At 37.7% G+C, this 288,358-nt stretch overlaps 4 protein-coding genes and 2 long non-coding RNA genes across 11 annotated transcripts in view; 1 reads left to right on the top strand and 5 right to left on the bottom strand.

Annotated features, from left to right (window-relative positions):
* Window positions 1-5,770: 5,770 nt before the first annotated feature.
* MCM9 (minichromosome maintenance 9 homologous recombination repair factor) lies at window positions 5,771-56,159 on the bottom strand. Its single transcript, XM_048936084.1, has 13 exons — window positions 56,079-56,159; window positions 55,277-55,593; window positions 51,074-51,390; window positions 49,316-49,397; window positions 48,210-48,410; window positions 45,898-46,023; window positions 42,582-42,701; window positions 22,879-23,053; window positions 18,925-19,127; window positions 17,776-17,979; window positions 16,279-16,361; window positions 11,838-11,983; window positions 5,771-10,214 (listed from the first exon to the last, which is right to left on the bottom strand). The coding sequence occupies exons 2-13, from the start codon at window positions 55,584-55,586 to the stop codon at window positions 8,693-8,695; spliced, it is 3,489 nt and encodes a 1,162-aa protein (XP_048792041.1). The 5' UTR covers window positions 55,587-55,593; window positions 56,079-56,159; the 3' UTR covers window positions 5,771-8,692.
* On the top strand, window positions 24,781-34,334 carry ASF1A (anti-silencing function 1A histone chaperone). The gene is made up of 4 exons (XM_048936085.1): window positions 24,781-25,228; window positions 27,732-27,847; window positions 31,376-31,552; window positions 33,600-34,334. The coding sequence occupies exons 1-4, from the start codon at window positions 25,120-25,122 to the stop codon at window positions 33,810-33,812; spliced, it is 615 nt and encodes a 204-aa protein (XP_048792042.1). The 5' UTR covers window positions 24,781-25,119; the 3' UTR covers window positions 33,813-34,334.
* A 4,258-nt stretch (window positions 56,160-60,417) lies between the features above and the next one.
* FAM184A (family with sequence similarity 184 member A) lies at window positions 60,418-119,925 on the bottom strand. Of its 5 annotated transcripts, XM_048936519.1 has the most exons (19): window positions 119,665-119,925; window positions 103,238-104,092; window positions 101,454-101,589; window positions 99,438-99,619; window positions 98,570-98,767; window positions 95,795-95,917; window positions 93,721-93,882; window positions 91,042-91,163; window positions 90,707-90,857; window positions 82,154-82,195; window positions 77,777-77,989; window positions 76,713-76,866; window positions 73,295-73,422; window positions 70,880-71,064; window positions 70,230-70,376; window positions 67,787-67,904; window positions 66,980-67,084; window positions 63,757-63,956; window positions 60,418-62,083 (listed from the first exon to the last, which is right to left on the bottom strand). In XM_048936519.1, the coding sequence occupies exons 1-19, from the start codon at window positions 119,827-119,829 to the stop codon at window positions 62,002-62,004; spliced, it is 3,468 nt and encodes a 1,155-aa protein (XP_048792476.1). In that variant the 5' UTR covers window positions 119,830-119,925; the 3' UTR covers window positions 60,418-62,001. The 5 variants fall into 5 exon arrangements, with proteins under 5 accessions (XP_048792476.1, XP_048792477.1, XP_048792478.1 ...); XM_048936520.1 differs by lacking the exon at window positions 82,154-82,195; XM_048936521.1 differs by lacking the exon at window positions 70,230-70,376.
* A 14,825-nt stretch (window positions 119,926-134,750) lies between these two features.
* LOC125689690 (uncharacterized) lies at window positions 134,751-136,525 on the bottom strand. Its single transcript, XR_007375395.1, has 3 exons — window positions 136,124-136,525; window positions 135,383-135,463; window positions 134,751-134,863 (listed from the first exon to the last, which is right to left on the bottom strand). It is a non-coding gene; the product is annotated as an uncharacterized LOC125689690 (long non-coding RNA).
* A 7,085-nt stretch (window positions 136,526-143,610) lies between these two features.
* Window positions 143,611-152,199, bottom strand: LOC125689149 (uncharacterized). Of its 2 annotated transcripts, none has more exons than XR_007375079.1 (3): window positions 152,120-152,199; window positions 151,682-151,755; window positions 143,611-144,487 (listed from the first exon to the last, which is right to left on the bottom strand). It is a non-coding gene; the product is annotated as an uncharacterized LOC125689149 (long non-coding RNA). The 2 variants fall into 2 exon arrangements; XR_007375080.1 differs by lacking the exon at window positions 143,611-144,487 and adding an exon at window positions 149,186-149,417.
* Window positions 152,200-187,753: 35,554 nt separating this feature from the next.
* The window catches only part of MAN1A1 (mannosidase alpha class 1A member 1), a 129,886-nt gene continuing 29,281 nt past the window's right edge, over window positions 187,754-288,358 (bottom strand). Inside the window, exons 2-12 of the mRNA XM_048935004.1 lie at window positions 284,139-284,235; window positions 272,617-272,732; window positions 261,750-261,830; window positions 240,140-240,234; window positions 212,650-212,773; window positions 211,182-211,275; window positions 207,521-207,636; window positions 195,247-195,466; window positions 194,291-194,463; window positions 189,612-189,727; window positions 187,754-188,394 (exon numbers count right to left, since the gene is read on the bottom strand). Of these exons, the coding sequence (XP_048790961.1) occupies window positions 188,268-188,394; window positions 189,612-189,727; window positions 194,291-194,463; window positions 195,247-195,466; window positions 207,521-207,636; window positions 211,182-211,275; window positions 212,650-212,773; window positions 240,140-240,234; window positions 261,750-261,830; window positions 272,617-272,732; window positions 284,139-284,235 (1,359 nt within the window). The 3' untranslated portion in view covers window positions 187,754-188,267. The remainder of the gene's footprint in view (window positions 188,395-189,611; window positions 189,728-194,290; window positions 194,464-195,246; window positions 195,467-207,520; window positions 207,637-211,181; window positions 211,276-212,649; window positions 212,774-240,139; window positions 240,235-261,749; window positions 261,831-272,616; window positions 272,733-284,138; window positions 284,236-288,358) is intronic.

The raw sequence follows: 288,358 nt of genomic DNA on the forward strand, positions 1-288,358 counted from the left end.
CCCCTATTATACACTGTGCTAATTTCCCTGCAGCTCCTTTTGCTAAAGGAAAGAATTAAAGGCAGAAACAGTCTACGATTACTTTCACCGAAGTGATCTGGAAGGACACCAACAGGCTCATTCCAACAGGCTCATTCCATGACCATGTTGTGGTTTTTAATCTGGGATTTTGACATTGATTTCCAGGAACATTTCTGCTTGCTAGGATAAATTCTTCCCCTGTGCTGAGGACAGTGCAATGCCAAAAGGGTCTGAGTCTGAGTCTGTGCCAGGGAGGACTCTGAGACCTACTAGATTTTTTCAGTGCTGACCTGCTCATGAGGAAAGCACTCTGTTATTGCCTCCAAGTTTTGTGTCCCTTCACATAATCCAGCACCCATCATAGAATCAGAGGCTCATAGAATCATCTAGGTTAGAAAATAACTTTCAGATCACCAAGTCCAACCATCAACCTGTCCTACAGCATCCAATCACTAAGCCATGTCCCTTAGTGCCATGTCCACGTCTTGAGGCTGTTTCTTGTGACCTACTATTTGTCACCTGGGAAAAGAGACTGACATCCTTCTTGCTGCAACCTCTCAGGCAGTTTTAGAGCACGATAAAGTAGCCTCTTGCCTGGATTAAATGACTCCCATTGCCTCAGTCGCTCCTCAAAACACTTATTTTCGAGTCCTTTCACCAGCTGCATTGCTCATCTCTGCACGTGCTTGAGCAACTCAACATCTCCCTGGTAATGAAGGGCCCAAAGCTGAATACAGTAATTGAGGTGCAGCCTAATCATATTAGAACTAATTCTAAAATTAATAGAGCATATGTTGACACTAGCCAAGGCACCTTATTGAGGTATCGTGTGCCTTGGTTTGAAAAAGGCTATTTAATGTTGCATTTTGGTTCTTCACTGTCTTCTCTTTGTTAAGTGCAATGGATGTAGGCAGTAAGGGCCACAGTGCAGATGTACAATATAATATGAAAATCTTAGCATATTCTAAGTAGAAGATCTTACTATTATACCAGGATTAATTCTTCGATAAGCAGTAGTATTACAAAGACCTTTTAAATTATATGACGAGCATGTCAGAAAACTACTTCTCCCCAAAGAAATGCGACATCGTTTTTCTGTTGTGATTCCTGGGGCCAGGGGAGAAGCAGTGTAGGCAGCCGCGGGGTTCAGCTACCGAGTACCGAGCAATAGCCGCCTCCCAAACACATCGCACTCTGCAGGGAAAGAACTGAGACTTTGGAGCTCCCTCTGCTGGTTCTGCATCAACTTTCACTCCAAAGTGGTTTCCCTTCTCCCCACCTGCTGATTATCACTTAAACAATTGTTTCATGTATCGTATTAAAAATGAGAAATACCAATGATTGCTTATAAAGGCATCTAGCTGGGATAATTGATATTACACTGGAAAAAAAACTGACATTCTCTTTAACAGGGAAGAAAAGGCTTCTGCTAAGTCTAGTTTACTGGGCTTGCATGGTGTCTGCAGAGGAATGTTCACTAGAAACACATCCCCTTATTGCCCCATGCATCCATCCATCGATCACTGATATCCGCTCATATCACTACTCTAACATGCGTTGGTCTGCTGTACTCAGTATAAACAAAACACACATGAAGTATGCACTGTGAGAACACTGCAAAATATCTCAAGCACATAACACTAAGAAACTAGGAATAGGTCTTTATACTCACTCTTCATACATTCTGCATGTTACATGGCCTAGAACTTCCCTCATTTTTACTCAAAGTATTTTCCTTCTACTCCCCTGTATGTAAATTACATTATGGAAGTGAGTTTGCTGCCCAAAGCTGCAGGCAGGTTCAACACACCAGACCATGGAGGCACAGGGATTTCAGGTGTGAAAGCTAAAAAGCAGCTGAACAAATGAGAGAATACAGACACGCACAGGAAAACTGCATGTCCAAGGTATTGTTCAAGTTCAGTTTCATCTACCAACCGTCAAAGAGAGCTCATTCTCCCCTGCAAAAGTTAAAGTTTTCTACTCCAACTGTTTTATAATTAATTTACAAATAGCTTTGGCTTTAAAATGTAAAGTTTCATACTGCTCAAATGTCTTCTGAATAGATTAGGGGCTTCTGAAAACAGATGCTGGAACTTTTCTACCTCATTCCATGTAGCTATCACACCTTCTTCAAGTTAAGCCACAAAAAATCCTATCAACATGAATTCTGGATATGATAAATTGCTCATGAAAAACTCCAACTGAGTGGTGTACACCCCTCAGTGAGGCTAATAAAATGCTGATGGGAGACCCACCGTGAAATTACAGGAATGGCTGATTAAATAAAGCTAGCATTTAATAGAACAATATCACTGCAAGCAAAAGCATGAAAGCTCATAGCACCTCTCAGGGGTGATTAGAGAGAGAACTTTTCAGATGCAAACAATGCAATTCACCTTTTTTAAAACCACTGAAATAGTAAAACAAAACAAGACAAAAACAAGCAAACAAACAAACAAACAAACAACAGAAAAGCCCCAAATCTCTAGTATTTTCTGTGCTCACTGAGAGAATGGTGCATTTCTCATTCCAGTTTGCTGGAATAAAAAGTTTCTTGCAGGAGCCCGGAAGGTACTTAGTTCAGAGTACTGAAAACTGGATAAGGGACTGGGAGCCACACACTGCCAAACTGAACCTAGTGAAGGTCATCATGCTGCATTCACTGGAAATGATCAATTCTTGCAGACACTGCAATGACCCCGGGGTGATTTGAAACTTTTCAGTCTTCCTAATGTTTTGTAGTTTATTTAAAATGATTTGGGGTCATGTCTTCACTATTCATTTAAACAAGGAAAAGACTTGTTAGTCACATTAATGGCTAGCTATAGAATGGAACAGTTAACTATAAACATTCAGAAATCGTAAACCAGATACCACAACTTATTTTTTCTCTTATAAACATTAATTTGTCAAAGCTTATATGTCGTTCCTCCTGCCCCTGGCTAAAATAGTAGAGTAGATGGCTCTCAGCGTTTCCTCTGGTGCAGCTTTTAAAAAACATTTTATTTATCTTCATCTTTTAGCCTTCTTGTTTCACATTTCTGAGTTTTTCCGTTGGCATCGTTATCTGCAGGTATTGCTCAGAATGAAAGCAAAGACTGCTTACATCAGTACAGCACTTGGGATTTGATAAAGGAGTGGCAATAACACTGTACCACTGTGACCAACAGAGGACCCATGCACAACCGTTTTGAGCAGTGCAATGCTGATCCAGATCCACCAGCTCTGCTGAAGCGCATCACTCAGTTCTTACACCAATGTGTAAATGCCTACTACCCTAATTCCTCCCACCACTGAACACTCTCCCCATTGAATTTGGGAGCTCTTAGTGGGGCGTCCTAACGTCCTAACAGCTGAGGTCAATTTGTACTCTGAAAGTCTCTCTTAAAATATCACTCCAGTACATGGACACCATTCACATGTCCACACACAAAGCCAGGCATTCTTACACCTCCACTAGAGATGAATAGAATAAAGCTGCCATCCTTTTAGTATACAATGGATGCGAAGCTGCTTGCTCCCCTGGTCTAGATCCTTACCTTCAGAGCATGAGCCAGGCTAGAATCAGAACCACATGTGCAGCTGCTTCGAGAGCTGACTCATCTCTCTCACGATGAAGAGGCTGCTTCCATCCTGCATGGTTTTGTTTTGACAGATGAGCAACAGTTGGTGGAAGTTGGTGCCTTGAGACTGAAGATAGTGAATGGAGACAGGAAAAGGCAAATGGCACTTCTGGAAATTAGTGGTACACTTACCTGATGTCTGGCAGTGAAAATGAGCAACACATGAATGCCACTGAACGTGGAAGACAATCATATCTGGGAATTTGCAGCTTCCACCACTCCTGACAACCTGCTTTCAACTGCTGTTAAGTGTGGAGTTATTATGCTGACAGCAGCAGGCTGATCTGGGTCCTGGTTGCTGATAGGCAGAATGTGACAAACTCCTTCTGTGCAGTCACAGTTGCTCAGATTTGCTGTAGGAACTTTCCTGTTGGGGACTTGCTCAAACACGGCTTCCCTTTTCACATAATCCTGTTGCAGCTCTCATGACTACTGAGTTGGAATTAAGAAATGCTGCTGGTTGAAATTTGACTACCCCAAAATTTATCTTTTCCTGACCTGCACTGTGGAAATAGATTTTTTTTGTACAATATTTACGTGATTACACAATACATGTATGTTATGCACATATTACTGTATTTATTCTGTGAATAATTGTTTGCAGTGGTAAATATACACTTTTTCAGAAGAATCAAACCTGCTTGATGTATTTGCACAGTCTTTTCTAAAGTAGCCATGCTCTTCACTCGGCAAAGGACAATGTTAGTCCTTGGAACTAGTAACATTCTTCTGCCTAGCAGGAAGGAAAGCATTGATAAGCCAGGGAATATCAGATATCAGAGGGAGATGACATAATTAGCATTCATTATTAATGAAGCTATTGCCTCATTCACGTGAAATACCGAACACTTAATACCCTGTTTACCTCATCTTCCCATCAATGAATACAATCCCTCTGTGGTGTTATATGTCTTCACTTGGGAGATCCGTTCAAGTTGAACCCATTAATTAGAAGTTTCAGTTCTGCTTAGATTGACTTTGCTTTGCCTTTGGTTTTAGTTCACTGTATAATTCTGGTGCACATCACATTATGGTAAGTAACACAGTAATGCACATCTGATAACAACCGTGACACTAAAGTAACTGTCCTGAGATTAACACGAGCAATGAGCAAACTCAGCCATGTAGGGTATTTTTTTTCCTGCTTACTAGCTATTTAGAACTAAAAGCAGCACATAAACCACATAACAGGAAAAAAAACTAGTTGGCAGTGTAAGAATGTGTTAGCAGAGTAGCTGATACCCATGGCACATACAATCTTTTTTTGTTTGTCTTCTGCCACATTTTTTTGTGTCATATCTAATATTTTCATGATGTTGGGAAGGAATTCAAGGCTGTTTTTGAAGATGTTTACATGGCAAGTGATTCCTATTACAAGTTGTTTTGTGAGCTTAAGAACTGAATATCAGCCTCAGAATTGCTTTAAATAACAAGGGTAATAATTCCCATGGGAGTACCAAGAAGGACTGCACTGACGTTGCTGGACCAGGCAGTGACAGCAGTCCTGAACTGCAGAAAAAAGCAGCAGTGAGGGCCTGGAAGGAAGGGGGTGAGGTGAGGAGGAAGCTACGAGTGGCCAGTGTCCAGGGGAGGGGGAATGCAGCAGCAGCAATCAGAGTCTGTGTTTGGTACAACATTAAATTACCAACCATCTCCAGCAAAGCCAGGCTGGTCATGAACCACAGCTTTCTACTTGTAAGTGCTGTAAGATCCTGAATGTTAAATACCACATACCCTGCTGCCTGCATTTCAGGTAATACTGAAGGATTTAAATTGATCACTAAATGTAATTTAATAGTGTAACAGTTTAAGTTAGAGAAGTCAAAATCATTGTAAGAAAAGTGGATTGAAAAACAGATGCTTTCTCTTGTTCTGCCTTCACATAAACATCTGTGGACTGCACTGTTTGCCTCAGACAACACCTTTTCAGTGATGCCTACAATAGCTGGGTGACAAACAGTAGAATGCTGTATGTATAGCATGCTGAGACTCCTCTGCAAGTGAAGTGATCAATACTTGAAAACAGAGTGAAGGCGAATTTAAAAGCATCATTAAAAAGATTTAAAAAAAATAAAGGCACGGAAAAGTCAGGTAAAGACCACAGCAGAGGTCTGGAAATAACTGCTAAGGGAGACAAGGCGGACCTTTCTGAAAGCTGACTGCAACGCCCCTGCACCTCCTCTTTGCTTCTAACTGGAAAGCACAGGTGTCAAAGTGGTATTAAAAAGCAGCGACCTCAGAGCCACTGGAGTTTGCACAACTTGTTCTTGATTCATTTTGGTTTGCTTTTCCAATTTCTCACGTCACACTAATGGAGAAGCATATTTCCCAGATCTCAAAAACTCGGCTCAATAAACAAACAGTTCCATTTTATAAAGTAATGCACTAATTACTTCAAGAGACAATTCTCTCTTTACTGATTTAATATTGTCCCTCCGAAATGACTAACCATTAAAATACTGTAAAGAATGATAGGATTCAGTATGCCTAAATTTTCCAGGATTTTTTGATTTAGATACCTAAAACACACCTAAACGGTAGACAGTGGTTCAGTCATGCTCTTTTCAGGGCTGCCTAACTTTGTCAACAATTAAAATGTCTTAAGTGATCTAGAATTCACAGAATCACAGAATTGTAGGGGTTGGAAGGGATCCACAGAGATCATCGTGTCCAACCCCCCTGCCAAAGCAGGTTCCCTACAGCAGGTCACACAGGTAGGCATCCAGGCAGGTCTTGAACATCTCCAGAGAAGGAGACTCCACCACCTCCCTGGGCAGCCTGTTCCAGTGGATTCTCTCAGACATTATCAGATTTGTTTTGATATGCTCAAAGGTGTTGACTTTTAATCTACCAAAGAGAGGTGCTGAAATGCAAAAATGGTCTTAGGTTCTCACATTGCCTCAGCAAGTATGGGAGTGAACTAGTATTACCTTCTTGCTTTCCCTACTTCTAGAATACAAGTTCCATTAGTAAGCAAGGTAGCTGTCTGCATTACAAAGCATCTCACTTTTTCCAAAAGTACAGTTACCCTAATTTACTATGTAGTTTTCCTGGCCCTCAGGCAGATTTTACAGCACAACAGATTTGATATTAGCAGGATATAAAGACAAGAACCTTCCCAAACACAACATGAGCATGGAGAACATGAAGAAGACGCCAACCCTGACCATAAGTGCAATTTTGTGTCATTCTGATTCTACTGATTTCAACAGGGATCTGATTTCCAGAGCACAGAGAGATGGAAGTCAACCAGCCTCCCACAGAACTCCCACAGTTCTTTGGATCAACAGTTAACAGAATTTTATATATCAAATTATTCTAGATGAGGAAAGCGTCATTATTGTTAACAGCATTAGAATTAGAATTCTGATTTCTGATTCAAGATTTCTGACCCTGGATTCTTGATCAAGTTTCAGTGTAGTCATAGTATCCTGTAGGAAACATTTTGTTTTCAAGGGCAATACAGCCATAATCACAGAGCACCCTCATCCTGTCTCTTTGGGAAGGAGCAGCACTGGGTGGCTCTGTGCTCTAGGAGAGAGGTAGATGAAGTCCATTTCTTTCATTTCCAGCAGAGTACTACTATACAGTCAGTATGGACAACAATATCTCTGTCATTTCTCAAACTCCTAGCAGTAAGTCACCCACTGCAATTACTGTTTTCATGATTTCACTGCATCACACTGAAATACTTGGGTCTTACCACTCCCTCTCATTTCCTGAAATTTTACACTATTTTAATTTACCCAGTTTCAAGGGAGCTAATTTTAAACAAATCAAGAAAAATAAGACCTTCTTTGTGCTACTAGCAAGACTCTCAAAGGATTTACTGTGCCATAAGCAACCATTTCATTCTCTGTTTACCTTGTAGGTAATAACAAGAATATTCTGTGGAGAATTCAAACACAGAAGAAACATACCTGACAAGTCACGGAAGGAAATTCAAGGCTTGCCTCTCTCTGTAAACACATAATACACTAGTAGATTAATTTCCAATCAGACAAATGAATTACATAGGACTGCAGCATGCCACAGAAGATAAACCGTATCAGATGTAAACTGATGTAAACTAGTAGTGAAACACTAATTATAATTTAAATAGTCAATTAACCATTTTCTGAGGCACAATTAAGTTGTGCTAGGTTAACTATTCACCATGAAGCTAGGTCTGAAGTGCAGTTTATATGCCAGGGCTTAACACCTGCATTAAAGTTGCTCTGATTGCGGAGAAGTTCCAGTTACCTGAAATTTGTTCTCTCTGCCATGAAGAACTACCTGTTTATTACAGAATTGGGTTTTGATAAAATGACCCAGAATACAGATACAAACATCTGAATCAATGTATTTAAAACTGAAATAAAATAATAATTTTTAAAAAATCGGAAATGAAAAGCCCTAGATACATATCTTCAACATCAGCAGCGTGATAAGGAACACAGTAGCCAGATATGTAGCAAAGTTGTTATGATATTGATGATATGGGGATATTCAGCACAGCATGATGATAAATCACAATATAGCTAGCTATGCTGAAAACAAACATATATAGGGAAACAAAACATAATGACATAGCTTTCAGCATCATCATTTTTCCAAAGTAGCGCGGTCACTCAAAAGGATGATCTGTATCACACATAGTTCCAACTGCTACGTGAAAAAAAGGACAGTTAAACCTGCTTTTCTGCTAATGCTGCTGTACTCTGGATATATGAAACATTTGAGCCTTTGGGTTAAATCAGATCATTCAGAACAGTCAATCCACATTAGCATTCTCGGGAAGAGTTCAGAAAATGAAAAACCACGTAAGGCCTGTAGTATACACAATCTTCGGCTGATGTAAAGTATGCAGCCCTTAAAGTATGTTCATTGGTATCAACAGGCATTCAAGACTGTTTTCAAATGCTTTAGTAACCTATGGATACTGTTGATACAATTAACAGAAGGATGTAGGTTCAGAAAAGCTATGTGTTAAGTAATTTGGAGAATACACATGTTACAAACTTGGGTTTTTCCTAACCTCTTAATCCCATTCATAAAAAGCACTCTTAATCCCAGTCAAAGTCTAATGCAGCATCATCCAGCTCTGCTATTGAGAAGAGAGATTTTCGGGTGACCGCACTGTCTTTACTTGCGTTTCCCAATGCAAAACTCTTCCTTTTATTAGGATTGCTCACAGGCACCTTCAGCGATGGGCTGTGGCTTTCCTTGTTGTTAGTGTCAGTCTTGACAGTTGGTGGAGTTTCTGATTTTGAGTCAGGACGTGACACAAAGCAGAACCTAGAGAGGTTTTCTAATGTGCTGGAGCACACTCTCGCTGCGCTTGGACCACCAAGCTTCTCCTCTCCATCTCTTCTTTTTTCAGTGGGTGGAGGTGACACATCAAGTGTGACATCAGAACGCAGCAGTGCATTTCCTCCCATCTCTTTCCCTAAGGCCTGACTCAGCTGCTCTTCATTCCCTTTATTACCAGCTGATTGCTTTTCCAAACTCTTTTTTCCTAAGCGAGTCAGTGTCATCTTGTGTTTCTCGGGTGAGCAGCAATTTTTTTGCAGCTGCTCTCCCTGGAGCTGCTCTCCTGGTTTAACAGTATTTTTACTTGGAAAAAGGGAAAATTCTGCATTTTTCTTCTCAGAAGAATGATCATGATTTGTCCTCCGTCTGAAAGAAAATTTAGCTAGTTTAACTGCTGGAGGACTTTCACTGCCAGTAATTTCTGGCTCATGAGAACGTACTGTCTTTGCTTCCTTCCCTGCTTGACCTTTACTTCGTTTTCTCATGGAAACTACTGCATGTTTTGCTGCTGCAGATGCACTATTATTTTCATCTCCTACTACTGAGTCTGTATCACTTGAAAGATCCAGCAGGCCAGACACAGGTAATACTGAGGGAAGGGCCTTTGCTTCAGAGTTCTGTGTGCTAGTAAAGAATCCATGTGATTTCTCTGCGTGCAGCCTCTGCAGGCTTTTAGAAACCCGGTGTGTAATAACTGATTCCTGCATACTGGCACTTGTTGATGTTGGGTCGTGAATGTTTGCTTCTGAAGAAAAACATTTGTGTTCCTCAGTCCTTTTGCTGCTTATCTCAGAACCTTTGTCTTGCTCCAAAGAAGCACACAGAGTAACAGTTGTTAGTGACCCTCTTATTTCATTTTCTCTCCTCGGGATTGAAGAATTTCTTTCCTCTGAAGAGGAGGGCTTAGATGTGGATTTTAAAGCCACATTATCTGGAGATGTCTTCCAAAAAGTTTCTTCAGCATCAGTGTTTCTGTCCTCCAGGCTGTCAAACCATCCCAGGCTGCCATCATCACCTCTCTTGTTAAGGTTAAGCAAGCGTTTTGTACCTATGTTATTACCAGGTGTTGGGTTGCATAAGGTTTCTGGGTGTTCATCTCCTTCAAAATTGCTTTTGGGCAAAGAAGGCTGTGGACAGGAGTCAATCTTTTGTTGATCTGAAGGTTCTGACTGAGACTTTTGCTTTGACTCAAATGTATTTTTGTTCAAGCATCCTGTAGTAGCACTGAAGCTTGTCTCTTCAGGCTGTAACTGGCAAGAATTTCCTTTTTGTAATCTGTAGAATGAAAAAAAAAAAAAAGAAAAGAAGCAGTAGTCAGTTATTTTTCCAGTTTTCTTCCTTTATTGTCCTAACAATGATTAGTATGTATGAATGGTGAAAAGCTACAAATAATGTTCAAGTATCTGAGTAACTCAGTTTCATGTATAGCTCTCCAGAAGCTGGTGTTGCAGTCTGAGCTCATTTTGATATCTCAGCACCTTCTGCATTAAGGTGCAGAATTTAGAGTTCTTCTATTATATGACAGAAAACACTGTATTTGAGAGAAAATACTATATTGACATATATTTTTAGAAATCATTATTTCAATTATTTACTAATAGACCTATTCTGATAGAATACACTTAAGATTTTGATGAATAGTTACAGAAATGACCTGATTCACCAAGATGTGCTGATAGACACTTGTTTTATCAAAATATGGTTTAGGGGAAATACACTGGACAAGTCTTCTAATACAGAATGGACTGGTTTAGAGAATGCTCATTAAGTGTTCTCTAAGTTACTTAAGAGGGTGGAAGAAGAAATCATCTTAATTTGCAGTACAAGGGTTTCAGGGAGATATGGAGAAAACCTTTACGAGTATTAGGATGGAGCAATAATGGAACAAACTACCCAGAAGCAATGGGAAATCCCCTTCATCAGGGAGCCTGAGAAGAAGACAACAGAAGGCCCTGCCAGAAAAGTCAACTGCAGACCTGATCCTACCTTTGCATCTCATCTTCCATCCCACACTGTATTTCAATAATCCTTTATGAACACTTGTTTCTTAAAACAAGATTTCTTCTGCCTATTGGAGATACCTCACTTTTACCTCCTTTTATTGCCACTGTGCTTAAGGTCCTTACTATAAATTACAAAATGAAGTCTGAAAAACATCGGAATGAAAAAATGTGTTTTCCCACCTGTTCTTATTCCCTTAGCTTTAATAATATTAATCATTTGTATTCTTTTAACAGCAAGAAACTACAAGTTTCTTTAAAGCCTGATCTCATCCCATTACACAAATATTTGTGTATTTACTTTGTATTTATTTCCCACCAATCACAGCGTTCTCACAGTTCCAGTGAGTTAAAGGCTCTCTGTTAGAAACAGAAAATAGACTTTCCAGAGGTTACTGCAGTGAATTGAAAACTAGAGTAAAAACTGAAAATTTGTGTATAAAAATAGAAAAATTCTACAAAATAACAGAACTTTGATTCAGAATTCTATTTTTCATTAGAAGAACAGCATGAATCATAAGCTCAACACAAAAGGCGGCAAAAAAATACAAAGCAGATCTTCTGTTTTCCACCAAGCAAATAACAAAATGTTTTACACAACCACATGCTGAGATATAGAATCTTGTACCCTAGTAAATTCAGTTGGAATTCACCTGAGTATAGAATTGAGATATATGATGGGAACCAATATAGGTTGAGATAATAAAATTATTGTTGCATTCCATAACCCAGAGAGAGAAATGATCTTGTGATGATCTCAGTGTTACTTTAATACAATGCTTATTCACGTCCTCTAAACAACAAGCCCTTTCCCAAGGTCAGACTGTGTTTTTAGACTCTCCCTAGAAATTATTGTCAAACGATTCTTTTTCTCTGTTGATTTTGTCACTGCAAATACCTGTCAAGTCTTTGTAGCTCCTTGTGCAGAAGATGTTGCAGCTCCAGTCGCTCCAATATGAGTTCACACTGCATTCGGTACTGTGCCATTGGGTTTTCTGGGAATGAGGTGTGTAAGGCATTGATGGCTCCAAGAAGTGCACCTCCCTATGGCACCAGAAGAGATTTTGAAAAACAAGTTCCCTTTATTATTTAGCATCAGATTTAAGCAGCAGAGACCATTCAATACAGAATTCTCTCTCAGATATTTTAAAGCTTAACGTGGCAAATGTTTACTGAGGAACTCTAGTGACACAAAGAATCCTTTTAGATCTGTTCCAACAGGCAAGGTTGCTCATACACATGGAATAATTTTATGCTCAAGATTGCCATTTACTCCTCCTCAGTGCCTATTTTATTTCTTTATAGAAAAACAGAATGTCCATCTATGGCTTGAGAACATCATTATTAAAAACAGACATTAGTAATTAAAAGTAGGCTTCCAAATACTTGTAAAAATTCTGTTCATGTAAGCAACTTTCATAATGGAAGATGTTCTGACTGCTAATGTTTTTCACTATTTTTTCCTATTTATTTAAGTGGAAAAACCTGGGTATTAAGGCTTGTCAACATGAGAGAAATCAAACTGCAAAAATATTTTTGAATAGATGTAACTATTTAGGAGTAATTCCACACTTCTAATCTTGTGAGAAATGAAGTAGCTTTTATATGGCACAGAACATCTGCACAAAGTGATTTGTTCCACACAAAATGTTCTACTACAGCTCTCTGGAAAAACAAAACAAACTAAACCACAAAAACCACACACCTGTTTTGCCACAGATTAGCCAGCATTTACCATTCCTGACTAATCTATAATGCTCAATCCAACTCATCAACAACATGCTTATCAAGCACCAGGAAAGCAGCAGCAAAAGAGGACAGTCTCTACAAGCAGAAACTGCCATACAGCATTTCATGGCCCTCAAGTTTTCAATAAAGGCAGCCTCCAGACATAGAGATTCTGAGTCGACAGGCTGCCCCTATTGAATATGTGGTTCATGTGATGCTGTTTGTGGCAATTAGGTTTTTTTCCATTTTGTAATTTTAAAAGTTCATTTAAAAAAAACCTCATACTAAAGCAACATCACTCACATGGCTAATTCAAGCCCCCTAAAACCAATATTAAGCAATATTAAAACTAAGGTTGGCTGTGCAAACATTAATGCATCCTACTTAAGTTATTGTTTGTTTTTTTCATAGATCATTTAGGTATATAACGAATTTGTTCTATATAAAAGAAGTTATGAAAAAGATTTTTGTATGACACTTATTTGTTTCATAAATCTATTTTATTGTGAGTTTTTCCTTATTTGTTTCAGGAATTGTAAATTGTACAATGAGGCAGGGGCTGTAGAAATGAAAGCTTGGTCTGTTGGTTAGGACAGCTAAAAGCTACTGATGAAAATGAGATTCAATCTCTGTGCTAATTTCCAGTTCTTATGAGTCTGAGTGAGAAAACTAAGCAAAGGTTTTGAAAGGCAATAAGCTCCTAATTGGGAGCTTGATGTGGTGTGTGCACAGAAGGAAACTGCTGTCAGTAGAGAATGTGCTCAAACACTCAGAGTGCTACTGCTCTGAAACTAAGCCCAAACCATTTTTCATGGGACATGCTTTAGTGGATAATTTCTTCTTGCATACATCAGCTCCAAATTACAAAACAGGAGTAGTACCATCCTGTCACTTTACAATGACTGCATGAATATAAATTACTATGTTTGAAATATACTGGAAATGAATTCCACAGAAAAGCACATGAAAAAAATAGAATTCTATATGTAGAACAGCATTTGAACAGTAAGTAATAAAACACTGAGCAAAATATTGACAAGGAGTAGTTGCTTTTGGCTTGAGTACTGTCAACTTGTGATGTAAGAATCCAGTTGGGAAAAAAAAAGGAACACATGATTATATATTTCAAAGCAGATGCCCAATGGGTACCACTACTCCTGCTCTCCCTGAGAAAAACAAAGGTGAACAGAGGCTAAAACAAACAGACAAACAAAAAGCCTCAATGAAGTGGGATAGTGATGAAAATAGGATAGTACTCCTTCTCAAGTAGGCTCACATGAAATATCCAAATACTTCCCTGAGAACTGTGAACTTTGATTTTACACTGGTAAGAATATATTTTTTTGTAGAAGTTGGAAAGATGACGCATAAGATAAAATTTGCTAAGCTGAAAGTTGAACTGAAAGGTGGCAGCCAGTCTTTTAAGAATGACATTGGTGCTTCTGCATTTATCATAGAATCATAGAATCATAGAATCACCAAGGTTGGAAAAGACCTAAAAGATCACCCAGTCCAACCGTCCACCTACCCCCAATAGCTCCCACTAAACCATGTCCCTCAACACAACATCCAGTAACATTTCCAAACTCATTCTACAATTAGGCAGGAAATGTAGGATGTATCTACACATAAAAACAATTTTTTTTTAATTCAGTGATAAGGAACCACTTTCTGAAAAGAAACCACTGCATGTTGCTTTTATTTAGATTTTAAGAAATCAAAGTAATCACTTCCTTTAAAAATAATTTCAGTGATTTATTTATAATTTTCAAGTGGAAAGTAAAATTTGGCCTAAAGTAGCAGATCTCAAGTTTGCCAATTCTTAGAAAAACACACTTCCTCCTAAAAGTGAATGAATAGAACAAATACGATGAGCACACAAACTGCTCCCAGGTAGTCTCATACAGTCACAATTCAGGGACATTTCTCCCCAGCACTGATTAGACATATGCTTGTTATGCAAACCGCAGCCCTCAAGAGCCAAAGAAACATGACAAAGTGACCCGTCCTTAAAATAGTACCTTTTTTTTTCCTACATTTATCGGTGTTGACTAGATACAGATTTACAGATGGCAATATACATTGATTAGTCTCCACTTTTTGATCTGTCACAAAAAAAAAATCTGAGTATTTCAGGTTTCTTATATCTCAACAACATACTGGTGCGAAATCAGTGTCCCAGCAAATTCCAACATAAGTAATTGCAGTTTTATTTACAGTTAACGCTTATGTGGTATCTTCTGCTCTTTCAGTTGGATACAGTGTTACAGGTTATTTTCACTCAGATGCAGTACTGTCATTGAAAAGCTGTGCTCTTCAACAGAGTGCCAGATGAACAACAGCAGAGAGGAATAATCTTCTGTGGCTTACTAAGATCAGACCTTGCAGTATTTTTTAAAGACAAATTCCATGTGCAAAAGTGCACAGTAGATTATCTGTGGCACAAACTGCAATTAATCTCTCAAGCTTCATTGAAAGAGAAAGGGGGATCACAAGGGCCACCCCTCGCATGTGACTTTGTACATCTACCTCAATGCACTTTATTTCAAATAAGGTCCATTTCCACTTCTGCAAAAGTCTAACATATTTGAGCTAATGGATGCTATAAAAATTGCTTTAATTTTGACCTATTCATATCAATCTATACAGAAATAGAGGATGCCAGTTTGGACCAGACCAGTGATCTGTGCAGTAGAGTATCTCTGGCAGAACCCAAACCAAATAATTCAGAAGTGCAAAACACCCCCATGTGAAAAATACAGGATAATCTACTTATGGTTACTTATTTTCTACTCCAAAGCATTAATTTTTATTTCTCTTTAAAATTTTCTATCTGAAGGAATACTGTCTATTTTAAATATATTTTAGAAGTAAAAATATTTTCCAAATTTCCATTTAAAAAAGCCTCTACCAGATTCATGTCCCTTTTTTTCTGCTCCAAATCTGCCTCTTTTCTTTACATTCATTATCCCAATGATGCTCCAGTAAATTATAATGTAGCCTTCCACATTCTTTCAATGCCTGTTTTCACTTTTTTTGTTTCTTTTAACTTAGAAATATTACACAAATCCATGTGATAACTAGAAAACACAATTTTCAGTGTATGGCAACCAACGTACTGAACTATTAAGGTTTCTCAGAGTAAAATTATTTTCCTAAAAGTTCTGTGAGTTTCACTATCACCAACAGCATGTTTTAAAATACTTTAATTGCAATGCAAAGTGTTGATCTTGGCAACCAACAGAAACTTTCTCAAAACGATTGGTTCTCTCATGCCTCGTTCATGAGCAACAAGGTAATGACACACAAGAAAAATTCATCAGAGACTATTAAAGACAGTGATGTAATAATTTTTCCCTCAAACGGTCTTTAAAATGCAAATTATTATAGCATAACAAAATCCACTTCATCCAGAGTTTCCATTATAACCTGTGTTTAAGGATTTCTGTCATCAAGATGGACCAAAAATTAATTGTCAAGGTCTCTGATGATCTATTTCCAATGATAACATGAAATCTTCTCGAAAGAGATTAAAGGAGTTGGCATATATCTACATGATAAATCCATTGATGTGGCATTACAGCAATTACAATGTCTGCAAGAAATCTTACCTGCATAGAAGACTCCATCACTGATACCACAGTTACAGCATCTTCCAAAGTCACAGTATCCCTGAACATCAAGCGGGCATGAGCTAGCAAAAACAAACGGGCACTGAGAGTATGAGTGAAAGTATATTAGAAGTTAAAAGCAATTTTTGTACTACAAGGGAGATGATATTTCTTCAAACTTCTTTAGCTCTTCAAACACTTGTGTATGGATCTAACTTAAACATCAATACGGTCCTTTTGATTTTGGTGTTAATTCCAATAGGAATTAGAAGACTTAGTTTTACAAATAAAGAATGTAATGTGCTTCTGAATTACAGTAACAGGACAGTTTGAATAACACTACACAAAATGCTGTAGTTGACATAAAATGCTAGATATGGCAACAAGGAATGGGATATAATTTATTATATGTCAGAAAAGACGTAATTTCTTCTAACTGCTCTGAAACATGCTTTTCTCTACATAGCTATATTTTTTCTTGCTTTCTTTTCAGAAGACAGCAAAACAAAACTGATTTTTGCAAGTAGATATAATGCAAATGGAAACAATTTTCTACATGAAGCTATCCTAATTGGCTGTGGAAACATGGTTCCTATTCAGCGTGAGAAAGTTTAATTAATACCATCTATAAAGTACTTTGAAAGAATAAAGTCCTATTAGAAGTCTTAAATATGAGGCACACAAGAATATAAGAAACCTTAAATACATAAGTAACATGTGGAGCTTAAAGAATTTATACTTAAAGAATCTTAAGAATTTATTTCAACTAAATAGTATCCCCTGAAAACTGAGACCAAAGTATAAACATCTGATGCAGAAAGTACTACACAGCTCACTGGTGTATAAAAGCATGAAGACCATTTACGATTCTTTATACAAAAATACAGCACATTCTTTTAAATTCACCTTGAACATAGTCAATATGACATTTTAGAAAATGAAATCATGTTAAGATAGAGATCTATGCTTCCTTTGTTTTTGTTCTTGTACATGAAATATAACTTGAATTTACAGTTGCAAATGTTGTAGTCCCTACTGCAAAATACAGACTTGATTACTGATACTGAAGGAAACAAAAACGTGCTGACGTTCTACTCATTTCAGGACAGTTCTCAATAATTGACACCTTTCATCAGGCAGAGTAGAATGGCAACCCAGGGCTCAAACTAAGAAAAAGGATTCCTGAGATTTGCTTTTCATAACGACACATATCTTTGGAGACTTTTTTCTCTAATATAATTCCTTCCAGTGGCTTTAGTCTTCAGTATGTCTGTGAGAACAGTGAAATTAAAACTGATATTGATCATCCAAATACAACACTTTTTCCTACATTCAAAATCTCCAAATCTCTTTAGATCGTAAAGTAATACAAGGTTCATCTACCTGTATCTCTATAGAAAAGCTGCTACTCCACTCACTGGCTATAATTAAAGTTCCAATCTATTCATTTTATAAAGGTTAATTGGCAGCCTAAAAATAAAATTGTCCCAGCCTTACCTTCTGCAAGGCGTATCAAACTCTCCAACAAGCGAATGGTGGTTCGGGCAGCATTCCGGCAGTCGCTCTGACGCTGCATTTGATAATAGCGTACAAGGATCAGGTTGCTCTCATCAGACAACTTTGGCTGTATCCTTTTTATAAGGCAGAAGTAGGTTTTCATCTTCTCCATGCTCCAGAGCCTTTCTGATTTGCTAGGGCAACCTGCGTAACGACTGCCTCGTCAGTGAACATACGACAGATATGAAGCCCTTTCCTAAGGATTACTGTTAATTAGGTGGGTGAATATAAAGGACATTTTACTGTATTTCTGGGGCCTTTTGGAGTGCCTGCACATTAGTCCTTGAGGACTTCGTTAAATTCCAGTGTGGAATGCTGCATACCACCCAATCCCTCCCCTAACACAATCCACAGCAGAGCCTGCAGTAATTTCAACAGCAGTGCTGTCAGGCTCACTGCCCACCAGATGGTACGGTTGTTATTAAGCGCTCCAGTGCTGTGTAAAATGTAAAGTGCCACATGACTGCTGTACTTCCCCTGGCTATTTTACCTGCTCCAAAGAAACCAAAGACTACCTGCCATATTCTGAACATTTTTTGCAGGGATACATTTTGGGAAGGGAAGAAAACGAAATAAGCTACCTGAAGGAGTTTCTCTAATCACTTGATCTCTAACAGGGATCAAAGTCATGCTCCTAAAGCAGATGAGGGGCTGGTTAAAATCAAATCACACTGCCCTTCCTAATTTCACAGCATGCAGCTTTTGCACACTGCTTAAGCACTCCATGAGTCCTGTAGCACGCGCAGCTCAGACTTGTTCTGTCTGAATTAAGTTTCCCACTCACAGCATGTAAAATAGTATCATGTGTAGGATCTGCACATCAAGTAATAAGGCCAAGATGGAAACCACCCACTTACTGAGCTGGGCTGATGGTCTGATCACAGAGTAAAGGTAACTATGGCGTTCACAGATCACCTCTACTAATTAATCAGTGATCTCTATCTTATTCCTACTAGAAAGACAACCACCATCACAGGCAACTACCACAGCAAACACATGAACACCGATTCATGCAAAACATTGAAAAATAAAATACTAAAATGAAAGGTGGGGGGGGGGGGGGGAATAATTTAAAAAGACTGCTCTTACCTTTATTTTGCAAGATGAAAGACGAAATGATGCGGTCCCACTCCTCGTTCTTTGTATCTAGTAACACTAAGACCAGGTCAAATCTGCTCAGCAGGGGACTGCCAAGAGCTATGTTGACAGAGACAGACTCAGTAGGATCATAATGGCCTTTGGGGTTTGTTGCTGCCAGTATGGTTGTCCTTGTATTAAGCTTACATACCAAACTAGAGAGAAGTAAGATGAACAGCTGAATTAAGCTGGGAAAGGTAAACGATTCCAAAGTGTTAAGAACAAATACCATGTTTTTATGTTATAAAGACCACATCTTACCTTCAAAGAGTGCTAAGAGCTAATCAATACATATAATTATTGTAGTAATGAATATTACACACAAAGCTTTTCTCAGTCAGAGAGAATAGCAACTAAAGACTGTACTCAGTACATCAAAAGTAGCTAGGCAATATTCCCACAAGTCATTTTTCTATACAGCTGGATCCTTAGCTGATTAAAGTTAACATAGCTTTTCAGAAACAAATGTTACTTTGTGCATTCCTACGGTATATTTTTTTCACGATTAAAGGTAAATTTTGTCTTAATTCACATTTTAAGAAAGCAAAATAAAATGAAGCATATGTTTTATTCCTGTCTGTAATCACATTTTGGATATTAACCCAGTCAAACAGCGATGGCAGCCGTATCAACTCTATTTCCAGGGTAACTGAGATTTTTCTCTCTTAACAATACTCACCTAGTCTGTGTTATTAAATGTGGGGCAATGTAACTGTTTCAGTTAAGGAAGCAGTTATTCTACCTTTAATCTGACACCAAGCTAGAATTTTAAAGGTAAAAGCTAAAGTTGTGGTTTGAGGTCTTCAAAACTCAAACAACTGCAACAAGGAACCCGACTAAAATACATCACTATCTCATCACGCAGAAATACTGCATTGTTTCCAACCATTTATCCCCATCTGCACTTCTGGCAAAAAGGCTGACACTTCCCCACATGAGGAGAACATGATCTATCCACTTTCTGCCTAGTATTTTTGCAAGGGCTGCATCAAAATTGGTTTGGGTGAAAAAGTAGGAGTGAATGCATTTTTAAGAATGCATAAACCAAGCAAATTCATGCATACTTTCAATACACAGCACAGTATAACAGTATATAACATAAGGAAAAGGTGATGCATTAGATGTCATACAGGCAACAGGAAATGTTGAGCAAAATCCCAAAAGAGAATGCAACAGACAGGAAGGGAAGAGAAGGTCAGTTGTAAAGTGGAAAAAATGGCAAGAGCACAAGAGGCTGGAGAAAGATTCAGCGCAGATGCCCGGAAAAAGAAAGGACATGATCAACTAGAGGAGACAAGATGTGATGGGAGCAAGACCAGAGTGGATGGGAACAAGGGTGGATGTGGAAAGGATGGTGCCTTCTGAGTAGCAGACTTCACTAATATCAGCCAGGGGATGATCTGGGCCCAGACATGAGCAGCTCATAGCTGAGAGAAAGAGGTTTGAACTCAGAGATCAAACTGGCAGCGTAAGAAGCAGCAGATTTGAATAGATACTGGTTTAAAAAGAGTGGACGTGAACGCAAGTAGGAATTTATATTCATGCCTTGCCCAACATAAAAGTTGGAGCAGTCTGGAAATCCAGTATTATTAGATATTGGAGAAATGAAATCCTGCTTTATGAGTTCCGATACTAACTTCACTAGGTTCCTCATTTCACATACAATTATTATGATAGCTCCCACAAAATGACAAGAACACAGTTTTTAGGAAAGAGTCCTTGTCTAAGCGCAGCAGTAGACTGAAAATCCGGAAGTCTGGGGCCCTGGGCAGCCTGATCTAGTATTAGGTATGGGGACTGGTGGCCCTGCCTATGGCATGGAGGTTGGAGCTTGATGATCCTTGAGGTCCTTCTACAGGTACATTGCCCAGAAGAGACAGGCCAAAACGGGCGTACCTACATTGGTAAATTTAAAAGGAGAACTGGCTTCAACAGATGAAGAGAAAGCCGAGGTGCTGAATGAGTTCTTCACCTCGGTCTTCACTGGTGGCCAGGATTCTAGTCTTTTTCACGTCCCTGAACCCTGCATCCCCAAACCTCTATGTGGGGACCAAGGAGGTAAATCCCTCCCCACTGTAAGGGCAGAGCAAGTCTGAGAGTGCCTCCTTAGACTGAATGAATACAAGTCTATGGGGCCGGATGGCGTGCATCCCAGGGTCCTGAAGGAGCTGGCTGAGGTGGTTGCTGAGCCGCTCTCCATCATATTTGAGAAGTCGTGGCTGTCAGGTGAGGTCCCGGACGACTGGGGGAAGGGTCATGTCACTCCCATATACAAGAAGGGGAGCAGGGAGGACCCGGGGAACTACAGGCCGGTGAGTCTCACCTCCGTGCCTGGGAAGATCATGGAACAGATCCTCCTGGACAACATGCTCGGTCACATAAAGAATGAGCATGTGATCCGAGACAGCCAGCACGGCTTCACCAAAGGAAGGTCATGCCTAACTAATCTTGTGGCCTTCTATGATGGAGTGACGGCATTGGTGGACGAAGGGAAGGTGACCGATGTCATTTACCTGGACCTGAGCAAGGCCTTTGACATGGTCCCCCACCACATCCTCATCTCCAAATTGGAGGGAAGTGGATTTGATGGGTGGACGACCCGATGGATAAGCAATTGGTTGAAAGGCCGCAGACAGAGGGTGGTGGTCAATGGCTCTATGTCCAGGTGGAGGCCGGTAACAAGTGGTGTCCCCCAAGGGTCTGTCTTGGGACCGGTGCTCTTTAACATCTTTATTAATGACATCGATGAGGGAATTGAGTGCACCCTCAGCAAGTTTGCTGACGACACCAAGCTGAGTGGTGCGGTTGATACGGTGGAAGGAAGGGATGCCATTCAGAGGGACCTCGACAGGCTGGAGGGCTGGGCTCGGGTGAACCTGATGAGGTTCAACACGGCAAAGTGCAAGGTTTTGCATTTGGGCCGGAAGAACCCCAGGCACCTGTACAGGCTGGGAGGAGTGGTCCTTGAGAGCAGCTCGGCAGAGAAGGACCTGGGGGTCCTGATGGACGAGAGACTGAATATGAGCCAGCAGTGCGCTCTGGCAGCTCGAAAGGCAAATGGGATCCTGGGCTCCATCAGGAGAGGGGTGGCCAGCAGGGACAGGGAGGTGATTGTCCCTCTCTACTCGGCTCTTGTGAGGCCCCATCTGGAGTACTGTGTCCAGGTGTGGAGCCCTCAGTACAAGAAAGACATTGAGATTTTGGAAAGGGTCCAGAGGAGGGCGACTAAGATGATCAGGGGGCTGGAGCACCTCCACTATGAGGACAGGCTGAGGGAGTTGGGCTTGTTCAGCCTGGAGAAGAGAAGGCTGCGGGGTGACCTCATTGCAGCCTATCAATACCTGAAGGGAACCTACACCCAGGAGGGGAGTAAACTCTTCAAAAGGGCTGACAACAGCAGGACTAGGGGAAATGGTTTTAAGTTGAAGGAGGGAAGATTTAGGTTAGATGTTAGGGGGAAGTTCTTTACTAGGAGAGTGGTTAGGCCCTGGAACGGGCTGCCCAGGGAGGTTGTGGATGCCCCGTCCTTGGACGTGTTTAAGGCCAGGTTGGACGGGGTCCTGGGCAACCTGATCTGAATATGTATGTTTGGTGGCCCTGCTAGGCAGGGGGGTTGGAACTACATGATCCTTGGGGTCCCTTCCAACCCGGGTGATTCTGTGATTCTGTGATTCTGTGATTCTGAGGTCCCTTCCAACCCAGGCCATTCTATGATATGATTCTATGATAAGTGAACGAGGTATGTCTATGAAATGTCAGTTCACCTTGTTGACCAATATCACTGAGAACAAAACTATGTAGTACAATAAAGAAAACAGCTGTAATCTGTTAGCATGAAAAGCATCTCTTCAATTTGTAAGTGTACGAGAAACATTATTTTGTCACATATGTTAACATGCCACTTACCCTGCTTTTGCTACACTGATGGTTTGTTGCTCCATTGCTTCATGGATACTGGTTCTGTCATGTTCTTTGATGCTATTGAACTCATCAATACAACAAAGGCCTCCATCTGCAAGCACCAGCGCTCCAGCTTCCAAGTTCCACTCCCCAAAGTCCTTCACAGCAGTCACTGTCAAACCTGAAGAATCAATTATTCCAGTCAGTCTTTTTCTCAGATTCAGGATCGAACTAGAGTGAAAGAATGGGACATGGCACACTGGCTTGTGCCACAGACAGAAGGAGAAACAGCAGGCTAACTCCACCACATATCACTACCATGCATTTCATTTACACTTGCTGGTAAAAAAATCCCACCAGTGTTATGCAGGTTAGCCCTGATCTGTAGAGCAGATTCTGCTAAGCTTTCCAAACTTAGTAATTCCTTATTAACAAGGGTGAAAAAATCAGATCTGCTAGATTAAATTGAAAACTGGGGTGACTGCAAAGCCCACAAATTTACAGAATGGATGCATTCAGCTCTCCTTACCCACCAACTGCTTAAATAGACAAATATTCCAGAGCTGAAGAATAAAGCTTAGAAAAAATAAATAGATTCAAAATGAAATGAACTAAATGAAATGAACAAAATAAGTTCCCAGCAGGCATCTGAATGTGCACAGTGACACTGGGAGCATGGAAGGTCAGAAACATTTCAAAGCTGTGATAACGGCTGCTCACTATCAAGTATATGCAGCTCTTTTCCATTTTCCTAGTCCCTACTTCCCAGTCTTTTCTCTATCTTTAGCCCTTCTTTTTCACTACAAAGTGCTCTGCTCAAAATATCCTGGTAGCTGACAGGCTGCTGCTAGCCTGAAGCCTTCTGAAACGCTACAGCAAAGCTTGCCCAACGATCTCCCCATCCAGCACTTCCCATGTCCCAGGGAAGATGCTGCTGCCTGCTCATCTCTATGCAGATCAGTCAGAAGTTATTGGCAATATACGTTTCTTGATAGTAATTTTAGCTTGTGAGGAACCTCTTCTACTGTGCCCAATCTGGCCTTGTGTCTGACATGAAGAATGCTAAAAACGTACACTGAGCAACAGATGAGGCAACTATCAGATGGTGACACTTCTTTGTAAATACAGAAACGTAATTCCCTTTCCAAACCCAGCAGTGGTTTGGAGGACCATTAAGAACTGATGGCCTCAGTGCTGCTCTCACTGCAGACATGGCAGACTCTGCTCCTCACCTGCACGACTCAGGCAAGATGTCTGCTCCACACCTTCCTGCTGCACTCTCAAGGGTTCCCTGTAGGCACGATTACTGCCCGACCGCATGTTTATTTCCTCGGGGAATCGCTTCTCGCGTTGAGAAAAAATACCTCACACCCCCAGCCCCTGGCATGGCTCTCCCCAGCGCGGCGGCGGTCGGTGACATGTCACCGCTGCCATCCCCGCACACGGCAGCCTAAAATGGCCTCCTCCCCGGGCCGCCTGTGCTCGGGGCGCGCGGCGCCGCCGGAGGCCCTTCATTACAGCACAGCCACGGGATGACGGTTTTTAGGAGGCCGCTCACACAGCGGCCCCCGTGGGGCTGCACGGCGCGGCTGGCGCGGGCTCGGCCGGGCAGCCCCCAGCCAGCACGTACCGCCTGACACGTCGGGCTCGCAGAAAGAATTAAACAAGCAATAATAATAACAATAATCCCCGGACAAACAAAACCAGCGAGCCCACAGCACATGGCGGAAACCCACGCGCGAGCAGGGGCGCGGCCTACGGCAGCTGGGGCCGCCCCCCGGCTCCGCGCTCGGCCCCGCCCGCTCGGGCCGGCCCCTCCCGTGCCGCGCGGCCGTTGGCCGGCGGCTGGAGGGCGGTTTGGCGGCGGTGGCGGGCGCTGGCCGGGCGGGGGCGCCGAGCCGCGCGGCGGGGCCGGGCGGGCGCAGGAGCCTGTCTTGCCGCCGCTCGGCGGTCGGCTCGGCTCCGCTCGGCTCGGGGAGGAGGGCCCTAGCCCAGCGCGCGGCCAATCCGGGCGGCCGCTGGCGGCGAGCAGGGCAGAATGGGCCGTAGTTGAGTGAAATAGGAAAGCTGCGAACAGTGTGGAGTGCTCCCGGTGTAAATAAAAGGGGGGAAGAAAAGTTTCCCCGAGTCGCGGCTCTGCAGCCTCGCTCCGACGGGGGCGCGGGGCTTCGTGCGCGGCGGAGACCACCGCTCGGGACTTTGCCGTGCGGCGTTCACGCGCTCCTCCTATTGTGTTTTTTTCAAAATATGGCAAAGGTTCAGGTGAACAATGTAGTGGTGTTGGACAACCCTTCTCCTTTCTACAACCCTTTCCAGTTCGAAATCACATTTGAGTGCATAGAGGACCTGTCGGAAGGTGAGTACCGCTCTCCGGACGCGGTTTCCGCGGCCCCGGGCCGTCGGATGCGGGGCCGTGCGGGCTCCCCTCGGCCCGGGCCTGCTCCCGCCGCCGCACGGCTCTCCTCCCCGCAGAGCCGTGCCGCCACGCGGGGATGCGAAGCTCCGGCAGGGCCGACCGGCCCGAGCCCGGCGGGGAAAGTTAGCGGCGGAGCCCTCGCTCCGGGCTCTCGGCTCCGGGGCCGCCGCTCCGCTTCGCTCCCCGCCGCGCCATCGTTGAGGCCGCCTTCAAGTTGCGAGGAACTTGTTAGAGTGGTGGTAGCCATGTTGCCAGCTTTGTGTGTGCGTGGGGGGGCAGAGCGGGAGCGGGCGGACGGGCAGGGCGCCGCGCGGCCCCGCGACGCGGGAGCGGAACTGTTGCGCGGTCGCACCGCTGCGCCCGGGCAGTACCCGCAGCGCGGGCAGCGTTTCGGAGCGAGCGGTGCGGGGCCTCGCGCTCCATTTTAACACTTTAAAAAAAAAAAAAAAAGAAAAAAGAAAAAGAAAAAAAAAAAAAAGGAACGGGAGGCAGGGCGGGCAGGCGGCTCTCCGTGGGCACAATGCTCGGGGCCCGGCGGGTGGCGGTCCGGGGGCGCCGAGCCGTGCCTTGAGAGGGGGAGGCGGCAGCCACTATTTTTGGAAGTCACTCGAAAGTTACCGGCTGCCGCCGGGGGAGGCGGCCCGGCGCCGCCCTGCACGCCGCCCCGCGGGGACCCCGGAGCGGGCGACGCGGCTAAGAGTCCCTTCTCGGCCAGGCTCACGCCTTCCCGTCTGCCCGGCGGGCCGCGAGCGGCTCCCGGCCCGGTCTGGCCCGGCTCGCTCGGCAGCGTTGTTTCCTCGCCGCCGGCAGGCCGCGCCGCGCCTCTCCGCGGGAGGCGCCCCGAGAGTCCGCGCGGGAACCCCCGGGCGGGAGATTCGAACGCGGCGGCGCACGGCGAAGGAAACTGCGGGCTGCGCGGCGGCCCCGAGCGGGGGCGGAGGCCGCTACGCCGGAGCTGCCCGGGAACAGGTGCCGCTACCGGCCCGGCCCGATGGGGCCCAGTGCCGCCTGCTCGCTGGGGAGCCCGAGAAAGCGGCGGGAGGCAGGGAGGGAAACTTACGGCAATGGAGACTGGGGACGTTTCTGTCCCTGTTTGCCTCTCTCGGCACGGGTTTCTGCCACTGTTAGAGGCAGTGGCAGACACGGAGGGTTGGCGGTGCTGTCAGGAACTTTGAGAAAGTCCTGTCTGCGTTTGGGTTTCCTCCAGGCCTCTGCCACCCATCCTGAAACTGATCAGCATCTCAGCTTGAGCAGCCTGCACCAGTGAGCTAAGTATCCACCCTGATGCCTGTGTGGCTGCTCCTCCCTGCCTCGGGCAGTCAGGGCTCACTCGGGACAGCAGCACCTGAATTCTCACACGCAGTGGCACGTGTGGCACGCAGCAGTGCCCCCAGCAGAACAGGACAGGGCATCACCGTGCCTTTCCTTCGTTGTGTGACTGCTCCTCACTGTGTGCATTTAACACTGTGGTTAAATCTGGATGGTCAGATTGCTAATTAGCGGTGGCCCAGTTCAAAATTCTCAGTTCCCCCATCTGATAAAGGTTAGACTACAGGATACAGTTAGGGTAAGCACTGCTATTTTTCACGCTTAAAAATGAGATTAAATAGCTTTTTCCAAAAGAATGAATTGCTGTCATTTCCTTAGCATTTGTGTACTAATGTCTACTCTCCTGTTTACAGCCAGCCATGTGTACCACTTGTCTTAAAACTAAATTCTTTGAGTTCAATTCCCCCCATTTTTAAATTATTCCATGTCATCGTTACTCAGCAGTATCAGATCAACCTTTTAAAGGTATAAGTTATCTTTCAAAGGCATGTTTTTCAGTACTAAGTATTACTGGTTTAGAATGAGCAAGTGATGGTATAATAGCCTTAAATGATCTAGCCTGTAAGTCCTCACTCCTTGTACACAGCAAACTGCATAGACTCCAACAAAAGGTCATCAGCTGACCCAATGAGCGTCTGCAGTACCCAAGTAGCTAACACTTTTGGGGTGCTTTTGGGGTAAACAGAGTCTCTGATGCAGAACCTGGTCAGTTGTGCTGTGCTGTGCTGTTTGAAGGGTTACGATTTCATTAATGAGGAAAAACAGTTGCAATCCAGAATACTGGAGACAATCCTGCAGATGGAGGAAATTCTCATTACGTGTCCTAATGAGTAAATGGACCCTGCCTGGTATAGAACAACCACAGCTTAACCTGCCTATGAAAATAGTGGGACTCCTGCAGTACTGACTGACTAGAGAAAGGTGGTGGGATGATTTAGTTCATGAGGACTGGGGAAAGCATCATCTTCCTCCCCTTGATGAAGGCAAGTTTCGTATCCTTTATACCAGTTGCCAAAGAAACAATTTTAAACTAAGCAAAATCATAGACAGTCAAGAGTGGAAGACCCTAATTATAATGATAAATAATGTTTGTTATTTAATTCTTGTTCTGCAGATTTGGAATGGAAGATAATTTATGTGGGTTCAGCTGAAAGTGAGGAGTATGACCAAGTATTAGACTCTGTTTTAGTAGGACCTGTTCCTGCAGGCAGACACATGTTTGTATTTCAGGTAAGTTTTGAATTAACTGTTTCTAAAGGAGTTACGTTATTTTGATTCTTAAAAATGACTATCGCAATAAGAGGCACTTGAAAAGTAATGGCTTGAAAAACTTTCAGTCAGCTCTTCAGGTATCACACACCTTTCTTTAAGATTTATACTTTGCCCCCAATATTTCCATAGCAATATTTTCATTTGTAGTATCAATATAAGGTACACTGATAAAGGCATGGTTCCTGTAGGTGATGATAATTTTATATAATAAAATAACAGAATGTGTTGGGCTGCAAGGGACTTACGCCCACCAGATTTGAACCACCTGCTGTGAGCAGGGTTGCCACTCACTAGATCAGGCTCATAGTGTAAGTCTCAATTACTTGAAAACTTCAGGTTCTGAAACTTTCAAATGAAGAATTCTTTTCCCCTGCCTTTCAGGACACACTGAAGGAATGAGTTTAGGTTGGAGGCTATGTTTATTAACCAATTATTTGTGCGAGTTGAAATGTTTCTGTTTTGTTTTGGAGCCCTATTTTTTTCCACACAGAAAATGAAGATGCTGTTGATCTTGTTCATCATGTTCATAACAAATGCATTGTATACCAGTAGTCCTTCTATTATCAAGATGTGATGTACTGCACTATTTTCAGTCAAGTTACAGAGAGTCATCACTGACAATAACGGGGAGGAGCAGGGGGCAAGTGCCTAAAAAACTGTTGTGTCATAATAGGAGGTGCTAGAAAATTGAATTTACTGGCCTTGCAGTTCCAGTAGAATGGACTCCTTTCCATTTTAAATGGATGTGAGTGTTTATAAATGACACTAAAGCTAAACTAGGAGTGGGCATGCAAGCATCTTGCTTACATTCGAATAGGTAAGAGACTGAGTTGGTGTGTTATTATAAAGTGTCCCTTTTATTTCTAATTGAATTACCGTTGGTCTGAGTACATTAGACTTCAAAACCACTGGATTTCAGGTGAGGGTAGGATTTAGCTAACATTTATGTAAGAGACTATCAAAAACTGAACTGCTGTAGTAGGCCTTTGCTGGTGACTAAAGCTACTTTATTCACCAAACTAATACTGCCTGGGAAATGGAGAGAACAAGGGAAGGGCAGAATGGGGCGCATTGCAGAGCTGCAGGAGGCACGTACATAAACGAAAGAAGTGGTCTTGTCAGGGTAACACAGCAAAAAGACCTTTGCAGAACTGCATAAAATTTTCAGCTAATAATATGCTGTAGACTTTTCTAAATACAGAAATCACTGAAATAGCAAATAAAATGGAGTGTCACACATATAATACTGAGGGTGATAAAACTGCCTTTGTGAAAAAGGAGCTGTGTATCAGGTTGGTACGTTAGTCTTGCATACAGAAAGGTGGCAAACTGTTGTGCTTCTCAGACTTGGACAATTAAATTCTTAACATTTTAGAATATTTCAATATTAAAGGCACACTGCCTTGCCTGTTTAGATTAAAATACCAAGACAGAGCTAATGAACCCTGATGCCTTCTCTCTCTCTATGCATTTGGGGATTTGCAGTAAATTCTTTTGGAGATTATAAATTATTTATAATCTTATGGGGAGATATGACTGTACACTAATTTAGCTACCCTCTAGTAAAAGCTAAATGCATATCTGTTGTCTTATGTGGAAAAGCAAGATAATTCAATACAACATATGCATTGAGTGATTTCATAAAATCCTTAAATAATTGTTAGCATGAGAATGGCACATGAAGACTGTGATTTTTTTTTTTAATGTGGAAGTTAATCTTGCTACTTCTTTTTGCCTACCACAACATCTGTTTGCAACCACTCGTGTATCCCTGTGTATGGCTACCTGTTCCCTAGGGAACCGGGAGGCTTTATATCCAAGGCAGGGAGTTAAACATTTGAGAAAAGATAACAGATTGTTTTAAGAATCACGTTCAATGTCATTGCCACTCAACAAAATAGTAGTCAGTAGCTAAGTAGGACTAGAACAGTATTTCTGCAAGTTCACAGCTGTATCATATCATAACATATTATGGGACATGAAATGCCAGTGGCAGTGAGGAAGAGCTGAAATACCATGTTAGGTGCTAGCTGAGTAGGGAATTAGGGAATTAAATGGAAGAGCGTACTTCTGCAGTGTATTATTCTATAATTGCCTACTGTGGAACTTCAGGTGATCACATGGCCCTAGGCACTGAGTAGGATGACTGAATGTAGCAGATTCATATATTGGCAGTTCTTGTGTTTTCTTGTAGCCTCTACGCTTCTTTTCCTTGGCCATTCCCCTGGACATGCTATAAAGTCATTTGGTCACTGCATGCTCCCTTCAGGGCTGGGGGAGTCTACCCAGTTCCCTGGTGTATTTATACCCAAGAGGTCCAGTTCATTTAATTGTTCTGTAAAGTGCCTGTAGCTTCTTATAAAAAGCCAGACTGGTTTGAAGGCTCAAAATTGAAGTAGCAAAGAGCAGAAGTCAATGATGCATGATTACCAGCTCCTGAATTTCACAGTGCTAGAGCATATAAATACTAGAGAAAAACAGGGATGAGACGGATAGCAAAAATTAATGCCATTCATCCTCCGTCTTAAGGCAGGATTCAATACACCTGAACTATTCTAACATAATTAATACTAATTTATACTCAGAACAAAAGTGTTCATTATTAGCTTTGGACTTGCCATGCAAAATTGTAAACATGAGTCTTTTTCATTTATTCTTAAATTGCTGTTAGTCTAAATTTAGAGGAGGAGGTACCACATATTTATCACCAAGTGTTTGGTTAGAAAGCATTTTAAGAGACCAAGGTAAACTGCATTTTATGAAGTAACCTTTATTGATTATTAATAGTTACAGTACTACAGAAAGTAAGGATGCTGAGGAAAATTGTGTTAGTTGCCTATGAGGACTGTACACTGGCTCAAAATGTATGATGTCCCACAGTGGTCAGTGCATTTAACTACATGCATTTTAAGAAACGTAGGCATGTGGAAGCAGATGAGAGAAATAGTTTGTTCCTTTCCTAGACTTTTGGGGGATAGTCCAGACCTCACTGTAGCCTGTGGCTGCTTTTGCTGAAATACAAACTGTAGTCTGTATTTGTAAGATGTTAGTCATGTTAAAAAATGCGTACAGATCAAGTCAACCTAAGAGGTATGGAAACACATATTTCTACTGAATTACTAAGGTGGGCTAGAGAATAATGGCAGTGTAGAATTAGAGAGCTATTGGCACGCTTGTTCAAACAACAGCTCAGCTAATTATGTATTGAAAAGCAGTTTTGGATCAAAGCTGTCTAATCACCCTGGAGAAATGTCAGCACACACTATTACTCTGCTGTAAGTAATTCCCTCTCTAGAGGGTACCATCCTAAATTCAGGGTTGATTTTTTTCATAAAAGCAGGTCTGCTTTCAGGTTAACTTGAAAGAAACATTTTAAATTTACATACATTCTCTGCTAAGTTCTGGGAGATACTACTTGAGATTGCCCTGCTAGACAGACGTACGGTGTTGATTTTATTCTAATAAATCTTTCCTTTTCTCATCTAGGCTGATGCTCCTAACCCAGGGCTTATTCCAGATGCAGATGCAGTAGGTGTAACTGTTGTGCTAATTACATGCACGTATCGAGGTCAAGAATTTATTAGAGTAGGCTACTATGTAAACAACGAATATACTGAAACAGAATTGAGAGAGAATCCACCAGTAAAACCAGACTTTTCTAAGGTAAGGCACATTCAGTCTATCTATTGTATGCTTATAAAATATTTTTAAGAATCAAACTCCAAATGATCCTATAAATTACGTTTCAATAACACAAAAAGACTGGGGGACAAAGTGGAAGTACCATGTATTTGCCACAGATTTGGAGAACATTCAGAAATCAGTAACAATTTGTGCTAATTTGAAGCTTTGTTTGGATGTCAGTATGAGTTTATACTCCTGAAAAAAATAGAGACTGGGTTCCTTCTACCTGAACCACTGTTGACAAAATGGCTCTGTTCTTAAAAAAAAAAAAAAAAAAAAAAAAAAAATTTCTATAGGACAGGAAATTGGGATCTGAAATTGAAGTTTTAATTCAACGCGGTCCCTACACAACTATTCTGATTTTCTGCAAAGCAGAAACTGAAAAACAACTTACCTATGAAAAGAGAGAAGATGGGTAACCTGGTAAGAGCAGGTTGGATGACTATTCAGTTAGTGGACAACATGGTCAGAAGTTTATATTTTAACTTGAAAAACATAGTTACTTCCATGTTAAAAACTGAACCAGCAGTAGAATAAAAATGAGATGTGAAACAGAATTGTTTGGAGGAGAAAAGCCAATTAAACATCAAAAACTAGTCAGACCAACTCCTGTGGAACAAACATAGAAAGTTCTGTACTGTATCCTGGCTTGCTTTAGTAAAAGATCTTGTGGAATTGGAGTTTTCTCTTTATGAAAGCTGATGTGTACACGTTCATGTCCACAGTGGTCATGATTAAAAAAAAATGGGTTATTTCTCAAGTTTATATGAATTATACAACTAGGTATATGAAGAACTGAGTGGAATAATGTATGTATTGTAATGACTACAGATATAATTCCCATAGTCTGAAACAGATCCTCAAACTAACTTAATTAAAATGGTATGTAAACTGTTTTTTAAAAGTTGCTGATGATTTTCTTGCTTAACTTTATTTTCAAGGATCAGATGCTTTAAGTGTACTCAAAATTCACAGTTACTGTTGATTTTTGATTCTTAAACTTATAATCTGTTCCTTTTTATTTATTGTGTTATTGAAATCTTCTGTTATTTTTTGTGAGAATGCTAGAATAACTCTTTAAGCAACTGAATTTAGAAATATCTTGTCATAATTCTGTTTTTTTTTTTTTTCTAAATATAAAAACTGCTTGCATGAAAAAGAACAGCAAAAGCTATCACATATTTGTACAAAACAGTCTTAATATGACTTCAGGGCAGAACTTAAATGTGCAAGAGGAACGTAAGGTCATTAAACACATTCAACTATTGATGGGAAGCAGACCTACCAGGTCACCTTAGTTTGCATAAGGGGCTGGGAAATATTTAAAAAGAGCGCTTCCTTGAGGAGTAAAATAAACATTACTAACAAGGAAGATGTTTTCTATGACCAGTTTTAACTTTAATGAGATAAGGGGTCAGTTGTGATAATTTGCCATCCTTCCAAATTAACTGTATTCTTCAAAGACAAAGGCCAGCTATAAGAATAAAATGTGACCAGTCTCAAGGTGTGCCCACTACCAAATCAGAGTAGTGTTTTTTCACTTTAAGATGAATCAAAAGCGCAGCCATTTAATGTAAGGAAAAGCTTTTCTCTTAAATGAGGAGAAACAGTTGATGGAAGCAGTAAAATTATGGTAAACACCATGAAATTGATGCAGAATTTTATCAAATCATGCGGCACGCGGAATGTTTGTAGGAGTAGTTATTTGCTTTAATAAGCACTGCCTAAAGTAAAACCCTTGCACGTTACTTGCAAAGTTGTATAGTCTTGAATTCACAGAATACTTAACTGCTTTCTTAGGAGGATGCTTTTATTTTGCTGGATTGGATATTAAAGCAAATGGACTAGTGGCGTATTTCTGTAAGCATGTTTTTATCCATATGTAGTAGCTACAGATTTACAATTACATTAACAAATTATTTTGCACATATATGGCTGCAGGAGTAAAAGGAAAAAACCTATATGAATGTGAATTCTGATTAGAGACACAAACACTATATAATCCATTTCTTTTCTTCCCACCCAGCTTCAAAGGAATATTTTGGCGTCTAATCCCAGAGTCACAAGATTCCACATTAACTGGGAGGACAACACTGAAAAACTGGAAGATGCAGAGAGCAGTAACCCAAATCTACAGTCACTGCTTTCTACAGATGCATTACCTTCAGCATCAAAAGGATGGTCAACATCAGAAAATTCATTAAATGTTATGTTAGAATCTCATATGGACTGCATGTGACTAACCACCATCGTTTTGGTACTGTACATGTATTAAACTGTAAAAACAACCAGAACTATTTCCCTCAGTTTCCCTAAGTATATAGTTGACAAGCAATGTGAAGAACTTGTTTTAAAGCATCCTGTAGAAAGTTTATAAAAAACAACAAAAAAAAACCCAAAAAACAGTATTTGAGCAAATGGTGGAATATAAATACAACTATTTTTAAGTAATTGCTTTTTTTTCTCTAACTTGTTACTTTGTTGATCTAAATTGAACCTTATTAAAGTATGCCTCTTCTTCTCCCCTCCCCCTTTACTTTGTAAACACTGATGAAAGCAAAAAACCCTGGAAGTTGAAATAGTCAGGCAAAATGAAGCAATAATGCTATGCTGTGTCCTTATCTCTGATACCCAGATTGCCAAATATAAAGTGCCCTTTAATTAAACACCTGAAGAGCAAAGCTGTTATTAGAGAAAGTACAAAGACAAGTGTTTGCTGCTTTAAAAAAAAAAAGCCCCCAACTATCCTCTCTCTTTCTGCGGAAGTGGACAGCACAGTATAATTCTAGGTGCAAGCTTCATTTCAAGACACACACTAGTTACTTAAAGCATGCAATTTGAGATATACCATCTGTTATCTTCAGTTTTAGGACTTTTCTTAATCTCCTGCTGCTATTTAAACTGTTTTTTTGACAACAATGTTTCATATGGATTTAGGTGGGTATTTCATGAGAAAACCCTTTTGCAGCCACTGAATGGTATACATAGGTGGTTGGAAAGACTCAAGCAATTATTAGAAAATTTAATTGTCAAAAGGAATAGCATGAGCACCCCCCAGAAATGGCCCTTCTGCAAGATCGTTATGCACAGTTGCTGGTTCATACATTGATTTTTCAAGTATGCTAAGTAATTTTAACTTACAGTAGCGAGTTCAGATGTTTTCTTTCAGTTTTTTGAAAGATCTGGAATTTAAAATATTTCAGTTTTTTGTTGCCCTTTAAGGGAAAATGATGCACTGGTATAAATTAAGATTCAGACCCTTTTGTGGCAGGCACTTCATACTCAAGAATGCACTGCCTATCCTGAAGGTCTTGCAGTGACACATTCCTTATTACCTGAGGCACCCTTGAAGATAAAAAAGAATGAGGCAGTGAACTGTAAAGACTTAAGACACTGTTATGACACTAACAATTCAGTTATTCTTTCTAAGCCTTGTCAGCATTATAGGTTTACTGTGACTATATATGCATTTAAAATTGTAATCTGTCATGTCAGATTACAGAAATAGTGTTCTGCTGGTTACTAGTAACCACACAAACTGTGAATCCTTGTAGGTTCCAGGCCCTTAAAATGGATGAATTTCATGATGACTTGGCAGAATAGCTCTGAATAAAAATAGAATGCTTTCTCTTCATTTTCTGCATTCTCTAATAAGGATGAAGATGTCCCAATCAGTTAGCATTTCTGTCTTTCTCACACAATTAGTACAATTGTCTTTAATTTAAAATGTATACTTTCAAATTGCAAAGGAAAGACCTGATGTGGATGTTACATGTGCATGTTTCTTTCTTGCATCACAACACAGCAGAGCATACGGTAGCAGAATGACCAAATTGTATTGAGAGCCGTTAGTATTTGGAACACAGATTCTAATGTGATACTGCAGAAGTCAGCATGTCTCAAATGTAAACGTTTAACATAGTCATCTACTGAAAGGCTAATGCTGGTAGCTAATGATGTCTGACTTAAGCTAAAGCTATTGTAATACTACTTCAAACCTCTATTCCTGCTAGTAATTGAAAGTATGATCAGGTACAAGCTATAACCAGGATCCATCCACCAGTAGCACGAAGGCATTTTAGAAGCATGTGCTACAGAGAAAGAAGCAAACTGTTACTGCCATTGCAGAATCAACTACAAAACATGGTGAGCAGAACTACGTCAATCAGCCTGCAAGCCAGTTAACTTAGAGAAATTCAGAAGGTGAAGGTATACTGTTCAGAAGAAAAAAAAAAGGTTAACTGTACTTGTGAACTTCTGTGCAGTGAACTTCAATCTAGACCAGATGTCACAATGCTGCAACAGAATATGGCAGCCCCTCTGTGATACTAACTTATAGCTGATCCATCAACTGCAAGAAAAAAATTGCCATGCTGTGTTTGGTGACAACTGTAAAAAGAACCACCATACCTACTATGTGAGCACCTCACAGTCTTTTTGAGAGGAATTGTCTTTCTATGCTTTCCAAAAGATAGGAAAGCTCTCAGGTTTTCATCAAGCCTGTCCAGATTGTAGCAGTCCACACAAACTGTTTTCTGTATTTGCCACATTTTCTGGCAAAACCATATTCCAGAGATAAGGAATTTGAGTATTCCAGATGCTTTAGGACTAATGATCAGGTGACATCAAAGCACAAAATTAGTGGCATTAAAAGATACAGTGAATATACTGCACCTCTATAAAAACTTATCTCTTATCTCAGAACTTTTCAGGACAGCAGGGCTGCTTACCAAACGTAGACAGGTAGCACAGACAGCAGAACATTATAATTTCAATGCTGAAGACAAGTTCACTTACCAACAAACTTCAGTTAGTGATGCATCTATTGTACTTGTACCTGAGCTACATAGATATACTCAATTCCACTAGAAGATTGTCATAACATTCATCAGAGATTTTTCATATACAAAAAAACAGATGGATCACACAAGGCCTCGTTACTGATGAAAGATGAGGTTATTTTTCTGTTCAGCTTGAAAAAAAAATACACATTGTCCCTTCATCTTACAGTCATTGTGATTAATTAATGCATTATTCTAATTTGAATTACTATGACATTCAGAGTTGGAAGGGAGCAAATTACTCTAGCTCCATCATAAGGGAGACTGGTGAAGTGTAACCTCCCTAACGGCTCTGCAAAACACTACTGATAATAATACTCTATCTTCAGTGCTCAGAATGTAGCTACAATAACCATAGTCACTTAGTTTACAGCCTATCCTGCATTTGTGACTCCTGAATGAGTCAGAATGTCAGAGACAAAGCTGACAATGTGACAATCCATTATTTTTCTTTGGAAGGCCTCAACTGCTGGTTATCCTGAAGTCAGCTGACTGCTGGCTAACCCAGTTGCATAGATAGATAGATAGATAGATTGCTTACTGCCGTCTGAAATTGGTGGTAAGGAAGAAAAAGGAAGAAGAAAAAAAAAAAAAAAAAAAAAAAAAATCAACCTTGTGCATGCATACTCCATGCTAATACTCATTTACAAGAGACAGAAAAGAGGAGAGTAACTAAATCTTGTAAATTCTGTCTGGACAACTCCAGGAGATCTTTCACTTCCTTAATTACCCTGCATCTCATCTGCAACAATTAGTCTGCAAGGCAGTAGCCTGCAAGTTCAGTGGGATAGATTCTTATGTTCTGTTGAGAGCCACAAAAGAAGTTTGGGCTGGAGATGGTGTGTTATATTTGTTGCTTGCTGGAGGGTTCTGCTCACAGTCAGCAGGGAAGACAAAATGAAACCGCCAACTACCTGTAATGGCAGACAGTGTATGAGGAACTGGTCATGTTAGGCCTTCTCATTTGTATTTATGTTTCCGGCTTAAGTTCTGCTTCATAAGAGCTGGTCTTGAAATATGAGATTAGATGTGGGCTGCAGAAGACAGGTGGAGGTATTTTAGCTTGATTTTCAGTCTTGGCAAAGAATTTCTAAGAGGGAGAAACCAGCTGGATCAAAGCTGGAGTCACTATGGAGGCTACTTACAAGTTAAACAGGGTTTGTATCTAGAATATAAAGACCTCTCAGAAGCAAAGGATGGGATGGAGGGAGGACACCCATCAACATTTCTGACTTTTGCTAATACTGGCTTAGAAGCATGATGGGCAGTCACTGTTCATGGTATGGGTGATGGGACCAGCCTCCAGCAGACAACCGAGGAAAGTTTGTGATGCAGAATGGCAGTACCAGATGTAGGAGATAACAGCTAAGCGTTAACAGCAATGATAAGAACTGGCTGAAATGTCAGGAGTTCATGTTTTTCCCTCTGAAAGTCCGCTGGACCTTAAGATGATAATAAGGCTGATCTTTCCATATGAAGGGTCCTCTAGCTTGTTCTATCTCACTAGAAAAGTATGGCAGACAGCAATGATATAGACTGGGAAGAAGCAGAAGGCTTTATGGTACAGCAAAGGGAATCCTAAAGTTTTGTAACAGAAATCAACAGAATGATATGCCTGACATTTCAACAGCAGGAAGAAACCTCTCATGAAAGCCTGCCTGAATGTATTCTGCCAAGATTGTGACTTCTGGTCAACACTGTTGATAAAGATGTTTCTCCTGCAGTGTTTCTTGTCCCTCCTATCTGGAGGTCTTCAGAAACAGGTGTGAACAGACTGATATTTTTGAAGACAGAGTGCTCTAATCTGTTACATGCAAGTAGCAACTGTCTCAGGACAAGGCCACAGCATTAGTGAAAGGAAATTAAGGGAACGTGCAGATCTCCAGGAGACACTGCTCGAGGGATATTGCATTTCTCCCAGGAGCTTTGATCAAAATTCCAAAATTCACTCCTTAAAGAAGTTTAGCAGACTTCCGAGAGAGTTAAGGCCTCCTCGACTTGAGGCCTAACTGCTTAGGGAACAGCCAGTGAAGTCATACTATAAGAAAAATATTTTCAACATACATGCTGACAGAAATTACTACGAGTTCATGTACAGTTTTGAATATTCAGGAAAATAAGAATCGTTGTGTCAAGAGTAAACATGCAAAAAGACTAGCCTAAAGGCTACATCTCAATAACCTGATCAGGGCCATAGTATGGATCCGAGCACTGCCATGCTATTATCCTCAGCAGTAAATTGTTAGCTAGCATGTTCCCTGTCACTGCCTTAGCCTGTATCAACCAGCAAGTGCCCAGAAACAGTTTGGGGATCTACGGATTGGGAAAAATGTCTCCCATTTCAGTACCTTGCGTATCCCAGGATTCTGATAACATATACTCTATTCATAACTGTAATTCTCAGCAAGCACTTGGAAGTGGTTTCTACAGGATGATAAAAGAGAACAGGTTAGCATCTGAAGACCATGTAGCAGGGAAAGGCTTACAACAAGAAGAAAAATGGTTGTTTACCCTTGAGTTTGTTGCCTTCAATGAAGAGCACTAAAGGAGCATATAGTAACAAAATGCTGTTGGCATCAATATGGACAATGACAGACTTTGCAAAATGTCAACAAGAGGCAGTACTCTGAGGGGGCTCTGTAGAGGCTATAAGAGGAGATGCCAGAATGCTGTATTTCATACAGCTCAGGAGGGCGTATTGTACAGAACTGGAAAGTAGGAGAAACAGCCGATAGTCTCCCACATTTTAGACAAGCTGTTCTGAACATAGTTCACAAAATTCTTTATGTAGTCCATCTGTGGACTGAACAAAACTCTCCAGAAATTTCAACAGCCAAGAATGCAGTAGAAAATGTCAGCGTGACTGTGGCCTGAATGCCCACGAGCTTCAGACCCACCAGCAGCAGGCATGTGTGGGCTGCAACCCCTATGAAGTCAAACACACTGAAAAGATTGCTGCAAGGCTCCAGGGAAAAAGGAAATATTTCCTTATTAGTGATTATCTCCTCCAAATACGCACACAGAGTACTATAGCTGTGAGGACTGCCAAGCATTTAAATTCAATAGTAAGGCAGAAACAGGGAGAGATTTTGTTAAACTTCAGTAAGTCTCCTTCTGGAAAAGTACGTACCAATACTGAAAAATTAAGGGCATATGAATGACTATCTGTCATTCTCAGATTGGAAGCAGAAAGAATGAACCAGGTCTTCACAAAATACGAACATTCTGCAGATAAAAAAATGTGAGATAGGTGGTTCCCATCTTTTACTTACAAATCAGAAAGTCCTCTACTCTCAAAGGAACTTTTTCCCACTGAGACGCTGCACGTGGGTTGACCTTGTGGCTGACAAATTTAATGGAAGATATGACAAAGGAATAAAGCTTGGCTCCTTGTAAAAGTCATAAGTTTGGAGAGAATTATCAACAGAAAACCTGTATTACATGTTAGCAAGAAAGGCATCCTAATAAAACAAGTAAACTCAGCATGCTATCTAGTGACTGAAAGTAAGGTTCTGTTTTACCCACAAATAGAATGGATTACTTGTCCTTTGGAAAAGTTATTTGCAGCAAGCTGTCAACTTGAGCCTCTCAGTGAGATAAGAAAGATGAAGCTCTTCAATACTGATTCAATTAAAAAAAAAAAAAAAAAAGGATAAAACAAAACAGGGTGTTAGCCAGGATCATACCTTCTGAATCAGCAAAGTACATCTGATGAAGCACAGATTTTGTTTAAAAAGCCTTGGGTGAAGCAAGGTTTGAACCTGTTTGAAAGAGTGGGGGACTTAACAGTAAATGAAGCTAGAGTTGGATTGCTTTTTCAGCAATTCTGCAAAGTTAATTCTAGTTAGGTCTAGATAGGTCAACAGGTTTGCAGCAAACAGATGACACTGCAGGGCCCCAAAGAATTGTACTGGATCTAAAAGGAAACTTTTCCTAAGTAGAACAGAAAACAAAAGGAGTTTTGGTAAAAGAGGTGCATTGATTATCTAGTACCATGTCCAGGCATCAAGAAATGCTTGTATGGAAAAATAAAAAATTGATACAACAGCTTTGAAAGAAGAATTCCAATGTCCCCCAACAGCTACCACCAGATGCGCAATGAATACAAAGTATGTTAACATAAAAGATCTTATCAGAGTTTGGTGAGTTATTGGCAGATTTGTCTGAAGAAGGAATCCAAGTATAATACAACTTTGAGTTTATCCAGGCTTTTACCAGTTCATGAGTGTGTCTTTTGGCATATGTAGACTGTAATCATAAAGTCAGTAATAAACTGCAGTACAGACTACTTTTATATAATGTAAAGAACTAGGAGGAAATGGAACTTACAGATTTAGTCTTTCTACTATGGAGGAGAAAATATTCATTAGGAGTCTCCTCTAATGAGAAAGTAGAAATTGGTAATTTGAAGAGTGCAATTATGACAAGAAATTTAACACAATTTTATAGTACTCAAAACTCATCATTTGGTGCTTCCGCATGAACAGCAAGTTGACAAAATCAACACTAGGTACAGCTCCAAAAATATTAGTTAATAAGACACTCCTTGAACAAGGAGGGCAAAGAAAATAAGCTCAAGCTACATCCAAACTCTTGGGCTAGAAATTAATGTTTTAGTTCAAATGATGAAAATGTTCTCTACAATTAAACTGTGGTTAGGGTTTCTGGTGAGATATTCAAGTTTCATTCATGATAAGGGTACTTGAGAATTTCAAGGTGGAAATTTAACACACCTGCAGTGAGATTTCAGGAAAATGAAGGAGATAAAGTGGTTTTGTTGTTTTTTTTTTTTAAATATAAAGAAAAGCGAAATGTAGATGATAAAACAATCCTTTCACAAGATGAAACTATTATCTCCAACACATAATTTCAGTTGATTCTATTGCATGTGTATCACTATAAGCTTGTAAACTGCCATATTGGTTTTCAGGGAAATATCTTTGAACATAACTGTCACAGCTGACCTGGAAACCAGACCACACAGAAAATGAAGGTGAAGTGGGAAACGTGGTGAAGAAGGCAACAGAAACATCAGAAGCCAAGAGCAGCTGACACAGGGAGATTACTCCCAATAAAAGCGGGCAAGATTGCAATGAAATTCATGACAAAACTTTACTCTAGGTCACTGCCAGTCCCTGGGCAAAATTTTAATAATCCACAGCCTGTTCTTAGTTCTTAACACAGAACAAAATGTAGACATAACATTATGCTGAGCCAAAATCGTTTCTCTTCAGACACATTTGTCAGTTGTTTGGGTGGAAAATCAGGGGCACATGTATTTCAAACAAGAGTGTATGTGCTCATTCCAGTACCACTGAAATAGTTGTCAAAGCTACAGAAGACACAGCACACACGTACACGTAGCTTCAGAACTGGCAAACATTTATTATCTGGTTTTCCTACGTATAAATAATGCTGTTTCCAAACATAGTGAACAGCAGTATCTGAGAAACAGTTAAGATACACATGCTGGCTGAAACCTTCTCATTTTTGTCCTTAATTATTTCACTATGTACTAGTAATATAGTCATTTGCTCAAATGAAGTCATTTGCAGAGGTGATCTGAGCCAGCATATTGTCCACTGAAAAGTCTGTAAAGATATCTAGCATTCAGAGGCAGCTAGGACATACTTAAAGCTTGTCAGACTGTTTTTGTTTTTTTTTTTTAATAAATTTTGCTCTCTGAAGCATTTTTATATATCAGAAATAGCTCCTCAACACAGGGGAATATTTCCAGAAAACAAGCAGAAATCAAACTGGCAACCAGCCAAAATATATAAAACAACACAAGAACATATATTCCCCCAAACACACACGTTCAGGGGAAACCACATGATTCTAGCACATCACACAATGTGAACTCTGGAGAGAATGTCACATTTGTCACAGCTGGGAGGAACACTAAAAATACAGATCCACATCATCCTCTCCTAGCAAACCAGTGAGAGATACCTCTGGATGGGGCTCATAAGGTTCCCTGTTAGAAGCTCTTCACACTGCTCCATTGATACAGAACAGGACTGCCCTTCTGCAGAGACATGGCATGCCTCCACCCAGTTTTTTGCTTAAACTGTACTCACACAACCCGAAATCGAGAGGTAAAAGGCCTCTCTACATTCTTTGCATTGGAGTACATTACAAAGACTTCCAAGCGAAGAAGCACATACCTGCACTTGTAGATCCAATTCCTGCAGTAAGCACAGACCGTGGTGTAATCTTTACTGCATACTTGAGAAACTGAGATTTCCCTGTTCCTGGGTCTCCAACTAACAGAAGATGCGATTCACCTTGGGGAAAATATTGATATAGAAGTAGATAGTACATATACAGACAAAAATATATGCAGAATGCTCCGAGTTAAATAATAATTCTAATTCTTCATCTCACATTTAGCACTACGTAAGCATTACAACATATTTACAGGGTGTGATCAATATATCATTTAATAAAAGCATAGTTTTATTGTTGTACCCAAACCAAATACTTACAATGCATTATTTAAAAAAATAATAGCAGGTATTTGACAAAATTTCCGTAATGCAAGTTCTTACATTTTAGAATACTCCTTTCTTAGACTCAGCTCACTCTTTAATGTGAAACAAAAGGATACCATGGCTTAGTCGTGTTTTCACTATTCAGTTAGTTAAATCACTGCAAAATGACCTAATGAAATCACAGGTTATTTTTCTTAACTAATATTGTTATATCACCCACAGTTATGCAATTCAGTGATTCCTAAACAGTGTAATTACATAAGTAAATTATTTGGATACTACAATCTCAGTGAAGTGAGACTGTCACCCACAAAACATTATTACCACTTCAATTCAAACTATAATTTTATTTTGTTGCTGGAGCACTAAGAAGATCCTATATTTGAATATGCACTCGTATTACTTTAGAATTATTATGACCTACATAGATTCTGACCTGTGTACCACCTGGCACATGGCATATTTGCCATCTAATAACAACAGAAGGAGAATCAGCAGGTGGACAACTTACAGTAACAGATCTAAGTGAGAAGTGCTGACAATCACAGATGGAAAAGTCTGGCATTAGAAAGTATCCTTTAAATTTTCCTTTCAGTGTACTATAGTGATCCCTATTAAGAAAATATTAACATTCCACCCTTTGATGCCAGATATCACTGGGAATATTCTACTAGAAATAATTTCAAAATGTCACTTATGCAAAAAAAAGTGCAGTTAATGTTTGATCTAAAAAAATTGCCATTAACATTCCACCTAATGGAATCCTGAATATATGTTTTTACCTGATTTTATTTGAGAAAAATTAGAATTAAAAAAAGGAAGTCCAGTCATCCTCTTTCTGTTTCTGTAATAGCAACTGAGTCATAGTTGCCACCACACAAAGGCTTCAAGTTCCTCCTGTTTGTTGCCCATATTGTGTGCATTGGTGAGATGCACTTCAGCTGTGCTTCTTACCTCACCCCTGATCTCATTATCAAGCCCCTAGGCTCATCTCTAGCAGGCCTGGTTTTATTCTCTTCCTCCTTCACATCTAGTTTAGAGCCCTCTCCACAAGCCCTGCCAGCTCCTGAGCAAGGATCCATTTCCCCCTTTGAGGCAGGTGAGATCCATCAGCAGACCTCAGGCCAGCTGCTGAGTAGACCACGCCATGGTCAAAGAACCAAAATTCTTGTGTTTGCACCAGCCTCTCAGCCATGTGTTTATAAGAATGGGTTTTCCTGCTCCTCTCAGTGTCCTTCCCTGCTACCGAAGGAGTAGAGGAAAATACTACCTGTATGCCTGCTCCATTAATTAAGTGCCCCCGTCCCCTAAAGTCATTTTTGATAGTCGTCAGGCTTCTGTCAACAACCTCATCACTCCTGACCTGAACTATTAATGAAGGGTAATAATTGGAGAGGCAAATCAGACTGGGGAGTTTTCCAGAAATATCCCGGGCCCCAAGGAGGCAGCACATCTTCTTACAGGTAGGGTCAGGCTGACATGTAGGGCCCTCTGATCCTCTCAGAAGGAAGTTGCTGACAACAATCACCCTTCTTTCCTTCTTGGTGGAGGCAGTCTTGAGGTGTGGAGTTGATTGCTTCACCCGAGACAACCTTGACCTCCCACCACATCTTCACTCACCTCTCCCTTTGGTTCCAGGGCCTCAAACCTATTATGTAGAGGAACATGGGGAACTGAGGTGGGTTGAGATGGGGGTTGACTTCAGCAAAGCCTTTGACGTTGTCTCCCACAGTATTCTTCTGGAGAAGCTGGCAGCCCATGGCTTGGACTGGTACACTCTTTGCTGAACAAAGAACTGGCTGGAAGGCTGGGCCCAGAGAGTGGTAGCGGTAGTTAAATCCAGCTGGCGACCAGATACAAGCAGTGTTCCCCAGGGGTCAGTGCTGGACCCTGCTCTCTTCAATATCTTTAGTGATGAACTGGATGAGGGCACTGAGTGCACTCTCAGTAAGTTTGCAGATGACACCAAGTTGGTAGGAAGTGTCAATTGGCCTGAGGGTAGCGAGGCCCGACAGAGGGATCTGGACAGCCTGGAGGCAGGGCTGAAGCAAGTGAGATGAAGTTCCAGAAGTGGCAGGTTCTACACTTTGGCCACAACAACCCCAGGTAGCACGACAGGCTTGGGGTAGAGTGGCTGTAAGATTGTGCAGAAGAAATGGACCTGGGGGTACTGATTGATGCTCAGCTGAACATGAGCAAGCAGTATATCCAGTTGGCCAAGAAGGCCAGTGGCATCCTGGCTTGCATCAGAAACAGTGTTGCCAGCAGAAACAGGGAAGTGATTGTACCTCTGTACTCAGCTCTGGTGAGGCCACACTTTGAGTACTGTGCTCAGTTTTGGGCCTCTTACTGCAAGAAGGACATTGAGTGTCTAGAGTGTGTGCAGAGAAAGACAACTAAGCTGGCAAGGGGTCTGGAGCACAGGCCTTATGAGGAGCAGCTGAAGGAGCTGATGGATCTCAGTCTGGAGAAGAGGAGACTCAGGGCAGACCTTATTGCTCTCTGTAACTACCTGAAGGGAGGTTGTAGTGAGTGGGGAGTTGGCCTCTTCTCTCCTGTAAATAGTGATAGGACTAGTGGGAATGGCCTCAAGTTGCACCAAGGGAGATTCAAGCTGGATGTTAGGAAATACTACTTCTCTGAAAGAGTGGTCAGGCACTGGAATGGGCTGCTGAGGGAGGTGGTGGAGTCACCAACCCTGGAGGTGTTCAAGGAATGTTTAGATGCTGTGTTGAGGGACATGCTTTAGTAAGAACCATTGGCGATAGGCGGACAGTTGGATTGGATGATCTTGGAAGTCTTTTCCAACCTTGGTGATTCTGTGATTCTATGGAAGAATATTCAGCATTGAAAATACAGCTCTCAGTCACAGAAATGGGATTATTATGCTTCTGAAACCTTACTAATTTGGAAAGAAGGAGGAATATGGGTGAAAATAGCAATGGGAACAATTGTTAGTACACAAGACACTATCAGAGACAATACTAACCTCTGATTCGAGTTCCTGTAGCATCGATCCTCTGCACACCACCAGCAAGCACCATGGCTACAGCCAGCTTCACCAGGTACAATCCAAACACTTGAGGACATAAGCTAGCCAAAATTTCATTCCTCCCTAGAACGTGAGCAGAAAGTGGCACTCAGCACTGCCCTAAGAATAAAACTTCAGTTGTCATGGATACATATACCCCTGCACTGACAAAAAAAAAAACTGGGCCTTTATTTCCTTCTTTTCCATTTTTTAAATGAAACTCAAATGACTGTTTGATCCTAATGTTCTCAATTTTAAGGAAGTTAAATATTCCACTGTCACAGGCAGTAATGCCAATCCTATCACAGTTTAAGGAATGGATGGATGATTTAGGAAAAGACACTAACACAATGCCATCACACAACTGCTTTTGTTTCAAATAAAAGTGTAGAGCCTATGAAGAATAAACTTTATTTTTTCCACACTTCAAAATATCCCCTTGAAAACTGGTGTGTTGTACATTTAAGAAAAATAAGAAAACAAGTTTCCATGCAGGCATAACACAGTTCATTTTCCTCATTATCTTGACTCTACTTCTTCTGTATGTTCTTCCTCTCCTCCTCCCCTCCAAAAAAGCACTTCCATCTGCTATGGTAATTTCTTTGGCTTGCCCTTTGAGATTCTGATACCAACAGCACACAATGGATCGCAGGATTCATGTCATACATTAATTGCACTGCTACAGCACATAAAACAAAGCAACCGATTTCGAGTTCTTAACATGTTTTAAATTTGGATACAAGTATGTGGTACTGGCAAAATAAGTAGGCACTTCATAATGACTTGAGGCTTATATGCCTCTTCTGGACATCTTTGAGGAAGTTAACATATTTTTGTGCAAAAATGAAAAAATTCTAACTTTGGTCAGCCATGGCATAACTCAAGATTTAACTCCATAGTTGCCTCTATTTGACTTAAGAGTCATCTGCCTTGTCAGTGATAAACAGCCCAGAAGCTCTGCTTCTTCTTGGTACCCAGAAAAAGCAAAGTCACCTGTCTAAGCTGTCTTCTCAGGACATACCTAGTACAAAGCATCAGGAACTGACTGACATGAAATGCAGAACTGGCGACCATTCTTTTTTGGAAAACAGTAAACATACCCATACAACCCATTCTGAAATGGCCTTCACAGTAGACTCATCAGGTAGACTCATCTCTGCCCTCAGCAGAGAGGATACTAATTCACAAAAACAGCCTGAAAGGAACATCTCGGACAGCCAGAGTTCTTCCAATTTCCTTCCCCATTTTCTTGTAGCCACTTCACATCCATTCAATTCTGAATTACTAATATTGCATAAAACCATATTGCAGGCTTCCAAAAATCATCTCAAAAATGAAAGACTACCTGGGACCATCAAAGTGGATCCTGACTTACATTCCAAAGTTTCACAATAGAGTGATAATAATTGTTCTCACGCCAAACAGTTGGAGGCTAGCAATTAAACTACTTTCTATGAAATGTAATTCTGAAGAATGTTTACCATTGATATAATCTCTGATTTCTCACGTGAGCAATCTGATTTGTAAGGGAAATATTGACACCTACTCTTCTTCCATTTGTCTTTCAAGGAGAAAGACCAAGTTCAAAGTTTTAAAAGATGGTGCTATTTTGAGACAGTTCAGTGACATAAATCCCAGTGTCGCTGGGATTTACATCAGGGGAGAGGAACGGAGTCCAGGGCACAACTGGTAATTGCTAGGTGGCAGACTGTAAACCACAGTAAAATTAGGAGCCAGCATGCTGAACATTCTGGCTGTTGGAAGCCAATTTCAAATCAGAGAGTCTCTCCGTATGTGACGTGAGGCTCCCAGCACTTAAATCATGGGGCTATACATTCCAGAGTAAGGCTAAAGATGGCATACACTAAGCTGCTTGGCAATGATTCAGAGCTTAAGTTGGGATGCAGAGACAATGAGACATCTAGCCCCAGAGTTAACAGCTATGTTACTGAACAGCTAAGTTTATCTGGTCCACATTACTTCTAATGGGTATGCTTTTTCTTTCATGTTTATAAAGCACCTATTTTTTTTTCCTTCTTTCATTTCTGGCTAATAAATAGTCCAGAAAACACTTGACTAGAAATCTCAAAAGAAGACAGATCAGAGAAAGATGTTTGGTGCTATTATTTTAAAATAAGTATTTCATATTCCTCTACTGGAAAAAATGTATTTTTGGAGGAACTGGTGATAGGAATATATGGGGATATATATGCTCAGTCATTGTATTGTCACTCCTAATTTCATCTACTGTAAAGCTTTCAAGCACTAACCTGCTAAGGGATTATTCCTATGCTTTTCCCAGAAGTCTTCAAATTCCTTGCGGACTTCTTCGTCAATTATTACACCTGCTAGTTGCTCATTATTTACTTTAATGTAGTTGGCTTTCAAAACAAGCTCCAAGTCACAACGTGCATCCTGATGGAAAGGCTTCCATCTCTGCATTACCACTCCATACACTGTGATGTCATCTCCTGTGGGTAACAATAAAGATTGGTTAAAAAAAGAAAAAGGAAAAAAAAAAGGTAAAATCTATTACGACTGACAAATATGTGGCTGTGTCTGCAATAATGGATAATAGTATAGTTTAGACCCCATGTCACAAAGTTAAAAAGAAAACCAACAAAAAAATATACAGAAAAACAAAACAGCAATAAAAAACAATGCAGTTTTTAAGTCTGAAACAAACATTAGCTAGATTCCTCCTGTCTGTAGTAGGAAGCTACAATGTCCTTCTACTTCTAAATTCCTGAAGTTATACCTACCTGTGTTTCCTCTTTTCTAAAAGAGCAAACATTTACTTAACCTTTGATAACTTCTGTGAAGAATACCAGTATCACACATGAACTTCTGGCCACAGTGTTGTCAGACAGTACAACCAACAATGAGTACTGAGTTTCTTGCAGGGATATAACTGAGAATTTTTAGTCCATTCTTATTCAATCTCTCACCAATTAGCTTCCTTTTGGAAGACAAGCAGCTTTTTCCATCTGCAGCATCCCTTAGATAGGTCAGTTTGCACAGTGTTCCAAACCTACAGACTGCATCACACTGCAGGTATGGCCCAATCCATTTCCTCAAAAGGCTTAGGGTTCTTGTGCTAACAAGCTTAGCATATTTCAGTGCATCACAACACAACACTTATTGAAACTGATCTGTCAAATAATCAAGATATAGCATGTAGATAGATATACAGTGCTTTCTAGATCAGTCTTCAACTGCCATGCTAACTTCTAAGCTGAAACAACAACATGACAGATAGATAAACACATCTCATTAAAGAAACCCTCAGTGCTGACAGACTGGTTGGCAGAGATCTGAAATGGAAGAGTAAAAACACTTATGGTACAATTAAATGTAATGTACACTATATTCTCACCAGATTTGCAACTGTCCACTAAGTCATCTTCCAGAACAACCACCATGCAACGAGGGATGCTTCCGACAGACAGTCTTTGAACCTAGGAGAGAGGAAGGAATAGCACTTATTAAGAACAGCACCTTTCAAAAGTCATTTATTGCCACTTTGGCTTGAAGACCTTTTATCCCTTCTTGGAACTGAGATCAGTCCTTGCTTTTTCTCATACAACTTACATGGTAAACACACTACTGCTATCGGGAGTTTAAACATGGAAATTTGATGGTGATAGTAATGGAGACAGGCTTGGGTATTAAATTAGCTGAAGGTGCTCAATCCTGGGAGGTGCTGAGTAACTTCAATATCTTGCTGAAAAAACCTCCCTGAGAGATGTCATTTAAAATAACTAATTTTTGTTGTTGTTGTTAATATTTCAGATATTTTTCAGACACTTATCCAGTAAGTAAAATTTATTTTGATTTCTGAAGCACGTCCATGGGTTAGATAACCCTTCACTGAACTATATACTGAGAGATTATTCTCTACCTTTTTTGTGGTATATTGTTAAAATTTGGCAGATTGAGATTTAATTTACACCTAGGTGTTGAGAATTAAATTTGCACATGACCAGATGCATGTGTATTGACAAATGTGCCACTAACCATTGAAAAGACTTTCCTTTTCTTTAGGGTAAATATGCAGATTTGTCATGGTCTATTTCCAAAGAGAAATCTTTCCATTTACAATTAAAGCTCGCAACAGTTGTTAAAATATCCACTGCACAAGAACAAGAATCAGAAGTACCTCTACATTTTACATACTAGAACTCCAGATTTACTCACTGTCTTGTGCCTAGAAAGGGTAATTCACCCTTGTTAGTATCTAAATGGCCACAGGCAGTTCACATCACTGTCAGCACTGGTGGAACATGCAGTTACTCGCAGCACTAAATAGGAAATGAGTGAAGCTCATTCTTGGTTTAACACTTGGTTTAACATCAGCTGCCACGTACTCTGCTTATCCTCAGTTTTCATACACTGTAGCTTTTCCTGCGCCTGTTTTGTCTTACGTGCTACTGTAAAAAGAGCCCTGACTGTTTGTCACTTCTCCAGCTTAACTGTCCTTGAGGCTGTTCACTCAGAACTAACTTCAGAAAACAAATGCCAATTCTGTGAGGAGCACATTTTCAGTAACTGTTGATATGATTGTTGATTGGAGGACAACATTTACAGATACCATGTACTGACCATACTGTACCCCTACAGTTGACCTTGGCTACCACTGGGCTAGCTTTATTCCTTAGAAATAGCATAGAATATCATCACCATTCTCAGTCAGCACTTAGAGGAACAGCGCACACAGTGATAGAAGGATTCAGCTCTGAAGTTTGATCTATGTCCTAACCGTCAGTGTTTCATATGATCTTCAATATAATTAATAATGGAAGTCTAGTCAACATATGCCTACTTTCTTTTTAACTCTCTGACTGAAAATCTCTGAGAGGTGGATTCTCTGGCTTCTTGTAAGCTGATCAGCCCTCCCTTTTAAATAACAACCTGTAAAGCTTGCACTTTATCTTCCACTTATCTTAGCATGTAGAAGTTTTACATGAAAATGGGATAAATTTAATTCGGAAGCACAGTTTCACTAAAATTAGTGGAGACATCCTATTCCAGCATGAAATTAAGTCCCCAAATACCTTCCTTAGCAAGTTCATTTTTTTAGTATTTGAGACATCTACACCGCAATACCCTCCCCCTTTCTTGATCTTTTTTTTACCTGCTCCTGAATTTTGATTTCTTGATAGTCTCTGCAGCTGGTAGGAGAGGAGGATGTTCCAGAGAGGCAAGTGAACTTGGTTGAGTTGCAGCCCTCTTCATTCAAGCAGGCTGATGGACGGCAGAAAGCATAGTACTGCTCAAAGTCAGCCTTAGCCACAAAAACGTGTTTGCACTTATTGCAGATGTAGCTCCGCTCAAATTCCAGCACTTTCACCAAACTGGTACGGATGACAGTCCCAGTGACAGACAAGAAGTGACCCACATCCTTGGTCTTAGGAATGTGCTCTCGAGTCAGTTCTGGGCAAACGGGCAAACCTGTTAAATCAAAGTACATGCAGCATGAGACCACATGCATGAAACATACTTGCAGTGCAATTAAATAAAGAGACTGGGAAACATATCTGACCTATTAACACTAGCTATAGCTGTTTTGTAAATACAATTCAACAATTCATCTGTCGCAGCATACATGTGATTAATTGGTCTTCAACAGTGAAAAGCATCAGATGCTGATCACAATCAGAAAATATGGCCATTTTACTCGCCTACTTTTGTCGACAGCTTAGAAGTCACAAGCAGTTTCCATTCATGAAAAAAGATCCTGATGCTCTCAGGTCTATCAATTCAAATGATCTGCCAATGTCCTTGATTCTCAACCGGTTTATCTTAATTACAAACTTTTAGCTATGTTTTAACTGTGCTTCAGAATTGTTCCCATGGTTAAGAAAAGCACAGTTCTGCATCTTCTTGTGGGTATTCTCAAGTCTAAGCAAAATCTAAAGCCACAGTACACGAGCACTTGACCTTAAATCCGCATTTGCGCACCAGTAAACCTGAAGCACACGGAAGATGTCAGAAAAGGAATAGAAAAAGGTTAACAACACAACCAGAGTGAAGTCACTTCTCTGTTCAGAGAAGTGGTGCCAAAATTTTCGTGGCACTTCTCTCCTGTAACTCCACCCCAACAACCAGCTGTGCTGCATGGATCCCACCGCTGTGTTCATTGCTATGGGCACCACAGCAGAACAGCTGCTGAAAGCCTGGGGAAGATGAGTCTAAATCAACTGCCTGCAAAGTCTTTATAAAAATAAATGTCCTCCAGAATGCATTGCCTCCTCAGAAGTTATTTTACAAGAAACCGTAGAACTTAGTAAATATCAATTTAAACAAATTATCTTAATACAATTTCTTACAGTTTTACTTCCGAAACGAAGACAGAAAATGGAGATGTAAATATAAATCTGCTGGAAAATGTTTCTTCTAAGTGGACCAACACTATTTGTGTATTTAGATCAAATCTGCTCAGTAGCTTTGGCTGTTAAGAAAAAAGCAGAATGTCCTTATTTCAGTACGTCCAAAATCAAATCTTTTGTTTCAGACACGTTGAAACATTCAGCTTTGATGCTTTTAAGCAAAGTGTTTGACTTTTTGCTTCTGTTTAAAGAAAATATTATTAAACATTAAGCTCATTATAGATTTATTAAGGAAGTAATTTGGAAAAGAAATGAACTACTATGTAGAACTGGAAACAAAGTAATTTTCTGGTTGACTGTAATAAAGCCATTTATAGCTTCTTCCAAACCTGGCAAAAATTCTTATTCTCCTACAGGTTTGTGTTTTTATTCAGTTTAGTCAAAAGGAAATAAAAATCAAAATCCAGTGTTTCTCAGCTTACATCAGAGAGCTGCAGCCCTGTTGGCAGGATATATGCTATGACTGTCCCAGTGAATAGCAAGACAGGAGGCTGGACAGGGAAAAAGGGAGCTTTCGCTCTGATTATATCAGACTGCTTGACAAACTATTTGAGTGCATGCCTCTTTGAATAAGCTTTCGTGTATTAGTAATAACATATAAAACTGAACTACCAGCAGCAGCATGGCTATCAACAACTGACGTGAGTGCTCAGGTTAATGGTAAGGAAAAATCCTGTAATGGATTTGCATCAAGAAGAGAAGTGGCACAATTAAACTTGTACAGTGCTGAAATTCAGATAGTTGCACCTTCTTCCCTCCTCAGGGAAGGAGGGGTAACCACCCACTGTCAACCACTGCCTATTCACACCGCCCGCATCCTTCTCTGCGCTCCTTAGCTATCCTGTCCACATCAACACGAGTGTGCCAAGATTGCATTCTTATCCCTAACATAAACCAAACCGCTTTCCCTCACTCCAGCTCAAGCCTGCAAATGCATCCTAGAACACTGCAAATACAGTTTTCACTTGCTCATACTTTTATTAGTGTACTGAATGGTTCAGTATTCTGTGCAACGCAGAGGACATCCTTGCACATCAGGCAGACAGCAGTTGTACACCAACTGCATCTTGCAACAACCATCTTAAGCAGGTCACAAGCTGTTGTGCATTTTCTTTCCTAAAATCATGGACAAAATGCATTATGAGAGCCACAAGGTAATCATATTTCTGGTGTTTATATTTTAGTGTCAGCATTTTTAGTGAAACATACTGGACAAAAACACGTTTATTCCCACAGATACGATTCACTGAATCAATCACAGAATGGTTTGGTTGGAAGGGAACTTTAAAGACTGTCTAGTGCCAAACCCTCTGCCATGGGCAGCAACACCTTGCACTGGATGAGGTTGTACAAAGCCTCAGCCAACCTGATTTTTACCACTTCAGATGATGAGACAGCCACCACTCCTCTGGGCAACTTGTTCCAGTGTCTCACCAGCCTCAAGATAAACAATTCCTTTCTTATAGAAAACCTAAATCTGCCCTCCTTCAGTTGAAAAACATTGTCATTGTCCCTTGTCCTGTCACTGCAGGCCCTGCTAAAAAGTCTCTCAATTTTTCTTACAAATTGCCTTTATAGAAGGCCACAACGAGGTGGCCTTATGCAACCTGCTTGCCACACTTCTTATACAGACCAGTATACAATGCAAAGCACAATCTGCTGGCTCCTATCCAATTTTTTTATCAGCCACCATCCCGAAGTGCTTATCTGCAGGGCTGCTCTCAATCAATTCATCACCCAGTCTTCTGATATCGGGAATTACTCTGATCCAGGTGCAGGACCTTGCTGAAGTTTCTTATGAATTCCTTCTCTCTCTAACAATCCATCAATCAAAACGATACATCTCCAATATAGAGGCAAGAAAGGGGGGCTATATCGTGGGGGATCACGTCAAAGGTCTTATGGAGGACAAGGTAAATGACATCAACTGTTCTTCCATTGTCCACTGATGCTGGTCACTCCATCACAGAAGACCACCAGACTGTTCAGGAACAATGTGTGTGCAGTACCTCAGTGTCACTAGCAGGGATTTCACTTCTTTAATTAAAAAACATTATTCCACAAACTCCTGGGTTTACCCAAAACAGAGCTGGGGCTGCCACATGCATGCTCTCTATGTTCAAGCTGCCAATAGACAAATGATCATAAAGCACTCAAATATGGGGCAAAGGAGGGAAACAGTAGTCACCATCTCCTGCCTTTGCAAACTGGACAGCTCCAAATAGTCACTGTCAGCAATGACAAGATGGGACCATGCCACCACCAAACCCAGTTTCCTACAACAGGTGCTTTAACTTCAGAACCTGCACTTCACAACTACCGCACCTCAAAGCCAACAAAGTCTTCCCAACAGTGAACAATAATGGTATATGAATTTGTAGCAAAAAAACAAACCAACAATAAAATCCATTAGTAAACACCATTCTTTCCAACAGTTCGTTCCAACAAGTAATTTTATAACTACTAGTTAAGCATAAATTTTAACTAATTCAGATAAAACTACAAGACTACTTACCCTGCCCATAGCAGGGGAGTTGAAACTAGATGATCACTGTGGTCCTTTTCAACCCAGGCCATTCTATGATTCTATGACAACTCAAAATTTGGACTCCGCGTATTCTGAAATGTGGTTGGAGCCACAAGCTATGAGGAAGTCATAGGGCAAAAATGGCTAGGAACTGTACTCTCCTCTAGAACTTATAGCTAGACCTTCTGGCTGTCAGGACAAACAGCCTGAGAACAAGAGCTGGTCTGAGGAGCTTTTTTCTCATGAGAAGACTGCGGTTTGAGTCCTGACCCTGTAACAAACATCTAACCACTGCACACACACCATAAGGGACATGTGCACGGCCTACGTAACTCCACTTCACATAACCTATTGACAAGTGCCACAGCACAGGGAGAGTCAGAAAGACCAAGGAGAAGCTGCCTCCCTGCCCGCCACTTACCTGAAATCCTGGCGTGGAGGTTGGGCTTCATGCGGAGCTCCGGGGATGGCGTGGCAGCCTGCAGCACCGCCATGGCCGCCCGGCGCAGCGCTCCGTCAAAGATGGGCAGCACCTGGCTGGGGAAGGCGTTGAAGTACTCCCCAATCTCCATGTTGGTCTCGAACAGCGTCAGGGCGTCGACGAGGACCGGATAGTGCGCTTCGTCGTCCCCCTGGCGCAGGATGCTGAGGATGTCGTCCCGGTGGTGCTGCAGCAGGTAGGACTCGAACACCTGCCCGATGAGGCTCACCTGGTCGGCGCGCAGCGCCATGCCGAGCCTGCCCGGACGAGCAAGGTAAAGCAGTTAAAAGTGAGAGGCTTCGGAATCGAGTCATGCGGGAATCTACAAACTTAGGAAAAAGCTCGCAGCGGAGCGAGGCCCAAGCAGGCCGGGCCGGGCTGGGCAGCACGGAGCCGCCACGGGCACCGGCTCCTTCCCACCCCCTCGCGAACGCGAGGCGGGATGGCGGTTCCCGCCAGACGACGGCCGCAGGCGGTGCTGCAGCCCCCGGACATCCCTCCGCGCGGGGCGGCGCCGCGCTCCTCACTCCCGCCCGCCCGCCCGCGGGGCAGCCGCCGCGGCAGGGCCCGGCCGGGGCTCTCCCCGCCCGCAGTGCACAAGTGAAACCTCCCGCGCTCGCTCGGCGGCAGCCGCTGGTCCCGCCCGCCCGGCCCGGTAGCGAGCAGCGCGGCAAGATTTGAACGCGGCGCGGCCCGGCAGCGCGCTGTATAGGCCCCGGCCGCGCTCCCCGTGCATCGGTACCTGCAGCGCGGGCTTCCGCCGCCCCTCTGGCCGGGTCCCACCGCTCCGTCAGGCGGCGGCGGCGGGAGGAGCGGCCCCGTCCCCGCCCCTCGGAGCCGGGCCCGGCAGATCCGCCCGCTCGGGGCCGCCCGCGGGGCTCGGGGCCGCCCGCCGGCGTCGGCGTGAAGAGTGCGGATGTAACTTCTTTGTAAGGAAGTTAGAAATTAGCGATGGGACAAGGGGAAACGGCCACGAACTGAAGCCTAGGAAGTTCTGCACAAATGTGCGTAAGAACTTCACAGTAAGGGTGACAGAGCACTGCAACAGGCTGCCCAAAGTGGCTGTGGAGAATCCTCTGGAAATATTCATGTCCTGCCTGGATGCCCACCTGTGCAGCCTGGTCCAGCCCCTACAATTATGTGAAATTCTCTGTTGAGTTCCTGGCTCTTAGGCTCTCCCACTGTTAGCTTGTGTTAATAGTAAAGTCCCATTGCTTTATCAAATGCCCTTTTGCTAACTAGTTGAATGGACCTTCCTGCAAAAGCACTGCTGAAATTTGCACTAAAATAAATCCATTACTGAAAATATGGAACTGTTTCTGACAAAGCATCTAGGTGTAGTATCAGGCTGACCCTGTCTCCACAGTACACTTTCAGTATCAGTTTTATTCAGCCTAAAGTACTGTCCTGAAAGGTACCAAACCAAGCTGCTTCTTTCACAGATAATGTTGGATATTAGGAAAAGAATATTCTTAGAGTGATGAGGCTTTGGAACAGGCTGCCAAGGGAAGCAGTGGCGTCACCACCCTGGAGGTGTTCAAGAAAAGGGTGGGTGTGGAACTGAAGATTATGTTTAGCAGGCTTGTTGGGGATGAATCAACAGCTGGACTAGATGTCTTAGAGGTCTTTTCCAACCTTAATGATCCTTTGATTCTATGTTTGTGCACAACAGTTGGGTCAGTACGGTTATCTGGTTTCTTGTATGGAAGAGACAGCCAGCAGTTGGAAAAGTTAATTACAGCTACAGAGCAAGTGAAAGTTGCAACTAGGTAGTGGTTCCTAAAACAAACAAACAAACAAACAAAAAATGAACAAACAAAATCCTCAACAACAATAGAAAACCCAACCAAACAAAACAACATAAAAAGAAGACAAAAAAAAAAAAACAAACAACAAACAACCAAACCTGCCTGAAATATTTATAATTGTCAAATGATAACTAGTAATAACTATGTGCTTCACATATTAATGAAGAAATATTTAGTCAATGAAAAATCCTCCCACAGAAAGTACCCCATGATCATTTGGAAATCCAAAGGTGGCTCATGAGTCTAAAACTGCTTTTTAGTTTTACAGAATAGTGTGTGTGCCATGGAGCTGGCAATGTCTCAGGAGTACAAGAACTGTCAGCCAATGCAGTGGTCAGTGGTACACATCCAATAGGCAACTGGGATGCTGTCAGCAGGGCTGCATGTGTGCTGAGATGAGCTCACGGATCTCATGGGTTAGGTGAGGATTCAGACTAAGCATGATGAATGAAATTTGCTGCTCATTTGACAATAATGCTTGAGCTTACATGCTACCTTAGTTTCTTTTCCATTGTCAGGTGCAACTGTATCTGCCTCTCCTATTTACAGGCTGCAGCATGGTTATGTTTCTCTATGCAGCCAGGCACCACAGCTGATGGTTTCCAACTGTATTTACAATTCAAGGACTATTGTTCAAGTTAAAGTACTAGCTGCCCTCTGAACTCTTCAGCTGGACTGTAGGGTTGAACTTGGTAGACTTGATCATTGAATACACTTCATAATAATAAGGCCAGATTTTGGTAGCTATTGTGGAATTATACTTTTATATCATTAAGCCTAGCTCTTCTTGTTTCCTAGCAACATTGGTATCAATACTTCTGGCATCTTCTGCTTCTCACAGTGTTCAGCCTGCTGTTGACAGCAAGCAGGCCATGATACTGCGGCTAAATGAAAATAACTGAGTTACAATGTACAAAAACTCTTAACAGTGTCCAAGCCTTATGGTGCAGTTTGAGCAGTAGATAAAGCCTGAGCTGTCTAATTGCATTAACTCAGTAAAGGAGTGCAGCAAAGGAGCATAATGGCAAGCTGGGCAACAGGTTCAGTTGTTAATAGTCAGGCTGAGCAGACAGGCTGGAGAAGTTCTGTTTCAGCCAGGCTGCCAGATTTTGTTACGTGATCCCAGTGCTGTGTACATGGGTATTTCCAATTATTGCAGAGTATCTAAAAAAATGAATACTTATAAATAATAATTTAAAAATACACTGCAAATTAATTAAGTGTTAAACTGAAAAGTGATTTTGCTATACAATTATACTTGGAAATTTAGCCAGGCACTTCATGGAAAAAAAAAAAAAAATGGAACTGATACAATCAATGCTCAATTCCAGAAAGTAGCTAGGCCACAATTCTAGAAACTGTATATTCACTTTCAGTAAAATAAAAAATGGCTTATTGCTTGTCTAGGAAAAGCAATAAAAGTACTGTTACTAGATTACACTGAGCATACCATGAGAAGAGCAACATAACTCCTGAAAGGCATTCTGCATCTTTCAAAGCTGCTGTTTTTGCAAATTGTATTTAAAAAATAATAGTAATTGGAAAAAAAAAAAAAAAAGAAAAAAAAAAAGGATAGGCTAGGATTCCTTACATCTACATTTAGGCAACTAAGGCACTTAAGTGGGCTGTTGCTCTAGAGTCTTTGTACAATAAAAAGAGGTACGTGTGCTTATTCACTCCTGAAGCTTGGGGGGTTGGACTCGATGATCCCTGGAGGTTCCTTCCAACCCCTGCGATTCTGTGATTCTGTGAAGCTGCCCGTTGACTGCAGAGAAGGTGTTCTTTAGCTGAGTGACTCAGTCACCTTCCTTATAAGCAAGAAAGAATTAGTGAAATTTATCTGACTAGCACTGGAGTCATGCAACCATATTCATATACATCTTAAAATAAAGGAATTGTAGAAAATCCTGAACAAGCCTGATTTCTAATGTTATGAGTGTATTCTGTATGCAATTTATTGCAAATATAGTAAATGTAGTGAAGTAACCAAAAAAATTGTAGTAGGAAGCAGTCAATCAGATAAAGCAATACTAATTGTAGCTTGGTTTTTCAAATGTGTAGTTGTTTGGTTGTTTGTTTGTTTTTGTTCCCCTCAAGTATACTTTCCTTTCAAGTACACCTTGATTTAGCAGAGGGTTGTTGGAATCAGGGTAGTATGGTCAGGTTGTGGTTGGACCTGATAATCTTTGAGGTCTTTTCAAACCTGAACAATTCTATGATTCGATGACTCCAGGCACAATTTCTGCTGCAGAACAAACCCATGCAGTTCTTGTGACATAGTTCTTCATTTGTGGTATGAGAGTATGAAAGTAAAATGGAGCATTTTTCTGCTAACCTGGAAGATTCACTGGATTTCACAATCATCACAGAAGTAAATTAAGCAATCCAGACTGAAGGGCCAAAGTTTTGCCTGAAGGCAGATTATTATGACGTTCTGATTAAATGTAGCATTATTCTGCGTTTTGCCATGGTGTCGAGTATAGTTTGTTACTTCCTTCTTCCAAAGGAAAACACAGTAAGGATTAAACTACATTACTTTGTATTTGCTCTTTGACTTCACATTGTTAATTTCTTTCTGGATAAAACTGTTCAAGGTCAGAGGTGCACTAAATCCTGATAATTAGATTTACGTCTCAGATAGCAAAGAGAACTCAAGAGAGTCAAGACATTTCCCCCACCATTTTAAATAGTACCACACAATTTCACTCTAATTCTGCCCCTCTTTAACTCAGAGGTGTCTGCTGAACTAATAGGAGAGCAAGAAAACACCCAGCAGTTAAGACTGTGGACTGCAGAACTGGACACCAGATACTGCAAACAATGGTATTGTGATAAGTCAAGCTCCTGTATTAATCCAAAGCGTCAACTTCTTTTAGGAAAGAGTACTACAGAGTTCTCAATGCCATTTGATAGAAACTCTTTTTTTTTTTTTCCTAGTTTCTTCAGGATGTTTTATAAGAGACTGATTTGATAGTGAAACAGCTGCCGACTTTGGCAGACGTGGCACCTTCTCAATTTTCTCCTCCTTATAAAAACAAATTCCTGCTAGTGAAAAGAAACCCTGGGCGCACCTTTTACTGAAGTCCAAAAACATGAGCAGTTAAAGTGAATGCATACATTGTCATCTTACAGATATTGTTCACTCTTACATACACAAAAATACAATGAAGTGGAGGATGGGAGAAAAAGGCAGTGCCCTTTATAGGCTTTGCAAAGTGTGCAAGAAAAAATACACAACACTCACTTCAGAACGTTATAACAAAATGAGCTAGTGTATTTTATTTCAGTAACAGCCAAGAAATCTGACATTTTGCCCAATATGGCTTTCTTCTAAAATTAAAAAGTTGCATATTACCTCCATTTGAGTGCACCAGCTACAGAAAATCTCCATCTTCAGTTCACAGCAGCATCACCAGAGTACAGCTTTCAGTGGATTTTTCAAGCAGAATTATAAGATAGAATTTTTAAAATGTTCATTTAGAATATTTTATATTGTTTATATGAAAACATACAAATTTTTCATTTATACATATACTACATATAAAACTCATTGTAATTAGCAAGTATATTCATCTGGGTATTTACCTTTGTGCATACAGGGGAAAAAAAAAGTATGTAGTTAGGGCTTCAGGTGAAATATTAAAGATAGAGACTTTAGTATATGCTAACTAAAACCTTATTTAAACAACTCAAACAATTGTTCCTGCTTTTAAAAGATAAGAGATTCAGCTTAAAAATACATTCATAAAACAAAGAGACAATTTTCTCCCTGAGACTACCAGTGTGAGTTACTTTGTGGTAATCATTGAATGAAAAAATATAAAAGAGACAACAGGCTTTTCTATATGCCACAGCAAATTTCTGGAGCAACACCAGAATCAAAAAGGTGTAGATTGGAGAATCATGCTCACTAGCTGAAAAAAGAAAAAACCAACATGTTCATATATTAGACATTAAAACTCTTAATACAGACAACTGAAGGTAATTAATTTTTAAAGATCTGTATCTCTAGTGCGTATAAATGGCAAAAAGTTTTCTGAGTTTGATTATTTACCATTTCAGACATGAATTTTATCTAAAGCAAGACTTTATGCCCCAAATGTAGACTTTTGATTGATGCAGAGATATGTAGTATGGTATTCTACAGGTTTTACGCATGTCTTTGTTAATATTCATAACATAAATGCACAATTTGTGTGAACAGTTGCTGTTTCAATCCAATGACAAGATGTTAGATAATAACCAGAAGGTAAAGTCTCATGGGCATCGGTTAAAGTGTCAAAAATCTGTCCCAATGAAAAAATTCCAGCTTCTTTTTTATGGCCTTCTTACTCTGAGCATCTACACTGATTTCCACAGAATTTATATTCTTCCTTTTAAATGTTAGAGAGGGGACAGTTTTTAAAATGCTACAAAGTAACAGAATAGAACTGGGATCGATTGGACATACTCTGTCCAAATTGGAGAGAATTTTTCCTTTCACAAATTACATTGTATTTATAACAACCATGCGATTTTTTTGGGAGGAAGCCTTACCTAAAAGAAAACACATTTATAGGAAAAAGGGGGAAAGCATTACGTTTGTTCTACCAAAATTTATTATGTAGTAATTACAAAGTTTAAAGATCCTTCCATCTTAAGTAAAAATAATAATTACACACATTATATAATACCATGTCAAGTGATTTCAACAAATATCACATGAAATACAGTGCATTTTCAAATCAGAAAGACAAATATTTTCTCATTCACAGTGTTTGACAAATTACAGGAAAGCTTGTTCACATGAGGGTTTACTTAAGGTCATGCTCTTATAAACAGTCCACATCACGCTGTGCCACAAAAACAAATCATCTCTCAGAATGTGAAGTATCGGGCGAGCCACTCCTGGCGCTGTGGATCTGGTGAAGCCACTGGTGAAGCATCAGTCTGAGGAGGGCTAAATTCACAAAAAGAAAAAGATATTAACCCACAACTAAATGGAGTACCCAACTTAGGAGGAAAAGATTCTCACAGAGAATATCAAGTGCAGAACAATCTTGTTTTTCCTTGGATTCGTTATCAGCGTGCCTCTGGATACGATTAATGTCTCCCTATAGAACCTGTGATCATCCACTCCATTGGAGAGCATCAGCAGCACAGACAAGTCAATTCAGAAGCCACGTTACAGGGTGGGCAAATAAGATTTTGGGAAATAATTTAAAATCTCCTGAACAGCTGTGTACCATCAGAAGAATAAAAAGGGCTTTCTTGGAAAAGTGTGTCTGTAGAAGGTCCTCTTTTAGCATCCTTTTCCTGTGGTAAAGTTAATTTTCAGAAATATGATGCAAGCATCATATTTGTAGACATGTGCTCACAGAGACTGGTTGGTAACACACTATTTTCATACTTTACACTGATCACAGATATATGCATGAACAATGCAAGTGATATTTTAAATATTCCAATATACTAGGGAAAAATAAATTGCTGCATTGCAAACAATATTTGATTCCCTTTTGAACCATTTAAAAATCTCACTGAATGAGCAAGAAAACAGTTTCATAATACAATCAAGTTTCTTCATCAATAAAAATCCATAATAAAATAATCCCTACTGTATTACTGGGTAATACAACACACAAAACAATTTGGAATGGAAACTCTAGCATCACAGTCCATGAGTTCATGCACATGCATGATAGAGGTATCTGAGCACAGTCATGCACATCACATGCACAGGAAAAATAAGAAGGACAGTATTTTTGAAAAGTAACTGTTTACTTGACATAGACTTTTCTTTACTTATCTATTTTGCATTCTACTTTTTGCTTCCTTGAATGGTAAGTGGTTGCTGGGTATGTGGCCTTCCACATTAAAACAGAAAAAAAAGGGTAAACAACCACGTGTGGATCTGGTAATTACACACTGCTTTAAGTTGCCAACTTGGAGGTAAGAGGTCAGTACCAACTAAATCCAGCACACAGCACTTTTTCTGTGCCTTTAATATGTAGCCACATAAAGCAAAATTTTAAAATCCCACCTCTAAGAAACCATTTTAAGTTAATAATTCAATTCATTGTATCAATTCATTAGAGAATGACTTGAGACTTCAATGCTGACTTAGTTACCGGAAGCTCAGCATTAAGCATTCAATATACTCTTCCTGTTTCTGCAGTAAAGTTTGCCTGTGATTTGTTATAGGTGAGGAAAGGGGAAACACAGAACATTCACGTAGCACAGAAAATCATTTTCTAACATAAAAACCATTATCACACAATACTGAATAAAAGAAATTCTGTGCTAGTAACAATTTCTAAATGACAACCAGCAAGTAACACAAACATTTAAAACAATTGTTCATATATGTAAACAATTGGAAGCACATGAATTCTGTCAAGGTATCTAGAGAGGTTTTCAAACTTCAAGACTTATGAAAAAGTGAGATTATACTTCAATAAGGTCTACAATAAAAAGGAATACTATAAAGAGGTTACAAATATAATGTAAAAATTGAAAATTCTGTAACTTGTACCTCTGAAAGGTTCATGAAGCAAGTGGGATTCAGCTCAATACAAAAGCAAAATTTTCCAGAGTTAAGAAAGAAAAAAAGGTTGGTGAGGCAATGCTCACCTCAAAAACGTCTTGGGCTCTTTGGGTGGTATTGGCTGTGGCAGTGGTTTGCTGCTGTTGAACTCAATATCGTGGATGGGTGAGTTAGGAATGGGGTCCAGGCGGTTAGGATGTCCATTGCCCACTCCGCTAGATTCCAGAGCACTTAGATTGGGGACACTCACAAACCTGTTTGTTGACTTATCGTTCTTCTTCTTTTGCTGCATTAAAAATAACAAATATAAGGAAGGCTTCTTGTACCAGGACAGTTGAGGAAATCTGCAAATTTAGGATTTTTTTCTTTTTCTGGCTTTTTATTGAGGAGAGGGGGAAGCTGGATAGGAAGGAGAGCAGCTGGGACAGAGTGGCCTTTTCTTTTTCTTTTTTTTTTTTTTCTTTTTTTTTTTTTTTTTTTTTTTTTCTAATTGTAGTTCTACTGTTTGTTTTGACCAGAACTGAACAACACGATTTCTTTTTTCCCCAAATTTCTTATTAAGACCTACTATAATCAACAAGCACACTATTTTTAAAGATCTTCCAATATAACATTTTGCTCTATTTTAAAACATCAAAGATAGTAAGCTTTCCTCAAATTTACCAGTTAGCCTGTTAAGCTTTTCACCTTTACGTAAGTCTTGTTTTGGTATTAATGGAATAGCTTTACTGTCATATATAATCACAGCAAATTTCAATGATGAAAAAACCAAATCTCTCCAACAGGTTTCACCTCATTACTGATGTACATTTTGGTCAGTAAAACAGGAGCCTAAAGAAGCAGCTACATTTCTTTTAAAGTACTGATGCCCCCAAAGTTAGCGAGCATTATAACAATACTGTTGAAGAAGGTAATACCGAGCGAGAGCTCTGTTCCTTGCTGAAAGTAAAGGCTGGGCTTCTAGTGCTATTCCAGCTAACGCTTCTGGGCACCAGATGGCGCAACTGAATATTTTTTCTTTCTTTATACTACAGATAATATTCAAGGGACTCGAAATACTGACAGATTTTATTTTGATATAATTGTTCAACTTTCCATAACACATTATACAAAGGAATCGGAATTTATCTGCTTTTATAGATATTTTAATGTATAAAGATGCTTCAAATGATTCTCTAGGTCTTCAAAAATAATTGACAGAATACCATGTGTGTTTCCCGAATTCTATTGAATATTCCATGTCAGTGATAAGGATTATTAAAAAAAAAAAACAAAAAAAAAAAACAAAAAAAACCAACAACCCTATTTAAAAATAAAAAGATTCATTTCTTCTCATGAATCATCTATTTACTGAGTATATAATCAATACTGTCAGCAGAAGAGCTACTCTATTCATTAGTGTCAGGAGTTCAAATGGAGACAGAGTCCTATTGCTTGTTTGTTTGTACTCTTCTGTTTAGTTCTCTGCTAGCTTTGATTTCAGTACCTGCCCTTCCAAAGCTGAGAGGTGAATGTGCTACTAGTATAGTGCAGTGGTGCATACCTTTGTAACGTAAAATTAAATATATATATTGAACAGAAGGCTATACTAGAAAAATAATCTTTTTTAATCACCGCAGTAGAAAACCACTAGCTGCAAAAGCTTAAACTAATTCTTCAGGCTGGAGAAGCAAGAAATAACAGCATCATAGGAAAACTGTTTAGTAAAACTAAAAGTAGTCAAATGTATGGAAAACAATTGCAAGGTATTATACAATGCAATTAAAACTGTGTGTAAACCACACTGTAGTTAAATCTGTGTGCTTCATAAGTGGCCTTATTTCTGCAAAATGTATTTATCTCTATAAGTGCTTTGAGAAACACTACAGATTATATCTTATTTTCTATAGAGCACACTACACTTCCAAAGCAGTCAAATCTGGAGTAAAACTGTGTGTATTGTTTCCATGAAGTTCATGCAAAGTATTACAAAACATCAGATTCAACAACATAATACTAAACAGATCCATTGCATGAATTTGAGAAACTCCAATACATACTGCAATGGTTGTAATTTTGCATTAAAGTGCAAAGCTTGCATTAATTAATAACTTATGGGTTTTTTTTATCATTACAAAGAGAGTGAAGTTTTCAGTTTCTCTTAATCATTCTCTGATAAACATAGTATGTGCCTTGATAAAGTAACATATTCCACAGATCATGAAATGAAAAACTAAAATGTTCTGGCATACAAGACTTTTTTAGAGTCTTAATTTTAAGTGATAGAAGCTTATGTTAAAAATACACGAATTATCACTATGGAAATCTGATGTTGAAGTACTTTTCCCAAGCACGTCAGATTTCACACAAAACACAAGCTTACATACTCAGTGATTAAATTTCACATCTTTATAAAGGAGTGGTTCAGACAAACTTACAAAAATTTCAAACAACTTTTCACACAACAACAAAGAATTCAAATTAGTTTGGACCTCGCAGAGACAATATCAAGACTACTAAATTCTTTTATGCAGGTATGCATAAAAGTTAGGTATCAGCAGATACCTACTTGCCAGAAGTGCTGGACTCCTGAAAAGTGTTGGAGAGCATTGACAGTTTATGGCAAAGCTTGTGCAGATGTGAAAATATGATGATCTGAAGTGAAACCATAAAGCTTAGCTAAATAACACAGCCTGATCTCTTAAATGACAGGGAGAGACCATCCTTTTAGAAAACCATAGAGACCATAAATAGAAATTATTCTATGCCAAATTAGGCATAGAAGTTGATTTCCATCTTCTGCTGCCCTTACAGTCCATACATAGTTTATCCCTCCAACTCTCTTTTTCCACTCAGTCTTATTCCATGTCCTTCTCATACTCTTTTTCTTCCTGTTTTTGCCCCTATTTCTTTTCTTTCATGTCCCCTTTCCCTTTCTAGCAACTTTCAATCCTGTGCCATCTGAAAAAAAAATTGCCTTTTCCAAAATAGCCAAGAAAAATGATGAAAAATAGAACTAATTTGAGATGTCACTGTTCTCTTCTATTACATGCTACATTTCTGCTCTCTGTAGCCTTTCTATCCCTTTTCTATTTTGATTTTACAGTTTTGCGAGGAGGAACTGTGTTTTATGTCATACATACATACATACACAAAAGAAAGAAATACCTGCACAAAAATCAGGAAAGACAAATGGACAATGATGTTCCTTGTTTTGAATTCGTCTTTAAATAAAGACCGATACATGCACACACACATTTCTTCTTTTTAGTATATGCTATCTTTAGATCTCTTATTTTTTACTTTAGCAATGAAGTCCATGGAACATACCTTCACCAATGGATTAATAACACCAACATTAGGGCTTGCATTAAACACTTTGTTGTAGTTAGTCTCCCTGTTAACTAGCTCCAGCTGATAGAACTTTTTGTCCTCCTAAAAAGAAGAACAAACATAAACTTCTTTTTATGCATTCTCAATCACTTAGTGGCCAAATCTGCCTATAAAGTGATTTCAAATAAATTTATGCTTATGTTTTTTTTAAAGAAACTCATACTTCTAAAAACTACATTTCATTATTATGTTAAAAATATTATTATATGTAAATATTAAATAATTTCTATTTATGCAGTTCTGTTGTATATGTTCTAATTGTGCAGTAGTAAAGATTCAGTATAAATTATTTGAACTTCCCAAATTCCTTCTTGCTTCTGAGTTAGAATCTAATGAGATTAATCTGAGCCAGGCTGCCAAGGTGTGACTTCAGGAAACTCAGTGCATCAAGAAATTGAATCTCTTACTAGATATTTCTTAGAACCCTCTCAGATAACTCACAGAAGAGACTATTTCTTGTATGGATTACATGGCTGGCTTCTTAGTCCAGGACTGCAGATAGGATAAGTCTGACCAAGGTCATACTGCAGTATTTTTTTGTAATAATGTATTATGTTTGATTGTGCAAAATTCTGTGTTTAATAAGTTTACTGTTATGAGACGGTGGAACGACAGGGACGATGTGTTAAAGAATACAAAAACAAGCTATCAGAATTGGTTCTTTAGATGCATTTTGAACACTTTGAATTAGATTAACATTTGTACTTATTCAGATATTGAACCAAGAGAGCATAAAAGTCTTACGATCAATTTCTTTATGAGTTGGTCCCGTTCTGCAATTAGGTCTTTCAGTTCTGAGATAAGCTGCAAGTCTTCTGGTCTTGATTCTCTGTTTTTATATTTTTCTTCCATTTCTTCTAAACTTTATAGGAAAAAAGAATACCCCCTTTAGCCTGATCAAGCGCTAAATGATGAGTGAATCATATCTTTCATTTATGCAAAAGAGAGTTCAAGTAAAAAAAAAATAGAAGAAGACATTTTTTACTTGAAGTAAATTAATTTCTGTGTTATCACTTAAGTTTTGGCTAGCTGAAAATAACAAAACCCAAAATCTTTCTACAGTAACTAAAATTTGGGGCAAAATTTTATAAACTTCACAACCTTTTCATGCAAGCAGTACTACTTGTTAGAAAAAAGGCCTCTTGGAAGCCAGACTGAAAAGAAGGCACTCACAGATAAAATGAAAAACGTGTACAGTACAACTACAGAACACATAACTGAGACTGGTTATTACACATGATACAGGAACAACATTGCATTATATTTAGTATTAATGAAAATTTTAAAAGCTGACAAGTGATTTGGTGAGGAAAAACCAAACAGTATGATTTTCTTTTAATAGATGACTACTTCAATAAAGTTGCATGCTTGTGATACTGAAGAAATACATAAATCTGGCACCATCTTCCTCAGTTCATGTGGAACGTACTGGGACAAAGATATCCAAGAGCAGTGAAGACTAACAGGTAACTAATTCCTCTCCCCAAAATCAACTTAATACCATTAGAGCTGAAATAAAGGAATGAGCTGTAAGAGAAAAGCAATAAAACCTGGATATTAGGATATCTGAACTAAAAGAAATGCCATGATTCTTAAAAAAATAAAAAATAAAATAGGAAACCCAAAATGCTTAGTGGTAAAGCATTAAAGGAGAGAAGTGAAATAAGCAGACTGAGAGACGAATTGCACAAGTAACTGCATAAATCTCCCTGTTTCTTCTTAAAGAACAAATTTCGAAGCACCTGATGATTTCAAATAGCTGCATGCATTTCTGAAACAAAGAATGTTCATAATGCTAAACATTGCTCTAAAGGAAACCACTATAATAGTAGTCTCACATACTCTGCATTCATGTAGTTCATGAACGTGTACCAAATTTCAGAAGACACTCAGATGAAAAAAAATGTTCCTGAGAAAAACCAATGAATTTAAGGTGTTCAGTCAGCTCAAACTTAATTCCACAAGACACACTGAAGTGACCATTTTTCAATTTAGATGGCTACTTTCTCCTCAGAAACAGCTTTGTAATTCTTTGATTTGCTTCTGAAAGCACAGTGCACATTAGATTATATTTATAACCTTCAAATAACCTGTACATAATTTGATGGGATTATGTAATCTCTTTATATAATACATTATGAATGTGGAAAAAAAAACCTTTTATTTGCAGAAAATGCATTTGACTCAGCATAACAAAAATATGCTCAGATGACTTAATTTTGGGACATACATTTTATGCTAGGTTAAGCTGTTGTATACAGATGCCCAGATTGTAACACAGTGATGCACAATTCACAGAACTGTGCATATGTGTACAAAGGAACAAGAAGCAGAACTTCATACAGTTTCTGAGTGCTCAGAGTGTTAAGACAGAATTAGATTAATTTATGCTTTACTGGCCATTATTAGTTGATATTTACGTAGAAAAGTTTTCTATCATATACTCGCAACCAATTACTTTCTCTACCATACATGTTGTGCTGCAAATCCACAGTCTCTCACTGACCACTTTTTTTTGGAAAGTTCTCAATGTCTTTTGGAGCCCTAACCAGAAATCTGAGGTTACAGACCAAATAGGTTACATCACAGACAGGGAAAAAGAATGAAGCATGTGGAAGACAAGAAGACTGACTAGACGACATATAACTACACCACTTCTCCTCAGACTTGGTCCAACCAAAGTGGCATTTTGTCTCAGAGGCACTCTTTAGTATTATGTAAAGATTGTATAATCAATTTCAGTAATTAATTTTCCCTATGTTAGCAAACCTGAAAATGTTTGTATCACTCACTTTGTATAATCACACTTAACTAATTACTACCGTGCTACTTTGTAAACTTGCCGAAGAAAAATTTGTACTCTCAAAAAAACATATATTAATGTTTGAAAGAAGCTCAAAACACTTGAAATCACATTTTACCCAACATTCTAAGAACTGCACAGACCTAATATTTTTCCTATTTCAATTTTTTTTTTTTGCTCAAATCATTAAAAATTGTCTTTGCTGAACTATCCTAAAGCTTGCAAGAATTGTGCCAACAAATGCAACATTAGGCCCCATATTTGAGTGAATTTTTTGCACCTCAGTACCTCTGCAACATCTTCAGTAACTCATTGACATCAGAATGAACTAACGTTGACTCAAACGCAGCTACATACAAACTTTTTTAATGCAACAAAACTTACGAAACTTGTAAAGCTGAATTAATTTCCTTGAGCAGCTCTTGGGTCTTATTAAAATCTGCCAGCATGCTTTGTTTCTCTCTGATGTGATCTGCTGTCAAGACATCCAGCTCTTTCTCATGTTTCTTGCTTAAATCTTGCTCATGCATCCTGTTTAATTTATTTTTTGTTAAAAAAAGAATTATTCTAAAATCAGACTGCTTTGTTCATCACAATTTTCTGCCACTCTTAATGGCTTTTACACAATACCAGGCAACACAGAAAGGAATTACTGATTCATCAAAACCCACTACTTACTGTCCTCCAATCTCCTAGCTTATTTCATTGAAAATGCATCTCCTTTAATGCTTTTTAAAATAAACAAACATAATGAATTAAAAAAACAACAGCCGGACAACAACAACAAAAACACTTAAAGTGGACTATTACTAAAATGCACCAAAATGCTTTACTGAAATGCAGCTTAACTGTATGGCAATATTTCCTAACCGTACCAGTACTGGGCATAGCCTTTCTGAATGAAAAATGACAATAAATATCATCACTTGATTAAAATGATAAATTAAAAGCCGCAAATGGTGATGTGTCTTACAGATAACAATACATTAGACAATGACAATACACGTTTCAGTTTGGAATGGAAAAAATCATACCTGATCTGTTGGTTAGATTCACTGCGTATTCTAAGGACTTCTTTTCCTTTAAACTCTAGTTCCTTGGTCAATGCACTTATATTGTCATGAAGATGCAGAATCTCTTTGTCCAGTTCAGCTATATGATGGTCTCGATGTCTCAGTTCATCTTGTAGATCTGATATTCGGCACAAAAATTCTTTCTCCTGTAAGTAGCAGCAGCAAAAAGTATAGAGTTGCCTCTCAGAAGCACAACCCTTGTTTGTGGAAGATAATAGCTGACCAGAATTTTCCATACAACACTTAATTCTTTGCTATTGCATGCAAGCACAACTAATGAAGAAATCAAAATTAGACAACATAAAAAACTGCTCTATGAGAGAATTTTAAAAACTGTAATTGCCACTAAAGTTTGTGTTCATTACATTTTCCTTTTGCCCATGCACACAACAAAAACAAATATAACTAAGAATGACAGGGCTGGCATTTGGCAATTTCTACCTCTACAGCATATGATATGGGTAAAATCATAACTGATTTTCTCTTTACAAAGCCATACAGAAGAAAAAAATAGCATAAGATGTGTGCCCTCTGCCAATGAAAACAATGATTCAGAAATTTAATATCTAATATATAAATACAAGAGTCATAAATATTTCACAGCTCAATACATGCCAAATTACCCATCTAGGTAAAATACTTGCCTAGACATAAAATGTGCATTGGTACGTGTTTGTTTTTTTGGTGCAAAATATCACTTCTACATAATGTAATATTTACATTGTGTCCAATAAATCAATAAAAGTCATTATTTTTACACAACAAAATTCCTATACAGCTAACATCTGAGAAGCTCATCTAGATCCTATCCCAATGGTTTTGACAGTGATTCTTCTCAGTGTAGAAACAATCTGTAGTAACATTAATTTTTTTTAGGGTTTCTCATTTCCATCCATTTCACTTCTTAGTTTCACAGTAATTAAGCACCATATCGTTTGTAAAGATAGAAAAGCTGAGGAGATTTCAAAGCAGTTTCATGCCTAATTTTGTTTTGTGCCTTCACACATCCAGGAAATACAAATATATCCCAATGCACAAATTTTACTCTATATCCTTAAAGATAACTCTCTTTCTTCCTACAAAAAGACTATATGAAAGTTACAAGAAAAGGCAGTGGAAAAGTTATGTCCTTTTTTGACTTCCATGTATCTAGTGCAGCTCTGATCCTGTAAACTGATGGGCAACTCAACACATTAAAACACAACTGGTTGCTTTGTCCTCAGTACAACTAAAGCATGTTCTTAGCAGCTTGCTGTACTGAGGTTGAAAATACTAGGATTTGGTTGGATCAAACACGTGCTCTTGAACTTCACTTTGTTTCTTAGACATTTAGGTGTCTCAAGGTTTAAACACAGTATACTGAAATTACATCCTACTAAACCCTCAATGTTTTCTTTCATGGCTGACAGCACTACATTTTTGTCTGTGGTGCTCATGCATTAAAATGCATGGGGAAGAAGAAAAAAATAAAAGGCTCACCCTTGAGCATCTTTGTTTGTCTATGCAACTAAAACTGCTTCCTATAACAACGTACTTCTCAAAGCACGACACATCTCTGGTACTGGGCTATTGGGAAATAAATTCTGAAATGCCTATTCTGTATTCATATAAAGAAGTGACATTTTTGCTTTGTTATTTTCAGGAATCTGCCTTCTTTTCAATACTGATGAAGCTGAATTTTAATTACGAGTGGAAAAAACTGATTTCTGCACAAAGTAAAAAAAGGAACAGATAGAAGCGAAGGAATTAGTTTGCTGCTGATAGCAATGGTAGCCCATAATGGATTTCAGGTTTTAGTTTTTATATAAGAAACAAGTTGGAAGCAGTTAGGTTTCTTAAGAAGCTAATTTATCTTTTCCAAGTTGGCTCCTGAAAATAAAAAATATTTTAAGTTCGAATTAATTGTTTGGCTTTAAGTCTTAACCATAGGCTTTAACCAATGTCTTAACCACTGGCTTTAAGTCTTAACCATATCGTTCATATCACTTTAACTTCTTAACCACATCACTAGTTAGGAGAGAGAAATAGCTTTTCCTTTTTAAGTCCTGCTGGCTGCTGAGGAAGAGTAGAATTTTGTGAGAATCTGTACTTTCCTCCCAAGGAAATTCAGTGTGCTCTCAGATGGCTGCACAACTCTAAAAGGAAACTGCCCTGATACAGCAACCTTTATGAGGCTTCTATCTAAGTTTGTTGTAAGAAAAAGCTATGCAAGAAAGTTCAGGTGAACAAGTAGGGATGCATTACCTGCTGGTTGGTGCGGACTGACTCTGAAAGATTAAATTCCACCTTACATTTCACAAGTTACGGCCTCCAGCTAATAGATAAACAAATACCAATTATATGGTTTTATCAAAAATTGGCGTTAGTGCCTCCTACCTGTCGTCTGCCAAGTTCTATGCTTCTTTCAAGTTCCATTTTAGCAGCTACCAGTTCCTGCTGATGGTTGTGCCTCAGTTGGTCAATTGCTGCCGCATGTTGGTGATTTAGCTCTGAGCGCAAGGAAGCTAGTTACCATGAAAAAAAAAATGTTTATTTTGCAAACGTTATTTGTTAATTAACAGTAACAGTCAAGCTATTTCAAGTACTGCTGCTAACCTAACATACACTCCTTATGTTAGCCACGTGAAATTTCTGTTGAACAGGTTGAACTCACTTGAGCTCTGCAACCAAAGTTTTAGACAGATTTATTTGGTACTAAAATACAAGTTATTAGAAGATATCTTAGAATTACGAGTTCCCTATCTCTCAAAAGATGGTAGGTTGTCTATTGATCTCCAAGAGCATGGCCTATGATGCAAAATATTTATGGCCAGAACTGAAAACAGGACCTACTTTTCCAAATGCAAATACTTGTGTATTTGCTGTTACTTCGGCATAGGTAACAGAACAATCATTCTTCTTTGCATATGGATTTTATTATGTACATGCTCAAGCACCTAGACCTACAGATATTGAAAGCTCCTGTAAAAGGAAGCTTGTAAGATCTTTTTAAAGAGCAAGTGCCCAAATAAGATCTATAATGAAATCTTATTTGTACACTATTGTCACTATTTGCTTTGTTCTGATACTTTAATACAGGTTTGTCAGGATTAAAACAGAAAAATCTAACTGGAGAAGAGTCTATTTGCCATCACTGACATTGCATACATAAGATTATTAACAATTTCTTCATTAACAATTTTCAGATGTCATTTACTTTCGTGCTCCATATTCCTTGTAATTAATTTATATCTTTTAGATATTTCGTGATGACAGAATATTTTTTTATACCTTAGTAATTACTCTGCACTTCTTTTTGTATCTCCAGTGTTCTTGTTTACCAGACATTGTTATCTGGATTTTTCACTGTCATGGATTAAACCAGATGAAGAGAGAGATTTAGGATTTCTTTTTCTGGATTTTAAGAGAATTATTTTCTCTATCTTAGTGACATCCATGGCTAGATACATGCTAAGCTTTTACTGTCAATCAGAAGCAAGGATGAAATGTTATTTTTCAGCAGTAATGCTTGCCTTTCTAATTATTTATTGTTCTGCTTCAGAAAAAATCTCTTTGCCTCAGCTTCCTCTGCCCTGTGCAGAATTTGGATATAATCCTCAACTCAAATCTTCTCACTCAATTCACATATTTTTGAAATGCCTATATTTATAAAATTCCCACATTTATTAAATTTGCACTTTGCTGGTAAGATACACATCGATTGCCTTTTAAAGCATTTTGTGACTCTCTGCTTACTTAACAGAAAACCCAAGAAACTCAAGCACTTGTTATGGTTCTTAAACAGATCAGTTACTATGATAATATTAACGTGTCTATTACATATGAACTAAATTCAGTTGGGGCCTATAAGATTTAATTGCTGTTTTGTTAGTCATCATCAACTCACTTAAATTAATTCTACCGGTTTCAGTGGGCTCTGAAATAAGCCCCCATATAATAAACAGTTACTAACATAACGCTGAAGTCAGATTCAGGAAGAATTTAGAGCAAAGATTCCTTTATTTAGTTTACACCTCTATTCTCAACAGTAAAGTTCTACCTATACAAACTCAGCCGAATGGGAAGCACAGTTCACAGACATGCTGATGGGGCATCCCTGGAGCTGTTCAAGGCCCCAGGCAACCTGATCTTGTACTTCATCTAGTGCTTGGTAAATGAAGTGGAAAAGATGCTGAACTAGTAAAAGATGACAGATTTCTGGCAACGAAGACAAGCTCACCTGGCAGGAGTGAAATTTTATGCTGATGTGCATTGTACAAGATAAGATTTTCATTTCTCAGAGGAGAATTGTTTGTACCTAGCCACAAACAAACAAAGAAACAAAAAAACAAACAAAAAAACCCCACAGCATTCCCACTGATAACTGATTGACACATTACACTGACAGAGAAAGCTGGCATTAGACAGAAAACAGTGAAATCAGAGGCCTTCAAAAAATGTATCTTTCTACATATATTATTTTACAGCTTATATATCCTGCTTTTGGCTGATGTTGAGAAATAAAAAAAATAAATAAATCTACGCATGCATTTCATGCAGTTATTTTTTCTCTGCAGTGTTTCTAAAATTTTATTTTTCCTTCTTGTGTGAAAAGGAAAATCATTTCTGTACACTTATCTCCTATTTGCAGTGATGCCATTTTTTCTTTTTCACACCTTGTCATTTCTATGTCCAGACTACTAAAATGTCATAGCAGATATGATCTTCGTCTTCTCTTCCATGTTTCCTACCTTGCACAGGAGTCTTTTTGTCTTTCATATTGATGCTCAGTATCATGCCCTCTTTTCTACTTTCATGAAATTTCTTCCCACATTTTTCCACCGTCTCCATTTTATGTTATACCACCATTTGAATCTTCACATCTCATAGACATCTATTTTCCTCCATAAAACCTTTCTTACATGTGAAACTCCTAAAGTCTGTCCAGAACATCTTCCTTGCCACATTCTAATTCCTTTCCAAAACTGATTTGTGCTGCTTTGTTAGCAGAAAAAGTGTGCATGCATGTGTGTGTGGCAGGAGAGACTCCCTAAATCATAAATCTAGCAAAAAAAATCCAAAACTGCACAGAGGTATTCAAGTGCTGTGGAGTAAAAAGTATGGTACTTTTCATTATCTTATTACATTATCATCTATGTACATCTATCTTGCATATGTTGAGACTGTGTTCAAACAACTTGCTTGTGAAATCCCTGTTTCATTTCTGGAACAAAAAATAGCATTTCATCTACATTATTGAGAAAATAAACAAGGAACAAGCACTGTTTTCCTATGGTTTTGTCTTATTTATTGCTTCATATTCCTTAAACTGGCTGAAGCATTGCATCCTTCCAAGCACAGTTCAGTTTCTTCCTGCAGTACAAAATACAATCTAATTTCAAATTCAAGTATCAATGAAATCACTAATCAGTGTATTGCCCAAGTATTTCTTTACTTCAGAGATGGTGTGTTAGGGTTCATACTCCTAAAAATCAGCGCACACAGAAATCCAAGCAACTACCCTGTCATTTCATTCTTTAATTTTCCAAAAAATACATTATGAAATTCACTTGCTTAATCCTTAAAAATAAAAATAAAAATTAACAGCAAGACATTCAAAAGTGAACAAGTTTGACTTACCTGTTAGAGCTTATACTGATTTTAAGAGGAACTACATCAAAACTGAATGGCACTACAGCGATATTACGTACATTTATATACAGGTAGGTCTGTGCACGCATGTGCATGAGTAAATATTTATAAAAGTAGAAGTAATGTTTTCAGATCCAACTTCAAGTTTGAAAAAAAAGTGTACCTAACATAGCTTTTCCTTCATCCTCCAGCTCAAATCGCAGAGTCTGAAGTTCCTGTTCCATCTCCAATTTGAAACCTTCCATGGCTTGTTTGTGTGTTTCTTTCAGTGCCTGAAGTTCTTCTGAATGCTTTTGTTGTAAACGTTCTTCTAATTCCTACAATATCCAAGTGGTCAAAATTAATTCTAGAGTAGCCTTGGGAATTATAAAATATTAGATAATAAATTAACAAATAGTGTCATACTCTAGAAACTATTAAAAAAGAGGCACTGATGTTGCTCATAGTATCTTCTCTCACTAAGTTATCCAGCATTGGGTGCAAACAGCTAGGAAATTCAATGTGAAGGTACACTCCAGATCAGAACTTAAAAAATAAAAAAGATGTACACACTATTAAGCACTATGCTCTGTATTCTATATTTTCATTGTGCTAGAACTTGTGTTAACTGCTTTGCAACTTGAAAGATAATTTTCTTCTCCATTTCTTTTTAAAACCTTCATGTAAACAAAATATCTGAGGTGTGACATTGTTCTGAAGTGAAATTACTTTCCGAGTTGCAAAACTGTTCACCCCATTTGCAACACAATGAAAATATAGAATACATTACAAAATGAGTCAATCATCAGGAAATGCCAGAAAGCACATATAGAATTTAATAAATATGAGATAAAAATAAACCCCTTTTAAATCAAACCTAGAATATAATAGATGACAGTCTCAAATTACTGTTAAGAAATGTGTGTGCAGGTAATAATTATACATTAACACACGCTTATACTATAAATACACATAATAGTGAGTGCATACATAAATATGTGCATTTATATAACTACCAACAAGCTGCTAGAGTATAAAGCAAGATGTGAAATAATGCCAGTATTAAAGATGACTGTCAATATGTTCTAATCAGATCTAGCAGGACAATAATGTTACTGTAAGACTCATCATCTGAAAATAAAATTTAGTAATTATGAAAATACTTTTCCTTACTAATTTTCCATTTGTATCTAAGTTGCTAAATTGGCAACATTTTCTACATAGTAAGGAATATCCATATTAACATGCCTTTTGTTCTTGCTCTTTTGTTTCTTCCATATTTTGAAAAGCAAGGATGTGAGCTTCCTGAAGTGACTTATGCCTTTGCTGATGCTCTTCTTCTAATTCCTGGATCTCCTGAGTCAGCCTCTGACGCTCCTGACTGAACTGGGCTTGCAGCTGTTGTAAAGAGCTTTGTGACTGGGAAAGCTGCATCTCCAGATTCTGCTTGAGCAAGGAGATCTAATCCACAGAACAGCAAATATTGATTAGTTATTAAAATTAAACTAAAATAAATAAACAAAAAATAAGTAAGAAAACACTTAGTTAACCAGAATATTAACTACAAGGGGCAAGCAGTCATCCACTGGATTTCTTGTTTAAGTTATATGTCAGGGATATAACCATTACATTACAGGTAGCTCCGTAAGGGTTACCAGATTGATATACTGATACTACTGTAAAACCTATAGCACAATTGTTCATGGCCAAATTATTGAAATTTAATTCTAAGTTTTGTATAAAGATCAATAAAAACGACACTATCAAGGTCTTCAATGAAGTGTCTGATTGTTAGAATAAGCTACGCTTCATATCAAGACTACATTAATTCTGTATGGAAAATCCTGCAGTTCATAAAGGAGTATAGTTTGTGACATATAGATTGATAGATTTAATTTAATTTTTAAAATGTTTTTATATGGTACGGTCTTATTTTATTGGTCTCTTTTTGATTTTAAGAGACATGGTGGCTTAGGACTCTACATGACAAGTGAAATACTGCAACTTGATGGATGCCTTTTCTATTGTTAGCTCAGCAGTATAATAGTAATGATTTTTTCTGCTGTTTTTTTAACACTGAAGCAGTCTGAGTCAGAAATACTCATTTTCTTACATGAGTAGTACAAATTATTATTGAAAATGATGCTTTTCTCTGAACAAGAATCTTAATACATTATAGCACACAGTGCTCTTTGAAAAAGTCTCATTTTCTTTTATGTAGTATTTTTACACTCTGTTCTTCCCATCAAGAGCATCTTCTCAGACTGAAAATAGTAAAATCTATCTTCTTCAGAAGCAAACAAGAAAGATATATCCTCAAATCCTGAAAACAAAATTTTACTAAAAGTGAATTTTGTTGCAGTGACTCAAAGGAAGGGAAAATAAAATTGTCACATGACAAAGAATTTGAATTGGTAAGGATTTTTTTCAAGCCTCAGAGTTATGTCAAATTTATTACAAATGAAAAGTATGATAGTGTCATTTGAATCAATGTATCTTACTTATCTTTATCTTTTGAAAAATTAATAAAGACATTGCAAATCAATTTATTGATTTACAGAACATTAAAATTCACCAATTAACAAAAATTTAATAGCATATCAGGGACAACTTGCAGCATGAGCATTGTTGAACATGTTTTTTTTAGAAGGCAACAGCTTAAGCATGTTTAGAAGCAAGAAGCTATATTTAAAGTAAAATTAGCAATAAAGTAAAACACGCAAATTAATTTGAATGAAACAACCACAGCTACTTGCACTTCAAATTCCTCAGGTTTTTGTATCTGGTTATATATACACACTGGCTTCCATGTATACTATATCAGTAGTATTTTACTTCAGACAACTTTGAGGGAAATTAAATATAAGTGAAGGAATATAGTGGAGGTTGATACTGCATTCTGGAATCTGAACTATACATGCAAAACCTTTTACTGAGTATATTAAATATAAATCACACACAAATTGTAAGCCAGAGGTTTTTCTAATCTACTATTCTCCATCCAGAAACATCCAGCCCTAGTTAATCAGGGAAAAATATAAGGCCATGAAATACATGTAGGTATCTTGACTACAAAGTCTACCACTATTCCTCATTATTTCTTAAACCCAAATAAGTGCTTTTTAGACAAATTCCTTCCTATCCTAAAAAACTCTGTAGAAGCTGCTAACTTGCCATCTTACTTTACATAAAACTGCAAAAGAAAGTATATTGAACATCAGTAAAATTTGTCTGGTTATCTAACTTTACCGCAGCAACACTGAATTTAATTCCCATCTTTCAGCCTGTTTCTTATTTATGCAGAAACTCTCCTTCTATGTCATGGAGTTCTAATTTGATCAAAAGCCTCATCACTTCTCAGCTGACTCCTTGCAGTGCACTCCTGGTCAGACAAGCCAATAATGCAACTACATATCTTCAACTCTAGAGCTTCACTCTGCTGATGTGGTTCAATCTGCACCACATCCCTGCCTGCATGGCCTACTATGAATTTTTACATATGCATCATAGCTCAGTATTGCAATGGGCTACTGATTTCTCTCCTTCTCCAGAGCAAACAGAATAATATCTCCCTTATCTAAACTCTTCCTTGACTTCTTCACATTCCTATCTATTCCTACTCATAAAATATTAAATATCTCTTTCCCCACCTTTCTGCAACCTCATACCTATCTGGCCTATCTGGCCTTGCCTTGTCTTTATTTCCTCTTTCTCCACAACACTACACCTAGCAGAACTTGCACCCTATCTAGAGGTCTGCTTTTCCCTTTTGCCATGAAGTAACTTCTGTGCTTATTTAGATTACCTCTAACCCTATTTAACCACTACCATAGACTCTCAGGAATTTTTTATTTCTTTGTTCTCATAAGATCACTATTACAACTTGGTCCTAGCTCATCTACTTCTCATTTTCAATTAATTCAATATGCTAGTATCTCTACCCTGCCTCTTTTCTTCCTTTACTCTTCTTTCTAACTCCATTTTCAGAATCATGGGAATGAGCAGTAAGGATAGGACAGTTAAGAGATTATTCAGTCCAATTTAGCACTAGTTGGGAACTTTACATACAAATTACTGTTCAAAAACCCTACACAAAGAAAATCCAACCATTTTCACTCAGATAATCTTCCTCTGAGTGGCTGTGACAGAAACACTGAAATACTAGACAGACATTATGTGCACTCATATTGCTTTCACCACATATCTGTCCCTTTCATGATCGCAAAAACAGAGAATCTTAGGGACTGGAAGGGACCTGTAGAGATCATTGATTCCAACCCCCTGCCAAAGCAGGCTCCCTACAGCAAGCTGCACAGGTAGGCATCCAGACAGGTCTTGAATATCTGCAGGGAAGGAGATTCCACAACCTCTCTGGGCAGCCTGTTCCAGTACTCTGTCACCCCTCACTGTGAAGAATTTCTTTCGCATATTGGTGTGGAACTTCCTATGCTCCTTTTTATGGCCATATGATGGCTACGAGGAGGTATAATTCTATGGGAAGTCCTGCTCAGTCCTGCAGAACCTCAGTAATACAAAAATGGCACTCTAAAAAGCCTTTCATGGTAACATTCAAATGGAATGGACTACAATTTGATATCTTAGTCAAATTTGTATGGGTTTTTAATGAAGATGACAAAAATAAACATGTTTTTGCTTGAAATTAAATCTCTCTCTTACATAGGTCCCTGATCCATAACTCTTACTGCAACATTTATTAACCTTTTAAGCAAGGAAAGTCATTTCTTTATTGGAAATGTATGAAACAGTTTAAATGAGATGTCTGGTAGAAGTATGACATCTGGCTGGGAAGCCATTTTAGAAGAACATCCTTCCCAAGAAGGGTTTGGACTTTCATCAGATTAAAATGACTGCAAAAATAAGTTAATCTCTGGGGAAGTCTATCTGTGCCAGTAGACTATACAATAAATTTAGGACAACAAGGTTTAAGTGACTAACAACCAACTCAGATTAGCCTACAATTCTAGTACAACATGTTTGTTTTTTTTTAAAAAGAGTTATTTTAAGAAGAGTACATCATTTTACTTGTTATTTTGGATATACATATACTAATGTGCTTAATATTTTTAAATATCAGTGTGTCTCTTTGCATGTCTACATATTTTTGTCTAGAAGATTCAAAAGAAAATTGAACATTATTCTCTAAATTTTCCACACTTTCATCTAAGGTTTTCAGCATATTAAAAATATTGTTAAGAATTTAAGAAATAAAAATAGAAAGAAATAATATAAGAATATTCTGGCTATGTTTATAACTTGCACTGCAAAACTGCAAATTATAATACATCAATCTCATGCTTTGCAGAAAGCTCTGCTATACACATTTGCACTGCCCACAAGCTTGCTTGCGTTAATGATGACACAAAAAATGTTGCTTATGTTATGAGCACATATATGATATTTGATGTCCAGTGATACATACGTTTACACAGATGGCATGGATGCAGAACACAAGCTTTTGATGTCTAGCAGCAAACATGTTCTCCTCTCCAAAATTATTAAATAATGTATTTCACAAGCTAAAAGCTTTAAAGCAATAATACAAGATATGCAAATTCATTAGTGCAAACATGCCCTATTTACAAGTTGTAAGTGCAAATCACTTACATTGCTGATAGATTTATGCAAAGCTTCACCGAGACAGTGCCGCTATGAAGAAAAGATCACAGGAATAAAGGGAAACATTCAGAAATCAACTAAGTAAAAGAAAAAGGGATAAGGAAGGGAGAGTAAAATATAGAATATTAATTATAGTGTGACCAGGGAAAAATAAATTGAAAACTATTTGGAAAAAGTTTAAATGAGTAAGTTGCCTTGACTTCACATACGAAGTACTGAATATATAACAAAATGAAGTATTTTCCTCTGTTATTGTATGAACATATAGCACAGCATTAACTCTTCAACATAACAGTACATTATACTTCTGTATTATTCAACATTTTGGAAATTGACCAATGTTTTCTCCTTTATGGAAAATAATTCTGGGAAGAAACCATTAAGTACATCAATTTACATTACTGTTAGAAAATGTAATATATTATAGTTAAGGATTCAACCAACGGTGAACTGTCTCTCTGAAATCATAAGCATATTAAGTGTAATATTAAAGATCAGATTTCACTGCTAAAAGACAGAAAACTACTTTAGTCTGCAATGAAAACATACTACTATTAAAAAAAGTTAGATTGAGATGGGTAAATAGAAGATTTTTTTAAAATCCTAGAGGAAAATGACTTACTGTCCACCACCTATGACCAGCTTACATTGATGCTGATTACTAATGAAAAACAAAAATACAAATAGATCACCAATTAGATGTTCTATATGTAGTATTACTGATAATATGAATCATATGCATCTTTCATAAGTAAGCATACATAATTGCTTGTGTGTTTATACATAAACATGAATTATGTAGATAGGCACATATGCACAGTGGAATCATCTTAGTTGAATTAGTGGAATAATTTTAAATCCAGCATGACCAATTTCCCTTTCGGCCAGTCAAGAAGACTGCTTTCGCAATGGGACAGCAGGTATTTTTACAGTATTTTTACACCAGCTTGGAAGACTAGGCTTGGGAACTTTTAGATAATACTTTGTCCAGATACAAAAAGAAGAAAATAATTTCCCTTTCTTGAATCTACAAATTGGAATAACTGAGAAAAACATAATAGTGGAGAATACACTGTTACTTTATTAAAATTGTAGAAGAGTGACCTGCAACTATTTTCTAATCAAGTCTAGACTACTCTTGTGTCCACCAGGAAGCATCATACTCCAGTACACAAAAGAATGCAATAGCTCAGATTTCAACAAATAATGTTACTAGTGCCAATCTGAATAGATCTAACAATTTTTCTATTCTGTTTTGTTCAGGTTAGAAACTCTTAGGAGCAGGAATTAATCTTTACTAATTAAAACATTCAGTTTCCAAAACATTTAGGACTTAATTTTGACTGACTCATCAAGGCACTACTGTAGAAAGGTTACTAGAGTACTATATTAAAAATAAATTGCAAGTAAAAATATCTTTTTGAAGTCTATTTTGAGTTCTATAAATAAGAACATACAAAAAGAACTGAAGAAAGCAAGAATTGCCCCTGCTGCTCACAGAATATCAGATTTCTTTAATCAAGAAAGAAACTTGTTTTGCTGACAAAATGGCCTTATAACAGAACATCTCAGGTTAACCATTTTAATGCATGTGATGACCAAGTTTCTAAGTCTTAGGTCTGGAAACAGATGGAATAAAAACGAATTTTTGGTGAAAGTTTTGGAGTAAAACTCTCCAGTTAAGTTCAATACTTAAATTTGTCACATACTTGCTTACTGAAATGAACAGTCACTGATCTCCCATGATGACTGTTTCAGAGCAATCATACTGTAGCACTTTCTTCAAGAAGGAAACTTTATTGCACCACTAACATTTCCATTTTAATTCAGTTGTACTATTTCTTGCAAGACATCAGTTTACTGGATGTGTGGAAGTTCTCACATTTCATTGCTTCTATTCGCTAAAAATTACCTTTAACCACATTACAGAGGCTTAACACTCAACATCAGTCTTCACGTTATTCAAAGATGAGTTATATAACTCTTTCTCACTGTACTGACTACAGACATTTTGGTGTCAATTCGTGTCAAGATCTGACTATAGTATGTAATTTACTGAGTTTTCAAAAATGCTGCCAGCAACAGCTGTTGCTGTACTAATGCCTAACTTGATCTGTTTTATCAAAATAGATCAAGATTACCGTATCTATACATTGTTCTAAGAATGACCTCTGATAAATGCTGCTAACCTTTCTGAAGAGGAAAACCTGTGTGCATCCACCTGGTATTAGTAAAAAAAAAAAAACAACCTACTTTGTCTACTGAAGAAGATAAATGGACTTTTGGCATAAGTCCATTTTATCCAACTATAAATGATAATGGTAATAAATATTACTCCTAGTGTCTGCTTTTTTCACTGTTTTCGAGCCTATGCAAAAGCTATTTCAGCACTGGGCTTGAAGGGATCATGAAGATGTTTACCAATACTCTGCAAATACATGATCAGTTATCTTCTAGAGCAAACATTAAGCTATGAGTAATGCTTTAAACTAGACTGTTGCCAGAGTCTTGGCCTTACATTGAGGGAAAGACCTATATTGTTACAAAGTCAAAATTTTATCTGGGAAACGGTATTATTGCTGGATTTGGTTTAGATTTCTGTTACCAGTTTTTGAAGTGTAAATGCCAAGTATCAAATTAAATTCTTTTCTTACTCATGCATTGTTAATTACATTCTGTACTAAGAATTTAATGTTCTTTTCATCCACTGATGGTAGAATTAAAAAGTCTTTTAGTCACCTCCAGATTTACTAACTCAATTCCAAACAAAAACTGATAATGTTTCATTCCAATTAAAAGTTTATGATAAGACAAATTTATTTGGAGATGATGGCATCACTGTTTCAAGCATCAAACTAGATGTGTTTTTTAATTTAATTAAACACAGCATCATGGCAGACGAAATTAAATGGTGCCCAAAAGAGAGATTAAAATGAATTCCACTAACACATTGGTTTTAAAACAGAGGAACAAAGTTAACATCTATTAGTATTCCTACTGCATCCCAGTGAAAATACTTTGAAAATTCTTGATTTGTTCTGGGACTGTTTGGTCTACATCATATCTCTTAATTTTACATTGTCTATAATGAATTTCCTACATTAAATTCAGAATCTTTTAAACAAAGAACAAAATAAACACCATAGCTAAAAGCTTGGAAAAATAGATGGTACATCTGGCTGCATCTCGTGCATTTGTTTTTGTTCAAGCTTCAGAAAAAAACTTGTCAATCTCCAGGATCATATCTCTGCATAGTGTATGGAGCCTGGAACAAAGGAGCTGCCTTATTAAGAAGTTCAGTCATGAAACAGGGAAATACCCTCAACAGATGGTCCTCTGAAGGCTGCAATGACTCTGAATTACAAGATTATTCATATTCTCAATAAATCCCAAAGGAATGAAGCACAGTCCTTTTAAGATCACTGTATTCAGAACTGTAATCACTTGTGACAAGTTTGCAATAGCTGTAGAAAGCTTTGCCCCTTTGGACACAAAATTCCACAGAGAAAAGAAGAGACATAGAACTTTACACTGACTTAAATGCAAGTCCCCTCCTTAGTGTAAATTCTATTTTTATTCTTATGGATTTTCACATTTCATATTTGTAAGTACATTTTAAATCTTGCCCAGAAACCCTATGGGAAGACACTATGCATCCACTAGATGTCATACTAGCCTTACCAGTACTACCAAAAACAAGAATGACGACAGTTAGGATGGACAAGTTGCTTGAAATTTACATCCTACTTGATTCTGACAGACAAGCCTTTACCCAGTTTGCTCATGACAAGATCAAGTGAAAGGAAGAAGGGTACAATGATCCTTAATCTCCCTTCCTTCAGGAAATGGATGTATAAGTATATGCAGGTTTTCTCCAGCAGAAATTTCCAGCATCCATTTGACAGCAAATCTTCTAAACCAAGGATTACCCAGACTGTAGAACAAACCATTAATCCTTTTGCTGAGGAAAGAAATTAGCATTTCCTGATTTTGCTTATGTGGGCACATGGTCTCTGAACACAGGGCAAAAAAAAAAGCGTAATGCCCTCAGGTAGAAGACTGGTCATGTATAGATGCCCATAGGAGCTTTATAACTTTTCTACAGCATTCTATTTTCTGAACAAGAATATTTTCAGTGGCTTGTTTTCAAGACTCTGTGAATGAGCCTGAAATTTTCTGAAAATTCTACTTTGAATAAGATCTCCATCAAAAATAAATGTTTATGTTTTGATATCAATAATTTTATGCTTACTTTGAGATTAAAGTAAGCTTAGAGAGGAAATCTCACCATAATAGAAACAAACTCTGAATGGAAAATTTCCATTATCTTTTCAAAATAGTTTTCAAAACCCTTTTCAACTTTACAGCAGAAAAAATAAATAATAAAAGGCTACCAAACCAAACTGTATGCAATATACTTTTGTCCATTTTCACTTTTATTTCCATTATTGTACTCTTGTATCTATTTAAAAATGATGGCATCTTCATATGCAAAAAGTTGACAAAGTTAGAAATAAGAATTTCACATTAATACTTGACAGATAATAACATGAAAATATCTAAGAACTGGGAAAAAAAGCTGACAAAGTTTCTTTCATCTTACTGAACAAGCGTTTTACTGAAAGTGAAGTAGACAGAAAAACCGATATTTGCTCAAATACAGATAATCCACAATCAACACTCAATTCAATTTACAGAAAGAAACATCACAACAGGAAATATATAAGAATATGCATTTCTTAACTTTTGCATTTAAGTTCTCCTCACAATTGATAGTTGAGGAACATGAAGCAGCAAAACAGAGAACACACTCATGCTTTAAAAAAGAAAATTCCTGCAATTTTGTTCACGGTGAAGTCCTCTCAGCAGTGAAATTTCTTAAGAAATAAAACATTAAAAATGCATTCCACAGCTAAGAAAAATGGAAAAGAACCATTACATCTGAATTTCTTACATATTTAATGAAGGAACTCCTATGTGGATTGATATAGATGTACTTAGTAAAATTTACAGGGGAAAAAATAAAAAGCACTTTCTTTTTATGCTTTTTATCACCATTTCTCATATTGGAGATGAGAGCTACGCACAAGATAGACACTGATCGAGTTAACCTATCAACCACAAATCTAACAGTAGATGGTAAGTGAGGTTATACAGCTGGCAAAAATGCACTTAAGCATTTGATCAACTGAAAAACATTTGCTCTCAAGGGAATTATTTTACTTGTAACAAAACTCTCTGTTATAAAACCAATAAACCTACAAGCATTCTAGGAAAGACTACTTAGACAGTAATGGCATAAAGGCAAAAACATTATCTTACTTGATGTAAAAGCTAGATTTCATCTACCAGATTGGCAACAACTAGTAGAAGGTAGAAATTTGGCAAATAGTATAACATAATAAAAGAAAACCTAGCATATTCTATGGTCATAAATTGTTGTAGTTTATTTATTTATTTATGCAGATACTGTTGCCATTGATAATTGTGTCTTTTCAATTACTATTCTGGTGCAAATCAAGAGTATCCTAAAGAAGGCATATTCTATTCTGTGTTTCACAGTGTACCCACAGGAATGAAAATATATAATAAACTTAGGAAGCAACACAGTATTTTCTAGAGTAAAATCCACATTATTATCAATGATAAAATATAATGTTCAGTGTGAAACAATCTGTGAAAAATAATACTTAGGTCCTTTAAACTTGGGTTAAATCTGTCAAATACACATTATTCATTTTTGTCTAGAAGTAATTTGTTACAGTTCCCTCCTTCCCCCAAATAATTTGTGTTTTATTAGATTCTTCTGAAATGCCTTCTACCTCAATATACTGAAGAGAAATTAATTTATTAATTAAACCTTTCTGAATAGAATTTATACAACAAAAGGTCAGGATCTTTCTCAACATAAAGAGCACAGACCACATTTTCTGCCAAGTTAAGAGTTTACAAATGATTTTGTAGAGAGCATGAGCCTTTGCTCTTGTATTATTTTGATAAACGATTGTACAGTACTGCTGTACTAGACTAGACTAGAGCAATGCTTCAGGTGTAAAAATCCAAACTACAGAAAGATGAGTCAGAACTCTGCTCTATTCCCAGAAATGATATGGATTTTCAGATGAGTTCTAAATGCATCTTCCAACTAATGAAGACTGGGACCACATGTAACAAATTTACAGTATCTTAGGGTGTTCTACTTAGCATGTTTGAGAGGAAACTGAAATGAAAAAAACATTCTTTTGACAAAATTAAACTGAAAATTGGGATTCTTCCTAATATCGCTGACTTCATACACATGTACATGTAAAAGAAGAACCTCATTTCAGTACTGCACCAGTCTGTTTAAAGTAAACTATAAACTCTCTGGGGCTGTCTGAGATGAGCTTATTGCACAAGTTTTTAAAGTGTTGAAGTAAGTCCAAGCAGAACAATAACATGACTTTGACTGATGCAGCCAAAGTCTATAGTCAACTCTATGTTGTGAAACGCAAACTAAAAAAACCCTACTCTTTTCCACACTGAAAACACCATCTTTGATTTTTTTCCATAATGAAATTATTACATATGTAGATAAAGAGGAAGCAGAGGATGTCTGCAACCTTGACCTTACCAAGATTTTTAACATTCTTGTGTCCAGCTGTAGCACAGTTCAGATGGATGGACTGCCAGATAAGAAGTGACTGGCGTACAAAGTTCAAAGGGCAATAGTCAATGGTATTCTACTTGAAACACTTCTACAACTAGAGTTTGCAAGGATTTTTTTTTTTTTTTTTTTAAATTTTTTTTTTAAGGTGCCTCTGTTCTGAAGGAGGACACAAGAATTATCATAACTGCATCTGTGGATGACAGCTGGGGGGTGCTAGAAGAGGGGACAAAATACACTGAAAGGCAAGGGTACTATCTAGAGTGGTTAAAGTTGTGAGCCAATAGGAACCTCATGAAATTCAACAAGGACAAATGCAAAGTCCTTCCCCTGGGATGGACTAAGCCTCTGCACTGGTACATAGTGTTTTACAGCTCCACTGCACATAATCCAGTTAATGGTAGGCTAAACATGACTCAGCAGTAGACTCTGGCAGCAACGAATGCCAGCAGCATACTGGGCTGTAGCAACAAGCAGTAGTTTCAGGGAAGTACTTAGTTCCCTTGACGTGGCATTTGATGCATTTCACTTGGAAGGAACACAGTCTCTCTTCCTCCAGTTCAGTCATCTTTGTTTGCCCCATAATAATGCTGATAAACTTGAAGACATTCAGAAAGAAGCCACTGTGAAGATGGCTGGTACTGGAGCATGCACACTGCAAGAACAGGCCAAGGGAACTAGGTTTGTTCAGTCTAAAGAAGAAAAGGCTTTAGCCTTCCATTACCAAGTTAGCGAGAAGATGTAACCAACCTCTTTATAGCAATGTATAACAGAAAATGAGAGACAACAATCATGAACTGAAACAGAGGATTAAGGAAAAAAAAGAAAATTACTGTGAGGATAATTAAGCACTAGACCAGAATATTCAGAAGGGCTATAGAGCCTTCATGCGTGGTAGTGATCAAGATCTGGCTGGAAAAAGCCCTAACCAACTTGCCAAATTCAACATTGACTCTGATTTGAAAAAGAGATAGGACTACATAACTTTTCGAGGTCTATTCCAACCTCATCAAGTCTATGATTCTATAATTCAACCCAGTACAACTGTCCTTTGTGAATGGCAATCAAGAGGAATCTACTGCAAATCCGTTTCTCTAAGAGTTAAGGTATCCATCATAGACACTATAGTCTGAAATTCTCTCCCTTCCAGAGGTAATGGATAAAATGTAGAAACTAATTAACTGTAAACGCTTACAGATGTAAAGCTTAACTCCATACCACCATCAACAATAATCTTTCAGTCTTTATGAAATAACTACCCAACTCAAACACTGACATGGAAAAGCAACACTTGGATTAAAAATACAACTGAAGTCTTTCTTGCTTTTGTTTCTTGTTAGTCCAAAGACGCACGCTATTCATAAATGATGCAAGTTCTTGGTACAGTGAAAGGAATTTAAAGCACAACAAAAAAAAAAGTTTTACATATGCAGTTCATTTCTTCACTCACAAACTCTCCAATAAAACTCTTGATACAACTGTAATAAACATGTCATAGTAGCTGAGGGATGTTTTGGCTTTCCAGTGACCTGTACATTACTTTATTGTAAAGATATGGAATAACATCAAGTCTAAAGTATTAGCTTTGGTAAATAAAGGTGAGCAGAGAGACAATAAAAAAAAAAAAAATCTTGCAGTGAAAAGGTGAGACTCCCACTACCTCAGGAAAAATCTTCAAAAGTTTTATTCAATTTTAACATGAAGAAGGACATTAGTATCATTTTAAGATACCTTTACTTATCTCTCGTAGAGTTCAATAATTAATAGGCTTAAAAAATCATTATGGTAAGAAAATACTTCTCAAAGAGAGATGTCACAACTAATTTCAAGTAGCTAATTGGTAATAAAGTGACTAAATTGTAATGACCTTCAAATTCTCAGAGAGACCATATTACCTGGTCTAAAAGATCTTCAACTTTTTTTTGCCATCCATCCCTGGCTGCATTTTTTTCACGTTCTTTAAGCTGCAATAGTTGAGTCATAGCTGCCTTCTTATCTTCTTCATGCTGAAGTCTCAGCTCTTCACGAAGCTTATTACATTCCTGTCTAAAAGTAAAGGTCAAATAACTAAAATTCGAGAAGTGAAAAAGAATTAAGAGTTCAGCAACAAATGGAAATGCTTAGATAATAACAAAAAGCTTTGTTTTGCTTTTCATTTGCTATTACATTTGCACATAATACCTACTTTTACTCCTTAAATAAGAAATAAATACTAAAAATCAATACTTGCCGAAGATTTTCTGTCCATTTAATTTCCAAGTCACGAGCCATTCTGTCAACTTTGAACTTTTCTTCTTCTCTCATGGCAGCAATCATTATCTCATGCTGTTGTCTCTCCTGGTCTAGTTCTCCCTGCAAACACAAACTTCACAATAGAGACTGATCAGCAGCAAAAAAAAGTATTTCAAACCTTACATTTATAAACCTAACATTTATATTTCTATATTCACATTTCTAACACAGATTTCAGTTACAACTGGCTTACAAAACTTGGACTATTACTTTTTCACTAAGTACCTTCTGATTAATGCCTTACTTCCATTGCATACTTTTGGAACATATTTCCTCTAACATGTAATAAAAAGGAATTTCCTAATAAGTAATTTTTGAACTAATATTTTCCAAAACAGCCATAATAAATTGCAGAACAATTTGTTAGAAAGAATCTCAAGAGGTCTTCCAATTCTAATCAATGCAAGACCAACATCAAAATTTAAGCAGGTCAATCAGGTTCTTGTCAGATTTTTGGTTGTTTTGTTGTTTTTGTTTTGTTTGTTTCTTTGTTTTTTAAATCAGGAATTAGTACCTGAATTACAAACTTTGAACAATCTGGATTAGATACACAGTTCATGTCTCTTTTTATTTCTTGACCAGCAAGAACACAGTCTGAATACAGAAAAAAGCAAACAAAAAAAACTTCGGAATTTAGAATTTTTATCCATTTCTGTTCAGATTTTACCATTTTAAATAGTATTACATACTACCAAGATTCATACTTAGAAGAATATCTCTCAGCAATGCTTTCTTCATTCACGAGAAGCAATCATGGCCATCTACATGTTAATCATTTTTTTTTCAAAAGATATTTTTTTTGTATTTGTATTTTTTCATTTAGTTTTAAAGATCTCTTAAGAAAAATGTTTTGCCAGTAAACATCTAGAGAAATTTTTAAAAATACTGAGAAAGTAATAAACTTGTATGAAGTTGTACATCCAATGGCCACAGCTGGAGAAACAAAACACGCACACACACCAAAAAAAAAAAAAACCCACAAAAAGTCCACAACAGAACAAAATCCTGCTTCAAGCTGTTTCTTTGCAGAATATAACACCAGTTATGAAATCAGATTCAGGGATCATTTTCTTAAATATTTGCTGCTCTATAGAATTATAGAATAACCTAGGTTGAAAAGGACCTCAGAGATCATGTATTTTCAACCCCCCTGCCATGGGCACGGTCGCCAGCCACTAGATCAGCAGTGTTACATCCAGCCTGACCCTCCACACCTGGGGCATTCACAACCTCTCTGGGCAAATACTTCAAATGCTTGCTATGATCTTGTAAATGTTCTTCGCGTACTGAGAAAAAAATATATACTTAGTATTAAAGTTGATGAGTTACTAACAGATTAGCATTGTTTCTTTGTATGTATGAATGTAATCTTTTTGAATGTAAGAATTTTACATTCATATCTGATATTCTCTTCTTTAGAAGATAATAGTAATAATCCTCACAGTGTAATCTTACATCTCATTTTATTATGATTTTAATGAGGGATAGTGTAGGTGAAGGTAGCCAAATCACTTGGAGTTCAGTTCTTTAGAGTCTCGTGCATTTTAAAAGATTTGTTCAAGCATGCTAACTCATGTTTGTTTTACTATTTTCTGAGACTGTCTTGTATCTGTAGAAGCTCTATATCTTATTTAAACAGTGTCTAGGCATAGAAAAATACCTATGATTTAAATTCTGCTAAAAAAAAAAAAACAAAAAAAAACCAACCAATACATTCTCCTCCTTCCCCATTTTCTCACTGGAAATAAAATGGGAATTAATTTCTAATTATTACACAGCAGAAGAAATATTAATAAAGATTTTAATGTCTCAGGTGTGTAAGAAGTGAGCTGACAAACTGTGGGACTAATAAGACCTTTTCATCTCTGGAGCAAAGGTCAGAGGCCAGACAAGCTACTAAGTTGACAAAGATACTAAGTTGACAAAATATTGTGATCAGACAAATGGGTTGTTTTGTGTAAAGAGGTTACATTTTCTGGATATAAGTCTGTCATCTTCTGAAGTATCATTGCATATATCTCTAAACTATTCTTGAGGACCTTCTGAAATCTGAGCCCAAAATACAGACTGACCATTATTTGGGGTAAACATGGTATGATGCAAGACCTCTAGGGAAAGACAAAACCAACAAACCAACCAACCAAAAAACAATAAGAAATTTTTCAAATAACTCTATAACTGGAGTCTTGTTCTGTGTATTGTTTAGCATCTATTGTCTGGGTTAGGAGTGGCTTAACACAATCCTTTTTACATTCTCATGAAATTCTTACATTCACTCAAATCCCTGAAAAATTCAACTCTGGATATATTTTGCACAGGCATACTTTGGCAGCTAGAGTTTATATTAACTACAAAAAAAGCACTACAGTTACATTAACTATCAGAAATGTGTTTGCAGCAACATGCATCAAACATTAGAAATTTTCTTTAGAAAAAAAAAAAAGATTTTCAGATTTTTCATTTTAGCTTAGAATAAGAAGTGAAAATGGTTTTTTAATGGAACTATATAAACCTCTTTCAATAATGTATAAACTATAATATGCCTTGCCATTTTAATAAAAGACTGAAATCACTGCAATGGTATTTTGCACAGTTTATTCTCCAACATTATGTTTACCTCAACATTATACAGTGAATCTGTGGTCTCTCGCAGTCTTGCCCTAGTTAACTCTAGTTCTTTCTGGAGTATTTCCTGAGCTTCTTGAAGACTGGAGATATGTCCTTCTGCAGTACCAAGGCCTTGTTCACTTTTTCGTACAAGATCTTGCAGACGACACACCTTCAATATATAATCAAAAAAAAAAAAAAATTAAGGATTAAAATTAAGCATTTAAGACAATAAGTAGCTTTTTTTTTTTTAGGAATTGTCCTAATGAGGCTTTCCCCATACTTTGGCTCAGAAAGGTGCTGCTAAAAACGCCCCATTTCTAATGATGGGAAAGGTTGAAAAACAACCTTTTCAGTGGAGATGCCAGAACCAAGTTAACATCCACAGAAAGTGATAAATACATGCCTACTCTTACATATGCTTATTCTTAAAAAAACTTTAAAAAAAAGAAAACAACAACAAAAGTGGAAGAAGCAGCTGAAACATAAGAGAAGAGCTAAAGGCATGCTAGACATTTCACAGAGAAGTTTGTCTGAGGTCTGTGAAGCCACTTTCAATTGTCAGCAGAGAACTAAAACTGTGAAGTACTTGCCAACTGTGAAGCTCACATACTTCAGATAAATATAGTGAGAAAATAAAACAGATTGCCTCTGTACTGCAGAGCAGATTTATAGACCACCCCAAATTTAATTTCTGCACACTTTCTCTCATTCTCCTAATATTCAAAATATACTATATTATATTTATGCTGGCATAAGAATGTATATGCTCAACTATTAAATAGCAGATGGCACTAATTTCCTATTTTGGTTTATGTTATAGTTGCCTATTCCTCAGCCATGCTTATGTATTTGTTTTGTTTTGTTTTTTTAACTCAGTGTACTGACTGATTTTCCAAGATAAAACTTTTGAAATGAATGTATGACTGTTTAGCTCAACACATAACAAATGCACTGTATTTTCATCAATTTAAATGTTGGCAAGCATACTGTCAAAGACAGCCAGTGCACTTTCAGCTTCAATTAGTACATTTTCCAACATCTGAATTATTGGCAAAGGGAATCAGAGCTACAAAGGAGCCACTGTTTAACAAGGTCTCACAACTGACTTAGCATCACTATTGCTGAACTCTAAAGATAATGACTTCTAAAATATAGTACATGTACACTTTCAGAAGTTTTCTTCTAAAGAACGTGTAATGTTTGTACAGGTTGCAAGCCAGAAGAATTAGAAAACCACCTGCTGCATCCAGATCTAGTATGGTACTAGAATATGTACTACTGCAAAAAAGTACTTAAATTTATGCTTAAATTCAAAGTCTGTTTTAAAGCATACATGAAAACCATGTATGGTCTCTTGAACAATTAAAAAAAAAAAAAAACTAACAAACAACCGATTACATAAGAGCAAAAAGAAAGATTTAAATTAGCAGGTTTTAATGTATTTTAAACTCAGAGTAAAAATATTTTGAGAATATGTTTAACCTAGACTGCATATATCAATATATTAGTACACTGTAAATAATTTGTCTCCTTATAAGCAAGAATGGCACACAATCTTTTGCTGGAAATATAGGAGGTACTGCTCCAAAAGTAACTTGCATAGCTAGTGGTGGTAACTATGCTGAAAAATTATTTTGTAGTTAAGACATACAAAAAACATTTTGTAGTTAAGAATGTGCTCTTTACTGCATGCTAATTATGAACCAATATGGCTTAAATATAATTCTCCCTCCTCCCTCCCTTTTTCTTGGCATACTTTGTGTAGAGATCTAAATATCTAATGAGAAGATAAGCAGAGTTAACACAAGCAGGTTTGTTCTCATCAATTTTTTTTTTTTATACTTTTTTTGTTTTGATGTTTTTGAAGAAGACAATTAATCCATTGCTCAGAAGCAGTCAAGTAACTTACCGTGCTTGACAAATATTCTACTTTTGATAGAATTAATACACTACACAGACTGAACACTGTAGTCCTGTAGCACTGGACTCTAAGCACAAATTAAGTACAAGATCATTACTGATTAAATGCACAGATGATCAAACACAGAAATGTTAGCTGATACAATTAAGTTGACTCTTGCCTCCTGATTGGCAGAAGTCAGTTTCGTTGTCAGTTCTTCCCTCAGGTTTTCCAGCTGCTGTCGAAGCTGATTCTTGTCATCCTCCAAATGCAGTTTCTCCTTCTCAAACTGCTGCTCCAACTCCTTCAGAAATAAGAGTGAAAGAAATATCAAGCACACCTGCAGTAAGATTACAAAAAAGTACAAGTATACCACATGACAACTCTTCATCCTGGCAAAAACAATACTCCTTATCTCAAGCAGGAATTGTCATTTCCTCCAAGTGTTAAAACATGAACATTTATGTCCAATTAAGACGGAGGCATTAATTTTTCAATTTGTCATCTAACATCCTTGATTAACCACAAAATAAAGTTATGCAGGACTTCCTTCTCAATTACTAGTTTCGCTTTGCATTTAATTAGAAAAATCATTAGAACCACAGCTACTTACTTTCACAGTTCAGCCTTCTGTTAGTTCTGCAATTAAAATAAATTCTATATAGAATTGAAAGAAATCTTGCTTTCAATTTCAGCTACATGCATATAATCAGCTCTACAAAAATTGAATGAAAATTGTTAACAACAGAGTTCTGAAAACAGCTCTGTTGGATGAGCTATTTTTCTCTTACGTGAGTTTACATTGTTTGTGCCGTTGCTGGAAGTTTTTTTGCTGAAGAAAAATGTAATTTTATTTTTCAGATTTACTTTATTAATATTCAGAATGAATTTTCAGCCACATTTAGACTGAAGTATGTTAAAACTAACAGCTTTATTACATGTTTCAATTGAATAATTCATAATTCATTACACTACCAAGCCACCTTGTAGACAAAGTTGCCAAGTAAGGTGCTCCAGAGCCAGGTAATACAGGACTCTAATGTAACAATCTATGCCACTACTGGCTCCCTTATTAACTTCCTACTAGGAATTCAGCTATAACGCAAGGTTTAGCATCAATTCACAGCATCTGTGAATGCCTTGGCTCAGACTTCTAAGAAATCAGTAATATCTAACAAGCAGTTATGAGAAAATACATTGACCAGAGTCTTGCATGACACAAAAAGCACAACTGAAGCATCAGTAAGATTCTGGAGAAAGGAAGATTCATAGCTCAAAAATTCAAGAGGAAAAAGATTGTCATAAAAAGGTATAAAACTCTAAGGAACAGCAACATATTCTCATCTGGCTCATTCCAAGAAGAAATTGAGGCCAACCCTTCTTTATGTGATTATTCGAGCTGATGGTGAGCATATTAAGCCTAGTAGTTTATTAACTCAAGCACTCTATTTATTACAATATACTATAATAATTTATTTCAAGCTGTTTGCACACAGGTTGAAATAATTCTGTTTGATTGTGGTAAAAGCTGGACAGAGTGACAAAATAGAGGGCTGTACTTTGTATAATACACTGCTATACAACATAAGAAACATCTGCTTTCTTTACCAGGCCCAGATAACTCATCACTTGACAAATAATACTTGTTAAGTTAGACTTGTTCTGTTCATATCATGATCTGCTGTTTGCAAAATTTCACTGGTGCCATTCAGACTCTATTCTGGTAACTCAGTAATTAGATTCTTTATGACACCTCTCAGTTTAGCTGTGCAGTACTGAAAAATTATTAGCATTTCTATTTTCATCTTTTTATCTGCTGATAAGCTACAGAAATGGCAGCAGTCCATTCTATAAATGGAAAAAAAATGATGCAAAGAAATTTAAGTTATTTCTTCAGGGTTCTATTCTCATTCTTTAGAAGTCTCTTCATGCCCCATTCTTTCCAAAGACTACCAGATGACTTTCCTAGTCTTTCAGTACCAAAGAAATCTCCACTTCCACTATCCAAAGGTTTCTCGATCATGCTTCTTCCACAGATTAAACTCAACACCTCTCACCATCTGATACCATCTTTTTCTCTATTGAATTACTCAAAACCCCCAAATTGTGATTCAGGTCATACATTCCACAGAGGAGACAATACAGTGATTAAGATTTATTGAAATCTAGATGCTGACATCCCTATATAAGTTACCTTTCCCTGACTAGAATCAAGTTTCACAATTCTCACATTTATAGTTAAAATAGGTAACATCTCTAATTTCACGACTTTTAAGAACAACTATTTTATGATACCTTCTGTTTTACTCTCTACATTAGTTTTAGTAACTGATTCTTCCAAAAAATGTTTTGGAAGGTAGCCAAGACATAATGAAGTAAACTAATAAAAACATCATTGATGCAAATGTGTTTTACAATAACATAAAAGATGCAAATATTTTCATCAGTCATATGGAAAGACCATTACATACTGAAAGCTAATTTAATTACTTACAAAAGACAAGAGTGTCACAGTGTCCCTCAGTAAGTTACCTTCCCTAAGCATCAGTGACTACAGCAAAAACACTTTTCTCTTATCCCAAAAGGCCAATTCTATAACTGCAGCAAGACTTTCAGTTTCAAGATGCTGAAAAACTGATCTTGAGTGAAATATCGACCATTCATGGGCCACAAGAACTGGAAAAAGATGCCTGTTAAATTAAAAAGCAGTAGTCTTCATTACAATGCTAATTGCTTTGAGTTGAGAATTCTCCTCTATAAAGAGAAGAGCATGAGTTTTCTGTTGTTGTTCTCTTAGATATATGTTACTTTAAAAAAGACTGAGCAATTTCTTCAGAGTGGTTCAGCAAATCTGCAGGTAAAATTTGCCTTTCAACAAAATGATGCACTATGGGGTTCAAATTATACCATCTGCATTTTTTGAATTTGTTTGATTATTCAAAGAAAACAAACCTACCATCTGCAGTTTTTTCTTATCCTTATTAGCGTTGCTGTGTGCAGCCTCAATTGCAGTATGGTGTTTCCACGCCAATTCTTCTAAAGTTTTTGAATGAGCCTCTTTCAACTGTGCAGCCTCTCCTTCTAACCTTGCTTGCAGTTTTACCAACTCCTTCTCATAATATTCTCGCTGCGTCTCCCTTGCTTCATTTACTTTCTATAAAAGATGGAGAAAAAAAAAATCATTTGTATTCAAGGGTAACAAAATCCTATCACAATTCAAATAGGAATGTAGAAGGAAACTAAGAGGAAATACATAAAACTTTACTGATAACATAAATCTAAAAAAATTAACTTTCACATTCAGAAAACTGAGCAGACACTAAACACTTATTAATTCAGTAAGCAAGCAAAGAAGCAGTTTAAGTATATCCAGGCAAAAAATATGTCTGTATTAAAATTTGGGTTTTGAACTATTTAATCTGAAGAAAGAGCAATCAGGTATCAAGTCTGCAGAAAATTTCAGTTCATTGTTTTCAAATATATACCAAAGATCTTCAGAGAATCTTTTTTAAAGTTATTTAACCACTTCACCTTTCTCTCTAACAAGACACTTTTGATATTAGGTATATGTGCTTATCATAATATGTAAAATGATGTCGTTTTTAAATGTCTGAAAGAACATGAACAGTATCTAACCTAACTTTCCTCTGTTCTCACTTTACAGTCTACATTAGTTATTCTATGTTGCAATGTAAGGTACACTTGAAACAAACTAATACTGGTCCAAACCAGGTCAAACTTAAAAATTAAAACATATATTCATTTTTTCCTTATAAATGTAAGTCTTCTGCTCTTATACAGCTGAAGCAAATAAGTTGTCTAACCTTCTCCAAGGCCAGAATCTGCTGCCTTTGTCGCTCATCCAGACTCTGTGTTTTGCTTTGTAGTAAGTTTCTTTCCTCTTCCAGTTGGGATAGTTTTTCTTTTAATCTAGACTTTTCTGATTCCAAATCTCTGATTGTAACTTCTTGTGTCATCTGGGTAGCTTGAAGCGTTCCAATGTGACCTAAAAACAAAACTCTTTAAAACCTCATGTCATTGGTCTTGTAAATGAAGTACACATTCATACCCTAATGACTTCTAGAAAAAACTTTAGTGGAAATATTCATGTGGATCTCCACATTCACTGCAATGCTTACTTCCCCTCCATTTTACTCTTTTTTATTTTTATTGTTAAAAACATCCAACAATTGCAGAGTCTTTGGCGTTGGGGCTCCTTCAGTTTCAACTTTGTTGCTTCAAAGTTGCACATTGATTCCAAGAACTTCCAAGTAGGCAGGACTAAGAAGATGCACAATCAATCCCAAAGAACTAACCTCACCTAAAACCACGCATTTTTACCCCACAATAAGCTACATAAAAGAAAACAAAACACTGAAGTCCAGTGGCAAACACGTGTTATCAAACTCTTAATTTTAATCAGCATGCAAGGAATAGCAACTAAAACTAAAAGCTAAGCAACTGAAAAGCAACTAAATCTTTGCAGGTCAGAGGCTTGCTTTTGATGCCTTTTTGATTTTTGGAGGATCAGCATCCCATTTGAAAGCTATGACTAAGATTATCTTAACAGGAAACATATTCCTTTTAGCTATTTACATCCAGAAGGACCTCATAGTTTTTTGGATCCCATATGGCCTCTATATTGTCAAAATATAAAACCTATCCTTTTCCAAGCCCTTACATGCATAGTATGTATGTCCTAGGCATAAAGCTCTCCAGATGGCAAATACAATTAGTCCAATCTATAGAACTGCCTCATTATTTGAAGGAAAAAAAAAATAAAGCCTTGATACAGGCCACATTTACACATACCATTCAAGGGCTAGGCCATATGTAGCCATCTGTAATAGTAACTTCAGAGTATTTGCAAATTAATGCTGTGAATTATTTTCTGTCTCCAAGACCAATTGATCCAGTCTGGCAACATCCCAGCCCTCAAAAGAAGGTGATCTTATCCCAACGGACACTTGGGAAGGACCTCCCCCCCCCCTATTTTTGCTAACTTCTGGAAAATAATCAGACGTTTCTAAGATTGCTCTAGTCAAATAAGGCCAAAGATAAGCCAGGAGCTTATTTTTAGTCTACCTACAGCACAGTTAATGAAGTTCAAGTCCACGCCCAATCACATGCCCAAACCAAACAGTTTGCTACAGATACAATACTAATGAGGTAAAATCCACACATGTACAATCAAGTGTTAATACAATTTATGTCATTCCATATGGTATTAAGCACAGAGAAGTCAAGAAAACAGCTATAAAGAAAATCCTAACAAATTTATTAACCAATAAACTACATATCTTCTGAAAGCAGAGGTAAAGCAAAGTACCACTGCCTCAGCGAAAGCACAAAGCAAATGAAAAGGATGGAGAAACAGGAATAATGTTTTTTGGTGATTACATGGAGGACACACAGATGCAATATAGAAGCATATTATACAAGTATAGTGTGATGAAATCATGACATGTAGTTAATGCAAGATGATTCAATGCCTATAAGATATATACAGAGCACACAAAGTAAAACATTGTACTTGTATACAATTAATTACACATACAGAAAAAAAATCCTAAGTGCAAACTATGCAATATCAAAACAGTTAACAAAAGAACACTTGTCAGAAACATGATTTAGTGGAGGGTTGTTAGGATAGTATGGTCAGGCTGCAGTTGGACTTGATGATCTTTAAGGTCTTTTCCAACCTGAGCAGTTCTAGGATTCTACAAAGAGCATTAAACAGTCCTTAGGCACACTAAACCTCCACAAGCTCCAAAGAAAAAAGAAATGCTAGAATCCGTAGATGAAGATCATTTTTTAGATCACATTACTAACATACATACTGGCTTTGAGAACAAGATCAGTGGCCTGCTGTTGTAAGCGCTCTCTGGCAGCTGCTAGCTCACTTTCCACTTCTTTATGTTTGCTTAGCAATGACATCTCTTCCTCCTTCACGTCATCTAGCTGTTTTTGAAGAACCTATAGGAAACATGGTATAACATCTAACTATATAGAATAACACTGAAATGAGCATTAGGTGAAAATGTACAGAAAAGACCTGTCAGCAAACAAATTTTATTTCAACACAAACTGAAATCTAGTAACATTAACATCATATCCATGATGTGAGCTTCCAAAAATATCAAAGAAGATATATGGCATGACAAGGAAGTGTAAAGCAAAGTGCAATAGTATTCAGAAATGTATATGAAAAATAAACACAGTGCACAAATTTTCAGGATCCATTTGAGAAACCTGGTTTCTCATATCTCAGAGTTCTTCAAACTGAAGAATACATTAGATGCTTACAGCAGTTTTCAATCTCCTTAATTAAACAGATTGGAAATGGACTTTTGGAATACCCTTGGGAGACTGGAAAAATTCTGTATTCATCTTCTGATATAGGAATAGGGGGGGGGGGGTCTTCTTTTACCTGTAGCCATTACACAAGGTAACAGCAAAATATTCAAAGGATTGGCTGGAATTAGTTTATAAATGGGAAAAGTTGATGGTATATCTCAGCTCAAACCAATGAGGTCCTGGATTCTTTCAGAATTGCCATAATTATCATATTTAAGATACTTGCAAACATGAGAGTTACTAAAACTGCCCAAAGTAAGATATTTAAGCTCTTCCACAGAGATCTTTATTACTAGGCACAGTTACAAAAAGCAAGTAGTATTTCACAGAAACTTTTCCTTTAAGGACAACATACATAGTCCTATCTCTCTGCTGACCAAAAGACCTGTCTTTGTATGTCAGGGATGTCTTGTCCTTCTTTATGGACAAGAAACATTAGCACTGAACAGCAACTTCAGAATCAAAATAACTCTGAACACATATTCACCATTTCAGTTACTGTCTGTAAAAACATCACAGAAGGCTCTTTTTGTTATAAAGCCTGCAAAGCTAACATCCAGAAAGTGTTTGGTTTTTTTCTTCTCAAAAAGCCACTCTTCTTAACACTCTGGATGCTTAGGCCAGATAGTCACCAAAGATCTCTATAACCACAACTGCACTGAATACAGAATATTCATCGTATTTATAGTCTGTGCTATTAAATTTCTGTAAAATATATTAGGCTGCTTCTTAACTTTTTCTCATCTTTTCTAGCAAGTGTTTCCATTTATCAGCATAACAACTCAGTCATTATCAGTCATCAGCATCTTCCTTCCCACTCTGAACCTTTTGTTTTGGGAGGTATGGATGAATTTACATGGAGAACTAAGGAAAACATTCTTGTGCAAGACTTTTTTTTTCCTGTTCCCTAAGTAGCAATGGTTTTGAATACTTTGTTCAGTACACTGTACTTCGAGTAAATATGACTGGAACAACCAACTTCTGTTCATGCATAGTGGAAAGCAAGTCACTTTGCTTGTACAAGGAGAACTTTCCCATGATTGGGATATCTAGAGTCTACTGGAATATAAACAAACATATATTAATTCAGACTGCTAAAACTAAATAATATAAATAAAATATCTAGAGTGGATGAAAGACAATTATGAATAGTGCAAAATTCAGTTTACATGTTTCAATCATCTCGGTGTAACAGTCTGGCAGCCTAAACAGGAAAGCGAAAGAAAGAAATAAACTCATTTTTGGAACAACATATGATTGACCTCACCTGAACATTGTTTTCTGCTGTACTAAGAGCCACCTGAAGTTTTTGGCATTTTTCCCGAAGACTGGCAGCTTCATCCTGGACCATTTGCAATTCAGTTTTAAGTTTTCCCAGATTCTTCCGCAAAATACTTTCTTGATTTTGAAACTCTTTCCTTAGCTCCACCTCTTTTTCTTTGCAAGCATGCAGACTTTCAGCTGTAAAAAGCTGGGATCTTTTCAATGAATCAAGTTCGTGTTCATAGAAGGACTGTGCTTTGCTGAGTTTACCTTCATAGTCCTCAATGAGTTTTTTTCTTTCCAGTCTCAATTCCTCAACTTTATTATTCAAGTCTTCAAGTTCCAGTCTGTGCAATTCCTCTAGCTTTTCTTGTCCTTTACTCAAGGTTGCATTCTGATTCTGTTGAGTCTTCAGAAGTTCTTGAATCTCAAGCCTATGTGCAGCTCTCAAGTCTTCCAGAGCTGAACGCTTGTCCTTTTCATATTGCACTTGCAACTGTATGAAACTTCGTAGCCTTTCCTCAAACTTCTTCCTGATCTCTTCTACTTCTCTTGACATGGTCACTACACGTTGGACATGCTGGGCTTCTGCACAGAGCTGCATGTCTTCAACTCTATCCTTGTACGCTTCAAATTCAGTCAAGGCCTGATGTTTCATTTTTTTATGATCCTCCAGTGACTCCTCCAAAACCTGGATCTTTCTCTTAAGATCCATTTCTTCTGCAACTTTACTTTTATACTGCAAGATCTTCTCCCTTGTCTCTGCAAGAATTTGTTGAATTTCTTCTTCATGGGCATCTTTAAGGGCTTGGATAGCAGCTTCATGTTCATCATTTTTAGTGTTCAAAGCATATATTACCTACAAACATGAAACAATAATATACTCAGAAAAGACATTCTGGCTAACTGCTAAATAAAAAATAAAAATTAAAAGCACCCTAGGCATTCTGCTACTTTGACAACCTGACGTGTTTTCCTGATACAAGAGAGACACCAAATGTTCTTACGAATTTGACTGCATAAATTCTGTTTTAGTCATTACAATCTTACACATTTTATGGAACAGGCTTTCTACAGTTTGCAACCTATAATTTTGCTGATTAAAAGGTTGCCTTTATATCCATGTTGTTGCTGTAAATTCCAGCGGTGAAAAAAGCACATTATACATATGAAAAACAAAACATAATATTTGAACAGAAGTTTTCTGCCAGAAAATACACACACAACAATACAAGACAACAATATATGCTCCAATTTCTTTTCCTGCAGCACTAAAGTCCAAATCTTGAATTCCTGCTTTTCAACTGCTACCTATTCTTAACTATTCTGTTTTAGACTCATCTAAAATGCCAGCACTGATTGCTCTGGTTTACAGACCTGTAAGTTGCCCAGATACAAGTTGCTTTTAGACGGTTCATCTATTATACAACCTGTGTATCCAAATCTCCTAAGATCTGAGGTTTCTAACTACATAAGCTTGATAACCTTCCAGCTAGTCAGTTAGTTGAAAAGGGAGACAGCAGCTTGGGGAGTCAAGGGAGCTAAGTAGCTGAAGTTGGTTGAGAAGCCAGCAAAACTACTCAACATTGGGTGAAAGTTCTAGAGTAACTAGATATATCTCATGGGATGTATCAATTGCACAGCACTGTAATTTAAAATAAAAAAGTCAACCTAACTCTCACAAACATACAGAAGTGTGTGCATGTTTACAAATACCTCAGCGAAGAAATTATCATACTGTAAAAAATACTATGAGATTGTCAGCTAAAGATATTAATACCTTTTATACAAAACAGTAGCATAACTAATAAGAGTCTAACGAAATGCTATGTGATTCAGTCCACAGAACTACAGTAGCATTAGTAACAAAACCAGTAATGACCTTTTTATGCCAAGAATCAAGCACTGAACTATTTAGCTCTACCACGTGGAGTACAACTGAGGAAATCTTTTTCTGCATTAGCAGAAAAAAAGAAAAGCAGAAAAAGTCTTGCACCAACATGGAATACAAACAACACTATTTGAAACTGTGGCTGAAAGACATTTGACTATTTGGCTAAGAAATATTTTCAGCTCCAAACCAGATATTATATTCTTACATGGCCAGCTTCACTTGGGTCATTTGCTCCAGCCAGCAATTTAGTCATGACAGAATGAATATTTTTCCCAATTAAAAATACTTCATCTTAATACTAGTATGAGGTGCCAAATAAATTCTGCAGCACAGAGAATATCAAAACAAATGAGTGATTTATTCTTTTGAAGTTAACATGAAAATAGGAACTGATACCTTTTAGAAAAACAACAAACTAACATGTCTTGCACAAACAAATTTTATATCTCTGGTAAACCTTCATTTCAGACTCAACAAATGGACTCCTGAGAGAGCACTTCATTTAGCCTCATCCAGCTGACATGCCTTATTCTCAGTATACACTTTGGCACAGCTGCCAGTGCACGTTGATGCTTCAGCCACCAGTTTGAAACACCCCAAGACTGCACCTCTGTTTAATAAGCTGCAACAAAACTACAATGACAACAATAAATTGTTCATGAATGTTCTTATTAATGATTTGGAACACACAAACCAACAAGCCTGACCTACTCTATCAGTAGGTAAATGAGAACTGAGCTGTTCAACACAGAAAATACTACGAAACAATAACAAGACTTTTCTAAGGACAAGACATTACCTACAGATAAAAGGGGGATACAAATAGAAAAGTTGAAGTTTACAAAATAGTAACATTAAAATAACACCTTCCAGGAATTACCGTACTGCTACAAAAAATTAATTCATATGATCTACTGCAGTCCAGAATGAACACTTTCTCCATAACAATAAGCAAAGCATTCATTTTCCTCCTTTTCTTCCTCTCTGTTGACTAAATAATGGTAAGTATTTAAGTTTGGCTTTACTAGATAAATATCTGCTCCTTAACACATTAAAAATATAGTAGCTTTGAAGTATTTTCCTGTAGGATTTTAAAAAAATAATTGTTCAGAAAAGTTCTCCACAATTGCAAGTACATTCTAATAAATGCATTACTAACAGATATATGAAGTAGACAGCTGATAGCAACATTTTATTCCTTCCCATGCATTATTACTAGAAATACATTGCACTCCACAAGATAAACTCTGAAGCTTTTTCCATATAACAACTGAAGTTACATTTTTAATGACATATTTTTCTTTAATTGTAATCAAGAGACAATCCTCCACAAAGCATTCAACAGGGAAACCCAAGTTACTGCTAAGTCTAAAACACACACTACTCCCTCCTTTTAAAAAAATCATAATATGTATGTCCCTCCCCACCAAAACCTATGCATATCCATGTCCATATCACCTCTATTTTTACTTTTCTTAAATAAATAAAATTCTTCTAACTACAAAGAGTTTTTGTTCCCTAGGGAAAATACAGTAAATATAGATGCTTTGTCAGTTCAGTCCTTTGTGTCGCTGGCAACGTAACAAGACCCCTTAAGCCCAGAACTTCAGGCTAGGATTGCTTGGACACCACTGAAATAATGGAAGAAAGAGCATTTGTTCTTTAACCATCTGGTCTACTGCAAGCCTTCATAAATGCTGGGCCAGCACATTAAGTACACAATACGACAAACAGGGAAGCGAGTGACATATAGAGTCTGCAGCTGTAGCATCTCCCTCCAAAAGCATCTCTCCAAAAAAGCTAGTCAAACTACACCACTCTGACTGTGCCTAAATCCAAACAGAGCAAGAACATGGCATTCCTCTCCAGCCTTCAAAATATACCCATGTACTGGGCTCTAGCAAGAGGCCACTCCTGCAGCCTTGTAATATAAACCCAATATACATACCAACAGAGCTAAGTGCATTTCATATGTGTTTTCTTTTTCTGACAGAAATTTAAGTATTTGCACTTATTAATTTGCCCACTGGATTTTCAACAAGTTCCTAATACACCTCTTATATTTTAGGCAGTCTTCGATCACAGCGTAAGGATACAAAACACACTAGGACACTATGAAAAGATTCCAACAAACTAAATGCAGTGTAATTAAAATGAAACTTTGGTGACAGTAGCATATAATAACAAAAGAAAACATCCTTGAAGATAAACACTACAAAAAGAAGCAGAAAGGAATAATGTAGTGGTTACCTAAGTATTAAATAATCACAAATTCCCTTGCACTTACTAAGAACTTAACTTACTTTCTACTCCAGTAACAAACAAAACACATCAGAAAACACAAGGACCAACACAAGCTAAAGAAACCCGAGTTTAAGGCAGTGCAAAGAATTACATATTCTTTCAATCCTTTCTCAACATAAAAAAAAGCAATACAAGCTGCTTTAAGATGCACTGGAAAGAAAATTCACATCTGTTAATACTACATTGTATTCCACATAGACATAAAACAAGCCGAACTCTCTAATCAATATCCCACCCCCACAATCTATACAAGACATCGACAAGTGAAATATAAATAATAAATACAACTCCTTCTCTTTTCCAGAATAGAGAAAATTAAGCCAAAAATAAGCTATGCAGTCTACTGTACTACATAGCTTTCGTTTGAAAGAAATATAGTTTTCTTTAGAAAAGAAGCATAAGGAAGATATACATTACATAAAGGTGTAACTACCAGGAAATTCATCTGCTTCAACATCAGCTACATTCTCCTGGGACTCTCAGCAGGTAACCCACCATTTAAGGAAGGCAAACACAGGAATACAAGACCAGTTATGCATGCATCCCCAATTTGTTATGCAAAAAATTAGATACATGAATTAGAGAGTCAAACTAATCAGATGACTTCAAGCATGCTTATTTTTACAGCTAAGAACACATAGGAGTTGATCAAAAAGGACAGACTGTGACAAAAGGACAGATTTGCAAAAGTTATCTTACACAATCCTCTAATGAACAAGATTAATTTAGGTGTTCATTCTACACACAGGTAAGAATCAACTATTTCTTTAGAGTAGTTAAACATATATTTGTCACTACAACCCAATGTCCTTGGGCTGGGCAAGGCACAGAGTAATTGCCAACATCATCCAATTAAAGCCCCTTTTCGGTTCTGGAATATTAACCTCTAACAATCAAGTTATGTCAGGCACAACCAACACAAATCACAATTAGCTCTAGGCAATTTGCTAAGATAGTTAAATCTTGAGAAACATACTGCAGCACCAACAACAGCAAAAAAGATTTAGTGACAGATGTACAAATTCTGCAATCTGCCTCCCAGTGAGAAAGAAACACATTTAACTTCTAATCATCTAACTAGAATATGGTTGACACATCTGCTGTATGATTAGTCCTCACTGCAAGAAAAACAAGCCAAAGGACTACTCCAAGTTATGCTTTAGTCACTGAGCTGCATTTTCTTATATTTTTTTTCTTTAATATTTGCATAATTTACAAAATAAATTTTACAAACTCAAAGGAAAGAAGAAGGCCCATGAAATGTGGAAAAAGGGTCTGACTACTTGGGAAGAATACAGGAATGTAGTCAGGGTCTGCAGGGATGCGACAAGGAAGGCTAAAGCCCGCCTGGAATTAAATCTGGCAAAGGGGATAAAGGATAATAAAAAAGGTTTTTTCAAGTACATTAACAGTAAAAGGAAGACTAGGGAGAATGTGGCTCCCTTGCTAAGTGACGGGGGTGTTCTGGTAACGGGGGATGCTGAGAAGGCGGAGATACTGAATGCCTTCTTTGCTTCTGTCTTCAGTGAAAAAGCTCCCCTTCGGGAATCTGAGACCCTGGAGATTAGTGAGAGGATCTGGGGAATGGAAGACCCCCCTTCTGTCAGGGAAGAGGTGGTCCGGGAGCGCCTAGGCAACATCAATGTTCAGAAATCCATGGGACCTGATGGGATTCATCCACGGGTGCTGAAGGAGCTGGCAGAGGTGATTGCTGAACCGCTTTCGGTCATCTCTGAGAAGTCTTGGAAGACGGGGAAGGTGCCTGAAGACTGGAAGATAGCCAACGTCACCCCGGTCTTCAAAAAAGGCAAGAAGGAAGACCCAGGCAATTATAGGCCAGTCAGCCTCACCTCTGTCCCTGGAAAGGTGATGGAACAGCTTGTACTGGATGTCATCTCCAGACAACTGGAAGAAGAGGAGGTTATCAGGAGTAGTCAGCACGGGTTCACAAGGGGGAGGTCGTGCTTGACCAACCTGGTAGCCTTCTATGATGTTGTCTCTGGCTGGGTGAATAGGGGGAGAGCAGTGGATGTAGTCTACCTTGATTTCAGCAAGGCATTTGATACTGTCCCCCATGACGTCCTTATAACAAAGTTGAGGAAGTGTGGGATAGATGAGTGGACAGTGAGGTGGGTTGAGAACTGGCTGACTGGCAGAGCACAGAGGGTCGTGGTTGGTGGTACAGAGTCCGGTTGGAGGCCTGTAACTAGCGGTGTTCCTCAGGGGTCTGTGCTGGGTCCGGTCTTGTTCGACATCTTCATCAATGACCTTGATGAGGGGATAATGGCCACTCTCAGCAAGTTTGCCGATGATACGAAGTTGGGAGGATTGGCTGACACGCCTGAAGGCTGTGTTGCCATTCAGCGAGACCTGGATAGGCTGGAGAGCTGGGCAGAAAAAAACCGGATGAGGTTTAACAAAAGCAAGTGTAGAGTCTTGCATCTGGGGAGGAATAATTGCATGCACCAGTACAGGTTGGGGGATGACCTGCTGGAGGGGAGCTCTGCGGAAAGGGACCTGGGTGTCCTGGTGGACGACAGGTTGGCCATGAGCCAGCAGTGTGCCCTTGTGGCCAAAAAGGCCAATGGCTTACTGGGGTGCATTAAAAAGAGCGTGGCCAGCAGGTCAAAGGAGGTGATCCTCCCCCTGTACTCTGCCCTGGTAAGACCTCATCTGGAGTACTGCGTCCAGTTCTGGGCTCCCCAGTACAAAAAAGACAGGGATCTCTTGGAAAGAGTCCAGCGGAAGGCCACAAAGATGGTGAAGGGCCTGGAGCATCTCCCCTATGAGGAAAGGCTGAGTGAACTGGGTCTGTTCAGCCTTGAGAAAAGGAGACTGAGAGGGGACCTGATCCAGGTCTATAAATATCTAAGGTGTGGGAGGCAGAATGGCGAGGCCGGACTCTTTTCAGTGGTGAGTGGAGACAGGACAAGGGGAAACGGCTGGAAACTGCAGCATAGGAAGTTCAGCACAAACATGCGCAAGAACTTCTTTACAGTGAGGGTGACGGAGCACTGGAACAGGCTGCCCAGGGAGGTGGTGGAGTCTCCTTCTCTGGAGATGTTCAAGACCTGCCTGGATGCCTACCTGTGCTACCTGCTGTAGGGAACCTGCTTTGGCAGGGGGGTTGGACTCGATGATCTCTGGAGGTCCCTTCCAACCCCTACAATTCTGTGATTCTGTGATAATTTAACAGAATTTTCAGGTACAGAAAGCCTCAGAGAAATTTAAGCTAATATGTCTGTACTACATTTGTTTGTGAGTATTTGGAATCTGAAGCAAGGCATAGACAAGTTCTCTGAGCTGAGCAACTGACTTAACATGATAACGTTAGTTTGCTGTTGGCAAAACAAACAAAAACACATAGCAGAATATTAAGTGCAAAGCTTCCAAAAAACAAAAAAGGTAAACACCTTTTTTGATTAATCATAAAAATAACTGTTTTTAAAGCACTATATAATATCTCAAGATGCAATTTTCTCATTTCTTTTGATAGCTATGAAGAATTTTGAATCTAACAGACTTTATATAACTTTCAGAAACAGCAAATTTTCTTTTAATAAATTTGACAAGACGCCTTTGTTTTTGACCTTCTAAGTTCTTATAAGGTAGGAACGTAATTCTTTCAGAAGACTTAGATGATAAGTCCTGAAATAAATCATCAAGTTTTTTGTAGAATATTTTCTAAAATAGCTTCAGGAACTCAAACTTGAATGCATCATCTAGAATTTTGATAGTATGAATAAAATACTGCTTTTCACTTCAATATTTTCTAACATAACTTAATTCGCTAATCAAGAGAATACATGGGATAATATCAGTGCTATTTCTCAGTTTCACTTTTCCATCTTTCCATCATTCTTTTGCAGAAGCCAACGCCAGACAAGGTACCTACATTGAGGTAAATAATTCATTGTACTTATTTTCACAGCATTCAGTGTAATGAATGTAGTAGCTCACGACATAGACTACGTAGAAGCCTTGGACAACTGTAGTTTTATAAGTTGAGTCTCTATGGAGATAAAAGGGTAATCTAGTGATTTGCATAACAGCAGATAGAAATGATTTGCCCCTGACATCACTGGCAGTAAAGTTAAAATAACGAGACAGCCCTGCGCTCAGCACCACGGACAGCAGCAGTCAGCGGCCTTTTGCCGAGCCCCGCGTTCAGTCAGCGGACAGCAGCAGGATGGGCAGCGGCGCCTCCGCGGGAGCTCAGCCTGTAAGAATTCCTTTTCCATGCCCGAGAACAGCAGAGGCTGAAGAATTATTAGCAAATCCAGAGCCCAACACAGTATGTTAGTCAAGACTCCAATAACGAGGCATGCTCACCAAAATTTGATGTGGGCACATCTCTGACCAGCATTTCACTTTTTTTTATATTGTCCAGTAAGAGGACATGTTATTACTGCCTCCAAGTTTGCCAAGCTAAGTTTTCTGAAAGCAGAAAATTAACTTTCTCACATGACTAGTGAACGTAGGCCCATTAGAAATGCACACACACACAAACACACGTGGATGTGTGCATATGGGTACTTACGTATAAAATAATTGACATTAAAGAAAAAGATTTATTTTATTAAGCATGTATCTATAAAGAATAATCTGAAGTTTGGACTGTAGCGGCTACGACTTGATAATCTAGAAGAAATTGTAAACAATACAAACCAATGGAAATTACTTTTGTTTTAGGCTCTGTGCTTATGCAGAATATGGAAGAATACAGAAAACGGCAAGGTCTGCCTGAACATGAATACAGTACAGTGTTACACTGTAGATATCCACAGGTGAAGCAGAACATACCCAATACATCAAATTATGAATGATCTACACCATTCTGTACAGATACACACAACAAATATGAAGCAGAGCATGAAACTAAATGCAAGATAAGAATCCAAGGAATAGAGATAATGGACACAGTGGTTGTTTCCAGATCAGCTCTAAGAGTTCTTTCATCTATTCGTTATTACTAGAACAATTTATCACCATCTTCATTTCTCAAATTTTAAAATGACAAAGACAGTCATTAGAAATTACTGCAGTACATTTCAGTACAAGCTATCCAAACATACTTGCTTTCATTCCGGAAAATATTAGATCTGAGAAGGCAGTCTCAGACATACCCTTTGCTAAAAGTTACAGCTTTCATTCGCATCATGAGCAAAATCATCATTCAATTAATAATCTCTGGATTACAGCACACCTGTTTTCTAAACACATTATAGTTCAGATTTCTGGAAATCTGACCTAGTTAAAAGGAAACTGGCTGAAATAATTTCTTTCATCTTAATAAAAAGTAAAATAAAAATACGTTTATTTATTTATTTAAATATAGCCATCACCTCATACTTTTTATATTAGCTAAAAAAGTTTGTGTCCCATTTAGCAAGGACATCTTGAACAAAAAGGACTTCATGAACTTTTTACCAGTGGCTGTTTGCAAAGGTTGCCATTTGGAACCGAACCAAGTGACAGCCTAGGGAAAAGGCTGTTATGTACAAGCTTCTACACACAGTTTAAAAAGCCAATGTAAAGAAAGAAACAAACAAAACCAGATAAAGCATTAAATAGGGTAACATGGTTAATTGCTTCAGACTACCTTTCTTTCTTCTGATTATTTCCAGAACGTAGCGCCTTTGGTTACTGGTATGACACTGATGATGTCATACAAGACTACACAAGTCTTGCTTACCACTGCCAGCCTTGTACAAGCCAAGAAACATACACATCTGATTTCATAGCACTACGTAGAGGTTTACTGATAAATAAGTCTACAAAAATAAATAAATAAACAAATCAAATCTAGCAATTAAGGTAATAAACCTCCCCTTGCCTCCTCGTTATCAACTCCAAGAGAGTGAAGTTTTCCATGTTGGTTCTTCACAAGAGACTTAGAGATTACCAAGTTTCCCCTCCCCATTAAAAAGAAAAAAAAAAAAGAAAAAAAAAAGAGGAGGAGAGGAGGAGAGGAGGAGAGGAGGAGAGGAGGAGAGGAGGAGAGGAGGAGAGGAGGAGAGGAGGAGAGGAGGAGAGGAGGAGAGGAGGAGAGGAGGAGAGGAGGAGAGGAGGAGAGGAGGAGAGGAGGAGAGGAGGAGAGGAGGAGAGGAAACAAGTAAGCACGATGCTAAAGCTAACAACTTCTGCTTTTAAGTCTGAAGAAGAATTCTTACACAGTTCGATCTGTGTCCTTAAACCATCATAGCTACAGAAAAGTTTCTCCTCTGTGAATAACCTTTGCTAAGACCACAACTATGGTAGACAGTAAGGACATAGTCAGAAAACAGTGTGAAGAGTTAGAGAGGGGAGGTGGAGAAAGTGTATTACCAGGATTTAAAAAGAAAAATCTTAAGATATCTGCTTCAGAAATATCACCTCTGTTGCAATTAAAACAACATAACATCTCTTCCTACATTACTAGCTGGAAACATACACAAAAATTTTGAAATTCAAATCTGTAGTCAAATCACACCCTTTTTGAAATGTCAGTCTTTTTCATGCAGTGCTGGAGCTATAAGCAAACACTGGCCTACTGCCAGTGTTAACAAACATTGGAGAGATGACATAAGGTTGCTTAAAAAAAATGAAAAATGAATTTTTTGAAAACTGTTATTGGCATCAGCTACCATATGATGACAGCTAATGTCAAAACATTTTTAGAGGCTCTTTTAGATTCTCATTACTTTTCTATTTTTAAGGGCTTTTCTCTTAAATTCCCATGTAACCCTATCTATAATGAAGCTTATGTGAGAGATTTACCTACTTTGTTTATTGAGGTTGAATAATTTCAAATAAAAACTGACAAAGTTTCTCTAGAAATACAACATTTTAAGTATTCTCATTAATAAGCTAAATCCTATAGCTACTGCCGTAGCACTGCGCTCTGCGTTAGCTGAGGGAGAGAGATCTCTAACCTTTCAGGCCAAAAGGTTCGCACAGTAAGAAGCACAAATGTGAATTAAAGACTACCAAATTTGTCATTTATTCTTTGAAACAGATATACGAGGGCTGCTCTGAAAGTAATGCCTCCTATTTTGTTACACTGGCCCACAGTGTCAGAGGTGGATGTTGATGGTATGGCAGCAGAGGTTGAACCTTCCAACCAATATTCCATTACATTTTGTTGCTGTGTGACAGATGGGCAATCCGACAAAAGTGTCTTATAATGGAAACGAGTATAAAGGAAAGGTGTGTCACTGAATTCTTACATGTTTAAACAACTGCACCCACTGACATTTGTCAGTGCTTGTTGTACATTTATGGAAGCACAACAGTGGAGGTAGTGGCTGGTGCATCAGCAGTGACAACAGTGACATGAAAGACAAGCCATGTTCCGAATGATCACACACAGCTATCATACCACAAATTGAAGAGTGCCTCAATCAGTGGATTACAGTCAGAGAAAAAACAGCGTAGGGAGCCAAATAACTGCTGCGATGCATTGAAAACTGTGATATTCCAATTTTGCCTATCATAAAGTTTGTAGCAAGTAGGTCCCACAGATTCCCACACACGTACAGCAAGAATGCCCATATGCATGTTTTTCAGGACCTACTGAAAAAGTACAAGGCTGAAGATGACTGTTTCCTGGATCACATCATTACCAGTGATGAGATTGGTGACACCATTATGAATTCAATTCAAAACAGCAGTTCATGGTATGATATATGAATTCCTAATTGAAGAATAAGTTGAAGATGCAGCCCCCAGTGGGAAAAGCGATATGCAATGTCTTTTGAGATAGGAACAATCCTTTCAGATTTCCTGGAAACGAGACAGATGATGAATCCTGATCGCTACATCACCACAGAGACTAAGCTGAAGGCTTGAACTTCCACTAAGGCCAGAGGAGAAGACAGACTTTCTCTTGGAACATGATAGGGCCAAGCCCCATACCAGTTTGAAGACTGTAAAACTCCACCAATTTGACTGTACTGTCTTCCTATGCCCACTATATAGTCTCCTGACTTCCATCTGGGCCAATGAAGGATGGAGTGCATAGGCAGTATTTTCCCAACAGTTGTGCTATCATCGCAGCTGTGAAAGAGTGGGTCACCACTGCTGGTGCAGATTTCTGCAAGCACAGCACGCAGACTCTTTTTCATTGCTGGTCAAAATGCATAGCTAATGGTGATGTCTGTGTTGAAAAAACGTGTTTTGTAGCTGAGAATTTGCTCTGTCAAATAGTGTTGCTGCGTTCTTTGCATCTGTTACAGCTTCCATGGAAACAAATAGAAGACATTTGGAGTAACCTATATACTCCCACATGACCAAGAAAAATGCTAAGTATTAAAATATATTTGCTAAGAATATCTCTTTAAAATAGGATGACAAAGAAGAAAACTATTCTGTAAATTTATACAAGAAGCTGATGGCAGAACTAGTCTGAAGAGTCCCAGAATATATTTTGTTTACTATTTTATCTTTTTTGGAATCATCCCAAAATTTAACTATTCTGCTCTAGGCATGTAGCAAGGGCAAACACCAATTTTGCTGATTTCTTTTTCTTGTTATGAACTTGACCAGCCTAATAGGAACTATCACTGTAGCGCACCTGTATGGCACTTACAGACTCTTCCTTCAATTCATCTAAAATTTCTGCAACTAGGATCTAGGAAATTTCCACAACCAACTCAACATTCAAGATTCTCACCACATAATGCCAGAGTGGATCACCTAAAGTACTTCATTAACGTCCATAATTTATGTTGACATCACAAAGCTTGCAGAACAGATTTTGTACACAAATTTAAGATGTGAATTTATCAATTACAGGCGCTTAAGCTAAAAACTACAGCATAAGAGCTGTGGGGAGAGAAAAAAGAAAAAAGAAAAAAAAAAGAAGCACCAAAACAAGCCAGCAAGACCATTGAACTTGTACACTCTAACTAATGGTGAAAATGAACTCTACTGTCCCATACTGACAGGATCAAAGCAGCAACTTAATTTTTTGGTTCCTATTCCAGTTGTCTTATGCAAAGTAATTAAAAATACATATGCATATTTTCATCTGCAGCGAGCATAATTCAACATCGCATTAGTACTTGAGCACATAGTAGTACAAACACATTTGCAATCTCATAATCACAGCTTATTTCTTTTTGGCTTTAATCTTTGGTGTCAGATGCTACTTTATCCCCGTACTGGTACACAGATCTTTCAAAATGTCTAAAGTAAGGAGCTTATCCTGAAGAAGAAGTCCTAAAATTGCTTCAGTTACAATTTCCACAGTTTTTAAACATGACATGAGCATCATGTTATTTTTTTTAAAGCTGAATTTCTAGCTACTGACTTGTTTTACCTTCTCCTGTGAGTTAAACATATTAAAGTTACATCAAGCTATATTTTTTTCAAGAGTAAAAATGCAGTTAAGCATTTCAGAAGCATGCCCAGTGAAATAGAATTGCATTTTGTTTTGCCTCACTCTGAGTTACTGAGTAAAACTAAGCATTAAAAACACTTCCTTCTTGGTATTCTCAGATGGTTTCAACCAAAACATTAAATTCTCTTTAAGTAATGTGAAAATATAACACAAGAATTCTAACTTTGTAATTTTACATTCACTTCATGAACGACCTCCATTTCCTATGGGGAAAGCATTTTCTTCTGCTACTACTGACAGCTCATAGAAGATATACATAGATTGGAAAAAGTACAGAGTCACATTTCTTTTCTCAGAAGATACAAGCTGCCCAGTTAACTATGCCCCCTATGTATTTATATTTCGTTTCACTGCACTGTGCTGGAGATTTTGTTTTGTTCAGATAAAATACCTGACTCCAGTTCTGAATCCACCGGGACTTGATAGATCTTCAAGACAGTTTCAGAGAAAAGTATGAAGATCAAAAAAAGGGAGGGGATGAGAGGGGAGGAACAGCTGGAAGGCACAAGATTTTATATAAAGATATTACACAATTTGATGTACATATAATGGCATATGTCTTAATAAGTTCCTAGAGTACTCAAAAGTAATTCTATACATACAAGTGGGTAAGCATCTGACAGAGCCAGACCTGCAGAATTTGGCCAAAGGACCTTCACAGAAGCACTCTTACATCTTTTTTCACATCATTCAATTTGGATAGCTTATTTCCACAAATCTTCTGCAAAGTAAAGTTAACTCTTTTGACAGTTAACTCTTGTTTATAGAAATTAAGTATCATGTTTATTGTTTTCCCCTGCAGCTAGATTCCCTTCATAGGCTTCACATCCCGGAGCAGGTGGAAACTCCTTCAGGGTAAAATATAATCCTAAAGCTTTTTCTCTCTCTCTTCTAAGCTTCCCTCTCTGAAAGGTCAAGTAACAAGCAGAAACACTAGGCCAGGACCTTCTAACTGGAAAACTGTCAGGATCTGCACCTCTATCTCAGTGAAATTAATTTTTTAGAATACTTTTAAAAGTAATCTTTAAAATTATTTATTTTGCTGTTGCATTAGGTACAAGAAGAGTATTTACATTTTGCACGCTATTTTAATCTCAAAAAGATGGTTCTCTAGCCCAGACCTTTGGTTTGTGAGGATCAGCAAAAGTCACAAGTTTTCCCCCTAAACCTTTAAAACAGAACACAGACACAGAAAGTCTCACTGGACTCTGCAAGTAAACAAATATGAGAGTCCAATCCCACAAAAGCCTAATCCACCAGTAAGATCTTTGTACAATCACAGCTAATTTACACTTATTGAAATACATAACCAGAAGGCCACTTGTAGTAGCTTCTATTTGCAGCATTCTGAAACCTTCAGCATGCACAAAATCTTTAGAATGTTAAAAGAACTCTATTCCAGATCATAAAAGACCTTATGAATGAGGCACAGTACTTACTTCTACCTTTCCAATACAGAAGTTCAAGTATTCCAGCACTATGCATTTATATCCCCATTTAACTCATACTTGTCTCAAGCCATCTGACATACACTAACTCACAAAACACAGCACACATGTCTAGTGATGCGGACCTCATGGGTATACACACACAGTAACACAACACAAATGGAACTCTGTTTCTGAAATCACCTAAAAACTGATGGGTAATTCCTAGAAAAAGAAAGGGAAAGATATCAAAGGGCACATAGAAGTAAAAACTGTTATCTATTCTAACTATTATCTATCTGTTATTCTATATGAAAGAATTCGCATATGTAACTGGCCTTAAGGTAAATCTAAAATACATTTACGCTCCCCAGGTGCTTGTTGCACCTTTCAAGAAGCACAAGTCTGTAGCAATATCTTTAACATTCTGATTCATAACTCAAACAAACCACAGTGAATTTTAAATTGATTTAAATTCTTGTTTTCTTCTTAAAATATTAAAATTTTAATTTGACTGAAATTAATATATTAAGACATCTGAACTTACAGCCCAGCCAAAATATCCCTCAGTCATCAGTTTTCCAATAATGTAAGGTGCATGGTACTCCACAGTAAACACTATTTCACTGATCACCTCAGCTGTGCATAAATTTGAACTATGTCTCCACTGGGTGACTGCCAGCATTCTTCATTGTCTCTGTTTGTGGTTCCAATGAAATGTCACCTTCATCCATCTTAGCCTACACTTGAAGAATGCTAGCATTCCCCCATAGTGCTTTTAAAGATACCTGTAGATGTTTTAAATGTGTAATTATTGACAGTTGATCCTTGTGTATTCTCATTAAGAAATGTAATCTGCCCTTCGCTTCCTAAATAATGGTATTCACTTCTTGTCTTAAGCATTATACAAGGGAGATTACACCACCTTTCTTTCTTTCATCTTTAAGTTATTCTGAATAAATCTTAGCTACAATCAGGTCTGAATTGTGAGGCCTGCCAGCCTTAGTATTACTCCTTTAAAACATGTTCCAGTTTGACTACGGACTTTAACAAAGATACATTGTATTTCCTATACTGGAGATGCCCTAAGGGAAACTGCGCCGGGCCAGAGGCAGCGGGCAGGGCAGGGCAGGGCAGGGCAGGGCAGGGCAGGGCAGGGCAGCCGTGCTGTGCCAGGCCCGGCCTCTCGGGTGCGAGCCCAGCCGCATCACGCCGCCGAGGAGCGGGCATCGTTCCGCTGGAAGAACCAAGCTCAGGAGATGACCTCTCCTCAGCGAGGCTAAGCCGAGGTGGCAAGACGAGGAGAGGGGCAGCGCCTCACCCCTTCACATGTGAAATGAACAAACGAGGAGAAGCGGAAAGAAAAATAAGAAGGCAAAAACACCCGAGGCAGCAGAGGAGCCCAGAAGCGAGGACTGTCTCACCTTGGTGAGCTGGGCGATCTTCTTGCTCATTTTGAAGTGCAGGTCCGGGCTGTGCTCGGCTCCCAGTCCCGGCGGGGCAGAGCCGGAGCCGAATTTCCCCGCTCCGGGCGCGGATCCGCCGCCGTAGCCGTGCTGCTGCTGCCAGCTCATCCCCGGGGTCGCCATCTTCACCGCCGGCCCCCGCCGCCGCTCGGCATCCGCCGGCGCCGCCGCCGCTGGGAAGCCGCGCCGAGGCCGCCAACCGCCGTCCGAGAGCTCCCCGGCCGCTGTCCGCAGCCTCCGCGCGCGGCCCCTCAGCGGGCGGGGGGCTGCGGCATCGACCCCGCGGGGGGCCGCTGCGCGAAGCGGCACCGGCCTCTCTCCAGCGGCTCCTCCGTCCCTCCCACCCGGCACCAGGCGGGGAGGCCGGCCGGCCCCGGGGCAACCCGCCCGGCCGGGGGACGAGCGAGGGGGCCGCCGGCCGTTCCCGAGCTGTCGCCGCCGCGCTGTTTACGCCGCGCAGGTCGCGTCACTCGGCAGCCCCGCCCGCTGCGTGTCCGCCTCGGAGCCGCCGGCGCCGCGCGCGCCTCCCAGCGAAGGGGGCGTCCGCCCCCCATCCGCGCCCTCTGCTGCTGCCCGCGGCAGTCGGCCGTTGGGCGATGCTCCGCTTTCAGGCTCTGCTGCAAAGGGGCTCTGTCGGGCGTCGAAGGCGTGTACGGGTCTGGGTGTATATACCCCGTTGTGGCAGGTCTCGGGGTGCCAGAAGCTTCTCACTGCCTGAAAACTCACTGGGGGGTCATATGGGGCTTAGGGCAGAGCTCATCCGCGCTGGGACGGCTCCTGGCTCTCTTACGGTGCTGCTGTATGAGGAGACGCTTGGTGCTCTCTTGTTGCCCCCTGGATATGCGTGAGGGAAGAAGTGCCATTTTCTCACAGCACAGCAATAGAACTGTTTGAGTTGGAAGGGGCCTTTAAAGTCCATCTAGCCCATCCCTCCTGCAACGAACACCTAAAGCTAGATCAGATTGCTTAGAACCCCGTCCAGCCTGACCTTGAGTATCCGTCTCCAGTAGTTGTAGTAGTTGGTTGGAAGGAGTAACATCTTAAAATTGAAACGAGTTGAGTAGGTACAATGGCTGCACAATTACTTCAGGCACCCACAGATGGCGGAGTGACCCAGCGAGGTGAGAGGGGAAGGCAGGCACAGGAGTTGGTCGGCCACATTTCCTACAGACACAGCCTCTGTAAACTGCAGATACAGACCACTGAGTTGATGGGATGAGTGCAGAACAAACATCCCTGCCAGGAGAAATTCACAGCCAATTTTAGTATAAGTTTTCATGCGGAGATGACTGCTCTCTTCTTCCATTTCCAACCTCAGGAGAACAGCCACCGTGTTTAACAATTTAATGTCTCTTTGCTAGGCTCTGGCCTTAGGAGAACATAAATACATTAATGTGGTTGGACATGTTGGATTTCTAGATTAGCAGCCTCTGCACTGATCTTTTAAAAGTCCTTGATATTCTCTATACTTTTTCTCTTTTTTTCATTTTTTTCTTGTTCTCCTTTTTTTTTTTTTCTTTATTTTTATTCTTTTTCACCCCCTTTCCCCTGCTCTAAAAATCTCCTATTTGCATGGATTCTTTGTAGGCATACAAATATCAACTGGTAAATGACTAAATCTCCTACTCAACATGGATGCAGGGAAAAAGTATTACCTACAATGTGAAAATGACAGAAACCAGTGGAAAATGAGGCCAGGTTGAATGGGGACCCTGGGCACTCTAATCTTGTGCCTGATATAGTGAGTGGTAACCCTGTGCATGGCAGAGGGGTTGAAACTGGATGGTCTATGAGATCCCTTCCAAAACAAGTGATTATATCATTCTGTGATTCTATGGGTAGTGAGGAATATGAGGAAGTCCAGATTACAAAACAGTGTGTCTCAGTCATAGAGGTTCGTACTTATGTAGTATGATAAATAACCAATTCAATGTGAATGGGCAGTGCAAGACAGAGGCTGTGAAGCAAATGAGATTCTCTGATGCACAGATGGGGCACTAAAAAGAATGTACAAGTAGGTTCTTCTACTTTTGCATACAGGATATTTGTGAGAGTGCAACTGAAATACTTGCGTTGAGGTCCAGTGTCTGCAATTTCCACATGCCAACACGCTGGAAAAAAATTCAGAAAAAGGGCCAGGAAAAGTACAAAATTTGGGAAAGGATTCGTATATTGGAGGACTTAGTAAACCCAACTGTTTTGAGGAGTCTCAAAAGTGATTTAATCTCATTCTCCAGGTAGCTGCACTGTGTTGAGCCCAAAATTTGCATTGTTCAGAAAATTCTGACGCTGATTTATTTTTTTATTTTTTTCATTCTGAAGTGGCCCATTCTGGCAAAGAGAACAAAGGACAGATGGTGCTTATCCAGGCAATGATTCATACAGATGAAATTCAAGAGGTAGAAAGAGTATTAGGAGCATCTGTATCAAATATGTGTCCATAGATGACATCTATGAATAGCACAGACTGTTAATTCAGTTTTGTCAAATTAAAAAATAATTCAGTGACTAAGAATGATTTTCCATACGTAGGAAGGTAAAATTACTAATTAAAGCAGCAGACTGATTCCAAAGACTTGGTTTTGGTTAATGGTTTTGTCTGGCTGAATGTGTGACCTTAAGCAAGCTTCTTTAACTCCTGTGCAAAAGAGTACTTTGCTGTACCTAATAATGACTCTGCTATTAAGGAATGTCCAGTTAAAATTACTGCTGCCCTCAGAAATCTCAAAAGTTACAGGAATTATTAGCATTTTCATTTTATATGCACATTTTAAATTATTATTTTTCAAGTAATGTGGTGTTTTGAATTTATCACAATTTCTTCTGAGACAATAAGCTTTACTGTTTTACTTTTCATTTTCTCCTGAGAAGTGTACACATTTGCTGTGATTCATATTGGCCCCAAATTGTTGTTTTGAACCATTTTCAAGTGTCTTTCAAGTATTGTTTTGAACCAGTAAAGTATGTTTATTTTTGTCTGTCTTGTGTACTGGGTTTCCAAGTATTACATTTTGTCTAGGTGCTCTTAAATTCAGGATGCGATTAAATATCTTATGCCTTTTTTTTTCTTGTCTTCTAGTAGCAGTTTTTGTATTTGAAATGTTTTCAAGCATTACTTTCCACCTTTTATGCCCTTAGCGCTCAGATGCCGACTGCTCAACCTCATTTCCAGTAATTAATTTCCACTTGTAGCATACAACCTGTTTTCTTCATGGTTACTGTTGACAAGAGCAACAGCAAAATAGCAGGGACCTTAGTGCTTTTTTCCCTTGGTGAGATTTCATGTCTGTCAGTGTATTAAGGTATGCAGAGATCTCACAGGGTTTGGGCTGAAACCATCCAGAGACAAATGAGGAGACAGTGCTTTGTGTCTGCTGATGGGTATGGAAAAAGACTGAATGAAGCTGGGCTCTCTTGGTGTGTATCGCTGCCATAAGAGCTGTAAAGTGAAAACTTTAGCATCTCTTGTCACTCTCTTATGTGAGTGACAGACAGTTTATTTCTATCCGTTTTCTCTAAAAGTGTAGGCTCGGTGTAGGAGTGTCTTGGTGTATATATACATATATGGAAGATTTTTAAGAATCAAAAATACTGTTAGTAAAATTATGCTTTTAAGATTACACTTTTATATATCTGCTATGTACATATATATACATCTACGGAAGCATACAAGGAAAACTTACCATGACTTTGTAGTTTTGCTTCTTCTGTTGTAAAAATCAACAACTCTGCCTATATGAAAATCTACCTCTACTTTTTTTGTATTTTCCTGCATAACTGTTTGTCTCCATCTTTATGTTCGATACTCATATGTTTCAGTATGTGTGTCTCTTTTCTAAAATAATGAAATATTTACCATATTACCAGAGCTTGAAGTCTAGGAAAGAATTTCATTTAAGTTTTAAGTGCTTACGTTAATGTGCATTACAATTTCCATGTGTACAAAATGCTTTGTTTATCTCATCACAGCTTTGACTAAGACAAATGTGTGCAATCACTGCATGCCTAAGTTTCAAGCCAAAGGCACAAAACCCCCTCTCTCCTTTATAAAGTGTTAGAAAGACTAAGCTGGCTTTGTAATAATGTCTTTTGACAACTCCAAAGATGTCAGAGCAGCTTTTACAGAAAGGACAATTAATAAGAAATTTGACCTAGCAGTATTTGCAAGTTTATTCTGTTTAATTTGTAAACTTCCAGCAATAACTCTAAACAGTGAGTTTTCAATTATTTTGCAAGTATGTATGAGTATAAATGCTTTTTATCACAATTCTCATTTTCATTTAGTGGTTGAATTATTCAAGTATTTAATAACTGAACACTTAAAACATGGAGACTCTTTTAAAAAACAAAATAGACATTTGTTTCTTACTGAATGTTAAACCATGCATTTGTTGTAGACACAATATGAGTCTATATGTTTATTTATTTTCATTAAATAACAATTCACCACTAAAAAATAACATGAAATCTTAGCTGATATTTCTACTTTTCTAGTTCAAATAAACCGACTAAATCCACAATGTCCTACTTTATGACAAAAACCTCATTGCCAGCGTTGAAGTTAATCTATTATGCTGAGTTATCTGTGTGAGAAATCATATAAAGCAATGTTTTAAAAGTCTGAAAGTAACAAGGGACTCTTCTTTTAGTTGTATTAAATTGTATAAAGAGGGGTGAATTTACTTTTCGATTTTCAAAGGTCAATAAATAGCCCAAGTTATTTTCTATGTTTGTAAACATAGTAATGAATAATACTTCAAATAAGCAAATAAACAATGGACACAAACTGCAATACAGGAAGTTCCATATGAACATGAGGAAAAAATTCTTTACTTTGAAGGTTACAGAGGACTCGAACAGGCTGCCCAGAGAGGCACCACTGAAAACAGCCTGGCCCCATCCTCTTGACACCTTGCCCCTTAGGTATTTATAAGAATTGATGAGATCTCCTTTCAGTCTTTTTCAGGCTGGAAACAACCCATGCCTCTCAGCCTTTTTTCATAAGATAGATGCTCCATGCCCCGATATAATATAGGATATAAAAGTCTTTATAGTCTTTCACATGAACTGCAAAGATTTAAAATTTTAGCTATCCCTTCAAATTTCTTTTTAGTAGCTTTTATCATTTTATGTTGTTCTTTTTTAAAAATTATGCATGTTTTCTCAAGCAGACACACACACACAAAAATCTAAACTAGGAAAACTGGCAGCTCAGTTGAGAGAATTTAAGAGGAATAACAAATGGGCAGGAGGACGGAGACAAAAAGCTCTAGTTGTGTAAACCTGGGCCCTTCAGGGTAGTTTTGGCCTTTGCAGTGAAGAATAGGAGGCCAAAGAACTTTCATTTTGGATGAAGTCTGCTAAGCAGGGCCCACACCGGGAATTTCAAAGACTTTAAGGGAACAGCCATTCTTCTTGCTAAACCTGTATGAATCATATTTGTTCTCCACTCCCTGAAACGCAGTAGACCAAACACTGATCTTAATGTTTCAAATCACTCTCTAGATTTAGACCGTAGATAAATTTAGTAATGTAAACAAAGCTTCATTTAACATCTCTGTTCAATTTATTTCAATATAATTTCTCTTCTGTATACATATTTCTGCGCATGAAAGCACAATTTTATCAATATTTGTTAAATTTAGTATAGTTCTTATAATGTTGACTTTTCTACTGCAGAAGAGGATCCGATTTTGCTTTCTTCACTGGAATGTAAATTTAGCTGTCCATTATACTGTTATCCAAGGATGTTAGAATATTTTGTTGTTGTTTTTAATCATTTTTATTATGGATAAAATGGCAAAAATGACAAAAATTGAAGTATTAACTAACGGATTGATTTAAAATTCTTGATCTGGATGTTCAATCTTTTACTTTCTTATGTTTCCCTGAAAATAAGTTGGAGACTGTTCAGAGTCAAAAAACAATATATGTCAGTTAATTCAATTAGTACATTTGTGTTTATATTCGTTATGACGAAAGCACTTCTACTGAAAGGAACAATAACCTCTGGTATATTAACATACCTTCTTCCAGGGTTGCATATATTTCCAGCCATCCAATGGTTACCTCCACCATTTTAAGCACATGGCATTTGCCATGGTGAGCTTGTGGGAGTGTGGTATAATCCGCTTGCCATGTCTTCCCATATAATCATGCTAACTTCTGTAATGCTTCTCTAAGGACATAACTGCAAGTGCTGTGAGTGAGGCTGAGTGGTGTTTAATGTGTTACAAAACACTCCAAAAGGGGACAAGTTAAAGGAAATTTTCCATGTGCTTTCAGTAGTAACTGGTAAAGATAATTTTGTTATACTAGTATGACTTGCTCAGTTCAGCCCTGATGTTACTTATATATGCAGGATTTGCTTGTACAGACATATAATACCCTTGTTTTCTTCTTGGAGGAAAGGCAGTTTGTAGGCTAAAATACAAAAATAATTCTGACTGATAAAAACATTATTCAGAATGTTAGTCTATGATAAACAATACTAAACAATTGTGATTGAGAATAAGACTTACAACACTGACCTTCCTGGGAAAATCTGGCTGGCTGGCTGATGATGTTTGTTGGTTTTAGCATAGTTATTGCCAGCTGGTGTTTATCACATCTGTTATGCATCTTCAGGGAAAAAAATCATCAGTAGGGAAAAATGGCTACAGCATCAGCCCACAGTTTAAGAGTTGCTGCTCTCAGCAATTTAACATTAAATGCCTGTTCATTATAGGAACACAAATATAGAGTTAAGCTAAGCTAGGATTTAATTCACTGCTTTCTATGCTGGCTTCCATATGTACTCATTCTGACTTCAGGAAGCCTATAAAAGGCATCCACTCTCACGGATTACATGAATGAAATGCAGACATTTCTGTCTTCTTGAGGTCATCTCTGGACGGTTGGACGCAATAACTTAAGGCCACATTGAGTGGCAAGTCTTATCTACAGCGCAAGCATGGCACCATATGCTGCAGGACTACCAAGGTTTTCCTTCTCCATCATTGCCAATGGGGTCATTTGGAAGCAGATAGAGAAATGTTCCACAATAGGAAAGTTCAAACAGATGGCTGGTATAGCTCTGATCCTGCCCTCAGGGTTATTCTGCAAAACAACACTGACGACATTTGCAAGCTGTATTTCTCACTATAATGGTATTGGAAATTGAAAGATTGATTGCTTGGAGGGTTTTACTTTGAATGTGAATAATTAATCTCTGACATTGGTTCAGGATTTTCTGGTCCACACAATTATCTTGGGTCTATTCCCTGACATACATGACTTTTAATCGCTGCATCTTGCCAATGAATTTGGGGGGATAGCATTCTGCTTGGTACATAATAAGACGAGTGTATAAGCACAGAAGTATGTATATTTTTAATTATTATGGAAAACGTTTCTTATTCTGTTGAAAAATGTTCTTGGGAGTAAGAGAAATGATACAGATTTCTCCTATAAATTTAGGAATTATTGCTTATAAAATTTAGGAGCAGGCATTTTCGACACACACACACACACAAAAAATGGTGGCTACGTTTTTTCACATATACTTTATAAAACATTCTTGAGCATCTTTTGAAAATTATTATAGTTAGGTCAAGATTGTAAAAATTAAATATTAGTGGTAGTCATTTCTACATAAGTGTTCACTTTTTACTTTATTCCTTAGTTATAAGTGCCCATAATTTCTATAATAAAATCTAATTTACTTGTTTTTTTGGGTATCAGGAGAATAAGCTTGATATCACTAACATTGTTTATATGATAATTTAGTTACTCACAAGAGTTTATCAATTTTCAAACAAATCCATATTTTCAAAATTAAACATATCCTGATCTGTAAGATTGGAACTAAATGAAATATTTAAAACCAAATAAAATGCACACAACACAGCAAGGAAAGTTGCAACATCCAGCATTGGAATATCAAGATTAACTGCATAAGAAATTAATTAAAATAAAAAATTGTGATGAAGTAATGTAGAATCTCCGGAATAAAAACCTTATGGACAAAAAAAGGAATTCACCCCAAGTCTTTATCCACTTAAACTCCAGGATCATAGCCTCAGTTCAGCAGTTACATATTTACCTTTGAGAATCCAAGTAATCTGAGATCAGCTTTTGCATAATATTCACATATTCTACCTGTGTTGCTCCAATAGCAATACCTCCTACGTGATTCCAGGGAAGCTGCAACAGATGCAAAGATCACAATAGCACTATTTGATAGAGCAAATTCTCAGCTACAAAACAATTGTACTCACTGACATTCACCAATGCTTGCTGAACACTCATGAGGACCAAACAGTGCATGTGAGAATAGTGAGGAGCTGTTTTTCAATATAGATACCACCATTAGCTATGCATTTTGACCAGCAATGAAAAAGTCTGCATGCCGCACTCTTAAAAATCTGCACCAGCAACGATCACCCACTCTTTCACAGCTGCTATGATAGCATAATTGCTGGAAAAACATTGCCTGTACACTTCATCTTCTATTGGATGGAAGTAAGGAGGCAGCAAATGAGGACTATGTGATGGGTGTAGGAAGACAGTGCAGTCAAGATTGGCAGAGTGTTTTACAGTCTTCAAACTGGTATGGGGCTTGGCACTATCATGTTCCAAGAGAAAGTCTGTCTTCTCCTCTGGCCTCACTGTGGAAGTTCAAACCTTCAGCTTAATCTCTGTGGTGATGTAGTGATCAGGATTCATCATTTGTCTGGGTTCCAGGAAACCTGGAAGGATTTTTCCTGTCCCAGAAGACACCACATATCACTTTTCCCACTGAGGGCTGTGTCTTCAACATTTTCTTTGGTAAGGAATCCACTTGTCATCATTCCATGGACTTGGACTAGTAATGTTATCAGCAATCTCATTACTTGAAATGATATGATCCAAGAAACAGTCACTTTCAGCCCGGAGCATTGGTGCAGTAGGTCCTGAAAAACTTGCATATAGCATTCTTGCTGTTCCTGTTCCTGAGAATTCGTGGGACGCACTTCTCACAAACTTTGCCATATTGCAATTTTTCATATAGTTTCATATAGTTTTCATATAGCCATAGTTTCCAATGCAATAAAACCAATATTCTGCTCCATATGCAGTTCCCTGGTCATAATCACTGATTTTTGCAAATCAGCTGATTGAGATGTTCTTCATTTCATGGTATGATAGCTGTGCATGGTCAATCATAACATGGCTTGTCCTCACATCACTGTTGCCTCTGCTGAAACACACCAATCAACTCCTCACTATTCTCACATGCACTGTTTGGCCCTCATCAGTGTTCAGCAAACATTAATGAATGTCTATGAGTACAATTGTTTCAGCATGAAGGAATTCAGTTACACACCCTTGCTCCTTAGCACTTCCATGTCAGATATCATTTTGTCATACTGTCCCCACTCTACCATCTGTTGCACAGCAGCAAAATTTAACAAATACTGGTGTTAGTCTTCCACCAACATCTACCTGTGATGATTTGGACCAACATAATGAACTCGGAGGCACAGTTTTCAGGGCAGCCCTCTTATAAGTTAGCTGTAGACATGTAGTATTTCTGGATATTTCTGCTGGCTAGATTTTTATGTATTCTGTGACATTCAGGAAATTTTAGAATGAAAGTCACTCAGAGAAATAATAAAGGAGAGCAATGAAGATATTTATTTGAACCAATATGAAATCCCAATTTGAAAGAAAATCAAGTATTTGTAAATTTTATGACATCAATGTCATAATCTTTGCATTTAAAAGTCCTTCACTTCTCTCTAAGTACTTTGAGGAGTGTTTCTCTGCAACTTCAAACACCAGATTTTTGCTTATAAGATTTTAAATCCATACTTACAGTGCATTTGCAATAGAAATTGAGGATTGCCTTCCTCTCACTGAAAATACATGACTTTTTAAAAGATTTTCTAGAATGAATGAACTCCATGTCTATGCAACCTTCATATTCCCATACGCAATGCATCTGGCTGCTTCACTTTTTGCCACGGAAGGTTTTTAATGCTAGACTACACTTCCTTGTTTGTGACTACCTAGAGAAATTTTGGGAAATTATCTGGGAAAATAAAGATGCTTCACATACTTATACTATAAATAGTATCACTTCTCCTAAAAACAGCTTAAATTTCCAGCAGTTGGTTTTACTCAGGGGAAAAGCATTTGCCTTTCAGAAGCTTGTTTTTTTTTTTCAGAGCTAGAGCTTATGAGGCAGCACAAATAGGTCCAACATAGAAGCAAGTAGCTCTCAAATTGGCATCCACCCAAAAGAGAGAACAAGGCCAAGTAGATATTGAGAAGTAAGGGACTGATTCTACTCCATGTAGCTGTCATACAGTGTGTACTCCGGAGGCATGTCAAATTTGCCAGGGCAGGAAATGTAATAAAAATAGGCTCAGATCAACTCCTGCAGAAGTAGTGCAAAAAAGCTTTCTTCTAAAAGATAGATCTCCATAATATTCTACCTTCAGGATCACATCTAATCCATATCTGTGTATATATATATATATATATATATATATATGAATATATATATATATATTATATATATATATATATGAATATATATATATATGAATATATATATATAATATAAATATATATATATATGTATATTCATATATATATATATACACACACACACACACACACACAAAGAGTACTAACCTGTGCTTGCCCAACTGGACAGTCATGTTAATAAAAACAATTTATATTATGGTTCATAACTACACAGTATGAATACACAGATAAATGCAGATCATCAGTTTGTACTGATATGTACTAGAATCTGATATTCATACCCCGAAATAAAATTCTTACAGGAAAGAGAGACTATTGCACAGTCTTTGTTCTATCTTTTGGAAATCTGGAACATCTAAGTCTAGTAAAAGATGCAATTCATATTCAGGGAAAAAAGATCTAGATTTTGTCGTCACCTAGTAGATCTGCAAAGCATGAAAACTACTGGAAGACATACAAAGATTTTTTCTTTAATTTAAAATGTTTTAATTCTTCATACAAAAATTAATATTTATTTGATCATAATACATAATTCAGCTGCTCAACTCTCATCGAACATCACTCAGGGATAAAAGTGTCTGATTCAGAAATAGTGCCTGCCCCCCGCACAAACTCAGTTTTCATCATGGAACAGCTCCTCTGTAATTATCAGTCAACCTTATAAGATTATCATGCATTCTCATTGTGTTTGCTTTGCCAATTACCTTAAATTTTTTGTTCTTTTTCAGTGATGAATAACGAAGCAAAATGTACCTCTGCTTATTTTTTATTCTAATCCTCACTTTCTTTAGGTAGTGTGTATACAGGTAGTTAAATTGGATATTTCTTGTTAGTTATTTGTAAATATTTTGATGTAATTCAAAGAGTGATATCAGAGCTAAGATACTTCAAATCAGTGTTTGGGTTCATTCCCTCAGTGGTGGAAAAAGAGAATTCCATCTCAACATGATTACATCATTGTATTTTCTTGATTGCTTAGCTTCCTCAGAAGAAAGAAAAATCTAATTCCAAGTTGTATTTGACAGAACTTGCTTAGCTTTGTCAGATCAAAGAGTTAAGAAAAAAATCACTGAACTTATCAAACAAGGAGTAATAAGATGATTATTTTCAGCTACTTCTCTTACAAAATCAAGATGTCCAGGAAAAAGTTAGCAAAATTTCTATTATGGCATCGAAGGTCTACTGATATCTTTCACTGTGAATTGAACTAGATTTCTCCTCTGCAGAAATGTAAATTAATTTCTATGCATGTATCTTAGAATTTCTATAATGTGCTACCTAGTGCACTTCTGTCTTTCTAAGTATCAGAGATCCATGCTAAAGAAATGAATGTTGTGCCAAACACCAAGTAATTTTAAAATCCATTTATAAAAAATTACTTTAAATATTTTATGTAATGTGCTGTTGAAAACACGTTCTTCTGTCAAGTCATTTTGATAAAAATAAAAGAGAAAGCCATATGCAAAAAAGATGCATGTTTACTCAAGAGAGATGATTGTTTCTGCAGCTCCAATTATTTCCATATTTGAGAAAGTAAGTATGAAAAATGGAATGAATTTGACATGGCTGAAAAAAAAAAAAAAAAAGAATAATAACCTCTATTTGAATTCTTCCTCAGTTAGCACAGTAGTGAAGATGGCTTCACCAGATGCTAGACCTAGAACCCACTTAGACAAAATGTAATTTCTTCCTAAAGGAGGAACAGTCTATCAACATTGTTTTAGATACAGAATATTACTGACAAATCCCTTCTAACATACACAGAACACTGCAGAGTTAGTAGTTCTAACAGTGCAGAGCTAATTTAGAACCTGGGCTACAGGATTATTATTATTATTATTATTATTATTATTATTTGCTAGAGTAGCTAGTGGAACTGAACATCGTTTTCTTTTAAAGACAGTTTCAGTTCAATCTGTATCATCTAGAGAAAACTATTTTTACAAAGCTGTTAGAAGTTCTTTCTAGTATCAGTTTCATGTTATGATCCCAAGACAAGCATAGAGAAGAAGAACAGATCCGGGAGACTAATTACATAATACTAAGTTAATCAAGATTTGACATCTTAGCAAGTGAGAAATCCCTATAATAATTTTACATTACTTATTCACCAAGAATGACAATCTCACTATTATATAATGAAACAAAGACTGCTCTTATTCTTGGATCTTGGCATTCTCTCTTTGGTGCTTCTGTACTTCCTAAACACTTCAGTTATAACCTATGGCTCTGTGCAAAAACATCTCTTTTCCTTTCTCAGCTTAGTACAGCTAAATCTTTCCTCAGTTCCCACACTGTGTTAACAAACCAATCTTCCATCATATATCTATAAAAACTTTTTCATTACTGTTTTGTAAGCTACGAATACATATTTTTCTTCTTTGCAACATTTATTCTGTATGCCTGTACAGCATATCAGCATATTTCAAAACAAATGATGCAAATTTAAACTTTGTAGGGCAACTTTTAATAAATGCATCCAAAGTTATATTCCAAATGACTGTGAGAAATAATATTTGCAGCATTTTCTGGTAGAATGACAGCTGAAAAGCAGGACTACATATCATTCATAGAAATAATTGATATATGTCTATGGTAATTCATTTTAGCATAACTTAACTCTTCCATGGTTCTGTTGAAAGGCAATAAACTTGTCTAAGAATGAGAGCAATGTCATGTATTATAACATCCGAAGTTCATTTCATGGATTTTACTTCCCCTTACCTCTTGCAAAGAAAAGAAAGCCAAAGTTTCACATAAACACTGAATATTAAAGCAAGGTTATTTTTGCCTGATAGCAGTTCTGCTCTCTAATAGATCTTACATTGTCCTGTGGAATTTTAACATTAGACATCTAATTACTAGCCCGTATCTCCAAGTCAGCTAAGAATTCCTTTGTTAAACCCAAGGGCAATCTACTTCAAGTATGTTTCTGCTAAGTAGTTACATGCAGATCAATCATTCCTAGACAGCTTTGTAATTCCAAGTAATAATAGATTAATGAGGAGAGACTTTCAGAGACTTTGTGGTTCAACCTCCTACCCCATGCAGGCTCAGATGTGAGGTCAGGCTTTGCCCAAGTGGACTGGAAAACCTCCAGGCGTAGAGGCTGCACAGCTTCCCTGGGCAGCCTGCTACACTGCCCAACTGTCCTCTGGAGAGAAGGTTTATTCTTACATCCATCTGAACCTGTCTTGTTTCAATTTATGCCACTCTTTCTTGTCCTGGTATGCACCAAGCCTAGCTCCATCTGCTTGATAACTCCCTTGTAGATATTAGCAGGTTGTTGTTAGATCTCCACTAAGGCTCCTCTTCTCCAGTCTGAGCAACCTCCAATGGTACGGTTGCAAATCCATTCTGACTAGCCTCAATAGCAAGCATCAGCAACAAGCACTAGATCCCATTATTTACAGTTTTTGTTTTGGTTTTATTAAAGCACTATCTGACACATATGCTGCCCTTGAGTTCCTTCTTTTGTTTGGACCAGTGAATACCACTTTTGGTAAGCAGATGTTAGGGGAAGCAGCTGAATACACAGCATTTGTCCTGCAACCACGATGCATATAGTAGTGCCTGACTTACCCTCCTAAAACAGAAACACCCTCCCAGAAAAAAACAATATCCAAAGTAAAAGGTGATATTTCTAAAATAATGATTTAACAAAACACAGCTATTTAAGAATACTGTGCCTTTGCTTTTCTTAATTTAAGAACTGAGGTAATTCTATTGCCGGAGTTTGTGAACAACTGGAGGACAGGATTGAAATAGAAATATGAAATATAATGAAAAACATAGAAACAGATAGACATACGCATGAAGTTCATGCATGTTGTGCAGCATAGTACTCTAGCATGAGACTGGGAGTTTAATTTATTCTAAGTAAAGAACAATACCCAGTTCACATCCTAGTGCCACTTGGACTAAGATAAACTAATACCAGAGAATTGGATCTTGTTAGTCTCTAATTATCACAAACTTCACTCCTGTGAAATGTTAATTGAGGGAACAAAAATATGTTCACAGTAGTACAGTGCCAACAGAAGTAGCAATTCATAAGATTTCTTGCATAAGAAAGCAAGCAAATTGACTGTACAGAACTGTCCTCCCTGCCCAAATTAAACTACTTCAGTGTAAAGATAGTACAAAACAAAACCAATACTCATCAATTAATGAAACAAAACCAAAATTAACAGACTAGAGACGGAATTTTAGAAGGTATGAAATGTAATCAAAAGAGAAGAAATATAACAAATGTGACATGATAATGACCATTGAATAAATGTATTTTTTTCACATAGAATCTTGTGAGAGTTTATTTTGTTTTCTGAGAACGAACAAGCAAGAAGCATGGATAAATCTGAGGGAGACAAGAATGAGAAGATAAATGATAATGCATTGGTTGGCAGCCTGCCACTAGCACAGGTATAATTAAAATTATATAAAAAAAAAAAAAAAAAGCAAAAAACCCCAACACCTGAATAAAGTCTACACTGATGATGGGAATTCCATGTAATGAAGGACTTCAATTACTGGTTAACTTCATGTCTTGAATTTCTTTATAACAGTTCTGATGAACCTCATATTTGGGATTTTAGTTATGCCTTATTTGTAATTACAATAAAGTCTCTCTTGAAACAATTTCCTAAAAAAAGAAAAATCAAAATCAGTTTTTAGTGGGTTCCCACTTTCTCTATATGATAAAAAGTACATAATGAAAATGGAATGGAGTTATATTACAGTTCTTCCATTCAGCTCAACTTGCAAATCAGTAGTTCTAATGAGCTAGTCTGAGTAGATGTAGGTAATACATTTAATCAAATGTATCAAGAATCAAAAAGATTTGAAAATGTGATTTAAATGTTCAGCTCATATTCCAAATTATAAATAAATACGTGATGAGGTAAACGAGCTGCAGAAAAGAGACAAAAGGCCTAAATTTCCTTACTAGAAAAGTCTATCTCCAAATCAGTAATCTCTTGCTGTAATTGGAACTTGAAAAAGAGAAATGTAAAAGGCATGCTTTATTTTTCATATTCTGACATCATCCTCACCTAACTAGACCTCTTTAAATCAATTACACAAGACATAGACACCAAGACAGTCAGCATCCAAGAAGATCAACAATCTCTTAAACTGAAAAGGTAAAACTTGTTTTTCTTACATAGATATAAAACAGAAGAACCTCTTTCTCTATGGCTCATGCTTCACAACACTTCACAGTACTTGCTAAAAAGCCCAGGATCTACAAGATAAAATCAGGCCATTAAATGAAAACACACAACCTTTCTCATTGCAAAAATACTCTTTTAAACAATCTGATCCAACAGAGTTTCCAGGAAAGCCACTTGCTCTGTCTTGGCAACAGAAAAGTAAAGCATAAAGCTAATAGAGGGCTCCAAACATTTTCAGTGATAACACCCACTCAAGATTTTTCAAGGTAACATGATAATTAAAAAATAATAATAGCGTTACTTGGGTGCCTTTTCCTGCTCTAAAACTTCTTACATACCGCTTTCAAATTTCAGTCTCTCTTTGACTTGTCAGAGAATTTTAATGCTGCTTGGTGGTGAATATATAGGATGAAAGTAGGTCATTTCAGTAACCTGGGGCTGTCTTTGCTCTGTCTCAGTGAACATTGTTGGGCCGTGGTGAATGAATTATTTCTTTCCTTGACTGACAATAGAAGGAATTATTTTAGGAAATTTTATGCCCATTTTAGCCTAGTTATATATTATTATATAGTCCTCTTCAATTTGAAGACAGCGGCAAATACAGTTGGCATTTCACCACGGAGACTACCTGGAGGAGTCCCAGAAGAAACAGTCTTTGCTTTTGTTCTGTTCAGTGCCTATTTTTATACCATTTTTCTGTGAACAAGCAGAAAGACCTTGAGCCCAGATACCTCAGAAGCAGGGGCCGCGCTCTGGGCCATCCATCCTAAGGGCGAACAGCTGCGTGACTGCCACCAAGAGGACAAGAAGAAAGCATGCAGTATGCATGACGCTTCCGAATGACATTTTGTAGTCTCTTAAGAGAAACGGCGGCACCCTGGAACCCACGACCATTTCCATGCCATCTCCGCAGGACGCAGCACTACGCCGGCTGAGCCCTACCAGCTGCGCGCATGAGTAGCGCAGCGCACAGCACGTGGCTGCTCTCCTCTGCTCTGCTCTGCGGCGCTTCTACGTTTGGAAAAGCACTCTGCTCTCTTTGCTTTGTAGCCGGTGCTTGTTTGTTACTGCTTCCTGTTACAATACAAAGCCTCTGCGGGGGCCTCAGAAGCGTTCAGAGGTTCTTGGAATGCTTCAATATATCTGTATTTATCAGGATTTTGTTTGTTTGTGGTTTACTTTTGATTTTCCATGATTGGAGCTGAGATGCTTCACCACAGCACTATAGCTTAGTGTGAAGATCCCCAAACTGCCTGTCACAATTTGGTTAATGCTTCTTAAATGTTATGTCTGGAAGGGCTGAACTGGAGCTTCTGTCTGAACAGGACTTGTTTATTCTGACTGATTACAACCAATCTTTTACAATGCATGTTATTTATGAAATGCCTTTGTGTCAGGTCTGATAAGTACCAGGTCCATCTGAAATCTGAAAGAACTAGCCAAATAGAGAAAAGAAGACAAATTTTTATCAGCTCCAAACCTCTTCTTACTTTGAGGCAGACCACACAGCTTTAGCACAAACAATTGGAGACTTCCCAAATCTGGTCCTTCCATCTCCCACTGCTCTGCTATACAACAGATTAATTTGTTCAGTCATGGTCTAACTGCGCACCCACCCACTTACAGCTATTCTTATAGAAAATAACTTCCTTTCCCACTGATGCACATAATTTGTGTCTTCTGATAATTGTATGTCTGATACACAGAGAGAAGATAATAATGGATAAGTACTTCAATTTGTTTCCTGACAAACAATTGGAATAAAAAGGCTATGAATAAAGTTATGTCTGTATACATTTGTCTAAACAGCAAATAAATGCATAGAAATCTTCAAGTACACTATTCAGTAACATCAGTAATTTTCTAAGTTTATCACTGGCTGAAATGGCATAAAATGAACATAAATACATTCCATGAATGGAAAATACCTATGCATATTCATAGGTATAATTATCTTTGTAAGTTACATTATACAACATGGGGAGCACAGATGATCCTCCTACTACCACTTTCAATATTATCAGCCTTTCTCATTCAAAGACATTCTGAATCAGACCTTTCTACACATTTGTGATTTCTTTTCTTGTCGATTTTATCCTTAACTGTGCTAATTTTCAGGTGCCCAACAGCAGTTCCTCAGGTCTACAACCCACTGCAGTAAGATCAGCGTGCTTCTGATAGTCGCTTTTTCAGTTTCACCTGATGTTATTGTACCAGCAAATGCGCAGATAATCAATCTCTATCCACACTCTCACTGTGTGTCATCATTTGATAAACTGCTGCTATATGTAGGTGTGTTTCCTTTCCTGAAAAGTCCTAGCTTAGTTGCTTGCTTATCTGCATTATGGTATGAACCATCCTTGTTGACAGTCTCTGAATCATTCTCCAATTCTGCCACATACTATTTGAGGTGGTGATACTAAGGATGCACACACAACTGTTCAGATGGAAATTAATAATTGATTTTTAAATTATATCATACATTCTGAGTGTTACAATTGGGGAATGAAGGCTTTTTTGTAGATGCAATTAAAATGTCCAAATTACACACTAGACTGTGCTATCCAGTTGTTCTAAAGAATGTCTTTTCTTGCTAAAGGGAACATTCATTGATTTATGTTTGGTAATACTGAGACTTCAAAAATTCACTGCTTATAGAGCTTAACAGTTTACTCAAACTAATAAAGCACACAGAGAAGAAAAACAGTAATTAGTCATATATTTGGTATTCAGATGCTTAAAGAGACAATGGGCAAATGCATGCCTGCAAATTACAAGAGTTATTAGACTCTGAAAAACTTTCTGCAAACTCTGGGGAGTACCTAGCAACATTTACAACTTTTACAATTTGTATTGAAAACCTGAGGAACTGAAATACAGAACTTCCATAATTACAGAGCTGTATATTTTCCTATCTACCTAAATTAATCCTAAGTTCATCTATATTCTGAAGTCCCTGAAGAGGCTGTAGACAGTGTGCACTGTGTATTCCATCTCCACACAACTGCCTGATCAGCAGCATATGGCTTCCTTGGGGGCAACTTGAGGGCAGACTCATCAGGTGTGTCTGACACTGTGTTCATCAGTCAGGTGTGTTGAAGTGGCTTTATTCCCACATGCAGCAGGTAGATCTAGCTGTGTGAATTCATGCATACAATTTTGAAGTTTACAGAGCCCCTCTTCAGAGTTACCTTTGGCAACAGGAGAAAAAGTTCCAGCAGAAATTCCTTTGCACCATTAAGTAGAAGGATACCTGTTCACATACATAGGTGTCAAGAAAGCATAGCTCATTGTCATGTCCATAAACATGCGCCCTTTGATTTATTCATATTCCATTAACTGATACCATTCACATCTTTTCTTGCATCTTAGAAAGTATAATGTCTTGAGATACTATGAGTGACTGTATCCTACACAGAGTTCATGGGAATCATATAGGTGGAAAGTACAGAGCACATTAAAATTATTGCTAGAAAAGAAGAGCAATGAAAATTTGCTGGCAAATGTAGGTCACTTATTTGTGCAAGCAAGTTTTACAGTTCACTGCCTAACCTCCTGCCTTTTTACCTGAATAGGATTGTGTAGCAAGAACAAAATAAATATGTGGCACATAGACCGTGTTAATCTTATTTGGATACATTCCTCTAGAATGAAATTGAGATAAAGAGCTAGGTAATAAGAAATGTACTGGACCACTAACACAATTAGACCAGTGTAAGTATACAGGATTAAATAAGTGGTATAAAAGGCCTCAAACTTGCTTAGAACTATTGCAAATATATAGATGTATTATTTGTCAATTTTCATGCAGTCATGTCTTTTAATATTGCATTCTAATGTACAAGCACAAATGGGTCTTTTTTGTCACTATTGTTAAATAGTAGCAAATTAAGTTAATCTTCAAAGGATATTTCTTGCATGTGACAGTAAGGTAATACTTCAGTATCTAATTTTGCTATCAACATCTGCTTCTCTAACTGCTTCAGTCACAGAGATTTTTCCTATGGAGACTCTTAAAAGTATATATTTTCAGGGAACAACTTTCCACAGGTGTATTGCAAAAATAGAGAGGTACCAAAAATTCCACAGGTTAGTGCTGAGTTTGCACTTTATTATGAAAAAATAAATGCCATCGTCTTCAAAATATGCACTGATGAAAGACTATGGCAGTGAAAGTAGGTACAGCTCAACAGTGTGTGAATTGATCTATTCCTTCTGCTGGGTACCTTTTCTTCCCGAAAGCAATGCTCGAGGGCCTCTGATACCTGTTCAGGGAGCATGAAAGACAGCCCAAGAGAAACCTGTTCCTCAGTTGCCTACTAAAATGTGTGGTAGAGTTTGTGCACGAGTTAATGTTCACACCAAAACCTCCCAGCGTGTTCCTGCCTTTCTGAGTGCCATCATCTCAGTTTGTGAGACATTAATTCTGTCAGCCACTGAGCAATGTGACAGGAAGAGATGAGGTCTTGCTGTCCTGGCAGGGAAAGTGTTCTGTGACCTGTGTACCTTGTTAGAGACTGCAGGCCTTGCTGTATTTCTGACTCACTGACTACAGGCAACAACTAGCTGCAGCCTGAAGCATACAATGCTGACAGTTTTAAGTAAGTCAGATTTTTCAGAAAATGTATTTTGTGAGCAACGTGGCTCCCTGGTACTGTAAAACCTCCTTTTAAAAAGTGCCAGCAGATATGTATAAAAAATGCTTGTGGTAAAAATAAATAAATAAATTATATATTTGGTAAGTTAATAATAAATAGGCGTAAAATAGAAAAAGAAGGGGAAAATCCTTCTTCATTATGTATATTTCTGGCTTAAGATAGTGCTGGAAATCACATTTGATACATGGCTTTAAGAGAGTTGTGCATTTTGCTGGAAAAACATTTAAGATACACAAATCTCAAGAGAAAATTTTTTTTTGTATTTATTGTCTTGTATACCTTAAAATACAGCTTTCCCTAACACTGTACTATTTATAAATTCATATTCGTAAGTAATTTCAATATAGTTACTCTGAGAAAAATGATGAAATATGAAAAAATTACATTACATTACAGAAAATTACATCATATGAAATAAAAGTAAAATCCTCAATTGTCTTTTAAGGTGCCAGTCTCACAGGCTGTATTTAGAATGTAAAATAATACTGAAACTACAAACATGACAGTGTCAGAGTTCTTTCTTTCTTTTTTTTTTTTTTTAAGACCTGCATGTTGCCTGGAAAAGGCATTTGCTGCTTTCGTGTCGCACTTCACAGCCATTAATACTTGTGTTATACCCACAAATCTGTGTTGTAACGAAGTTGTCAGAAGGAACTTGCTGTTCTCTTTACAAGGAACTTTTCTCAGAAATCTGTGGTAATTCCAGAAAAAAAAAAAGTAGTTGCAGTATTGCAGTATGAATCTGCATATCTGTAGGTACACTTTGTATATTGAGAATATTTTGCAGTATGAATCTGCATATCTGTAGGTACACTTTGTATATTGAGAATATTTTGTGTGACAAACGTGACATCTGCATGTGCCGTGAAACCTTTCCTTAGATCAGCTCTAAAGCTGGGACTATTCAATTGTCCTATAGTCTGTAAACAAGATGACTGAGGGTCAAAAACTAAAGACACAAAAACTGACTCAATAAGAGAGGGTTTTAATGGTGATTCAGGTATAAATTTTGAAGCATAATTATTTCCTCTGTGGTTAAGTTAGTTAGAGTTCACACTAATAGCTTAGGCTACTGGTCAGGGCAGTAGAAACCTAGATGTATGTTCCTTTCTGACATTGCTGCTGTTGGAACAGCATCCCCTGGAACAGAGACACTGCAGATACCTGAGGATTTACATCCCCATACAATATTTGTCAGGGAACATTTGTCAGAGCCTGAAGAGGTTACAGCTGCATAGGGCAGGGTGGAAAATTTTGAAAAACCAAGTACTGATGAGGAAAGAGGACAGAAATCTTTATCTGCCCAGGGCAGCCAAAAACCTTGCATCAACTCTGCTCTGTTTTAATACAGATTTTATTCATGTTTTGTTTAGCTTTCCCAGGGAATATTGTGACGTACATTTGTGTTGCATTATTCTTTGTGTTACTATTGGCTCACCTAATTCATTTTGGGGAAAGGCATTCTTAGCAGAAAACATTTTACTTTTCAAAATGCGAAGCGCATTAACCTAATAAAATACCCTCTGGAGGAGTCTTGAACCAAAAAGCCACATTGTTTCATGCACTGGCCCCTAGCAGTTCCAAGGTAGTGTTTAGAAAAGGTCATTGCTGCTAAAGTACATACCAGAGGAAGTGAAGGAAAAATATTATAAACAAATAAATGCGTTAAAATTATTTGCTTTCAAAGCAGACTATGGGAAAGCTACATATCTGAAGATTTGTCAGCATTCACTGTGGCATTAAGGGTCATGGTTTGTGACGGGACTTAGCAGGTCAGGTTAACAGTTTGAAGCCTGAATGAAGCTATGGCTCTGTAATTTACTGTGAAGGTTCGACAAAAGATATATATGAGTTTTCTTTCCTCAAAGAGCTGCGTATGTTTGTCTGTAACTTGCTGAGCCATAAAGGCTATAATACAAAATAGTGCAAGTTCAGTGCAGAGATGATAATGTGAAATATCAAGAAGCTGTAGTCACACAGTACCACCTAATGAGTAAAAACAGACTTTTGTCACTGTGCTGCAGTTCAGCCAGTTTGTACTAGCCTCAGAGTTGTTATTCAAGATACAAATCAGGTTGTGTCTGGAACATACTGTGTCAAAGAGTGATGAGTGAAGATTAGGTTACCTCCAAAAATGCCAGTGAAACTTCAGAGCTTTATATTTCTCATTACAAAGTCATTAGAAGTCTTACTTAAAGCAGTCTTTCTGCTTCAGTTTTGGAGTAAGCTCTTCTCTTTCCTCGAGGAGCTTGTAAAGAAGCAATATTGCTAACTTTCCATAATCAGATATAAACTGTCTTCCTGATATTTTCTTGTCATGTCTCAGAGAGAGGTAGCCGCTCTCTAAGGAGCCAAAGCTGACCCCAGTGCACTCTCTGCTTTCATCACCAGGCACCATCTCACAGGATCAGACCATGGTGGGGGGAGCTGGGAGCTGTAGCAGGTCCACTGGTAGGTCCTGACAAGAGAAGTGATGAACTATTGACAGGGTTCATCCGGGGTCTTCTGGCAAGAGCTAAAGGAGAAGAGGCAGCATGCAGGACCAGAGATCCACAAAGTGGGTCCAAAATTCATCTCAGGGGCAGGGCCAGAGGGAGGACTGGAAACAACTTACAACATGTGACCATAGGTAGCTGGTCTATGCAGGAGACCAGCTACACTCAGTGTAGGTCCACATGCAGCCAGGAGGCAGAGCCAGAGCTAGAAATGGAAGATTGGCATTACACCAGCATAGCCCAGGCTAAAGAGAAATGAGGCTCCTGTGCCCATGGGCAATGCTGGAGGGAAGCCCCAGATGAAGCTGATAAGGGCCATTTAGGCCTATATAGGGGTGCCCTCAGGGTTCTGACATTTCCAAGAAAAACGTTTTTTAATTACCCTTCCCTTCATTCCTAGTTTAGTACTGACTACGCTTTGTTTAGTACTGCAAACTGGTTGTGCACAGAGCAGTAAGTGATTCTGCTGAGCAAAACTGGGTGATAAAAATAAAAAAAGAGCCTTGAAATCCCTTCCTCAAGAGGAGGACGTGTTAAGACAAGATCTGCTTGGGTAGTTGCCTACTACTATATTGTTTAACTTCTCTGTTTCAGAAAAGCACAGAAATAAAGAGACAAATGTTTTACCAATGAGACAAACTTGTTCCCTTAGTTCACAGCCATTAAACAATTTCAGACTACCTGGAAATACAGTATGGAAAATACCATTTAGGCTGCACTCTGGGTAAAACTTTTAATTGTTCTTCAAGATCACTTTTTTCACTAATGTACCACTAAGCTACTGGGTTCAGATGTATTTTAAAAACATGCCTACCCCATTCCTTCCCCTCCTGTTTTCAGGGTCCTATGAGTGTCAATTGAAGAACACCTCCAATTTAGTGATTTCATTATAGCTCTATCCTTTGGTAGAGTTCATGCACTATGCCACACCAGCTGTTTCTTCTGTGAAAACACAAGTGGATTACTTTTAATTTCCACACTTCTTTCACTGAGCCACTACTTACATTTGGCTTTTGTCAGCATACAGGTGTTGAGGCTAGACTCCTCTCTGGAAAATTTGCTGTCTCTATTCTGACTGATAACTGTAGAAGTAAACGTCCTCAGTGAGTGTCCCCTATTTTGAATTAAATTGTGAGACAAGGACATGTAAGTGTCCTGTGTTACCAGACTTCCATCCCCCTGCTGCTAATTGCAGAACTACAGGGACTGCTAGAGGGTTTGACAGTGGACAGGGGCTATCTGCAGCCTCTACTCACTGTCATTTTTTCAGGGACTCTGTGCAAGTGATTGGCACGTTCACTTGGAGAGCTGTCATCTCTCATAATCCACTGGTGCAGATATCTCAAGAATAGCTACCTCTGAAACATCTACCCTGCATTTTTTTGTGAGCGATGTCACCCTCTAATTTAAGAAATGTGTTTCCAGCTATTTTAATAGCACTCTTTTATTTCTAACATGATAAAGCAGACTCTTTTATATTTCTGTATGGATTGAATGTTACCTGGGCGAGATTGCAAATATGTTTGAGGCTTTGCTGCCATCTGCAGTTGAAATCTAATATTAATCCCAGTTTACTAGTGAGCCCTGCTCCCCTGTGTCTTGAGACCTTCATATCTCAGATGAGCAACAAGACAAGTATTAATGAATGTCATTGCATCCTGAACTACCGAGTGCTTGTTCTAGCAGAAGGGAGGGTAAAAGGTTACATAATGTTATATAACTTCTTCTGTCTATACAGTACACCTCGATGATCTCTTCAGATGTCTTTTTGGACGAATTATTCTCCTTCTAGTGTGTAAGGATCCATAATACAAACTCCCATTTAAACTTTGATCCTCTAATGTTTCAGAAGCTTTCCAGTTGTAACGCAGAGCTTTAGTAGGTAGGGATTGAAAGCTGTACATCTCCATTTTCTAAACTGGATCATCTATTTGTTTCATCCCTAAAACAAAATAAGAGGAAAGTCAGTGATGTAACACAGGTATTCCAATACTACTGCACTGAGTTTTCTCATTGAGATATGCAATGTGTCCTAGTACACAACAGCAAAGCTTTCATGCTGGCATAGAGCAGAATAAGAAAAGATTTCTCTAAGTAAACTTAATAAGATTTACCTCTTCAGTACTGTAATCATTCTAGCCACCAGAATATTTAGAAAAATATAGGTGCATCAAAGGACATTTGGGATAATTAAAAAAAAAAGAGCTAAATATTTGTCTATATTTTTACCATTGTGCGGATAAGGTAAACAAAAAAATAAAAGAGAAATTCATATTGTAGTTCTTCATACTTCCTGCAAATAAATGTAGAAATAAGTAAATATGTAAAAGAATGAGAAGAATACAAGGGAAGTGAGCGGATATAGTTAAGTTGGTATCATTAACATATTCTAGGCATAGTATATGAGAGAGGTCCTGAAAGTAATGTCTCCAGTTATATTAAATTGGCCTATGACATAAGAGGCAGAGGTTGGTGGTATGGCAGTAGAGGTTGAATCTTCCCATCAATATTCTTTTAAATTTTGTTACCACGCAACACATGGCAGCAAAAGGACCATCTGACAAAACAGTATTTGACATGGAAGAGTGTATGAAGCAGAGGTATGTAATTCAGCTCCTCTATGAGGATAAGATTGCACTCACTGACATTCATCAGTGCTTGCTGAATGATCATGGAGACCTAACAATGGATGTGAACACACTGAGTTGAATGGTGCTTTTCACCAGTGGCAATGGTGACATGAAAGGCAAACCACATTCTGAACAACCATACACAGACATCACATCACGAAATGAAGAATATCTTGATCAGCTCATCCATGTGATTTAGTGGACTGTGTCCAGAGAGCTCTGTACAGAACTGAATATCAACTTCAATGCATTGGAAACCATGGTGTCAATTTTGGAATTTCACAGAGCTTGTGACAGGTGGGTCCCACAACTGCTCACATGCGAACAGAACATGTCTGAGTTTGTCAGGACATATTGAACAAATATGTTGCTGAAGATGACAGCTTCCTGGATTGTATCATTACTGGTGACAAGATTTTGTGTCGCCACTATGAGCTAGAGTCAAAATGGCAGTCCATGGAATAACAACATGCGAATTTCCCACAGAAGAAAAAGTTGAAGATGCAGTCCTCTGTGGATAAAGTATGTAAGAAATTATTCTTTTACATCATTGTCTCAAAGCTTTCTGGGGACACAGATGAACAAGTCCAAGGCAAGGATTAAGAAATCTTTTGTCTGGAGAACACTTATAGACAAGTCCTGGACAAGGGTTGTGAACTGAGAGACACAGATGGATAAGGCCAGGGGCGATGAGGGAGATAAGCTGCAGCTTAATGGCTATGAAGCAGTCTTTTGAGTAGGCTTATCTTGAGGAAGACGGCCATCTCAGGAGGTGCTGCACATGACTCTTACCCAAGCACCCAAGAATGCCGCGTTGGCAGAAGGAGGATAAAAGAGGAACCGAAAACCATGAGGTTTAGTTTTTCCAGCAACAGATTCCTCATGAAGAAGAAAAGGTTTCTGACATGAGAAGCCTCATGGTCTGCCTTCTTCCCTCCTGGACTTGCTGTGCGCTCTACCATGATGCTGAAGAAGATCAAAGGCATCTGCCATCAGATTCCTCACAATGGAATTCCTGCATTCCTGAACAGACCCTCCTGGGCCTGCTACCTGAGTCCTGCTGCTTCCTCCCGGATTGGCTCTGCAGCCTCTTCCTACTGCCTGCTTGCTGCCCGAGGCCGGACACGCTGCTGCGTCCCCACTCCACTCTTTGCCTCAGCCCTTCAAAATGTCATGCAATAGGACTGCTGTTGGATCCTGGTGGTGACTATCCCCACTTTACGCGATTCTTGCCTCTTTCCTATCTTTTCTATTTCCCTCCTTCCCTTCCCAGTCTCCCTGATTAGGATTCATAATAAACTGGTTGGATCAACATTTGAACCACTGTTTCTTAATCTCACACGCCAGGTATACAGATATTAAAAAGAGCCTCCTCTCCCTCCTATAAATTGGAGCAAGACAAAGTGACACACTCTTTTTTGGGGATAGGAAATACAAGATCCTTTTAGATTTCCTGCAACCTAGAAAGCCTTTGATTGTTACATCATAACATTGAGTAAACTGAAGCCTCCAACTTCCAGAGTCAGGCCAGAGAGGAGGACAACTTTTCTCCTGCAACACAAGCCCCATACCGTTATGAAGACAGTGAAGCACATTGCCAGTCTTGACTGCACTGTCTTAACACATCCTCCATATAATCTGGTTTTGGTATGTTCTGACTTTCATTTGTGTGGATCAAGAAGAAACGGACTCTGTTGGCAATATTTTCCCAGCAGTTACAACATCACAACAGCTGTGAAACAGTGGGTCATCACCTCAGGTGGTGCAGATTTTTACACAGAATTTTATTGCTGGTGAAAGTGCTCAGCCTTTGGTGGTGACTATGTTGAAAAACAGTGTTTTATAGCTGAGATTTTGTAGTAGTGTATTTGTGTTATTGTGATCTTTGTATCTCTTTTAGTTTCCATGGAAATAAACAGGAGGAATTACTTCTAGAGCAACCTATATAGTTACATATTTCTTCTCAAATAAACGCAGTTGAACAGTTTCAGGTACTTTGATAAAATAGATCTGACCATCTGCATAAAACAGCAAAATATTAATTTCTACTAGATTTGAAGACTCTCATGCTCCCAAAAAGGAATTACATCCCATTACACAGGTATTGGCTCTAGCTTCTCTAACACAGCACAGTTACAACTCAAAATCTCTGTACTTGGGAAGATCTGCTATACAAATCTTTGAATTTCAGATCTTTGCAAACCATAGCAAAATGAACAAATATTGGAAGTCCGATCCTTCTAGACTGTAAATCATCATTTTTCTTCTGAAGCAAATGGAGCAACAGCACTGATTTGCAGAAATAGAGGATCCAGCCCTGGATTTTAAGTATTTCATGAGCTCTTCACTCAAACTGAGAACCATACGTGATGACTGAAATAACAGTTCTCTTACTGCATACTATAATTTGTGCTCTTTAGCCCAGTTAGAGTACTTAAAGAATCAACAAGTATAATAAAAGTACAATTTAATAGTGATAGAATTTAATAGTGATCAGATTAAGTGTATTAAATTACTACAGAGTAATCATTGAGTGAACTACCAGCTTCTTTTTGCAGTCACAGAAAATCAGTGTCTTAATTTCTGACAAATGGTGATTGTTTCTTATGCATATAGTGCACAGATTAAATGAGAGCAACTGAATTTTGACAGTTTGTGTTTTTCCAAAGGATGCTTAACACAGCAATCTTGAAGTTCACATAACAAGAAATGGTTTCCATGCTGAGTTCAAGGTCAGAAACTGTATCCATTATCAATCCAGTTTCAGTGAACGGTCTGTATGGTCTAGAATTTGTCAGAAGGCATGCCAGGGAATCTGGGAATATTTCTATTCATTAGGAAGCTGGATATAATTGTGTTAATATTTATTTTCTCCCTGCACTGTTCATGGGAAGACTGTATAGTCCTTCAATGTACAGAACTATCTGTTCTTCAGCATCAGTGAATCATGCAGATCTCTTTTTAGCTATGCTGTGAGACCTTGAGTAAGTCGCTTACTTTTATTATAGTATTAAATATTAGGTCTTCACACTAAGGTCAATAATACCTGGCTGACAATTGTATTATGAGGCTTAATTGATTAAAATGTTCTGAAACTTTTGACTTCAAGTCATTTAAAAGCTCTTATGTATTACGTGATTTGACTAATGATTAGTACATTCATGATTAGTACATTCAGAATTCATAAAAATTAGCTATAAAGTTATCTTCTATAAAATTATGCTAGTACATTTTTTTATTATAATGCATTCAAATTTTATCTTGAAAGATGATAGAGCAAACCATTTTCTCCAGATTACTTTAGTAAACAGTATAGCCAAAAGATATTCTCACATAAACTTAAATTTACTTATTTCCTAAATTCTTAGTATATTTAATAATATCCTGAACAGCCTATCAATAGATAAAAGACTACATGGAAGTACATTATGTTCTGTGTAACAATTCTTAGTGAGCACAGCAAACCTTATTTTGAATTACAAATTTTCTGTGATCAGAAAGTATTAATTTGTGACTTAGTTTAATTTCTTACATCTACCATAGACCTAGGCATAGGTAATTTGAAAATTCAGCTTCATTTAGATCCGAGGTTTTGGTCATGTTTTTAATTTTTCTTTGGAGCAATATTTTTTCCTGAAGGAAAAACTTTTCTCTCATATAGAAAAAAATACTCAGAGGAATCCTTCTGACCAAGAAAATAACATCAACTAACAAGTCATCAAGCTAAAATGCATTAGAGTGTGCTGTGGGCTGGAGTGCTAGAGGGAAAGGTGCAAGAGTAGACCAAAACTAAAGCCTCCCAGAATATGTCTGCCACCACTTACATCTTAGGATAGAGAGTCTATGTTGCCACAGGATTTGCTTTTCAAGGCCCAGGGTAGTACTTCGGGCTGTGGGACACAAGACATGTCTCCAGCCATCTGGTGGTTGCTTCCGCCATCGTAAGCACATGGCATACACATGATGAGTTTGTATGAGTGTGATATAATCCACCTTCCAGGCTTCCCTGTAACTATATTTCAGTCATTGCCCTCCACACCAAACTCCAGGGTTAGCAGAATTCAGTATTGCCAGTTGAAATCATTTATCTTTGCAAGAGAAAGGTGACAGGACTTTTCCAAAACTGACACTGATTTTATACTTGTTCCTCCTCCTGGAGTCTGAGGCTGGCCTAGATGCATGCTCTCCCTGAGCTTCTGCTTCATTCCATTTGCTTTCCTTTCAGGAAGCTGTCAATAAAGACTGCCAGAGAAATCAAAAACTCTCCTTTACTTACGATTGACAATGGTTGTACATGAGAAGAGAAATAAGGAATAAAAGATTAGGTCATTTGAGAAGGATAGGTTGCTTTCCACCACTAAACTCTGTAAGTACATGAAAGTGAAAAGGAGGGAGGAGAGGAAGAAAGTAAAAATCCTGAAGTGTCATCTAACTTGCAGATTAGAAAGGAGAAATAGTGGCAATTATGGTAAAAATGATAACAGTAACATGCTGTGTGGTGTTGTCTTTGCAGGATCATGCTCTACAAAATGCCCTTGTTACTCTGCTCCAGTTTCTCCAGTCTCTGAAATCCATCCATTACTTACACATCTCCCTGACAGAAACTCCCTCTGCAATACCTGCACTGTGAAGTGCAGCAACATCTCATTCTGTTATAGCCACCTGCAGCCCTGTGCCACCAGCAGTTCCTTGCCACCTTGTCAGTTGGCAGAGTTCTCAGCATTGGCCCAGACATTTCCTAGCAGCCCTGCTAGCTTTTAGGGCCTCTGAGAGGTTTGGACTTTAATGTCTGCTCATTTACATTTTCTGCTTCCTGGACTGGGTGTGTGAATGCAGTCAAAAATCTATAGTGAGCCCAGCAGTACACGGCATACCCTGGGTGAAGAAAGAGCTCTCCTGGTTTCTCTGGATAAAGAATTCACTCAATTGTAGCATGATGTTGGGTTTCACTGTAATGTAATTCCATTTTAGGAGCTCTGTTATGAATAAACTAATAACCTTGCAGCTGCCATTGTGAGTCTCCCTATTTTTGATTATAGCTCAGGGCTAATTGCAGAGGGTAAATGGGGCAGAGCCAGAAGAGGGAAAAGCTTTAAAAGCTGAACAGCTGGCAGTTACTGAGGCAATAAAGCAATAGAAGGAAGTAAATAAGGATGTCTAGAGGAAACTCATTCTTGCTGAAGATTTCAGCAAGATAGGTTTTCTAGAGGGTATATTTATCTGTATGGTTATCACTTGGTTTTATGGAAATTTGCACACTTGAGAGCTGTGCATTGACACAAAAATGGAGACATGGCAACTGAAGGTATTTGGATGTATTTTACATTTGACAATAGTTCCAGAACCTGCTGGATATAAAGAAGGATCAGAGATAAACTATGTGAGAGTAATGAAACCTAAACCGTGAAGAGCTAACTAACTGAGAGTTGGCCAAGCATTGCTCTACCTGACCCACTTTGAAAGAAAAGTAAATAAGGAAAATAAGGGATTATTGAATCAAAGAATTATTTGGGTCAGAAGGGACCTTGAAAACCATCTGGTTCCAGTCCCTGTGATACGGGTAGGAACTCTTTCTACTAGACCAGTTTGCTCACAGCACCATCCAGCCTGGACTTGAACACTTCCAGGGTTGAGACATCCACAGCAACAACCCTGAACAACCCATTTCTGTGCTTCAGCACCCTCATAGTAAATAATGCCTTCATAATATCCAAATTAACTTTTAATTTACACGGTTGTTCTAACCCTGACAAGGAGTTTCTCCTCATCCTTCTTAAGAGTCTCTTCTCCTTTAAGTACTGAAAGACCACAATAAGCTCTCTTCAGAGCCTTCTCTTCTCCAGGCCAAACAACTCCAATTCTTTCAGCCTGCCTCTGTAGGGTAATTTCCCTAGCCCTCTGATAATCACTGTGACCTCACATGGACATGATCCAAGATGCACATTCTTACACTGAGAGCCCCAGAGCTGAACACAGTGCAGCAAATGTTCATGAGAATAGAGCAGAGGGGAACAATCATCTCCCTCACCCAGATGTCATGCTTCTTTTGATGCAGCCATTTAAATAGAATAGAACCCATTTAAATGAGGCTGAAATCAAAGCTTCTGATGAAAACCTTTGGAAACGTAAGCTTATCTGCTGAACTTGATTTAAGAAACTTAGATGCAATCCTAAGATAATGAAAAATAGCACATATGCTACTAAACATAGTAATGTGATCCAGATAGCTACAGACCTGTTTAACTGTCAAAATATGTAAGCCCTCATAACCAATCAGGATTTGAAAGAGTGGAGAGCTTATTTTCTTGAAATAATTTAATTTGTTTAGTTTAAGTATAAGATTGGAAAGAAAATTGTTCAGCTACTAAAGTACATTAAGGTAGTAAACATAGGGATAGAGGATATGTTTAAGTTACAGGATATGATGATAGCTCAAGAACAACTTAGTATAAAGTTAGTAAATGCTGAAAGAACAATCACAGCATTAAAATTCTGTGATAGCTCACCAGAAGGATTAATGGGACTTAGAAGCTGTATAGGATTTGGCTGGTACTCGATCAGCTGCCAAAATAACTTGCGCCTATGGAGACAGCAGAGGTCAAAAATTGATGACTTCGAAACATAAGACTGAGAGGGACATTACATTTCTAGGAATATAAAGAGAATAGTTTTCTTAATAAAAAAAAAAAAAAAAGACAAAGCCTACATAAATCACTCTCATTCTTAAAGCACAAACAAAAACCCCCACGTTAATATTAAAGGTATATTATTTCTCCAAGGGAGCTTGGACATCTTACGACACCAAAGGAGGTAAAAAGTATTTATTATCAGGAAAGTGTAGACTCAGGAAATTTCTGAATCAGAGTCTGCACAACTGCATGGCCTTCTACTCTGAGGATTTGCATGGTAAATGGTTATATTGTCTTGGCCTAAGGGAAAGATACCTTCAGGTGAAAAATTGCTCAGGTTGCTGGTTTTGACAGAAGACAGACTCTCTGCAGGAATCCTTTTATCTGAAGGACAGACTGAATCCAAAATAGATGCAGTTTTAATAGTTGAATCATCCATGTCCACTTAAAGCCATTACTAAGATCACATCCTACTAATGAGGCAGTGAGGTCTTTTGTGTGCTTCCTCATATGATGGAAAGAAATGAACATTTGGTTCACTCTTGCACCTCCTGCAACACCTGACTACAAAGTTGCAGCTTTAGGATTCTCATTTGAGTACATTCCCATGCATCTTAGAATTTAGTGGGTTTCTAGTAAAACAACAAACAAGTCAGCATTTGACTTGTTTTCATTAAGTCTGTGGACCTATCAGAAATTATTCTAAATATTTGCAGCAATGAAAGTTTCCCTAAACTTCACCAAAATGCTCTGTAGTACTCATGATCTTATATATATATAGTTGAAGGAAAATCTCAGCTCTGCTTCTGAACTCAGAAAGAACTCATATCTTTATATAAAACAAACTAAACATGTATCTCAGCTGACAAAGAAATAAGTATGAAATAAGTACGCTGTTTTAAAGGCTGCAGTCTCATGAGCAGAAACCAAAACTCTTGTTTTATGGAAGGCAAATAATAATTTACCAAATTAAATAATTATAAATAAAATAATAATGTACAAAAGCTCTGCCTAGGAGTTTGCAGCTACTGCTGTGAAATCCTCCCCCCCTTTTTTTTTTTAATACTTCATATGTTTTATTTGGAACCATTTTTAAAAGAAGCACAGAAAATAAACATGTGCAAAGCATTAATTCGGCAACAACGTTTGAAGTATCATCTGAATAAAACACTGTAGTACCAAACTTTGGTAAGGGCTGTGGTAATGTATTTAACAGGATTAAATAATATTTTTTTCCTTTCCAAATAAATTATAAATGTCACAGTTCCGCACAGATGAAAAGATTGAATTAATTAGCCTGTCACCTGAGAGCTTTCGCCCTTTCTACAAGGGAATGAAGTGATTTGAAAGAGTGCTGGAAAGGGCCCTCGTTCCACTTGACCTTTCCAGAGATGTGGCAGACAGATCGATGGGGAAGTAACTGCAACAGGCTGACACCTTGTAGAGAAGGTATGCTTCAGGAATCAAGAGTACCTAAATAAGTTATAAAAACACAGAGATCTACTGCCTTGTTTTATGAAGAGGTCTTCTGTTATCTTGGTTAATGCTGAGTTAACTTCCAATCACTTCGCTGATTTTTTTTTCCTCCCTATTTATTTGGTTGTATTTAATTATCTGCATCATTGCTAGAATAAAATTCTTTGATCTGAAGCATCAGTGGTGCAAATTGTAGTTGGGATTGTAGTAAGAATAGTAAGATCTTGTAAGAATTGAGGTCTACTAGCTCTTCCAATCAGGGTAGTTTGGTGCTGCTATGAAGTCCAGGCTCTCTATAGGATAATGATAGAGCAGTTTTTTCCAGTAAGCTTTGATCCATTGTTTCCTTGTTGACAGAGAAATATAGAAGAATACAGAGAAGGCAAGCTGTTGCAGTCACCAGCTTGTGTGCTGGATCTCTATTTAGAAGATGAATTCCATTGACTAAATCCTGCTTTGGGTGGTGAGGGAAGAATTTGAGAACCTTCCGTCTACCCATTTTCCATCAACCAAATGTATGTATGTCTGTAATCTTTTGCTTATAACCAGTAAGCTCTGGATAGTTCACTAACAAAGAAAAGCAGCATTTATTGCTGTATGGGCAAGCTAAGTAGCAATGTTGATGTTAGCAGCCAATCCAGGTATATTTCTCCTAATCACTCTCAAAACAGACATAAATGCCACAAATTACTCAATAAGGAACCTATTAGATGTTTCTTGGATTGTTGTGCAATAGTAGAAATAAGTAAACTGTGACCACTTTGCTAAAATATAGTTTTCCAAAAGCTGAGAAGCATGTACTTGCATACCCCATTGTGGGTACTGTTAAATCACTCAGTGCTGCTTTGGAGCTAAGTGGCAGTACAAACATGATTTACATATCTATGTCTATAACTGCAAATAAAATGATGCCTGGAACTTGAATACACTGACACTTTTTTTTTTTTTAGCGTAGTCCATGGTTCCTTAGGTAGATCAAAACGTGCTCTTCTAACATAAACCAAGGCTGATCACAATATGGAGTCTGAATGCGGCACAACTATTCTGCAGGGAAAGAGCTTTAGTGATATGGATGTAGATTTTCAATAGCAATTGCTAGAAGGGTCAGAGAAAAACCTCTAGAACTGTTCAGTTTTTTTTTTGTTTTTTTTTTTGTCTATGTGTGTTGGGTTAGCCAACATCTCTGGTCACAATAGAAAACCCAAGACAGGCTGAAGCTGACTGCAATAACTCAGCTGTTTCCTAATGCGTATAATAGCAAGGTCAGTTGTCTGTAAGATGATGCTTAGTCTCCAGGCCTTGCTTTGATGATTTTTCAGTCCTAAAATTAAATGTTTGGTGAAGATTAATAGAATGAATTCTGCCTCTGTACAAACTACAAATGTATCTCAGAGCTAATGCTGAGCCATGTGCTTTTGTACTCCTTTGTCTAAATTCATCTTAATTTCCTTTTATTAAACATTCATATAACTTAAACAAGGAATAATAGGCTGTGAATTTACACCCATGCCCCCTACAGTGGTGATCAGCTACTTTTGTGTAAGGCGAGAAACAAGGATTTATATTTTTTTTCACATTTGTGGATCTAACTCTGACAAATTGCCTTGAGGGTGTAAGATGAAAGATGAGGCTAAAGTGGCTGGATGTTGAGTCCAAAATTATACTCATCAGTTTGAAAGTTCAGTATTCAGTGATTTGATTTAGGACAGGAAACTAGATACGGACAGCCTGCAGACTGACTCATGGGTTATTTGTATAAGCAAGTACATTGTGAATGCCATTTGTTACAGCAAGCTCCACTTCTCATGCAACACTGCTAGGAGTTTGAAGTCTCATCTGCTGAGAAATTATGGTTTATAGCTGCTCATTTTCCAGATATCAACTGCTCTGAGGCAAAGAGTGAACATATTCATAATAATACAAATACCAAAAGAAAAAGTGTGCCTGGCCTTGCTCCCTTTGTGTACCCTCCTACAGCAATTAATGTACAGATCTGCAGCAGTATATAGCTGTTTTTCATCTCTCCTGTTGTCTTCTTTACCTCACAAAAGCTATGCACTTGAAAGTAGCCGAATAAATCTTGTGGGTGCTGTTGTTCAGGAGATGTCCAGCTACTTCATTGCTGGGCTTTGTGCTACACTCTTGCCCTCTTTGTAGTATTGTTCTGCAAGTAAGGGAAGTGCTGAATGACTCATTAATTTTTTTTTATTCCCATTTCTCTCTTTAAAAAAATTTTAACACTGAAAATCCTTCTCAGAACTTGTGCCTCCCTTAGCAGTCAATCTTTCTATATAGAAGTCTTTGGCTAGACTGTATTTTCTCAATTTCTTAGCCACCATTTATTATCTCTTCCGCATTGAAGCATGATCTTTTAAAATGAGTTCAATTTCTTTCTGCTGTGTTTTTGTAACTTCTCCTATCATCTATGGAAATGCCCCTGTGGAAATAGGAGGTGCCCCTGAAGTCCAAGTCTGAAAGTGATTATGGCAAAGAAGAACATTAACTGACTGTACAAAAGTACCTGTAAGTTTTTGTTCCAGAGATTATTATATCAGATAAAATGGAAAATAACCAGAACTGTTGTTTTAAGAGAAGTGTTTACTCTGTATTTCAAACAGAACTGTAAACATGCTAGAAAAGAAAACTTTTTTTCCTGTTAGAACCTGACATAAAAGCACATGGTCTAACAAAATGTTAACTGGTCTTCCTCAGTAAAAATCTCATGATGCTTGATGTCCTGAATTACTGAAATAAGTACTGTACAGATCAGTCACCTGTACTCCAAACATTTGGTTTTTAATGCCTTCTTTATACAGTGGTCCAGCTTAATTTTTGAACTAGCCCAGTTTTAACAGTCTTCAGGAATAAAACTGAAGTCTTGATGAACTACTAAATCACTGTTCTTTTAGGAGTGGTGGGATTCTGCTCAGATGATCCAACGTGTTTAGGAGCTGCTATTATCTTCATGACCTTTCAATGTAAAAGAATAATCAATCTGACTCTCAGTTCCTGAACTTTCCAGTTAGTACACGGAAGTTAGATCCATGTGAAAATGATTGTTGGACACCAGCGTTGTCAGGATGAAACAGGCAAAGCATCAGGAAGTGCCAAAGATAAGTGGACAATAATTCCACATGGAACTCCCAACTACTAATTTGGAGCCTCTTGGAGAGAAGCGTCACCTCTTTCAAAATACAGGAAGAGCAAGCTGGTATTTAGTGAAGAAAAGTTTAGCAATGTTTGAGGCATTTCCTTTATTTGAAAAAAATAATAAATCAGGAAATAATTTCCTGTATACCGTGAAGTCATAGATAATAGCTGTGCCCTCTGGGTTTATGGATTTGTATGAATGAATAAAAAAAACCTGCATGGCTTTGTACATATTGCTAAGCCTTATAAATGAAGAGAACGAGAAAGGACTATACTAGGTTTGCTAAGGTTTGCACCCCTGCTACAGAGACAAGTTCTGAACTCAAATATTCTGAATTAATAAGCACAGGCTAGGCTGGACTGGTGAGTGAGTAGTGGAAAACCGGGAAATCAGTTTACTAGCGTGCCAAGTGCAGGCTTGAATTGCCACCCCACACAGGCTTGATGGTTTTTTCCCTGGTTGAGGATATTTTAAGCAATGCTTATTATTCCCAGCTTGATTCTGCCACATGCATTTTCTCATACGATACCCTGCAGTGGCACTTCTCATGGAGTAGAAAGTGAATGAGAAATATTGAGGTCTCTGGAGATTCACAGCACAGCCTTTGTGGACTTAGAAACACTTTCCTTAACTTGTGAAAGCATACATATATAAAGTGCTCCTTTCATTTTCAGTCTTATATCTGGGAGCCAATTGCAAGCTATTCCTACTTCTGAAGACATGAAAGTGCAATAGATTGCATAGCATGAGCTAGAGTTTCTGATTTAATGTGGAAAAAACTTCAAGTTTAGTGAAAATTCCACAATAACATCTTCAAGTATCTCCAAATCCTGTTACAGTTAAGCCCTATAACAAACTTCACTTATCACTTTGTTGTCAAATAAAATATAACAACTGGGAAACAATGGCGAATACCATACTAAAACAACATAACGCTATAATACAATAGAAAACTATAATACAATGGAAAGCGCAGCAATAGCAGCAGTGTGGCAAAGTCCCCAGCTACAGCAAATGAGAACAAGCACAACTGCAACAGTCAAGGACACAAAAACAGAGGGAAAAATAAGCTGCTTACCTTTAAAAGGCCTCAGGTAGATACAGCTCTCCAACAAACCACCATTGCCTCCATTACCAACCCTTAAATGAGGTCTGGGAAGGGGTGGATCCTGGCTCCACCCCTTCTGGTCATTCAGGTACATTGCATGCAGCTGAGCTCCCGGGGGTTGGCCTTGCCTTCCCCCCAGGTGTTCAATCACTGTTTCAGGCCCTGACTTAGCATTTCTGCTACAGATGTTCAAAGTGGTGACAGCTAACAAAGATAGAAGTCAGTGCCACAGATGTATATTTAGGCCTGGGATTTAGAGAAATGGACATCTGACCCTCATACTCGTTTACAAATTATTAACAAAGACAACAAAAAGTTTATATTAGGTTTTACATCTTTTTTCAGATTTATCTACCTGAAGTGAATATCTGATACTAAGATGTCTGCAGCAATCTAATAAGTGGTATTTGATCTCTTGAATGATATTGTTAATTCATCTCTTAGAATAGAGATCTGATTTTAAAAGCCATTATACAAATTAATGTATGAATAAAACAAACAAACAAAAAAAAATCCAAACTCTCTTTCTTGATCTTGTGTGTTCATGAATTGGACTTTAACCTGTTGATTCAATTAAACATCTGATAACAAACAAAATAAGTGGCATTCCATACGTGAAAGCTCTTTTCCCAAACAGATGAACTACCAATTGTATAGAATAAGTTATATGCAACTGTATTACTACTTACATCTGTCCTGATTTGCTGATTTTTTTTACACTGTTCTGCAAGAAATTGCAAATCTTGAACTTTATTGCAGTAGCATAAAAATATTTAAGTATCTTTTACATATGCTTTCTGTAGGGGCTACAAGGAAGGATAGGTTTGTGCTAAAAGAGGTAGCCATGGAATTATTCACTTGACTATCTCCTCCTATCTCCTCCCTATCTCCTATGGACAAATTAAGCAGGCTAAGCTTTTTTTTTTTTTTTTTTTTTCCTTTCTTCATTTGGGACTTAAGCAATATTGCTTCCTTTCTGTCTTTCCCATGTACTCTATAATTTGAGACAGAAATAATTTCTTACAAATTCTATACAAGATAAACTAATGCCTACTTCCAGGCAGGCTACAAACTAAGCTGTTTCAGCTGCTGTTAATTTTCTTATGTTTTTATAAATACCATTTAAGATTTCTTTAGGTAAAGCCTCTCAAATAGGTGGTTCTGCTGTAGTCTATTGGTCTATAGCCCTTTCTCTTTCTCCTACTGGTTCTATCTCTGACTTTTTTTTTCCTTTTCAGTGATGTTACATTGCCCAAGTCTAGAGGACACACATGTGCAAACACTGAAAAATAGTTTTGCTCTTATTCTCTTGCAGTGGCATAGTCTTTGCTTCTGGGAAAAGTCTTTCTCTTTAGAGGATACTTGCAATTACTTCTACTTTCTACTTTCCATGTAATGCTCGTATATTCTCTTCTTAAATTTTCTGCCTTACATATGTAATTCAGAATAGAAGAAACAGAAGAGCCTCAATTTTTTTTTAATCATGTAAATTCGAAAACATAAATCACTTTAATATAACTTAATCACTTGAATATAAACTAAATTAATATAAATTGAAAATGATGGTGTACAAGAGGCCCTCTTCATCTCTATAAGTGTACAGTACTGTAGTATTAGTAGCTTTCTTCTAATTTTACATGAAATTGAATGATCAAAAAAAGTTTCAAGCTTGAAGGCCTTGCAAGTGATATTTTAGAAGCCTGATTGTCTTTGAGAAAACCCCCTTTCTTGGCAACTGGAGGAAACAGGAATTATTTCCTTTGCTTATAATTGAAATTTCATTCTACCTGTTTGGACTTCGCAAAATTTTTTTCTGTTTCACTTTAAGGTCACGGGATTGGTTATTTGTAATTATTTTATAGTTCTCTTTTTCCTGCCTCTTCAATCAAATGGCAATTAAGAGACAGAACAAGATTTCAGCCAGAACCTTGTTACAAACTATTGATGTGAGACTTACTGAGCTGACAAGGACAGAACTGCCTCCAAGATGCTACTGCTTCATTTAAAGTTTTTTTTTACAGTGCTGAGTAGCAGTGCTATCTGTGAATTGGAGATATTGCCCAGTTTGCATCAGTTCTAAATTTTCCTTCAGTTCTCCCATAGGAAGAGCCTAATCTCACCTGTGCCTTTCCACAACATACTACTTTTTCTGAAGCTTGCCTATACCAATCTCCCTGCTGGCCTCATCAGAAGTAAGAGAGATCTTTAAGAGTATCAGCAGCTGTAATTTGCTTCTACTCATTTAAATTCAGAGGTCCTTCTGGAGTTTCCATAAGCTTAAGGGAAAATACTATTACTCTGCTCTGAGTCAGATTTGCAGTGTGAAACCATCTCTCCACTCACACACTCCACACATTGTATTTTACAGCCATTGTCTTGATTACTAAGCTGCAATTGATTCACTAGGCAGCAAATTGAAAAATTATCTCTACGCTTCTCTGTAAAATTACCTCTGATAGCAGGTGCATTAGACAGTGCTTTAGTGCTAGCAGAAGGCTGTCAGGCTATTGCCATCTCTGCCAACTAACTCTCACTGCTAGGCAAAAATTGAAGTCCTGAAACATTCTTAGGAGCTACAGCCACTGACTGATTCCCTCTAAATATTGGGAAAGTACAGGATAGCATGTTGAGAGAGAGGGAAGTAGTCAAGATACTATATTGAAGTAAACTCTGTGCTTAATTGGCCTTAAGAGTAATAGTGATTAAAGGGATCTCACATCAAAGTTAGATAGAGCAATCTCCCTTCTTATATCAGCATATATGGATTATAACCCCTATAGTGAACTTCTCCTCACTCACATGTGCCTGTGACATCTTCATCAGCAGGAAGAGGCACTCCATAAAACTCAGGCAGTAGCTTTAGAGCAGAGCAGACAATAGCTTTGCACAGTGTGTGGTGAAGAAATAGTGCTTGGTGTTATAGGTGTTGCAGATGCTAAAAGTACAAATAAGTTTGCCTGTGTGTCTTTTTTTTTTTGGTATCTCCATGGAGAATACAAGGGAGTTGCAAACTGACTTTTGTATAACAGCACAATGTTTTCAACTATCTTGACCAGATAAATACAGAACTTTGAATTAGAATGTAATTGAATCAAATAATGGAGATAGGACCAAAAAAAAAAAAAAAAAAAAAAAAGGTGAAACAGAATTGTTTGAGTTGGAAAGGACCCTTGGAGGTCATCTAGTCCAACTCCCCTGCAATACATAGGGAAATATGCAGCTAGATGAGGTTGCTCAGAGCCCAGTCCAGGCCTGACCTTGAATGTCTCAAGAGATGAAGTATCCACTACCTCTGGGCAACCTGCTTCAGTGCCTCAACAGTCTTAGTGTAAAAATACTTCTTCCTTATATCCAATCTAAATCTCCCCTCTTTTAGTTTGAAAATATTTTCCCTTTTTATACAACAGCAGACCATACTAAATTGTCCATCCCCATCTTTCTTATAACTCCCTTTATGCACTAAAAGCCTGCTGTCAGGTCTCTCTGGAGAATTCTCCAGGCTGAACAGCCCCAGTCCTCTCAGCCTGTCCTCATAGAGAACGTGTTTCATCCCTTGAATCACTGTTGTCCTTCTCTAGATGTGCTCTAACAGGTAAATGTTTCTCCTGTACTGAACACTCCACTCCAAAGTATTTTTACACTAAGGGTGTTGAGACACTGGAACAGGTTGCCTGGAGAGGTGGTGGACACAAGTGATGTCTCACCAGCATGGAGCAGACAGGCAGGATCTCCTCCCCTGCCCTACTGACTATGCTTCTTTAGATGCAGCCCAGGATGTGGTTGGCTTTTTGGGCAGTGAGGGCGCACTGCTGGCTCATGTCCAGCTTGTCATCCATCAGTACATCCACGTCCTTTTAGGCAGGGCTCCATCCTCCACGTCCTTTTAGGCATCTCCATCCTTACATCCACCAGATTGTACTGTAGCAGGGGTTGCCATGACCCAGGTGCAAAACCCTGCACTTGGATTACTGAACTTCATGTGAGTCACCTGTACCCACTGCTTGAGCCTGTTTAGGTCTCTCTGAAAGTCATCCCATCTATCAGACAGATTGATGGCATGACATAGCCTGATATCATCAGCAAACATGTGGTGGGTGCACTCACTCCTACTGTCAGCGTCACTGGTGAAGATATTAAAAAGCACTTGTCCCAGTACAGAACCCTGAGGTACACCACTTTTCACCAATCTCCATCAAGACATTGAGCTATTGACCTTCACTCTAGACAAGATCTTGCAAGCAGTTCCTCAACTGTCAAATAATCCACCCATCAAATCAATATCTTTCCAATTTGGAGAGAAGGATGTTATGGAGAACTGTGTCAAAGGCCTTAAGGAAGTCCAGATATATAGCACCAGAGGCTCTACCTTTGTCCACTGATGTAGTTACGCCATCATAAAAAGCAACAAGGTTAGTGAGGCAGGAGCGGCCCTTGGTGAAGCCATGCTGGTTGTCCTATATCACCTCCCTCTCTTGCAGGTGCCTTAACATAGCTTCCAAGAGGATCTGCTCCGTGATCTTCCCTGGCATAGAGGTGAGGCTGATTTCCCTGGGTCATCCTTTCTACCTTTTTTAAAAATGGATGAGACTTTTTTTTTTTCAGTCACCGGGGACTTTTCCTGATTACCATGATTTTTAAATTAGCATTGAGAGTGACTTGGTGACTACATTGGCCAGTTTCCTCAAGACTCTAGCATGCATCTTATTGGGACCTATTGACATATGGATGTTCATGTTCCTTTGCTTTGCTTTGCAGGTTCTTAATCTTTGCTTATGGCAGGAGGGGCATTGCTCCCCTAATTCCTGGCTACCAACAATTCAATACAAACTTTGCTCTGGGATTTCAGGAGGGATTTTGGTACTGAAAAGGCTGAGCTGGATAAAATTAGATTGTAAGTGTGATACTTACATTAAAATTTAAATATTTTAAATTAAATTTTAAACCTTTAATTGAGTTAACGTAGTGGTTTCATATAAGAGATAAGCAGGATGAAATGTCTTTCAATTTAGTTTTAAGAAGATGCATTTGAAAACAGTGGAGCCTCAGCAGGCCTGTGTTGAGAGCCAGAGGGAAAAGAGGATAAGGTCGAAAGGCTGGCTAGATGTTGGTGGTATGTTTTTGTTTAATTTGGAAAACGAATATATTTGCAAGAAGGAACAACAAAGGAGCAGCTCTGGGTCAGAGAACTGGGGAAGTTCTTGTCTTCTGAGAGCTATTTTGAAGACACTATTGAGAAACAGGAGGAGAAAAGCAATGCCTGCCTTCGTAGGGTCAATGAATAGCGACTGTTTTTACACAGGAGTGCTTTTTTTCCTCTAGGAAAAATGCTATCATTGATGTAAGTGAAATTGTTGGTTCTATTCTACAGTAAATTGCATGTACCAATGGGGATTCATGTGAATATGTGCATTACTCATGTCTCATGGGGAGTTTCTAGGGACTGTGATTCTAAGGTCTCCAAGTAGATTCAAACCTATTATAGTCTCTACTGTGCTCCTTTAGCCTCAGAATTCCTCTCACAACTACAATGTCTTTATTTAGGAGATCTTATTTGTGTGCTCAGGCAGGTGCGTGCTTGGATGTTCTGGCCCTTACAGCTGGTGAGAAGGCCACAAGCACCAGCAGAAGTGACCTTCCTAAATTGAAGATGATGGTGTGTTTTTATTCTTCTGCTTGGCATGTCTGGGAGCTATAACAGTAAAACAGAAGAATGTCTTTTTTTTCCGTCCTTCCCTTCCACTTCCCACCCAAACAGAGCTTAGCAGCCTGCCAAAGGGTGTTTGGCTCCAGCAGTTGTGTAGTGACCCCTGGCCAATTTATAAACTCATCTCTGCCCTGGGAAGGAAGGGCTGACACATGCCCTTGTGTTTTCCTTGTGTTTTCTCTTTCAGTGCTTTCTGCTTGCTTTTCTTGCCAGGCACTTTGACATCCTGACTTATTTTACAATTACAGCAACTTGCTGCTGAGAGCTTAATGAGTACAAAAGGGCACTTATGATTTCCAAACATTGTAAGGCAAAATAGTGCTGTGGGGGAGACAATCTAAAAATGATCAGAAACAGTGGAACACTGAAGGGTGAGCAGGATGGTGCAAAGCCACCTAGAAATATCCACCTGCCCTGAAATGACTTCGCCTCACCTGAAAGTCCATCTGTATTTCAAATGTGCTTAATGGCTTTAAAAATGTTGGTGCAGTGCTAGCACAGTGCAAAATCTTACCAACCTGAGCTTGCTAATTTATGGTGGGATATCGTTAATGCTTGGAAACCTCTTGAGAAGTAGTCTGCTTTCTCTGGACTCCAGATCATATTAGCAAATGAATGAATGCTTATCACTGTGGTGAAGATCCTCTGCCTTCTTACACTGACAGGATTTTCAGTGCTTTTGAGATATGCAAGGGAAAGCACATTCCTCCAGTTGTTTCAGAAAAGTATAATACTCAAACACAACCCAAATGCAGGAAACCTACATATGTAACAGCTCTTGATTTTCACCTAAAGGCTGTCATAAAGAAAATGTGGGCTACTGAGGCAGACCTAATGACTTTAAAAAAGGTAAACAAAATCACCAGAGCAGAAACAATAAGGTCCCCATGAATGTGGGGGATCATCTTGGTGTTCTGTTCCTTTCTCGATGTGCTAAGTGCAGTTGAGGATGCATTTGCAGGTTGCTCTGAAAGCAATGCCTCCTATTTATTTCCACAGAATCTGCAAGAGATACAAAGAGAACGATAACACGATTTGATAGAGCAAATTCTCATCTACAAGACACTTTTTTTTTCAACATAGTTATTGCCATTAACTATGCATTTTTATCAGAGATGGACAAGAGCCTGAATGCCATGCTCATAAAAAATCTGCACAGCTATCTGGAATGTGCCTTGTCTTTCATGTCACTGCTGCCACTGCTGAAATGCAGCATGCCTTGCGGTGCTCACATCCACTGTTTGTTCTCCATAAATCTTCAGCAAGTGTCAGTGAATGTCAGTGGGTGCAAATTTTTCTGCATAGAGGAAGTCAATGACATACTTTTGATTTGTAGGCACTTCCATGTCAGATGCCATGTTGTCAGACTGATCCTGTGCTGCTATCTGTTGCATGATAACAAAATGTAATGGAATATTGGTGGGAAGGTTCAGCCTCTTCTGCCATACTGCCAACATCCACCTATGACATAATGGGCCAACATAATAAAATAGGAGGCATTACTTTCGGATCAGCACTCACAGAAGCCAGTTTTGCTGAGACCCTTTCTCTTAGCTCAGACTGCTTACCAAAGGCTTCCCTTCCTTTCCTAAATGGTGCCGGGAGAAATCACAAAGTTACAGTAAGCACAGTATGCTCAGCGTGGCTCTCTATGCTTCGGAAGCAAATCATGATATCTCGGGCTCTTATAACTCATTTGCTGCTCTCATGATGTAGAGTTTAGTCTTCTGAGACTCCTAGATCGAAGTTACTGTTATTTGGAATTGCTCAGAAGGACAGAGGGTGGCAGCACAGCGCTGCTGGAGCTCACTCACACAAATTACAGAGTTGAGGCAGCGCAGAGTGGGTGTAAAGCATTTCATACACAATTGCTTCTAATTAAATGCACACTTTTTGTGGTTGTTGTTTTCTTTCACAACAGGTATTGTCTGGTAGTTGTTTTTTTCTTTTTTTTTTTAGTTTTTATTTAAAACCATGTCCTTGACTTAAGCTTGACTTAAGCTTAAGTTGTGAAGTTGAAAACCATGGGTCATATACGTAGGGTATGTGAACAGAGACAAAAATTGCCTCTAGGAGCTTAATCATGAAACTACAGCTTATTAAATGCTGTAAAATTGTTGCCTGTTCTGCTGATGATAGGGACATTTCTTAACATAAAGAAGAGAGACAAGTGCAGACGGAACTGAGGCTGTGGCAAGTTCTGAATTGGGGAAAGAGTGAAGAATCTGCAGTGAGAAGCACTGTAGGAAGTGATCATGACTGTGGAAGAAGATGTATTTCAGGGAGCCTTATGATGGCTTCAGTTTGCACATTTCACCCATAGGGAAACAAAGTTAAGATGTTGCTTAATGTGCTGCTGGAAGAGACTGGAATTTTCTGGTGTTGAAGACTAAAATTTACAAAAACAAACATAAGCCACAAAACCCAAAAACCTAAACCAAAGCCATATCTACATCTACAGCCAGATTTGGAGAATTCACACAATCCATATTCCTCTTTCACATTCCCAACTAAGTGAAATGAACTCACTAGGCTATTGGTAGTGTACTACTAAAACATGCATGGCTAAAACATTATCCATTAAACATTTTCTCTGTTCTTGTAGGAAAACAATAAGTAGAATTACTGAAGCATCATCAGGAATTGTTAAAAATGATAAAAGGCTTCCTGCATGAGTGTCAGAAATTGCTTTGAAAGGAAGCCTTGCCCATTTCCTATGTGAATAGGAAATGTCTTTGTATCTGGTACTTTGTATGAGATGGCAGACACAAGTTTTGGAGCAGACTGATTAAAGCCCAAAGTTCTGTATTTATCAGTTCTATATTGTTTTAAATTGGTGATGTGATTTGAACCTGTGTTATGCATTGATTATGTTCTCTCAGACTTGAAGAAATTTTCAAGTTACAATTGTAACTACCAAATTGTTTTTGATGGAAATCTGTGAAAGTAAAGCATAATTTATGATTTGTGTTATAATAACAGCTTAGTTAAAAAGAGGAAATGCATATTTATTTATTTTTTTAAACATACATGCACAGGACAAATTTTACAAATGACTTTTTCCTCATTCACTTTGTTTACCACTTCAGCACTTCACTTAGATGAGATGTTACATTTTGCTTTTATGTAGGTTAATTTACTTAATCTTGTCTTGCTATGTTTTGGCTAATCAGAAAATGAATCATAATAGTTTTTTGTGTGCAGATGAAATTATTTTATGCCTGATAATCTCAGGAGAGATTATTTCAGTTCTGAATCTTCTCCAGAAGGCTAAGTAGCTTACAAGGAAGCAGGACCAATGTGCATACTTACTTCATATCAATCATGATTTTAGTTTAGAACAATGCAAAAGAATGTCTCTGAACTGAAGATGTCGTATTCAGGGAAATTCAAAAGCTTTTTAGGCATGGAAAAATTATTCCCACCCAATAAACAATATAAGAGCTTGGTAGGCCCAAGTCCAATGAAACATGGAAGAATGGAAAGAGAAAGCAGCCTCTTCTACTTGACTTTTGCTTGTATTTCTGATTCCAGTCAATCTTTAGAATCTGTTTATAACACCATCGTTGTTGTTTTTTAATTTTCTTTTGGCTGGCAATGCTTTTAACTGTAGAAAAGAGAAGGGCATCTCCTACCTCAATTCCTTTTGGATGTTAGCTCTCTTATCTTTTCATACAGGCATTACAAATCCTTGAAATGACAAAGGTCAGCTTTGAACAGACTAATTTGTACTATTAAAAAAGAAAGTAGTATTTAAAATGTCAAAACCTGATTGATAGAAATCACAGCATGCATTTTCATTGGAACTGTACACCATAGAAACATAAAATCACAGAATTACTCCGGTTGGAAAAGACCTCCAAGATCATTAATTTCAACCGCATGTATATATAAAAAGAATCTGAAATATTTCTGAGAAAATCTTTTCAGTTGCCTCTCTTAATAATAATTTGATAATCTCCTGCAGTTGTGTTAACAGTGATGGAACTTGTGTATTTATTTCCCTGACATTACATCTCTTATTTACAGTCTGATCTTGACAAATTAGAAATAATGTTGAAAGACATAGGTCTGACAGAGCATTTGCTGCAAATGTAGTTTTCTGCTCTGTGTGAATCATTGTTTTAGAAAAGCTTTCTTTGCTAGAGGTTGGGCACGTTGTGCAGTGTGTTTCTCTAAAACATACAGGTAGCTATTAATTGCATCTCATGACACACACTTCCATCTCAGCGGGAAGGGGTTATACAAGCTAGGAAAGCACTTGTTATCTGGCAGGCTTGCTTTCTAGCAGTTAGAAAGCAGTAAAGTTGCCCTGACTTGAAACGTGGAGTTCCCTATCTGGAGAAACCTTTGTGATGGAAAACGTCGAGAGAGAGACAGCCCCGGGCTGTAGTGTGGTGGCACTGGTTGGTGTTGACAGGCAGATGAATGCAGTAGCAGCCACCTGCATTTCTCTGCTGCAAATGAAGTTTTCTTAGGTGGGTTCAACTTGTGCCAGGAGGCAGAGCAGCTCGTCAGGATTTAGTGAAGTGATTTTAGCCAAGCTCAGGAAAACTCCAACACTGTGCCCTTAAGTTCTGAAGATCAAGAAGCATTCTGAAATAATTGTTCCCGGCGGAGACTGTAATGAGCTTAGGCTAAACACATTAAATAATTGTAATTCCTTATTGTCTAATGACACCATTTACAATAGCATTTGAGATCCCAGGTAACTGTGTTAGATCAACTGTCCTCTATTTCATCAAAACATCTATTCCTGAGAGATATATCATTTTATAACTGACCACGTGTAAGTTTTCTGTGTTTCAGCATAGCAATCTGGCTTTCTTTTGTTGCCATATATATAGACAAGATATTTCTTTGAAGGCAAATTAGAATATAGTTTTCAATATAAAAATGTTAGGTAGGGCAAGAAAAACAAAATCTTTTGAAATTATTCAAGAAAGGAAGATCTTTATGAGCTGCTATATCAAATCTAGACAGACTAATTGCACCATCCCAGCATCCTATCAGTAACTGACTCATGGCTGAATCTTTCTTTTCCCTACCAGTCCTTTGAAGTCTTCTTCCTTCAATTAGTCTCTGAAAAGAGATCAATAAAATAGTTTTCTCTTGTAACAGTAAAGATGTGTCTAGACTTCACAATGGATAAAGTAACAGTTTGTCTGCAGGAATGATGAAATTCTCACTCTCAACCATTGTAATATGTCTGTGGGGCTCCCATTGTGACTGGACCATCCTCATGTGATGTCCTTATATCTACACATATCTAGGATTTTCTCTTGAAACATTTGCGAACAAATTGAAGAAGGCTTATGAGAGCAGTGATGTTGGTTGGAAATATTGTGCTGTGTTCAATCCCATGATAAGGGTAAATTTAAGTATTTGGAAAAGGGAACTGTTTAAAATAAGGTTTTTTTTTTTGTTTTGTTTTTGTTTTGTTTTATTTTCTAGATCTCTTCTCTTACTTTGATTCAGCCCCTAAATTATGTGAATGAAGTCAAGAAATTTATTAAACTTCGAGTTTTCACAATCACTGTTCTGTAGTTGTTCATCTCTGTAATGAACAGTGAGCCTGTGAGAGACTTTACATCTTTTTCAAAAGAAAATGATAAAGATAATAGTGGAGGCACCTGAAACACAGAATGCACGACGATGACCAAACCTGTTCTTCCTAAGTACTTACAAGATGAATAATTACAAGCCAAACTCAGCTGTAAGACAAGTGAGTCCCAGAGTAATTTCTTCTGGAAGAAATTGTAGATATGCCTCACCTAAGCTTGAAGATAATGCAGAGCTTGGAAAGTAAGAGAGTTTTATGCATGGACAGTAAAAATGACTTTCATGTTGATGACCACACCAATTGTTCAGGTAAACTTTAAGTTAAGCTTCTTTCTTTCTGCTTTTAAGTACAAACAAATTTGACAAATAGAAATTATCTGCAAAATTCATCTAGGTTCTATAGTCCATAGCTGTGTAGTAATGAACAAGCTTGGATTCAGAAGTAGCAGCCTGGCAAGGCTACCAATGAGATCTTGATTCTGCTTCCATGGAGGCCAAAACAAGGTCCTTAAGATCTACAGTAATCTGCCCAATGTCATGCACCAGATGCATGGCAGAGCAGAGAATGGCATCTCTTCCACTTGGAAAGGCAGTGTATTCACTGGCAGACTCCCCAGAGAGTTGATCCACATTTTTATTCACTAGTCATAGCTACAGCAGTCACCCTGTAGTTAGAGCAGATGACTGACTTAACCTACTTAATGATGTTAGAGCTGGAAAAACATTGCAGATCTCCTTATTCCTCTCTGTTTGCCTTGGCTTTCTCAGCTTCGCTGGGGAGATAACAGCAACATTGAGGTAACCAAATATTTGTTCATATGAGTACATTTCTTAATTAGCAAAGTTCTTTGAAAAACTGTCTACGGTAAGTGTTCCAGCAACAAGAGGAAGCCAGAAATTGTTTCCTCTGGCGTTTAGTCACCTCTTAGGATGAAGCCACTAATTTCTCCTCCTCCCCATTTAGCACGCACATTATGTAAATAATCCTAACAATAAGCTGTCTGGAGTATCTTATTGCTTAATTAATATGGTTTAAATATTATGAATAAATAAGATCACATTCAGATTCTGAGTATAGTAAAGTAAAGGGGATATGATCCAAGATGGAGTTTCAACTCCCTTCGCATCTGTTCCTCTATTTTGTTGGATTAATTTTATGTTCTAAATTAAATTATTCTTATGAATCTGTTTCCTCTGATGTCTGCCCTCCTCCCCTCATCTTCTCATCATCTGTCTGCTCAACTCCTTTTGCATAGGGAAATAAAAGCCACTTGACAGCCCAGCTGGCTGAGCAGGTCTGTGCTGCTCCCTGCATCCCTCACGGGGCTCCTGAACGTGAGAGGTTTGGAAATCTCTGGGCTGGTTGCTCTCTGTTTTCAGATAAATGCACTCTTCCCAACTGGCATTCATTGTTATTTTGATCCATGTTCTAATTAAAAACTTGGAAATTTAAGGTCAGTTGAATTAAAGTGGACTTATTTTTTAGTAAAAGATCCTGGTCTTCCTCTTCTCTCTGCCCCAAAATAAAACTCAAATACAGCAAATTCTCAAAGCTTTGCTTATTTCTGCTTAGTGAAGGAGAAAAAGTTATTAAAGATTTATTTTCTTTACCTGATTCTCACAAATACACATTTTATATATATATATATATAGACAATAATTTTGTTTTCCTATCTTATGACCTTGGTCTGAAGATAAGCTTTCTTTTTTCCCCCTTTTTTCTGGTGACCTGGAAAATGTGGCCACATCACTGTTTCTGTAGCCAAAAGTTACATACATATATTTGAGGTTTCATTTTTATTTCCCTAAATTATAGATCCTTAATGGAATTAATTGACCTTCTCTCTGTCTGGGAAAAGGAGCTGGCATGCTCTGTGTTTAAGGCTATCTATAAATAGTCTCTCCTTTTTGTTTCTATGCATTTTTGAGTACTTAGTCATGTAATTGTCATTGAAACTCGAGTGTTCCATAGCTGGGAAAAAACTGTTGAAATCTTCCTCAGGGTTTAGAAAACCCTTAGAAAGGGATAAACTAACATAGGATGACTAAATGAAATTTCAGAAATTAATTAGATGTAAAAAGTCACTGTTTTTTTAGCATTGTCAGACCATGGTCTCAGTGCTGCCATGTCTCAGTGGCGGACAGGTCTGAAATGTTGTAGAGGTGTTGGATACATTTAAAGAGTGAAAGACAAACACAAATACGTCCTTTTATCTCTTCAGGTTTTTTGTTTGTTTGTTTGTCTTCACCTTTTAATTTATTTGATGTTATTCTTGCAGTCTCACGTTGCAGACTCTTGATTACACAAAACTGCTTGTAGAGTGGTCTGTATGGCTTTACAATTTTGCTGCTTCTTTCAGAGCATGTCGGTGTGGGCAAAGGGAGAATGCAGGAGGATCCTGAGCCTGCTCCCATGTGCTAAGAGGTGTGCTGTACCTGTTACTTCAAGATGAAATGTCTTTTAGTCTGCCTGCTGAAACTGAAGATGTTTTTTTTTTCCTGTTTAAGAAATATTAGCCATAGTCTCTACACTTTTGAAATTAATTTCTTCCTTCTACCACTACTTATGCTTATCTCTTTGCCTGCAGTGAAAGAAACAGCAACTTAATGCAAAGGAAATCACACCTGATTTATTCGCACTTGTATAAACAGCATGTATTTCTTCACATGCAGGTAAATGGAATTATAAAGACAAGACTTTGTGAATAAAATTTTGAGAAATGAGAGTTCACTAGTAACTCATTTACCATGACAGGAGATGAATAGAGGTAATTTAGTCTCGTAAAAGTAAAATTGGCTCATGTCTTACATGGGAGTGGGAGAAAGAATATTGTTTAGTGGCTGGAAAGTAGCACAGAGTTAAGAATTGGCAGCTGTGCTGAGGGGGATTGTCTGCCTGCCTGCATAACCTGGGTGAGTCATTTTGTGTGCCTGGTGTAAGTGCTCCCTTTTGTAAATACAGGTCTAATTTTTTGGTGAGTTCCTAGAGGGTTTTGTTCTTCACAGTGTGAAGCATGAGAAAATAGGACTCAGTGTGGTGCTGGTCTATTGCTGTGTTTTAATAAGAGTTTCCCTCTCTCTTTTCTGCTCCTGTGGCTGATATATTTGCTCTGTAAGTGTTTTTCAGCCTTCAGATCTGTCCTGGGCACAGTGAGAGCAGAAAACAGGCTTGAAATTAATCCTAAAGGAAAAGCAAATATCCCTTGGTTTTAAAGATATATAGTAGTTAGATGAAAAGATTAGAGCCTGCAGGACTAGGCATGATGAGGTTCAGATGAAGTACAAGATCCTCTAAGGTACCTGCTTGGACAAATAAGCAGGACTGGGGGCACAAATGAAGTGTGCCTGGGAGGATATTTCCTCCAAAAAAAAAAAAAAACCAAAACCCAAACCAAACAAATGGGAAAAAAGAACAACTCAAAAAGCAAAGAGAGTGAGTAAAACTACATGAGGAAATTCCCCTTGCTAGCAGTTAGAGTGCTGGGGAAAATCCCTGAGCTAGGTGATGGTCAGGGCCGCTCTATGGTTCTGGCTGGCCAGTGGCTCAAGGTCTAGAGCCACTGATGACCGGAAGTGGGAGAGACTGGGCAAGAAGGAGGTGGCTGCAAAAAATGTGTGAAATGAGCAAAGAGGTTGTTCGTAAATTGTCTGGAGCAATTGGTTTCCCACTATGTAGGAAGAAGGCAAAGGGTTTTGTTGAGGTTGGTTTTTATTCTTTTTTTTTTGTTGTTGTTAATTTTGAAGGTGAAACAGAAAGAGGAAGGGACGTGAAAAACAATAAGAAAACCTTCTACAGGTACATTGCCCAGAAGAGACAGGCCAAAACGGGCGTACCTGCTTTGGTAAATTTAAAAGGAGAACTGGCTTCAACAGATGAAGAGAAAGCCGAGGTGCTGAATGAGTTCTTCACCTCGGTCTTCACTGGTGGCCAGGATTCTAGTCTTTTTCACGTCCCTGAACCCTGCATCCCCAAACCTCTATGTGGGGACCGAGGAGATAAATCCCTCCCCACTGTAAGGGCAGAGCAAGTCCGAGAGTGCCTCCTTAGACTGAATGAATACAAGTCTATGGGGCCGGATGGCGTGCATCCCAGGGTCCTGAAGGAGCTGGCCGAGGTGGTTGCCGAGCCGCTCTCCATCATATTTGAGAAGTCGTGGCTGTCAGGTGAGGTCCCGGACGACTGGAGGAAGGGTCACGTCACTCCCATATACAAGAAGGGGAGCAGGGAGGACCCGGGGAACTACAGGCCGGTGAGTCTCACCTCCATGCCTGGGAAGATCATGGAACAGATCCTCCTGGACAACATGCTCGGTCACATAAAGAATGAGCATGTGATCCGAGACAGCCAGCACGGCTTCACCAAAGGAAGGTCATGCCTAACTAATCTTGTGGCCTTCTATGATGGAGTGACGGCATTGGTGGACGAAGGGAAGGCGACTGATGTCATTTACCTGGACCTGAGCAAGGCCTTTGACATGGTCCCCCACCACATCCTCATCTCCAAATTGGAGGGAAGTGGATTTGATGGGTGGACGACCCGATGGATAAGCAATTGGTTGAAAGGCCGCAGACAGAGGGTGGTGGTCAATGGCTCTATGTCCAGGTGGAGGCCGGTAACAAGTGGTGTCCCCCAAGGGTCTGTCTTGGGACCGGTGCTCTTTAACATCTTTATTAATGACATCGATGAGGGAATTGAGTGCACCCTCAGCAAGTTTGCTGACGACACCAAGCTGAGTGGTGCGGTTGATACGGTGGAAGGAAGGGATGCCATTCAGAGGGACCTCGACAGGCTGGAGGGCTGGACTCGGGTGAACCTGATGAGGTTCAACACGGCAAAGTGCAAGGTTTTGCATTTGGGCCGGAAGAACCCCAGGCACCTGTACAGGCTGGGAGGAGTGGTCCTTGAGAGCAGCTCGGCAGAGAAGGACCTGGGGGTCCTGATGGACGAGAGACTGAATATGAGCCAGCAGTGCGCTCTGGCAGCTCAAAAGGCAAATGGGATCCTGGGCTCCATCAGGAGAGGGGTGGCCAGCAGGGACAGGGAGGTGATTGTCCCTCTCTACACGGCTCTTGTGAGGCCCCATCTGGAGTACTGTGTCCAGGTGTGGAGCCCTCAGTACAAGAAAGACATTGAGATTTTGGAAAGGGTCCAGAGGAGGGCGACTAAGATGATCAAGGGGCTGGAGCACCTCCCCTATGAGGACAGGCTGAGGGAGTTGGGCTTGTTCAGCCTGGAGAAGAGAAGGCTGCGGGGTGACCTCATTGCAGCCTATCAATACCTGAAGGGAACCTACACCCAGGAGGGGAGTAAACTCTTCAAAAGGGCTGACAACAGTAGAACTAGGGGAAATGGTTTTAAGTTGAAGGAGGGAAGATTTAGGTTAGATGTTAGGGGGAAGTTCTTTACTAGGAGAGTGGTTAGGCCCTGGAACGGGCTGCCCAGGGAGGTTGTGGATGCCCCGTCCTTGGACGTGTTTAAGGCCAGGTTGGACGGGGTCCTGGGCAACCTGATCTGAATATGTATGTTGGTGGCCCTGCTAGGCAGGGGGGTTGGAACTACATGATCCTTGGGGTCCCTTCCAACCTGGGTGATTCTGTGATTCTGTGATTCTGTGATTCTGAGGAAGGGCTGTCAGTGTGATCTACCTAAGACTGTCAATGCGGTCTACTTTAGGCTGCTAATATGGCCTACCTGGATTTCAGTAAAGTCTTTGACACTGTCCTCCACAACATCCTTGTGGAGAAGCTGACTGCCCATGGTTTGGATGGGCGTACGCTCTGCTGGATGAAACACTGGTTGGATGGCCATGCCCAAAGTGTTGTGGTCGAAGGAGTTAAATCCAGTTGGCAGCCGGTCACAGAGTGGTGTCCCCCAGTGCGTGGTACTGGGGCCACTTCTATTTAACATCTTTATTAATGATCTTGATGAGGAGATTGAGTGCACCTTCAGTAAGTTTGCAGACACACCAAGTTGGGTTTGAGTGTTGATCTACCTGAGGGGAGAAAGGCACTACACAGGGACCTGGATAGACTGGATTGATGGGCCAAAGTTAACTGTATGAGTTCCAATAGGGCCAAGAGTTGAGTCCTGCATTTTGGTCACAACAAGCCCAGACAACCCTACAGGCTTGGGAAGGAGTGGCTGGAAAGCTGCCTGATGAAAAGGGACTTTGGTGTATTGATGGACAGTTGGCTGAGTATGAGCCAGCAGTGTGCCCAGGTGGCCAAGAAGGCCAATGGCATCCTGGCTCATATCAGGAATGGCGTGGTAAGCAGGACTAGCAAGTAATACTGCCCCTGTACTCAGCACTGGTGAGGCCCCACCTCAAGTACTGTGTTCAGTTTTGAGCACCTTGGTACAGAAAGGACACTGAGGTGCTGGAGCAGGTCCAAAGAAGGGCAACAAGGCTTGTGAAGGGTTTGCAGAATATGTCCTATGAGGAGAGACTGGAGGAACTGGGGGCTGTTTAGTCTGGGGAAAAGGAGGCTGAGGGGAGACCTTGTTACTCTCTTTCAATATCTGAAAGGTGCTTTCAGTGAGAGCGGGGTTGGTCTCTTGTCAATGATGACAGGTGACAGGTTGAGGGGAAATGGCCTGAAGTTGTGCCGGGAGAGGTTTAGATTGGATATCAGGAAAAACTTCTTTACAGAAAGGGTTGTTAAGCACTGGAATAGGCTCCCCAGGGAGGTGGTTGAGTCACCATTCCTGAATATGTTTAAAAATCATTTGGATGTGGTGCTCAGGGACACGATGTAGCAGAGAGTTATTAGAGTTAGGGTAGTTAAGTTGTGGTTGGACTCGATGATCCTTAAGGTCTTTTCCAACCTGAGCGATTCTATGATTCTATGATTCTAAGAGGTTTGAGGTTAAATTACATGGGTGCTGACATAGTCTTTGTTCTTAGAAGGGTCAAGAGTATATGCTTCATAAAAATCAAAAATTCAGTGATTCCACATTGCAGGTAATGTTTGCTTAATGGTGTTGAACAGTTTAAATAACAGAAGTGTCTGTTTTCTGCCTAAGAATATAGCTTTCAGCATTTTCACTCTCTTAAGAATGAACACTAAGACTGATCGATTTCTATTTTGGCTCACAAGAAGTTGTTACTCTTGGTCTGTTTGAAGACTGGTTATAATAATCTAAAGTGAGGTTGCTAAATAATAAATAAATAATACGTTAATATAGTAAATAATACGTTAAATAATACGTTATCATTAATTAATTTAATTATATGGTTCTGTTTTCATTTTGGAGGTGTTCTTAGTTTCCCTGAGTAGCAATGATGAGCACCAAGTTGTGTTCTCTTAAATAATTAACATGTTATTTCTGGTAGCTGGAGACAGTGAGATGACTTATGTCTCTTTAAAATGTTCCCCTGAATTACTCAGAAGATGCTGCTGTGTCGATAGCACCCTTCTGCTTCTCTGCTTTTAATCTGTTCATCATGCTGCAAATCTGTAAATAATGTTGTTTACAACATTTTTTGGTTCATTGCTAAGCATGACAGCCAGCTTTGGCCTGGGACTCGCTGAAATCGGCAGTGATCATTCTGGACCAGCACTAATCTGATCACTTTGCAGGCTGGGTTGTGTGATACCACTGGGATTTCAAAAGGCTTTTCAAACCTAGCTAGCTGTAAAAAAAGCTCAGAGGCTGGTCTGGGCAGGAAAGAAAGAACCAAATGAGCTGGAGGAAATGCCTGTTTATCCCAACATTTAAAAGGTCTTGTGCATCTGTTTCTAAGATGTTTACTTCAAAAAAGTCTGTAGCTACGTACTTAATAGCAAATGGGGGCAGCAAGGGGTTAAAGCAGGCTGTGGAGTCACTGAGGCTCAGCAGAGAGCCAGGGAGATGAATAAAGACTCATGAGTGATGTTTGCATTGAGAGCAATGAACAACCCATGACTGCTGTTTCCAGTGGCAGGAAGGTGGGGGAGGGAATTACTAACTCATGGGGTTTGTTTCTTTTGCTGTGCTAGAGTAAGACAAAAACTGATTGTAATATAAAATACATTTTAATAAGTAAGTGAAAGAACGCATGCAAGAATATTCTCAGCTTTCGCAGGCAAGCAAATTCTTTTACACTAACAGCACCCACAGGTACTGTGGGAAAGCACCAAGCCCATGACCACACTGTAGAGTGGGAGGTGAATTGTTGCACAATGAGGGGACAGAAGGCAACCTATAAATTCTGGCTGATATCATAGTAATGATATATACATATTTTTTCTGGCTATAATTATCTGGTCATATTTTCAATGGTTGACTTCTATCTTGGGGTGATCTCTAGGATCTTGCCCTTGCTGTGTGTCTCAGGCCCTAAGGAGGAGGAATCTCAGAAGTGTTAGTGCAGTTTCCACTGCAGTTCAGTTCTTGGTCTGCTCAATGGTGACTCAAAGAAGGGCAATGAAAAGGATGAAGCATCTAGAGAAACAAGTTGCATGAGGAGCGGCTGAAGGAACTGGAATTATTTAGCCTAAAGAAGCTCAAGTGAGACCTTATTTCTCACTGCAACTATCTGAAAGATGGTTGTAGTGAGATAGGATCAGTCTCTTCTCCCAAGCAACAACTGACAGGACAAGAGGAAATGGCCTCAGGTTGCACAAGGTTTCAGTTAGATATTAGGAAATATTTCTTTACAGAGAAGATTGTGAAACACTGGAACAGGCTGAAATAGTTGAATCACTAACTCTGGGTGTATTTTAAAGATGTGTAGATGTGTTGCTTAGGGACATGGTTTAGTGTCAGGCTTGGCAGTGCTGGGTTAACTGTTAGACTTGATGACCCCAGGGGACATTCCAACCTAAATGATTCTATTGTCCTTACCCTGCTTTGTGGTTTGTGCAAACAGAAGTTTATGATGTTGTCTCTTCTCCAACATGGTGCTTTCTGCAACTCATTTTGCCTTAATCTTTTCACCACTGATCTCCTTATGCCCTTATCTTGTTTGAGAAATCGACCAGTGACTTAAATTTATCATATCTTCTGTAGAAAAAAACATTTCAGAAAGAGAATGTGTCTGCATAACTTGTTCAATGTTTAAGGCATTATAGAGTATAAATAGTGGTTATTAATAATGCATCTCAAAAGGGTCTCTTATCTGACAAGTGTAGTTTTATTTTAATATATAATATTTATGTTGTGCATGTAAGTGTTCTGAAGTATATTTTATAAAATTAATGGATTCTCAGAAAATGGGAGTTCAGTATTATTCCTGGCTGTTAAATCTCTACTGAGAAATAGAAAGAGGCTGCAGGATTTTGCATGCAGATTATGAAAGGTGGAAATCATACTTTATAGATGCTAGCAGCCAGTGCTGGGAGAGTCTGGAAAAGAGCCGGAGATGTGATAGATGAAAATATCTGAGAGTGATAGTGAAAATAAAGCTCCAAATTTTGTTGAAGCCATTCATGTGAAGACACGCACGCTTTAACTAAAGAAGCCAAATATCAGTTGAAATGGAGTCACTGATTTTTTTTTCAGCTGGCACAACACAGTTCTGAATTATAAGAAAATGTAGAGTTTGCTGAAAGTGAATAAATCCACACAGTGTTTATCTTCTAAAATAACTGCATTTTAAAAATAGATCATCTGTAGGATATTAATAAAAAGAGAAGACAAAGTACCTATGCTTTCTTTTCATAGCGCTCCCTAGGCTATATCTGCTTCATAAATTTCCATGTAAAATTGTATGAAATGTTTTCTCTGGGTGAAAAATTGACTTCACTAAGGTACACAAAAACGGGAGTTTAGCTGCTGACTTAAATTGAGCTGGTTTTCCTCCTGAATAAGTTACTTTAAGAGAGAAAAATGCTCGTTGATGCAAGAAAATTTCCAGTTAGCCCACCATGATGACAGTGTATGTACAAAGAGAGGAGACTGAGTGCCTCAAACAACTGGTGATTCTGAACAACTAATTAACTCTACAGTCAGTCTATAGTCACTTCAATGTGAGGTTGTTTCTCCTCCTCTGTTTGCCTTTGTACAGAAAGTAATGAGAATTATATGCTGAGGCTCTATGCTAAAGTCTGTCAAATCTTGCTGCAGAAGTGGATATTTGCAAGGATTGCTTACATCTGTAAATATAGTGTAAAACACTAACAGTCTGCGAGATTTTTCTTCTTTATTGAGAAGCACTCAATTTTTGAATTAAAGTAATATGTGGACAGCAGCATTTTACTGGACAAATGTATTCGATTTCTGATCCAAGAAAAAAATTGTGGAGTACTTTGCTGGTTATTCAGAGATAAATGTGAAACAAGAGTGCCAAGCTATTTTTTTCTCTGTAGCTTCAATTTCCTTTAACCTAGTATAGTTTTTCAGACCTTTAAATGTGGGTGGAACACCAACTGGCTTCACTCAAGAACTGAGTACCGCAATGGAAATTTTACCACAGTGTCAAGGGCCATTGCAGAAATTGCTCAGATCCTTCCTGGCTTAGAGACCCTGGGGAAGCCTGCTGAGTAATTGTTCATTATGTAGGTCCTGCCTTATCTTCTCCCCCTTATTTGCATCTGTGGGTGTCAGGAGAGAGGTGATCAATAAGATGATAAACTCACTTTTTCCTGTCTCTGTCCCATTGGACCATAAAGTTGTATTTTAATTCGTTTTCTATCTGTCTGTATTCTTACAATACTTACGGTAGAAAGGTGCTTTATGAGAAAAAGAGGAAATAAGTTTTCTTAAGAGACTTGAAGGTTTTTTTTAGCATTTTTCTTTGAAGTTCCTGTGCTCTCAGCCTGCTAATTCTCCTCCTTTCTTTCTGTTCTCCTGGCATTGGTTGCACACAACCCAAGACACTGAGCCCAGGTTCCTGGGCTGCATGAGCAGAGAGTTGTTTTTGTGCAAGTTATGCTTGGCTTGTGCTTGCTTCTGGTCAGCGTATGCTGTACTGTGGCTCCCACTCAGATAGATCAGTGTGGTGAGAGTTGGTTTTCCACTGTAAAGGCAGTGGAAAATGCATGTTTGAAGCTACTTTTTGGTAAATTCCTGCTAAATGAAAGTACTGGAGAAAAACAAAGCAGTGCTGTTACTTGGGATGCAGAGTTTCCAGAGAAATGCCCTGGCTGCAGCAAGCCTTAGGTGAGCTTGCTTCCCTCTGGCTCTGGTTGGAGTGGTGTTGTGTGTGGCCCCTGGCTTTGTGGCAGCTGAGACTCCTGGACACCTTGATCCTGTTTCTGAGCCCTGCTCAGACAACATGTAAGTAGGCACCACAGTGGGGCAGAGAGGTCCAGGAGGGTAGGACACAGGGTGGCATTTTACAACTTCTACTGACATTTGACCTGCATCTTTCACGGACCATGTAAGTACCTGAGCCTCTGGTTGTTTGGATGGATTTTCTGGTCAAAAGATGACAGTGTTTGTTACAGGAAAAAACATTTCTAACTAAAAGTTACATCGAAAATGGTGCATTGCTGAGGAGCTATAGGTTCTTACAGACAGCAAATCTACTCCCTGAGCTAGCTGTGAACTCAGTTTCATGTGTAGCAGCAGTGAATAGAGAACATTTCCTTATGATTTGTACCATAGTCTTAGTAGGTTTCAATTCCTTTCAGACTGAGCAGCAGTTGAGTAGATGCCTGCTGCAGTTTAACGCAGCAGATGATGGACTAAGCACCGCCCAATCATTTGCTCACTCTCCCCATTCCCAGTGATCTGGGGAAGAGAGTCTGGGGTTAAAAAAAAGTAGAACTTGTGGGTTGAGATAAAACTATTTACTAAGATATAGAAAAGGAAAAGGTTGGTAGTTATGACTGTGTGTATATATGTGTGTGTGCATATGAATGTATTTAACAGGTGATGCACAAATGATTGCTCGCCACCTTCTAATCCAACTAGCCCCCTGAGCAGCAAAAGAGCCAGATGAATCTGCACTTCAAAACTCTTTCTGCTTGATGTCATATGGTATGGAATATCCCTTCAGCCAGTTTAAGTCAACTGTCCTTAGCAGCAGCTATAAACATTGGTGTGTTATAACTGCTGTTTTTCACCCAGAAACAAAAATAGCATCATAGCAGTCACTCTGAAGAAATTGTCCTAGCTGAAACTAAATGCTTCAAATTCACCAGTGATGGCTCCAAAGTGGTCACAGCCTCCTTGCTACGTGGTTTCAGGACAAAAGGCCATGCCATTGGAGTCAGCTGGGTCACAGGTGAGAGACTGGGAGAAGGGAGGCCAGGGGACACCAGTGACAACAGGCAGCCATGCCAGCTAGCAGCAAACTCTGCCTTATACAGGCAGAACATGAGGGAATAGGTCCCTGTTTACTGAGCCACCAAGAAAGAGCTCTAAGTCACTTGACCTGGCTGGTTAAGCCTCTTCTCCCTTTCCAAGAATCAGCACACTAAACGTGTCTAGATGATAAATTCCTTTTGTGAAATTTTGAGTCAGTATGTTTGGCTTTCCTTAGGCTTCAGTGATCTGATATTTGTCAGCTCCTACCCAGGATGCCTGTTGCAGTGTTAATGTGTTGTTGCTGACCTTGCCATCTCTGGGTGGTGTCTTTGGGATGTTCCAAAACCCTCATGTAGCTGTAGGTTGAGCAGTGTTATACAAACTGCGGTGACTGGAATTGTCATGAAAAATATGTTTCTGTAGCTAGTCCTGTTTCTGCTTACTTATGTACCACGGAACTGTAGCTTAATATTTAAAGTAACATAATATTTATTTATTAAACAATGGAGCCAAAACACATTGAAATGCAAATACAAATCCTTGTATATACAGCTTTGGGCATAGTTTTGCTCCTCCTTTTGCTTCGTCCCTACAGCTCTGCAGTTCTTTGCAGTATACTTTTGAAATATGCTGCTGTAATATTTTAAATAGCACATGGAAGGAATGGGACAAAGCTTAAGGTTCTTGTGTGCAACATGTTGCAAAAAATTTTCACATCATTTTTACCATACGATTGGACAAAAAAACCCAAGAGTATTAATCTATTTTTATTATCTCTTTTCATAGAATCACAGAACAGTTTGAGTTAGAAGGGACTCTTGTAGGTAATCTAGTCCAGCTCCCCTGCAATGAAAAGGGACACCTAGAGCTAGATCAGGTTCCTCAGAGCCCTGCCCATTGTGGCTGTGCAGCTGCAGCTGTGACCTTGAATGTCTCCAGGGGTGGGTTATCCAGCACCTCTCTGGGCAACCTGTTTCAGTGCTTCACTGCCCTTACCCTAATAAACTTTTCTCTTACGTCCAATCTAAATCTCTTCTCTTTTAGTTTGAAATCATCTTCTTTTGTCCTATCACAACAGATCCTGCTGAAGAGCCTGTCCCCTTCATTCTCATAGCCCCCCTTTAGATACTGAAAGGTTGATACCAGGTGTTTCAGATCTTTTTGTAAATTGAGTGATTTAAAAAGCAAGACAGAAGTTGCACTAATTTGTAAGAACTGGGAGAAGATGTTGGCTGTCTTGAGAGCAAAGAGACCTCACAGGAAATCACAAGTTAGAGGTCTGGGTAATCACCAATTGTAAGAGGTTGAATGAGAGCAAGTGTTGGATTCTTCTTCTGGGAGGGTGCAACCCTGGGTATACATTCATAGTGGGGGAGAAGAGGCTAGAGAGCAGCCCTATGGAAAGAAATCTAGGGGTGTTGTTTGATGGCAAGTTGAACGTTAGTCAGCAGTGTGCCTTGGCAGCCCGAAGAGCCAACTCTATCCCAGGTAAGGGAAGGAATTTTTCTGCTCTGCTCTGCATGGCCTCACCTCCAGCAGTGGGTGCACGTTTAGGTGCCAGAACATAAGAAGGGCATAAAACTATCAGACAGGGTACAAAGGAGGGCTATGAAGCTGGTAACAGTCCTAGAGGGCAAGCTGTATGAGGAGCGACTTAGGCTCCTTGTTTTGCTCAACACTGAGGAAGCTGAGGAGAAGCCTCATGGCAGCATGCAGCTTCTCATGAGGGGGGTGAAGGGGCAGTGCTGACGTGAGGAAATGGCATGGAACTGTGTTAGGGCAAGGTCAGGTTGAAGGCTGGGAAAGGTTCTTCACCTTCGGATGCTCAGGCTGCCCAGGGCAGTGGTCACAACCCGAAGCTACTAGAATTCAAGCTCTCGGACACTGGATTTGAATCTTGAGTACTTCTGTGCGGAGCTAGGAGCTCAGCTCCATGATCCTTGTGGGTCCCCTTCCAACTCAGGATATTCTATGAGTCTATGACCAAGTCCTGCATCTAAGCTGTTGATGAAAACATTGTAGAGAACTGGCCCTAAAACAGAGCCCCATGGAACCCCACTGGTGACTGGCTGCCAGCTTGATGTAATTCCACTTGGTATAACCGTTTGAGCCTAGTCCATCAGCCCACTGGTCACCCATTGTACTTTGTCTAACTTATTGTAGGATCACTAATTTGCAGCAGCAAAATTCTTCAAATATTTCACATGGATTACATAATAAATAATGTTGGGCTCTTCTGTCATGTGTGCCTCTGACAACTTCTGCAGTACCAGCAAATCCCTGTGCCCTAGGGTTATACTCCTTGATAGATCATTTAATGGTCAGAATGTGATGATATAATTTAATCATGTTGATGATTTATTTATATTTTTGTACTGTTAGGTAGTAAAGACTAATAGTAGCTCTGTGCTATGCTGAATGATAGTGTGAAGGCAATGCATAACTGAAGTGAGAGGACAAAATGTCAGTAATGAGAGTATCCTGTGAAATATCAAAGTGGAAACTGAAAGACAAAGAACCTACCACAAATCCACCATGAGGTGAGCACAGAAAGTTTGGAAAGCGTATGAGAGTTTCAGAGAAGGGCTTCCAAAGGGAAGGCTGATCTACAGTGACTTTAATCAGAGGATGAGTAAGAGCTGATGCAGATAGCGGAGCTGATAACAACGAGGCAAAGCAATGGTTTCTGAGTATGGTTGAATGCTAAGTGTGCTGGTCTCTTAGCTGGACCTGTTCTGCAGCTGTATCACATGTGGCAGTCACCACTTTGCACACGTGAAAACACATGAAGCCAAGAGGAAGCAAAAAACCTGTTTTGAGCTTTCTCCTGATAGGCATGCATGAACTCTCAGACTGGGAGACTGTTCCCTGGGTTTGGCAGTCTGCTTTTTGACACTTGACATCTTGACTAACAGTCACCTCAGTCCTAATTCCTTTCCTTCGGCAGAAAAGAAACTACATGAAACATCCAATTACTGCTCAAGCAGGAGACAAAACTGCATGTAAAAGTCAAAAGTCAAACCTAGACTTCTATCTACATCTCATGTGCTGCAGTAGTTTTTGTTTAAATTGTTCGTCAAGCAGCATTTTATGTGACCCTGAAGCCAGCTACAGGCAGGGGCTGCTCTCTGACCACCATGAAGATTGTGCATGCACAGCTGTGCTGGAAAAATGAAACACTAGATCAAATAGCTACCCTGAAAAATACTTGCACAGGTGCAATGAGTAAGTCTTTAGATAAAAATAGATGCTTCTGAGACTGTTCTGTGAAATCATGCAGTTTATTTTACTATCATCTTTCAATGACGGTTTCTACTAGTCAGAGAAAACAAGCTTATCTATGAGGCTTGGCTGTTATTTCAAGGTTTAGATGAGAGATGTTAATGGCACAGCCTTCTGACACAAAGTGTAGTTACAGTTCTTATGACAACTATTCCTCTCTCCTTTGGAGCATGGGCTAACAACAGTGTTTCATTACGTGTTGTGTAGCACTGGGCTCTTTGACAGACTTGTCATCTCAACCCAAGTACTTGTTCCTAAATGGCATTTCTAAATGGCACTTTGCAATGTGAATTTGAGTGACTGACCTTCACTTTGCTTTGCTTGATGTCTGACTTCCAAGCTTCCCACTTTCATTACTTTCTAGCAAAATACATTTGGGAGAACAGATTTCTTTGAATTCTAGGAACTGATTTTTGTGGCAGTGATTTTATGAGCTAAAATTAATTGAGTATTAACAAAAGAATCCAAACAAATACAGAATAATAATCTGCGTGTAACCAATCTGCTGATAAAAATTTATGAGTACAGCAGCCAAACCAGGCTATGCAGCAGGTTACTGCAGTTACTTCTGCAGTGTGCTTAGGAAAAATTAGAACAAGTTGAACAGATATATTAAAAGACTTTATTCACAATAGAGAAATTTTTACAAATATAAGTTCTTAAAAATTAAGCATCTTGATCTATTATGTATTTCATAATTTCAGGATTTATATAAAGATGAGAAGACTAAATGGAATATGCACAAATCAAAACCAATTTAAATGTCTCAGAAATGGAAAATATGTATGATGAAGTCACCATAGAAACAGTGAGCCATAGGACATTGCAAAAATCTGTGTACAGTCAACAAATATGCAATACATATTTCACAAATGATCAGAACATTTTTTTTTCCCCCCCATGAAACAGTATGGTTGCCTTTTAAAATGATTTATTTCTTAGGACTTAACATATGCAGATTTAAATGTGTTATTTTGCTACAGAGAAGTGGAAAGAGGATAGGCAAGTGTGTTTACACAAAAATTCTACCTCTCCATAATGCAATTTTTTTTTGGTCTTATGAATGAGTGGGGACACAAAGCAACCATTGCTAGCCACTTTCACACAGCTAGTTAAGTGAATGGGAAATAAAATGAATGTTATCTCAGCAATCTAACAACGGCTGGTAAGTAGTGACTGTTTCAAAATGATCACACTAGCTTTGGTGTTTTGGGGTTATTAAAAAAAATAAAAATAAAATAAATATATTCTCATTTTATGAAAAGTTTTCTTACAGTTGGCAGATCTACACGTTGTACAATCTTCTCGTCTACTTACATTTGTTTACAAAAAGTACAGTATAGTGCAGTTTGTACATACAACCTGAATACCAATACCAGTCACATCAAATTTGTGCTCTTTCAAATCATCGTAACTATCACACTAAAAAATATTCATACTGAACGTCTGTATTACAAGTAAACAGTTCTGACATGTATTTAAGCACACAGGACCCAATGCATACAACAGTTTTGTGTTTGCCTGCTTTTTGAAACAAGAAGAGCATATCAGGCTCTCCATTGTTTCTCTGAAGCTTATTAAATAAACACAAGATCACTGGACACATCTGGGGGGAAGCATACCATTGTTAAGAAAAACATGTAAAAAGAGGCTTACAAAATGCATTTCTCAAAGATTGCTTTTGTCTGAGTTATTGAAGTCATTTAACTGAGGCCCATACGAGGCCCATAACAGCACCTGTGCTATCGTGTGGTAGGCAGCAGCAGGTGACATAATAAAGATAAATAAGACAAAAGTATAACTTTTTTCTTTTTTTAAGAGGGAAGATAATTGTGTACATAGAGAGATAGCTATCATTTGTCGGTTGTTGGGGGGAAAAAAAGCTCCTTTATAAATACAGTTTCTGAAGGAATACAATGAAATACTCCAGTACTTCACAGTTACAAATTTTGGATTACCAACATAAGCAGGAATTCCACTTTTCAACAGAGGAGGGCCAAGGGCTCCTTCTTCACTTACTCTCACGCTGTTACTGAGACATGAGAGAATCCATATTTAATAATATAATACTTATGCAGAAGAGCAAAAAAATCTCAAGCCAACTTGCAGATTCCATTCAAGTAGGCTTTATATTAGACAGCTGTATATATGTTTATACTCATTCTCCCTGCTCTGGGTCGCAGAGGCTCAGTGGAGTCCTTCTGTTAACTTTCATGTATGACTGCACAGCTCTACCAGGCCTTTGAAAGAAGAATCAGCATCACTGGAGATACTCCTGCCTTGCCCCCTGTAGAAATGTCTTTTGCAGCTCACATGGCAGACTTTGTCTTCTCTGCCTGAAGTGGACCACATAGGCAGTGCTGTCTTAAACACTCTGGAGGGTAACGTTCATGGGTCAGCCTCCAATACATATAAAAATGTAATGTTACCTTTGCTTTTGGATTCCACATAAGTAAAGCCTACTCTGCAAACCTCTATCAGTAGAGAAAAAAGTAGTAAAATGTACTCTGTAATGCCTAAACAACCATGTTTCCTCAGCTCTGATTAGCTACCCTGGATATGTGTGATGGACAGCTTACAAGGTTTAAAATAGATAACTGATTAGAACCATTTGTTTTGTTGCAGTCAAATGAGTTCATAATGCACTTTCTCAGAACGGGAAGCCAGGTGTTGTACTCTACTCAAAATGTATAAAATTCATTCTTTCACTGAGTGAAAACATTTGTAGACTTCAAAACAATGTAAGACACTCCAAGCTACATTTAAGTAAAAGAAAGAATTAATTGTGCCTGATTCTTTTTCCTTTGGTGATACCACAAAGTAAAACATTTTTGGCAAAACTGTTACCTTTCTCAGTAAACTAAGCTTCTAATCTAAGGACTATTTTACAACATATTGCATTTCTGACACTTATAGAATCCAGAGAAGATGCTTTCAGAGTTTTAATTCTATGCTGGATAATTTCCTCTCTGAAAGAGACAAATTTTCTTCAAGGCATCTGAATACCTGATTTTATTCATAAAGATACATTAAATTGCTTTGTGACAATAAAGTACAAAGACTAGTGTTGAGTTTGAACCAGTCTGAGTGCTTGAGAAAGTCACAGAAAACCAAATTGTCTCTGGCATAATTCTCAGCTTAACTTCAATGATAAATTCATTGAATAGTTTTGTCTTTTTATCATCTAAACAAATGAAAGCAAATGAAAGCCATTGGATTAAAAACATAAAGATGGCGAGACTCCTTTTCCTAATAAGAAATGATTATCTTACTTTTACTCTATATTGACCTGACTAAAGGCATCAGGATAACTCCACTTAGAATCGGGAAGAAATTATTTACTCTACAGGAATATTCTAATGAACACTTGAAAAACTAGTGTGTTAACTAATGTGCTAAACTCATAAATCTAGTTGAGACTAACTCCAACATATACTACAGTTTCAGAGTTGTGTCTGCATGAGATGAAAATATTCCTATGTAGACTTCACTGACAATGAAATACATCAGATAATTTAATGATAGACCCGCATAAGAAGAGGCTGTCACAGTCACAATATTTGTCTTGGATGACACACAAAACAAATTAACATAGAACAAAAAAAAGAAAAAGAAAAAAGCTCTTTATATACTTAATTCAATATGGCTTTTTGCAACATGGCAAAATATTACAGCTTAAAGCAGACATCTCCTCATGGAGGAGAAAAAATTTTGCAGTCAAATTAAAAGTATAACTGGAAACTAGTAACATGCAGATCCTCTGCTCTTTTTGGCCAAGATTACACTGCAGACTAACAAAATCTGGACAGATGCATTTCTCTTCTAAAAAGTGGTTCAGCTGATGACTGAAGTTTTATGAGTCTGGGTCCATTCATAAATATTTACTGTTAAAGAAAACAGACTGCAAAACATTCGATTTACAAATTTAACTCAAGGATTTAAAATCAAATCACATGCCCAAGTCCAGGAAACAAACATAAGGAATGAAACAAGTTAAAACTCAATCTATTTTTCTTTTTCTTCTTTACTCCCATCCTCTTTGCGAAGAATAGGGAAGGGATGAGCCTCCGTGTTGAAGACCCAGTGCTCAAATGGAAGAAGATCATCGTCAGAAAATAGCAAATATAAGTATCTGGCAAGAAAAAAAAAAAGCACAAAATATGACTATATCAAGAGAGTGGAACAACAATCATTTTCAAGAGAACATGAATGCCTGATTTCCGTAGATGAATCTATCAGTGGAAACCACTGACAAAACAGAAAATATTAAGTTCTAGCATAATAAAGTTTAGCACAAAGTTACTCCACTCAGGTTGGAGTCAAGGGCAATAACAAGTGGAGACCAACAGCCCAATTCCTCTATTTTGATAGAGGAAAAATAAGTTTAGGCCATCAAGGTTGAATACTACTTTATCTCACTTCCACTTTATCCTTTGTAATGTTATTACGTACTATTTTGATTGTATATAACCATTATGTATATTTTCCTCCTGAATATTCAATTTATCAAGGTGAAGTAATGGAAATACTATAATCCAATGCTATATTACTTTTGAGAGAAACATCTGGCCTAGGAATTCTGAAGAATAAAAGCTAAGTCCTAGCACTAGGACCAAAAGATTGGATAGACATTTATTGAGATAGGGTCTATTAAAGCCAGCAGTAAATCAAAATAAATAAATAAATAAATCTTTTATTCAGTATAATGGTACAGGGTAGTAGCTTCTTTAACATGATTAGTAAAGACAACTTAGGGGTGAAACTCTCCTTACTAAATGAAAATTTATTCTGAATCACCATCATTCTGTGAAGGCTTTTCACAGAAGCACAGAAGTTGGAAGAGACCTCTGGAGATCACCTAAAGAAAACTTCATTCACTCCATTAACAATTTTGGAGACAGTGGTATATAATAAAGACTTTTACTTTTTTCCTCTTAACAGGATGCGTGAGCTTACCATGCAGCTTCGCTTTTTTTTCCCCCCCTCACTCTGCAGATTTAAAATGGAAAGTGATATATGCTTCTTACGTCCTCTGCGTTCTCAATTTGTTTCCCTAGTGTTGGCATATGTAACTAGAAACTATCAATGCTTGTAGATGTAATTTGTCACCAAACGCTATTGAGTTTCTTTAACAAAAATAAAGATAATTTTCAAGAGTCATAGAATTTACTTTACTGACATAGAAGAGGGGAAAAAAAGGCAATTTGGCTTCCTGTCACCTAAGAAAAGCCCTACTGTTTCAGTCAGATTTTGTTACAAGAATGTCAAGGGTACTAATGATAAATACTTGTCTGTACAGATGATACACAGAACTACTTGATATTAATGAAAGCAACTTTCTTAACTTACTTGAGTGTCTCTGAAAGGAAGAAACTTTGCTGCACATCGTCATGGCTTTCATGATTACTATAAACATCTCTAATGCCAGAATAGCCACCATCTACTCTGCAGTGTTTTTCCAGTGCCTAAAGACAGGTGAGGGGAAAAAAAAAAAAGACAAGATGTTTAATAATATGAATAATCTGTCATTTTTTCATTGTTTGAAAATAACACTGTAACTACCATGAGTTTCTGACAATTTTTATTTGATCAAGAGCTAAAATTAGATAGAGCTCCGAACAGAAATCTCTTTAAAACACACATGTAGTTTTACATTAAAGAGAATCAAAATGATAAATTCATAAACGAAGTAAATACAAGCCAGTTTTCAGAGGGAAATGTATACTATTCATTGTTTTCTTTTCTCTATTTTTGCTAGCATACCTTCTCTGTCATAGGCTTGTCTGTACAGCATTCAGAGATCCTGTAAGACACCTTTCCTGGTCGTATTTTACTGCTTACAACTTACTGGGATTGAATTGAATGCTATGATTAAGATCAGTCTTTTCTTTGCCTTTCTTTTCCTTAGTTTTGGAAAGGGGAAGCCAACTGTCCATTTCTTGTGTAAGTTCTTAAGGTTTTTTTCAGTTTTTCAATTATTTCATTTTTGATAGGGAAACATCTGATATTGGGCTATGACTGTATTTCTTTCTGCTTTAGGTCCTATAACCTTTCTGAAAAAAAATCTTTGTTTCTTGTTAGGCAGAAAGCTATGTGACTAGACAATGTAAATATCCTGGAGAGAATCTACAATGATTTAATTTACCGACTCATTATTCAAAAGCAGGTCCAAATAGTCTTTACCTCTAAATAATTTCTCACAAGGAAAACAACAGTAAACATGATGGCTGACTATATCTATTCAGGACCACCCTCCTCTGCAACATACTGCTCACTGTGAAAATAGGCATGGGAGTAACAACATTCAAGCAGAAATACCTGGAGCTTCATCAAAACCCCGAGAAGGATATGAAAGGCTCTAATCCCATTAGACAGCTAGTTCCTCCATTTCTGAATTTATTACAAATATCACTGAAGTGACTATGAGATGTACAGATTTTCTTCGTGAAAATTCTGCTCTGTATTTCAAATCACATATAGCAAAAACTAATGAAAAGGCAGAAGGATACACCGGAAAACAAGCAAGCAGGCAGAATAAGTGTTTTCTGATGAAAGATGGGACTAAACATCACTAATGATTACTGAAGTATCTATCACCTCTGCCTGCTCTAAAAGCTGTTCAAGATCTGTGTCTTGCTGTGAGTAGATATCCTGTATTTCCTCGATGCTGGAGGTATGGTTAGCTATCTGCATATATTTAGCTTGCACGTCAGGCTCTCTATAGCTTTCACTGAGAGTAAGCTGCCTATTGTACATTTAAAAGACATTTTTCTCCAGAAGAGACCCTTTAAAATATAACAGGCCTATTTTTCTTCTCTCTGTGTGTTTAGGTTCTTTAATTTTCCTGGACAGTTTTACTAAGTGACAAATATACTTAAGTTTAAACAAGTAATTTCCCCTGGCTGGTATTCCTTTTCTCTCATCTACTTGAACCTGCAATGAATTCAAAATGCTGAATCTGTGCCTGGATTTTCAATGTCAAACACAAGATTATGTTTTCTGAGGCACAGCAGAAGGAGAACTTGAAGGATAAAGCTAGTATTCAAGGAAGCATCTGCATTCTAATCAGGGTGAAACAAAATAAAACAAATTACTTTTTGGGGTTTATATGCTCTAACATGTAGTTAGAGCTTTCCTCATGAGGATCACCAGAGTTAATTGTAGAGAGATACCATACACACAACTGAATACACTGCTGCGACAAAAAGATAAGAGATTAACTTGCACCATTTTGGCCCTTTGGTGGTATCTGCTTTGTGCAAATGTGGATCATCTTACCCCTGAAAGCTACTTTGCACTGCACTAATGGGAAAAATACGTTAACATCTGGTATTAGCAGCACAAAAAAATATATTTGTTGTAATCACTCTTTATCTGGCAGGAATGTCCTTTTGCTCCTGTGTCTTCCATTTCAGAATAGTGACATTCATACTTACAGTGCATCAGTGGTAGGTGAGGAGAATTGACTTAACACATTTTAAATTAGTAGACCTTGGAAAATGAGAGTGGCTCATTTCAGTTATGCTAGTAATGGAAAACATAAATAAAGTGGGAACCAGCTGTCAGTCTCAAAGTCTCATAAAAGAAAAAAACAAAGGAAGTGCTATGAATTCAAAACGTGCCATAATTATAATGCAGAAAGGGAGACATTCATGAGCTAAGCTGATAAAATCTTTCTGACTCAGTAGAAGTGGATTTTGCTATTGGTCATCATTGCATTTTCTCCAGAAACTGAAGTACATACAAAACAATCTTGGACAAACTGAGGCAGGAAAGCAAGCCTCCAGAGTACAAAAAAAGATTGGAAAGACAAGAGAGTTTTTTTCAGACTATGAAAGTTAGAGAATGAAAAAAATAGATATATTGTGTTGTAGAGTTTAACAGTTCACGATCATGGCACAGGTGAAGCCTCTTACTGCATGGGGACTAGAAAACAAACATGAATTATTACTGTCAGTGTCATGAGTTGAAAAAGGACATGAAATACTTAAAACTCAGCATTTTCAGACAACAGCAAATGGACTGATTGTTACCCCTCCTTTTTTTCTTTTTTCCTTTTTTTTTTTTTTAGGTCTCTGCTTTCTCTTAATGAAAACAGTGCTGGTAACTGGAATTCCCATATTCAGTGGGCAGGGAACACAAGGATGGAGTGATGTGTTCTCTGGTGTAAGAATGAGCAAGAGTGAGCAGAACTGAAGGTGTTCAAGAAACATTTATATGCTACACAAAGGGACATGATTTAGAGGGGAAATACTAGTGGTAGATGGATAGCTGGACTGGGTGATCACTGGAGGTCACTTCTAACCTTAGTAATTCTATGGACTTGTGAAGTAGTTGTGGTAAAATATCATGACACATGCTGGAACAAAAAAAAAAAAAAAGCAACATGAAGTGGAGCTGTATGAGCTAGAAACATCAAAGAGAAAAAGAAAATATTTGAAACCTACAGATGACTGTATAGCTTCTGCAAGATCTTTTTTTGTGAAACATGCAGCTGTACATTAAGACAGTGGAAGATGGGCCTGCACAGAATGAAACCAGCTGCATTTGCCATAGATGGGCTCTAAACCATTACTTTAGAGCTAGACTAAAGTAGCCACAAGAATGTTAAACAAGGAACATAGGGAGATCAGTAAGAAGGTAAATAAGTATACAAACTTGAAATAAAAACAAACAAACTGAATCAGGGTAAAGAATAATAATAAGGAAAACATTGCAATTGTTTATAACAATATTAACATTGTGGGCAGCAACAATAAGTCAGGAAAAGCATCTGGAGAAGGAACACTGTACACTTGACACTGCTGAAGCCTAGTGGGATGACTTCCATAAACAGTGATTTTAAACATTTCAATTATAATCTGTCTGGGAACAATCCAGTACGAAAATGTAAGCATATGGATGGTGTTAGGAAAGAAGGAAGTATGGGAACAGCACTCTATAGTAGAGGCTTTTGGGGAGGAAAAAAAATAAAAAAAGAGAGATTTGGAATCAGTAACTTAGCAACATGTCATTTAAAGACATATACAGCTAACACCTGAAGATAGTAAACACATCGTCCTAAATCTACACCCTACCTAGCTAAATAGAGTGTTGTCTGCAGATACAGAATTGCACAGAATATGCAAGAAATAGAGTTGGAAATAAGTATAGTTTCACTATGGAGAGCTGATTTTATCATGCATTTTATTCCTCAACAGTATCTAATAACCAAAATTGAAATGCTCTTTATGCACGAATTTGAGATACATTCAGTATCTCAAAGAGTGAATATGGAGTACAATTACAGATTTTTGTTGTTGTATGGGGAGCCAGGTAGCTGCAGATGTCATGTTGCAGCCAGGTACATGGAATTGTAATGCAGTAATAGCTCTCTAGTACGGTCTCACAGGGACAGGTAATTATGCAACAAGTCAATGTATTCTTTCCTGACTGTAGAGCAAGCTTCCATGTCTACTAGAAGGCCATTCTGAAGAGTTACAATCATAAATCTCTAGAAGAAAGATGTGTTGGACAAACTGACAAACAGAATGGTTTTAAAATCCCAGAAGGCAATAGGTCTGCAAAGGACTCAGGGGTCATTGGTAAGAAAACACTGCAAAAAGTTTTGATTTCTTTCTTTGTATTTTTCTTTAGAATATAGAGCCACAAAATTAGTACTCTTTAGCCTCATTAATCTTCTCATAAGGTCTCAGTCCACTTAAAAATCTCAGACAAAGAGTGATAGGCAGATCCTTTAAGAAGTGCAACATCAATGTGAGAAGAAAATAAGTGAACTCTGGAAGCATAATGTAAGCCCATGCCTGGAGACCAAATAAGATAACTCCTATGGTATTCCATATCAACAGGAGATGAGTCAATCAAAATTATCTTATTTCATTTAGTAAATCTCTGGAAATGTGAGTTGATATTACTGATTTAAAATGATTACTTACTCTTCAACTGCTAAGTAAAATCCAGATTTTGTTCGATAGCTCACATAACAAGATACTAGAATTTAGTAAGAAAAGAATCCTCTAGAACATTACCTCTACAGCTTCCCATGCCCACTGCCTGTACTTTGGGTCATGAGTAAGTCGCCACATGTACATGTAGGTCTCTATGACTTCAGGTCGTAGGATGTAGTATTTTTCATTTTGTCTTGTAGCAATGGCCTCAACTCCACCATCAAATCTGAACGCTTCTGGCCCCAGTTTCATACCTACCCAATATAAAAACATATGCTGAAGTAAAGGCATTCAAAGGTTTCAAATCATGTAACCTGCCAAATTAACTATAATTTCATACCACACAAGGCATACTACCTAAAATGTTTATAATTTTTGACAGATACTACAGCAGCTTCTTTTTCCAATATTTTGCAAATAATTCACAGTGCTCAAGAGCTATTTTTTATCAATGCCTTAAACAGCAGATCCAGTTTGAACAGCGATGTTAACATTTGCATTCTGAGCAATTTTATATAATTAGCAACATATTTGGTTTTCCTTAAAAGACGAGGATATTCATTTTTCTCTGTTAAACTTGATAATACACTCTAGGATCTGAAATGCTGCCAGGGTTATTTTTATAAGATGAAAGAATCCAAAGAAATTTCCTGCATAGAGATTCAGTTTCTTTGTGCAGTCCTTTGTTTGCAATATTGTACCAATAGAATTGAGAATATTTTTTTTGCACATAAAGCATAATTAATGATGCACAAATGAACAGATCCCCTCCCTCACTTATATTTGGCTATGAAGAAATTGGTAACATGGAAAAAAAAGCTGTAATGCTAGTTACTACAGTGAGTAGCTATAATTCAGATGTACAGAAATTACTTATGAAACAAAGCATCCATTCTTTAAGTTACTTCTGAATCAAAGCAGCATTTTATCAGGGAAAGGATGAAGAGTTTTTGCAATGATTCAGTTTTTATTCACCACTGTGAATTAAACACTGATGGCTGCCTTCATAAAACCAAACTCTCTGATACTGTACTTACTTGTACGATCATAAGATTCATGGCAAGTTCTAGCAATTTCAGCACCAAGCTCAATGTGATGGCCTGTCTTGTCACTGGGTGCTCCATCCGCTCCTAGAGCAAACATGCCTCCAGCAAAACAAGTCAGATGTCCCATCTTGTGTTCGAGCAGTCCACCCTTCCACTCAGCGATGTATGTCAGTCCACTACTTGATTTTCGAATGAGGTGGGTCTCTATAGCCTGTGGAAGCACATTATTTATTACTATTAATCATCAAAAGTTACCACTCGGTAAAGCATGAAAGACCAAGACAGATAACAGAGTGACCTTAAGATTGTTTTATATGTCAGGTTTTTTTTTTATTTTTTTATTTTTTTTACTACTCTGTGTTGCCTTTGCTTATAAGATAAAATGGATGAGCTGGCACAAATTCAAAGTGTAGCTAAATCAACATAGATTAGGATACATTGATATGATGATTAACACTGCCACAACTTTCAGCAACTTACACAGTATATCTTATACAAAAGGCCTAAAAAATAAAATACCATTTTAATATTTTTCTTCTCCTTCCTAATTTGAACACTTTCAGATAATTTCATTTTTAACGGTGATTAGCAATTTCTTTAGCTTCCATATTTCCAAAATGAATTCTGAGAACAAATTTGTTTATTGATATAAATTTATGTGCATTATACACAGGTCTAAATTCATATTCAAAACATCTAGGTCAGTGTACTAAACAATGCTGGGCTTTTGGGACTTTATGGCACTCCCAACCAAGACCAATGAATTTCCCCCCAGGATTGAATTAGTCCATAATCAAGAGCAGAAACTCTGAGACTTCCAGGAAAAAAACAAAAAAAAACCAAAAAAAAAACCAAAAAACAAACAAAAAAAAGAAAACCAAAAAACCAAAACAACTAAGCAGAAGAAGAAACAGCTCTCTGGGAAAGAATTAGAATTGTGTGCTGATAGCAATGTCTGGTCACTAATTACTAAATCCAGAAAAACATCCATATGTTTTCAGAGGAACAAAATTAAAACAATGGTAGTGATGCAGGGGAGCACATTAATTAGAAACACACAGAGAAATTAAGTTATTGTCATTAAAGGGTAGTGGAGAGGAAATTAACATCTCTATCACACATTCAGTTTAACCACCAGTGTTCTGGTTTATTCTATTGAAATCATGAGATCCAGAAACAGTACTGAGCGTGCACTGCACAAGCGAAAGAAAATTAATAAAGCATCAGCAGAGAACCGTTAATAAAAAAGCCAGGATTAAAAGCAATGTGTAACAATGAGAAGGTATTGATTATAGTTATTTCTTCCCATTTAAACATCTGTAAAGGTTGTTTTATAAACATGAAAAAATCTGCTGTAAATCAGAAGCATCAGCAGAATAACTCTACAAGTTTTACTTACTACGTAGCTCTTTTTTTTGGGGAGGGGGGCACAAGAATGTCTCATCAAAAGGTATAGTTTGTTTTCCACCAACACTAGTGCAAAGCATTTAGTGAGGGTGTTTTCTGCCTGCCTCCAGGCCCACTACTGTCTTAGAAAGATACTCAATTCTTTTGTTTCCTCGTGGATTGTACACTTTTAGCATTGGATGCCAAGTGAAAATGTACCTAATTTTTAAAGCATCAGTAAATAATGAAGTTTTCTGTTTTTTAAACAAATTCTGTGCAAATCAACCTATAGGAAGAGGAATTAAACACAAAGGGGAAAGGAATGAGAAATGTATTCCTTACGCATTCAAACAACATACTCCAATGTGGAAGATGAAAGAATTACAGGGGTTAAGGTGATGTGAAACTAACAGTGGTCATGTATTCCAAGTGCATCATCAAACAGCTTTTCTGTCAGGTTGAAAACTAGTAGTGGAATACCTACGTACAGCTTTTTAAAATAATGTTCTTTGAAATGTGTTTTCTTTCAGTTATCTCATTGGGTATGAAGTACTTTAATGTATAATTAAAGAACTGATAGAACAGAGTTCATAGAATCTGCTACAAAATGTACTGCTGCGTAAACAGGCAAAGGGAACAGGTGCGTGAACAGGTGAAATTTATGAGAAGATAGAAATTGGTGGAAAACTTCCTACAGTTCCTTTCAGTGTGCTGTTCACATTTTTGTAAGAGTTTGTGTACTCCAATAGGACACCTTATTGCTAGAGCACACAACAGTTTTGTGGCAAATAGCTTTCAGACGACTGAGGCATTCTCAAGGATAAGTAATCTAAAATCAAGTTCAGAAACGGAAAAGTCTTAATTTAGTGACGCTTCATTAGACCTGACAGCAGGGTATCTCTCCATCTCATCAAATCAACAATTCTGTTAATGCCTGATAGCGCTGTTGGTCACTTAACAATCGACTAAGAATTTATTACAAAAACAAAGAAATTAAAGTTTGATTGATAAATAAATTTACCTATACTGCTTTTTTTTTTTTTTTCTAATGAAAGACAAACTGAAGCATAATTGTACCTGACAGAAATGACAGTGGTCATACGCATTCAGAAGTACTAGAACCACACCAGACTTTATTATTCTAGTATGAAAATGGATTTTGATATACCAGTAAGCCTTCAGTATTTTTTTTGTTCCCCTCCTTTTTTTTTTTTTTTTTTTTTTTTTTTGTCTCTGGATAAAATGTCAACCGAAGAAACATCTATTGGAGAAATTTTAAAATCAATTTCAGAAGCATTAAAAAATAACCTGATGCTAATTGATATTAAAATGTTGCAAAATAATTTTTATATCGTTCATCCTTTGGAGGGAACATTATACATTATACTGATTTTATTAATGAGCCCTATTAAGAACTAGTACTTATATTTATTTATAGTTATCTTCACAATGTAAGCATTTTATTTAAAGTTATTTTCATTATGCAGTTGTTTTATATATTATGGTCTCTCCAATTGCCTTGTTATTTTCAGTTTAATTGCAGAGTCTGAACTCTAGAGTGGCTCCCTCAGCTGCTACTCAAAAGATATGTGCTCCAAACCCCTCACCATTTTCGTTGCCCTTCTCTGGACACGCTTCAGGGCCTTGATGTCTTTCTTGTAGTGAGGGGCCCAAAACTGAGCACAGTACTTGAGGTGCTCAAAGAACTTGATAGTAAAAAATATTTAGTATTATGAAAAATCAGCATATCTAAAAGGCCTCAAAGATGTAAATGATTTGTATATTAATAGATCTATAGCCCGCATGAGTACAACATATAAAATAAAATCCCCAACATAACTATCAATTAATGTATTCTCCAAAATTATAAACTGTACAGACGACAGTGTTTAAGATGTATGGTAATGCCTCCCTTTCCCTCACAAATCCAGCTTAAGTATGGTTAGATTTCAGAATTTAGTTTGAAATATTGATAAAGCACTACTTCCGGAATAATGTAGTGTTTTTATAATGCATTAGCATATTACAGTGTTTTCAAGGTAAGTAATAAACAAAAATCACTAATATTTCAATTATCAGTACAGAATCTATGTGTACCACATAGAATGGCCAGTGTACCACAGCCATTCAATATCAATCCACTGGAATTTTTAAACAGTTCAGTTCAAACATTTAAATACTTTTACAGGTTAAATCTGTAAGCACTTTTTTTAAACAGAATTTTTATTTATTTTTTTTTTTCCAGAGCGAATTTCACACAGCTTTTAAGTGCCATCAGGACAGACTGAACAAAGATTTTTGTTTTTTAAATAAACTTGAGGTCCAGAGAACAAGGTTAAAACACCGGTTGGAATGAATGGACAAATGCTTAAGGATAAAAAAATCTGAAGACAAAGTTAAGAAAGTAGTAGGATGAGGAATAAATACTATCAGTTTAAATGGGAATATAACAAGTGTCTGAACTTGAGGTGTAGGATGAAAAGCTTGGGCTTATGAGCTCATAGCTAAATGCTGATTGCTATCTGCAGTGCTGTGGGTGAAGTACTGGCAAGGAACTGAAGTTGCTAAAACAAATCATTATAAAAAAAGATTAGGTACCAATTTGATAAGGATCCACCCAAGTGAAAATTTCTATTTGGCAGAATTAATTTTCAATTTCATACTCAGAATCAATTTACTTTTGTTTTGACATAATTATCTACACATTTCAAAAAGGCACACATTTATTTTAAGCACAGCTCTAGTATAAGTAAGAGCCTGTCTACAAATAACCCCTTCTGAGTTTCACCACTTGTGAATAAAGTTTTGTCATATTTTCACTGTAGAGACTATTATTTAATTTTACTGCAATGAATATGCTCAACATAAACCAATAGACAACATCTGCAAAAAATCCAAAAAACTACAAGAATGGGATCTTTGATTAGCTGATAATACATTATTGATGGCTAACTGTTAGGAGCCAGCACAGAAAAAGTGGCTGCAAATGCTTGTTCTCAAAGGGATCAAGAAAGGATGTTACCTGCCACTGACTGGAAAAAAAAAAAGATGTAGATAATCTGACTCCAGACTATACTTGACAAAAAAGGAAAGGAAGGAAGGGAGACTAAAGAAAAATAAATGCCTGCCAGCTATTAAAAGAAATAAATTCACTTCATGTAAGGGCTGCATGGTATGTGGTTTGGAGTAAGCTCTTTTAGCCAGACTAACTCTTATGACTGATTCAGTTCCTGGCAATTTTGTGTTCGTATGCTTTTATGCAATGCTCTGCTTACACTCCTCACTACAATTAAGCTTTTAGCTAAACTACAGAATTACAGAATGGCCAGGGTTGGAAGCGACCTCAAAGATCATGAATCTCCAACCCCCTTTCCACATGCAGGATCACCAACCTCCCCATTTAATACTAGACCAGGCTGCCCAGGGCCCCATCCAATCTGGCCTTGAACACCTCTAAGGATGGGGCATCCAAAATTATCTTTTTTTTTTTTTCCCCATCTTGTGGGAAATTATCTCTCTGATACAATAACTGTAAAAGTGCTAGAAAATTCACTTAGAAACACTAATAGTCCCTTCTACATTTTGTATTGTCACTCAAGTGTACCTTGTACTACTTTTGGCATCTTTCTCGTCAGTTTACATTATAAAATTATGCCTCTGCCCTGTTTCTTAGTTACCCATTTCCATTTCACCCACGCAGTTCTTCAGTATGTTGGTGCCCTCCCTGGGGTCTCCAGCACTATTTGTGATTCAGGAAAATAGGATTCTCTAATGCTAGTCTGTCAGCTTTTCTAATGTCCAGGGATTGCAAGGGACAAAACACAGTTTACACACTGCCTTTTCCTCACCTCTTCCTTCTTGTGATTGAGAGAAGTCCTTCATTTACCCTTTGAGTTGTTTAGGACATAGAACTGGATTGCTTATAGAGCAAAATGGATGATATATAATTTAAGTAATCTCAGTGTTCAAGCGAATTAAGAAAGGAAAAAAATATCAACAAGCTTATTGTTAGTAGAGGGTATTCTCATGGTGGATCGTGTCACCAAGGAAGAAAAGTGTAGGCACAGATGCAGGCTTCTCAATAAAAATGTCCTGTACCTATGAAAGTCGCTAAATTCAACATACACAATACAAAAAAGTTAACTCTGCATAAGGAAAAGAGATGACAAATGATAAACCACAAAATACAGTGAAAACTTACACTCTGCTTCTTCAAGCATGTATACATTTTAACTCTCCTTTTACAAAAACTGGTTTATTATGATCAATGAGCTTCAGCGGCTACATCTATTTAAAGAACAAAACCCAGGCATTTCCTTTCCTACCTCAAGATGTCACTGTAGCTGGAGATAAAATTTTCTTGCAAGCCAGAGTTATCCATTTCCCTTCAGTAATAAATTTGAAACTTCAAAAATATCATCTTTGTCCTCAACTTCCTGGGCTTACAATGTTTGCCTTGGGGATAATTACAACTCTGTATGCTTCTTTATAATAAAGCACAATAAATTATCTCAGTCCACACTTTTAATACATTTTTCTTCCCCTAAGGATCTTCTTAAACGTATTTTGACAATTTGAAGCAACGATGAGCATGAGAGAGAGTTCTACAGCATGGTATTTCTAAGAATTCAAAAGTGGCAATTTTTTTTTTTTTTTTTTGCTTTTCATTTTAGTATTTATGGCCTGTATGAGTACAATTTATTGCTTTGAACCAGCATAAAGCAGGCAGGTCAGGATTACTGTGATTTCATGTAGTTTGAATTTGTATGTCACATGTCCGTTTTACAGTCTGAGTTTCTTTCAGCATCTTCTCTATATTGAGTTGATCTAATCCAATAGGTACTTTTCTTCACCAGTCTTCACAGTTCATACAATGTATCATTTGTTCAAAATTCCAATGAGTTTATGTTTCATTCCAATGAGAAAAGATTGAAATTTCCATTTTTCCATTATTACTGCCATTTTGAAGATGGTAGAAAACACATCACACAAGTTTTTTTCTAAACTTAAATTTTGTATTGAACTTAAGTATTACAAGACACGAGTCACGTGAAAGCATACTGACAGAGAAGCTAGCATAAAATAGGAGGTTTGAGCCTTTGCTACCGTTATTCAAATGATTCAGGCAAAGAAAAACGGTACGGTTTCCACTTGATATTCCAACTGCTTACTGAACTCTGCTTTTCAAAGACAAAAACTGAAATCTGAATACAGAAGAACTTTCATTTGTTTAAAGTCTATATGCAAGAAACATTTTGACATAAGAAACACTGTGAAGCACTTACTGCTTTTGGACTTGACATGCTACAAAGACAAGCTCACATATGAAATGAAATATGAATGAAGTAATGGAGATACCTACATTTTCAAAATGGAAAAGTTGGCAAGCATTTAACTACTGTGATACCTATCTATCTGATCTCTAAAAGATGATTAAGTTCTAGAGGAAGGCTGATAATTTACTTTTGCCTGAACATCTACTTATATATTTTTGTCTGTAAAGGCCTATTAGTGTCTCCAAGAGCACCAATGCTCTTGCACTAAAGGTACTTAATGCTCTCTGCTACCAGAAGGCAAGAGTTATTCACATTCTTCAAACAGTATTAACAGAATAGCATGAATCAAAGCAAGACTCCAAGTTTCTCTCAAAAATTTATATTATCTATTTTCTGAATGTTCTAGAATAAATATCTGTCCCTCCTGGCAAGTTTTTTGCTGTATTAGCCTTTGGAAAGGAAAGAAAAACAGTGCAAGCACTAAGGATACAGCTGCTCAGACATGACAGGACTTTCTGATGACAAGAGCAAAGCCCCAGGCAAAATGGGGACAATTTCTCTTGCAAGACTTTTCTGGTTAAAATCCTCCTTCAAGAGCTCAACAACTGTACAGCTTGCTGCTTCTCATGATAGTCCATAAACAAGCAAACAAACAACAAAGTACTTTTTACAGTCCAAACACAGAGATTGCATAGTTCGAAGTAAATCATTAACATAAAAATCTGCAGAAGCCTTTTTTAAGGCTATAGAAGCTTTGCTTTCTGTTACAGTCTCAAAATTCCTCCCATACTTCTGACAATAGAGGAAATCTAGCTTAGGAAAGAAAAAGGAGCATCAAGTCCTCTGGATGTCCTTGCCCCGTAAGCATAACGAATTTTCTGCATAATGCAGCTTTAGTATCACTACACATAGAACACTAGTGCAGCGATATGACAAATATTTTTAACAGAGCATCTGACAAACGATGTAAATAAGCCACACATTTATTAATTCTCGTACACTTAAGTCATAGACAAAATGAGACCCTCCCTAAAATGAGTCCACAGCCCTACTGCTTCACTGAGCAGATTAGCTCCAATTGAGCCATGCTGTCTGCTGATGCAGATTTATCCCATTTTCTACTTTCTTGAGTGCCAAGAAGTGCTAAAATAGTTAACGTCCAATTCATTAATGTACTTTTGGCTTTGCTCAGCATGAAAAATTATTCTGAGTTGTTGCAGTTCTATCATTGTCCATATCAGTTATGTAGTTTTTAGGATCACTGTAATAGCAAAGCAAATCACTTTAAGTGACTGAGTGGAAACTGCAATCAACCCAGAGCAGCCACCAGTCTGTCACCACAGTTAAATATACCTTCTTGAAACCCTGGAGATGAAAAGGTCGTATCTGCTACTATCATGTTTCATTTTGCTAACACCACATTGCTTGGTCCCTCACTTCAATGAGAAAGGAGTCTGAGTGGCTTTGTTTTATTTATCTGAACTCTTGGACAGTTCTGAGAAATGTTCATTGCGTAATGTTGACAATTAAATACATCACCACTACTCACAAAATAAGTAAATAAATAAAAATTACTCATATAGCTTCCCTGAGTGTATATCAAGGTTACTCTCAACTGTTATTGAGACAAAAAAACAAAGACCCAAACCAAAGAGATCCTCTATAGTTTGTCTGAATACTCAAAATACTGAGGCAAACATTGGCTTTTTTTCCCTTCAATACCCAAAAAAGTTTATGACATTCCTTAACAGCTTAATCCAGTCTTGCAGAAGGCTAAATTTCAGGAGTGTGCTGTTGACATTCAGCAGAAATTGGCTGCGACCAAGTTTCACAGCACCTAGACTTTTAGCTATTTTATCATTTTCTATTTCCACATTGTCAGAAGATAACTACTTCTCATGTCACAGTATTACTTCTAAGCAGTTGTTATCCAGTGAAAGAAATTAGTAAATCTGAATGTCTAAAAGTACACCACCTTTTCTGCAGAACACAGCTGCTTTCCTTTCTGATACCATGGGGCCACTGCTGGCTGAACTGAACTAGCTTGGGAGCTGCTGGTGAGGGTTTCCCACTTCTTCTATAAAGTTCTGCTGAGATGAGGCACCTCTCCCTTTAGAGCCCTCAGATATGGTGCTTATTCAGAAATACACTTAAGAAGGAGATGAAGGGCAGTGTCAGAAAGAGAAGAAACGCTTAGGGTATAGAAAGCTGGAGGCAACGATCGGGAAAAAATATAATATGAAAATTAGGAACAGATACCAGAAGAGTGTGAGACAACACATGAATAAAAGTAATGGGAAAATTACTATTCAACTTTTAAAATGAGGGCTGGCATTCAAGAGAGGACGATTTGATGCAGTTGCTTATGACTCGCTGTTGCTAGATGTGAATCCAGAAGGTTCATTTTTGCTCTAAATTATCATATTATTTTACCAAACCTAATCAGTTGTCCTTCAGAGATCAACTGCGCTAGCTGTAAAGAGAGCAATGTTTCCTGGATGCTTGCAAAGACTGAAAGTTTGTTCTATGGTCAATAAAATCCTCAAAGGAGATTACGTTCTATAACTAGGAGATGTTGCATGCTTTCTGTTCAAACCAGCTTAAGATCTCTTCCTTCCTAAATTATGTGAAGGACTTTATATAAAATAATGTATTACTTTTCAAAAGAAAAAAATAACTTACTGTAAAAATACATACACCTGTCTCTATGCAAATTCTAGAGTTCATGAATCTCTCTGATGGCCTTGTAAATGCATTCAGATTGTGATCTGGTATTCAAAACAATATCTCCGTCCCTTTTCCATGAGAAATAAACTTTCCTCAAATTAGCATCAGCCAAATATACACCTCACTCATGGCAAATAAAAAGTTTTTAAGCATAGTTTGGTATCTGTATAATCAATGGATATTAAGATGTTATAATCACAAGAGAGTTAGGCAAAATAGATCAGGACAATAAGGAGAATAAATGGAAGGCTTACCTACAGAAAGCACCAGAAGAAGGGATCTCAGAAGAGATCCTTCCCCACTGGTAGCCAGCTCTTAAATAGGTCTAGGAGGGGTGCAGCCTGGCTCCACCCCTTCCGGCAGCACAGCTGAATTGCCTTCACCTGTGCTCCTCTGGCTGACTCATGGCTCACCTCAGGTGATCAATCAGAGGTTCAGGCCGTGACTCAGCAGTTCCCATACAGTATCTCATTGTATATTTTCATTTGTGGTTTCTGGAGAGCAGAAGATATTGAATTAGGCATCAAGCCCTAATGTCACACTTTTAGAACTTGGTGGGAATATGCAGGAACAAATGGCTGGGAACAAATGTGCCATTCCCTTTGGTGTAGTCTTAAAAAGAAGCTGGAAGCACTGAGGGAAATTAATCTGAGAAAATATGACGCAGACTCAGAATACCCAAAATGCAGAAGCTTAGTCATGAAAGACTGCAGTTTGTGCAGACACTTAAATTAAAGCTAATTTAGGTAAGTAAAGGATCAATAGCAATAAAGCCAATTTCAGGATGGATTTCAAAATAGCCTAGTCATTCTGGTAAAGAACCTTGCATGTCAGTGGTGCCCAAATAATCTGCAATTTCTATGATACTGCCCTGATGCTGTTATCTGGACAGGCTACATTGCAACATCAAGCTATTCCTCCACATGCTGCCTGTACTCTTTCAGCTTTGATACAGATGTACTGCACTACAGAAAGTGGAGAATACAAACATAGCTCAGACACCCACACAGACACACCTAGCCAGCCTAGCAGGCTGCAAGAGCTGTGCAGAACAAACTCCTGGCCCTTTCCTCCATCGTCCAGGAAAGAGCATACAGACCTCTGCCCCACTCGCGTGCCTTGCTCAGGAGTGATCCAGACCCCTGAGTCTTTACCACACATCCAAAATCAGGGCTGGAAACAGGGGAAGGCAGATAACAGCTTTAGGAGTATCACCCATGGAAGTGCTTGGCTGCCCTTTGCTCCCTATTGGTAGTGGGCAGCAACATTCCTCTGCATTCCCTAGGGGACAGGGAGCAGGATGCACAATATCACTGCATTAGCAATATTTGGCCTGCAGCATCTTCCAGAAGAGCAACTCAAAAAAAGAGCAAAAGAGAACTTTTTTTATTGCACATGTCTGTACACTAGCACTTACTCTGTGTAAGAATGCATTTAAAAGAAAGAAATGACGTTGTTAAACCAGTGAAAGAAGACTTTGAGGTAGTTCAAAATGCCTTTCACAATAAGAGGAATTGATATTGTATTACCAGATACTTTGTTCTTGCTTTTTGGCTGCTAACCTAATGGCTGAGCTATTACAATATCACTGTTCTTATACTATAACTTCAAATATACTGAAATCCAATTTAAAGTCCACCTTTTGCTCAGTTATCAGTGGAAATGAGGCAGACCGCATCCAAATCTGCACTTACAAAATTAAAGGCAGGATTTTCTTAGCAGAGGATGCTCAGTTGTCAAATGTACTACCAGCAGGGATCACATCCTCCCTCAAATCATCACCATATGACTTTTCTCTCTAATGAAAAAAGTACTTCCAGTGAGTCAGGGCTGTATTTTTTAATGCCACCACTTTCTGCTGTGTGGGAAGTAAAAAGAGACTTATGTCTCTTCTCTAAGGACTGCATTTCCAGATGTATGAAAGAATAAGCAGATATTACTTGGCATCTTGAAGTCTTGTCTGCTGAGGCACTGTACATACATACAGTTAATAAGAGATAAAAGTCCCAGACCTAGAGAGCTTACAGTCAAAACAGATGAAAGGATGGGAAAAAAAGAAGTAATATTATCCTCTTTTTTATACATATGAAAGCAAAGAACAGAGAAAATGGGTCATTTGCCCAGACTGCAAGGGAAGCCTGTAAATATGGATTTAAACGTAATGCTTCACAAGTTTCAATCCAGCGTCAAAAAAATATTATTTCTCCAAAAACAGCATATTAAAGGAAATACCATCAATAACAAAGCAAATTGCAGACCAGCAGGATCATAAATAAAACAAATCATTAAAAAAAAAGTATCAACAATTCTGATTTTTGAGAACTTTCTCCTGTGTCCAATTTGAATGATTGCCTGTTTCACAGAGGTTGGTAAATGTGTGCCTTTTGTAACAAAAAGGCATTGCATAACAAAATTTGTTTTTCTGTTAATATTATCTAACATAACACACTGATCCCTATTTTGACTACAGTCAAAATACTGTAGTGGCTGAAGTATGAGGCTGTAACACAAAAGAGGAATTAGCTTCTGAATATATGAAAAGAAAAAAAAAAAAGACATTAAAAGAGTCTATACAGAGAAAATTCAGGGAAATATTGAACTTCTACCTGAGAGCTACTTCTAGATTCATTTCTGTTGCATACTTTATGACCATTTTTCAGTTGAAGAAAATTTGCTATACTTTAAGACTCTCCTCCCACTTCCTTCAGTAGACGCATTCCTCTACCATTTATATTTGATGAAGTCTTAAAAAAAACCCAAAAACTAATTCATTTTAAAAAAGCACACTCTGGTGGCAAACACATAAATCTCTCACATTGTTAGGACTATTAGAGATTAGATTATTATGGCAAGGAAGATTTAAATCTCTCATTTACCTGAACAGCGCCATAATACATTTTCTTGCCTTCTTCATCTGTCTTGTCTGACATCAGCCATGCCTTCAGCAAATATTCATAAAAGCTATCCCCAAGCCCTCCAATGGAGACATGATCTAAAAGGCAATACAGAAGTTCAACAGCAAGTCCATCTTTAGCACAGACAGTAAAATACAATTACAGTTTTTAATCGCAGTAATGCATTTAAAGATGTCTCACTGCTGACTTTTTCACAGGAGTTCATGGAAAAGAAACAAGAGTTTATATGAATAACATTTATTTCATGTTTAGTAATCTATCTCATACAAAAAATGCATTAACCCAATTTGTTTTTTTTTATCTTAAAAATATTTTTTAAAAAGTAGAAAATGCTGTGTAATTTTAGAAATTCTTTCCCCTTGCTTTTGTTTGTTGTTTATCAAATGATGTGTCATTTAAAACACATCATAAAAAAGCCCAAATGTTTTAGTTCCCCAGTACTGAGGCAGATTTATTTTATTATTTATTTTATAGTATTTGAAAATTTCAATCTCTCTCTATGCTTAAAAATACTATTATGTTTTTCAATATCTAGTTGGTTGTCAGGACACAGCAGTGGTTCTGTAGGAAAAAAAGACTTTGTTACATGTACAGAAGATTATTGCTCTCATGTTGCTTTATTCTGTCCAATGCTTACTACATGAAGCAGTGTAGAACTACAAGCACTGTAATTATTTAATTGGACCCATTTAGGACTTGGCATGCAAGCACCAGTGAAATCACTGCACCAGCCACACAATAATTACTGGTGGTCTTAGCTGCTTGCGTAAAGTTGCACTAGCTTCCTCTCAAAGAAACTCTAGAAGATTCCTGGCAAAATTTTAAGGGGCTATAGTATGATTTCAGCATAGATCTCCTAAGTGCATAAAATACTACAGCTAGAGAGTGTATTTCTTTAAGCTCCGTTAAACCAAGAGCACTAAGTTTCCTTTTTGAAGTTGATACTGCCTTGTAACATAAACGGACTTAACACGTATAATGTCTTCTCTGAAAGTTTTTCAAAGTGTTTTACTGGGACTAATCATTTATAACTGTCAATTTTACAGTAGGGAAGGAGCTTGACAATTTCACCCAAGACATCCAGGATGGAGATGTGGACACCACATATTGCACTGCAAGTCAATGAGTCATTTCACAAAATTCTGAGCATGAGAAAAGCAGAACATGTTCAGCGTAATCCAGGCTCATAGAGCAAGATGCAGGAGAGTAAGCAGTACAGATCTCAAGCTTCCCAATACCTTACTGGTCTTAACTTCAGAGTTATGCCTCTGGCAGAATTCAAAAGAACACAGATTTTTTTATTTTGGGACTCTCTAGTATCTTCTCTTCATTGAATGCATCCTTCTGCCTACTGAACTGGAAAGCCATGTAACTGCAGAAGATAAGAATTTTTTTTCTGTCCAAATTGTATTAGGACTTTTTTCTATTCCAAATTTATTACAACTATTTTTTTCTTTCTCCCATAGCCCATCTATACAAAAAATAATTTACTTTTCCCAGTGTATCCTCTCCCTTTGTCTAACAAATACATTGTGCCATTAAATCTTGATTATAGGCTGCTTTTTGTTTCTTCCCCTCCTCTTCTGAATGAGATATATTAAATTTCTGTAAAGAATATACCATTTATTTAATTAAACGTTCATGATCCAAATGGAAAGGAGGCTCCCTAAAAAAATGAGAACATTTTCTATGATGGAAGGCTGATCTTTGAGCAGCAGCATTTCAATGACCTTTACAGTTTCCTAAATAAATTACCATAGAAACCTCTGACATTTGCAAACTAAATAGCACACGCATAGTTTCATCAATAATAAGCCCTGTTATTATATACATTATTGTAGAAGACAAATCCAACTGACACATGCTGTAGCAAATCACTGTCAATTTACTGTCAAAATAACAAGGTCTAAATGAATTTACAGGAACAATGGCAGTGATCCAGCAGCGCCCTTCACAGTTACAGCATTACTAGAGAAGAAATGTTCAGAAACTACTCCCCCCACCCCACTTGACGTTTGAGAGCAAATGTTTCTGTCTCGTACCAATTACGGGGCTAGGCTTTCTTTTCCTGTTATAATCAACTGAAAACAGACTTGAAAAGCAGTCTCAAATAAAATATCTCTCAAGCCTTTTATTCTGATGGTCTACTATGGAAAAAAATCAATGTCTGTAAACAGAAGCAATTGAAAGAGAATCGGAAGAGATGCAACAAGTAAAGATCAAATTTGCTTTTGCTGTTTCAGCATGGTAGGGACTGACCTGCATCAACATTTGTGTTCATCATTTTCATGTGTTGGAAGCTAATTTCTACGTCAATACTACAAGCTATTGCAAAGCAAAGGTGGTATAAACTGTAATTGTTACTGTGTATGGCAACAGAAACCGGCATTCAATGTGAGAGAGGAGTACATAAGACACAATTACATTAAAAACAGGGAAATGTGAAAGGCTGTGAGGTAGCATCAGTATTTGACTACTATAAAACAAATAAGGCAGAGCCACTAATGGTGGCAGCTACTGGCAAGATCCCCTCTTGTTCAGCTCACCAAAAGTATAATTGCATGATTGCAGAACTAAGCTTAATGCCATACCCACAATGCCACAGATCAATAATGCTCCTTGAGGCACTCAATACTATTGCACTAAATAAGGGAGTTGGATGCAAATTAGGGAAGCTGTTGGTTAGCCCAGTGCCAAAAAGCTGAGTTTCTGTGGTCGACTGAAGCCAGTGAGGATTTGAAGTTGGTTGAATTTCCCCATTTATTTACCTGTTTCTACCTGAGCTTGGTCTAACCAGCCCCAGCAGTGATAACAGAACCACATCATCTACTTATGTGTATTCAGATCAAGATATTTCATCTTACTACTTTTCTTTCAATAATAGAAGGAAGGTAAATGATTTTAAGAGTGGAAACATAAGTGGGATAATTGCTGACTGAAAGTAAGCAGGAAAAATGGAGAAAGTAGTAGGGTCTCTGAGACTATATTCCTGCACATTGCTTTGGCTTTGAACATGGGATACAGAGTGGAGAAGGCAATGCATAACGCATACAGGCCCAGTCATCACAAATGAGAACAGTAGTTCAAAGACTTCAACTGCTTCTAATTTTGGTGTCTCTGGTAATGATTCCTGGAGAATTAATGCTATGACCGTTCTTTCTAGTTTGATTCCTCATTTGTTGCCATTGAACTTCAGTAGAAATCACAGCTGATATTAAGCACAAAAAGTTGGTGATTTGTTTGTTTTTTTTTTTAAATCTCCAGTGGAGCACACCTGACTAAAAGTGTGAAATTTGATTCAGATGAGATGATGTTTCCTTAAACAGCTACTTTAGAGAACACTTAAGAATTTTCAATAAAATAATTTTATAGTCTACAAATTCCTTTTCAAAACTACATATTCAGATGCCTCTCTGCTTCTACAAGCCATATTGAAAGCTCAAATAAAAGTACATTAAAATACAGCAAGTAGGAACATTATTTTTAGAGATGCATTTTTTTGCATTGTGTAACTCAGATACAATATGAAGAATCAATAAAACACATATCAGTGACTGAAAGAAATTAACAACTGCAGACAGCAGTTTGGCAGCTCATAGTTCTGAAGAACTGATCTACTTACGCTGGCCCCATTGGCCACTGCTGGGATTCAAATAGTTGGGGTAAAGGCCTTCTGGTTTATCCAAGCGACTTAGAACTTTTCGAATATTCATTACCTATTGGAAGGGTACAGAATACTGAGCACTGATACATTTTTCCTCAAAATAAAACAGCATCAGTACAAAAGTCTTGAAGTACAAATACTTCAGCGTATACACAGTGTCTCAATATCTCTATGTAATCATATTATTATTAAAAAAAGATTCTCTAAGCTGACATCATCACGTAAATAAGCTTCAAAAACCTCTGGAGTTTCTGTGCTAACTGTTAGTAATGAAACACAATAGAAGAAGTCTTCAAAGTTAAGTTCTTACCACACTGAATATTTCACCCCTCCACAGCGTACTGAAATTCATGGAAGCTAGCTGCCTTAACTAAGCTCAGCTACTTCAGCATTATATTCCCCATACTCCCAGATCAGAAATAGGATTAAATACTTAAGCTCATCACCTAGTCTAGATGCAGAAGTGAACTGTAAGGCAATTTTGCCTGGAAAGGAGAACACTGCTGGAACTGAGCTTCTTACATCCTAACTGCCCAGAAGAAACTGATCCAGCCCTAAGCTTTCCATTAGCATGATTAAGGAGCTTGCCACAAATAAGTGGCCTGGATGAAATGACAGTTCAGATGCTTTGCAGCTGATGCATCCAGTATAACAATTTATTGCAAAGAATATAAATTAATTTAGACTGAAATTTAACTTTCACAAAAAAATTCAAAGATGGCAACCTGGGAGAAACATAATCACGATAACCATAGATCAGAAGTAGTAACATAAAAGTTCTAATTGCTTTATTTTTACATCCTTAAAGTTTAGAGATCAAGTGAATTAGTTCCTAAGACAAATGATAAATTAGTTCACACCAAGCCCTAGAAGGATTTCTACTGTGTTACACAAATTGCCTTCTGCATCTTGATGCGGCTTTGCTAACAGCCAATGTCTAAATGCAGACTGCAAGGAGTCCTCGACTTAATGAATAATATGAACACTTCCATGCAAAGCTTATTCCAGTGTTTCTTCTTTATCAAGTGTACCAGACCTTGAACAGCTTGTCTTGGTGTGCTGTGAAGTCTCAGTCTCTAAAGGGTTTTAAGAGCAGCTTACATAAACATAATTCCTGCTTTTTGCAGCTACAGCTTGATTCCACTTTGAAAAGAAGCATAGGCTAGAATTTTTAACATACTCACACACACACATTTTTATCACTCTTTAGCTGTCTCTTAACAGAAGAAATGTTAAACGTTAATTACCACAAATGTCACAAGATAATTAATTTATCCTCTACATTTGCTTGCAGATGCTTCTTGCCCGTCTGCCCCAAAAATCCAAATAGAAAAATCCAAATCTAAACAACCAAATCTTTCTCTGGAAATATTACTCCAATATGTGATTTATCTTTTAGAACATAATTTTTAAGGAACAGTCTAACCTTTTCAGCAAAGACAGGGTTCCCAGACAGGTGGCTCAGATGTACAAACTCCAGATGCAAAGTCCCAAATTCTGCCAAAATGCTGCTGCCACCAGATGCCCAGGGCCAATTTCGACCGATTCCACTATTCAAGGGAAGGGGGTAAAAGAGAAACAGAAAACATGAGTATCTTACACAATGCCAACAAAATATGTGTAATAGAGATAGTTACTAAAAGAAAACAATGTATTTAAAACATCTGTGTGGGAAAGCATGCTTTCAGCAGCCTTCCATGGATTAATCATAGGACCTCAAATTACTTCACTCCAGCTTTGATTAAAAATTTAAGTCCAAACTTAAGGTTTGTAAGATTATTTCTCACAGCAATCCAGTCTTCTAGCTTACATACAACTCCAATGTATGCCACTGTATCAGTGTTTCACAGTATAACATCAATTAAATAAATTGCAATGAAAATCTTCTCAGACCTCACCTGTTTTCCCTGTATTTATCACAAACTGCAGTTCTAATTGTTCTTATTCAGAGAAGAAGTAGAAGGACAAGTAGAAGGACAGACCTAAATTATGGCATGTATACATCACAAGTCTTAACTTAAAAATATATGCAGCATATCTTTCTTAACACCTAAGAATTTAACTGGAGTAGGATATTTAGGCATTGGACGCTTCTAGCAGGATGACTAATGTCAGTTTTAATTAAGACACAAAGACATTTCACAGTAAAATTAATCTTGGGAATTGTACTAAGAGTAGATAAAAGCACATTTATTGATAAATCCCCAATACAAACTAATACTGGTTGAAATTCAGAAGAAAAGGGCTGTTAAAGTTTCATTGAAAAAAAAAAGTTTTTTCTCCTCGAAATTTTCAGCAGCAATATTCAGATCTCTCCTCCCAACATTAAAGAAAAGATATGAAAAATAAATTACTAAAGAAAAAACTTTCCTGAGCTGGATGAATAATAGCATCTAAGATCAGCACAAATGTTATTAAGTGCTAAGTCTCATCCTTATTTTCAAGTAGTAAACAGCATTACAGACATCCACGCATAATTTAACTTTACTTTAGCACATGAGCAGTCACTAGAGTCATCAGTTAGCACTTACACGACCATGAAAAGTGAGCACTCTTCCTGAGATAAACTGTTACTCAAATGATGAAAATAATCCCAAATCATTAAACTTTAAAAGCAGAATAAAGATGACAAATAAAGAACATGTCTGTGTTCTACTTAAATGCCATGGCTTTAAACCTTGCAACACCTTTGGCAGCCTGGCCTTGAGCTGAAAGCAGCCTTGAAGCTCACTGAAGTGCCACCAAAAATAAACCCAGAATATTACCTCCTGACAGATGAACTTACATTGCCCCACTTCTGAAGTACCATAGCATGTGCCAAATATTTCCCCATAGGGATGCTCCACATTTTTTTTCCCAGACCGCATTAACTGAGCTTGCTTGAGCTCTGAGTGGAGAGAGAACTTGGCTGAGCAAAAGGGAAGAGATCAGTAGAAGCTCTCCTGCCTGACCATAAAGACACAAGGACTGGGACACATGGAGGTCCTCTGATGCACGAGTGCCCAAAACTCCAAAGGAGAAAAATATTTCTAATCTTGCAGAGAAATGCAATGAGATAACCAAGTCAGGGTTCTGCAAAGAGGCAGACAAGCCAGCTTTTATACAACAGAAAAAGAACAGCTTTCTGGGATCTGAATATCACATTTTAAGAGCAATTTTATGAAGAATAGAGTGTTTTTTACATTTGATGAAGACAAAAATGAAGAAAGCAAACCCAACTGGCTTGCAAGCTTTCTGCGCTTCAAATACTGTTGGTAAAAAGTTTTCCAAATGGTGGCATAAAAACTTAAGATATTATTAAAAATAAGATTAAGGTGAGTACTGCTGACAGAATCTGGGAACACTTATCTGAAGACTGAAGAACTGACATCACCAGACCAATCATTCATCTGAGAAACAGGCACCTTCTCAGGGCCATAGTGGTCCATAATCCTGTCTCAACGCTGACTTCTTGAAGAAAATATTTTAGCTTGCTCCCAGATTACCCATACTAATAGAGTTGACATAACGCATTACTAGTAAGCAGAGCTGACCAGAACAAAGTGAAATTTTCCAAGGTTTTGAAAGGTTGCTGTATTGTGGTGCAACTTGCAAAAACCCATCATTTTTTCTATTAAACTCTTCAATAAGTCTCAAAGTGGAAACATTGAGTTGTTCCTGCAGCAATGCATCAACCAAATTTGGCAGAAAACATATTAAGTTCCTACCTGTGCTCCACCAGGACTTCTGCTGATATCAACACATTCTGTCAGAACATTTTGATGTACTGTGTTTTGTTAATCAGACAACTTTCCAAACACAGCTATCAAGAGGTTTTCTGCATGCAGCAATGTTTACTTGAGCATCACTGCAAGGTTTATCATCAGTGGAAGATTCTCTCGCTTAAGATGGCTTGAGAGAAAAAACTTACCTCTTTACTTTTAGCGCAGCACAAGTAGAAATGTCTATGTTGCATTTATGTAATTTTTAACATATCTTTAATTGACTTCATTTGGGACAGCTGTTTAGAAAAATATATATAAAGGTATTCCTGGCAAATCTGCAAAGTAATGATAATATCTGCTTGGGTTTTTTTGGTTTTTTTTGTTTTTTTTTTCTGATGGGCATTCTAAGTCAACACTGACAAGCTTTTATCAACAAGTGATAGAATTGAAGGATTCAAGTCTTCAGATATTTTCCATGCATCCCTCAGTTTGGATGTCTAATATTCTTTCTTATATTTCGTCTCTTGGAGTAACAAAGCAGATAAATGAGCAAGGAAATGCAGTAGCCACAATATTGCTTCTGGCTCCATTTAAATTTATGCCTACTTTAAGGTGGTATTCAAGAACACACAGCTATGCAGATAGTCAGCTCCTGGAGAAATATTACCAGATCAACAAAGCACTCAGCATACAGAATACGAGAGATTTCATACTCTCTGATGCTTTTTAACCAGGGAAATTAGACTTCATTTTATGTTTAATGGACTCTAAGCTTAAAAACAAAAAAGGAAACAGAAGAGGGTGCTTGTAGAAGGAAGGAGTAAGAAGAAGCCACACTGATTAACCTTGTAGTTTCAGATTAGTGCTAAAATAGCATCAGTTTGTAGGACGCTGTTTTAAAGTACTTAGAATTATTGAGTCTATAATCAAGTTATTTATATTACTTGAAATTCATAAAACTTTTCTTTTCTTGTAAAATATGAGTACACCTTTAGAACTTATCTTTTATTATTATAACTAGAATTATGTGGTTATGTAAACTCTAAAGTGAGGATGTGGATCAGAACAGCATATTGAAGTAGGACCACTGCTGTTGTGATTTCCTCACAGGAAATATGGGTTGCTGGTAACTCAACCCAGTATTTTTCCATCAGACCACTGTTGTTTCTTTTGTGCATAAGATCAAAAAGTATCAGAACCACAGTTCCTCCAAAGGATTAAAAATATCCAAGGAGAGGGAACCACAGAGGAAACAAATATTTTCAAGTTTTTTTAAAACCACTGAAACTCATAGAAACAATAATATTTGCAAGATTATTGTTATTTTGTTAATCACATCACATAAAGTAGAAGCTAATTTTCAACTGAAAGAAACAGTGAACCCATAGGGAAACTACACAGATACTTCAATGGGTCAAAACACCTAAAATTCTGGCCATCAGTGAGCACCACTGTTCAGTCTTTGCAGACAATTTATTATTCGCCATTCTTTCCCAGAGGGTAAGTTAGAGATAGAGTAAGACTTCAAAATATCAATGTTTATTGCAAGATACAAAAGCTTAATCTAAGAGTCAGTATCCTTCTGCAGAATTGGCCTGTAGAAAAGGTAAAAGGATAGAATAAAAGGGACCCAGCAACAGCAATTTGAAGTGTTGAGAGCTGCTGTTATCCAAGCCTTTAGGATTAATTATGAAAATAACTTTTTACAGCACTTTTAAAAAGGCTGCTCAGCTATGATGGTGGGTGGAAATACAAAATGCTATAACAAAAATCAGAATATAGCACTAAGAAGAGTCCATTTAAATTCACCAGTCACGAGACTCAGCTTGGAGAAAATGAATGTTACTTCGCAAAGTTCTATACGAAAAGAAAATACGTCTGGAGAACACAACTAGAAACCTCTTTTAAAAGGAACCTGCATGAGCAGGACATCACCTAGCCTGGCCTGCAGACCCTGATTCACATACCTCATTCCACTCAGTCAGCCACCAATTATCCATGATGGAGAGGGACCTTCCCAGACTGAGGTAAAAAGGAAGGAAAGGATGACAGAAAAATCAAACAAACTTTCCTACAGCTTTTTGCATATTTTTTATCCATCTTCCCCTCCCAGTTCCCTTAGGAGATACTTCTTGCTTTATCTGGGGGCTCAGCCTCTGGGAGTGTGCACGTTATAAGTAGAAAAAAAGTAAAATTATTAGCTGTTCTGTGAAGGAAAACATCATCCCTCATTTTTTCCTCCCAAAGGAAGCCTGAATTGCCATGTGGTTATGTAGATATTTAGTAGAAACTTCTCAGATTATTTTGCAGGCATAATGTAATTACTTTTCCAAGTTTCAGCTTTAAAATTATAACAACATGAGATTCAGCTACATGGCTTATATCCAAGACTTGTGTAATTTAGCCTACTGACACTGTATATCAATGAAGAAACCAATCATAACTGATAATATGGAAATGGGAGAGCATACAAGTCCAAGGAAGTCCAAGTCACGGAAATTAATCTCTTCAAGGGCTCCTTTGATGATCGGTACAGGGAGATAAGTGAATTAAATCACTTCATAGAAGAGATTTAGCTAAAGATGGAGTCTTTCTCTTCACCGAGTAAACCCAGAGAGACTCAACTCATCCACAGCTAGCCTTTGACAGATGCCCACATCTCCCCAAGATTTCAATTAATTTCTCAGGTATTGGATGAATTTTAAAACTCTTTGCACATTAATATAAATAGCAAAAAAGTAACACTAGAGGTTAACACTTTTTTAATGTTATTTAATTGTAAAATAAGATTTTCCTAGTTCACAATTCATTATTAATCGTCCTTTCTTTGGATGGGCCACCTTTTAAATGACATTTAAAAAAAAATATTTCAAGATAATTATTGAGCAGAATTAACTGACAAGAAAAGAAAACCTTTCTGCAGTATTTTGGCATGGAAAGTAGAAGTCCTTGAATTTTCTATTTCCATATACCCAGTCAGTCAAAGCCGTACAGATGGTGCCATATGTTGTGATTTACTTAACACAGCGCATTATAAACATATCTAACATTTCTATTGTAGATGTAATAAACATCAAATTTACTATTTTTTCTCCATTATTTCACTTCAGTGAGAAAAAAATTTCTAAGGGCATATTTCATTTCAAGAAAATGGCTCATTATTTTCATGTATAGCACTATTTTATTTTTACTTTTTTTGTATGAGGAAATGCCTTTCTTTAATAAAAAAGCCAGTATGGCTACATAATGACTAGTTATGGCATTGCTAGCAAAATGCTTATACATTGTAAAAGGTTTCAGTCTATTTCTTATCTATCACCACCAGTCTTTCATAACAATATTTTGATTTAAGTAAATAAATTAAGTCTATATAGAACAAATGGAATGAGGACAGTAAGGAGTCAGATTTTCATTTACATGCTCAATATCCATTTCTCATTTAAAAATATATATATTTAAAAGACTAAGCTGCAATGGAGTCAAAGATGACACAAACTATGTCAAAATCCTAAATAAAACTTACTTCCTTTCTTCATTACTAGACAAAGAAATGGATTGATAACCAAACATTCAATATATTCTAAATAAACTTCGCAAGATACAAAATCCCTCAATATAAAATTAAGTTAATAAAGGAAAAAAAATATATTTAACGGTTACTAGAACCGCATACTATGACTCCACTAGCTAAGGAGTCACTATGGCAGCAAAAAAGATGTTATTCTCAGATGTTATTTTCACAGAATAACTAATGTTTCATGCATTATTTAGGATTGCCACCTCTGAAAATGCTTTCATAAGAATGATTTTTTATTTCGCCCCAAAGGGAAGCATTTGTCAATATATCATAAAAATTAATGAAGAGCGGCTTCTTCTGTTCCCAGAAGCCAGTGCTGATCCCTTGCTTCCAATTTGCTAAGAGAGCAGTTATATCCAATGCCACAGCTCAAATTGGGGAATTTATAGGGTGAGTTGGTGTTGATGCCTTTGAGAAGAGATTCGCTGCAAACCTCTGTGCTGTCTCCTTTCTTGAAAGCTTTCTCCTTTCTTGCAGCTAACTGACATTGCTATTCAGCTGTGGTTTATGACTATAAAAAAAAACTGTGACCAAAAAAAAAAATTAAATTAGAAGCTTATACTTTTTAAAATAAAAAAACAACATGTGCCACAGAGTGCATAGGCAATGCTAAAGGATAAATTACAGATTATTATTAATCTATTTCCTTCGCACATCCTCTCCCCAAAGGATACAACATACGACATCTTGGTGTAAGGGTCTGCCTTCACAGACAGTGAAATTGATGATTTATTTGCTAATGCCTCAAAGATATTTAATAATTTTCTGTTTTCTCTATAGCATGAATGAGTTGCACCCCTATCTTACGAAAGAAAGATAGGAACAGTGAAATCCCAGGCTTGTCCAAGCCACTGCTACTGAGCTTTCACCCCAAGTCCAGTGGCGCCTTGCCTGCAAAATCAGATGGAGAACCTGCTAGCTCAATGTTTGTAGCCCTAGCAACAAGCATGAAAGACCTCACAATCCAACTTTTGCTATATTGCAAATAACTTTTTATACTCCTGTGTGATCCCTATTTCCCTCCAAGCAGCATCAAGCCAGGCAGATAGAGCTGCTGGAGCCCTGAGTTGTCCACAGCATCTCTTTTCTGAGAAAGGAAAATTATGACAACCTGGTTAAGCATCTCTCACACAGCACCTCAACAGCTGAAGGCAGCACAGAAAGAAACTAAAATTAGGTAGCTAGCTACATGGCACATTTTGATGTCTGTTTTATTCCTTGGTGTTAGGAGAATCTTTCAGGCAAGTACTAACAGCTGGTTTGTTTCTCATCTGTGATGATGAATGAATAACCATTGCCCCTGCCTAATCATTGCCCAGCTGGTTGCTTCCTGCTCAGCTGAGCTGCCCCCTCCAAAGACCAATCGCTGCCAGCAATTACCTGGTGAGGTGATTCCTAGGGATGCTGACTTAGCAGAAGGATGCAGACAGTGAATTAGTGCCATCAGCAACTGCAGTGTGCAGGCTAGCAACAAAAGTAGTTACTCAATTTTACAGTACTACAGGGGACAGAAACATTTCTATGCTGAAATGTCAGGCAGAACACAAATGGTTTGTATACTGTAACAAGTGAGATAATGAAGAGTTATTGGCCCTGGAGCTATTAGTTTGAGAACATTAATTTTCTCTGTTTGCCTAGTCATATGCAGTGTCAGCACTAATGTATGCTGATCTCCTGACAACTCTGTACTGTCAGTGCAGGAGACACATCCATTTGTAAGGGAGGCACATGTTCATCATCATCTAGCTGAAGGCTGAGAATGAGGGTAGGAAATGTCAAGTGCTGTGTCTGACCATTCATAATTCGTGAAACGATTAGGACAACTCTGAAGAGATGCTAACAGAACAGCTCTGAAAACAAGAAGCCTACTTTTCTCCATGAGGTCCATTGGGTTTTTCAAAGTTGATGTAGGTGGCACACCTCCACAGACCTAATAGAGACTTGTCTGTAAAAGGGCAAGAGAAAAGGAAACGCTCCCCCTATCAGTTTTAGGAAGATGGGACTGGTCAGAACATTTGAATGATTCTTGAGAACTAACAGGCTTTTTAGACTCCTTAGAGTACCTATGCACATTTCTTACATTATCAGAGTGATTAATTTTTCCAAGGACAAAAGCTCTCTTCTTCTCAACATTTTGCCTTTCCCCTTTGTTGAGAAATGTACCCAGCAACCTTTAAAGGTCTCCTGAAATAGTAACTATTTCCTTACAGTACTTGCAGGCAAAAAGTCAAACTGCTAAACAATCATGCAGTGTGTTTCAAGTGGGCTAATTTCCCTCAAGGTGACCATTCCACTGGTGATCTCTTTGTAAACTGGTCAGAACAGACAGAGAGACTGAGGAGCGCTGTTAATAGAAAAGTGGGAAGAAACAGAAAGTGGATGTGGTATCAGCTTTTGCTGTGGCCTCCTTCAGGCTTGGTTCCTACCTCTGAGAAAGGTTGTCTCAGTTGAGGTGTTGAAGGAGTGTACACATCCAAGTCATGGGCTGTGACATACCTCTAAGTGTTCTGCCCAGTAAAAAAAAAAAAAAAAAAACAACACTGTTCAATAACATCAAAATTTAATCTCATGACAGCAGGACCAGTCTGCATGGTGGAAAAATTCTTGTTCGTCCTAAGATTGGAGTCATGATGGCAGCTGGGGAATAGTGAAATGAGCCGACACCAAGGCAAATGGAAACAGCAGTAGAGGAAGCAGGAGGAGCCAAGAGGCAGGCGGGGACCAAAATGAAAGGAGAACCAAGATGAAGAAGAAATAGCCTCATCTAGCTCTGGGGAGCAGCAGAGAGTAAGCAGAGGCAAGCAAAATTGGCTGTGGGAAGATCATGCTTTACTGTATGCACTGAGGTCTGACAGCTGCTGAGAATGAAAAATAGAGCACTCCTTCCTTGGGCTCTGAAAAGCACCAGACACCATTGAGTACTATGTTTGTGATCTGATACATGGATTCTGAACATTTGGATCTAGCAATGTGCCTAGTGATGTTTAAAATAACCTCACCAGCCCATTCATGCCAAGTATTCATCTGCTTTGTTTATGCCAGATTCCTGCAGCATTTCTCAGAGGAAATACATTACATTTCTTTAGGACTTCACCATCAAAGATTTTACAGCCCTTGTGACTATCAGACCTATAACACTTAGCATGTTACTGCTACTCTAAAGGGGAATCAAAGCCTGTGGAACTGGCATGGTGAAGTAAAATAACGGAGTTTATAAACAGTGAGCTTGTGTATGCACTCACATGAAGGGGAGGTTGAGAAAGCGAGAGATAATTCATAGGCTGGCCGTGTGAAAATTCAAATATCACTATTAGACATTGTAAGTGCTTAAAGGTAATTTTCAGTGTCACCATTTAAAACTATACTTGCTAATGTAATAATTTCTGATTGAAGTTATCTATTTGAGCACAGCACAGTCCTACATATGTCTGACAATATAACACTGAATGAACTAAACAATTCGTGTTTCTTATTACTTCATGCACTAAAGGTTTAATTAATCAATTTCCAGGGGCTAAAATAAGAAGAGGGAATATAGCACAGAAGATGAGGGCAGGGGATAATAACCAGCACAAAGTAGTTTTAATCAAGTTCCTGAAGAAAAGTGAAAATAACAGGAAATGAAAAGTCATGAATAGAAGTCTAGAGTTCTGATATCAGTGCAATAAGAAGGTGTAAGAACACAATTTCCTACTACAACTTGTGTAATTCACTGTTGGTGGCAGTCAATTCCCCCCTACCAAACCTAAACAAACAAAAATCTCCCATTCCCCATGAAAAACTCCAAAGCCTGTCTTTGAGAAGTCAACTGAAAACGTATTTCATGGTGTTTTCACTGGGGAGGGGGTTGAAAGAAGAATTTTGGAAGAGTCCCTGACAAACATTATTTAAGTATGCTCTCTTCCTCTCTGTCCTGCCTTTTAATTCAGAAGGCAAATTAACTTTGTCCAATCGTTAAGCTTCTTTCAGATCCTCACATTGAAATAACATAAGAATGCTTTCTTCCCTAACCCATTATAACCACTGCAATCAGTACTCTTAACCTACACTGCTCTGCACATCTCTACACAACTCTTATAACTTTTCCAACATTTAACATTTAGGCTAAGCTTTTTTTTTTTTTTTTTTTTTTTTTTTTTTTTTTTTTTTTCTGCTGAGGATTTGCTACAAATTGACATTCAGACTGAAAATCAGATATTCCTTCTTCTAATATAGCTGCAGTAGTTTCAGGTATCGGACAGCTTGTTGCAAGACTTGCAGCTGCGACATTCATACAACGATAACATTAACTTACAAATGCCATAGATTATACTTGCATATGCACTTACAGATCTATATCTATCAGTCTAAACATGTATAACACAGAGGCACCACTGTTGCTGAGGGATACCTCTCCCTTCAAGTGTCTGCTTTCACAGATTCTTAGCAGCAGTATGAAACGCTACGGAAACAGAAATCTGGCTCATTGAGACGGACAGCTTGTCTGGATAAAAAAAAATTGAAGTAGTCTTTTTCAGACTACTGCTGCTACGATGTAATCTGTTTTGACAAATGCTTTAAGAAAAGTATAAATGTCCCTTTCATCCAGTCTGCTTCAATCTTCTTTCTCCTTACACACACATTGCTGTGTCACATAAATCCATTTATTCTGGGATCAGATAAATGTTTGGTTTTCTTACTGCCAGTGTCTATGAGCTTGATCCTTACTCACAACCAACAGAAAAGCTTCTGGTGATTTCAGTAATGATCAAACATTAAAATCCTGTAACTGACATTAAAATGATAGCAGAGATGACAAGTAGTACAAATATGCAGGGAGTGGAAAGCGAGAGTTGAGGTGGAGAGGACAACATGCATTTCAATAGCAACATTAAGCACAGAAATTACTTATCCTATTAGGGAAGAAGCTGAGTAGTTTCTACACGCAGTGTAGAGACTAAGCACAGTCTTTGGAAGTAAACGCAAGGCATTTCAGACTGACTGGGTAAAATAATCCAGTATGTAAACAGCAGTAGTAAATAGGAACGAATCATAGAATCACAAGGTTGGAAACGACCTATAAGATCATCCAGTCCAACCGTCTCCTCATCACCATTGCCACCACTAGTACTAAACCATATCACGCAGCATGTCATCCAGACGCCTCCTGAACACTTCCAGGGACAGCGACTCCACCACCTCCCTGGGCAAACATTCATTCAGTCCTGCACTGAGAATTCATGCAGCCTAACTGAAATACCAGTATCGCTATATAAATCCTTTCAACTCACAACATTGAGATTTGGAAACTGGTTCATTTACTGGAAACCAGCAATACAAAGGAAAAAACTGACTCTTCTCGATCCTCTTCCCAACAGTTTATGTCCTAGTTTATGCACAGCTTTATCCTTCAATCTATTTGAGAATCCAGATTAAATTGAATTATTATAAAGGAGGTCCTTAGTTAAAAATAATTTACAAACTTCTTTTCCCCACTTTACACACTACACATTATTCAGTATAATTTAGGCAATTTCACGATAAGAAGCTACTGCTGTTTTTCTCAAATGACATTAGTCTCAAGCATATAACTAGTCTTGTAAAATACACTGATATTATTTATAATTTTCTGATTTTGAATGTCATGCTTGTGCCCCAAACATGATGCAATGCTGTTTCATTATATACAATTTAAATTGATCACATTTTTGTAAATGAATAAACTGTCTCATTGTTCATGTGATTAAACAAGGGCTAAAATGCAATCAAATCTGTTAACTAATGAATGAAATAAACAGGTGTATATCCTACTATCTATCAAATATCAGACATAAAAACACACGTAATCTAGTATGTAACTGATTTTTTCTTAGGAAGGAAGGCACCCAATTACAGCTTCTTCTCTGGTAGAGTCTCTGCTACCACTTGTTCAGTTGTGTTGCACCAAGCCCCAAATTTCACCTTCAGTTTACTTATAAATTACTTGAAGCAACAAATATTTTTACATAGCTGCTGCTCATCTTACAGATGAGCTATTTATAAGAAACCAGTGATACTATTGAGATATCTAAGCACAGCACATATAGCTTAATTCTCAGACATACACCAGAAACTATGATCCAGGACAATTTGATTATACCACAAGGAGAATAAAAATAAAACAAAAAAGACAAACATTACCTTGAATGCTAAATAAAGTGAAGGCTTGTATTATTATTATTTTTAATTGATTTTGTTTCTTAATCTTTTTGCAGAAATACATATTTTATATTAGGAGACAATAACACTTTAAAGTATTGAGTATCCTGAAGAAGGGAAGGAGTTTTCTATTAAATTACCAAATAATTTAATTGAGCCAAAAAAGGCTGAAAGATACAAGCTACACTGACAGAGCAGAAGAACTGGAAGCATCAAATGTTTCTTCTAAGAGTAATACTTAAAAAAAAAAAAAAAAAAAAAAAACATCCGCAGCCCATGCATTAATAGTCTTGATCACACTTAAGTTATTTCTTGGAGGATTTTGCAAATTATTTGTGTTATTTGATGATAAGGGAGCTGGCATTAAGTAGTGAAATAAGCTTTTCTTAAAATTAATGGGATTTTAATCAATATAATGAAAATAATAAAGGATGAATTGAAATGAGCATGAAAATATTACCATTTAAAATGATAGAACAATCAAAGGCATAGAAAACAGATTTCTGGAGTCATGCCTGAGACACAATGTGTACTTTTTGTTCTTGCACCAGCACACAATTTTATTACACACTTTGAAAAAGTGGCAAAACATTTGGTAAAATGTTTGAAATACTGTTTGCCATCTCTCACTGTTTTAATGGCTTCAGTGAAGAAATGTACACCACACTTATTCTTCAAACTGAAATGAAGACCTTAACAGGAATGGAGTAGTAGATTCTGTAAAGATATGGCATACTGATGAGTCTTTGTGACGCTTTTGAAAGATAATGTCAGATTAAATAAATATTTTAGAAAAGTACAAAATTATTTCTTGTGTAATAGAAAGCTTTTGAGTAATGGCATCGTTGAACTCATAAACCATCAAGAGCAGCTATTTTACATTTCTTAAGAGTGACTTAAAATAAATTCTGTCTCATCTATAAAAATGATTTATTTCTTAACTCTTACCGTATTACAGTTTGGGGATTATGAGAGAAACAACTTGCCCAAAAGATCAGAGTAAATGCAAAAAGTGAAGCTGCCTCCCTTTTCTCACTTTTGTCTCTTTCCAGTAGGCAGATTTCCAAAGGGCATCTTCAAGAGCTAGAAACCAGAGCCTGAATTGTCTCTGATGTGTGGGTGAATTAGGGGATGGAACAAAAAAGGGCCATCCTCTCCTCCACCCTGGAATAGGCAAGTACAAGTAACGATCTATGCTACAGCTGCCCTCTCTACAGCTCTTTTCTAACACTGTGAATGTAGGGAAGGCATGTTTAGTCAATACATGACTGACAAATGACAAACCAATCAGGCTTATACAGAAGAGTTACAGAAGAAGAGGAGAAAATAAAGAGGTTGCTTACTTCAAAAGTCTCGATAGAAAATGAAACGAAAAGGATCAGATACTAATGTGGTTCAATGTAACATAAAATTTATATAAATTGATGTCAATTAATCAAAGAAATAACATTTGTTTTCTCGTTCTCTTATTCTTGAGTAGGGGAAACAAATTAAGCCTATACTGGCAGTTGTTCTGAGAAAACAAGTATTTTTTTTTACTCAAAAAATGTTTATGAAAAAGAAACCTGGAAAATTCACAAAACTACTGAGCAATTTGCTGCATCCCCCAAAACTTGGAGAAGCAGGAATGGAGAAGAAGGTTTTAGGAAATGAGAAGCATGTTAAGTGGAAATGCAAACAAGCTATGTCATGGGGCAGATGGTGTGGCTTAAACATGATCTCAGGGATGAAAGTTCTAAAGGCCTTGTTCTATTCAGAGATGGAAAGGTCTTTTTTTGAAATATGATCAATACTGAACACCAACATTTCAAGAAAAACAGGGACAAGTTTTAGAAAGCTTAGAGAAGAGTAACAAGAATGATTAGGAACAAAGAAAGCACTACACTAGGGCTGTTCTTATTAACAGGTAACAAATTTGACATGACAAGAGTTCTCTTCCAATACGTAAAAGGGAAGAAATATTCCACTGAAATAGTAAAGTATTGAAATTCTAGGACAAACACCAGGAACAAACAAATCCTCCAGAACTCCCAACAGTGAAGGCAGAAACACTGATACAAGCTTCCATGAAAAAGCATGGAAACTCCATGTTGGACATCTTGAAGAAATGGCTAGACAAACATTCATCTGGAAGAACTTAGGTGTAGCTTGACTGTTCAATATTAGAACATACAAAGTAATTACGCGAATTATACCTTTCTTCCTGTGATTATTTAATTCCTGAAACCCCTCAAAAGTCATGAAATAAAGCAGTAGAGAACTAAACTACATACTCTTGATGAGTTAAGCTTGTTTAAAAATAGTAGTAAAATGGTAGTAAAATACTTAGAACATCCACCACTGTGCATTTTAGGAGGAGGAGGGAAACAAGTAAAGGCCGTACAGTGTTCTTCTTTTATTTTTAAGATGAGCATCATCAAATTACATCATTAAGACAAACAAATCTGTCATTCACAAAATGGACTGTTTAGTACTTCACTAACTGTAGGAAAAAAAGAAGCAATTTGAAGCACTGCCTGAAGTTTAGTTCACCCAAAACCAAGTTTGAGAACCTGTACCACTCATTAAAACCTTGGATGCTACTAAACATTTAAGCCTTCAAAGCCAGGTCTAAAAGCTTTTAAGACAATTATGAATAATAAAAAAGTTATGCAAAATTCAATTAATTTACAAAACTGATTCCAGGTAGATAATAGAGAAAATAATTTATTTGTACATCAGTAAAAATTATGAAGTGATGTGAAACATTGCTGAAAGAGTGAGCATTCAACTATCTGCTAGACAATATTAATTTGAAAATAATTAAGATCCAAATGAAACACTTAGAATCTTCTTTGCTCCAACAGATTTCATTATCTATAAAGAATGCAATACGACATGAAATGGACAACGTGAAAGGTCAACCAGAAAGTCTGTCAGATTTGCTGTACTGACTGTGGCTTACTGGGAGATATTTAAAACACACAAGCTCCAGCAAGGCTAAGTATTGAATCAAGACAGTTACATTAAAGATACATAGCATATGGCTATCATTAAAGCTCAATTATAATGAATACTTGCTCATTTATTTCTCTCACAACTACTGCAAGGAATGAAGCAGCAGTTTCAGAGATGTCAGCTGGAAACAGTAGCCTTTCATTTAATTTGCAGAAAGATTGCTCTCTCCTATTAACTTCCTCATAAAAATGTGTCAGAGGTGTAACAATTAAAATGTAATTTTAACATGAAATTTAAACCAATGAAGGCAAATTTTCTGGAACAAAATGCTTAGCTGGCTCACTAGCCTCTCTTCATTTCCTTCTGAATAGCTCTCAAACTAACAAGCCTTATTTTTTCTTTACCCTCTAGTTATAGTGGCATTTGTGTGTCTTTCACATTTACTGCTAGGATTTTATTATAGCTTGTTTGTGGGTAGTGGATTGTTTAAAATAGAGCCAACTATTCTGGTACATCTTTAAAAATTATATTCACCCTATCCTCAGGTTGAATCTGGTCATGATCTACAAAAAAATGAGCAAGGTCTGCTCATCAAAAAGCAGTAAACACAAGATTGCTTTATTTCTAATGTGAGATTTCAGCAGGAACATAGGAGATACAACATATTTTGGATGTCAGCTAGATGCATCCACCTAACACAAGCACACATGATTCTCCTCATCAGTCCTCTAAACTAAGGTGTAAAAAGTCAGAATGCTTGCTTTCTTCAACAAGAAGAAACACTTATGAGTTCCTAAAGACTTCTGCCCTTAGACAAGTCAGCCCATGATGAGTTACATGTCTGTGCAAAACATGCCAATGGAATACTTCCTCATCAGAACACTCATTCTTAAGATTGACTCACCAGGTATTAGCTCCCTACTATAGTCAATCCAAATTACATGGCATTGTTAGAAAAATAAATAGTTCAGGTTTAGCCATCACAGAACTTGGTAATCATTCTAACACAGGCAGGCTCACTGCAGCAAGAGGAATACTTGGTTGAGTCTGTCTCACCTCCCACAACACTGATATGATAATGGCAAACCATTGGTATGAATGTGCACAGGATACCTAGCAACAACTCAGTGCAAAACGGAACAGAGAAAAACCAGAAGGAACTCAGCAGATACAGACTGTTTAATAATCCTTATTTCTCCTGACAGAGGAATTGAGTATCTTCTTTTATAGTTTCTTTCTCAATATGAATATCATACTGGCCATCACAGCAGAAACTGAATGACACAAGAGAGGATCACCTTTCAGTTATCTACATGCACAACTGATAAGCAATCAGGAGAAAAGGAAAAAAAAAAGTTTGTTTTTATAAAAAACAAAGAAGGAAAAAGACAATGAAGGCCAATCTATCAAATAGAATGAAACGATTTCAGTGTTAAGGTTAACACTGCATACCTACATTATGAGGAAAAACAACTTATCATTACAAAAAGCCTTGAGGCATTTTTATAGGACTGAATTTGCTTCTGGAAGACCTCCTGGACTTCAAAACTGAAGACAAATTTTATTGACAAGACTACATTATTTTGTTCAGCCAGACATTAAGAATATTTTCTCTTATCAATACCACTGTTCAGACCCTGCTTCTAATTTTTGTTCAGTAGCATTTGGTTTCTTAATAGACAAGAGGCACAGAGCACAGGGTGATTCAAGATGACCTTTATGCATCATAAAGATAGCAAGAGGGGCACAAACACTCCTCCACTCAAGTCACCTTGTCATGCTAATTTAGTACAGCTACATAATTTCTATATTCTTTTTGTGTTTCTGAAAAAAACATTTATGGGTTGCTTGTGTAAAATGCAACCTAATATAACCATGAAAGTAATTGCATTGGTTAGGTTTGTTAATTTGTCACAATTAAGTCAATAAGAGTTTCATTAACATCGTTATATTACCTGATTAGTTTTGAAAGCGATTATCCTAAGAACTCTATTTAATTGGAAGCTTTTCATTTACAAGGTACATTAAATTCTCAGTAGCATTTTAAGAATATTCAACATATGCAGGTCAATTACCAGTAATCACTGTTTCATACAACTGCTTCATGAGAAACTTCGTTACAACACTGGAAAAGAATAAAAGGGGGTTGTAAAGAATACATCTGTACTTCAGTTTACATCACTATACTGAAAGGCCATATCTAACATCTGAATTGTGAAAACCATTTCGAAATTAAAGAAAAGAAAAGAAAGAAAAAAAGAGCAAAGATTAGAAAACTGTTATCCACCTTAAAAGAGATGATAAATTGTCAGGACTGCCAAATCACTGAATTCCACTAACAGCACTCATGCCCAGTTGCACGTTAATTACCAGATTAGAAAGTTATAATTAATTTTCTTAATATCGCTACGCTGCTTTTCTTCCTTGAGTTAATAAAAACAGATTGCAATCAATCTTTGTTAATTCATGCTGTGGAACAGAACTGCTGTAGTTATTTCCATATGTGAAAAGCTCTGTGTGCACAGTTCTTGGTGAAATATCCCATCTAGAAGCTGTATCTTCTGACATTTAAATGAAGTGTTGTAATAAGGCAAATAAATTATAAATTATAATTTGACTTAATGTGGGTAGTTGAAAAACTACGTCTTAAAAATTAACAAATTTTCTAATGACAGAAGTCAGAGACTTGGATTTCAAAATATACTGTATTTCATCAAATTTTCAACCATAAAAGATGTTTCATTTGTAGTTGCATTGAAAGATTACATTGCTGAGACGTTTTTAATGATTAAAATGCAGTTGTGGTTAAGAAAGCATTTTTTAATTAGCTGATATTCTCATTAGAAACTATTAGAAGTGCTCCACACGTGACTGGTTTTCAAAGAGCACAGGATGCAAGATTTATAAGAACTATTAAGGGAAAACAACTATAAGGATCACAGTGCACCAAATTTTTGACAGTGTTCAGATATAAAGAAGTCAAAGCTAATTAATGCAGAGTTCAAACAACATGCATTTTCTTGTTTCAGTATCCACACTGGTATCAAAAGTCGCTTTTATATAACAGAAAGATGATTCAATTGTTCTTTTGCGAGGAAAAGAGAATCAAGTAAAACAAATGAAACTTTATTTTCCCTTTGTGTCTGAAAGATGTTCTATTTCTCCAGCCTTGTTGCTTCTTTTCACTCCCTTCCCCCCCAAGATTACTAAGAGACAGGAATGGATGTAGCACTACTGGAAATACAACATCATGGCTGCCCAAGAGCAGTAATCTGTGCTACTCAGTCTAATATAAGAAAACTCATGTAATCAGCTCAGGTGTTAGAAAAGGAAGACTGAATATTCAATAGCTAATGATGGCTGAAAATGTATATATATATATATTTATAAAAGTTTCTTTATTAAGTGCTTGTGCTGGGGAGCGGTAAAAAACATTTAATTCATTTAATTCTGTATTTGAGAGAAATGGAAGATAAGACATTATTAAGTCTAGATAGCCTCCAGCAGCAAAGAACTTTTTTTTTTTTTTTTTTTTTTTACAATTTATTCTTTCTCCCAAATTTGTCTAAATCAGCCCAACTTGCCTTGCAGTGCAAAGTGTTTATATACAAATATATCAATACTTATACATCTATTTATAAAATATATATCTATAGTATATCAGATTTTAGGTTTCTCTTATTAAATATATTGGATCAAGTGCAGAATCATAGTTTAGTAGAAGAAACAGAACAGAAAATGACCACTGGTGTGTTTCTCCTCAAAAATAAAGATAATAAAATTTAGATTAGAAGAGGAAAGAGGCATGGAAGAGGAGCAGTAGGGTTAGAAAATATATGAATTAGACCAGAGATAATGATGGATTGAATTATTTATTGGTTTACTGAAAACACAGAAATAAAGGCATTGGATGATCTCAGAATCTTGTAATGAAAAACTGATACCACAAATGGCCATTTGCAACTTAGATTCAGGATTCAAAACAGGTCAAGAGGCATTATAAGCAGAGAATAGGAACTGCATCATCACACTGATGAACATTAGACAACTGAAAGTAAGAAATAAAGCACTTCTGCTGTCTGTATTCAATGCTGAGATAAAATAGCTACAAATATTAGTCACATATTTAAACTAGTGCTTTTTTTAGCATCTAAAATTGCACTTTCTTTTGGTACTAGGGAAAAATCTTGTTCCTGTAGTCTTGTAATGCTTAGGTATCACACACAATACTGCCAATCATTTAGTGAGACTATCAAAGGCTTGGAATCCCTCTGCTCTTACTTATCCACCAATTATAGAGAGGCTTAAACAAGAGTAGAGGAAAAGCAAACAAACAGCCCAAACTCTTTCCACTTTGAAATTATTATTTTAATGAAAATGCTGCTAGATTTGAGAACTTGTCCAGCTGAAAGTATCAAAGTAATTTCAGCTAAAATCACAAGTGAATCTTCAAATTCTCTTTCCTTTCTTCATGGCCATTTATAAATGTCCCTAGTGAGACCTTTCTCTGATGGATTTTACAGGCAAAATCATGCAAATGTACATATATCAAATGCACAAAGTGAATAATAAATGTCTCTTGACCATCTGTCACTTAGAAACTTCTTAGGCAAGACAACTGTAGCATAACTGTTATTTAATTGAAGCGTTCCCATGAAGTGACTTGCAGTGACTGAGGAGTGCTTGTACTCATTTTGGGTATTCAACAAAACACAAAGTCTGTGTGACTTGACTTCCTTTTTTCTGAAGGAAGCCTTTTCCAACAGTCACATTTTGTCTGTAATAGGACTATATTTTGGTGGACACAAATTAAAAAATGGTCATGTACGATACAAGCAATTGAAAGGGAAATGATCTACAGCCAGTGCTGGGGTCTGTGCTTACACCAAAGAGTCTTGGTTCCAGCAGTCAGAATGGTCAGGGAGAGAAGCTCAGGTGGCCAAACACCATCTCTTTACCTCAGGGAGAGACAAGCACTTCTCAGACAGCCTCCTGCTGAATGGCTGCTTGGTGACTGCAGTGAGAGCTGGCTCATGCTGTGCTGGTGAGACATACAATTGTCTCTCACCTTCGGCTAGGCCCTATCCTGTATGCTTGCACGCTCAGCTCTCAAATACACCTAAAAACTCAGCACAACCATAGAGATCCAGGGGATCCCTTGTTTTTCCTGGGCAGCACAGAAATACTTCATGCAGGGAGCTCTCAATTATCTTGACAATATCAAAGGGATAGCAGCATTTAGCTGCTAAAGAAGAACCACAAGCACCACCAACCAGTTTGTCTGCTGATGTATAAAATCCTCTTTTCCATAAAGACAATTTCCAAACCTTGCAAGCCTGTTTCCTATGGGAAGAAGAGCAGTTTTAATTATTGGGAAGCAAATTGAGGATCTGATAAAATTTCCTCATGCTCTTCTTTACAAACCTTTATGTCTTTCCCCATAAATCCTGGCTGTTTCAACCAGGGCCTGGTTAATTTACATCTGAGTTGGCAGAAAACATAAAATACCTGGCCAGTACACAGCATCCCCTGTATATACTGTAAGTGCTGACTTCTGATATTTTCTAAGGCAAAACACAAAACAGTGTAACTTGCCGGTCCTGATTAATGTCTCTTCCACTTTCAGAAGTCTTCCTACTCTTGTTACAAACAACAAACAAAAAAAGTCACTTCCTGTCCTTAAAGAACTTACAAGATGAAAATTCACAATAGCTGAAGGAGATTTTGACACCCCACTGAGAATGTCTGCTGAGGAGTGGGACAAAACTCCTCAGTTCCTTTCCTCATTTCCTCATTTCATTTCATTTCCTCAGGGAAATGAAGACAAATATTCTCCTCTACTAGCAGGCTTCTGCAGGACATCACAATCTTGGTTTTGTTTTAAAACAATAAGCACCACCTCTCATTATTATCACAGAGAGCTCTGAAGTCTTTGCAATCCTACAGTTAGTTCTATGGGATCACAATACTAATCCCTGCATAGGGTTTTACAAACACCAGCAGTAGGGTAATAACTAACCTGTAATTAATTATTCACACTCATTTTACAGTGAACTAGTAAACTCTACATTTTGGGACCAAAATATTTCTCCCTTGGAAAAAAAAAAAACAAAAAAAACCACTTGAACTGAGGAAGAGAGGAAGATACTTTGCAGTAGCAACAATAGGTCCCAAGTCCTTGGTACACTATTACTGATGGGCAGCTTCTCATACCATTTCACGGTTACAGTATTGAATTAAAACCGCTGTTTAAATAATACGATTTAATCTTATGGAGTTTTGCAAAAAAATATTTTTCTTGGTTCTTTATTTCTTTTCTTCCCCTTGCCCCCCTCGATTTCCTTGATCTCACAAATATTTTCATAGTTTGGGATCCTTGCACTGTGTAGTGCTATTAGACACTACCAAAGGTCTAAAATATCTGTCCCCAAAACTGCACCAATATATCAAACCCAAATTTTAGTAATACTTTCAGATCAATTTACTTATTTCATCCATGAACATGGAAGAATTATTTATGGTAACTCAAGGGAAAAAAGGAATGCCACTATTTTCAATAGCTATAAATTTAAGAATAGTTCGTTTGATTCTTACTGAATACAAGGCACTAGTCATTCAGTGCAGAATGGACTCCTCATTTCAAATAAGGCAAAGAAAAGGCAAGCAATTTGCTTACTGTAGTGTTCTAAGGCTTTCTAAAACAGAAGTTGCTAAAGAGATGGAGTAAAACATGGTAATATGTAGAGTCCAAACAAACCTCATTTTTGAGGTAAATATTGCATTGTGCTTACTCAAGAACTCTAAAGTTGTTTATGAACCATGCAATGCATCAATAGATTCAGCATCACTTAAAACAGTAGTGCTGGCAAGATACACCCTTACTGAAACAGTCTTTATCAGTGGTTACTTATAAATCAGGCTGGAATTCACTTTCCTAACTTAAAAATTTAGTTCTTTTAATAATTTGTCTAAAGCCTTCTTTAGCCAATAGGGAGACATCAATACCTCTAAGAAGGCAAATAATCTGATCTCCCAAAAAAGTGTTTAGCACCAGAAAAACAATTTTTACGCAGCTGAAGTTCAGCAAGGATTTATCGTTCTACAACCAGTACTAATACAAATCCACATTGTGATCCAAACGCTTGTAGGAAAAAGTCTGGTTTCAATCAGTATGTTTTAACAGTGGAAATATAAGTATTTTACTCAATATCCAAATCCTTTTTATTACTGTTACAACTTCAGTTAACAGCACCAGTGAAGCATTTGCCAAAACCACACACACAAGCCTTTGTCAAACATGCATACAAGATTACTTTTAGCTTTATTTTCTAAGGCACTTTAGATTCCCTTTCTCTAAAATTAAGCCCAGAGTAGACAGAAAAGATAAAATTGAAAATTCTACCTAAACACAACTTCTGCCCAGCCTTACAGTGACAGTGAAGACAATGCAAGTTTTTCCTAATTACAATCCTTTTAAATTACACATTCCTTTTTGCAATGATAGTCAAATTTGAATAACCTTTTCTTAGCTCTGTAATCTTTTTTTTTTTTTTTTTTAATTTAGATGTTAGAATTAATAATGCAAACCAGAAAATTTACATTAACCTTCTGACAATGTGTGAGATTTCTCTCCTCTCTTCTCTTCTCCTTTCCTCCCCTTTCCCTTTTCCCTTTTAGAAAAGCCCGATGAGCCATCAGGACAAGAAAATGCATGAATCACTATCTCTGGTAAAGAATATAATATTATACAGACAACATGATGTTTAGGAAAATTTTGCAATATCATGCAACATTCATAGTTTGACATTTCTGATAAATTAAGCTGGGGAATTAAGCTGTCCAAAAACAAATTACTGAATTTAGTTGCCTGGATCCTAACTTCATATTTTCAAGCTTTCTCAGTGCATCTCAGTGCATAAAGTTCCTTTTACAAATCATAAGGAATATAACCGTAAGTGCATTGATTATGACATTTTAGAAGTCCCAGAATTTGAAGAAAGCCACTCTGTTAAGCATTAAACTGCATCTTTTCTTAAGAAAACAGTAAGCTTTCCTAACACAATAGGGCTCTAAAGAGATTATGAGACCCAATTTCTGTGTGATTTAGGCACACGAACTGTAAACATGTTTTGAATCTGGGAATCACATTGAAATGTTAAATTATTTTAAAGCAAGTACTGCTGTCTATCTTTAACACTTTATACATTAGTTGCTGATTTTTGAGCCACGTTTCCTACTAAATGGAAGATGGTGGTAGCTAAGTTTCTTTAAATGACTGCAAATTAAAATGCTACCAATTCCCTGAAATACCGAAGTGCATGCACCGCAGGAACAAAAAAACCCACCTGTGCCTTAGTCCCCCTGGCTACACTGTGGCATTTTAGCACAAAACCCTTTTCGTCAAAGCACCTGGAACCCGTTGTAAAGCGAGTTGGCCTGCTGGGGGAGAGCTTTTCTCCTCTATGCTGCTGTCAGGGAACAGGAAGCACAGGTGGTGGTAAAACCTAAAGCATTCCAACTTCTTCCCAGGGGAAAGAAAAAGCACATTCTGCCTTAGAAACATGATCTGATATGAAAAATTAAGAAGGCATTATTTTTTTTTCAATAAAGGTGGGCGGAAAAAAAGGTGCTCTGTGGGTGCACCATCTTGCTCAGAACAAAGGCAGGGGATTCCAGAGTCACATGTAGCTTCAGAAAACATTCATACAAGTATGGAGGCCTGGCAAGGTCTGTGGCCTAACATGAATATTCTGTACATTATGTGATTAAAATAAAAATTAAAATAAAAATTAAAATTAAAAAAAAAATCAAGTGCAATTTGTTTTATAAAAATAAGACATGCTAGCCACATCCAATAGCAAAAACACTGCAGTTTTGGTTACTTCTATCCTTGATTATCTACAAATGAGTAACAGCTTTGTTCAAACAATTTCACAGGTTCTCTGCAATCTCTCTTTGCAAAATATGTAATACTGAATTCAGCTCAGGTCCACTGTTAATGTATAATCAGTGCTAAAGTGTAAAAGGCAAAGAATCCTTGGCTGACATCAGACACAGTACACATTTTATGTTTATGTCAAGTAAATCTTATCACTTCCTGACTTCAACACACATTAATCAAATTTACTTTAATTTCCTCCCCTTTGACTTCCATTAAGTTTCCTGCTCTGTAATACTCCATCCATGCCTCATGGCCCTTTCCTTCTATACAGGACTCCCCACAGTCCCTATACCCACTAATGCTGAAATCAGCCACTCTCTCATGGAGTCAGGAAAAAAACACAGTATCCTCCCTGTAACAGCACTAGGAAGCAAGCTGGAGGTCCAGACAACCTACTTTGTTTGTTGTCTCCAGATATTAAAGAAAGAAAATACAAAAAACTATTTAGTCCAGACAAAAGCTTTTTCATAGATGTAAGGCATAACCATTTTTCAAAATTTCAGATGAGCTGAGAGGTTATATTATGGACTGATTCTATGTAAAAAGCCAGTCACCTTAGTGACTAATAGTATTGCTACATACTGTCACACAAGGGATAATAAATAACTTTAAAACAGCAATTCCACTGGTCTGTGCATGGAGAGCAAACATTTTATGGAAACTATGATTCTTCACGGAAGAATGGTGCTGGGTTGTTTATTACAAAGCAGTAATTTAATGTTATTAGAACTAATAGGAACTGGGGGAAAAAAAAAAAAAAAGTTTTGCTTCCAAAAGAAAAAAAAAAGGGGGTGGGGGGGTGGGGGAAGTGATATAATGAGAGATTTTCCATCCAAAAGAAAAAAACACTGTACAGGATCTCATACTGAGAAGTATTTTCTTGAGTGGTCCAATGGTCCAATAGACCAACAACAAACTGGAAACTGGGGCACCCTGTATTTCACAGCTGGTCACCATCTCAAAAGTCCAAATCATATACAGTTTCCTTTTTAATAGTTGCAGGGTAGATATATTAAAAAGGATACTTGACACTATGAACATGATACATGATGGATATTTCTTAAGATTACTTAAATCACCATCTAGGAGGGCCGTAATTTCAGAATTTTTTATTCCTATAGATTGGAGATTACAGAAATACCTAGTCAATACAATTGCTCAGTCATAAATTACTTGATAATTTATTTATTTAATTCTCTTAAACTTGAAGTTTAAGAGAAAAGGAATCGAAAACTTTAGCATCAATAAGTCAGTTTATTGTGGCTCACTGAGAACAAAAATAAGAATCATAAACATGAGTATAGTATTTAAAGAAGCTGTAGTAGTTGCAGTTTTACAAGCATTGAGAACAAAATATCTAAAGAATTCTTTTGGATGTGAGGAATTACAAATTTTAAGAACTAGCTTTGTCAGCTGCGAGTGAAAAACAGATTCTGAAAGTGAGGTGAAGATACAAAGCAATATCAGGAACATCAAAAACAATGGAAATGCAGCCTAAATACTTATAAAGAAATAAAAGGACATTTCACTACAAACTCCCAATCTAATTATTTAAAATGTTCTTTAGTGATAATGTGAAATTTCATATAGAGACAAACATACTCAAGAAACTGGCTAACAATTTTAGCTGCAGAAAAAGTACAATTAGCATTTTTATTTGAAAATTAAGGTTCCACAAATAGACAGCAAGTGTCCCATGGTCTTTGAATCAAGAAGAAAGAAACAAAATGAAGAAAAACAATGGAAAAGAAAGAGATGACAAGACGTAAGGTGGATGTCTTTGGCACGCTAGAACTCACAAAGACAAAAGAAGGTTTGCACACAGGCAATCACAGAGAGAGCAAGTCTGGCTCTGATACTGCAGGATAAGCAGAGAAAATAAGCTATTTTGTGAAGAATATTTGCCTAGTGAAACCAGTATTCAGCTCATCTGTTAATCCAAAAATAGTCTTTTAAAAATAACCAGACATCCACAATTTGTTGTCAATGTTCTCCAGTTTGAAGCATAAATCAAAATAAAATCAAATAAAATACTAATCAGAAATGAGGCATATTAGATCTGTAATATATTCAGGCTTCAGTGGCTTAGCATTTCCTAAGCCTGGATGACAGCATATTTGTTTATGCACGGTATTATAGAATTGTCATCTACTGAAGGTCAAATCTAGACAGATGTGTAAGGATTCGGAATGAACCATCAAGAACACAGCACTGAATGTAACACTTGCTAACATAACAGATGAAGTTATCTTGACGCAGATTTTCTTCCACTTTGGTGAAAGATAAAAAATTGATCCCCAACCTTTTTTTTTTTTTTTTCCAATCACTATCTTATATTGCCTGGGATCAACATTTGCAGCGTCCCACAGCATTTGTTATGAGAGAACCAGGAACAAAATCATAAAGATCCACCACTGAATTTGAAACATTTGAAAAAAAATAAATGATATATTTAGTAGACAAGTAATGATTTAGATAAGGGCTGTATATAAGAAATTTTTAGCCTGAATACCTTTAATAACATTTAAATACACTATGTAGTATAAGGTACTGTTGTGCTGGAATTACAGATGTATGCTAGGATTTTGTACTCAGAAGCATTTGTAACAGCTTAAAAACAAATGAAAAAGCTCAAACTATAGTGCAATTAACTTGTGCAGAACTCATTAAAATCTTTTGAGAATAAATCATTAACATGCATATAAGTAACTACTTGAATTACAAGGACCACCACCAAGCAGCAGTTAATCAGTTCCTTCAGTGATGAAAAAGTCCACAAGGAACAAGCTCCCTCCTGCCCCTAGCACACACTCATACTCTTGGTCCCTTGCATCCTTTCTGTCTGAAAGAAAGATGGGAGATAACCCTGCCCAAACTACAATGCTAGGGATTTCTGTAGGATCTGGCTCTGAGGAGCTTATTGGGAATCCTCAGACATAGATAGCCAACCTAGCAAGTGTACCAATGCCAAGTCTCAGAGTGGGAAAAAGGCATACCATGAATATACATTAAGCAGAGAACAGGAGAAGCTTACTGTTAAGGAGGGAATCACATAACCAAAGAAACATATAAAACATGTGACATCAACACATGCAGAGAAGAAACTCTCCTTGATTCTCCCTGACAAGCAGTACCCCACATTCTTGTAATGGGTGATGCTGAGATTTATTTACAGTATTATGAAAGCTGAGAGAATATACGCTTCTCATTAGTGAGTGAGAACCAGAAAGTAATTTGTAGCAGACATTACTGTTGCTTCTTGATATACTAGTTATTGAAGGACTAACAATGGCAAGTGAGAACAGATAAGAGTACAAGTAGCTAGACACCTTCCCTTTTCAGAGTAGCACCCATCCTTTTGCAACTACTGTTCGTATAACAACACTAACACTAATGTAGGACTTTGGGAAAAGTGATGAACGTACTAAAAGAGTAAGTTATAGAACTAAGGATCTTACATGAACTTTTACCTCGCTGGAAAGATTAGAACTGTGCTGCAACTGCAGTAGTTCTGTGGCAAAGGATTTTAGATTCAAGAGAACTTTTTTATATGCTCTAGTCACCAAAAATCACGTTTTACCTCTTAATATTAAGCAATGCCCAAGGTATCCCAGTGGGAGTGTTGAAAGCAGGCAGCAATTTCTCTCCAAGCTCTACTGCCTTCTTCCGGAAAATCTGGAAGTTAAGAAGAAAAAAGTATTAGAAAATTCATTGCAGTTCCCAATAAACAATATTTCAGCATAACAAAGAATTCCTGCTTTTTCCTTAGTGATTGAAGAAACAGAGCAGCACATTCAGTCTTCTATTACACAGCATAATAGGGGGATAGCCATTGTATGCCATGGACTACAGAAGAACTCATACAGCAGTGTTACACGGTGAAGACATCCAGACAACAGCACTGGCAAGAACAGCATTAAATCAGAGACGACAGTGTGACTGGTCCTGCTCTGCTGTGCAATGGAGCAGGGGGTTTATTAGTTGGGTGAACTGCTGGGTCCATTCTGGACAGTACAAAGCTGCCTGCCCAAGATGATATGTCCTCCCTGGACACAGGGATGTTGTCACAGGAGCACTGCATACGTTCTGGATAAGTCAGCTCACAGTGATGGGATTTGTTAAGTATGCCATGGGTACTTGGGCTGGATCACCAGGTACCTGCTGCGTGAATGTGCTGCACAGGTAATCCGAGGCAAACATAAAGCACAACACAACACCTCCCCCCCTGCCAAAAACAAAAAAGAGAAATGGTATTGTAGTGATATTTTTTCAGCATCATAGTCTTTATGGACTCAGTCAGTTTACACCCAAATTGACGTCAATGCCATGGTTAATTCAGAAATTGGAATATACTCCTACAGATAGCAGAGATAACTGAGTTTTAGCTAAAAGTTCCCCTTTAAAATAAAGAGAAAGACCTCGAATATATACACCCACAAGAATTACAAACAATTTAACATCAGGAACTTTTATGATTAGAGAAATAGCCTGTAACACTACAACAAATAGGATGTTGCTCTACTTTGATTGCCAGCACAGCTCAGGTTAGCCTGACTTTTGGAGCACTGAGAACTTTAGTAAAAGAGCTTCTATTAAGAAGCAAAACTGTTCCAACTTAAATGTAGAAATCTATACAGAGATCCCAGAATATAGATGTTCAAGGCCTATTTGCTTGGGATTACACTGAAATCCAGTGCAAAAGTGAAAGGCATTAACTCGGGTGTAATAGCCAGAATAGTGAAGTCACTTTCATCATCTTCTCCCTCCAGTAATGACTCTCTTCAATTTATTTTTCCCCTTGAGTGTATTTATGATGGGTTTGTATTTATTTATTTTTAGAACTCAACTTGTACACTTCGTGCAACTCACAGTACAGCCAAGTACAGTGCAGTAAATTATCAGAGAAAGAAAACAGTGCAAAGGAAACACCTCTATATTTTTAGACAGAGTATCACAGAATCCCAGAATGCCTTGGTTTGGAAGGGACCTTAAAGACCATCCAGTTCCAACCCCCTGCTGTGGGCAGGGTTGCCCCCTCACCAGATCAGCCTGCTCAGGGCCCCATCCTGGAATGGGTGAACAACAACTTCCTGGAAGGAAGAACAACCACGGCTTATCTGGACAAAAGGTTTTCATTGTTTAAGAATATGATCCAAAGGGAATTTAAAACTCTGGGACAATCATATTACCATAAAGAACCTCCAGACTACTCCACAGTCTCTTCATATGACACAAGTTTCTGTGAAAGTAGTCCTAGATTTGGAATTACAGATATCTTGAGACGTTAAAGAATTTGAAGCTAAATTCTGGCTGAAGTCAGAAAACATTTTTGAGTGGAGTGCCTGTGAGTGCTGGAAGAAAGCTGAAATAGTGCAGCAGGGAAAACAATCTGCTTGGAAATCCCTTCAGAATTCATGTTATTTCTGATTTCCCAGATTATTGACTGTGTGGATTCTGACAAGAATTAGTCATGGATTTGTGATCATCAGACAGCACAACATTCAGTCTTCCCAAGGTTGAAACCTTGTGGGAAACTCAGTAAAAACAGCTGATGCAGAACTGTGTTAACTCCCAGCAGATTTTCTGGAGAGGAGAAAGTGGCCCACAGTTTGCCCACAAGCTTTTCCCTTGTTACACCACACAGTTGCATTTGTTCACCTGTGCTATTAAACCTGAACACGTTTTGCTCTTTCAGCACAAGAGAGCTCTCCTGAGATTTTCACAATATATGGTATGGTCAATGTACCAGTTTAACTTAGCATCTCTGCACTGAGGCATTAACAGGAGAGTGGTCAAAATGAACCTCCTTAGCAATGGGCACAAATTCCTGTAGCAGCATCTATTGGCTGCGCAGCATAAAACTAACTTTTCTATCACATGTAAAGGACACCAAAGCTGGAGATTGTCAATGTTCTGTCATACATTCTTTTTAGACTTCTATTTAACATCAAGATGCAATCACCCCTTCAAAAGGCATGTACATGTTCAACCATAGCAGTGGCATCAAGGACAGTAACAGCCCAAGGCTCCATAACTACTCTGCTATGGGCTGTATTATTTCTCATCACCAAAAAAAATTCAAACTCATAAAGAATTCTATTACATTAATTGCTTCTGGACAGAAATGCATTCTAATTTCTCAACTAAATATTTGTTAAACAGCATCAGTAATTTAATTTCAAATTGTTCTACTAACTCACATTTTTTTCTATTCCATTTTTGCTATAAATTGACAACCTAATTTCTTATTTTAAAAAACTTGCCTTCTCCATAAAAATGTCAAAAGTAACAGTTATCTAAACACATCTGATATTGGTAATTGGTAAGGAAACACTGCCCCAGCTACAGATATTCAAGGAAAGTCAAAACTACTCATGATGAGGACATAGCTTTGAAGAAATTGCTAGTCCTTTGAATACGCGTTGAAGCTGGGCATTCCAACTTTGTTCTTTTCCAAAATCCCCATCTTTTAATGTAGGAAACAGTCTGAGAACAGGGGAAAAAAAAAATAACTAGGAAAATAGATTTTTAAAAGTGATTTTGAATCATCATACAATCTTGAGACAACTCTTCAGGTGAAAACATACTTCTTGTTTACAAGACAATTTCAACAAGTTATTACTAGTACGTACTAGGTATTTTCCTTCTCTTTTCAAAGTTAAAAAGAAATCAACTATGGACACTAACATGGCTGAACAAGCGATTACTAAATCACTATCTATTAAGTAAAATGGTATAGGCAAGAATGAGAAGAATAGAACAAAACTTTGTGAATGACTGAATACACTAAATAGCAGCTTCGTACAGCAAAACTGCGCCCTTTCATTGAGGGTAAGAAGTTGAAGACTAATAAAGGAACCAAGTTGTTTTTGATTTGAGGCTTTAATATTTACAAAATAGTAACAGGAAAAACTAGCGTAAGTTGTAATTTTTCTAGACTAAGAAATAAACGTTGTACACTCTAGATATTTTTTCAGTTTGTAAAAGTGAATAAATAGAAACTACTTAATATATGTTGCTGATATGAATTTCACTTACTAAGTCCTTTTTTGGTAAGCAAAAATACGATAGCCACTACTGGCATGTACAAAAATGCAAAAATAACAGAGCATGGAAGATATTATATATATAATAAAGAAAAAGACTACAGCAAAATTTCCCATTCCAGTGGTGATCTTGAGAGTCTCAAGGACGTTTTCTGGCCTCTCCTCATGGATTTTCATACAGCAGTAATGAAGGCTTACTTAGACAAAATACTCTCTCTGAATCAGAACTGTACCATGCACCTGTAAAGGTGCAACTGCAGAACTGTCATTTGGTGCAGTATTGGCTTTCTTTAGGGTGCAGGATGGTTATTGCCCCTAGATTAACACTAATAAAAAAGATTTCTCTAGCTGGAGGAACCCAAAGGGAAAAACTCCTTTGAAAGTGTTAGATTACTTCATCACACACTTAATTGCTAATCAGGAAGAAAACACAGGAAACAAAGAAATATCTCAGAATTGCATATGAGGCACAAGAAATTTAAAAAGAGCATAGTATGCTCCATACCAGTGAAACAAGAAATTGAAATTTAACAGTAATTAGAGGAAACAATTCTATTCCTTAATGTATTGTTTTTTAATTGATGAAGACATTTTCTCCACATTTCTAATTCTATCAAATTAAGCATTTTTCCTTTTTGTTTTATATTTACAGATAAAAACTGACAAGCCACTAAATAAGATTTATTGCTTGCTTTCCTGTACCTGATTGCCTTTCCCAGTAGGGTAGGGAATGAATATTTCAATGCAAAAGCAGGAAACGGGAGCAGAAAATGAACAAGGACAGGCTGCTTTGCTTCTCTTCAGAACACCGAATAGAAATCCTTTCAGCATAACAAATGTTGATTTATGTTTAAAGTGATCTGCTAACAAAGAATTCTTTAGGAAGATCTTGTTCTAATACCTTCTTCACTAAAAGATAATCCAGGATTTTTGCTATACCAAAATAATTTAAACAGCACAAGTGAATTATCCCACTCTCTTCAATACCAAGCGATATGACACTTGTTGTGCTATGTGAAAAAAATTCCTGCAAGATATTCCCAATGTTTATGAAAACTTGGCATGATATCTGATTGCTGACATTAACTCGGCAGCAATGATCTGTTTTACAGTTCCTGTTGCTTTGACTGGTGGCTTGGGGGTTAATTCCAGCCAACCTTCACTGAAGTCTGGCTGAGCCAAGTCAGTTATTAAAGACCCGTGTTGCAAGTCAGCAACACTTCTGAACTCAGGCATTGCAATGAGTTACTTTGGTGTAGAAACTGACAGCTGGAGTCCAAGCAGACACTACCTCGGACCTATGCAGCTGCAACTGTATTTATTGTGCACTCACATCCAGAAGTGCTGGAGAATCCATTTTAAGTATTTTGCCTGTGTTCAGTGACATGGCTGGATGCTGGCAGGTCCCTTGCAGAGGCACAGGGCCTGCACAAGATCCCCTACCTAGAGCACCCACATCCCTGTGGGGCTGAAGTTGCAGCCTCCCACAGGGCAGCCCAGTCTGGGAGGGGAATCTGGGCCTGGGAGGGGAAGAGCTGACTTTGATCTGGAAAAGTGGATCATGACAAAGCATAATTCAACTTCCTTACAAAGTGTGGTTTGCCACACCCTCAAATAAGAATTTTGACTGGACAAAACAGGGTTTTATTTTAACAAGAATTTCCATGCAGTAGCCACCAACCATTGGCCACATGCAGACGGCCCCAGCAGGTTTCTTGTCTCACAGGGATGCCAACAGAGAAAGCTGATACACTGCACAGCAGAGGGCTTCTTGAAACCAGTTGACATCAGAAAAGTCCCACAAAAGAGCTACATCAAAAAGACTCAGAGAGGTAAATAATCTCAACCACTCTTCTCTCATTATAACCCTCAAAACTGTGCTAGTTTTCATTCAAATCTCTCACATATAAGAACATCAGGTGAATAAAGCAGGAGGAACATTGTGTTTAAAAATAATCACTATCTTTAGCCATTCCCAGAATCTTGTTAAGCATCTGCTACCACACCGTGCTGGGTATGAAATTATAAAAGACAGATACGCACACTGGTTTCCAGATAAGAGAACCTGGAAAATGCAGATCCTGCAGTTGCAGGAGAATTCTTATCTCAGTTGAAGGCTGAAATAGGCACAGGACAGTATTTTTAACAAGCTCTTCTTATGGGAATCCGAAGTTTGTATTTAATACATTCATGACAGCAACAGCCATTAGAGCACTCATTAGAGCTTTTGAGAGCTCTTGGCACCTAAGGCGTCAGCTCAGAAAGGAGAACAGCAACTTCCAGCTTTCAAAAATGTTGATCTGCAGGTATGCAAAGAACCTCCCTGGACCCTGCAGTTAAGGAAGACTCAGCCTGTGGTTTCTGTGAGCCACAACTCCATCTCACTTGTAAAACATTAGAGCAGAACATCTTCAAAATGTGTGGAAATAACAGAGAAGTGTTTAGATTTGTATAGGATACTCCAGAACCTGCTGGTTTCTAGCTTGTAGGGACCATACCACATAATAAGCAGTATGCTATAATATCCATGGATATTATTCCACAATGAAGAGCACGAAAAATATCTATTATCCTATTAAGAGAGCTAAAACATACATCAAGCTAATATCTTCTTCAGAAGCAAATTTATGCAAAGATGCTTATTACAAAAATTTGATTACAACTCTGAAAAAAACCTGTATTCAATTTTTGCTGTTGTTGTTATGGCTTTACTGATGACAAGAAAATTAATTTTCTTTTCTAGCTGATTATTGTACCAAAGAAATCACACAGCACCATGAAGAGTTCCTCCCCGGTAGAAAAGACTATGGAGAAATTAATCAAATGGAAGTAACTGGATTAGTGAGAGATTTCCTGATTTAATCCAAATGTACATAGCAACAAAGCAGAACACAAAACCCCTCAAGTTATCAGCAGTAGCTAACACACATAATTACTTCAGAATTTTTTTTAACTAAAAAAAAAAAAATAAAATCTAAATTCTTTCTGATCAAAAAGTTTACTTCAAGGAAAGTCACTAGTAAATACACAAACTGGCAGAAAGTAAGCAAGGTATAAAACAAGTAAATATTAATGTAGAGTAATATAGATGCTTGAAGCTTACTTGAAAGTGAGAATGAATTGCTACATAGGAGTAGAATTAAAAAATCATAAAGGAAGACTTTGGTCTACTTATATTTGGTTATTTCCTTTTTTGATACTTATATGTATTTAAGATTGCTTACTCAGCTACAAAGAACTTTACATTAGAGTAACTGCTAATTTATCTACCAGTGTCAAGAAACCATTAACTGTTTTAAAGCTTATGCATACTCCCAATTGAAAGTTAAGCTACAACACATTAGCACCTTGAAAGCTCAAGTGCTGGTCACTTACTATTACCTTTGTTGTGATAATTTAAGAAAAGGTGGAGATAAATAAATTAAACTTTAACGATTGCCTGTAATAGAAGCAATGATTTAGGTATAAAAGTCTTTAAGAACTTCTCACCCTAAAGTCAGGGTGGCCTTAACTTTCAAACAGTGTAGTTTGCAAGGTGAGTAATGACCTCAATTTGCTACATATGTGCAGATCACCATGCTATGGCAGCTGACTCCAGAGGTCCAAACCACAAGTAGCAGGACTCATGCCTAAAAAAGCCATGCTTAAATTTTAAGTTTCTGAAATCCCACACAACCCCAAATAAATAAATTATAACATAGCTCAGGGTAAGTAAATCTCTGTCAAAGACTTGGGATGCCGTTCTTATGTCTTGTCAGAAATAGAAATGAATCACTGAAGAGGCTGAAATCCCAGACCTCCCGTCAAATGATGTTTCTGCCAAGGGCAGATGGCAAGCTAGCAGGAATCAAAATTGTCATCAGCCTCAGTGAAAACAGAAAACTAAGCCTAAACCTAAGAGCCAGTCTAAGTTTTAAATCTGTTTTTACCTGTTTGTTATTCAGATAACTTGGACAGGGTTCATGTTACAGACCCATATTTCCTCTTTCACCCCCACAAAACAAAACTTCCAGCAACCTACTTAAATCTGGTATTCAAATGCTTGGATGCTGGTTGGAGACACAAAAACCATCATCTCCAGGAGCAGCCACTGCACTAGCACCAGGCATGCAGGCTGAGAGAATAACATACGTCATATGTCTAGTGCTCAGGTCTTCTATACTTAAGTTAGATTATACTTGTATTTTAAAATATATTGGACATAAGTAAATATTAATAGAATAGAAATACTGCATATACAATGGAAACTCATTATATTGTGAAGCAATACAGAAAACATCTGGATGCCATCTTAAGAGATTTGTGTTTTTCATGATTAAGGAAACAGCTGCCTTAGTAAAATTACTCATATCCACCAGTAATGAGGAATATCTTTTAGCACAGTTCATCTGTTAAACCACAAGCATCTGCTTCCTAATTTTCTTTTTATTTAATCTTGTATATCCAGACCAAGTGCTGGAACAACAAATTTAAATAGCTGCCTCATTTTACATCTAGCAAACTATCATATCTAAACAAAGAACAACACATTGCATATGAAACTCTCCTTTCAAGCAGGTGACCGCTGAGAGGTGATTTGCAACACCATCTGTGTGAAAGGGAGGGATGGGTGGAGAAGTCTAATAAACATTATTACACGGTGAATCAATAATTACATTCTTAATGTAGCATAAAGTGCTAACTGAAGATTCATTCCTAGCTTTTGACTTTATCTTTTAATTCCAACACCATTAAGTGATTCAGAGAAATACTATAAACTATGATCATAGACCACATGTAAAAGACACTGTAAAAAAAAAATAAATCACTCTATAAGTAAAGGAAGTTCTGTTTGCTTTTCAATGTTACCTAACATACTTAACAGCAAATGAGAGCTGTTTGTTTCAGCCACTGTTCCGTGATACTTGTAAGATTGTTCCACTTGCTAATGGAATTCTAAATGCTTCTTAGCTATACAAATACAACAGCTTGTAACGGATACTGAGTATTCCTACTTTTATTGTTCTTCAACTCATTTTTTTCCTAAAAATTACTTCAGAATTAGAATAATAGCTTAATGAAGGTTTTCTCAAATAGCAGACCAGAGCAGGGAGAAAGCAGCAAAGTGCAATTGCCCTCCATGATTCGTTGATGGGGGGGGTGGGGGGGGTGGGGTTTACCTTCCAAAGCCCAAGGTCTCCCATATTCTAACAGCTTCTTTGAGTTGGATTATAGCAAACAGGTAGCTGCAGAGAATATTTTGCCAGCTTGATGAACCTATGGAAAAAGAAAACAAACTACCCTGCCTCTTTACTCTAGCCCCTGTCAAAAGGGAATCTCCCTGAATCAACCCACAGTCTGGCATCTCAATCTGACACCATCACAAGTATTTTAAGTAAATCAAGAACTGGTATCACTCAAAAGCCATCCCTCAAATGGTTAAAACTTCTGACACTGTATTGTCTTGGCACACAGACCAGGTAGCACAGACTAGCTCTTCTACACCTAGCTCAGGGGTTGTTCCCTTTGAAGAGGGCTGTGCCAGTTGTTGCAGAGCAATTGTTCTGTTTCTCCAGTGGTAGTGTTGGTGCCCCAAGATATAAAACTTTTTTTCCTTTTTTTCCCCCTGACTCGAAGTACTCCAGATGGCAAAAGGGTAGCATTTCCTGGAAGCTACAGGTGAAAGTTATACATAGCCTGAAGCATAGCACGGGGGCATATGCAGGGCAGTGCCACAGGACAGTCTTAAGTGCACTTTTGTTCAAAGCACAGTTTCAGTGGACTCTGGAACAAATCAGCGATTTCCAGAGCCTCCTACCTCTTTTATAGGGCAATGGTGACTTGCTCCAGAAAGAAGCAAGCAGTAAACTAATTCACTTGCAATGATGCAGATTAGGGCCCAGGAACAAAGGATGAGAACCCAAGCAGACATGTCTACATACTTTTGTTTAAGAACAAGTAATGATGTTGGGCATAGAATTAGAGGATTTGACTTCATTAAACACAAAAAGCCTAAGTACTTTCATTTGCATTAAAGTTTATCTAATGTCTTTTAAAGAGATCTTCTGCTTCTGCTCATGCTTTGGAAATTCCACTGACCATTAATTGGATGTGCTCATGGATACAAGATTAAATTAAACTAATATTTTAGAGTGTTTCTTCCATTGTTTAAACATATATCAGATTTAATGAGTATTCAAAATTAACTTTGTATATTAAAGCTATTCAGTGTTTAAACAATAAAAGAATTCTTTTAATTCTTATACTAAAGCTGATACAGGGATTTCCAAATTTTGTGACCTCAGATACTGGAAACATCATAAATATTTCAAAAAGTAAAATGATTGCAAGTACAAAGACAATGCCCACTGTTAGTCCGATAGATTTACAGCACGGATCACTTAGGAACATGTCATCAGACATAAAACGACTTTCCTATGCCACAAGCAGCTACAAACTGTTTCCATCTCACTTTTAGATGTATGGAAAAGGAACAAGAAGTATGTTTGCTCCAGCTTTAAATTTTCAGTAGTCTCTCAGTCACAACAACTTAAACCAGAGAACATATTTTCCATTTATTTTGGCAAAATTCATTAAATGCAATGGGATTGAGAATGTGTAATTTGAGTAAACTCAGGCTGGATTTGAAGCTCTGTTCAAACAGTTTTACTTTATTCTGTGACAGGCGAGCTCTGTAGCACTAGCAGTTGCATTGATTATGCATTTCTGAGATGCTATTTTTCAGTGGAGAGGAACATTAAAATTTAACATCCTTCTTTGTTCCTTTCTCCACAAGACCACACACGATCTTCCTGGTTTTTTTACGCAAGTAATACAACTAGAAAAAACTCTCTTTTATAGTAGAAAAGGATAATGATGCTTTCCTAGCTCAGTGTGTTATTACCGTTGAGATTTCTCTGACAAACAGTAGTCACTGGACTGTCTGATGAATAATGTGTGCATCCAAAACAAGCCTAAAGAAAGTGCTTTTGTACTTTCCTAAAATTAAATATAAAAACCGAGAACTCTCTTGCAGTTCTTTTAATGTAAGCCAAGGAGAAGTCTTCAAGAGTGGAAAACCATAATTTAAGAAGCTGCTTTTATGTTGTAAGTTAAATCATCAAGCAGACTAATTCAATTACTCACTGTTTACTCTAAGACTATTTCTCTTACTGGACAAGCTATAAAACTAAGTGGCTAAAATATAAGAAGGCAGACATTTCTAATTCTTAAACATCAAAAACTACTCTGATTGAAGAGCAGTGCTGCCAGTAAGTAATAAATTTATGAGCAAATCAATTAGTTTCGCTGAATTTCCTACAGAATTGTTTGGGTTTCCCCCCCTCCTCACTCCCTCTTCCCCTAACAGTTAAACTTTGAATTCATTCCTATAACTAAGTAGCCATGAGATGGTCTTTCCAAAGATGACCATTACATTATTTTTGAACATATGTACACATGCAATGTATACTTGGAGAAAATGATGGTTAGAAGTAATCATAAAGTTTTGAGGTAGTACACATATTATCATTAACAGGAATTATTATGTTTCTTTCCCTTTCCCCACTTGATGCAAGGAGGGGGAAACAAGAAAAGCTTGACAGTCCTATAAGCTCTTTTTGTTTTAACCCAAAATCATGACATAGTTCTACTGTTTCATTTTATTGTTTGACTGAAGACTTCTCACGGCCAATCCTAGAAAGAATACCAAGCAGGTTTCACTTGATTATTTTTCTAGTTTGTAGTACGTAAATTAAAACATAACAGTAATGTATCTGCCTTTCAAGTTGGAATTGATTATGAAAAAAAAGTCTTATAAGCATGACTTAGAATGATCTACATTCATTTGTTCAATCACCAACTGTCATAGACCATCGAAAAAGAACTGGTTGAGCAAGGAATTCTCACTATCTCAGTAAGTTCTGCCATCATTGGGCCATTTAATAATCATATTAGGAAACAATCTTTGAGCAAATCAGAATGTCTGATGGCATTTAATATTAGACTACATCTGCCCAGCTGTTCCCTGGTCTCCTGTAGCAGTCTGGCAATGTTTGCCTGTAGCATCTCAGGAGTTATTGATCTCGTCTAGAATCAGTAAGATTATTTGTTGATCCCTCTTGAATATAAATGGAAATAAAAGCAACTATGGAGAGAAAAGACTGAGCACAATCTGACTGATGTTTGCAAGAGATACCCTACAAGCTGCAAATGCTGATGAGAAGGCCTGAGTTATTCACAACTTTTGCATAATAAAAGGAAAAAGATTGGAATTCTCTGTATATTATGAATTGTGTTTTTAGGAACAAGTTAGGAAAACAGCATCTTTTAAGAAATGCCATTGTGAGCTGCTGACTCCATTTTGCAGCTGTTGGTTTGAAGAAAACAAAAAAAGATTTTTAAAGAAAAATGGAAGAGAATGAATTTCACAGCATTTTCTTATCACACAAGGATCCTGAGGATCCACTGGACTATAAAATTATCTAGTCATGCTTGCAAAAATTAAGGACAACATGCCCCCCAAGGAAAAAATCACAACTTTAAACCACAAGCAGAACTGAACCAGCTTCCAAAAACAACTAATGTCGTTATCTTATATAGCCTACAAAAGTAGATGACAGCCTAAGGGCTGAAGAAAACAAACCAGACACATTCAGTTCTTCAGATTAATGGTTACAGAGTCATTTGGTAGTTCAATGTATCTGATTCTTGAAATGCAACAGAATTGGCCCATGATGCCAGAAGGAAGTTTGTTTTTTGTTAACTGAAGATTGACTCTGCTTCAGTCACACTGCTGCTGAAATGGTCTTCCCTGTTTACTTCAAAGTTTTGTCAGTTTACATGTGGTTGTTTTTGTTTTTTTTATTGTAGTAAGCTGAATTATGAGAATCCCTGCTTTGTACCATCTAAGCAATTACTAGTTGAAGAGATTATCAAAGTCAGATGGCTGAACAAGCAACCAATATTTGAGTGGAGAACATCACAGATGTATAAACATAAACATAAAAACCAAGTTCTTCAGAATATCTTCACTACCCTCTTGACCTCTTACATCTTGTGTATTAATAGAAAATTGATTAGTAAAATGATAGTAAAATGATACTAATAAAACAAGGGGGAGTGGTTTTAAGCTTGAGGAGGGAAGGTTTAGATTGGATGTCAGGGAGAAGTTCCTCACAGAGGGAGCAGAACAGACTGCCAGAGAGGTTGTGGATGCTCTGCCCATGGAAATGTTCAAGACCAGGTTGGATAGGGCAACCTGATCTAGTACCAGATCTGGAGGTTGGTGGCCCTGCCTGTGCAGGAGGATTGAAACTTGATGATTCTTGGGGTCCCTTCCAATCCAAGCCACTTTATAATTCTATGATAACTAACCAGATAACACCTGTGGAAATACAAAACTAAAATATTTATTTATTTATTTACTTCTAATGTAAGTAGTGAGCTAAGGAACTTAAATCTTATATTCTACAGCATTTTTCATTGAGGAAAGCAACACTGGCACTAATATTGTTCCTCTCTTTAATCCTTCACGTCTTCACTGAAGTGATTTTGTTCATCCTCTTCTCAGTTTTTGGCTTGAGAAAGGTTTGCAAATTGCCCATTTCTGTGTATTTTATGTATTATATTTATTAATTTGAGGAATCATGATAGCTCCTTTCAGGGGTGATCACCTGCCAAATACCAAAATTCCCTTCTGGCATCAATTGCACTGGAATGGCTCAGGATTTTTCATATGAACATCTTTTCCAAGTTACTACTCAATCATTTGCACCTAGGATGCAAATACAATCTGTGTATGGCAGAGAAAAGCTTTTGGCACAGAAGAGACAGGAACTGGGTTCATTTTTCAATCACAAAATTTATCAACGTTACTCAATGGTTGCATTTTTCACAAACACATTGCACACAAATAGCATATGGATTCCAGCAGTGGATTCCTGCATGTGGATTTTCTAAAAGTAAAAACCCCTCCTTAGTTTTCCTTACAAATGTTTCAGATTTCTGTTGTTTGAAAAGCATGATCTTGACAAAAACAAACAAACAAACAGCCCAAAGCCAGACCAATTAGCACTTCCCATAAATTGATCCCAAGTTTACGCCAACAAGCATAAAGCCAACAAGCCTTGCTTATACCTATTTCAGATCACTGGGCAAGATGTATTGCTAAATCCAAAGGAGGCTAAAAGTATATCTGTCTTCTGTAGCAAATATGCCATTATTTATACCTATTGTTGGAGGCAAAAAGAACATGCAAAAATAACAGTAACATCTACTTTGATGTGAGGCATTCAATTTTCTCAATGATCTTCAGTTAACTTGAAGGACCTTCCATGTGCCAGAGAATGTGGTGTTTTGTAATAAATCTCTAATCTGATCATTCAAAAAGCCAATTTCATAGAATGATAGAATCCTTAGAGTTGGAAGGGATCTTTAAAGGCCATCTAGTCTAACTCCTCTGTAATGAACAGGGATATGCACAGCTAGATCATGCACTACCATTTCAACCATTGAATAGTCAACCCATCATATCCATATCTTTCCAATTTGGAGAGAAGGATGTACCTGAAGGGTATTTCTAGTACCTGAAGGGGGCCTACAGGAAAGCTAAGGAGGGACTTTTTAGAAGGGCATGTAGAGACAGGACAAGGGGAAATGGTTTTAACCTGGAAGAGGGTAGATTTAGACTAGATGGTCAAACAGGAATTTGATTTGTTCTCTCTCTTCCTGGAGTGTGGTGCATACTAGAACATCTTCCCAGAATCTCTCAACAAATGCCATGACATCCTAAGGTAAATGTAAGTTTTCTACTGCAAAGAACTGTTTCTTTTCTTAAAGTTCAGCAAGAATAGGAAGTACGACAATAGTTTCTCCCCAGGATAGTTGCAGTTTTCAGAAGTACTCTTCACGTGCAATAGTGTCAGACAAAAGGAAAAAGCATCGCTTCTCGGAAGACCTCTCCAATGGATAACTGTATTCTTCAGTCCAAATCCCATGAGCTCATGTAAAAAGACTAAAGCTGTTATTAATACTGATCCATTTCACTCATTTCTCTCAATCTCTTTTTTTTTCTCTTTTTTTTGGAGGAACATTTCCCAATTTTACAATACACTTCAATTTCTTTAATATAAGTAATTTAACTTTTCAACAAAAAGATACAAAGTAAAAGGATTAATTGAGAAAGTCAAATTTGGAAATCTGATGGAACACTTAATATTTCCTAGAAACATCTGCTATTTATACTTTTATCTTCACTGAGCTAATAAGGAGAGGATCCCTACTTAACTCCAAAGTTAATGAAAAGTAGCCTCCAGATCAGTCAGTCAGTGGAGGTAGAACACAAAATGTGATCTTAGATAATCATATTATTATTAATAACAAGAAAAATATATAATAATAATAGCTACACTTTCTGAAATACAGAGATGAAGAATTGAAGAGTTAATGCATGCCCAGAAGAAAATGAAGATGCACAGTATTTTTTTTTTTGGGGGGGGGTGGGGGGGGAGGTGTGAAATCAGTTAAATGATTCAATACAATTTCTTACTCATTACTTTTGAGCCATCTAACTGAACTTTTATAATACATTCACAGGGAGAATGAAATCTTCCGTATTTCTGACATAGCCTAGATTAAAAGAGGGCCTCTATTGCTCCTGTTAGCATCAGCTGAGATACTTCAATGTTGCTTTCATTTGCAGAAATAAGACAGATTTTTGGTTGTAAGCTTATGTACAGTCATGATTCTTTAAATAAAGATAGTATATTTGCAACAGTGCTAACACTGCTTGCAACTAGCTCCACGGAGCCAGTATTGTATTTAACCATATGTTGTAAGTTTTCTTAATTTTTCTTAAGGTTTTTTTTTTTTTGGTTTTTTTTTTTTTAGTTTCTTAAGTTTTCAGAGCAGGACAATCCTACTAACTCTTCAGACAATATGATTTTATTCTTCTTTTACTCAGCTTTATTATTAAAATTGCATTTGGTGTTGCAAAATGACAGAACCGAATACTGAGATAAGTGAAAGACAAATATCTGCGAATTTCTTTGCAGATACATGGCCTGTGGACAGACTGTTAATAGCATATCACACAAGCAATTCCTCCTCTGGATCTATCTAAAACTGCTACTCAAAAGGAAAGCACCCATGCTATTACTACCCCCAGACGTGCCCCTCTCCCAGCTGTTCTGCAGAACTGCAAACAAGTGAAACTACAGGAACTGGTTGAGTGCCAAGACCTCAGAACAAACAAACCAGCTCACTGTCACTTCTATTTAATAGCATAGCTCAGGTGTTCATGTCAACCACACCAGCTGTTACTATCAGATATTATTTAGCTCTCATTATCATCCATCCTCCTGTTTAACAGTTTACTACCTTTGGCATCCAGCTATGGTAAGTCTGGAAGTAAGCAGGAATTTTTGATTAAATCAGTGAAATGAGCAATAAAGTGTTTGTTTACTTATTTCTGAAGACATTAAATGAACGCAAAGACTTTTCAAAGAAGTCTGTCATTAGGCAAACCAAGGTGTTTTCTTTTTTCCAAAAGAACTCTCCAAGCACACAACGTACTTTTTTGGTTGTGCAAAAGAAAATTCATTAAATGTAATAAAGAATAAATATACAGGTCAGTTCTAAACTCATGTCTTTCAGACCCAAATCAGGGCCCCATGGTTTCTTTCTCTTCCTGGTAGAGGTTTACAAATGGCAGCTGAAACAGGTTTTTCAACACAGCTGCGTTGCCCTTCCTGCCCTGGATATCACTGCTATAACAGCTCAAAGAAAAATGTATTTATGTTGAACTTCAGCAGTTAACAATTTACTGAATTGATGTGAGTTGCCACTGTTTTCACTTTACATCAGTACAGTATGTGAAAGTGTTTATTATAATGCACAGAAATTGTTGTTGATGATAGTAGATTGCTCGCCAGATGAATAGATTGCAGAGCTTCCACAAGGCTTCATTTGGATAGGCTTTCCCCGTCAAAGTATGCATATGCAGGGAGAGAAGGAACATAAGTATGAAAGTGAAAAGGAGCATCTCTGTTACAGTTCTTTGAAACATCCTCAGCATTTTGTCTGCAGCTATCTAGAGGGGTAGGGTTGCATAGAGCAGCTAAGCAAGTAGCATTGGGAAAAAGGGGAGAGAATATCAGGAATGAGGAAGCTTTCAGAGTCTAGGGAACCTATTAAATTGAGATGGGTTTATAATCAATAGTCATGGTTATTAATAGCAGGAACTTGAGACAGAAATGGAAGATTGAGGAGCAGTCAGCTTGGAACAACAGAAGAGTAGTCTAAGAGGACAAAGTCTTAGGAGGTCATCTGCAAAATACAAGCCCATAGGCATTCTGATGTAGCAAGCAAAGAAAGAGATCAGTATTAGGACTATTATTATTAAAGGTGATGAAGAGACTGAAATACTAATGGAGATTATAGACAGTAAGAGAGTGTAGACAGATAATGGTCACTTTAAAATCCTCCTTTGTCCACAAGCAGACCGTTAAGTACTTCATCAGAGCAGATATAAACCACATTTCTATACAATGTAATGATGACTTATTGCAGAAACTCAGAGGTTATAAAACAAAGAGAAGCTTTTGACTTAGTTTGACATTCTGCTAAGTGGTGCTTCACACAAAAACAATTCACCAACCTGTTATAAACAAAAGGTTTACTTTGGTACTGCTCAAGTTTTGCAAGAGAAAAATCTGTTTGCACTAGGAATCATTCTTGAAGAGATTCTTAAAAAAGTAACCCTAATGCACCATTCCAACATTGGGATTGAACTAGATGACATCCTGTGGTCCCTTTCAAGCTGAATGACTCCAGGATTCTATAATATATGGAAATTTAAAAGAAAATTATAGTGAAAACATATCACCAAGATCATTTCAGAGTACTAAAAATGTGACACCACTGAAATATTGAAATACATACTGATGCATCACTTATAGTAGTAGCAGATGGAAGGGAAGTAGCAAACATAACCAAATCTTAAAACAACACTGAAGAAAACTACATGCAATGGAAGTCTTTTACTTTCTACTAAACAGGGAGTTATACTGTCAGTCTGTGAAGAGCAAGAACAGTGGCATTCACAATGAAGTGATCAAACTGAAACACACTATGCCTGGTGGTTTGAATGGCATCAGAAATTGAGTTTCCACAACATAAGAGGAAAAGTCCTCTTGTTAATTAGTGTCAAGTTAAGTGAATGGAATCAGAACATAAAACATGGCAAATTCTCATACTGGTGACATAAGATCCTCAAGGGATCTATACTAAAACTTACATTATCTGATTGGCAGAAACAGATACCTTTGTACAGGTGGAAAACTTAATCCTCCTGCTACTAAGACTGGTAAATCATGAATTTTATGTTGTTGTTGTTGTTGTCTTTTGTTTTTGTTTTTAAAGTAATTTAAATATTCTCCATGAAGTGATCCATCTATAAATGAAGGAGACCCAGATAAAAATAGTTACAATTAAATGGTGTAGAGTGTCTAAACATTATATTAAGTCAGCAACTTTTGTGGCCAGCCTGACAAAAGCAGCTCTGAATCAAAAGAATCTATATCCCTATCCTGCCAGAGTAGTTAAAAATCTGTCACATTTCTACTTCATGTCACGGAGAGAAATGGCAATATAAACATCAAGTTCATCAATATCAACTTTATTTTATCTTCCTCCAGTGAAGACAACTGTCTTTACTCCCAGAAAAGAGGATATATTATGCAGGAAGAACAGCTGCTGAATCCAAAATATTTTAAATTTAAAAAAAAAAAAACAACCAAAAACGTTCCAAACAATTAGTCATCCCATTCAGAAAACAAAAAATCTTCAAAGGAATCTGAGAATTTACCAGCTGGATCTAAAACTCCTATGTTCCTTATTCATTTTAGAGCATGGTGGATTTACTTAAGTAGTTAGGATTTACAGATTGTTACGAAACATACAATACGTTGCAGCTTTGGAACATTATCCATGGGAATGTAATTTAGAAGTACAAACAATAATTATTTCTGTCACTTCTTCTAACGAAACATAGACTTCTTTAATTAAGATATTCATAAGTGAGTTTTAAGTAGTTAAATGAGCTTTTAACTGAGAAAGTTTAATTCACTGAACAACCTATACGCAAGTGGTTCCATTCCCTTATGAATGCCCACTGACATAATAGATTAAAGAATGATATGGGAGCAACCAGACTCTGGCAACATCAGTCCCTGCTGTGCCTGTCAGCAGCACCAGTGGAGGACTGACCCAACAACATGGGAAACTACACACTGTTGGATGGTTTGTCTGCCATCAGAGCAGCTGCACCCAGTGCTTCCCACATGCAGTCTCAGTATCTTAGACTTCAGAGTCAAATTGAGAAGTCTCTCCACATCTGATAAAGACAGAGGATTTTTAAGAGATACGTGAAGAAGCACACTGAGTTACTCTCTCTAAGTCACTATGACAAGTATTATTTGGGAACATCATTTTGCCTGAGATAGGAGATTTCTATCAGAGTAAAGAAAAACACTTACTGGCTTGGACAGTGTCTTTCCCAGACTGCAAGGGCTCAGGACTCTCCCTAATCATAGCTATCATCTTTGTGTTTTGCTTTTGTTAATTACTGGAATCATTAGAATAGGCATTATCATCCCTAATATTCCATTGCAAAATGTTCCACTTAATAATGCATTATGTGAAATAACTTCTTTTGTTCTAAATGCTTCCTCATTTCAATTGTTAAGTACTTTTATTTGAATTTCACTGCTGCTATAAATCCAGACCCAGAGATGATAGTAAAACTACCTTGCAAAAGTGAAAGAATAGTTGAGAAGCAATGACTATTAGGAGCTACTTAGGAGAAACAATATGCACTTATTGAAAACGAGATTGCACATTAACAGACACAAGATATAAACCATCAACACACAAATGAAATCAACAGCACTGATGACAAATGGCTCAGGCATTTCTTGGCAGACAGTTGACATTTTATTTAAAGGTTCACACGCAGTCCTCCACCAACTCTTGTCTGCCAAGAAAAACTCTCTGTTTCTGTCACAACCAGTTAATTAAAACATAGTGGAAAAGCTCCCATCGTGAGGAAGCTGGAGCTTGCCATCAGGCCTCCCATCAGCCTCCTCTTCTCCAGGGGGAACAAATCAGGGGACCTCAGCTATAGGTCTTGGCCCCCAGACCCTTCACCATCTTTTGTTGCCCTTCTTTGCATGCTAATATTTTTACATCTTTCTTACACTGCGCTGCTCAAGCTCTTTCCTCTGCTGTCTACATGAGTCAGACATCATCCTTGAACTTCTGCTCATGCAAGGGGCTTCTCATAGTGAGAGAGAGAAGAATATCTCATCACAGATACCTCACAATAAAGAGACTGTGGTTAGAGCTCTTCAGGAAGGGGGCTGATTACAATGTTCTAGTAAGTTTTTGGTTACTCCTTAGCAGCTGCAGGGTTCACTTTAGGAAATTCTCTCAGCAGAACTGGAAATACTTCATCATCTTTCCTTCATTCTACATTCCTTGCTTTGACTAATCTAAGTAAATGTGGGGTTTTTTTAGGTTTTTTCTTTTTTAATCAGTGTGTCTTTAGAAAAAGCTTCCTTCACAGAATCATAGAATCTTTAGAGTTGGAAGAACTTTCAATTCTGCAAACACCCTTAGGTATGCTTATTTCTGGTAGCCAAGTTATTGTACAAGAACAAATGATTTCCCTCAAAAGCCAGAGAAGTAACATTAAGTAAAACAATGTTTAGTAAAGGCAAAGAAGTCAGGTACTAACTACCTCTCACTGTTCTTTTTTTTCTTTTTCCATTAAGAGTGAATTTGAAATGAGTCTAAGTGCACTTTTTTCTCAGCAAATTTTAAAAGCTAACATACAAACAATTGTATATTTTAAAATATCAGTGTGTTTTCAGTATCATCTAAATCCAGAATAGGATCATGAGAAACAAATCGTAAGCTTTTTTAGGCAATACTGTTAGCAAAAAAATTGTCTCCTCATAACTACTTTGTCTTAATTACAAACCCAACAGTACCTGCTAAGATAACTTTTATCATTATTTTAAACTTTATGGTGTATAGATTGTTTTCTTTTTTTTTTTTTTTTTAATTTAATATTATTTAATGTAATGAGCTCAAAATACATATTTGCCTAATATGTGAGAATTTTGCAGATGACCGAAAATTCTACATCTTTAGGCTCTTGTTGCCAATAATTGATTCTTTGTAGGGAGCCCACTTTAGCAGGGGTGTTGGACTCAGTGATCTCTCAAGACTCCTTCCAACTCCTGCAACTCTCTGATTCTGTGATTTGGATTTAATGAAATCCCAAGATAAATTCAACTTACAGATAAAGAGTTTTAACTCATGATAATCCTGCAGTAAAACATTAGTATAATCCACAGACAAGGAACAAGAAGCTATGCTAGTAAGATTAAAGACTTGTTAAATGCCAAACTAAAATTTTTAAATATTACAATTCCTGTCACTTAGTATAGCCTTCACTAAATATGTTACAGAAATAACTGTAAAAAAAGTGCTTCTTAATCTTCTCTAGAAACCATGCAAGTGTTGTCACAAGACCTATAAAACCATTTATAAGAATACAATAGAAATTAATGGGATATTAATGCTTTAAAGACCTTCACATGTAAGTATACATAAGCATACAGTTATCTTCTCTTTCTTAACGTGTCTTTTCCTTGAGAGTCAATGCTTCCAGCTTCAGAAAAGCCAGCAGCTTTGTCAGAGGTGTAGTTGATATGAGCTAAAGAACATGCTCCTAAATGATTTCTGAAACAGATACACAATGTGCCAAATCTACCACTTCCACAGCATAGTGGCATAGAGTGGCAATCCACAACTACACACTTCAACACTGGGCTTCAACTCGAAGCCCAGTAGGGACATACTTAGAATGGTTTCAACTGAGGAAAAACATAAACACACAGAGTAAGAGCTTAAAAACTTTAATACAAATTAACAGTAATAGAAGCAGTAAGAGCAACTGGCCAGGCCTTTACCATATAAGTCATATTTTCAAAGGTCTAAATAAATTTAATTCTGATAAATAAAACAGGTTGCTAACCTGAAAGTCAGCGATCTATCAAGATGATGACATTTGAAATAAACCACGTGAAAATATCTTACCTCTTCTCCTGAAAGGTAATAAGCTGAAAGTAGTCCACCAACAAAACGGATGTTCACTTCGAATACTGAAATTTCTGCATTCTGGTAAAATAAACAGACATAGAATTATTCCTTGATACTTTTTGGTATGAAAGATTCTCTGTACTGCAATTACAAGTTCTGATTATATTTACATAAAGTGGTTATTCTAGCTACAGTAGAAAAATAATTCTTCTATTTTTTAAGTACATACACAGGCACCGAACCAGAAAAGTAGGAGGAAAACCACAAAATACGTAGGGAAAGCCAATGTTATAACTTACAGCATTTTAGAGTGCTTCCTTCTCCAATAAAATATCACCTCAATTATTCTCATACAGTTTATCTTTTCCTCTTTTCCACTTAGATATGAGTCACCGTATAAATCCACATATGTGAGTACTTCCAGTGACTACAGGCAATTCAGAACTCACACACAAAATATTCTCTCAGATCATTCGTCCCACGCTACCTCACCTCTCACGATCTTGTTTCAGACATCATATGAGAAGTTCTTGGTCAGAATGTTTTTATCAAGAATATTTCTACCTCATTCTAAATGCAGATTATTCTAAACTGGGACTTGTAGGTAATGTGAAAATGAGTCAATTATATGTAATCGTGGCATCAACTCACTAGGAAGGAGATAATCTTTCACTGTGATAAATACAGACCTTACCAAGCTGGCCTGGTCTTTACCAATTACACAGACTGCCTTTTGTTGTTTCTCAGCAGTAGAGATTCAGCCATTAAATCACTCGAAAAGCAGATGATTGTTTGTCTTTTAAAATATAAATTTAAAGGAAGATTCTCATTCTTACGATCACTACCTTATCCAATTCTTGACCAAATAAATTCTAGTTCTATATCAGTGTACAACATACAATGGGTTGTGAGAATAAGGGTAGTATGGTTATGTTGTGGTTAGACCTGATGATCTTGAAGGTCTTTTCCAACCTGAGCAACTCTATGATTTGATCCATCAAAGAGACATTTAGTTGAAAAACTAGTCTAGTGAAGCTTCTTAATTTCAGCTTTTGAATGTAATTCTACTTCTTATATTTTTGCACCTCTGTAGAAAACTGGCACTGTCCTTCTAAGCTTTCAGATTCAAAAATAAGGCATTTGACGTTCATGTGTTCCTTTTACTTCTGTCAAGTTATTTTTCTGTTTCTATAGCTGTATTCAGTAGAAATCAATGCATAGTTGAGCTGCAATATTTCCTTCTTGCTTGTAGGCTTTCTTCTCATTTATCTAGTTATTTTCTCCATTTTAAATGTTCAGATGTCAATCTTAACAGGAGGGAAGAATTTGCCTCCTATTTTCTATGGATTTGAAACTCTAGCAGACTACCTTAGCAGATGAAAACAGCACTAAGTTACTTATTAGAAATATTTCTTCAGTTTTCAGTATGTATGGTACTTTGTTTAAGTAAAGGTATCTAAGCACATTACAAAGGGTTGTTCATTGTTCATCAGTTGTTAAGCTACAGACTTCAGAAAACACTCACTGACGTGCTACGTTTGTTCACTTATCCTTAAGTATATAGCTTCTCCTTTAAAATCGCCTGTGCAGCTCCTCCTTTAAAAACTGAGAATATATTTTAATTAATAGAATCCCTCTGATTTATATATAATTCATATTGTGTATGTATGCACACACACACACACGTTGTTCATTTTTTTATGCACACAAGTAAAATTCAAATAATTGAAGTCACATAGCTCTACCTATAGAGAGCACACAGCTGACATCATGTGTTGAGACTGCCAACTGAGGAGGTTTTTCTAGCGTACAAGACTGGTCAGAAGAGGTTTTTTTCCTTGTTTATCTATCTTAAAGGTTCTAAAGCTCTGCAGATTCTCCTCTTTTACTCCTTTCACAATATTTGTCTACTTACACTCTTTGGACTTAATTTGTAGTACAAAAATTTATCCGATATTTCCGCTTCAAAGTATTCACTCTGTGTCAGTGAATCCAGCAAGATGTAGAATGAAACACTTTTAAACAAGCATTCAGTTCAGCTTTAACTAGTGTAAAATTTCTATGCACTTTTTTTTTTTTTTTAATCTTATCAAAGTACATTGGGGATATAAATACAAAAATATTTAAATCCCCTACAAATCTGAACTAACAAGTACAGCTGTTCAGCTACTAAACCAGCTACCTATGTAAGAGCATAAGTTAGGGTGTTTATGTTAATGAAATCCAGTGCAGACAATAGCTTGTAGAGAGCTGGTCTGACTTTAAAAAGGCTGTTCAGAATACACGATGATTAAAGGTGTAGCAGGGACAGCTCTTCCTTGGAACTTGAGCTACCCTTATCCCTTCAAGAAACTCCTACAATTTGTATTTTGCTTGAGAGACTGCTTCAGAAATTAATGTTCTTTCCATTACAATCCTGAGATTCAACATAGGCAAAAAACTTTTCTTTGATGTGGGAAAGTTGAAGCTGTAAAGAGGCAGATATTAGACAAGGGAATGAGTTCATGAGATATCTCAGATTGTTCCATTTCCTACAAAAACTGAATGAAATTAATGTTTGATTTGTTCCAAGTAAATTAAGTGATACATGAGCTGAGTATTTTGTCTCCAGAACCCTACATTCTACCTTTCTGGATGCAATATGGCCATTTAAGTCAGAATTATTGTGATCTTTCAAGGAACACAAAGGCCCGTTAGGAAAAGGTTAGTATATACATATCGACATCTGCTTCTAGAATTCAGATATAGACAAAAAGAACACTTTCCAGTAATCCTTGTATAACCTAAGTTGTAAGGAATCATGGATCATGAAGTCCAGCTCCCAACTCCACCCAGGATCACCCAAAATTCAAGCCCTGCATCTGAGATCACTGTTCAAGTGCTTATTGATCTCCAGCAGCTTGGGGCCATGACCAATACCCCAGGGAGTCTCTGCCAGTGCCTAACCACCCTCTCAGTGGAGAAACTTTCCTAATATCCAGACTGAACTTCCCGTGACAAAGCAATGTGAATAAAGATTTTACTATTGAACTTCAAAGATTAACTGCACTGTAATCCTGCATGTTTGCTGAAGTGTTGATCTTACAAGACATTTCTTGAAACTAATCATTCTTTTAATGTTAGCAGTTTTCCAATACTTCACTTGCACACATCCTTGACCCTTTGTCAAAATCCTCATGTGAAACCTGTATACAAGATGCTGAAGCAGACATGATGAATGAAATGGACAGGCATTTCAGGAAAGGAAGATTTGAAAGCTGTTACGTTTCATAAGGTAGTTACTCTTAAACTCATTATACCAGGCTAGTAGTATAAAATCTGGAAATCACAGAGATTACTGTAATTTGCAAAATGGTTAGAGGTTGTGTAATTTCATATCAAAGAAACACTTATCTCTAAATGGAATGCTCACATGAAGAAGTAGTCTATTGAGAAAATTGAACTTGTCTGAATTTTACTGCTATCTCAACTTCATCCATCTTTTTGGTTTGATTTTTTTTTTATTATGTGTTTAAAATGCCATAACCCTATCCATCACTATCTTTTCATGTTTTCAATCATAATTCATATACAGAAATGCACAAGTCTGTATACTTCTACTCAGAAGTCAAATCCCAAATAATGAATGCTATTTTTTATTTTGCTTTCAGATCCAGATGTAGACAAATAACTTCTGAACAGCTTAACAATATCATAATATATAAGTAAAAGAAAAAAACCACTATCTTTATCTCCCAAGGTTTTTACTTTTTTCCTTCAGCTGAAGAAACCAGAAGTTATTTTAATTTCAAATTTCAGATTTCTCCTTCAAGCCTTCCTTGTATCACCGCATAGCTGATATGGGAAATGTTTCAATTAATTCTGTTATATCTAATAGGACTTCTGTAAGGAGCAGTAACTGGATGTATTTATTTTAAAATGACTATGATGTTCCTTTCTATGTTCATAGGTGTGGAAGTTGGCACTGACCAATTGGATAGATATAACTTCTAATTTCACAGCCTTTTCATGAGTATACTCATTTAGATTACATGATTGTGTAAGACAATATCTGATATAACCTTGTCAGTGCACATCTGCTTATCTCTCACTGTTACTATGCAGATTCATCTTGCTCTAGCTGCTCTCCTTTTACAAAGTATTCTGAAAATATATAGATGTATGAGAGAGTGCTATGTGTCTGACATCAGTGGACAAAGGGAAGGTGACCAATGTCATCTACCTGGAATTGTGTGAGGCTTTTGACATGGTCCCCCACGATATCCTAATCTCAAAATTGGAGAGATACAGATTTGAGGAGTGGACTATTTGGTAGATAAGGAGTTTGTTGGAAGGTCAAAGACAGAGGGTTGTGGTAAATGGCAATATCACAGGCCTCCACCTGGACATGAGTGGTGTCCCCCAGGTGTCTGTCTTGGCACTGGTACTTTTCAATATCTTCATCAAAAGCATTGATAATGGGCTCAAGTGCACCCTCAGCAAGCTTGTCAATGACACCAAGCTGAGTGTGTGGTTTACACGTTAGAAGGAAGTGAAGCCATCCAGAGGGACCTTGATAAACTTGAAGGTGGGTCCTGGCTGAAAAACTGAACAGAAGCCAGCACTGAGCTATTGCAGCTCAGAAGGCCAATGGTAACCTGGACTCCATCAGAAGCTTCAACCAGTTGTCTTTGAGTTTAATGCTGAAGGCAATGTACGTGTAAAAAATGCTACTTGTCAGATGGGCTCTCCTGGAGCCTTGTCTTACACAAGTGCTCCAGATTCCTAAAGATCAGTAATCTCATCCTCTGGACCATTTCCATAGCATATCTTTCTCCTGAAAATTTTCCTCTCCACAGTTATAGATCAAAGCCAAGATAGTTTTTATCTATGTTTTCTCATGGGAAGTAACCCTCACTTATAACTCAACAACTGAAGTAAAATTTTATTTATCTAGCATCAGCTTCCACCTGGCACTCATTAGCACTGGTAGTTGCTCTGTCACTCACAATTCAATTAGGGAAATTACTGTGTGCCTTTATGTGGGTGAACATATTCATAATAATCAGGGCACCTTAATTTGTATTTTTTAAATAACTCATTCTCTTGTTTTTCATAAAGATCCAAATAAGGCTTCAATCCTACCAACAATTTATTTCAGTCTTTGTCATTGGACAGATTAATTCCCAACCTTTTTTTCCCAATCAGTTCTGTTCTTGTGTCATTATGAGTGTAATAAAATTTTGGCCATCTCATGTGCATTTCCATGTATTATTTCTATGTACAAGGAAAAGTTAGTTACACACAAACACATCTCTCACTGTACAAGCATCCCTCACAAACAGCCTGTATCCTGCAGGTCAACAAACCATACAGTACAACTCCAGGGACCCTGCACTGAACAACACTGAATAATGCACATAATTCTAGACTGAAAAAATAGACTGAAAGGGACCATGTTTCAAGTGAAATGATTTGTATTTGTAGTTAAAGATTACTATTGAGTAATAATATTCCTGCACTTAAACACAAAGGTTGGGAACAACAACAAAACTTGGCATTTTCAAGCAGTCCAGGAAGTGAAAAACAGACATGAAGAATATTATAACAGCTTACATTAATCTACAGTAATTTAACAACATTCCAGTTACTTGCAACTATAGAAAGTTTAATTCATAGTCCACAGCTGAAATTTGGTAGCAGTTTGCACTCAGTTCCCATTCACAAGGGAAGCAATTTTAGCAACCTTTATTGCAAGCATCAAAGCCTTATTACTACACAGCACGTTGTTTTAAGCTTACTGCTGTATACCCACACCAGCAAACAGTAAGACCTTAAACAGTCACACTGTTATGAACACTAGCAGAAAAAGAACTGCATTTAATAACAAATCTGCCAACATCTCCTTTTAACCTATCAAAACAATATTTTGCAATCAAAACAAAATCAAGTCACATTGAAGTCTAGTGTTTAGAGTGTACTAATAAGTTATATGGCAAACTAGTGAACAAATAGTCACACAAACCATCTTCAAATGCTGCCCTTCTTAAGTCTCCTCACTGAGCTATTATAGTTGAAGTCCATTTACTTACACCCCTCACACATGGTTTTTGTTCCTTTTTAAGAAGGAAAGCTATCTTGTATTAGGAATCGTTTTGATTTTCTCATTTAAAGAGAAAGGGAAAAAAAAGAATGAAGTGCAAAAAATCCATTTGTCTCCAAAAGAGAACTTCAGATTATGGACTGTTAAAAGTAATTACTCCTCAGTCATAATGTCTACAGTTTCAGCACAGTAGGTTTAAAATTTGTAAATGCTGAAGTTTGAAATAAATAGTTTGCATTCTAGAAGTTTGTCTTATTACTTACTTCCATGCTACAGAACTTCTGAACTAAACGTAAATGCACAAAGCATTGTTAATTAAATGTAAGTAATATTTGGTATTCTGGAAAAGGGGCGCATGGCAGCAGAGATGTATGTAATTTCAAGTTTTTGTACTTAAACATTTTTCTAGTTTCCAAAAGTAGACATACGATAAGCAAAGCCTTCAAGCTTCACGATGGTTTATAAGATCAGATAGTGACCGATGTCTGTAAACAGCTTTGCTTAAGACTGCTGGCGGGATAGAAGCCTTAATTGATCCTTGTCATTTTAACTATTCCCTTCTCTTCAGGCAGTTCCCCAACTCAGTACAGAATGAAAAGCTCTTAAGAATTTTCACACAGCACAGCCTCAGCTCTTTTCTAAGGAGATGCATCCTGTGAAGCTAAGAAGGAAAGGTATCCTTGATGAGATAGATAACGCACAACAACTCAGTGCTCACACAAAATGTTAATTAGAGTCAAATTATCCACATAGACAGATCTACTGCATAGACCTCTTCTTTCCACCTGAGTAAGCAATCTTAACTTTTTATCATCCTCCATTTTGGCCAAAATAGAGCAAGATGAGGCAAACATAGCAAAGTACTCTAAAAAACAGCAAGGAAGTTATTTTAGTCAGGATTCAAATTCAGCTTTGAGAAATTTTCTAGTACAGGAAACAATTTTTCTCTTTGCCCAAACAAGCTCTTCTTTTTCTGCTCCACACCTTTTCTCTGTTCTGGTCCTGCCTCATTTCACCCACTTTAGAATGCTAAACAGGTCAAGGTATGAATCTAAGCACTGTTCAACATCACATTTCATTGTTAGCACTTTCTGGTCAGATTTTGGTCCCCATTGTTCCAGTCCAGGCATGACTGGTCAAAGACCATTCCCAATATACAGAATAGGCAAGTTCATCTTTCTGAAGTGAAGGAGTTCAGCATGGCTAGAGAGCACTTCATTTAAGTGTGGAGGCTGAGCTACCCTCCCTTCTCCAGAACTTTAGACTAATTTCATCTTCTGCATCCAGTTAGTTACAGACCTCTTCCATCTTTCTATCATAACAGAGAGGAGGAACAAAAGCAAGCCTCCAGCTCTGAGTCTTCCCCATGCTACTCCTGCTGGTTCCTCTGCCTCACCATTCAGAATAGGAAAACAGATCTGCTAGCCTCACATCCTAGAGAAGATTGAGTGTTCAGGTACAGTAGTGAAATGCCATCAATTCTATTCCTTAACAGTTCCTAGACCTCCAGTGCTGTGCCAAACGGCCAAGCTCCTCCACTGCTACTTACTGGCTCCTGAACCCTTCATATGTTTTATTTAACTTGTAATCTCTTTTCCCAAGGCTCAGTTCATTTTGCTTCACCAAAGTCTGATAGCCTTTCTTCCCTGGTTTGAAGTACAAGTTGGCTGTTGGTAGAGAAACTCTTACAGAAAGCTATGAGTGCTTTGTTTGTGTGCATGCCATAAAGCAAATAGGGAAAAATAAAGACAGAGAAGCACACAGAAGTGTGTAGTTATAGATAGGAAACAGTCAAGTTCCCTAGTGGTCCTGTAAAATATAGCATCTTTTTTCCTCAGTTGTAGCATGTGCTGAGGTCAGAGCATACCTTTATTAACTGAAGATTAAAGACACATCCCCACACACGTGAAACTATTTAATAGAAAACATAGCACACCTCTATGATGCAAACATCATGGATTTATCCACTGCTAAATATTGTCAAATATGTCAAATATTTCTAAAGGCCTGAGTATATCTACATTTCTTAAAATATCAACAGAACAAGAGCATGCAAATTCTGAAAGAACCATTTGGCTTGACTGAAACTTCAGCAAGGCATCAAATACAAAGAATTTCAGTAGTTACGTGCATAGATACTGAGCACTGCAATGCTCAGTTACCTCAGTTTCAAAAACAAAGGGCAACCAACTCCAGTTCTAATGAAAACAGCCTCAGCTTATTGTACTGCAAAATGAGGTCGCTTCCAAACAAGTTCACTCACAAGTTTACTAAGAAGAGTGGCATATACTTAACCAGAATTTTTCTTCCTAAATTGAAACTTGTCTATCTTTCTCAAGAAAGGAAACAGAGAAGCCAGAAAATTTATTGAATGGAGGAACTGAAATCTAATGTGAAGTAATGATGCCATTTCCCACTATGACATCTTTATTCTAAAAAGTCCTTCTGTGCAGATAAACTAATAGCTACACTACAAAGTGAAATTTGGAAACTTTTATGACCACATAATGAGAATGATATATTGCTAGCCAAATGGTTCAAGACATACACCGAGTATCTGAAGTATTATAAATTTTTAGAGAAGATAGCTTCCAGTATCCAGCTGCATTGCACTAGAATACAAACACAAAAGATTCTACCACAGATTACACTCACTGATTTTTTTAAAGAATATCTTAAAGATTTAGGAACAGCAGTTCCAAGATTTAATGTATAGAAAATCTAATCCTATTTATGCAAATTAAGGTCAAATATGCTTGCTTAAAAGCCAATTAAGTAGTCATTGCTAGGAAATGACCAGAAATGTTTTATAATGCTTCTAATAAATAGCTTTTAAGGGTAAGTCTACGTGTCAGTTATTAAAAACCAAATTAATTTCATAGGAAAAGGGCTTAGGAAACACATGTCAGAAATAATATACAAAATATTAAAGCAGAAAATGTTTGATAATGCCAGAAACATGGCTATGCTTTCACTTTAAACACTTAAAAAGAAAAAGGCCCCGTGTACTTTGCATTAAGTAATTTCCCTCTTTTCACTGTAAGACAGAGATACAAAACAGCATTTGAAATTGGAACTTAAAATGGAAAACTAAACAAGTAGCTGCAGACAACTCTGTCATTAAACAAACAGATTATGTGACCAATATTAAAGTTGAAAGTAATAACAGATTACTTGTTTTACTTGTTACTTGTTTTAATTTCCTCACTCTAATCTGGGAAAATTAATTCAGCTCTGTATGACTATGAAGTGTTACGAAAACACTATGCAAGCTGCTGAACTCAGGACAGTTATTTCAGATACTGTTATTGATGCATTACATTATTATCTGTAAAGTAGTGTTGGTAAATCTGTTGGATTACTACAATGACTGACTAATGTAATACAAAATTGCAGACATTTTGACAGAAATCTTATAGCTTTGACTTATTCTTCCTCAGTAGGAGGAGCAGAAACGGTAGGCAGCCCCACCCATAAGAAGTTTGCAACAGAAAAAATAGCAAGACCTCTGAAAAAATAATGATTTTAATTTATTAATGTAAACTTTAAAGGTTTTAGAACATTCCTCCAAGCAGAGCTCAGTTTTCCCTTTAAAGAAGAGATTGTTATTTTCTATGATATTTTGTTCTTACATTTTTTAGTTCCTAATGCTAAGCTAATAAGAAAAAAAATCTTACATTGTAAAAATTTCTACAGAAATATTCTTACGCTGAGGATATACTTAAGTGTGTTGTTCAGACATCTGATGCTACTCAAAAGCACAGTTTAATATTCTGTATTTACATCATTAACATAAATATAAATGCACGCTAAATTGCTGCTTATATAAACTATATAATATCCTCTCTTATTAACACCTCTTTCTTAAATTGATAATTATTTTCAAGCATGTAAGAGAAGCTAATTAAACATGACTTTTACATATTAGAAAGAGTACTTTGTTTGCAGAAAGTGTTTCTACCATGATGCACCTTTACTACAAGAGATTTACAGAGCTCAGTGCGCTGTGCCTACAATGCTTTTTGTACTTTACTGGGACTGCTCTGAGCAGTGTAGCTACTCCATTATCTCCCTGCACCCAGTAATTATATTACATGCTCATGCCCACAAAAAAGAAGAAAAAAAAGGACCACGACCAGCCCTTCTCAATTTAACTGAAGTTTTATAGTTGCTCTAGCTGTTCTGTGCAAGAACATTTCAAGAATAAAAGCTTTATAAATGAACTCTCAAGTGCATACTTACCAGTTAATAGGATGATTTGTACATGCAGGTTTAATGACCTAGTGCCTCATGTGGCTAAAGCAGTTTGAGCTGAGCTGAGTTCAGTATAAGTCACGGGATTGAGCTTTACTAGAACACTCAAAGGAATTTAAATGATTATGTGCTACGTGTAGCCTTCTCTAAATGTAAGTCTAACTTATGGAAGATTTCAGAAAGAAAAATTATTAAGTCTTTATGTAGATAATAAATAATGTTTGCATTGAAGTCCTGATAATTCTATCCAGAAACATTTAAAAGTTTGTTGCAAATTTTACAATGATACCCTTATTACCTTTTCCTTGCTTCAGTTCATTGCCTCCTGTCTACATAAATCTTTCAAACTGAAAAACTGCCACTAGGCAGTGCAGTAAGTTCAATACTTTCCTGCTTCTTGCTAGGTTCTAGCTATTGATAATCTAAATGCTGCAGCCTGATATCATACTTGCAACACTAGAATCCAGTCCTCAGTTGGTTATTAGATACTAAACAAACCATTAAGTATTAATCATTAACACTACTTACCACATTAAAGTCTAAATTTTTTTCAACCCACTCCTTGGCTTCCTTGAATTCCTCTTTCATTTCCATGATGTACAGTGTATCAAGGGCATCCACTATTGTTGCTCCTTGAATGTTACCTGAAATAAATAAATTCAGAGACTTACTTTCCAACAGAAGCTCTTCAGTTAAATCTAATTAATTCAAATTAATTCTAATTTCAAAATCCAGTTTTAATTAATCCAAATAAAAATGAGAAATATAGGCATTCAAGTGGGCAACTAGTAATTCACAGCCTTAAATTTGATTTCCATGCTGCTACACTATATCACAATATTTAAGTAGTTCTTCCACTAAGTCTGTTTTGAAGAGTAGTTCTAATGCACTGCGTTTTCAGCCATGGTTTTACATTTTTTAACACTGATAAAACCATTCACTGTAAAATACAATTCACAGAAGATAATAAATCTCATTGAGAAATGACTGATCCTGAAAAAAATAATTGCTTTGTATTTTTATACTCTATACTCAATAAAGGACAAAAATTTAAGAAGCAGATAAGCAATGATCACATTTCATTTAGGCTAGTCCTTTCTCAAGTATCCTCTCTGAAAAAAAAATTCTCTGATATTATGCGTCATCACATAGCCTGCACATAATACCATTATGGAGAGCAAAGGTAATTGTGTGTACATCTGAATTTCTCAGCTTAGAAGACTGTCAGATGAAGAATTTTAGAGAAAGTTCTGTGCATTTGTGCAAGTAGTGTCCTTCTATCTCTTTTGTATCAATGGATAATAGTCAGTTTAGCTCAGCCTTCAAGTAAGATTGCAAAATGAAGCGTCACCCATATGTTCACTTCGATATGCATTAAATATGTGTTCATGATCCTGTACTAAAAGACTGTTGTGGAAGGTAGAGAAGAAAATGAACTGATCCCAAATGACATTGCCATGATTCCTTGAAATTTATGACAACCTTCTCAAAACAGCATTTTGTCTAGAAAGAGTTTCCTATTTACTGAAGACTGTACAGCATTCAGTTCGGGCCAATTTATTCAATTTGGAATTTATGAATTTAGCTCCAGCAATCTTCATAATTAATGCAAATTACTATTAAGATAATCTTCAGAGAAGACCCTGGACACAAAAGTAACCATTCATACCTGCAAAATAATTTAGGCTGCAAAACCAAAGAAAGTATTTAGATCTAATCCCTCTTTCACCAGCAAAGCTAATGACTCAGGTGGATAATTGATTACTCAATCAGGGATAGATATCCTTTGGTAAATAACAAGAGAGTAGCTGCAAAGAACTTCACAGAATTTGAATAGAGTTCTGAGACATTTGAGAAAAAAAAGTAAGCTTGGGTTTGTAAACTTTTGCCATGCATCAGGATTGAATTATTCATATTTGACTTAGAAGTTAATCATTTCAGTGAATTCTTTTGTGTTCATGTCAACAGCTCACAGGCTGGTTCGGCTGGGTTCTGTGGCTAGTGGGGCAGAGGGATTTCGCAAATCCGCACCTCTGGCAAAGGGAAACAAGGGACCCTAAATGACTGAAAACAGTGGCAACAATCTGAGGAGAAACACACTAGTTTACTAAATAAGGTATCGGAATGCAAGATAACACACCATAATATAATATAATTAGAACTGAAACTAATAAACGAAATACAGTGAGAATATCTGAAAGCTGTAGGCCTTACACTAGTGTGAAGTGACGCGTGCAGTCAGGACAAGCAGCAGGGAGGAGAGGCTGACGATCGAAAGAAGGAATGTCAGATGATCTACAGAGCCTTATATCTGTTCGCCCTGAGCAGAAATGATAACTGCACAGCAAACAGTCTTCTGGGGAATGTAGTTCTTCTCTTCTGGGACCGGAATCCAGAACTGGAGCATTAACACTTTAACTCCCAATGCACTACATGATTTTATAACATGGAATACCGATAACAAAAATCACAAAACCATGACAGTTCACCATCACTGCGGTAATCTCCTTCCTCATGAAATGGAGGAATGACTAGATGCATCTGTATAACAGGACTGACATTACTTTCTCAGCTTGATATTGCAGACAGGAAATAACTTCCCATTTTTATCCTCTTAGAAATATAATAGTAGGTAACAATTGATCAAGGCAGCCTTATCAAGTAAGTAGCAACCCTGCCCATGGCAAGGGAGTTGGAACTAGATGATTTGTAAGGTCCATTCCTAACCTAAGACATTCTATATTTCTGTGATTATTATAAGTTATTTCATACATGTAATAAAACTAGACAATTTATCTGTTTTAGCAGTTACTGATTACTTGTGCCATCTATCATTGTTTCTGGAATGTCCCTTTCCTACTGTAAAAAAAAAGTCATGTATATATTCTCCCAGATATTCTGGTAATAAAACTGCAGCATACTTTGGTAACAAGTGAATACTGTCTTCTCAGAGCTTACTTGGAACATGACTGCCTTTCTCTCATACTAAAGGAAATTCATCCCCTTGAACATGTTCAAGCAACTTATACTTCTACTGAGCTCATGAGAAAATGAGTACAGAAAACAGCTAGAGAACATGCTCAAGAACCTTTTTGCAAAGACTATACATATTTAGTGATTACACACACACAAAAGCAGCTCATAGTGAACTTTTCAACTGAGCTGTACCTAGAAGAAAAATAATCTACAACTTGATTTCCTTAAGTGGATTTTGACAGGTTCAATGCAGTGACATTTCCTTTGGTAATCACTTTGTAAAACAGCCAATACCATCTCCAGTCACACTTTCAATTTTAAGGTCTAGTAGTGAGTTGCAACTCAAGCACTTAGTCAGAAGAGGATTCAACCTTACTGAGAACTTGGAATTGCACACATCTTACTTTTTCCTGGCTCTGGGATGCACAGAACCACAGTGTGGCCTACTTTGAGTAGAAACATCCCTTCTGAGCAGAGAGAAAAGAATGGGAGAGTCTCTAGTATATTTTTGAAAAAATCTTATCCGTTATTCTGAAGGTTTCAGAAGATAATGAGACTTAAATAGTTAAATTTGTTTCAAACAGTTACACTTCAATCTTGAGAAAAGATAAAAGAACACAGAGAGGGATGTTTGAGAGCCAGTTAGAATCCAGTTATGACTTGTAAGCAACTGTAGTTTACACTAAGTTAGCCAACAGGATAATCCAAACTTAAGAGCATTAAGGAAATTGTGTAGTTCTTCATCTATAGCCAGTCAGACAAAGAAGAAGAAAATAATAATAATAATAATAATAATGAAATTAAATGATCATTTTGCTATTATGAATTAAAATCAAATATTTCACAAGCCAATATATGCTATGCTTCTCAGAGCCCATCAGACAAATAATTAAATAGTTATCAGTCTTGTTAACTTCTATACAATATTCTCAAGAAATTACGTAGAAGTCAAGGTCTACGATAAACAAAGATTATTCCTACGCGTTTAAATTACATGCTCATTTTCATAAGACATAGTATTTGGACAGGACAACTGTCCTGTTATATGCTTAAAGAACAGCTATAAATTGGATTAACATCTATTTACAAAAAAGTGCCAGCAAAGCTGCAATCCTCAAGTGAGCGTTCCGCAGTTGACCTAGGCAGAAAGAAACTATCAGAAGTAATACTTCAAGTAAATGTGTACACCTGAAGTAATTATGTATTTATTTAGCAAATAATACAAGATATTTTATACTCAGGGTACAGAAAACGGACTGAAATTCATAAAATGTAAGCTTGAAGCGAATAATTGATAACAAAAATGATAACCAGATGCACAGGTCTACCAAAGTGAAACACAATCTCTACCAAAAACTCCAAAACAAATACTCATATATGCTAGCTTTGGGTTTACCTGGCAAGGTTTTGGTATCAGGATAGATGTAGGGGTGACCTCTGTGAGCAGAGCCCAGCACTGCTCCATATCAGATCATAGCCAGCTCCAAAAGGGACCCATCACTGCAAGAGCTGACCTATGAGCAACAGCTGTGCCTCTGTGAGAACAGAACGAAGAAACACTACTGCACAGCAGCAGCTGAGAGAGAAGATGAGAGCAAGCAAGCAAGGTTAGTGCAGAATGAGTGCAGAAGGAGCTCCAAGTGTGGAGCAGAAGTTCCCTGCAGACCAGGAGAGACCCATGGTGAAGCAGGCTATGCCCCTGCAGCCCATGGACTCCACACAGAGCAGATGCTTCAAGTACAGCCATAGAGGAGCCCATGGTGCAGCAGTGGATGTAGCTTGAATGAGGCCACAACCCATGCAAAGCCCCTGCTGGAGCAGCCCCGGGCCAGAGTTGCAGCCCATTAAGAGGGGTTCATGTTGGGGCAGAAGGGCTGGGAGAACTGCTGTCTATGGGAACCCATGATGGTTCAGTTCCTGGATAATAGGGTCTGTGGTACAGAGATGTGTTGCAGCAGTGTATAAAGAGCTGCAGCCCATGGGAAGCTCACATGGCATCAGTCCAGGAAGGTCAGCATCCCCTGGGAGGGATCACAAAGAGAGGGGTAGAGAGTGACCGTGGGGTAGTGGCAGATATACAGTGTTACGGACTGACCACAGCTCCCATTCCCCTGCATGACTCACAGAGGAATGAGGTAGAAAAATGATGGATGTGGGAGGAGGGGAGGTGGTTTTAGCTTACTTTCAGTTTCTCGTTTCTCTTGTTTGTTAGTAATAGGCAATACATTGCATTAATCTCTCTAAGTTGAGTCTGTTTTTCTCATGATGTGAAGCGGCGAATAAATTCCCTGTCTTTATCTCAGTCCTTTTCCATTGCATTTTCTCTTCCCTTGTGGAGGGAGATGAGAGAGAGTTGTAGGGTTTACCTGTCCATCAGGGTGAAACAACCACAATTTTACTTCCTTTGTTAAACTTGCTACTGCATTTATCTGTCCCCTATACTAACAGCATCACTTCTTCCATTTAAGTAACTAATAGAGAACATGTAAAATAGCCTACAAGATAGTTAACTAAAAGAAAGCAAAAGAAATCAGTCAACATCTAAAGAACATCGTTTCAAGTTCAACAAGGTGGTAACTTTAACAACGTTCTGGAAGAATCTGAAAAAGACTACTACTGTTGTGGATGATGACTCAAGACAACTAATTAACTAGAATTTTGTAATAGCTGGATAAACAGAGCAGTTTAGATTGTCCCTGCACAGTAAGCAATAAGTCAATTTAACAATACCCTTTTTAAAATCCAACAAAGCTACATACACACAACTAAGAAAATTAGAATACATTAGAGAATGGAGTAGCGCCTCCAGAGTAAGTGAGCAGAGAAGACTAAGAAAAAAAAAAAAAGTGTGGTCACAGGATGAATAACTTCATACAAGTTTCCAGGGAGATAGTGCAGGGAGAACTGCTGTCCTTGGAAGACAAGCTTATTATGACAGCTCTGTGACAGAGCGTATGTGGCCATACAGTTTAAGAAACTCAACTGGCTCATGGCCAAGCTGTTTGAAGGGTAGGCCGAGAAATGTTTATTTGTCAGTCTCAGGCTTTTAGATAAGGCTTTTTTTTTTTTTTTTTGCCAGGAAAGTCGAATATAGCATACAGTCAGGTTGCCAGAATCAGTGCATGTTGGTACATTTAATAACGTGTTCACAATTTTCCTCCCAGCCCTCACATATGAAGTTTTTATTCTCCAGAACATCCACATTCGTTGTCACCAAATACATTTGGATAATATACATGCATACATACATATTTGCACGCATTTTTGTGAATCAGATTTAAAAAAATGTAATTTCCAAGCATGTCAAAGAAAACACTACATGGAGAAGTTTCAGAAATCTGTCTTAATGCATTTCCTAAAAAAATAATGGAAACTACACAGAGATACAGCCTTCCCCTTATCCTTCTCAAAATTAAGTGCTTTTATTCTTTCTGACATGGTATCATACTTGGAATGGAAAAAAACTGGGGAAAAGCATAGAGCAAAACTGAGAGGAATGGAATGACCTATGAAGTGACCTCCTATCATTATATACACCTGCTTCCTCACCTGTAATAATTTACTGTCCAATAGGCATAATAAACTAGAACTTCTTGTTCATGCATACACAGAGAAGATGAGTAGAACATTGTTTTTTTTCTTCCAGAAAAAGTGACATATTTGTGTTTTTCAGTTGAAACGTGAAAATTAGTATGTGATATATGCAGATATATATTATATATTTTTTTTTTTTTAATGTGATGGAAATTCAGCATACACAAGGGCAAGAACAATTTTCTTCAATTACTATCAGAAGAACTGTGTTAATGGCTATTTTGTACAACTGTGGAAAAGAAAAAAAAATTATACATAGCTATGTTGAATTTACGCTGAGCCCCACCTTGATCTTTCAGACCTGTCATTGTTTTCTCAGCCACTGAGGCAAATTTGTTTCATCACCTTATTGCAAGCTGAAGAAACTTGAAGATGTTTTCTGCTGTTTTCTTCGTTCTATATTTCAGTTTATACTTACAATTCCAGCCAAAAAAAATAGAAATATAATATCACTTTTTTATTAATCTAGGCATTATGAGCAGATTAGATTTGTCTAATAAGAGAAATAAGATTGGATATTTTGTAGCATTAAATACAAGAAAAAAAGTGTCAATGAAACATCTAATTCTTTCCAACTGCATACACAATGTGCAATAAAATTTAAATTACGTTATTCTCAATGTTTAAAAAAAAAATACATATAGATTTGACAAAACTAAGATTTTGACTAGATCTGTAGGTTTCTTAAAGCACCATTTCAAAAGCTGGCTTAGATTTTTAAGAAGGCAGAATTTTTTTCCTTCAAATAAAGGAAATTTGAAGTGTTGGGCATGATTATTAAGATTTAACATGCCAAAACATGAAATGTACTCAGATAGTGGCAATCTCCTAGCAACGTTTCCAGTTTCAGTCATTGTTACCAGCTGGCCAGAATGGAGAGAAAAAGCCTACATATATTTTAACAAATCTGGCTTCTCATGCACGCAACACAAAACAATGCAGTAATATTTCTCGAATGCTCTTCTATCTCCAGTATTTTGTAGGTTTATGTAGTCTAGAGCCAGCTCTGCTGTCTATTTAATTGCTCTTGGAATTTTTCCTCCATTGTCTCACCTATTTTCCAGGGAAGCCATTGGCATCTGCATTGCTTCTGGCATTCACGCAACTCAGCCACACATTTTGTAATGAACCCTCTTCTTTTGCTTGTTTTGAACATGCCAGCTTTTCATTTATATTTCAACCCTACATAAAAGATAGTATTCTCTATAAGAAACAAATCCTTATTCACTCCATCAATGTCACTCTTAATGGACCTCCATATATTATACCAAAAAAATTCCAATCTTTAATATCTATTTTGAGCTTAACTAGATTCATATCTCCCATGCCGCTTATTTATCAGTTCAAATCTAGTATCTATGTCCCATTTGCTATTTTAAAGTGGAATTATCATCTCTCAAAGAATCTGTCTGGTTTCACAGAGTTGCCTGCAGTTTCCCACTGCATTAACTGCCTTGGGTAACTTGTTATCCTTGCTGAACTGTCACTCTGCTCACTTAATTTTCCCAGGGCTGCAGTAAGTAACTTGGAAGCATGGCCACAGCCTTACTGGAAGAGTATTTCAAAAGGCCATTAACAGCCCCAAAAAAGACTTTTGGAAATCTGAGAAGGTAATAAGCTTCCTTGCCTTCATAATGACCACCCTAAAAAACAAACAAACAAGCCAACAAACAGTAGTTCTGAAGCATGACCTCCTTTCACAGATGGGCTGAGCCATTCATCCACATAGCTGATGATGTTATTCTTTAAACAAACTTCTATTAATTTATTTCCAAAGGAGTCAGGCTCACTTCTATAACTAAAATTGCATAGTGGAATTCATAATTTCAAGGACTTCAGCAGCAACAGTGAAGATGAGTGAGGACGGGAAATGTTGGAAGCTTTTCAATTTAAATTCAGTTATTATTTTATAATCATGCAAAATTAAATTTCTTGAACAATATTAATAAAATATTAGCTCAAAAATATGCATTGGTATTCACTGAAAGAGTTTTGAACGTGAATATTAGGAGGCTTTAAAAATCTTGTGAAACCTCAATACTCTGAAAACTACAAAATTCAGTTCTAAGCCACATAGTGTTTGAGTACTTATTACCTTCTTTCTACCCCTCCATAAAAAGTACCTTTTCATTAGAAGAGATTAATTATACTATGTGCACAAGTTAAAATATTACTAAACTTGGACTACTGTACATGAAAATACAGTTACATATAATTATAAAAGCTTTTTAGCAAAGCTCAAGAGCACAAACTTGAGGGTTTTTTTTTCTAGAGAAAGCTCTCTACAAGCAGCACTCACTGGTTTTAATATTAGTAGAGAAAACTTCATGAATGATAGCTCATCATTCAATTGCAACTTTTCCACTTTCTTCAGTATTTTTTTAATAAAATAAAATTTAAGAATACATTTTTAATAATTAATTTTAATAAAATGTTTTAATAAAACAAATAAAATGAATTTGTATAGGGGTTACATTCTACAGTGTAAAATAATTACAATTTTAAAAGATTTATAAAGAATAATTACAATTTATAAAGAACCATTATTACACATATCAAACATCATATCAGTGTAGAAGGCAAGCACAAAACTAATTCAGTTATTCTGAATTACTTGATCAGTCTAAAAGGCAGTTGTACACTTAACTTCATGGAATTCAACTATTAAATTACTACCGAGACAACTACTGTCAGTTCATTTCTGCCTTAATATTATTTTAACTGAATTCTTCATTGTTGGTGTAAACAAAAAAACCTGCAATAATGTTAGTTACTTGCCAAGATACCACAGTAAAAGCTGAAGCGACAGTTAAAAAGAAAACAAAACATTACATGGATATCCCAAAAAGACTTTCAACAGTCAGAGGCAAGTATGAGGCTTTGGCTTCATCTTGAAATAGAAATATTTCAGCTCAATGTATGTTTAAGCCTTTCCTTAAAAGATACGCCATTTTGAGTGTGCACATGAAAGGAGCACAATTCGCTTCCTCTCACGTGAATGTCCTTCAGTCTGAAGACTTCCTCAAGCTTATTGAATACACTCTCCATCCTCCACTTATGCTGCTCAGAATATCAGCAACATCAAGATCTGAGCTGGAGGTCAGAACTATCTGGGCTTCTACCCAGCTTTCTCCTGTCATGATCCCACTGGCAGTATTCCCTGTCCTCCTAGCCTAACAATAGTATCACATTGCATTAAACAAGTTGCCAAATTCATGATGGTATTGACTAACAGTCACATCTATGTACAATTACACCTGTTAAAGTCTCATGCTATTTTCACGTTTCAGACCCTTCAAGACAACAGCCATGATTATTTACAAAGTGCCTTATCATTCCATTATACCTTCAAAAACTTAGAAGCAACAACACTGGAAAAGAGCTCTCTCTCCCCTTCTGTGTCAGAACTATGCTTTTTGCAGCCTACACAACATTAAGCATCACTGAACCACAGCACTAGAACCTGCTGATACCCACAATTAGGTATTTATTCCTTTAAGAAAATGGAAAAGCCATTAGTAGAATTCATACATGAAGGTACAGACTAGATTTAGTGATTTGAAAACAATACTACAGAAACAAGGATTTGCTTCTGAAGGAAAAGGAAAAAAAAAAAAAAAAGAAAAGAAAAGGAAAAAAAAGGAAAAAAAGGAAAAGGAAAGAAAAAGAAAAACGAGAATACAGACCCAGGAAAGGGTAGCTTATGAAACAGAATGACTTGTAGATATGCTGCTCTTCAGTATTTCATTAAGCAATTAATCAGAAAGGGAACCAATACTTATTTTGATTTGCCACCAAGATCAATAAGACTGAAGACGTTCTTAAGGAAATCTCCTCAGTAATAAGGAGATAGGAAATAGTAATAATTCTAGAAGGCCACGATGAGGAAGAGATCTGTAATTAGATCAACTCTGGCTCTTATTCTTCTAAATGCAATTCTATTTTCAAACCCAACACTTTCTTGTTACACACTAAAACAGTGCCTTGAAGACTTACTCTTGTGCAGCCTCTGCAGCACTTCCATTTAAGCATTTCACAAGTCAATATTCCTACTGCTTTTTCTGAAAATCCATGAGGCATCATTATGAACTCAAATCACTTCAGATGTTATACTGCTTCTGATGCCAATTAAACTAAACAGTTTAATTTTAAAGACATAATGTACCATTCTGTTTTCTTCCAAGAAAATAAAGCAATCAGGATTGCATTAAACAGTTATTGATATCTGATATTAAACAGTAAAACTATCTGTGAGGGAAGATGATAAAAAAAAAGTTTTTCCCATGACAACAGAAGCCTAAAGTACTTTAGTTTCAAGCAACCAGTTAACATTTAAAATCCAATACTTAACTGTATAATCATTACCTAGTAACATTTTTGGATGTCATCTTGGGTAGACAAGGAGTGAAGCAATACCAGTGTAGATGTTGTATTTTCACAATTATTTTCATAATCACAACTGCTGTCTCTTAGCAACTTCTAAATATAGTTGAGAATTTGATAAGTGCTCTATTTAAGCTGTTTTAGGAACTGTTCCCACTTGAAGCTATCTTTTCCACACAGTCGACAAAATAAGTTCCTGTTAAAATCAACGTAATATATTGACTTTTCCTCAGCTACAGAAATTAGTTCATTTTTCAGCTTTCTGTTTGGAAAACAGAATTTATTTGAATACAAAGATTGCTGTCAAACAGTTTGATCATTTTTTTGGAATACCAAAGATGATAATTTGTAGGACTGCTTTCTCAAACTTTCACAGAATGCTGCTGCCCTTCAATTGCTGTTTATCCAAGCCTCTGTCCCACTTGTACAGTAAAAAGTCTTGCCTCATTACACTGGATTTCTGCAGTGTGCTTTTCCTGCTGGAGCTTTTTCAGCCTCATATCTGTTCTAAACTGATAACAACTTGGGTGTTATTTAAACATCCCTTGTGTAACTTTTAAAGGTCCAAATAATGGTTATATTCATGAAAGAAAAACAGCCTGCTAAAGGAGCCTGACTGACACAGATTAACAAATTTCTCCAAGTGTTATTCTCAGGAATAAAACTCCGGAGAACCACAAAGAGCTTCAACTACCTTCATGGCTGTAGAGAGTATCTAGCAAATAACGCTGGTTTCTTGTACAAGATCTTTCTTGAACCTGTCCTACCTTGTATTTTTTGTTTCATCCTTATGGACTCTAGTGCCAATGAGTTCCACTTTGTATGAGAAGTTTTAAGGCAGAGCAGTGTTTAATGCAACAAAACTACTTCTTTATCATGCAGCAATGATGTATACTTCATTTACTCTCATTCAAAAGGAAATCTATAAGTCACAGCATCATCTTCATTCATAGTTATTTGCTATACATAATATAAGCAAGAAACACCACACTGCATCACAAAGGCTAGAAAGAACACTTGTTTATCACCTATAATCTTTTTAGCTGATTTACTGTCTTATGCTAACGTCACTAAGCACAAAAATACACTCTACTCACCAAATAAATTGCTTGAATGTCCTTGCTTAGATATGGGCTTCAGTTCATTTAATCCCCATGCATAACGCTTATAATTATCCCAGGCATATTTCATCATCTGTAGGGAAACAAAAACAGGATTATAATGTTGATTTTGCAAGAAGCCACAGCAAATACTGACTTGACAATATTCTCAAAATTAAATATATTTAATTCAATGCTTCATTAAATTCATGTTCTATGCATTAGAACTGTAAAATATTTGCACAATAGCCTGTTCTCTGGATGCTAGTGGTGTAGTTACTATAAGAGCTCTGTGTCTGCCGGATTTACGTGGTCACTGGTATTTGCACACTTATAATAAACAATATTTAATAAATGAATTTATGTTATAAATTAATACAAGTATGATTTCATTTCCTTTAAGCATACATCTCTTAAAATGATGGAAATATTTTGTTGTTGTTGTTTATTCTAGAGCAGAAACTTTTATGGTCAAAATTAAGAGCAATTCACAGGAGTTTTCAGTCTGGTAGAGACTTTCTCACATAAAACTAGCTGATACAAACTTAATGCAGTTAGTGAGTAGAATGAAGCTAGAACGGGGCAGGCAAGACATCTCAGAGAGATCTTGAGATAATAATGACATAATCTTCTATGACTGTAAGTGCTACTGAATGCCTCCATAGCTACTCTGATATGCCATTTTGCACAATCAACATCTTCTACAACTAAGCATGGCTATAAAGATATGTTTGCTGTACAGAGTTGCACCACAAATAAATACTGCTTTGGAAAATGCCCTCAGGGAACTGAGCACAAAGCTCTGCAATAAGAACAGAAGACATTCATGTCAGAAATTGACAGCAGATCCACTTCTGGGCACTAATCACTCTCTGTTACCATGATCAACCAAGACCTAGCCTAAAGCTAGGGGATGGCTGGTGTATGCAGCCAAGAGATGTCCTGCTGCTTCAGCAGGTCCAGCATCAGCATCACCTTCAACTTCTGCTCAGGAAGAGTCTTCTTCAAAGATCACATCAGCAACCTGAATTTATGTAAGAGCAGGAGAGTCTATGCCACTACATTGTATCTCCTCCCCACTTCCACAAAGTAGAACTGAGCTAGGAAAGCCAGAGGTCGTCTTCCAGACAAGAAGTGATGGTTTCAGACCTTTTCAAAGATACTGCTTCAGGCTGTCAGCTGACAGCACAGCTCTGCCCTTGCTTTCAGACCTCTTCCCGAGGCCATGCATGCCAAGGATAATTCTGTTAAATAGCAGTTATAATCCTACATTTAAAAGCAACAGCCTTAGGACACACTGATAATAGTAATCCTCAGCTTTCTTTCTTCCTCTTTCCGTTGCTCAAATTACATAGAGAAATCATGTCAATTAAAAACCCACATTAGGCCAGACCATAATAAATGACAACAGATTTTCTGGAGTACTGCTATGCCTGTGGGGAAAAAAAAAAAAAAAATTCTTTGCTATTTATAGAAGCATAAAAGTGCATCTTATCCCACAGAAGAATTCAGGAATGCTAATTTACCGTAGAGCATCTACAGGGTCAAGTTCACAAATGCAAAAATTGGAGTCAACATTTACTATATGAGCATTTTCAACCAGAAAGCGTGCCTGGTGTCAGATCTCAGCTGAAAGGCAGTAAGAGCCTGTGTGAGAATGTCTGCAGGCAGCAGGGATGCACCAGCTGGCAGGAGCCGTGTCCCTCACTCAGCTTCCCTCTGGAACAGGCATTTTGTCCCAGCACAGACCTAGCAACAGGCAGCCCCATCACAGGCTTTATGTCTGCATTGCAATCCCAGCTCCTGGTAAAAGGGAGGCATACGGCTATTTTCTAATTTACCAATTAATTTTTCCATTTTACATTTTATACAAGAAATATTTATTCAGCTCTGCAGTCATGTGCAAGTCCTGCATGCTCAGCTTCATATATTAGAAAACAAATTCTCAAAGATCCCTGATCTACCCTGAACCTGACATTTTCTATGCTTTGTGAAAGCTTAGTTTCTCATAAGAACACATTGGAGTTCTTTTACGTTGTTTACTCTAGGAACACCGCAAGGAACTGCATATTTATTAAATATATAATAATATATAATCACATTTGTAATTAAATGATCTGAAAGTGACTGAAGATTCTGACTGTAACAAAATTAAGATTGCACAAGCCAGTGATCTTCTCCCTTATTTTAATCCTAGCACATCCCTGTTCCTTCTCTTGCAGAAGAGGTGGTGGTTACCCATCACCACACCAAATCAGCTCAGGGATCAGAAACTTCTGCAAATTTTTGTTTTTAGAATAATTGTTGTCCTATCCCATCACCAAGAGTATCAGAGTAACCAAGCAGGAAAGACAGGAACAGTTCCAAACCTATTTCAGCCAAAACACTCACAAAGTGCACGACACTACAAGATGTTCCCTCCATCGCCTTTAGCTTTTCCAACTGATTTACATCTTGATCATATTACATTGTAAATGCAAATGTGCGCTCTTTGCAGAAGCCATTTTCTGTTGGTCAACCATAAAATCATAAATTGTTAGAAGAGACTACTAAGATCATCCAGCCTAACTATAGATAGTGAGATTAGAAGCTAACCTACACAGTAGACCCTACCTTCTAACAATAGTTATTATTAGATTTTAAAGAAAGACTCTTATTTCTGAAAGTCATCCCATTTTGCAGAACGTACCTACTCAGTATACTGGACACAAATGTAACCTCTAGCAACCAGACACAAGCATCTGCCTATGTAGCAAAAAGTTACTGGGACTCGGTGTTACAGCGCAAAGAGCATACAGAAAAACACAAGTCCTGAAAACATACCAACAACCACCACCAACAGCCCTTAGCACTGCTGGAACCACAGAGTCAGAGTTTGTGCTTCAGACTTCGCAGTCAGTCTCAATTTCTAGAATTTGGCACATCAGAAGGGCTTTATACACTTTCACCCTGTAGGAATCAAGATTCCTATAAACAAGAATCTTCTATCTGCTAATAGTTTTATTTTCTACGTAAGTATGAAAAAATTCTAAAATACTGCATAGCAATTCACATAGATCCAAGTTAAAGATAATTAAGCATTTGCTTAGGTCGAACTTGTAGCACTGGAAGCTTAGAAATAAATTATAACAATTGTTTGGAGAAACTCAATTATCCTTGCAGTCTTCACCTTTCTGTTTGCATGATACATCTCCAAAAAGGTATCTCTAGATGGTTTTTGTTTTGTTTTGTTTTTTATTTTCCTATCATCAAGGCCCTTCTTCTGACTCCTTGAATAAGTGCTGTTGAGTACTCGGAATTTTAAGTAAATCTCACCTTTACTGAGAGCATCTATGTAACAAGAAGTTCCTAATGATGAAGAACATCACAGATCTTGGCCAGGTGATCCCAGATACCCTCAAACTTCCCTACAGTTTAACTAATGAAATTATTTCACTTGAGTGCTTTCAAATAAATTCCTTATTAATCCTCCAGGATGTCAGTAGGCAGAATTACATTTGCATGGATGTATTTTCCTCAGTTCTTCTATCTTTGCTAAGACATATTCATTGAACCTAAAAATCTAGATGAGCCTGACAGCTCACTGAGAAACCCTAAGTCTACATTTGCAAGATCTCTTTCTGAGCCATGCCTTAGGCCATTCAGAAGAAGCTATAGCTTTATGCTTGGCTATGTAGCATCCCCCTCTTTAGTAAGTTGGCTGCTTTTACATCTTCAGAACAAAATGATGCAAGAATTTCTATTTCAAAAGTTAGAAAATATTGAAAAACCATATCTCATTTCTGTTGGAGAATACCTAAGTGTGCTATTACACTATTATAATTGGTATCAGCAATGATTTGGAAGAAAAAAGTGAGAGTGTGACACTATTCATGAAAGGATCTGTGCATTTTTTTTCCCCAAAACACTTCCTTTAGAGCTAAAGAAAGATAATTTTACAATTCTTCTTGACCAAAAGAACATAATTAACTAAAAAACAAAAACAAAAACCCACAACAAAACAACCAACAATAAAAACCCACAACAAAACAACACAAACTAACAAAAACCAAACAGGTTTGTTCTCCCAAAGCAGAAACAAAGACCTTTATAACAGCAGCTGGAATGCTGGCCAAAGGATTATGATCATTGACTACAAATTACCATTTGTTTTTATTTTAGCTACTGCCATCTTCCAAAACATGTAACATAATGTCTCAGAAGGACATATATAAGGC

This window comes from Lagopus muta, chromosome 2 (genome assembly GCF_023343835.1).
Source record: "Lagopus muta isolate bLagMut1 chromosome 2, bLagMut1 primary, whole genome shotgun sequence".
Classification (NCBI taxonomy): Eukaryota; Metazoa; Chordata; class Aves; order Galliformes; family Phasianidae; genus Lagopus; species Lagopus muta.

What these genes read in the sequence shown, in the direction of transcription:
- MCM9 (XM_048936084.1), bottom strand. Translation starts at nt 55,586, where the DNA reads ATGGCGCTGCGCGCCGACCAGGTGAGCCTCATCGGGCAGGTGTTCGAG. An exon ending in ATCAGTGTAGCAAAAGCAGG is followed by an intron (nt 19,128 to 22,878) that starts GTAAGTGGCATG and finishes ACTTCTCTCTAG; the next exon opens with TTTGGTATGTAAGCTTAATA. An exon ending in TGATGGAGTCTTCTATGCAG is followed by an intron (nt 11,984 to 16,278) that starts GTAAGATTTCTT and finishes CTGGTGCCATAG; the next exon opens with GGAGGTGCACTTCTTGGAGC.
- FAM184A (XM_048936519.1), bottom strand. Translation starts at nt 119,829, where the DNA reads ATGGCGACCCCGGGGATGAGCTGGCAGCAGCAGCACGGCTACGGCGGC. An exon ending in AGATCGCCCAGCTCACCAAG is followed by an intron (nt 104,093 to 119,664) that starts GTGAGACAGTCC and finishes TCATGTTTGTAG; the next exon opens with GTAATATATGCTTTGAACAC. An exon ending in AATTCAGCTTTACAAGTTTC is followed by an intron (nt 67,905 to 70,229) that starts GTAAGTTTTGTT and finishes TTTCCTATAAAG; the next exon opens with TTTAGAAGAAATGGAAGAAA.
- ASF1A (XM_048936085.1), top strand. Translation starts at nt 25,120, where the DNA reads ATGGCAAAGGTTCAGGTGAACAATGTAGTGGTGTTGGACAACCCTTCT. An exon ending in CATAGAGGACCTGTCGGAAG is followed by an intron (nt 25,229 to 27,731) that starts GTGAGTACCGCT and finishes CTTGTTCTGCAG; the next exon opens with ATTTGGAATGGAAGATAATT. An exon ending in TAAAACCAGACTTTTCTAAG is followed by an intron (nt 31,553 to 33,599) that starts GTAAGGCACATT and finishes CTTCCCACCCAG; the next exon opens with CTTCAAAGGAATATTTTGGC.